The sequence below is a fragment of the Oncorhynchus nerka genome, linkage group LG8 (genome assembly GCF_034236695.1).
Source record: "Oncorhynchus nerka isolate Pitt River linkage group LG8, Oner_Uvic_2.0, whole genome shotgun sequence".
Classification (NCBI taxonomy): Eukaryota; Metazoa; Chordata; class Actinopteri; order Salmoniformes; family Salmonidae; genus Oncorhynchus; species Oncorhynchus nerka.
In genome coordinates, this window is record NC_088403.1 from 8,284,359 (window position 1) to 8,524,358 (window position 240,000).

At 46.2% G+C, this 240,000-nt stretch overlaps 3 protein-coding genes, 3 long non-coding RNA genes and 7 other non-coding genes across 14 annotated transcripts in view; 1 reads left to right on the forward strand and 12 right to left on the reverse strand.

The window, feature by feature from the left end:
- Positions 1–18,391: 18,391 nt before the first annotated feature.
- On the reverse strand, positions 18,392–140,283 carry LOC115119720 (TBC1 domain family member 15-like). 2 transcript variants are annotated; one of them, XM_065021289.1, is made up of 17 exons: positions 140,000–140,282; positions 139,267–139,365; positions 139,101–139,172; positions 133,827–133,986; positions 123,970–124,195; positions 100,945–101,047; positions 94,398–94,598; positions 66,495–66,623; positions 64,228–64,331; positions 59,822–59,916; positions 51,725–51,841; positions 50,782–50,882; positions 48,444–48,543; positions 46,171–46,268; positions 45,611–45,727; positions 25,732–25,818; positions 18,392–23,154 (listed from the first exon to the last, which is right to left on the reverse strand). In XM_065021289.1, exons 1-17 carry the CDS (start codon positions 140,021–140,023, stop codon positions 22,930–22,932), a joined length of 2,058 nt encoding a protein of 685 aa, XP_064877361.1. In that variant the 5' UTR covers positions 140,024–140,282; the 3' UTR covers positions 18,392–22,929. The 2 variants fall into 2 exon arrangements, with proteins under 2 accessions (XP_064877361.1, XP_064877362.1); XM_065021290.1 differs by lacking the exon at positions 18,392–23,154 and adding an exon at positions 24,894–25,203 and having other exon boundaries at positions 140,000–140,283.
- A 27,871-nt stretch (positions 140,284–168,154) lies between these two features.
- On the reverse strand, positions 168,155–169,140 carry LOC135572752 (uncharacterized). The gene is made up of 2 exons (XR_010464462.1): positions 169,049–169,140; positions 168,155–169,011 (listed from the first exon to the last, which is right to left on the reverse strand). It is a non-coding gene; the product is annotated as an uncharacterized LOC135572752 (long non-coding RNA).
- Positions 169,141–170,020: 880 nt separating this feature from the next.
- Positions 170,021–170,553, forward strand: LOC135572834 (uncharacterized). Its single transcript, XR_010464497.1, has 2 exons — positions 170,021–170,135; positions 170,196–170,553. It is a non-coding gene; the product is annotated as an uncharacterized LOC135572834 (long non-coding RNA).
- Positions 170,554–171,749: 1,196 nt separating this feature from the next.
- rab21 (RAB21, member RAS oncogene family) lies at positions 171,750–215,487 on the reverse strand. The gene is made up of 7 exons (XM_065021291.1): positions 215,136–215,487; positions 182,727–182,786; positions 181,592–181,699; positions 181,221–181,284; positions 174,969–175,023; positions 174,581–174,669; positions 171,750–172,193 (listed from the first exon to the last, which is right to left on the reverse strand). Exons 1-7 carry the CDS (start codon positions 215,274–215,276, stop codon positions 172,051–172,053), a joined length of 660 nt encoding a protein of 219 aa, XP_064877363.1. The 5' UTR covers positions 215,277–215,487; the 3' UTR covers positions 171,750–172,050.
- A 2,175-nt stretch (positions 215,488–217,662) lies between these two features.
- On the reverse strand, positions 217,663–223,159 carry LOC115118096 (uncharacterized). The gene is made up of 4 exons (XR_010464498.1): positions 223,031–223,159; positions 222,719–222,818; positions 217,898–217,975; positions 217,663–217,727 (listed from the first exon to the last, which is right to left on the reverse strand). It is a non-coding gene; the product is annotated as an uncharacterized LOC115118096 (long non-coding RNA).
- A 432-nt stretch (positions 223,160–223,591) lies between these two features.
- On the reverse strand, positions 223,592–223,664 carry trnak-cuu (transfer RNA lysine (anticodon CUU)). Its single transcript has one exon. It is a non-coding gene; the product is annotated as a tRNA-Lys (tRNA).
- A 374-nt stretch (positions 223,665–224,038) lies between these two features.
- tmem19 (transmembrane protein 19) overlaps positions 224,039–240,000 on the reverse strand; it is a 32,782-nt gene continuing 16,820 nt past the window's right edge. The window contains exons 7-8 of the mRNA XM_065021292.1: positions 228,356–228,565; positions 224,039–225,077 (exon numbers count right to left, since the gene is read on the reverse strand). Coding sequence (XP_064877364.1) covers positions 224,917–225,077; positions 228,356–228,565 — 371 coding nt within the window. The 3' untranslated portion in view covers positions 224,039–224,916. The remainder of the gene's footprint in view (positions 225,078–228,355; positions 228,566–240,000) is intronic.
- Positions 228,744–228,816, reverse strand: trnak-cuu (transfer RNA lysine (anticodon CUU)). The gene has a single exon. It is a non-coding gene; the product is annotated as a tRNA-Lys (tRNA).
- trnak-cuu (transfer RNA lysine (anticodon CUU)) lies at positions 229,362–229,434 on the reverse strand. Its single transcript has one exon. It is a non-coding gene; the product is annotated as a tRNA-Lys (tRNA).
- Positions 230,235–230,307, reverse strand: trnak-cuu (transfer RNA lysine (anticodon CUU)). The gene has a single exon. It is a non-coding gene; the product is annotated as a tRNA-Lys (tRNA).
- On the reverse strand, positions 235,886–235,958 carry trnak-cuu (transfer RNA lysine (anticodon CUU)). The gene has a single exon. It is a non-coding gene; the product is annotated as a tRNA-Lys (tRNA).
- On the reverse strand, positions 238,864–238,936 carry trnak-cuu (transfer RNA lysine (anticodon CUU)). Its single transcript has one exon. It is a non-coding gene; the product is annotated as a tRNA-Lys (tRNA).
- On the reverse strand, positions 239,810–239,882 carry trnak-cuu (transfer RNA lysine (anticodon CUU)). Its single transcript has one exon. It is a non-coding gene; the product is annotated as a tRNA-Lys (tRNA).

A 240,000-nucleotide genomic window follows, 5' to 3' on the forward strand; every position in this document is an offset into this window, starting at 1 on the left:
CATCTACAGGTTTCAGAGTAGTGGCTGCTACAATCTGGTAAATGGTGTGGTGGTAGAAGGCATCTACAGGTTTCAGAGTAGTGGCTGGTACAATCTGGTAAATGGTGTGGTGGTAGAAGGCATCTACAGGTTTCAGAGTAGTGGCTGCTACAATCTGGTAAATGGTGTGGTGGTAGAAGGCATCTACAGGTTTCAGAGTAGTGGCTGCTACAATCTGGTAAATGGTGTGGTGGTAGAAGGCATCTACAGGTTTCAGAGTAGTGGCTGCTACAATCTGGTAAATGGTGTGGTGGTAGAAGGCATCTACAGGTTTCAAGAGTAGTGGCTGGTACAATCTGGTAAATGGTGTGGTGGTAGAAGGCATCTACAGGTTTCAGAGTAGTGGCTGCTACAATCTGGTAAATGGTGTGGTGGTAGAAGGCATCTACAGGTTTCAGGTTTCAGATGTGGTGGTAGAAGGCATCTACAGGTAGTGGCTGCTACAATCTGGTAAATGGTGTGGTGGTAGAAGGCATCTACAGGTTTCAGAGTAGTGGCTGCTACAATCTGGTAAATGGTGTGGTGGTAGAAGGCATCTACAGGTTTCAGAGTAGTGGCTGCTATAATCTGGTAAATGGTGTCACCACAGTCAACAACTGTCTGGAAAGTGGACTGTACATTCTGCTTTCTGCTATTTAGGAAGGTAAGATCGATAATAAAATAAATAAGCCCATATTAAATGTTTGCTTTTTTACCTAGATCCGTTAGATTTTTAAAACATTACATTTTTGTCAATACAAATGCCCAGATATTTATAGGGGCGAATAAATATGAGGTTCATCTGAAACATTTTTTTGCGAGAATTACAGAGCATAGATTTAGTTTTGCCCGCATTAATTTGTTTTATAGCAACCAGGGCTTTCTGTTCGGTAACAAGGTCAGATTGAAGATCTACCAACCAGGGCTTTCTGTTAGGTAACAAGGTCAGATTGAAGATCTAACAACCAGGGCTTTCTGTTAGGTAACAAGGTCAGATTGAAGATCTAACAACCAGGGCTTTCTGTTAGGTAACAAGGTCAGATTGAAGATCTAACAACCAGGGCTTTCTGTTAGGTAACAAGGTCAGATTGAAGATCTACCAACCAGGGCTTTCTGTTAGGTAACAAGGTCAGATTGAAGATCTAACAACCAGGGCTTTCTGTTAGGTAACAAGGTCAGATTGAAGATCTACCAACCAGGGCTTTCTGTTAGGTAACAAGGTCAGATTGAAGATCTACCAACCAGGGCTTTCTGTTAGATAACAAGGTCAGATTGAAGATCTACCAACCAGGGCTTTCTGTTAGGTAACAAGGTCAGATTGAAGATCTAACAACCAGGGCTTTCTGTTAGGTAACAAGGTCAGATTGAAGATCTACCAACCAGGGCTTTCTGTTAGGTAACAAGGTCAGATTGAAGATCTACCAACCAGGGCTTTCTGTTAGGTAACAAGGTCAGATTGAAGATCTACCAACCAGGGCTTTCTGTTAGGTAACAAGGTCAGATTGAAGATCTAACAACCAGGGCTTTCTGTTAGGTAACAAGGTCAGATTGAAGATCTACCAACCAGGGCTTTCTGTTAGGTAACAAGGTCAGATTGAAGATCTACCAACCAGGGCTTTCTGTTGGGTAACAAGGTCAGATTGAAGATCTAGCAACCAGGGCTTTCTGTTAGGTAACAAGGTCAGATTGAAGATCTACCAACCAGGGCTTTCTGTTGGGTAACAAGGTCAGATTGAAGATCTAGCATAGCCTGTTCAACAATTGGGGCAACGGCATAAGTAACAGTCTAGTCTGCATACAGATAAATATGACACGTTAACAGACAGACCCATAGTATTTATATATATAGGCAAAGAGAACAGGTCCCAACACTGACCCCTGCAGTACACATGTTGTAACGTCCAGGAAACTAGACTTGACACCATCAAAAATAATCACACATTGTGTCCTGTCTGACATAATTCTCAAACCCCTTGCCAGAATCCTGATCCAGGCCTATTTCATCCAGGCCTATTTCATCCAGGCCTATTTCATCCAGGCCTATTTCATTCAGGCCTATTTCATTCAGGCCTATTTCATCCAGGCCTATTTCATCCAGGCCTATTTCATCCAGGCCTATTTCAGTCAGGCCTATTTCATCCAGGCCTATTTCATCCAGGTCTATTTCAGTCAGCCTTTGAATGAGTAATGGTCAACAGTGTCAAAGGTCTTGGAAAAGTCTATAAATAAGGCAGCATAATGGTTTGCACCATATAAACAACTTAACCCATCATCTAGAACAAGCGTAGCAGTTGAAACGTTGCTACAGGGCCTTCAGAAAGCATTCATACCCCTTGACTTATTCCATAGTGTTGGTTACAGCCTCAAAATGAATTAAATCGATTTTTTTCGCACCCATCTACAAGCAATACCCCATAATGACAAATCGAAAACATGCATAGATTTTTTTGCAAATGTATTGAAAATGATCAACAAAAATACCTTATTTACATAAATATTCAGACCCTTTGCTATGAGACACAACATTGAGAGAATGCCAAGAGTGTGCAAGCTGCCATCAAGGCAATGGGTGGCTACTTTGAATAATCGAACATTTTAAATATATATTTTATTTGTTTAACACTTTTTTGGTTACTACATGATTCCATGTGTGTTATTTCATAGTTTGGATGTCTTCAATATTATTCTACATGTAGAAAAGAGTATAAAATAAAGAAAAACCCTTGAATGAGTAGGGGTGTCCAAACTTTTGACTGTACTGTAAGTATTCAGATCCCTGAGCCAATACTTTGTAGAAGCACCTTTGGCAGTGATTACAGCTGGAAGTCTTTCTGGGTAAGTCTCAGAGCTTTCCAAACTTGAATTTTGCAATATTTGCCCATTATTCTTAAAAAAAAAAAATCAAACTCTGTTAAATTGGTTGTTGATCATTGCTAGACAACCATTTTCAGGTCTTGACATAGATTGTCAAGTAGATTCAAGTCAAACGTGTAACTCAACCACTCAGGAACATTCACTGTCCTCTTGGTAAGCAACTCCAGTGTAGATTTGGCCTTGTGTTTTAGGTTATTGTCCTGCTGAAAGATGAATTCATCTTCCAGTGCCTGGTGGCAAGAGAAAAGGGGTAAGTCAGTTGTACAACTGAAATGTGTCTTCCGCATTTAACCCTCTGAATCAGAGAGCCGAATGAACCAGGTATTCCTCAAGGATTCTGCCTGTGCTTCGCTCCATTCCGTTTCTTTTTTAAAAATCCTGAAACACTCCCTGGTCCTTAACGATTACACGAATACCCATAAAATGATACGGCCACCACTATGCTTGAAAATATGAGGAGTGATACTCAGTAATGTATTGGATTTGCTCCAAACATTGCACTTTGTATTCAAGACAAAGCTATTTGCTTTGCCACATTTTTTGCAGTTTTACTTTTGTGCAATGTTGCAAACAGGATGCATGTTTTGTACAGGCTTTGTTATTTTCCCTCTGTCATTTAGGTCGGTATTGTGGAGTAACTACAATGTTGTTGATCCATCCTCAGTTTCCTCCTATCACAGCCATTAAACTCTAACTGTTTTCAAGGTGAAATCCCTGTGCTGTTTCCTTCCTCTCTGGCAACTAAGTTAGGAAGGACGCCTGCATCTTTGTAGTGACTGGGTGTATTGACACACCATCCAAAGTGTAATTAATAACTTCACCATGCTCAAAGGGATATTTCATATCTGATTTAAAAAATAAATAATAGGTGGCGTTCGTTGCAAGGCATTGAATAACCTCCCTGGTATTTGAGGTTGAATCTGTGTTTGAAATTCACTGCTTGACTGAAGGACCTTACAGATAGATAGTTGTGTGGGGGGGTACAGAGATTAGGTAGTCAGAGTGAGTCCATGTGACTTGTTAAGCAATTTTTTACTCCTGAATTTAGTTAGGCTTGCCATAACAAAGGGGTTGAATAGTTATTGACTCAGGACATTTCAGCTTTTCATTTTTAATTAATTTGTAAAAATGTCTAAAAACATAATTCCACTTTGACATTATGGGGTATTGTGTCTAGGACAGTAACAAGACATCTCAATTGAATCCATTATAAATTCAGGCTGTGTGAATACTTTCTGTAGGTACTGTATGTATCAAGCACCTCAGAGCAGAAGTACTGGTTTAGGATCAGGATTTATCATAATGAATAAGATTGCATGGACAGGTAAAACCAGATCCTAGATCAGCACTCCTTCTCTAAGACGCTTGATAGAGTGCCTTCGGAAAGTATTCATATCCGTTGACTTCTTCCACATTATGTTACGTTGCAGCCTTGTTCTAAAAAGTCTACACACAATACCCCATAATGACATCACAATACCCCATAATGACATCACAATACCCCATAATGACATCACAATACCCCATAATGACATCACAATACCCCATAATTTTTTATTTTTTTTATTTCACCTTTATTTAACCAGGTAGGCAAGTTGAGAACAAGTTCTCATTTACAATTGCGACCTGGCCAAGATAAAGCAAAGCAGTTTGACAGATACAACGACACAGAGTTACACATGGAGTAAAACAAACATACAGTCAATAATACAGTATAAACAAGTCTATATACAATGTGAGCAAATGAGGTGAGAAGGGAGGTAAAGGCAAAAATGGCCATGGTGGCAAAGTAAATACAATATAGCAAGTAAAACACTGGAATGGTAGTTTTGCAATGGAAGAATGTGCAAAGTAGAAATAAAAATAATGGGGTGCAAAGGAGCAAAATAAATAAATTAATTAAATACATTTGGGAAAGAGGTAGTTGTTTGGGCTAAATTATAGGTGGGCTATGTACAGGTGCAGTAATCTGTAAGATGCTCTGACAGTTGGTGCTTAAAGCTAGTGAGGGAGATAAGTGTTTCCAGTTTCAGAGATTTTTGTAGTTCGTTCCAGTCATGGGCAGCAGAGAACTGGAAGGAGAGGCGGCCAAAGAAAGAATTGGTTTTGGGGTGACTAGAGAGATATACCTGCTGGAGCGTGTGCTACAGGTGGGAGATGCTATGGTGACCAGCGAGCTGAGATAAGGGGGGACTTTACCTAGCAGGGTCTTGTAGATGACATGGAGCCAGTGGGTTTGGCGACGAGTATGAAGCGAGGGCCAGCCAACGAGAGCGTACAGGTCGCAATGGTGGGTAGTATATGGGGCTTTGGTGACAAAACGGATTGCACTGTGTTAGACTGCATCCAATTTGTTGAGTAGGGTATTGGAGGCTATTTTGTAAATGACATCGCCAAAGTCGAGGATTGGTAGGATGGTCAGTTTTACAAGGGTATGTTTGGCAGCATGAGTGAAGGATGCTTTGTTGCGAAATAGGAAGCCAATTCTAGATTTAACTTTGGATTGGAGATGTTTGATATGCTTCTGGAAGGAGAGTTTACAGTCTAACCAGACACCTAAGTATTTGTAGTTGTCCACGTATTCTAAGTCAGAGCCGTCCAGAGTAGTGATGTTGGACAGGCGGGTAGGTGCAGGTAGCGATCGGTTAAAGAGCATGCATTTAGTTTTACTTGTATTTAAGAGCAATTGGAGGCCACGGAAGGAGAGTTGTATGGCATTGAAGCTTGCCTGGAGGGTTGTTAACACAGTGTCCAAAGAAGGGCCGGAAGTATACAGAATGGTGTCGTCTGCGTAGATGTGGATCAAAGACTCACCAGCAGCAAGAGCGACCTCATTGATGTATACAGAGAAGAGAGTCGGTCCAAGAATTGAACCCTGTGGCTCCCCCATAGAGACTGCCAGAGGTCCGGACAGCAGACCCTCCGATTTGACACACTGAACTCTATCAGAGAAGTAGTTGGTGAACCAGGCGAGGCAATCATTTGAGAAACCAAGGCTGTCGAGTCTGCCGATGAGGATGTGGTGATTGACAGAGTCGAAAGCCTTGGCCAGATCAATGAATACGGCTGCACAGTAATGTTTCTTATCGATGGCGGTTAAGATATCGTTTAGGACCTTGAGCGTGGCTGAGGTGCACCCGTGACCAGCTCTGAAACCAGATTGCATAGCAGAGAAGGTATGGTGAGATTCGAAATGGTCGGTAATCTGTTTGTTGACTTGGCTTTAGCAGACGAAGACCTTAGCATTCAAAGGCATGGTAGGATAGATCCGGAAGGTGGTACTCCGCTGTCCTGGCGTCGTGAGGGGTCTGTAGCAGTTTGGTCAGCAGGAGTGCCCCCCCTTTGAAGCCAGTGGAGGGAGCGGAGGAGCGGGGGGGATGACCGCAGCTGCTTTCCAATCTTTGGGAATCTCAGACGGGCCACCGCCTTGATGTTAGTTGAAAGAGAGGTTGAACAGGCTAGTAATAGGGGTGGCAACAATTTCGGGAGGAAGAGCATTTTAGAAAGAGGTGGTGTCTAGCCCGTCATTTGTAGGGGTCCACGGATATGTCTGCCAGCTCTTTCAGATTCGCCAACATCAGCTGAATGGATTTGGGAGAAGGAGAAATGGGGAAGGCTTTGGCGATTGCTGTTGAGGGGCCTGCAGAGCTGGGACACCAGGGGTAGGAGTAGCCAGGTGGAAAGGATGGCCAGCCGCAGAAAAATGTCATTGAAATTCTCAATTATGGTGGATTTATCAGTGGTGACAGTGTTTCCTATCTTCAGTGCAGTGGGCAGCTGGGAGGAGGTTGTTCTTGATTCTCAGTTGGACTTCTTGAAACCTGACTTTTTCAAGAAGGTCATTCTGGGAGAGATAGCGGGAGAGTTGCAGGAAGCAAAGTTTCTGGAGAAAAGGAAGGATACTGGTCTTTTCTAACTGGCCTTTAGGTGTCAGAAGGGGTTCAACCTTTTTGAAAGCTGCATATCACGGGGCTGATTCGAATTCTAATGGTCTGGAGAAAAAGGGGATAGGAGCTGGTTTTTGTGTTGGTTAAGCGGCATTTCATCTGGAGGGAGGGGACCAGCTCTTTCAGAACGAGGATCAGGATGTTTTTTTCAAAATGGTTAAGGGCAAGGGAGGAGGGGGGAGGGGGAGAATTCAGGAGGGAGGATATCAAAGAGCTTCCTGGGTTAGAGGCAGATGCTTGGAATTTGGGGCATGTTTATTTAAGATGGTTAGGAAGGCATTTAAAAAAAAATGTATCCAGGCATCCTCTACTGACGGATGAGATCAATATCCTTCCAGGAGGGGAGGACCCCGGCCAGGTCGATTAGAAAGGGATGCAGAAAGGGAGGGAAGTGTTTCAGGGAGCGTTTTTAGCAGTGATGGAAGTGGAGGTCGTTTGACCGCTGACCCAGGTTACGGTAAATGCAGGCAATGAGGCAGAATGGTGGCTGAGATCTTGAGGTGAGGTCCTCAGGAAAGACAGCAGAGGTGTATTTAGAGGGGACAGTTGGTTAGGATGATATCTTTGAAAGCTTTGAAGAGGTGGGCAGCATGGTTTGCAGTTTTCAAAGTGTCCCCCCCTTTGGGATGACTTTAAGGCTTTGACACGAAAGAGGGTTGAACAGGCTGTAATAGGGGTTCAATTTCGGCAGATAATTTTAGAAAGAAAGGGTCAAGATTGTCTAGCCCGGCTGATTTGAGGGTCCAGATTTTTCAGCTCTTTCAGAACATCAGCTGAATGGATTTGGGAGAAGAGAAATGGGGAAGGCTTGGGCGAGTTGCTGTTGGGGGTGCAGTGCTGTTGACCAGGTTAGGTAGCCAGGTGGAAAGCATGGCCAGCCGCAGAAAATGCTTATTGAAATTCTCAATTATGGTGGATTTATCAGTGGTGACAGTGTTTCCTATCTTCAGTGCAGTGGGCAGCTGGGAGGAGGTGTTCTTATTCTCCATGGACTTTACAGTGTCCCAGAACTTTTTGAGTTAGTGTTGCAGGAAGCAAATTTCTTTGAAAAAGCTAGAAGCTTTTCTAACTGCCTGTGTATAACGGTTTCTACCTTCCCTGAACAGCTGCATATCACGGGGCAGATGCTCTGCAGAACGCCATAGGATGTTTTTGTGTTGGTTAAGGGCAGTCAGGTCTGGGGAGAACCAAGGGCTATATCTGTTCCTGGTTCTAAATTTCTTGAATGGGGCATGTTTATTTAAGATGGTTAGGAAGGCATTTAAAAAAAAAAAAAATATCCAGGCATCCTCTACTGACGGGATGAGATCAATATCCTTCCAGGATAGCCAGGTCGATTCAGAAAGGCCTGCTCGCGGAAGTGTTTCAGGGGGTTTTACAGTGATGAGTGGAGTCGTTTGACCGCTGACCCAACGGATGCAGGCAATGAGGCAGTGGTCGCTGAGATCTAGGTTGAAGACAGCAGAGGTGTATTTAGAGGGGAAGTTGGTTAGGATGATATCTATGAGGGTGCCCGTGTTTAAGGCTTTGGGGGTACCTGGTAGGTTCATTGATAATTTGTGTGAGATTGAGGGCATCAAGTTTAGATTGTAGGATGGCTGGGGTGTTAAGCATGTTCCAGTTTAGGTCGCCTGCAGAGCTCTGAAGATAGATGGGGGCAATCAGTTCACATATGGTGTCCAGAGCACAGCTGGGGGCAGAGGGTGGTCAGCAGGAACATGAGAGACTTGTTTTTAGAGAGGTGGATTTTTAAAAGTAGAAGTTCAAATTGTTTGGGTACAGACCTGGATAGTAGGACAGAACTCTGCAGGCTATCTTTGCAGTAGATTGCAACACCGCCCCCTTTGGCAGTTCTATCTTGTCTGAAAATGTTGTAGTTTGGAATTAAAATTTCTGAATTTTTGGTGGTCTTCCTAAGCCAGGATTCAGACACAGCTAGAACATCCGGGTTGGCAGAGTGTGCTAAAGCAGTGAATAGAACAAACTTAGGGAGGAGGCTTCTAATGTTAACATGCATGAAACCAAGGCTATTACGGTTACAGAAGTCATCAAAAGAGAGCGCCTGGGGAATAGGAGTGGAGCTAGGAACTGCAGGGCCTGGATTCACCTCTACATCGCCAGAGGAACATAGGAGGAGAAGAATAAGGGTGCGGCTAAAAGCAATAAGAATTGGTCGTGGGTGGTGGAACTAATAAGTTGGATAAGGTATAGTGAGCAGGACTAGAGGCTCTACAGTGAAATAAACCAATAAACACTAACCAGAACAGCAATGGACAAGACATATTGACATTAAGGAGCGGCATCCTTAGTCGAGTGATCAAAAGGGTCCAGTGAGTGGAGAGGTTGGTTGTGGGTCACAGCGATTTAGACAGCTAGCCAGGCCATCGGTAGCAAGCTAGCATAGGATGGAGGTCTGTTGTTAGCCACCTCTTGCGTTCCGTCAGTAGATTAGTGGGGTTCCGTGTGGTAGAGGGGATTAATCCAAATCACACAACAACAAAAAAATAAAAACAATAGATATAGTTATAGAGGCCCAAGAAGAAACATAATAATAATAAAAATAAATAAATTGTCCGATTGTCTATTCTGAGAGCAGCCGGTAAGACAGCTAACGGTTAGCAGGCCGCAGATGGGCGTTCAGGTAACGTCGCGACAGAGGAGCCAGCCGGATCTCCTTCGGGTAGATAACGTCGGCAGTCCAGTTGTGAAGGCCCGGTGGGGCTCCGCGTAGGCAGTAAAATGGGTCCGAATAGGTGACTGCAGCCCAGGAGTGATTGATGGAACTCAGGAGTGATTGACGGAGCTGGCTAGCTCCGGAGTAATTGATGTTTGCTCCGGAATCGACGAAAGCCGATAGTCATACGGATAGCAGCTAGCTAGCTGTGAGATCCGGTATGAATGTCCAGAGAGCAGTTGAAATCCAGGGACATGGAGAGAAAAATTGGTCCGGTATGTTCCGTTCCGAGCCGCGCTACGCCGTACAAAACTGGCGATAGATTTTCGAGCTAAAGGATAGCTGATGACCACAAACCGTGGTTAGCTGAATACTCACAATTTGCCAGTAAAGAAGCTAACTAGCTTCTGAACTAGCTTCTGATTAGCTTCTGGGCTAGCTTCTGGCTAGCTCCTGGCTAGCTTCTGGCTAGTTTCTGGCTAGCTTCTTGGAGTTTCTGGCTAGCTTCTGGCTAGCTTCTTGGAGGATCGCAGATTTGAGGTAAATAATACTTATTTATAAATATAAATTGGTGAGGCGGGTTGCAGGAGAGTGTTTTGAAGATGAGTTGATGGGAAATAAAAATAAAATGTATGTGGAAAAAAGTTGTAAATATATATATATACAGGACACGACAAGACGAGGACAAAAGACGTCTGAACTGCTATGCCATCTCGTTGTCTACACACAATACCCCATAATGACATCACAATAACCCATAATGACATCACAATACCCCATAATAACAAAACAAAAACAGGTTTTTACATATTTTTGTAAATGTACTACAAATGAACTGAAATACCTTATTTACATTAGTATTCAGACCCTTCACTATGAGCCTCGAAATTGAGCTCAGGTGCATTCTGTTTCCATGGATTCATCCTTGATACGTTTTAACAACTTGATTGGAGTCAACCTGTGGTGATTTTTATGAATTGGACATAATTTGGAAAGGCACACAGCTGTCTATATAAGGTCCCATAGTTGACAATGCATGTCAGAGCAAAAACCAAGCCATGAGGTCGAAGGAATTGTCCGTAGAGCTCTGAGACAGGAATATGTCGATGCACAGATCTGGGGACGTGTAATGCATCAAAATAAAGCTTAACTTCTTGTTAATCCAGCCCCAGATTTCAAAAAGGCTTTACGGCGAAAGCACACCATGCGATTATATGAGGACAGCGCCCTATAATAAAAGTGACAGCCATTGAACATAGTGGTACGCTGAAAACATTTGTTTTGGGATGGTTTGTCCTCTGGGTTTTGCCTGCCATATCAGTTCTGTTATACTCACAGATGTTTTTTTAACAGTTTTAGAAACTTCAGAGTGTTCTCTATCTAAATCTACCAATTATATGCATATCCTAGCTTCTGGTCCTGAGTAGCAGGCAATTTACTTTGGGCACGCTTTTCATCCGGATGTCAAAATACTGCCCCCTATTCCAAACAAGTTTTAAGTACAGCAACTTGGTATGAACTTTGAACTCTTATTAACTAAAGAAGTGATACGTCCTAGCCTTTGCATTAGCGCAGCAACTGTAGACGTGGGCTAGGAGAGGACGGACAGAGTGTCTCTTCTACTACACGACGACGGTACTACCTAGTATCCTTTCTACCACCAGACATTCTTCAAAGAACAACCCGACCTACTATCTATGACCAATCTACCGAAGCGCAGCTCAGAGTGAATATTTATTGCATTTTCCATTTTTCAAATGGGTGGTAATTTAGAATGCATAAGATACTGTATTTACGATAGATTCTCCCTTTGTTACTCAGTATTCCCGCTCTTTCACACAAACCCAACCCCCTTTCTTTGTGTAACCAGCCGTCATATCTGTTCCGTCTGCTAGGGACGTTTTCCTTTATGACATCATTTGTAATCAATGTATGAGCCATTCTGTGTAGATGTAACTCTGTGATTATTTAGTAAATACATAATTAAACCAAATGTTGTATTGCTTGTGCTGCCATCCTGTTAGAAGGTAACAGATTATTTTATTACAATTGTTAAATTGGATTTTCATTGTGTTCAATGGTGTTATTTGCCCCCTAGTGGCGCTTTCTGGTACTTAGAAAGACGGCGCAAACAGGAAGTACAGAATTTGTTTTGCACGCATAGAGCAGCTACAAACAACGCTACGTTGCAGGTCTTTCAATGTAGTTATTTCTTGTCACGCTTCAGCCTTGGAAAAATATTTGTTTAAGTTCGATTCAAGCATTTAGCTAATGATGATAATCTTGTTATTGATAGAGTTGCTTACATATCAATGTTGGTTGCATTTACTCACAAATTGCAATGCCTTTAATGTATGTTTTTTATTTTTATTTTTATTAACAACAAATCAATACATAAAGCACATGAGGGAACACAAGCATACATAGATTACAAACAATGGACAATCGAGCTAGGGGCGGGGCTGGGGGCGGGGCTAGGGGCGGGGCTAGGGGGTACAATATCACATTACAATTACACAAGGACCTTAAGGGACATGCATATACTTACAATTCTAACAGCTTTTTTGTTAGTAGAGCATTTAACCGTCTTAAAATACAGTTCAATTTCTTTTTGTAGGATACGAAAATGTGGTTTTCTGTTTGTAAATTTACATTTGTGTATATGAAATTTGGCCAAAAGAATAATGAAATTAATTACATAAAAATGATTCCGCTTATTTCTATTGTATGTAAAGAATCCAAACAGTACATCTCTCCACAATAGTGTAAAATCTTCATAAATGTGTTCAATTATAAACCTACTGATGTCTTGCCACAGTTTTCTTACATGCATACAATGCCAAAAAAGATGCACAACTGTTTCTGGGTGGTCATTACAAAAGGAGCAATTTGAGTTGATGTTTTCCTTAAACTTCTTCATATAGTGGTTGGCAGGATAGTATTTATGAATAATTTTAAAGGAAACTTCCTTAATTTTGTTAACAAGTAGGTATGTTTGTGGCAACATCCAAACTTTTTTCCAACAGATATTATCAATAAATCCATTCCAATAAGGCATGACATAAGGTATACAACATCCTGCTGAAACAAGGATCGTATCGCTCTGTTGTTGAATGGACCAAAAGAGAAACAAATCTTTCCTACTGATGAGTCGCCTTTAATGTATGTCGTTAGCTGTATTACTTTGCTCATGCGTCATGCAAACGAATTGTAAAATATACAATACTGTAGTTTTGTTACTGTTTCTAGTGTAATATGCTTTGTTATTCTACATAGATGGTTATACATTATTAGAGTAATGAAAGGAGCCAATTACCATATGGTTAACAATTAGCTATATGGTTTGGCATCATGCCAGATGCATGGTACCTTAGCGCGTGCTTTGTATTTATGCAACTTCAAATGTTTAATGTACAGCTACAGTATGTCGGTGTGAATTGAACACTAAAGTATATTATTTTCTGTATTTTGCAGTTTCACAACATAAACGTTTTCAATATATTCATTCAAGAAAAGTCACGCCTTGGGAGTTTTATTGAAGACTTAGTTGTTAGCCATCTGTCTAGTTTTGCATGGAAACGCAACTCAAGGGCAGAGTATTGCTGATTAAACTTCTTAGCCAGGGTTCGTGAAGGATTCAATAATTTACCACTTTCAGATGAGACTAAATAAGGTGACGATTAAATATTGACTGCTATTGATGTAAAATATTACTATGTCTTTAAGAGTTTATTCGGAAGATAACAGCTCTATAAATATTCTTTCGTGGTGCCCCGACATTCTAGCTAATTACATTTACCTGATTAGCTTAATCAGGTAATAATAATTACAGAGAAATGATTTTATAGAATAGCATGTCATATCACTTAATCCGGCATAGCCAAAGACACAACACTGATGATAGCTGTGCAGCAACGCTCCCCATCCAACCTGACAGCTTGAGGATGTGCAGAGAAGAATGGGAGAAACTCCCCAAATACAGGTGTGCCAAGCTTGTAGCATCATACCCAAGAAGACTCGAGGCTGTAATCGCTGCCAAAGGTCCTTCAACAAAATACAGAGTAAAGTGTGTGAATAGTGACGTAAATGTGATGTTTTTCATACATTTGCAAAAATATATAAAAACCCATTTTTGGGTCTTTCATTATGGGATATTGTGTGTTGATTGATGAGGGGAAAAAATGATTTAAATCCATTTCAGAATAAGGCTGTAACATAACAAAATGTGGAAAAAGTCAAGGGGTCTGAATACTTTCTGAATGCACTGTACATACGGCCCCAGGTCTAAAACCAAACTGGTGCACATTTAGAAGAGAATGACAAGTTAAAAGCTGAGAGTTGGCCTGGGATTCTAAAAGTTTGGAAAGGCAAGATAACTTGGAAATTTGACGGTAGTTACCCTTAAACCCAGCCCCAGTGCTTTCTCACTGAAGCATCCGTCTCAGACTCTCCATAGTCTGTAGCTCCCAGGGGGGTGATGCAGAGCCTCATACCCCAGCTCAGTGCACTGTTCCCTTCCTTGCTACCTCCTGAAAACCCCCTCATCGGTCTGGAGGGGAGAGATAAGGACTGGCTTAGCTTCTCTGAGTCTGAAGTCACACTTCCTATCAAACATACATGTGGTATTTACAGGTGTGTTAGTCACTGTCTGCTTCTGACATGGCACCCTATTCCCATAGCACTCTGGTCAAAAGTAGTGCACTACATAGGGTGCAAACTCTGGTCAAAAGTAGTGCACTACATAGGGAATAGGGTGCAAATTCTGATCAAAAGTAGTGCACTATATAGGGAATAGGGTTCCACCTGGGATGCATTCACAACTCACTTATATAAAACTAGGAAGAGAACTCTCCAGTCAAATGATCTGCCAATCAGTTAAACATGTTGGAACTACTGGTGTGCTGAGGGAGCTCACCTGGCCAGACCTGACACAGCCATCTGCTCACCTACAGCCCCATGAACACACAAGCTTTTCCTGGAATTGTCAGAGGACTCAAAACACCAATAATATATGATTTACCGGTTATTAAAATAGTCACCCACTCACATACATATATATAGCACCAGTCAAAATATTTGGACACACCTACTCATTGAAAGGTTTTTCTTAATTTTTTACTATTTTCTACATTGTAGAATAATAGTGAAGACATCAAAACTATGAAGTAACACATATGGAATCACGTAGTAACCAAAGAAAGTGTTAAACAAGTCCAAATATATTTTATATTTGAGATTCTTCAAAGTAGCCACCCTTTACCTTGATGACAGCTTTGCACACTCTTGGCATTCCCTCAACCAGCTTCATGAGGTAGTCACCTGGAATGCATTTCAATTAATTAAGTGTGCATTGTTAAAAGTTAATTTGTTATTTAGTTTGAGCCAATCAGTTGTGTTGTGACAAGGTAGGGGTGGTATACAGAAGATAGCCCTATTTGGTAAAATACCAAGTCCATATCATGGCAAGAACAGCTCAAATAAGCAATGTCAATGTGAAACAGTCCCTGCTGCTGAAAAACATCCCCACAGCATGATGCTGCCACCACTATGCTTCCCCGTAGTAGGGATGGTGCCAGGTTTCCTCCAGATGTGACGCTTGGCATTCAGGGCTAAGAGTTCACACTTGGTTTCATCAGACCAGAGAATCTTGTTTCTCATGGTCTGAGAGTCCATTAGGTGCATTTTGGCAAACTCCATGCGGGCTGTCATGTGCCTTTTACTGAGGAGTGGCTTCCGTCTGACCACTCTACCATAAAGGCCAGATGGGTGGAGTGCTGCAGAGATGGTTGTCCTTCTTGAAGGTTCTCCCATCTCCAGAGGAACTCTGGAGCTCTTTGAGTGACCATCTGGTTCTTGGTCACCTCCCTGACCAACACCCTTCTCCCCCATTGGCTCAGTTTAGCCAGGCGGACAGTTCTAGGAAAAGCCTTGGTGGTTCCAAACTTCTTCCGTTCAATAATGATTTTGGTACCCTTCCCCCAGATCTGTGCCTCGACACAATCCTGTCTCGGAGCTCTACAGACGCTTCCTTTAACCTCATGGCTTGGTTAATGCTGTGACCTGCACTGTCAACTGTGGCACCTTATATAGACAGGTGTGTGCTTTTCCAAATCATGTCCAATCGATTGAATTTACCACAGCTGGGCTTCAATCAAGTTGTTGAAACATCTCACGGATGATCAATGGAAACAAGATGCACCTGAGCTCAATGTTGAGTGTCATAGCAAAGGGACTGAATATTTATCTAAATAAGGTATTTCTGTTTTTTTTTTATACATTTGCAAAACTCAAAATTTCTGTTTTTACTTTGTCATTATGGGGTTTTGTGTGTAGAATTGATGAGGAAAATAATGTATTTAATCCATTTTAGAATAAGGCTGTAGAGTAACAAAATGTAGAACAAGGGAAAGGGGTCTGAATACTTGCCAAATGCACTGTGTGTGTGTGTGTGTGTATATATATACACACACACACACACACATACAGTGGGGCAAAAAAGTATTAAGTGCAATTGTGCAAGTTCTCCCACTTAAAAAGATGAGAGAGGCCTGTAATTTTCATCATAGCTACACTTCAACTATGACAGACAAAATGAGAAGAAAATAAATCCAGAAAATCACATTGTAGGATTTTTAATGAATTTATTTACTACTGTATATATATAAAGTCCCAGCAATTTATTGGGTAAAACAGCAACATTTCAGCATCACTTTGTCTTCTTCAGGGTGATGTCATGAATGCTGGAACCAGGTTGTCGACAAACAAGGCAATTAGAGCAACCAATGACAACAGTGAGGGGCGTGTCATTAGTATTAGAGCAACCAATGACAACAGTGAGGGGCGTGTCATTAGTATTAGAGCAACCAATGACAACAGTGAGGGGCGTGTCATTAGTATTAGAGCAACCAATGACAACAGTGAGGGGCGTGTCATTAGTATTAGAGCAACCAATGACAACAGTGAGGGGCGTGTCATTAGTATTAGAGCAACCAATGACAACAGTGAGGGGCGTGTCATTAGTATTAGAGCAACCAATGACAACAGTGAGGGGCGTGTCATTAGTATTAGAGCAACCAATGACAACAGTGAGGGGCGTGTCATCACTATTAGGTTAATCAGAATGAATTGAGTGAAACTGTTTTAAAAAACAATAGTTTACAGCATATTGAATATATTAGGCTACTGTTATCACATGGAAACATAATTAGATGTTGTGCAGAAATATTAGCATCAACATACATCGTTTAATTTAATTCCACACACACATAATTGTTTCCAATAATCTTTTGGTTCAACCCTAATGCCTAATAAGCATCATCAACAGGGGGAAACATATTGGGTGTACGATGATAACCTGTAGAAAGAATTTACTGATTTTTTAAATACGTGTTCATAAGAAGGGTCTGAGATCTAAGTGAATATTCAGACCACTAGGGGTCCATGTTTTTAGACAGGATATCCGGTTGGCCTCCCTCTGTCGTCAGTAGGATCTCCATGTTACCTCCTCTCCTTGGTAGAGCAACATGCTCCACGCCTGTGTATTTGAGGGAGGAGATGGGACGGTCAACAAAGTGAGCTGCTACTGAATATGGATGTTCAGTGTTCTTACCTGATTGAGCTGCAGTGTTCAGCTATGTGTTGTTTCAGACGGCTGACAACAGCTGGTAGTCTCAGCTATATTAATACTGGCGCTATGAGCCATCTGCTGGTCTCAAGATGTGTGAAGTTTTATTTCATTTGTAAAGTGCTATCCCCCCCCCCCCCCCCCCCCCCACACACACACAATTTGCAGGCTTTCAAACACTCGCAGCCAATCCACCAGCACCATACATCCATAACTCACAAGTAGTTTGTTACAAAACCACGATAGCACCTATAGCTCTCATCTCAAAGAACAACTTCCTTTTCTCTGGGTTATTTATCCAAAGTCTATGCTAGAAACGTTTTTGATATCGGATCTAATTTTATTCTTCAAGTCGAGGCCAACAGAATCCTTGTATTTTGGTTTTACTCCGCTTTCAGTGTGACAGGAGGACAGGCACGCAGAGTTAGGGGCCTCAGGGCTGTAGCCTAGAAAGTGACATAGCAACTGAGGTCATTTCCTATGGGACAAGGATATGAAAATCCTCACGCTGTTTTTTTGTTGTTGCTACAAACGCTCTGAACAGACCAGCGATACCGTTTCATTCAGACGGTCCTATTCAGATGCTGATTCTCAGACACTGACTGGCACCCTATTCACTATATATAGGGCACTACTTTTGACCAGAGCCCTAGGCTAAGTAGTGCACTACGTAGGGAATAGTGTGCCATTTGGGAAGCGCCCTCACAACAACAAGAGAGACTGGAGAGAACAGCACATCAGCTGAGAGCCAAACAGATTCATTGTCACATCGGTAAATAACTAACCTGAAAACGTGTCCCGTTGTCTCACTGTTACATCAAGCCTTTGAAAGAGCCACATTCATTGTATTGGAAAACAGAACAAAAAAAAGGTATATAGTTGTCCATTTGTGTCAGTGTAAAATAGGGAACAAAAATAAGGGACATAATATGGGACATTATGGTTCATTTAGTTATATTTCTAGCCACAGGATATGTGGAACTGTGAACAGACTGGCTACGCCAGTTGAGACATGGAGAGAACCTTCATTGTTTTCCTTGATTCTTCACATCCTCTCTTCTCACCTTCTTAAAACCCATTGGATGAGAAGGTAAGAGTTCCCTCCCCATCTGACCATTTCATCCAATGCGTGTTGAGCAGGAAGCGAGGATGCTAGAAATCAAGGAAAGGCCATTGAGATCCTCCCATAGCAGGCTGTCAGGACTGGGAAAGACACCTGAACAGAGGGGAGACATTAAGCAATACAAAGAGGAGTCATGAAATTCAGCTTCTTTAAAAGATTTCAAAACATAATTGGTTGTCAAAGACGGGGTATCAAATATTTATACAGTACAAACTGCTGCAATAGACAAATCTGTACACAGAAAGATTCAGGTACGAACAGTCTTCCAGCATTACTGTTTCTGATAAATCCCTTGAAGGCTGAGACTTTCATCATGCAACATAATCAATGACTACATCAACTCCTTTACAATCTTCCCCACAGAAGTAAGCCGTGTCGATGTTCAACACACCAAGAACCTTATTTCACTACGTTTTGGGAGGCGAGTGAAGCTAACAGATTATATAAACGAGTACATGGGAAGTAAGTCTGTCTGTACATGTTGACAAAGGCCTCATGGTTGGGGCGGCAGGGTAGCCTCATGGTTGGGGCGTTGGACTAGTAACCGAAAGGTTGCAAGTTCGAATCCCCGAGCTGACAAGGTACAAATCTGTCGTTCTGCCCCTGAACAGGCAAGTTAACCCACTGTTCCTAGGCCGTCATTGAAAATAAGAATTTGTTCTTAACTGACTTGCCTATTTAAATAAAGGTAAAATAAAAAAATAGCGGCTCAGGTCAAATTTAAAAAAAAATATGCATGAACTCTACATCATTTAAAAAAAAAAAAAACGTTGCTGTAAGGTTGGGTGTTTGTTGAAGCAACTTCTGGGAACCTCCAGTCCAGAGGAACAGACATCTAACTACTTGTACATACATTATCACCATGCCAACCCACACATTCTAGTACGATTAACAATATGGATTCAGAAACTAAATACATTTTTTCAATATAAATCATGTCTCTTTCAGTCTTTTACCAAATCAGATGTCAGTTAGGCAGCGGCATAGAAAACCACTGAGTGGACAAAACATTAGGAACACTTTCTTAATATGGAGTTGCAATCCCCGTTTGCACTCAGAACAGCCTCAATTCGTCGGGACGTGGACTCTACAAGGTGCCGAAAGCGTTCCGCAGGGATAGTGGCTCATGTTGACTCCAGTGTTTCCCACAGTTGTGTCAAGTTGGCTGAATGTCCTTTGGATGGTGGACCATGTTGACTCCAGTGTTTCCCACAGTTGTGTCAAGTTGGCTGAATGTCCTTTGGATGGTGGACCATGTTGACTCCAGTGTTTCCCACAGTTGTGTCAAGTTGGCTGAATGTCCTTTGGATGGTGGACCATTGTTAATACACACGGAAACTGTTGAAAAATTCAGCAGCGTTGCAGTTCTTCACACACTTAAACTGGTGCGGCTGGCGCCTACTACCATACCCCGTTCAAAGGCACTTAAATATTTTGTCTTGACCCTTCACCCTCTGAATGGTACACAATCCATGTCTCAAGGATTAACACTCCTTCTTTAACCCGTCTCCTCCACCTTCATCTACACTGATTGAAGAGGATTTAACAGGTGACATCAATAAGGGATCATAGCTTTCACCTGGATTCACCTGGTCAGTCTATGTCATGGATTCACCTGGTCAGTCTATGTCATGCATTCACCTGGTCAGTCTATGTCATGGATTCACCTGGTCAGTCAATGTCATGGATTCACCTGGTCAGTCTATGTCATGCATTCACCTGGTCAGTCTATGTCATGGATTCACCTGGTCAGTCAATGTCATGGATTCACCTGGTCAGTCTATGTCATGCATTCACCTGGTCAGTCTATGTCATGGATTCACCTGGTCAGTCTATGTCATGGATTCACCTGGTCAGTCTATGTCATGGATTCACCTGGTCAGTCTATGTCATGGATTCACCTGGTCAGTCTATGTCATGGATTCACCTGGTCAGTCTATGTCATGGATTCACCTGGTCAGTCTATGTCATGGATTCACCTGGTCAGTCTATGTCATGGATTCACCTGGTCAGTCTATGTCATGGATTCACCTGGTCAGTCTATGTCATGGATTCACCTGGTCAGTCTATGTCATGGATTCACCTGGTCAGTCTATGTCATGGATTCACCTGGTCAGTCTATGTCATGGATTCACCTGGTCAGTCTATGTCATGGATTCACCTGGTCAGTCTATGTCATGGATTCACCTGGTCAGTCTATGTTATGTAAAGATCAGGTGTTCTTAATGTTTTGTGCACTGTGTAAAATCCATGTCAATAGGCTGCAGGGCAGAAAATCATTTTCAGTTGGTAGAGGAGAGGGGCCTTGCCTTGAGATAATACAACCACATCTTCATGAAATAGTTATAATTGAATTACACCTACAGCAGGGCTCCTATTAGCTGAATACTACAGTGAGATATAATAAGCCCTGTTTATATAAAACCTTATCCATTCCTCACCTCTATTTAAATGTCAACTACTTCAGTATTACATTTGACTATTCACAAGATTCAGTCAAGATTAACAAGGTAATAAGGAACAATCTGCTGAACACTAAATACCTTATAGTCAGGGGCAATAAGGAGCAATCTGAACACTAAATACCTTATAGTCAGGGGTAATAAGGAACAATCTGCTGAACACTAAATACCTGGGGGTCAGGGGCAATAAGGAGCAATCTGCTGAACACTAAATACCTTATAGTCAGGGGCAATAAGGAGCAATCTGCTGAACACTAAATACCTGGGGGTCAGGGGCAATAAGGAGCAATCTGCTGAACACTAAATACCTGGGAGTCAGGGGTAATAAGGAGCAATCTGCTGAACACTAAATACCTGGGGGTCAGGGGCAATAAGGAGCAATCTGCTGAACACTAAATACCTTATAGTCAGGGGCAATAAGGAGCAATCTGCTGAACACTAAATACCTTATAGTCAGGGGCAATAAGGAGCAATCTGCTGAACACTAAATACCTTATAGTCAGGGGCAATAAGGAGCAATCTGCTGAACACTAAATACCTGGGAGTCAGGGGCAATAAGGAGCAATCTGCTGAACACTAAATACCTTATAGTCAGGGGCAATAAGGAGCAATCTGCTGAACACTAAATACCTTATAGTCAGGGGCAATAAGGAGCAATCTGCTGAACACTAAATACCTGGGGGTCAGGGGCAATAAGGAGCAATCTGCTGAACACTAAATACCTGGGAGTCAGGGGTAATAAGGAGCAATCTGCTGAACACTAAATACCTGGGGGTCAGGGGCAATAAGGAGCAATCTGCTGAACACTAAATACCTTATAGTCAGGGGCAATAAGGAGCAATCTGCTGAACACTGAATACCTTATAGTCAGGGGCAATCTGCTGAACACTAAATACCTTATAGTCAGGGGCAATAAGGAGCAATCTGCTGAACACTAAATACCTGGGGGTCAGGGGCAATAAGGAGCAATCTGCTGAACACTAAATACCTTATAGTCAGGGGCAATAAGGAGCAATCTGCTGAACACTAAATACCTTATAGTCAGGGGCAATAAGGAGCAATCTGCTGAACACTAAATACCTTATAGTCAGGGGCAATAAGGAGCAATCTGCTAAACACTAAATACCTGGGAGTCAGGGGCAATAAGGAGCAATCTGCTGAACACTAAATACCTGGGAGTCAGGGGCAATAAGGAGCAATCTGCTGAACACTAAATACCTTATAGTCAGGGGCAATAAGGAGCAATCTGCTGAACACTAAATACCTGGGAGTCAGGGGCAATAAGGAGCAATCTGCTGAACACTAAATACCTGGGAGTCAGGGGCAATAAGGAGCAATCTGCTGAACACTAAATACTTTGGAGTCAGGGGCAATAAGGAGCAATCTGCTGAATACTAAATACCTTATAGTCAGGGGCAATAAGGAGCAATCTGCTGAACACTAAATACCTGGGGGTCAGGGGCAATAAGGAGCAATCTGCTGAACACTAAATACCTGGGGGTCAGGGGCAATAAGGAACAATCTGCTGAACACTAAATACCTTGGAGTCAGGGGCAATAAGGAGCAATCTGCTGAACACTAAATACTTTGGAGTCAGGGGCAATAAGGAGCAATCTGCTGAATACTAAATACCTTATAGTCAGGGGCAATAAGGAGCAATCTGCTGAACACTAAATACCTGGGGGTCAGGGGCAATAAGGAGCAATCTGCTGAACACTAAATACCTGGGGGTCAGGGGCAATAAGGAACAATCTGCTGAACACTAAATACCTTGGAGTCAGGGGCAATAAGGAGCAATCTGCTGAACACTAAATACCTGGGGGTCAGGGGCAATAAGGAGCAATCTGCTGAACACTAAATACCTGGGGGTCAGGGGCAATAAGGAGCAATCTGCTGAACACTAAATACCTTATAGTCAGGGGCAATAAGGAGCAATCTGCTGAACACTAAATACCTTGGAGTCAGGGGCAATAAGGAACAATCTGCTGAACACTAAATACCTTATAGTCAGGGGCAATAAGGAACAATATCCTAAAAACTCAAAGACCACCCTCGAACAAGAAAAATTAGATGATTAACAGACAGAATCATTACAAAAATTGAGGTGGGAGAGAGGCAATCCACCTTTTTCACTAGGCTGTGAGCCTCGTCTCAGCCACCAGAACCAAATCTCTCACTGGACGAGCGACTACTGTTAGCCAGGCTGGCTACGATATGTAGGCTAATTTGTAAACGTCACGCGCTGCGTCCCGTAAGTGTCCGTTGTTGCCGCTGGGGTTGTACTCAGAGACTAAGTCCTGCTGGTCGTCTGACGGTGTAGAAGGTTCGGGAGAGTCCGGTCTGTCCGTTCTCTCAGTGTCCTCTGACTGGGATGATGACTCAGTGTCTGTGCCGTTGAATCCAAGCATCTCAACCACGGAGTTGGGCAAATCCTACACAGATAATAAACATCAGGTTAAAGATCTGGTTAGGACCACAGGTCAATAACAAGGTGTTGAAGAGTGTTCGCTATGAATATAGGTACAACAAGGTGTTGAAGAGTGTTAGCTATGAATATAGGTACAACAAGGTGTTGAAGAGTGTTAACTATGAATATAGGTACAACAAGGTGTTGAAGAGTGTTAACTATGAATATAGGTACAACAAGGTGTTGAAGAGTGTTAACTAGTTGCTCCTACCCTCTACTTTTTTTAACATTTTGTTAAAAATCGCGCAACATTTCAGCGCCCTGCTACTCATGCCAGGAATATAGTACGTTCATATGGTTAGAATGTGTGTATAGGAAACCCTCGGACGTTTTTAAAACTGGTTAAATCACGACTGTGGCTATTACATAACGTGCGTTACATCGGAAAGCGCAGGAAAACCTGATCACAGAAAATGGAAATAAATATCCTTGCGCCACTTCCAGCAATTGTTAACAGTGAGCCGAATTAGATAAGACCGAGCATTCAACTCCCACAGCATCCCCATGTAGTCGAGTATCTTGTGAATTTAATCCTCTTTGATTCTTGGTTGAACCGAAAGAGGGGCACGACGTACCTCCGGTCTCCGCCCAGATCATTCCGGAAGAGCTCTCTCCTGAAATTTTTTCCAAGACGACAGCTAATGATATGTACATCGCCTACGGATGAATTTTATCGCTTATTAACGTTTACTAATACCTAAAGTAGCATTACAAACGTATTTCGAAGTGTTTTGTGAAAGTTTATCGTCTACTTTTTGAATTTTAAAAAATGACGTTACGTTGTGAAATCGCTGTTTTTTTCGTTTATCACACAGTCTACATATAACGATATCTTGGCTTTATATGGCCCGATTTAATCGAAATAAAGACCCAATAGTGTTTATGGGACATCTAGGAGTGCCAACAAAGAAGATGGTGAAAGGTAATGACTGTTTTCTATTTTATTGTGCGGTTTGTGTAACGCCGAAATGCTAATTATTTTGTTTACGTCCCCTGCTGTGCTTTTCTGTTGTAGTGTATTGGTGCATGCTATCAGATAATAGCTTCTCATGCTGTCGCCGAAAAGCATTTTAAAAATCTGACTTGTTGCCTGGATTCACAACGAGTGTAGCTTTAATTTGATACCCTGCATGTGTATTTTAATGAACTTTTGAGTTTTAACTAATACTATTAGCATTTAGCGTAGCACATTTGCATTTCCAGAGCTCTAGTTGGGACGCAAGCGTCCCAGGTAGAGGTAAGAGGTTAACTATGAATATAGGTACAACAAGGTGTTGAAGAGTGTTAACTATGAATACAGGTCAACAACAAGGTGTTGAAGAGTGTTAACTATGAATATAGGTACAACAAGGTGTTGAAGAGTGTTAACTATGAATACAGGTCAACAACAAGGTGTTGAAGAGTGTTAACTATGAATATAGGTACAACAAGGTGTTGAAGAGTGTTAACTATGAATATAGGTACAACAAGGTGTTGAAGAGTGTTAACTATGAATATAGGTACAACAAGGTGTTGAAGAGTGTTAACTATGAATATAGGTACAACAAGGTGTTGAAGAGTGTTAACTATGAATATAGGTACAACAAGGTGTTGAAGAGTGTTAGCTATGAATACAGGTCAACAACAAGGTGTTGAAGAGTGTTAACTATGAATACAGGTCAACAACAAGGTGTTGAAGAGTGTTAACTATGAATATAGGTACAATCGAATCAAATCAAAGTTTATTTGTCACGTGCGCCGAATACAACAGGTGTTGACCTTACAGTGAAATGCTGAATACAACAGGTGTTGACCTTACAGTAAAATGCTGAATACAACAGGTGTTGACCTTACAGTGAAATGCTTACTTACAGGCTCTAACCAATGGTGCAGGAAAAAAAGGTGTGTGTGTGTGTGTGTAAGTAAAGAAATAAAACAACAGTAAAAAGAGGGTAGCAAGTTCAGTAAGTGTTTCAGAATACAGGAACAAACATTCTGAAGGTATCTAATGTTCTGCCACGGAGTTGGACACATCCTACAAGGATATCAGAAGAAACGATTAAAAACGTGTGTCACAGACACAGTTTTAATGAGGTTTAATTTCAACTGCATTTATTCACACACCTTGTGTATATAGTTATACCACCAAGTTGGGGAAATCCTACACAGTTTTCTTGTTTTTTTAAATAAAATAAATCAAAATAAATATTAAAAACATATATGTCACAGATAGGTTTTTTGAATGCGGGTTAGATTCGACTGCATTCATTCATACACTAAACACCACTGTTTGGGTCAATTCTATGAAGATATTGTCGGACTAAACAAACAAGTTAACGAGGGTTGTGTTGAAAAACCCCTTCACACCCTTCTACTGGAAACAGCACAAACCAATTGTATCCCACTTCCTTTCCCTCTCCACACTCGGCAAACCCTCCATTATTTACCATGGTCCTTCGAGCCGGATGGGTGAGCTTCTCAAAACCCATGCATTGTATTTCAGAATATACTGGAAGCACAAACGTTCTGAAGATAGATAGATGTCCTATCTTGGGATACATACCTTACAACTCTTCAGCTGCAGGCATATAGCTTCAGCTTTGTTGAGGATGGCCCTGATGTCCAGTTTCATCGACAGTTCATTTATGAGCTAGAAGGGAGAAAAGAAGAAGGGAGAAAAGAAGAAGGGAGGAGAACATTCTTTGATCAGTACCTTGCTAAAGCAGAGATGGGTAACTGACGGCCTGCGGGCAGATCAGTAAAACATATTCTAACCGTTCAAAACATCGGGGTCACTTAAAAACATCCTCGTTTAATTTTATTTTTAAAAATAACATTTTTTGTCCATTTAAAATAACATCAAACTGATCAGAAATACAGTGTAGACACTGTTAATGTTGTAAATGACTATTGTAGCTGGAAACGGCTGATTTTTAATGGAATATCTAAATTAGGCCCGTTATCAGGAACCATCACTCCTGTGTTCCAATGGCACGTTGTGTTAGCTAATCCAAGTTTATCAATTTAAAAAAGGCTAATTGATCATTAGAATACCCTTTTGCAATTATGTTAGCACAGCTGAAAACTAGTGAACTTAAAAAAGCAATAAAACTGGCCTTCTTTAATTAAACTAGTTGAGTATCTGGAGCATCAACATTTGTGGGTTCAATTACAGGCTCAAAATGGTAATTTCTCCTGAAACTCGTCAGTCTATTCTTGTTCTGAGAAATGAAGGCTATTCCATGCGAGAAATTGCCAAGAAACTTAAGATCTCGTACAACGCTGTGTACTACTCCCTTCACAGAACAGTGCAAACTGGCTCTAACCAGAATAGAAAGAGGAGTTGGAGGCCCCGGTGCACAACTGAGCAAGAGGACAACTACATTAGTGTGTGTAGTTTAATAAACAGACGCCTCACACAAGTCCTAAACTGGCAGCTTCCTTAAATAGTACCCGCAAAACACCAGTCTCAACGTCAACAGTGAAGAGGCGACTCCGGGATGCTGGCCTTCTAGGCAGAGTTGCAAAGAAAAAGTCACATCTCAGACTGGCCAATGAAAATAAAAGATTAAGATGTGCAGAAGAACACAGACACTGGACAGAGGACCTCAATGTTGACGTTCAGACTGGTGTTTTGAGTAGCAAAAAAAATACTTAAGCGTAGGCAGACTGTCCCACATCTAAAAACAGGGAGCTATCGGACATTGCGTAGGCAGACTGTCCCACATCTAAAAACAGGGAGCTATCGGACATTGCGTAGGCAGACTGTCCCAGTTGTCTTTGCTGTCTTAAATCTATAAACAGGAGCTATCGGACATTGCGTAGGCAGACTGTCCCACATCTATAAACAGGGAGCTTTCGGACATTGCGTAGGCAGACTGTCCCACATCTATAAACAGGGAGCTCGGACAAAACTGTCCCACATCTAAAAACAGGGAGCTATCGGACATTGCGTAGGCAGACTGTCCCACATCTATAAACAGGGAGCTATCGGACATTGCGTAGGCAGACTGTCCCACATCTATAAACAGGGAGCTTTCGGACATTGCGTAGGCAGACTGTCCCACATCTATAAACAGGGAGCTATCGGACATTGCGTAGGCAGACTGTCCCACATCAATAAACAGGGAGCTATCGGACATTGCGTAGGCAGACTGTCCCACATCAATAAACAGGGAGCTAAACAGGGAGTCCCACATCAATAAACAGGACATCGGACATTGCGTAGGCAGACTGTCCCACATCAATAAACAGGGAGCTATCGGACATTGCGTAGGCAGACTGTCCCACATCAATAAACAGGGAGCTATCGGACATTGCGTAGGCAGACTGTCCCACATCAATAAACAGGGAGCTATCGGACATTGCGTAGGCAGACTGTCCACATCAATAAACAGGGAGCTATCGGACATTGCGTAGGCAGACTGTCCCACATCATGAAATAGAGTGTGATGTGTGTATTGCTGATTTCATGAAATAGAGTGTGATGTGTGTATTGCTGATTTCATGAAATGGAGTGTGATGTGTGTATTGCTGATTTCATTACTTTCTTTGTTTTGATACCAATTTCACCAGATTGGGTCTATTGGAGTGTTGGGGTTCCCCCCGATGGGTTGGGGTGTTAACTCCCTGACCTGGCAACTCTTCAGAGAGGTAGCCAGTAAAATAAGGGAGTGTTGGGGTTCCCCCCCCCCCGATGGGTTGGGGTTCTAACTCCCTGACCTGACAACTCTTCAGAGAGGTAGCCAGTAAAATAAGGGAGTGTTGGGGTTCCCCCCCGATGGGTTGGGGTTCTAACTCCCTGACCTGACAACTCTTCAGAGAGGTAGCCAGTAAAATAAGGGAGTGTTGGGGTTCCCCCCCCCCCGACTATTCAGAGAGGTAGCCAGTAAAATAAGGGAGTGATGGGGTGCTAACTCCCTGACCTGACAACTCTTCAGAGAGGTAGCCAGTAAAATAAGGGAGTGTTGGGGTGCTAACAACCTGACCTGACAACTCTTCAGAGAGGTAGCCAGTAAAATAAGGGAGTGTTGGGGTTCCCCCCGATAGGTTAGGGTGCTAACTCCCTGACCTGACAACTCTTCAGAGAGGTAGCCAGTAAAATAAGGGAGTGTTGGGGTTCCCCCCGATAGGTTAGGGTGCTAACTCCCTGACCTGACAACTCTTCAGAGAGGTAGCCAGTAAAATAAGGGAATATGAACTAAGTAGGAAAAACAGTTTCAACAGTAACAGTATATTGTTGTGTTATTTGACATTTGTCGTAGAGAAAATGCTGTTAAGAAAATTGGGAATGTAATCATTTGTCATATAGTCAAAGCTTGTCTGGATTTCCTGAAACAGAAATGAACTAAAACTGTTGTTCTGATCTGTCCTCTCTTTAGGTGATCATGGAAGGTGACGTCAGATGGTGTCTTAATGCATGTAGGAATCATTTGGCCACAAACAGTGTGTGTGAACCTTAAAACTCTCCCAAACCGGCTGCAGAAAGACAAAGGCTTTCAAAGTGACGGTGATCTTTAACACTTATCTGTGTCCGAGCCAAACCTGGGTGCAGGCGGCAGGGGAGCCTAGTGGTTAGAGTGTAGAGGCGGCAGGGTAGCCTAGTGGTTAGAGTGTAGAGGCGGCAGGGTAGCCTAGTGGTTAGAGTGTAGAGGCGGCAGGGTAGCCTAGTGGTTAGAGTGTAGAGGTGGCAGGGGAGCCTAGTGGTTAGAGTGTAGAGGTGGCAGGGGAGCCTAGTGGTTAGAGTGTAGAGGTGGCAGGGGAGCCTAGTGGTTAGAGTGTAGAGGTGGCAGGGGAGCTGAGGTTAGAGTGTAGAGGTGGCAGGGGAGCCTAGTGGTTAGAGTGTAGAGGTGGCAGGGGAGCCTAGTGGTTAGAGTGTAGAGGTGGCAGGGGAGCCTAGTGGTTAGAGTGTAGAGGTGGCAGGGGAGCCTAGTGGTTAGAGTGTAGAGGTGGCAGGGGAGCCTAGTGGTTAGAGTGTAGAGGTGGCAGGGGAGCCTAGTGGTTAGAGTGTAGAGGTGGCAGGGTAGCCTAGTGGTTAGAGTGTAGAGGTGGCAGGGTAGCCTAGTGGTTAGAGGGTAGAGGCGGCAGGGGAGCCTAGTGGTTAGAGCGTAGAGGTGGCAGGGTAGCCTAGTGGTTAGAGCGTAGAGGCGGCAGGGGAGCCTAGTGGTTAGAGTGTAGAGGCGGCAGGGTAGCCTAGTGGTTAGAGTGTAGAGGCGGCAGGGGAGCCTAGTGGTTAGAGTGTAGAGGCGGCAGGGGAGCCTAGTGGTTAGAGTGTAGAGGCGGCAGGGTAGCCTAGTGGTTAGAGTGTAGAGGTGGCAGGGGAGCCTAGTGGTTAGAGTGTAGAGGTGGCAGGGTAGCCTAGTGGTTAGAGTGTAGAGGCGGCAGGGTAGCCTAGTGGTTAGAGTGTAGAGGCGGCAGGGTAGCCTAGTGGTTAGAGTGTAGAGGCGGCAGGGGAGCTGAGACCGCGCATGTGGAGTCAGCATGGAGAGAGATAACAAACTTCTCTTGCTAGCGTGCCGATGGGAGAAATTGACCAGAGAGGTTAGCCTAGTGGTTAGAGCGTTGGACTAGTAACCGGAAGGTTGCAAGTTCAAACACCTGAGCTGACAAGGTACAAATCTGTCATTCTGCCCCTGAACAAGGCAGTTAACCCACTGTTCCTAGGCCGTCATTGAAAATAAGAATTGGTTCTTAACTGACTTGCCTGGTTAAATAAAGGTAAAATAAAAAAATAGCGGCTCAGGTGCCAGACTTGTATTAGTGGGAAAAACATTACTTTACATTATCAAGGGCCATCAAACGTGACAGGCAAGAGTTACATGTGCCGTTGGGAAGATGAACTGCAACGCCATCTGAAGAAGACGCTAGAATGATAAGTGCCGGGAGAAGGGAGGTCTACACACTGTCAACAATTTAGACTGAGTACGCATTGAGATACCCATCTGTCATTACCAGGCCACTCGCTACAGGAAGACAGGGACAAAGGGGGGCTGTAATGAGAAGAGTTATTACCAGGCCACTCACTACAGGGACAAAGGGGGGCTGTAATGAGAAGAGTTATTACCAGGCCACTCGCTACAGGAAAACAGGGACAAAGGGGGGGCTATAATGAGAAGAGTTATTACCAGGCCACTCGCTACAGGAAAACAGGGACAAAGGGGGGGCTATAATGAGAAGAGTTATTACCAGGCCACTCGCTACAGGAAGACAGGGACAAAGGGGGGCTGTAATGAGAAGAGTTATTACCAGGCCACTCACTACAGGGACAAAGGGGGGGCTGTAATGAGAAGAGTTATTACCAGGCCACTCGCTACAGGAAGACAGGGACAAAGGGGGGGCTATAATGAGAAGAGTTATTACCAGGCCACTCGCTACAGGAAAACAGGGACAAAGGGGGGCTGTAATGAGAAGAGTTATTACCAGGCCACTCGCTACAGGAAGACAGGGACAAAGGGGGCTGTAATGAGAAGAGTTATTACCAGGCCACTCACTACAGGAAGACAGGGACAAAGGGGGCTGTAATGAGAAGAGTTATTACCAGGCCACTCACTACACAGGGACAAAGGGGGCTGTAATGAGAAGAGTTATTACCAGGCCACTCGCTACAGGAAGACAGGGACAAAGGGGGGCTGTAATGAGAAGAGTTATTACCAGGCCACTCGCTACAGGAAAACAGGGACAAAGGGGGGGCTATAATGAGAAGAGTTATTACCAGGCCACTCGCTACAGGGACAAAGGGGGGGCTGTAATGAGAAGAGTTATTACCAGGCCACTCGCTACAGGGACAAAGGGGGGCTGTAATGAGAAGAGTTATTACCAGGCCACTCGCTACAGGGACAAAGGGGGGGCTGTAATGAGAAGAGTTATTACCAGGCCACTCGCTACAGGAAAACAGGGACAAAGGGGGCTGTAATGAGAAGAGTTATTACCAGGCCACTCGCTACAGGAAAACAGGGACAAAGGGGGGCTGTAATGAGAAGAGTTATTACCAGGCCACTCGCTACAGGAAAACAGGGACAAAGGGGGGGCTATAATGAGAAGAGTTATTACCAGGCCACTCGCTACAGGAAAACAGGGACAAAGGGGGGGCTATAATGAGAAGAGTTATTACCAGGCCACTCGCTACAGGGACAAAGGGGGGCTGTAATGAGAAGAGAAAACAGGGACAAAGGGGGCTGTAATGAGAAGAGTTATTACCAGGCCACTCGCTACAGGAAGACAGGGACAAAGGGGGCTGTAATGAGAAGAGTTATTACCAGGCCACTCGCTACAGGGACAAAGGGGGGCTGTAATGAGAAGAGTTATTACCAGGCCACTCGACAGGGACAAAGGGGGCTATAATGAGAAGAGTTATTACCAGGCCACTCGCTACAGGGACAAAGGGGGCTGTAATGAGAAGAGTTATTACCAGGCCACTCGCTACAGGGACAAAGGGGGCTGTAATGAGAAGAGTTATTACAATACAGGGACAAAGGGGGCTGTAATGAGAAGAGTTATTACCAGGCCACTCACTACAGGAAAACAGGGACAAAGGGGGCTGTAATGAGAAGAGTTATTACCAGGCCACTCGCTACAGGAAAACAGGGACAAAGGGGGGGCTGTAATGAGAAGAGTTATTACCAGGCCACTCGCTACAGGAAAACAGGGACAAAGGGGGGCTGTAATGAGAAGAGTTATTACCAGGCCACTCGCTACAGGAAAACAGGGACAAAGGGGGGCTGTAATGAGAAGAGTTATTACCAGGCCACTCGCTACAGGAAAACAGGGACAAAGGGGGGCTGTAATGAGAAGAGTTATTACCAGGCCACTCGCTACAGGGACAAAGGGGGGCTGTAATGAGAAGAGTTATTACCAGGCCACTCGTTACAGGAAGACAGGGACAAAGGGGGCTGTAATGAGAAGAGTTATTACCAGGCCACTCGCTACAGGAAAACAGTGACAAAGGGGGGCTGTAATGAGAAGAGTTATTACCGACAATACAAAGTTGCCATTTATAAATGTACATTCTAACCAGGATGATGTGTGCTAGTCTGAGAAGACTCAAAGTAAAGTACTAAGGACTGTCATTCTAAATTTGGGTTGGATAATTTATACAAATGTTTTAGTTATGATTCGGCTACAGTGAGAGAGAGAGAGTTGCTCTCAAACTGGAGGAGTGGGGGCACTGCTAAAATGTATTAGGCCCCAGGAAGGCTCTAGAAACCTTATCTTTAAGTGTCCTCCGAGAGGGAGGTTATTGGAGAACTCACTGGATGATCGCTCGGGTCAACCATTTCTGTTCTCTTGTGTTTTACCATGTCATCAGAATATTCATGTTACATCGCATCATACATTCAGATTGCTGGACGATACGGTATAATTAATTGCACACAATGATCATAGTCTGTGTCTTGCGATAACAGCCAAGGATGAAAACGAAGGAGACGGCATGGAGACCAGTATCACAAGGACATAGAACGTAACGGAGGGACGGTTCTGTCCCCAGTCCTAGTAGCATCAAGGGTGGTGTGAATGATTAAACACACTCTTTCTCTCTTCCCTGTTCAAGTCAATAGGTTTCTGGGTGTCGTGGAACATAAGACTGATCATTGTTCCAGAGGAGGGACTGAGGTATATTGACTAATCGATTTAGGAATGTTTTAGTATGTTTATAACTGTAGAGGTGCATTAGGAGTAGTGACTACAGTGTTACGGGTTAGATGGAATGATGTGTGTGTAAATGTATCTGTAGCAGGAAGTCAGGTACACATGGGGCCTGTGATTGAGACAGAATGTTACCATCAGACTTAAGTGGGATGGAAGGTGACAGAATGTTACCATCAGACTTAAGTGGGATGGAAGGTGACAGAATGTTACCACAGACTTAAGTGGGATAGAAGGTGACAGAATGTTACCATCAGACTTAAGTGGGATGGAAGGTGACAGAATGTTACCATCAGACTTAAGTGGGATGGAAGGTGACAGAATGTTACCATCAGACTTAAGTGGGATGGAAGGTGACAGAATGTTACCAACAGACTTAAGTGGGATAGAAGGTGACAGAATGTTACCATCAGACTTAAGTGGGATGGAAGGTGACAGAATGTTACCATCAGACTTAAGTGGGATGGAAGGTGACAGAATGTTACCATCAGACTTAAGTGGGATGGAAGGTGACAGAATGTTACCAACAGACTTAAGTGGGATAGAAGGTGACAGAATGTTACCATCAGACTTAAGTGGGATGGAAGGTGACAGAATGTTACCATCAGACTTAAGTGGGATGGAAGGTGACAGAATGTTACCATCAGACTTAAGTGGGATGGAAGGTGACAGAATGTTACCATCAGACTTAAGTGGGATGGAAGGTGACAGAATATTACCAACAGACTTAAGTGGGATGGAAGGTGACAGAATGTTACCATCAGACTTAAGTGGGATGGAAGGTGACAGAATGTTACCATCAGACTTAAGTGGGATGGAAGGTGACAGAATATTACCAACAGACTTAAGTGGGATAGAAGGTGACAGAATGTTACCATCAGACTTAAGTGGGAGGGAAGGTGACAGAATGTTACCATCAGACTTAAGTGGGATGGAAGGTGACAGAATGTTACCATCAGACTTAAGTGGGATGGAAGGTGACAGAATGTTTACATCAGACTTAAGTGGGATGGAAGGTGACAGGCTCGTAGGAGAGGGAGGACAGCTAACTGTAGACTGTTAAGTGGGATGGAAGGTGATGGGGGTGATAGAATGGGATCATCCACAGACTGTGTATGTTGTTACAGGGGATGGCTCGTAGGAGAGGGAGGACAGCTAACTGTGCCCAATATAGAGACTATTACACAGTGTTGTTCTGGTCCACAGTACTCCTTACAGCACCTGCAGCAGTAAAGATCATCATGTCTCTGTAGCAGGGGGAGGGAGAGGTGTTGGGACAGTGTTGTTCTGGTCCACAGTACTCCTTACAGCACCTGCAGCAGTAAAGATCGTCATGTCTCTGTAGCAGGGGGAGGAGGTGTTGGGACAGTGTTGTTTGTTCCTGGTCCACAGTACAGCACCTGCAGCAGTAAAGATCATCATGTCTCTGTAGCAGGGGGGAGGAGGTGTTGGGACAGTGTTGTTCTGGTCCACAGTACTCCTTACAGCACCTGCAGCAGTAAAGATCATCATGTCTCTGTAGCAGGGGGAGGGAGAGGGTGTTGGGACAGTGTTGTTCTGGTCCACAGTACTCCTTACAGCACCTGTAGCAGGGGGAGGAGGTGTTGGGACAGTGTTGTTCTGGTCCACAGTACTCCTTACAGCACCTGCAGCAGTACAGATCATCATGTCTCTGTAGCAGGGGGAGGGAGAGGGTGTTGGGACAGTGTTGTTCTGGTCCACAGTACTCCTTACAGCACCTGCAGCAGTAAAGATCGTCATGTCTCTGTAGCAGGGGGGAGGGAGAGGGTGTTGGGACAGTGTTGTTCTGGTCCACAGTACTCCTTACAGCACCTGTAGCAGGGGGAGGGAGAGGGTGTTGGGACAGTGTTGTTCTGGTCCACAGTACTCCTTACAGCACCTGCAGCAGTACAGATCGTCATGTCTCTCCTCAGTGGGTTTACAGTTCTCCCGTGAAGTGAGGTCCAGTTGCATAATGTGTGAGCTTGAAGATGACAGAGGAAGTGGAGCGAATGAGAGAGAAAGTCTAGATTCCACCGTAGACATGCAGATGGGTCTGGGAGACACTTTAAACACCATAGTTGTGTGAGCTGCTTTATTGGTTAATGGATCAGATGAAAAGGAAAGATGGTACTTTAAACAACATGTTGGAGGCATTCATGTGAAAGTCTAGTGCCGAGTTACCTGAAGAGGATGTAGCATTGATTAGGGCTACGCACCTGCCTACCAGGTGACCTGCCTACCAGGTGACCTGCCTACCAGGTGACCTGCCTATCAGATGACCTGCCTACCCTGTGACCTGCCTATCAGATGACCTGCCTACCAGGTGACCTGCCTATCAGATGACCTGCCTACTAGGTGACCTGCCTACCAGATGACCTGCCTATCAGGTGACCTGCCTACCCTGTGACCTGCCTATCAGGTGACCTGCCTACCCTGTGACCTGCCTATCAGATGACCTGCCTACCAGGTGACCTGCCTACCCTGTGACCTGCCTATCAGATGACCTGCCTACCCTGTGACCTGCCTACCCTGTGACCTGCCTACCCTGTGACCTGCCTATCAGGTGACCTGCCTACCAGGTGACCTGCCTACCCTGTGACCTGCCTATCAGATGACCTGCCTACCAGGTGACCTGCCTACAAGGTGACCTGCCTACCAGGTGACCTGCCTACCAGGTGACCTGCCTACCAGGTGACCTGCTTACCAGGTGACCTGCCTACCAGGTGACCTGCCTATCAGGTGACCTGCCTATCAGGTGACCTGCCTATCAGGTGACCTGCCTATCAGGTGACCTGCCTATCAGGTGACAGAGAAGGCGATGGGGAGCAAAGTGAGGATGCCAGGGCTTGGGAACCGCTCTCTGAACCTGTGTTCTGATGGTGAAGACGGGGTGAAAGCATGAGGAGGCTTTTTAGGGCTTTCATTTTGTGGAATCCAGCAGAAAAGTGTCCTGAAGACAAAGTCAGGCGAAGAGAGAGTTGGAAATGTCATGTAGTCATGTCGTCATGTAGTCATGTTGTCATGTCGTCATGTCGTCACGTCGTCACGTTGTCATGTTGTCATATCTTAACACGTTGTTAATGCTGTTGTGTTTTGGTGTTTAGTTTTACTTTGCAAGTCTTGTGCCGTCGTCACTCTCTCAGGAACCAGAAGGAGAAGGTTGAAACAGGAGTCAACAGCTCCAGTGGACAAGTTATTATCAGTGTCCTGTAATTAATGGAAATGGTGTGATCATAGTACTGTATGGGGCGGCAGGTAGCCCAGTGGTTAGAGTGTAGAGGCGGCAGGTAGCCCAGTGGTTAGTGTAGAGGCGGCAGGTAGCCCAGTGGTTAGAGTGTAGAGGCGGCAGGTAGCCCAGTGGTTAGAGTGTAGAGGCGGCAGGTAGCCCAGTGGTGAGAGGCAGGTAGCCCAGTGGTGAGAGGCAGGTAGCCCAGTGGTGAGAGGCAGGTAGCCCGGTGGTTAGAGTGTAGAGGCGGCAGGTAGCCCAGTGGTTAGAGTGTAGAGGCGGCAGGTAGCCCAGTGGTTAGAGTGTAGAGGCGGCAGGTAGCCCAGTGGTTAGAGTGTAGAGGCGGCAGGTAGCCCAGTGGTTAGATGCAGGTAGCCCAGTGGTGAGAGGCAGGTAGCCCGGTGGTTAGAGGCAGGTAGCCCAGTGGTTAGAGTGTAGAGGCGGCAGGTAGCCCAGTGGTTAGAGTGGAGGGGCGGCAGGTAGCCCAGTGGTTAGAGTGTAGAGGCGGCAGGTAGCCCAGTGGTTAGAGTGGAGGGGCGGCAGGTAGCCCAGTGGTTAGAGTGTAGAGGCGGCAGGTAGCCCAGTGGTTAGAGTGTAGAGGCGGCAGGTAGCCCAGTGGTTAGAGTGTAGAGGCGGCAGGGTAGCCTAGTGGTTAGAGTGGAGGGGCGGCAGGTAGCCCAGTGGTTAGAGTGGAGGGGCGGCAGGTAGCCCAGTGGTTAGAGTGGAGGGGCGGCAGGTAGCCCAGTGGTTAGAGTGTAGGGGCGGCAGGTAGCCCAGTGGTTAGTGTAGAGGCGGCAGGTAGCCCAGTGGTTAGAGTGTAGGGGCGGCAGGTAGCCCAGTGGTTAGAGTGTAGAGGCGGCAGGTAGCCCAGTGGTTAGTGTAGAGGCGGCAGGTAGCCCAGTGGTTAGAGTGTAGAGGCGGCAGGTAGCCCAGTGGTTAGAGTGTAGAGGCGGCAGGTAGCCCAGTGGTGAGAGGCAGGTAGCCCAGTGGTGAGAGGCAGGTAGCCCAGTGGTGAGAGGCAGGTAGCCCGGTGGTTAGAGTGTAGGCGTAGCCCAGTGGTTAGGTAGCCCAGTGGTTAGAGTGTAGAGGCGGCAGGTAGCCCAGTGGTTAGAGTGTAGAGGCGGCAGGTAGCCCAGTGGTTAGAGTGTAGAGGCGGCAGGTAGCCCAGTGGTTAGATGCAGGTAGCCCAGTGGTGAGAGGCAGGTAGCCCGGTGGTTAGAGGCAGGTAGCCCAGTGGTTAGAGTGTAGAGGCGGCAGGTAGCCCAGTGGTTAGAGTGGAGGGGCGGCAGGTAGCCCAGTGGTTAGAGTGTAGAGGCGGCAGGTAGCCCAGTGGTTAGAGTGGAGGGGCGGCAGGTAGCCCAGTGGTTAGAGTGTAGAGGCGGCAGGTAGCCCAGTGGTTAGAGTGTAGAGGCGGCAGGTAGCCCAGTGGTTAGAGTGTAGAGGCGGCAGGGTAGCCTAGTGGTTAGAGTGGAGGGGCGGCAGGTAGCCCAGTGGTTAGAGTGGAGGGGCGGCAGGTAGCCCAGTGGTTAGAGTGGAGGGGCGGCAGGTAGCCCGGTGGTTAGATGCAGGTAGCCCGGTGGTGAGAGGCAGGTAGCCCGGTGGTTAGAGGCAGGTAGCCCGGTGGTTAGAGGCAGGTAGCCCAGTGGTTAGAGTGTAGAGGCGGCAGGTAGCCCAGTGGTTAGAGGCAGGTAGCCCAGTGGTTAGAGGCAGGTAGCCCAGTGGTGAGAGGCAGGTAGCCCAGTGGTGAGAGGCAGGTAGCCCAGTGGTGAGAGGCAGGTAGCCCAGTGGTGAGAGGCAGGTAGCCCAGTGGTGAGAGGCAGGTAGCCCAGTGGTGAGAGGCAGGTAGCCCAGTGGTTAGAGGCAGGTAGCCCAGTGGTTAGAGAGTCGGACTAGTAACCGAAAGGTTGCTGGATCGAATCCCCGAGCTGACAAGGTAAAAATCTGTCGTTCTGCCCCTGAACAAGGCAGTTAACCCACTGTTCCTAGACCAGTCATTGTAAATAAGAATTTGTTCTTAACAGACTTGCCTAGTTAAAAAGGTAAACTAAAAAATAAATAATGACAAAAAAACAGTTTAGAAATTTTTGCAAATGTATTAAAAACTTGTGGTTGACTTGGGGCTGTTGGTCATTCTCTCACTGCAACATGTCTATGGCAAAATGTGTCAAACTCTCTCTCTCCGGCTTTCAAGAGGGGGAGGCAGCAAAAAAAAAATTGCCCACAAAGTGGCAGGGGCCCCCCAACAAAATGTTGCTTAGGGCCTCCAAAATGCTAGAGCCAGCTCTGACTGCATGTGTGAACATGAATGTAGGTATGCAGACCAGCGAGCCACTGCAGCCCCTCGTGATGAGGTTTTTGGTGGCCCCCACCCCACCGAAGTTGCCCGTCCCTGTGCTAAAGTGATGACACGGATACACACTCCAACACTGAAAACCAGTGTTCTGTGTGGATATAACACACGTGTTGTAATGTGACTAGGCAGTGAGAGCCTGTTAGGTAGAAGAGCACATGCTCCTGCTAGGTGATAATTAACTGCTTCCTTCAGACATCATAAAAACACAGTGTAAAGCCCATTCTCTCTCTTCTCACTACTATCTTTCCCTCTCTCTCTTCTGACTTTATCTCCCTCTCTACCTCCCAAACTCCCCCCCCCCCCCTCTCTCACCACTCTCTTTCCCTCCCTCCCTAAAACCCTCCCTCGCTCTCCCCACTCTCTTTCTCCCCCTATCTACTGCCACCTCCCTCCCCCACCTGGTGTTGTAGCTACTGTATAGATAGAGCCTGCAAGGTCTCCATGGTTACCATCTACTAGCTGTCTACCAACTGCAGAAAGAACAGCTGTGATCACATCAGGAAGTAACCTCAAGGTAAAATGTTGAATGATTTAAAACGGTTCTAAGCATCCATACATGTATATGACACAGCCAAGATAACTCCTGATAACGTCAGCCTATATTTCTAGAGAGATTCCCAGACCTATCATTAGTCATTTTCAATATACAAAGACACTAAACATGTGTAACAGTATAACTTTAGACCGTCCCCTCGCCTCATACCCGGGCGCGAACCAGGGACCCTCTGCTCACATCAACAACAGTCACCCACCCAGTTACCCATCGCTCCCATCGCTCCACAAGGGGAAAACTTCAAGGTCTCAGAGCCCTTGCAGAGCAAGGGGAACTACTACTTCAAGGTCTCAGAGCTAAGTGACGTTATCCGATTGAAACGCTATTTAGCGCATCCGTTACACGCACTAAAACTAAGCTAGCCGTTTCACATCCGTTACACCAGCACCACCGCTAACTAAGCTAGCCGTTTCACATCCGTTACACCAGCACCACCGCTAACTAAGCTAGCCGTTTCACATCCGTTACACCAGCACCACCGCTAACTAAGCTAGCCGTTTCACATCCGTTACCAGCACCACCGTTACTAGCTAGCCATTTCAAAACAATCCCATTCCACTATTGAGAAAACGGGGGAAAAAACGAGTTCTATGGTTTTCATTGACCGTCATCAGGACATTTAGATGGAGACTTTTAGTAGTGAGGGGTTGAACACCACTAAAAGACAGAGGGGACCAGACATCAATGTGTCTGTAGTGCTGTCCCCCACTCTCCTCTTCTCTCTCCCCACTCTCCTCTTCTCTCTCCCCCACTCTCCTCTTCTCTCTCCCCCACTCTCCTCTTCTCTCTCCCCACTCTCCTCTCCCCACTCTCCCCCCTCTTCTCTCTCCCCCACTCTCCTCTTCTCTCCCCCACTCTCCTCTCTCTCCCCCACCACTCTCCTCCCTCTCTCCCCCACTCTCCTCTTCTCTCCCCCCCACTCTCTCTCTCCCCCACTCTCCTCTCTCCCCCCACTCTCCTCTTCTCTCTCCCCACTCTCCTCCTCTCCCCCTCTCTCCCCCACTCTCCTCTTCTCTCTCCTCTTCTCTTCTCCCCCTCCACTCCACTCCCCCTCTCCTCTCTCCCCCCCACTCTCCTCTCTCTCTCTCCCCTTTCTCCCCCACTCTCCTCTTCTCTCCCCCCCCACTCTCCTCTTCTCTCCCCCCCCCACTCTCCTCTCTCCCCCCCACTCTCCTCTCTCTCCCCCACTCTCCTCTTCTCCCCCCACTCTCCTCCTCTCTCCCCACTCTCCTCTCTCTCCCCCACTCTCTCCCCACTCTCCTCTCTCCTCTCTCTTCTCTCCTCTTCTCCCCCCCACTCTCCTCTTCTCTCTCCCCCACTCTCCTCTTCTCTCCCCCCACTCTCCTCTTCTCTCCCCCCCACTCTCCTCTCTCTCTCTCCCCCCCACTCCTCCTCTCCCCACTCTCCTCTTCTCTCCCCCCACTCTCCTCTTTCTCCCCCACTCCTCTCTCTCCTCTTCTCTCCCCCCACTCTCCTCTCTCCTCCTCTTCTCTCTCCCCCACCCACTCTCTTCTCTCCCCCCACTCTCCTCTCTCTCTCTTCTCCCCCACTCTCCTCTTCTCTCTCCCCCTCTCACTCTTCTCTCCCCCACTCTCCTCTTCTCTCCCCCTCACCACTCTCCTCTTCTCTCCCCCCACTCTCCTCTTCTCCCCCACTCTCTCTCTCCCCCCCACTCTCTCTCTTCTCTCTCCCCCCACCACTCTCCTCTTCTCTCCCCCACTCTCCCCCCCTCTCCTCTCCCCCCCACTCTCCTCTTCTCTCTCCCCCCACTCTCCTCTTCTCTCTCCCCACCACTCTCCTCTTCTCCCCCACTCCCTCTCTCTCCCTCTTCTCTCCCCCCACTCTCTTCTCTTCTCTCTCCCCACTCTCTCCTCTTCACTCTCCCCCCACTCTCCTCTTCTCTCCCCCCACTCTCCTCTTCTCTCTCTTCTCTCCCCCACCTCTCCTCTCCTCTCTCCCCCACTCTCCTCTTCTCTCCCCACTCTCCTCTTCTCTCTTCTCCCCCCCACTCTCCTCTTTCCCCCCACTCTCCTCTTCCCTCCTCCTCTTCTCCCCCCACTCTCCTCTCTCTCTCTCCCCCCTCTTCTCCCCCCCCACCTCCCTCTTCTCCCCCACCACTCTCTCCTCACTCTCTCTCCCCCCCCCACTCTCCTCTTCTCTCCCCACTCTCCTCTCTCTCCCCCCCACTCTCCTCTTCTCTCTTCTCCCCCTATTCTCCTCTTCTCCTCTCTCCCCCACTCTCTCTCTCCCCCACTCTCCTCTTCTCTCTCCCTCCCCCACTCCCCTCTCTTCTCTCCCCCACTCCTCCTCTTCTCTCTCTTCTCCCCCCACTCTCCTCTCTCTCCCCCCACTCTCCTCCCCTCTCCTCTTCTCCCCCACTCTCCTCTTCTCTCCCCCTCCTCTCTCTCTCCCCCACTCTCCTCTTCTCTCCCCCCACTCTCCTCTTCTCTCTCTTCTCTCCCCCACTCTCCTCTTCTCCTCTCCCCCCACTCTCCTCTCTCTTCTCTCCCCACTCTCCTCTTCTCCCCCCACTCTCTCTTCTCCCCCCCACTCTCCTCTTCTCTCCCCCACTCTCCTCTCCCTCTCCTCTTCTCCCCCCCACTCTCCTCTTCTCTCCCCCACTCTCCTCTTCTCTCCTCCCCACTCTCCTACTCTTCCTCCCCCCACTCTCCTCTTCCCCCCCCACTCTCCTCTTCTCCCCCCACTCTCCTCTTCTCCCCCCCTCTCCCCCCCACTCTCCTCTTCCTCTCTTCTCTTCCCCCCTCCTCTCTCTCCCCCTCCTCTCTCTCTCTCCCCACTCTCACTCTCCTCTCTCCCCCCACTCTCCTCTTCTCCCCCACTCTCCTCTTCTCTCTCCCCCACTCTCCTCCTCTCCTCTTCCCCCCCACTCTCCTCTTCTCCCCACTTCTCTCCCCCCACTCTCCTCTTCTCTCCCCCCCACTCTCCTCTTCTCCCCCCCACTCTCCTCTTCTCTCCCCCCCCTCCCTCCCCCCACTCTCCTCTTCTCTCCCCCACTCTCCTCTCTCTCCCCCACTCTCCTCTTCTCCCCCACTCTCCTCTCCCCCCACTCTCCTCTCTCTCCCCCCACCTCCTTTCTCCCCACTCTCCTCTTCTCTCCCCCCCCACTCTCCTCTTCTCTCCCCCACTCTCCTCTCTCTCTTCCTCTTCTCCCCCACTCTCCTCTCTCTCTCTCCCCACCACTCCTCTTCTCCCCCCCACTCTCCTCTTCTCTCCCCCCACTCTCTTCTCTCCTCTTCCTCCCCCCCACTCTACTCTTCCCCCCTCCCTCTCTCTCCTCCCCCACTCTCTCTCTCTCCTCTTCTCTCCCCCACCTCCTCTTCTCTCCCCCCACTCTCCTCTCTCTCTCCCCCCACTCTCCTCTTCTCTCCCCCCCACTCTCCTCTTCTCCCCCCACTCCCTCTCTCCCCCCTCTCCTCTTCCTCCCCCACTCTCCTTCTCCCCCCACTCTCTTCTCTCCCCTCCACTCTCCTCTTCTCCCCCCCTCCTCTTCTCTCCTCCTCCTCTCTCCCCCCACTCTCCTCTCTCTCCCCCCACTCTCCTCTTCTCCCCCCACACTCTCCCCCCTCTCTCTTCCCCCACACTCTCTCTCTCCCCCTTCTCTTCCCCCCACTCTCCTCTTCTCTCCCCCCACTCTCCTCTTCTCCCCCCCCTCTCCCCCCTCTCCTCTCTCTCCCCCCACCACTCTCTCTCCCCCACTCTCTCTCTCCCCCCCACTCTCCTCTTCTCTTCCTCTTCCCCCACTCTCCTCTTCTCCCCCCTCTCTCCACTCCCCCCCACTCTCCTCTTCTCTCTCCCCCACTCTCTTCTCTCTCCCCACTCTCTCCTCTCTCCTCTTCTCCCCCCCTCCTCTTCTCTCTCCTCTTCTCTCCCCCACTCTCCTCTTCTCCCCCACTCTCTCCTCTTCTCTCCTCCCAACTCTCCCCCCCCACTCTCCCCTCTCCCCCACTCTCCTCTTCTCCCCCCCACTCTCCTCTCTCTCCCCCACTCTCCTCTCCTTCTCCCCCCTCCCTCTCTCCCCCCACTCTCCCTTTCTCCCCCCACTCTCCTCTTCTCCTCTTCCCCCCCACTCTCCTCTTCTCCCCCCCCACTTCTCTCCTCTCTCCCCCACTCTCCTCTTCTCCCCCCCCACTCTTCTCTCCTCTCTCCCCCCCACTCTCCTCTTCTCCCCCCACTCTCCTCTTCTCTCCCCCTCCACTCTCCTCTCTCCCCCACTCTCCCCCTCCACTCTCCTCTTCTCTCCCCCACTCCCTCTTCTCTCCCCCACTCTCCTCTTCCCCCCCACTCTCCTCTTCTCTCCCCCTCTCCCCCTCCTCTTCTCTCCTCTTCTCCCCCCCACTCTCTCTTCCCCCCCCTTCTCCTCCTCCCACTCTCTCTCTCTCCCCCCCTCCACTCTCCCTTTCTTCCCCCCCCACTCCTCTTCTCCCCCCACTCTCCTCCCCCCCACTCTCTCCTCTTCTCCCCCACTCTCTCTTCCCCCCCCACTCTCCTCTTCTCCCCCCCCACTCTCCTCTCTCTCCCCCCCACTCTCCTCTTCTCCCCCCACTCTCCTCTTCCCCCCACTCTCCTCTCTCCCCCTCCACTCTCCTCTTCTCCCCCCCCCCCCTTCTCCCCCCACTCTCCTCTTCCCCCTCCCTCCCCCCCCCCCACTCTCCTCTCCCCCCCCACTCTCCTCTTCTCCCCCCCACTCTCTCTCCCCCCCCTTCTCTCCCCCCCACTCTCCCTTCCCCCCCCACTCTCCTCTCTCCCCCCCCTCTCCTCTCTCCCCCCACTCTCCCCCACCCTCTCCTCTCTCCCCCTCCTCTTCTCCCCCCACTCTTCTCTTCCCCCCCCACTCTCCCCCTCCTCCTCCTCTTCTCCCCCCCCCCCCTCTTCCCCCCCCTCCACTCTCCCTCTCTCTCCCCCTCTCCACTCTCCTCTTCTCCCCCCTCCACTCCCCCTCCCCCCACTCTCCTCTTCTCCCCCCCACTCCCTCCCCCACTCTCCTCTTCTCCCCCCCACTCTCCTCTCCTCTCTCTCCCCCCTCCACTCCACTCTTCTCCCCCCCACTCTCCTCTTCTCCCCCCACTCTCCTCCCTCCCCCTCCACTCTCCTCTCTCCCCTCCACTCTCCTCCTCTCCTCTTCTCCCCCTCCACTCTCAACTCTCCTCTCCCCCCCCCTCCACTCTCCTCCCCCACTCCACTCTCCTCTTCCCCCCTCCCCCCCCCCTCCCTCTTCTCCCCCCACTCCACTCTTCTCCCCCCCCCCACTCTCCTCTTCTCCCCCCCACTCTCCTCCTCTCTCCCCCACTCCCCCACTCCCCCACTCTCTTCTCCCCCCCCCACTCTCCACTCTCCTCTTCTTCCCCCCCCACTCTCCTCTTCCCCTCTTCTCCCCCCTCTCTCCTCTTCTCTCCCCCTCTCCACTCTCCTCTCTTCTCCCCCTCCACTCTCTCCTCTCCTCTCTCCCCCTCCACTCTCCTCTTCTCCCCCTCCCCCCCCTCTCTCCTCTTCCCCCACTCTCCTCTTTCTCCCCCCTCTCCACTCTCCTCTTCTCCCCCCCACTCTCCTCTCTCTCCCCCCACTCCTCCTCTCCTCTTTCCTTCCCCCCCCCTCCACTCTCTTCTTCTCCCCCACTCTCCCTCCACTCTTCTCCCCCCCACTCTCCCCCCTCTCCCACTCTCCTCTCTCCTCCCACTCTCCTCTCTCCTCTCCCCCCCCTCCCACTCTCTTCTCCCCCCCACTCTCCTCTCCCCCTCTCCCCCCACACTCTCCTCCCCCCCCCCCCTCTTCCTCTCCCCCCCACTCTCCTCTCTTCCCCCCACTCTCTCTCCTCTCTCCCCACCCACTCCCTCTTCCCCCCACTCCCCCTCCTCTCTCTCCACTCTCCTCTTCTCCCCCCCACTCTCCTCTTCCCCCCCCCCACTCTCCTCTTCTCCCCCACTCTCCTCTTCTCCTCTCTCTTCTCCCCCCTCCTCTTCTCCTCTTCCCCCCCCACTCTCCTCTTCTCCCCCCCTCCTCTCTCCTCTTCTCCCCCCCCACTCTCCCTCTCCTCTTCTCCCCCCTCCACTCTCCCTCTTCCCCCCCCCCCTCCACTCTCCTCTTCTCCCCCCCTCCACTCTCCTCTTCTCCCCCCCCCCCTCTCCCTCTCTCTCCTCTTTCCCCCACTCTCCTCTCTCCCCCCCCCTCCCCTCCCTCCTCTCCTCTTCCCACTCTCCTCTCTCTCCACTCTCCTCCCCTCCACTCTCCTCCTCCCTCTTCTCCACTCCTCTTCCCTCCACCCCTCTCCTCCCCCCTCTCTCCTCTTCCCCCCCCCTCTTCTCCACTCTCCTCTTCCCCCCCCTCTCCTCTCTCCCCCCTCCACTCTCCTCTCCCCCTCCACTCTCCTCTCTCTCCCCCTCCACTCTCCTCTCCCCCTTCCCCCCACTCTCCCTTCTCTCCTCTTTCCCCCCCTCCCCCTCCCCCCCCTCCACTCTCCTCTTCTCCCCCCCCTCTCCTCTTCCCCCCTCCCCCCCCTCCTCTTCTCCCCCCCTCCCTCCCCTACTCTCCTCTGATAGGAGTTAAAAGGACCCTTTCTATTTTATGAGGTAGGGCAGGTCATATTTAGTATAATGTTGACCCCAACCAACCTTGCACTCACACAGAGACAGATACAAGTGAACACACACCTTGAGGATCTCATTGAAGCCATATTGTTCCTCCATAATCTGGTGTTTCTCTGAGTCAAGGATGGCACAGCACACCAGCAGGTGGAAGTTCTGGCACGGCAGCCCGGTCCACATTACCTGAAGTCAACCCAGAGACAATCAGAGTCGGTGTGTGTGTGTGAGAGAGATACAGTATCATTATGTCTGATAAATCAAACCTATTGTTGTGATTCTGTGAAACATAATTAAATTAATGCTAATTGGCTTGTGTTTCCTCGCAATGCCTCTGGACGAAATGGAGAGATGATGAAATGAAAACTAAACTACGGGCCTTTTAATCAGGTTACTGATTCATCTACGGGGAGTTAGGAGGAGGAGGAGGAGAAGAGGAGGTGGTGAGACTGAGGAGCAGCAGGACCAGAGAGTCAGGGGACAGAGAGAGGCCACTGATTGATCAAGTGCTCACTGTAATGACTGATTGGCCTCTTTGATTGATTGGCTGGATTGACTGTGTGGGCTGATCGATCATTAGAGAACAGACGATTGATTAACGGTAAACGCCTTGAATGTCTGTGACTCACCTCCCAAAGACGCAGGACATCAGGGAAACTCAGTTCTCTCTTGAAGCGAATCAGGAGCCAGCGGAAGCAGAAGTACAGGTGACCAGAGTCCTGGGCCACTGTAAGACACACACACACAAGGTTAGCAGAAGTACAGGTGACCAAAGTCCTGGGCCACTGTAAGATGGAGACACACACACACACACACACACACACACACACACACACACACACACACACACACACACACACGTAGCCTCTAAGATAAGGTTAGAATGAAGGGAACCCGACAACATCTCAGGTATTGCCTGTAGACATCATGAGCTGAAAAGCCCTTGGGCATAGATCCAACCATCCCTGAGGGGGTTAAATCCACTCGGAATGTGTCAGAGTTGTGAGCATCTCTGATCAAGGAGCTGAAGGAATATCAATAGTGAGGAAGTGGAGCCTCGTAAATTAAAGTCAACCAATCGTAGACCTTAAGCCTCTTACGTCCCCTCTCTATCTCTTCTTTCTCCCCTTCACACTCCCCCCCCCCCCCCGCCCCCCCAAAAGACAATCCCGTCCATCACTGTCGTTCTCTTCCTGCCCTCAATCTAACCTTTCCAGCTCAAATTAAAGCGATAAATAACACATTTCATTTACATATTATTGAATTGACTTGGTTTATTGTTCTTGGTAGCTCTCTGAATTCCTGTTGTTGTTATCCGGCGAGGTAACGAACAGCAGACCAGTTTTAGTAGGGTGGCTGAGCGAGCCCAAATTAATCAAGAAAATTAATGACTATAAAGTACGCGGTGATAAATCAACATCGTCCCAATCAGACTGCACGGTAGCGCTAGCCGCATTTAAACAGCCTAATTCAAAAACAACTTATCAGGGACTGTTTAGGGATGCGGCTACCCCCTACGACCTCTAGCAAATAGGAGACTTTTCCAAACAGAACACACCATATTTATCTCATTACGAAGTCTTAGTCAAACTCGGATAAACTCTTGTTTTTCTTTCGAAGACGAAATGTGGCGTCGGCACTTGTGAGAGAGAGAGAGAGAGAGAGAGAGAGAGAGAGAGAGAGAGAGAGAGAGAGAGAGAGAGAGAGAGAGAGAGAGAGAGAGAGAGAGAGAGAGAGAGAGAGAGAGAGAGAGAGAGAGAGAGAGAGAGAGAGAGAGAGAACGCACAAGGGAAATGTTTCACTGGCTCCATCAAGGTGATTATCTAGTACACTTATGATGAATGTGAAATGTTTCACTGGCTCCATCAAGGTGATTATCTAGTACACTTATGATGAATGTGTGTTCCGTTGTCACGGTGAACGTTCTATTCTGTGGATTCTAAATGGCAGTAATGGGTGTTATTCATTAGGGAGGGACTGGACTACCCAGACTCCAATAATTGACGCTAAATTGTAATTTTCTGTAATGATTTTTTTTTTTAAAGCATGCCCTGTTTGTGTGTGTGTTCCCCTCACCCAGGTAGTTCCTGAAGGACAGGTCCAGTAGTCGTAGCAGTGTGTGTGTGTGTGTGTGTGTGTGTTCCCCTCACCCAGGTAGTTCCTGAAGGACAGGTCCAGTAGTCGTAGCAGTGTGTGTGTGTGTGTGTCTGTGTCCCTAACCCAGGTAGTTCCAGAAGGACAGGTCCAGTAGTCGTAGCAGAGTGTGTGTGTGTGTGTGTGTTCCCCTCACCCAGGTAGTTCCTGAAGGACAGGTCCAGTAGTCGTAGCAGCAGTGTGTGTGTGTGTTCCCCTCACCCAGGTAGTTCCAGAAGGACAGGTCCAGTAGTCGTAGCAGAGTGTGTGTGTGTGTGTGTGTGTGTTCCCCTCACCCAGGTAGTTCCAGAAGGACAGGTCCAGTAGTCGTAGCAGAGTGTGTGTGTGTGTGTGTGTGTGTCCCTCACCCAGGTAGTTCCAGAAGGACAGGTCCAGTAGTCGTAGCAGAGTGTGTGTGTGTGTGTTCCCCTCACCCAGGTAGTTCCAGAAGGACAGGTCCAGTAGTCGTAGCAGAGTGTGTGTGTGTGTGTGTGTGTGTGTGTGTGTGCCCCTCACCCAGGTAGTTCCAGAAGGACAGGTCCAGTAGTCGTAGCAGTGTCTGTGTGTGTGTGTGTGTTCCCCTCACCCAGGTAGTTCCAGAAGGACAGGTCCAGTAGTCGTAGTGTGTGTGTGTGTGTGTGTGTGTGTGTGTGTGTGTGTGTGTGTGTGTGTGTGTGTGCCCCTCACCCAGGTAGTTCCAGAAGGACAGGTCCAGTAGTCGTAGCAGTGTGTGTGTGTGTGTGTGTGTGTGTGTGTGTGTGCCCCTCACCCAGGTAGTTCCAGAAGGACAGGTCCAGTAGTCGTAGCAAAGTGCTGAGCTGGATCAGTTGAGTCTTCATTCCCTGCATCTGCTCCTCAAAGTTCTGGTGCTGAGAATGTAGACAGAATGGAAATACATTCACACTATACAGACTACAGGATCGACACTATGTGGACACCTGCTCGTCAAACATCTCATTCCAAAATCATGGGCATCAACATGGAGTTGGTCCCCCCTTTTGCTGCTATAACAGTCTCTACTCTTCTGGGAAGGCTTTCCACTAGATGTTGGAACATTGCTGCTATAACAGCCTCCACTCTTCTGGGAAGGCTTTCCACTAGATGTTGGAACATTACTGCTATAACAGTCTCTACTCTTCTGGGAAGGCTTTCCACTAGATGTTGGAACATTGCTGCTATAACAGCCTCCACTCCTCTGGGAAGGCTTTCCACTAGATGTTGGAACATTGCTGCTATAACAGTCTCTACTCTTCTGGGAAGGCTTTCCACTAGATGTTGGAACATTGCTGCTATAACAGTCTCCACTCTTCTGGGAAGGCTTTCCACTAGATATTGGAACATTGCTGTGGGGGACTTTCTTTCATTCAGCCACAAGAGCATTGGTGAGGTCGGCACTGATTAGGCCTGGCTCGCAGTTGGTGTTCCAATTCATCCTAAAGTTGTTCGATTGGGGGTTGAGGTCAGGGCACCGTGCAGACCAGTCAAGTTCTTCCCATACCGATCTTGACAAAGCATTTCTGTATTCATTATTCCTCCTCCTCCACACTTTACAGTTGGCACTATGCATGGGGCAGGTAGTGTTATCTTGGCATCCGCCTAACCCAGATTCGTCCGTCGGACTGCCAGATGAAGCGTGCCGGCATTCAGCCTGCCGGCTAGTCGGCCAGCCAGCCAGCCAGCCAGTCGGCCAGCCAGCCAGTCATTCAGCCAGCCAGTCATTCAGCCGGCCAGCCAGTCATTCAGCCAGCCAGCCAGCCAGTCAGTCGGCCATCCATCCAGCCAGCCAGTCGGCCAGCCAGCCAGTCGGCCAGCCAGCCAGTCCGCCAGCCAGCCAGTCCGCCAGCCAGCCAGCCAGCCAGTCCGCCAGTCACATAACACCACATTGATGTTCTCTACTCCTCAATCACCAGGCTTCCTTTTACCTTCCTCACTAACAAGTTGCTATCTGGCGTTTAAATCAATAACCCTGATGTTGCCATGTTTGATGTATTAATGGGTGGGATGACAGCTACAGTGCTGGAGATGACAAGGTCTTTGGGTTTTCTTTGAATAACAAGGGCCTGTCAGGTACAAGACCACTCAGCCGAGTAATAATAACATGATTACTGTTTAGCCTAACCTGTGCGTCTGTGTGTAGCTGTTTACCAGGGTAGACCAGCCCTGGGCTACAGTATCTATAAAGCTATGGATGGTTAATGAACTCGAAATCCCCTTTACATTACTTCAGCAGCTATCTGGAGGAAAGAATAGAGGAAACAGACAGGAAGCTGGATGGTGTCGTAACAGACAGGAAGCTGGATGGTGTCGTAACAGACAGGAAGCTGGATGGTGTCGTAACAGAATAGACAGGAAGCTGGATGGTGTCGTAACAGAATAGACAGGAAGCTGGATGGTGTCGTAACAGAATAGACAGGAAGCTGGATAGTGTGGTAACGTACCAGACAGGAAGCTGGATGGTGTCGTAACAGAATAGACAGGAAGCTGGAGGGTGTCGTAACAGAATAGACAGGAAGCTGGATGGTGTCGTTAACAGAACAGACAGGAAGCTGGATGGTGTCGTAACGTAACAGACAGGAAGCTGGATGGTGTTGTAATAAGTTGGATAATAAGACAGACAGAAACTAATTCAGAACACAAATCATAGAGCTGGAGTGACATCACAAAGTGTCAGGGCTCTGCTCAGCTATTGGTGGAGGCTATGAGAGAGTGGTCTTGGATGCATCCTTTGTGAATTGCACCATGGGAACTCAGCGTGGTCAGGTAATCAGGTGTCACTCTACCAACACTTACCTAGTTGGCCTCCCTCTCTCGTTAAACAGGAAGAACTGTCAGCCAGTCAGCCAGGTCTCACCCACAGACATGGAATGACTAGAATGGACATCCTTATTTCATTTGCTTTGGTCTGAGGGGCTTTGTCCATTCTAGTATTTATATTTCTGTGTTACGTATGTTCTAATAATTCAGATGTTCTCAGTTTTACCCATCTGGTCCATGAAGGAGACAAACCACTAAAAGGTTATGTCCCTGCTAGTTTATCTAGCCTATTTCTATGGTCTTATTAAGTTATGTCTGTTCTAGTATATCTAGCTCTATGTTGTCAGTCTCACCATCTGGTCCATGAAGGAGACAAAGCACCAGAAGGCGTCCACCTCGTCCTCCATCACATAGAGGATCGGAGACAGCAGGTCACTCATACCCTGGACATAGCCTGGTGACAGAGAGAAAACAACCCGGTTCAGTCAGTCAGCCAGTCAGTCAGCCAGCCAGTCAGTCAGCCAGCCAGTCAGTCAGCCAGCCAGTCAGTCAGCCAGCAAGTCAGTCAGCCAGCAAGTCAGTCAGCCAGCCAGCCAGCCAGCCAGTCAGCCAGCCAGCCAGTCAGTCAGCCAGTCAGTCAGTCAGCCAGCCAGCCAGTCAGCCAGCCAGCCAGTCAGCCAGCCAGTCGTCCAGCCAGTCAGCCAGCCAGCCAGTCAGCCAGTAAGACAGTCAGCCAGTAAGTCAGCCAGCCAAAGCCTGGTGGTGACAGAGAGAGGATTTGAAACAGTTCTGGAGAGTTTTCATTCCAACACAATCTTGACCACAGGAGGTTGGTGGCACCTTAATTGGGGAGGACAGGCTCGTGGTAATGACTGGAGTGGAATCAGTGGAATGGTATCAAATACATCAAACACATGGTTTCCATGTGTTTGATGCCATTCCATTCACTCCGTTCCAGCCATTATTATGAGCCGTCCTCCCCTCAGCAGCCTCCACTGATCACGTCTGGTGCTGAGTGGCATCTAGTATTTATTGTTGGTGAATCCTCAGTAAAAAAACAGTAGAGGCCGAGTACAAGTAGTATGACAAGCTTTGTCTTACCCAGGTCAAAGTCATTCAGTATGACCAGCTTTGTCTTACCCAGGTCAAAGTCATTCAGTATGACAAGCGTGGTCTTACCCAGGTCAAAGTCATTCAGTATGACCAGCTTTGTCTTACCCAGGTCAAAGTCATTCAGTATGACAAGCGTGGTCTTACCCAGGTCAAAGTCATTCAGTATAACAAGCGTGGTCTTACCCAGGTCAAAGTCATACATGCAGTAGGTCATGAGGACATCGTGCAGCAGAATCAGTCCTGGGTTGTCTTGTCCTTCATAGAATGTGTTGGTCCGATCTGTCCTGTTCACGTCTTTCTCTGTGGAGGAAATCAACACAGTCAGAGACCTTAGAATCCCCTTAATTCACCAAATACATTTGCATGTACATAAAGAACATCATGAGTCAGATGACATGGAACAGAAGGAACCTGATCGTAGGATCAGCACTCCTCACAACTCAGAGACACTTTATGATGACAGGCTCCGACTCCACCACACATCTCGTCTGCCTGATTGTCCTTAGACAGAAAAGTTGACTACCAGGAGTTGAAATCAGAAATGGGACCAGCAGCACTTCCAACAGTTCAGCATTGCTCCGTGCCAGCCGCCGCTCATTTCCATATTCATTTCAGTTGACATTTACAGAGAGCACACAACTCTAACCCTGTTACAACCGGAGCCTAATTTCAATCCTTTGAATAGCAGGGGGGACTCAGGGAGGGGAGAGAGGGAATAAAGAGAGAGAGAACAGAAATGCCAAGTCCATTGAGGAGCCAGCCAGATCCAGTATGGATCATTCCTCAACGATCAGGAGGAGATGAGATCCCATTACCTGGCTGACATGGGTCCTGTCCCAAATGACAACCTGCTCCCTATTTAGTGCACATAGGGCTCAGGTCAAAAGTAGTGCACTACGTATAGGGTATAAGGTGCCATTTGGGACGCAAGATTTGGGGCTGGGTTCTCCAGGCGGACGACGCTGATGGAATATTGAATAAATAAAACATGGGGTTGATCCGATGGGAGACAGATTGATTCCAGGCTCAGCTCAGTCGTAAAGTAGCTAAACTAGGAAAGGTGTCGCACTTTGTTTCAAATGGTTTTGCTGAGCAGTTTGGGGTGAGACCTGGAGAAATGTGGCCAACTTTTGTTCTTCACTGGCTGGTGGAAGTTAAGTTGCTGACTGAGGCTGTTGGAACAAGGAGTCTAACTCATTAACATATTGTAAAGGTCTCCTGTTTGTCACAGTGCCCATTGTTCAAACCACGTAACCATCCTACTGTCAGACCAATAGAATCAAATAGAATACAACTATTGTCCATCGATTAGAAGGGAAAACTTTCTTCTGGCTTCCTCAACAACCCCAGACAGAGCCCCCAGACAGAGCCCCCAGGCAGAGCCCCCAGACAGAGCCCCTAGACAGAGAGCCCCCAGGCAGAGCACCCAGAGAGAGCACCCAGAGAGAGCCCCCAGAGAGAGCCCAGACAGAGACCCCAGACATTCTGTTAGAAGTGATGATGACGATGATGGTGATTACCTATTAGACTCCTGACTAACATTCTGTTAGAAGTGAAGATGATGATGATGACCTATTAGACTCCTGACTAACATTCTGTTAGAAGTGATGATGATGATGACCTATTAGACTCCTGACTAACATTCTGTTAGAAGTGATGATGATGATGATGACCTATTAGACTCCTGACTAACATTCTGTTAGAAGTGATGATGATGATGACCTATTAGACTCCTGACTAACATTCTGTTAGAAGTGATGATGATGATGATGACCTATTAGACTCCTGACTAACATTCTGTTAGAAGTGATGATGATGATGACCTATTAGACTCTGACTAACATTCTGTTAGAAGTGATGATGATGATGATGACCTATTAGACTCTGACTAACATTCTGTTAGAAGTGATGATGATGATGACCTATTGACTCTGACTAACATTCTGTTAGAAGTGATGATGATGATGTTGACCTATTAGACTCCTGACTAACATTCTGTTAGAAGTGATGATGATGATGACCTATTAGACTCTGACTAACATTCTGACCTATTAGACTCTGACTAACATTCTGTTAGAAGTGATGATGTGATGATTAGACTCCTGACTAACATTCTGTTAGAAGTGATGATGATGACCTATTAGACTCCTGACTAACATTCTGTTAGAAGTGATGATGATGATGATGACCTATTAGACTCCTGACTAACATTCTGTTAGAAGTGATGATGATGATGACCTATTAGACTCCTGACTAACATTCTGTTAGAAGTGATGATGATGATGACCTATTAGACTCCTGACTAACATTCTGTTAGAAGTGATGATGATGATGACCTATTAGACTCCTGACTAACATTCTGTTAGAAGTGATGATGATGATGACCTATTAGACTCCTGACTAACATTCTGTTAGAAGTGATGATGATGATGACCTATTAGACTCCTGACTAACATTCTGTTAGAAGTGATGATGATGACCTATTAGACTCCTGACTAACATTCTGTTAGAAGTGATGATGATGACCTATTAGACTCCTGACTAACATTCTGTTAGAAGACCTATTGACTCCTGACTAACATTCTGTTAGAATGATGAAGATGACCTATTAGACTCTGACTAACATTCTGTTAGAAGTGATGATGATGACCTATTAGACTCCTGACTAACATTCTGTTAGAAGTGAAGATGATGATGACCTATTAGACTCCTGACTAACATTCTGTTAGAAGTGATGATGATGACCTATTAGACTCCTGACTAACATTCTGTTAGAAGTGATGATGATGACCTATTAGACTCCTGACTAACATTCTGTTAGAAGTGATGATGATGACCTATTAGACTCCTGACTAACATTCTGTTAGAAGTGAAGATGATGATGATGACCTATTAGACTCCTGACTAACATTCTGTTAGAAGTGATGATGATGATGACCTATTAGACTCCTGACTAACATTCTGTTAGAAGTGATGATGATGACCTATTAGACTCCTGACTAACATTCTGTTAGAAGATGATGATGACCTATTAGACTCCTGACTAACATTCTGTTAGAAGTGATGATGATGACCTATTAGACTCCTGACTAACATTCTGTTAGAAGTGATGATGATGATGACCTATTAGACTCCTGACTAACATTCTGTTAGAAGTGAAGATGATGACCTATTAGACTCCTGACTAACATTCTGTTAGAAGTGATGATGACCTATTAGACTCCTGACTAACATTCTGTTAGAAGTGAAGATGATGACCTATTAGACTCCTGACTAACATTCTGTTAGAAGTGAAGATGATGACCTATTAGACTCCTGACTAACATTCTGTTAGAAGTGATGATGATGACCTATTAGACTCCTGACTAACATTCTGTTAGAAGTGATGATGATGACCTATTAGACTCCTGACTAACATTCTGTTAGAAGTGATGATGATGACCTATTAGACTCCTGACTAACATTCTGTTAGAAGTGATGATGATGATGACCTATTAGACTCCTGACTAACATTCTGTTAGAAGTGAAGATGATTACCTATTAGACTCCTGACTAACATTCTGTTAGAAGTGATGATGATTACCTATTAGACTCCTGACTAACATTCTGTTAGAAGTGATGATGATGATGACCTATTAGACTCCTGACTAACATTCTGTTAGAAGTGATGATGATGATGACCTATTAGACTCCTGACTAACATTCTGTTAGAAGTGAAGATGATTACCTATTAGACTCCTGACTAACATTCTGTTAGAAGTGATGAAGATGATGATGACCTATTAGACTCCTGACTAACATTCTGTTAGAAGTGATGATGATGATGACCTATTAGACTCTGACTAACATTCTGTTAGAAGTGATGATGATGACCTAAGACTCCTGACTAACATTCTGTTAGAAGTGATGATGATGACCTATTAGACTCTGACTAACATTCTGTTAGAAGAAGATGATGACCTATTAGACTCCTGACTAACATTCTGTTAGAAGTGATGATGATGACCTATTAGACTCCTGACTAACATTCTGTTAGAAGTGATGATGATGACCTATTAGACTCCTGACTAACATTCTGTTAGAAGTGAAGATGATGATGACCTATTAGACTCCTAACTAACATTCTGTTAGAAGTGATGATGACCTATTAGACTCCTGACTAACATTCTGTTAGAAGTGATGAAGATGATGACCTATTCGACTCCTGACTAACATTCTGTTAGAAGTGATGATGATGACCTATTAGACTCCTGACTAACATTCTGTTAGAAGTGAAGATGATGACCTATTAGACTCCTGACTAACATTCTGTTAGAAGTGATGATGATGACCTATTAGACTCCTGACTAACATTCTGTTAGAAGTGAAGATGATGATGATGACCTATTAGACTCCTGACTAACATTCTGTTAGAAGTGATAATGGTGATTACCTATTAGACTCCTAACTAACATTCTGTTAGAAGTGATGATGATGATGACCTATTAGACTCCTGACTAACATTCTGTTAGAAGTGATGATGATGATGACCTATTAGACTCCTGACTAACATTCTGTTAGAAGTGATGATGATGACCTATTAGACTCCTGACTAACATTCTGTTAGAAGTGATGATGATGACCTATTAGACTCCTGACTAACATTCTGTTAGAAGTGATGATGATGATGACCTATTAGACTCCTGACTAACATTCTGTTAGAAGTGATGATGATGACCTATTAGACTCCTGACAAACATTCTGTTAGAAGTGATGATGACCTATTAGACTCCTGACTAACATTCTGTTAGAAGTGATGATGATTACCTATTAGACTCCTGACTAACATTCTGTTAGAAGTGATGATGATGATGACCTATTAGACTCCTGACTAACATTCTGTTAGAAGTGATGATGATTACCTATTAGACTCCTGACTAACATTCTGTTAGAAGTGATGATGATGATGATGACCTATTAGACTCCTGACTAACATTCTGTTAGAAGTGATGATGATGACCTATTAGACTCCTGACTAACATTCTGTTAGAAGTGATGATGATGATGACCTATTAGACTGACTAACATTCTGTTAGAAGTGATGATGATTACCTATTAGACTCTGACTAACATTCTGTTAGAAGTGATGATGATGATGACCTATTAGACTCCTGACTAACATTCTGTTAGAAGTGATGATGATGATGACCTATTAGACTCCTGACTAACATTCTGTTAGAAGTGAAGATGATTACCTATTAGACTCCTGACTAACATTCTGTTAGAAGTGATGAAGATGATGATGACCTATTAGACTCCTGACTAACATTCTGTTAGAAGTGATGATGATGATGACCTATTAGACTCCTGACTAACATTCTGTTAGAAGTGATGATGATGATGACCTATTAGACTCCTGACTAACATTCTGTTAGAAGTGATGATGATGACCTATTAGACTCCTGACTAACATTCTGTTAGAAGTGATGATGACCTATTAGACTCCTGACTAACATTCTGTTAGAAGTGATGATGATGACCTATTAGACTCCTGACTAACATTCTGTTAGAAGTGATGATGATGACCTATTAGACTCCTGACTAACATTCTGTTAGAAGTGATGATGATGACCTATTAGACTCCTGACTAACATTCTGTTAGAAGTGATGATGATGACCTATTAGACTCTGACTAACATTCTGTTAGAAGTGATGATGATGACCTATTAGACTCTGACTAACATTCTGTTAGAAGTGAAGATGATGATGACCTATTAGACTCTAACTAACATTCTGTTAGAATGATGATGACCTATTAGACTCCTGACTAACATTCTGTTAGAAGTGATGATGATGATGACCTATTAGACTCTGACTAACATTCTGTTAGAAGTGATGATGATGACCTATTAGACTTGACTAACATTCTGTTAGAAGTGATGATGATGACCTATTAGACTCCTGACTAACATTCTGTTAGAAGTGATGATGATGATGACCTATTAGACTCCTGACTAACATTCTGTTAGAAGTGATGATGATGATGACCTATTAGACTCCTGACTAACATTCTGTTAGAAGTGATGATGATGATGACCTATTAGACTCCTGACTAACATTCTGTTAGAAGTGTGATGATGATGACCTATTAGACTCCTGACTAACATTCTGTTAGAAGTGATGATGATGACCTATTAGACTCTGACTAACATTCTGTTAGAAGTGATGATGATGACCTATTAGACTCTGACTAACATTCTGTTAGAAGTGATGATGATGACCTATTAGACTCTGACTAACATTCTGTTAGAAGTGAAGATGATGACCTATTAGACTCTGACTAACATTCTGTTAGAAGTGATGATGATGACCTATTAGACTCCTGACTAACATTCTGTTAGAAGTGATGATGATGACCTATTAGACTCTGACTAACATTCTGTTAGAAGTGATGATGATGATGACCTATTAGACTCTGACTAACATTCTGTTAGAAGTGAAGATGATGATGACCTATTAGACTCCTGACTAACATTCTGTTAGAAGTGAGATGATGATGACCTATTAGACTCCTGACTAACATTCTGTTAGAAGTGATGATGATGATGATGACCTATTAGACTCTGACTAACATTCTGTTAGAAGTGAATGATGATGATGACCTATTAGACTCTGACTAACATTCTGTTAGAAGTGATGATGATGACCTATTAGACTCCTGACTAACATTCTGTTAGAAGTGATGATGATGACCTATTAGACTCCTGACTAACATTCTGTTAGAAGTGATGATGATGACCTATTAGACTCCTGACTAACATTCTGTTAGAAGTGAATGATGATGATTAGACTCCTGACTAACATTCTGTTAGAAGTGATGATGATGACCTATTAGACTCCTGACTAACATTCTGTTAGAAGTGATGATGATGACCTATTAGACTCTGACTAACATTCTGTTAGAAGTGATGATGATGACCTATTAGACTCTGACTAACATTCTGTTAGAATGATGATGACCTATTAGACTCCTGACTAACATTCTGTTAGAAGTGAAGATGATGACTCTGACTAACATTCTGTTAGAATGAAGATGACCTATTAGACTCTGACTAACATTCTGTTAGAAGTGAAGATGATTACCTATTAGACTCCTGACTAACATTCTGTTAGAAGTGATGATGATGATGACCTATTAGACTCCTGACTAACATTCTGTTAGAAGTGAAGATGATTACCTATTAGACTCCTGACTAACATTCTGTTAGAAGTGAAGATGATTACCTATTAGACTCCTGACTAACATGATGATGACCTATTAGACTCTGACTAACATTCTGATGATGACCTATTAGACTCTGACTAACATTCTGTTAGAAGTGATGATGATGACCTATTAGACTCTGACTAACATTCTGTTAGAAGTGAAGATGATGATGATGACCTATTAGACTCCTGACTAACATTCTGTTAGAAGTGATGATGATGACCTATTAGACTCCTGACTAACATTCTGTTAGAAGTGATGATGATGACCTATTAGACTCCTGACTAACATTCTGTTAGAAGTGAAGATGATGATGATGACCTATTAGACTCCTGACTAACATTCTGTTAGAAGTGATGATGATGACCTATTAGACTCCTGACTAACATTCTGTTAGAAGATGATGATGATGACCTATTAGACTCTGACTAACATTCTGTTAGAAGTGATGATGATGACCTATTAGACTCCTGACTAACATTCTGTTAGAAGTGATGATGATGACCTATTAGACTCCTGACTAACATTCTGTTAGAAGTGATGATGATGATGACCTATTAGACTCTGACTAACATTCTGTTAGAAGTGATGATGATGATTGACTCCTGACTAACATTCTGTTAGAATGATGATGATGACCTATTAGACTCTGACTAACATTCTGTTAGAAGTGATGATGATGACCTATTGACTCTGACTAACATTCTGTTAGAAGTGATGATGATGATGACCTATTAGACTCCTGACTAACATTCTGTTAGAAGTGATGATGATGACCTATTAGACTGCTGACTAACATTCTGTTAGAAGTGATGATGATGATGACCTATTAGACTCCTGACTAACATTCTGTTAGAAGTGGTGATGATGATGATTACCTATTAGACTCCTGACTAACATTCTGTTAGAAGTGAAGATGATGATGATGACCTATTAGACTCCTGACTAACATTCTGTTAGAAGTGATGAAGATGATGACCTATTAGACTCCTGACTAACATTCTGTTAGAAGTGATGAAGATGATGATGATTACCTATTAGACTCCTGTGGTCTCTAAACATGCTGTTGTGTTTCTCCTGCTCCTCACTCACTGACTTCCACTGGAGCTTCATACGGAAGTACTCATCCCTGAGGAAAGAGGATGAGAAGAGAGGGGGAATCAGTACTCATCCCTGAGGAAAGAGGATGAGAAGAGAGGGGGAATAAGTACTCATCCCAGAGGAAAGAGGATGAGAAGAGAGGGGGAATAAGTACTCATCCCAGAGGAAAGAGGATGAGAAGAGAGGGGGAATAAGTACTCATCCCCGAGGTAAGAGGATGAGAAGTGAGGGGGAATAAGTACTCATCACTGAGGAATAGAGGATGAGAAGAGAGAAAAGAGGATGAGAAGTGAGGGGGAATAAGTACTCATCCCTGAGGAATAGAGGATGAGAAGAGAGAAAAGAGGATGAGAAGTGAGGGGGAATAAGTACTCATCCCTGAGGAATAGAGGATGAGAAGAGAGAAAAGAGGATGAGAAGTGAGGGGGAATAAGTACTCATCCCTGAGGAAAGAGGATGAGAAGAGAGAAAAGAGGATGAGAAGTGAGGGGGAATAAGTACTCATCCCTGAGGAATAGAGGATGAGAAGAGAGAAAAGAGGATGAGAAGTGAGGGGGAATAAGTACTCATCCCTGAGGAATAGAGGATGAGAAGAGAGAAAAGAGGATGAGAAGTGAGGGGGAATAAGTACTCATCCCTGAGGAAAGAGGATGAGAAGAGAGAAAAGAGGATGAGAAGTGAGGGGGAATAAGTACTCATCCCTGAGGAATAGAGGATGAGAAGAGAGAAAAGAGGATGATGAGAGAGGGAATAAGTACTCATCCCTGAGGAAAGAGAGGAAGTAAAGGAGTGAGACAACGGAGAATATTTCACATATTACATTAGTGCCGGAAAAAAAATTGATAGTTACATATCGCAATATTACTTTGGACCATATTATAGATACCTGGACTCCAAGTAAAACATATATAAATGTATATATTTGTTGATTTTGCTAGGTAGTGTTAGCTAGCGCTAGTTCACTTTACATGTACCAAAACACTGGTATTTTGTGCTATAGCTCGTTCTCCATCTTCTTTTTAAAAGCCCAGTGCACTCAAAACCTTGATTTCTCTGTCTTTTAAATGTATGTATGTATAATATATACATGAAGTTGGAATAATATTGTGAAAAATGATAATGTCCTTGTAGTGTAAGAGCTGTTTGAAAAGACCGCCTGAAATTTCTGCCTGTTTTGGTGGGATGGAGTTTTGGCGTTTAAATTAGTTAAGAGACCAATAAGAAAGAGAGTTCCAAACCTCTCTGCCAATAACAGCTAGTTTCCAGTTTTAACCCTCACTCAGACCACTTCCAGAAAGTCCAGGCTAAATTCTTGATTGAGGAGAAACAATTGTGTTTCTTTTTTACCATTTTAATTTAAAACAATCACAATAAAAGGTACATAATTGTTTCCCAGAAATGATTTGATATTCAGATAAAAAACACAGTTACATTGGACCTTTTAAATAGTGACCCAACATGGTTTCAGTACTTATTTCCATGACTGATCAAAACTAGTTTCTCATCGTCTCTCAGCATCAGACAATTAGTTAGCAATATGTTTGGAACATCAAATCGCAAATATCGAATCGTGATACATATAGAATCAGCACATACATATCGTGATCATATCGTATCGTGATACATATAGAATCAGCACATACATATCGTATCGTGATACATATAGAATCAGCACATACATATCGTGATCATATCGTATCGTGATACATATAGAATCATCACATACATATCGTATCGTGATACATATAGAATCAGCACATACATATCGTGATCATATCGTATCGCGATACATATAGAATCAGCACATACATATCGTATCGTGATACATATAGAATCAGCACATACATATCGTGATCATATCGTGATACATATAGAATCAGCACATACATATCGTGATCATATCGTGATACATATAGAATCAGCACATACATATCGTATCGTGATACATATAGAATCAGCACATACATATCGTGATCATATCGTATCGTGATACATATAGAATCAGCACATACATATCGTGATCATATCGTATCGTGATACATATAGAATCAGCACATACATATCGTATCGTGATACATATAGAATCAGCACATACATATCGCATCGTGATACATATAGAATCAGCACATACATATCGTATCGTGATACATATAGAATCAGCACATACATATCGTATCGTGATACATATAGAATCAGCACATACATATCGCACATACATATCGTGATACATATAGAATCAGCACATACATATCGTATCGTGATACATATAGAATCAGCACATACATATCGTATCGTGATACATATAGAATCAGCACATACATATCGTATCGTGATACATATAGAATCAGCACATACATATCGTATCGTGATACATATAGAATCAGCACATACATATCGTATCGTGATACATATAGAATCAGCACATACATATCGTATCGTGATACATATAGAATCAGCACATACATATCGTATCGTGATACATATAGAATCAGCACATACATATCGTATCGTGATACATATAGAATCAGCACATACATATCGTATCGTGATACATATAGAATCAGCACATACATATCGTATCGTGATACATATAGAATCAGCACATACATATCGTATCGTGATACATATAGAATCAGCACATACATATCGTATCGTGATACATATAGAATCAGCACATACATATCGTGATCATATCGTATCGTGATACATATAGAATCAGCACATACATATCGTATCGTGATACATATAGAATCAGCACATACATATCGTATCGTGATACATATAGAATCAGCACATACATATCGTGATCATATCGTATCGTGATACATATAGAATCAGCACATACATATCGTATCGTGATACATATAGAATCAGCACATACATATTGTGATCATATCGTATCGTGATGTCCCTGACAATTCCCTAATCTCATTTAGGGTGTCTTGACTGAGTGGCGATGAAACAGAATAGTACGGACCACTTTCATTTCCTTCAACATAACCGAGGTGCTGAGCTATGAGAACTTAGTACTCTCTTCATATAGTGCTCACAACGCCATCTGAACGGCAACATTTATTTTCAAACTGAAACGTATTAGCCATTGTTAAATACAAGTCATATTACCTGTAAATGTAAAGCTGTAGGAGACGGGGAGGAAAAGGTAAATGTAAAGATTCATAAAACGCTGTGAAGATCTCTCTACGAGCATAAAGACAACATGAAGTGAGAGTTGTTGGGTTTTCCTATCCTAGTATTATATCAGCAGTGCTGTTATGATGCAGATCTGACAGAGGACATGTGTCAACTATGGAGGAGCTCCCAGTCTCCTAATGAGTAGGAGTGTCTCTCTCACGTTTTCCTCCCAGTCTCCTAATGAGTAGGAGTGTCTCTCTCACGTTCCTCCCAGTCTCCTAATGAGTAGGAGTGTCTCTCTCACGTTTTCCTCCCAGTCTCCTAATGAGTAGGAGTGTCTCTCTCACGTTCCTCCCAGTCTCCTAATGAGTAGGAGTGTCTCTCTCACGTTTTCCTCCCAGTCTCCTAATGAGTAGGAGTGTCTCTCTCACGTTTTCCTCCCAGTCTCCTAATGAGTAGGAGTGTCTCTCTCACGTTTTCCTCCCAGTCTCCTAATGAGTAGGAGTGTCTCTCTCACGTTTTCCTCCCAGTCTCCTAATGAGTAGGAGTGTCTCTCTCACATTTTCCTCCAAGTCTCCTAATGAGTAGGAGTGTCTCTCACGTTTTCCTCCCAGTCTCCTAATGAGTAGGAGTGTCTCTCTCACGGTTTCCTCCCAGTCTCCTAATGAGTAGGAGTGTCTCTCTCACGTTTTCCTCCAAGTCTCTAATGAGTAGGAGTGTCTCTCACGTTTTCCTCCCAGTCTCCTAATGAGTAGGAGTGTCTCTCTCACGTTCCTCCCAGTCTCCTAATGAGTAGGAGTGTCTCTCTCACGTTTTCCTCCCAGTCTCCTAATGAGTAGGAGTGTCTCTCTCACGTTTTCCTCCCAGTCTCCTAATGAGTAGGAGTGTCTCTCACATTTTCCTCCCAGTCTCCTCCCAGTCTCCTAATGAGTAGGAGTGTCTCTCTCACGTTTTCCTCCCAGTCTCCTAATGAGTAGGAGTGTCTCTCTCACGTTTTCCTCCCAGTCTCCTAATGAGTAGGAGTGTCTCTCTCACGTTTTCCTCCCAGTCTCCTAATGAGTAGGAGTGTCTCTCTCACGTTTTCCTCCCAGTCTCCTAATGAGTAGGAGTGTCTCTCTCACGTTTTCCTCCCAGTCTCCTAATGAGTAGGAGTGTCTCTCTCACGTTTCCCTCCCAGTCTCCTAATGAGTAGGAGTGTCTCTCTTACGTTTTCCTCCTGGTCAGACTCCTCCTCTCCTCCAGGGTGCTCTCCCAGGGGAAGTAGCCCAGCAGAAACTTCCATCCCTCCTTCCTCAACACGTGACACAGACCCTAGGAGGGAAGGAGAGACAGAAACAGGGATGGGGGGGACAGAGAGAAAGTAAGAGAGGAGAGACAGACAGCTTTTATTTCCACAGTCCTACAGTAAGTAACAAACAAAACTGGCCTAACAGAGCTATTCCAGTTTCAACTGAGCCTTCGACTTCCAACGGTCGCTTCAGAGAGAGAGGCGATGTCGGGAGACTACAGAGAGAGAGGCGATGTCGGGAGACAAAACACTCTCTGAAAAGAGAGGCTGGCCCCTACTTTCATGTCCTTCATGTAGAGAGACTACAGAGAGGCATCAGATGCTGCCTTTAATGAGTGTTCTGCCTCGCTGCTCAAGGCCACAGCCACAGGCCATAGACATCCACAGGCCATAGACATCCACAGGCCATAGACATCCACAGGCCACAGACATCCACAGGCCATAGACATCCACAGACAGCCACAGGCCATAGACATCCACAGACAGCCACAGGCCATAGACATCCACAGACAGCCACAGGCCATAGACATCCACAGGCCATAGACATCCACATCCACAGGCCATAGACAGCCACAGGCCATAGACATCCACAGGCCATAGACAGCCACAGGCCATAGACAGCCACAGGCCATAGACAGCCACAGGCCATAGACAGCCACAGGCCATAGACATCCACATCCACAGGCCATAGACAGCCACAGGCCTTAGACATCCACAGGCCATAGACATCCACAGGCCATAGACAGCCACAGGCCATAGACAGCCACAGGCCATAGACAGCCACAGGCCATAGACAGCCACAGACAGCCACAGGACATAGACATCCACAGGCCATAGACATCCACAGGCCATAGACATCCACAGGCCATAGACATCCACAGGCCATAGACAACCACAGGCCACAGGCCATAGACATCCACATCCACAGGCCATAGACAACCACATCCACAGGCCATAGACAACCACAGGCCATAGACATCCACAGGCCATAGACATCCACAGGCCATAGACATCCACAGGCCATAGACATCCACAGGCCATAGACATCCACAGGCCATAGACAACCACAGGCCATAGAAATCCACAGGCCATAGACAACCACAGGCCATAGACAACCACATCCACAGGCCATAGACAACCACAGGCCATAGACATCCACAGGCCATAGACATCCACAGGCCATAGACATCCACAGGCCATAGACATCCACAGGCCATAGAAATCCACAGGCCATAGACAACCACAGGCCATAGACAACCACAGGCCATAGACATCCACAGGCCATAGACATCCACAGGCCATAGAAATCCACAGGCCATAGACAACCACAGGCCATAGACAACCACAGGCCATAGACAACCACAGGACATAGACAACCACAGGACATAGACATCCACAGGCCATAGACATCCACAGGCCATAGACATCCACAGGCCATAGACATCCACAGGCCATAGACATCCACAGGACATAGACATCCACAGGCCATAGACATCCACAGGCCATAGACAACCACAGGCCATAGACTCCCAATGCAGTGTGGATGAGCTACTGTAGCTACTATAGCTACTGTAGCTAGCTCTGTCAAGGATGAACAGTATATGTAGGAATTAAAAGCACTGATGGGTTTGTGCTGTTGCTACTCTCTTAATTAACAGCAGAGGGCGTGTGTGTGTGGTGTGTGAGAAAGAGAGACTGTCCCGTTTGATCATGTGTTTCAGTGTGTTATATCCTGGTGTTTCAGTGTGTTACATCCTGGTGTTTCAGTGTGTTATATCCTGGTGTTTCAGTGTGTTATATCCTGGTGTTTCAGTGTGTTATATCCTGGTGTTTCAGTGTGTTATATCCTGGTGTGTTATATCCTGGTGTTTCAGTGTGTTATATCCTGGTGTTTCAGTGTGTTACATCCTGGTGTTTCAGTGTGTTATATCCTGATGTTTCAGTGTGTTACATCCTGGTGTTTCAGTGTGTTACATCCTGGTGTTTCAGTGTGTTACATCCTGGTGTTTCAGTGTGTTATATCCTGGTGTTTCAGTGTGTTACATCCTGGTGTTTCAGTGTGTTATATCCTGGTGTTTCAGTGTGTTATATCCTGGTGTTTCAGTGTGTTACATCCTGGTGTTTCAGTGTGTTACATCCTGCTGTATTTAGCTGGTTCCTGGCCCCACATTTGAGGTGTTCCTTACCCCTTTGAATATGGTCTGTTTGAGGTGTGAGATGTTCCTCATGCGTCCCTCAGGGTCCATGTTGGAGTTCCAGTCCTCCGCCCCAACAGGCTCCCTACGCCGGACCGCTGGCAGCACGCCAAGATCAATCTACCAGGACAGAGAGGGAGAGAAATACTGCATTACCTACATGTTACTGCTACACCAATAACACACTATAGAGAGGGAGAGGGAGGGAGGAGACTTACTGCTACACCAATAACACACTATAGAGAGAGAGGGAGGGAGGGAGGGGACTTACTGCTACACCAATAACACACTATAGAGAGGGAGGGAGGGAGGGGACTTACTGCTACACCAATAACACACTATAGGAGGGAGGGAGGGAGGGGACTTACTGCTACACCAATAACACACTATAGAGAGAGGAGGGAGGGGACTTACTGCTACACCAATAACACACTATAGAGAGAGAGGGAGGGAGGGGACTTACTGCTACACCAATAACACACTATAGAGAGAGGGGAGGGAGGGAGGGGACTTACTGCTACACCAATAACACACTATAGAGAGGGAGGGAGGGGACTTACTGCTACACCAATAACACACTATAGAGAGAGGGAGGGAGGGGACTTACTGCTACACCAATAACACACTATAGAGAGAGGGAGGGAGGGAGGGGACTTACTGCTACACCAATAACACACTATAGAGAGAGGGAGGGAGGGGACTTACTGCTACACCAATAACACACTATAGAGAGAGGGAGGGAGGGGACTTACTGCTACACCAATAACACACTATAGAGAGAGAGAGGGAGGAGGGGACTTACTGCTACACCAATAACACACTATAGAGAGGGAGGGGGAGAGGGAGGGGACTTACTGCTACACCAATAACACACTATAGAGAGAGGGAGGACTTACTGAGGGAGGGGACTTACTGCTACACCAATAACACACTATAGAGAGAGAGGAGGGGACTTACTGCTACACCAATAACACACTATAGAGAGAGGGAGGGAGGGGACTTACTGCTACACCAATAACACACTAGAGAGAGAGAGGGAGGGAGGGGACTTACTGCTACACCAATAACACACTATAGAGAGAGAGGGAGGGGACTTACTGCTACACCAATAACACACTATAGAGGGGGAGGGAGGGGACTTACTGCTACACCAATAACACACTAGAGAGAGGGAGGGAGGGGACTTACTGCTACACCAATAACACACTATAGAGAGAGAGGGAGGGAGGGGACTTACTGCTACACCAATAACACACTATAGAGAGAGAGAGGGAGGGGACTTACTGCTACACCAATAACACACTATAGAGAGAGAGGGAGGGGACTTACTGCTACACCAATAACACACTATAGAGAGAGGGAGGGAGGGAGGGGACTTACTGCTACACCAATAACACACTATAGAGAGGAGGGAGGGGACTTACTGCTACACCAATAACACACTATAGAGAGAGAGGGAGGGAGGGGACTTACTGCTACACCAATAACACACTATAGAGAGAGGGAGGGAGGGGACTTACTGCTACACCAATAACACACTATAGAGAGAGAGGGAGGGGACTTACTGCTACACCAATAACACACTATAGAGAGAGAGGGAGGGGACTTACTGCTACACCAATAACACACTATAGAGAGGGAGGGAGGGGACTGCTACACCAATAACACACTATAGAGAGAGGGAGGGAGGGGACTTACTGCTACACCAATAACACACTATAGAGAGAGAGGAGGGAGGAGGGGACTTACTGCTACACCAATAACACACTATAGAGAGAGAGAGGGAGGGGACTTACTGCTACACCAATAACACACTATAGAGAGAGAGGGAGGGAGGGGACTTACTGCTACACCAATAACACACTATAGAGAGAGAGGGGAGGGAGGGAGGGGACTTACTGCTACACCAATAACACACTATAGAGAGAGAGAGGGGGGACTTACTGCTACACCAATAACACACTATAGAGAGAGAGAGGGAGGGGACTTACTGCTACACCAATAACACACTATAGAGAGGAGGGAGGGAGGGGACTTACTGCTACACCAATAACACACTATAGAGGGAGGGGACTGGAGGGAGGGGACTTACTGCTACACCAATAACACACTATAGAGAGAGGGAGGGAGGGGGACTTACTGCTACACCAATAACACACTATAGAGAGAGAGAGGGAGGGGACTTACTGCTACACCAATAACACACTATAGAGAGAGGGAGGGAGGGACTTACTGCTACACCAATAACACACTATAGAGAGAGAGGGAGGGGACTTACTGCTACACCAATAACACACTATAGAGAGAGAGGGAGGGGGGACTTACTGCTACACCAATAACACACTATAGAGGGAGGGAGGGGACTTACTGCTACACCAATAACACACTATAGAGAGAGAGAGGGAGGGAGGGACTTACTGCTACACCAATAACACACTATAGAGAGAGGGAGGGAGGAGGGGACTTACTGCTACACCAATAACACACTATAGAGAGAGGGAGGGAGGGGACTTACTGCTACACCAATAACACACTATAGAGAGAGAGGGAGGGAGGGGACTTACTGCTACACCAATAACACACTATAGAGAGAGGGGAGGGAGGGGACTTACTGCTACACCAATAACACACTATAGAGGGAGGGAGGGGACTTACTGCTACACCAATAACACACTATAGAGAGAGAGGGAGGGAGGGGACTTACTGCTACACCAATAACACACTATAGAGAGAGAGAGGGAGGGGACTTACTGCTACACCAATAACACACTATAGAGAGAGGGAGGGAGGGGACTTACTGCTACACCAATAACACACTATAGAGAGAGAGGGAGGGAGGGGACTTACTGCTACACCAATAACACACTATAGAGAGAGGGAGGGAGGGGACTTACTGCTACACCAATAACACACTATAGAGAGAGGGAGGGGGGACTTACTGCTACACCAATAACACACTATAGAGAGAGGGAGGGAGGGGACTTACTGCTACACCAATAACACACTATAGAGAGAGGGAGGGAGGGGACTTACTGCTACACCAATAACACACTATAGAGAGAGGGGAGGGACTTACTGCTACACCAATAACACACTATAGAGAGAGGGGGGGGGGGGAGGGGACTTACTGCTACACCAATAACACACTATAGAGAGGGAGGGAGGGGACTTACTGCTACACCAATAACACACTATAGAGAGAGGGAGGGGACTTACTGCTACACCAATAACACACTATAGAGAGAGAGGGAGGGAGGGGACTTACTGCTACACCAATAACACACTATAGAGAGAGAGAGGGAGGGGACTTACTGCTACACCAATAACACACTATAGAGAGAGAGGGAGGGGACTTACTGCTACACCAATAACACACTATAGAGAGAGGAGGGAGGGAGGGGACTTACTGCTACACCAATAACACACTATAGAGAGAGGGAGGGGGGACTTACTGCTACACCAATAACACACTAGAGAGAGAGAGAGGGAGGGGGGACTTACTGCTACACCAATAACACACTATAGAGAGAGGAGGGAGGGGACTTACTGCTACACCAATAACACACTATAGAGAGAGGAGGGAGGGAGGGGACTTACTGCTACACCAATAACACACTATAGAGAGAGGGAGGGAGGGGACTTACTGCTACACCAATAACACACTATAGAGAGAGGGAGGGAGGGGGGGGACTTACTGCTACACCAATAACACACTATAGAGAGAGAGGGGGGAGGGACTTACTGCTACACCAATAACACACTAGAGAGAGAGGAGGAGGGGACTTACTGCTACACCAATAACACACTATAGAGAGAGGAGGGAGGGGACTTACTGCTACACCAATAACACACTATAGAGAGAGAGAGGGAGGGAGGGGACTTACTGCTACACCAATAACACACTATAGAGAGGGAGGGAGGAGGGGACTTACTGCTACACCAATAACACACTATAGAGAGAGAGGGAGGGAGGGGACTTACTGCTACACCAATAACACACTATAGAGAGAGGAGAGGAGGGAGGGACTTACTGCTACACCAATAACACACTATAGAGAGGGAGGGAGGGGACTTACTGCTACACCAATAACACACTATAGAGAGAGGAGGGAGGGGACTTACTGCTACACCAATAACACACTAGAGAGAGGGAGGGAGGGGACTTACTGCTACACCAATAACACACTATAGAGAGAGGAGGGAGGGGACTTACTGCTACACCAATAACACACTATAGAGAGAGGGGACTGCTACACCAATAACACACTATAGGAGGAGGGAGGGGACTTACTGCTACACCAATAACACACTATAGAGAGGAGGGAGGGGACTTACTGCTACACCAATAACACACTATAGAGAGAGAGGGAGGGAGGGGACTTACTGCTACACCAATAACACACTATAGAGAGAGAGGGAGGGAGGGAGGGGACTTACTGCTACACCAATAACACACTATAGAGAGAGAGAGGGAGGGGGACTTACTGCTACTGCTACCAATAACACACTATAGAGAGAGGGAGGGAGGGGACTTACTGCTACACCAATAACACACTATAGAGAGGAGGGAGGGGACTTACTGCTACACCAATAACACACTATAGAGAGAGAGAGGGAGGGGACTTACTGCTACACCAATAACACACTATAGAGAGAGAGGGAGGGGACTTACTGCTACACCAATAACACACTATAGAGAGAGGGAGGGAGGGGACTTACTGCTACACCAATAACACACTATAGAGAGAGGAGGAGGGAGGGGACTTACTGCTACACCAATAACACACTATAGAGAGAGGGAGGGAGGGGACTTACTGCTACACCAATAACACACTATAGAGAGAGAGGAGGGAGGGAGGGGACTTACTGCTACACCAATAACACACTATAGAGAGAGGGAGGGAGGGGACTTACTGCTACACCAATAACACACTATAGAGAGAGAGGGAGGGGACTTACTGCTACACCAATAACACACTATAGAGAGGGAGGGAGGGGACTTACTGCTACACCAATAACACACTATAGAGAGAGAGGAGGGAGGGGACTTACTGCTACACCAATAACACACTATAGAGAGGGAGGGAGGGGACTTACTGCTACACCAATAACACACTATAGAGGGAGGGAGGGAGGGGACTTACTGCTACACCAATAACACACTATAGAGAGAGGGAGGGAGGGGACTTACTGCTACACCAATAACACACTATAGAGAGAGGAGGGAGGGGACTTACTGCTACACCAATAACACACTATACTAGAGAGGGGGAGGGGACTTACTGCTACACCAATAACACACTATAGAGAGAGGGAGGGAGGGGACTTACTGCTACACCAATAACACACTATAGAGAGAGGGGGAGGGAGGGGACTTACTGCTACACCAATAACACACTATAGAGAGAGGGACTTACTGCTACACCAATAACACACTATAGAGAGAGAGGGAGGGGACTTACTGCTACACCAATAACACACTATAGAGAGGGAGGGAGGGGACTTACTGCTACACCAATAACACACTATAGAGAGAGGGAGGGAGGGGACTTACTGCTACACCAATAACACACTATAGAGAGGGAGGAGGGGACTTACTGCTACACCAATAACACACTATAGAGAGAGAGGGAGGGGACTTACTGCTACACCAATAACACACTATAGAGAGAGGGAGGGAGGGGACTTACTGCTACACCAATAACACACTATAGAGAGAGAGGGAGGGAGGGGACTTACTGCTACACCAATAACACACTATAGAGAGAGGGGAGGGAGGGGACTTACTGCTACACCAATAACACACTATAGAGAGGAGGGAGGGGACTTACTGCTACACCAATAACACACTATAGAGAGAGAGAGGGAGGGAGGGAGGGGACTTACTGCTACACCAATAACACACTATAGAGAGAGAGGGAGGGAGGGGACTTACTGCTACACCAATAACACACTATAGAGAGAGGGAGGGACTTACTGCTACACCAATAACACACTATAGAGAGAGAGGGAGGGAGGGGACTTACTGCTACACCAATAACACACTATAGAGAGAGAGGGAGGGGACTTACTGCTACACCAATAACACACTATAGAGAGGGAGGGGACTTACTGCTACACCAATAACACACTATAGAGAGAGGGAGGGAGGGGACTTACTGCTACACCAATAACACACTATAGAGAGAGAGAGGGAGGGAGGGGACTTACTGCTACACCAATAACACACTATAGAGAGAGGGAGGGAGGGAGGGAGGGGACTTACTGCTACACCAATAACACACTATAGAGAGAGGAGGGAGGGGACTTACTGCTACACCAATAACACACTATAGAGAGAGGGAGGGAGGGGACTTACTGCTACACCAATAACACACTATAGAGAGAGGGAGGGAGGGGACTTACTGCTACACCAATAACACACTATAGAGAGAGAGGGAGGGGACTTACTGCTACACCAATAACACACTATAGAGAGGGGGAGGGGACTTACTGCTACACCAATAACACACTATAGAGAGAGGGAGGGAGGGAGGGGACTTACTGCTACACCAATAACACACTATAGAGAGAGAGGGAGGGAGGGGACTTACTGCTACACCAATAACACACTATAGAGAGAGGAGGGAGGGGGGACTTACTGCTACACCAATAACACACTATAGAGAGGAGGGAGGGGACTTACTGCTACACCAATAACACACTATAGAGAGAGAGGGAGGGGACTTACTGCTACACCAATAACACACTATAGAGAGAGAGAGGGAGGGGACTTACTGCTACACCAATAACACACTATAGAGAGAGGGAGGGAGGGAGGGGACTTACTGCTACACCAATAACACACTATAGAGAGGAGGGAGGAGACTTACTGCTACACCAATAACACACTATAGAGAGAGGGAGGGAGGGGACTTACTGCTACACCAATAACACACTATAGAGAGGGAGGGAGGGAGGGGACTTACTGCTACACCAATAACACACTATAGAGAGGGAGGGAGGGGACTTACTGCTACACCAATAACACACTATAGAGGAGGGAGGGGACTTACTGCTACACCAATAACACACTATAGAGAGAGGGAGGAGGGGACTTACTGCTACACCAATAACACACTATAGAGAGGGAGGGAGGGGACTTACTGCTACACCAATAACACACTATAGAGAGAGGGAGGGAGGGGACTTACTGCTACACCAATAACACACTATAGAGAGAGGAGGGAGGGGACTTACTGCTACACCAATAACACACTATAGAGAGAGGACTTACTGCTACACCAATAACACACTATAGAGGGAGGGGACTTACTGCTACACCAATAACACACTATAGAGAGAGGGAGGGAGGGGACTTACTGCTACACCAATAACACACTATAGAGAGAGGGAGGGAGGGGACTTACTGCTACACCAATAACACACTATAGAGAGGGAGGGGACTTACTGCTACACCAATAACACACTATAGAGGGAGGGAGGGGACTTACTGCTACACCAATAACACACACTATAGAGAGAGAGGGAGGGGACTTACTGCTACACCAATAACACACTATAGAGAGGGAGGGAGGGGACTTACTGCTACACCAATAACACACTATAGAGAGAGAGGAGGGAGGGACTTACTGCTACACCAATAACACACTATAGAGAGGGAGGGAGGGGACTTACTGCTACACCAATAACACACTATAGAGAGAGAGAGGGAGGGGACTTACTGCTACACCAATAACACACTATAGAGAGAGGGAGGGAGGGGACTTACTGCTACACCAATAACACACTATAGAGAGAGAGGGGGAGGGGACTTACTGCTACACCAATAACACACTATAGAGAGGAGGGAGGGAGGGGACTTACTGCTACACCAATAACACACTATAGAGAGAGGGAGGGAGGGGACTTACTGCTACACCAATAACACACTATAGAGAGAGGGAGGGAGGGGACTTACTGCTACACCAATAACACACTATAGAGAGAGGGAGGGAGGGGACTTACTGCTACACCAATAACACACTATAGAGAGAGGGAGGGGACTTACTGCTACACCAATAACACACTATAGAGAGAGGGAGGGGACTTACTGCTACACCAATAACACACTATAGAGAGAGAGGGAGGGGACTTACTGCTACACCAATAACACACTATAGAGAGAGGGAGGGGGGGGGACTTACTGCTACACCAATAACACACTATAGAGAGAGAGAGGGAGGGGACTTACTGCTACACCAATAACACACTATAGAGAGAGAGGGAGGGAGGGGACTTACTGCTACACCAATAACACACTATAGAGAGAGAGAGGGAGGGGACTTACTGCTACACCAATAACACACTATAGAGAGGAGGGAGGGGACTTACTGCTACACCAATAACACACTATAGAGAGAGGGAGGGAGGGGAGGGGACTTACTGCTACACCAATAACACACTATAGAGAGGGAGGGAGGGGACTTACTGCTACACCAATAACACACTATAGAGAGAGGGAGGGAGGGGACTTACTGCTACACCAATAACACACTATAGAGAGGAGGGAGGGAGGGGACTTACTGCTACACCAATAACACACTATAGAGAGAGAGGGAGGGAGGGGACTTACTGCTACACCAATAACACACTATAGAGAGAGAGAGGGAGGGGACTTACTGCTACACCAATAACACACTATAGAGAGGAGGGAGGGGACTTACTGCTACACCAATAACACACTAGAGAGAGGGAGGGAGGGGACTTACTGCTACACCAATAACACACTATAGAGAGAGGGGAGGGGACTTACTGCTACACCAATAACACACTATAGAGAGAGAGGGACTTACTGGAGGGGACTTACTGCTACACCAATAACACACTATAGAGAGAGGGAGGAGGGGACTTACTGCTACACCAATAACACACTATAGAGAGGGAGGGGGGAGGGAGGGGGGACTTACTGCTACACCAATAACACACAATAACAATAACACTATAGAGAGAGAGGGAGGGAGGGGACTTACTGCTACACCAATAACACACTATAGAGAGAGGGAGGGAGGGGACTTACTGCTACACCAATAACACACTATAGAGAGAGAGGGAGGGGACTTACTGCTACACCAATAACACACTATAGAGAGAGGAGGGGGGGACTTACTGCTACACCAATAACACACTATAGAGAGAGGAGGGAGGGAGGGGACTTACTGCTACACCAATAACACACTATAGAGAGGAGGGAGGGGACTTACTGCTACACCAATAACACACTATAGAGAGAGAGAGGGAGGGGGGACTTACTGCTACACCAATAACACACTATAGAGAGAGGAGGGAGGGGACTTACTGCTACACCAATAACACACTATAGAGGGAGGGGACTTACTGCTACACTAATAACACACTATAGAGAGAGGGGGAGGGGACTTACTGCTACACCAATAACACACTATAGAGAGAGGGGGAGGGGACTTACTGCTACACCAATAACACACTATAGAGAGAGAGGGAGGGAGGGGACTTACTGCTACACCAATAACACACTATAGAGAGAGGGGGAGGGGAGAGAGAGGGAGGGAGGGGACTTACTGCTACACCAATAACACACTATAGAGAGAGGGAGGGGGAGGGGACTTACTGCTACACCAATAACACACTATAGAGAGAGGAGGGAGGGGACTTACTGCTACACCAATAACACACTATAGAGAGGGAGGGAGGGAGGGGACTTACTGCTACACCAATAACACACTATAGAGAGAGGGAGGGGACTTACTGCTACACCAATAACACACTATAGGGAGGGAGGGGACTTACTGCTACACCAATAACACACTATAGAGAGGAGGGAGGGGACTTACTGCTACACCAATAACACACTATAGAGAGGGAGGGAGGGGACTTACTGCTACACCAATAACACACTATAGAGAGAGAGGGAGGGGACTTACTGCTACACCAATAACACACTATAGAGAGAGAGGGAGGGGACTTACTGCTACACCAATAACACACTATAGAGAGAGGGAGGGGACTTACTGCTACACCAATAACACACTATAGAGAGAGGGAGGGGACTTACTGCTACACCAATAACACACTATAGAGAGAGAGAGGAGAGAGGGAGGGGACTTACTGCTACACCAATAACACACTATAGAGAGAGGGAGGGGACTTACTGCTACACCAATAACACACTATAGAGAGAGGGAGGGAGGGGACTTACTGCTACACCAATAACACACTATAGAGAGAGGGAGGGGACTTACTGCTACACCAATAACACACTATAGAGAGAGAGGGGGGAGGGGACTTACTGCTACACCAATAACACACTATAGAGAGAGGGGGAGGGGACTTACTGCTACACCAATAACACACTATAGAGAGAGAGGAGGGAGGGGACTTACTGCTACACCAATAACACACTATAGAGAGGGAGGGGACTTACTGCTACACCAATAACACACTATAGGAGGGAGGGGACTTACTGCTACACCAATAACACACTATAGAGAGGGAGGGAGGGGACTTACTGCTACACCAATAACACACTATAGAGAGAGAGGGAGGGGACTTACTGCTACACCAATAACACACTATAGAGAGAGAGGGAGGGGGACTTACTGCTACACCAATAACACACTATAGAGAGAGAGGGAGGGAGGGGACTTACTGCTACACCAATAACACACTATAGAGAGGGAGGGAGGGGACTTACTGCTACACCAATAACACACTATAGAGAGAGGGAGGAGGGGACTTACTGCTACACCAATAACACACTATAGAGAGAGAGGGAGGGAGGGGACTTACTGCTACACCAATAACACACTAGAGAGAGGGAGGGAGGGGACTTACTGCTACACCAATAACACACTATAGAGAGGAGGGAGGGGACTTACTGCTACACCAATAACACACTATAGAGAGAGGGAGGGAGGGGACTTACTGCTACACCAATAACACACTATAGAGAGAGGGAGGGAGGGGACTTACTGCTACACCAATAACACTATAGAGAGAGGGAGGGAGGGGACTTACTGCTACACCAATAACACACTATAGAGAGAGGGAGGGAGGGGACTTACTGCTACACCAATAACACACTATAGAGAGAGGGAGGGAGGGGACTTACTGCTACACCAATAACACACTATAGAGAGAGAGGGAGGGGACTTACTGCTACACCAATAACACACTATAGAGAGAGAGGAGGGAGGGGACTTACTGCTACACCAATAACACACTATAGAGAGAGGGAGGGAGGGGACTTACTGCTACACCAATAACACACTATAGAGAGAGAGGGAGGGGGGACTTACTGCTACACCAATAACACACTATAGAGAGGGGGAGGAGGGAGGGGACTTACTGCTACACCAATAACACACTATAGAGAGAGGGAGGGGACTTACTGCTACACCAATAACACACTATAGAGAGAGAGAGGGAGGGGACTTACTGCTACACCAATAACACACTATAGAGAGAGAGGGAGGGAGGGACTTACTGCTACACCAATAACACACTATAGAGAGGGAGGGAGGGGACTTACTGCTACACCAATAACACACTATAGAGAGAGGGAGGGAGGGGACTTACTGCTACACCAATAACACACTATAGAGAGAGGGAGGGAGGGGACTTACTGCTACACCAATAACACACTATAGAGAGAGGAGGGGGGGACTTACTGCTACACCAATAACACACTATAGAGAGAGAGGGAGGGGACTTACTGCTACACCAATAACATACTAGAGAGAGAGAGGGAGGGAGGGGACTTACTGCTACACCAATAACACACTATAGAGAGAGGAGGGAGGGGACTTACTGCTACACCAATAACACACTATAGAGAGAGGGAGGGGGGACTTACTGCTACACCAATAACACACTATAGAGAGAGAGGGAGGGGACTTACTGCTACACCAATAACACACTATAGAGGGAGGGAGGGGACTTACTGCTACACCAATAACACACTATAGAGAGAGAGGGAGGGAGGGGACTTACTGCTACACCAATAACACACTATAGAGGAGGGAGGAGGGGACTTACTGCTACACCAATAACACACTATAGAGAGAGGGAGGGAGGGGACTTACTGCTACACCAATAACACACTATAGAGAGAGGGAGGGGACTTACTGCTACACCAATAACACACTATAGAGAGAGAGGAGGGGACTTACTGCTACACCAATAACACACTATAGAGAGGGAGGGAGGGGACTTACTGCTACACCAATAACACACTATAGAGAGAGGGAGGGAGGGGACTTACTGCTACACCAATAACACACTATAGAGAGAGAGGGAGGGAGGGGACTTACTGCTACACCAATAACACACTATAGAGAGAGGAGGGAGGGGACTTACTGCTACACCAATAACACACTATAGAGAGAGAGGGAGGGGACTTACTGCTACACCAATAACACACTATAGAGAGAGAGGGAGGGGACTTACTGCTACACCAATAACACACTATAGAGGGAGGGAGGGGACTTACTGCTACACCAATAACACACTATAGAGAGAGGGAGGGAGGGAGGGGACTTACTGCTACACCAATAACACACTATAGAGAGAGGGGGAGGGAGGGGACTTACTGCTACACCAATAACACACTACTAGAGAGAGAGGGAGGGGACTTACTGCTACACCAATAACACACTATAGAGAGAGGGAGGGAGGGGACTTACTGCTACACCAATAACACACTATAGAGAGAGAGGGAGGGGACTTACTGCTACACCAATAACACACTATAGAGAGAGAGGGAGGGAGGGGACTTACTGCTACACCAATAACACACTATAGAGAGAGGGAGGGGACTTACTGCTACACCAATAACACACTATAGAGAGAGAGAGGGAGGGGACTTACTGCTACACCAATAACACACTATAGAGAGAGGGAGGGGACTTACTGCTACACCAATAACACACTATAGAGAGAGAGGGAGGGAGGGGACTTACTGCTACACCAATAACACACTATAGAGAGGGAGGGAGGGGACTTACTGCTACACCAATAACACACTATAGAGAGAGAGGGACTGCTACACCAATAACACACTATAGAGAGAGGGAGGGGACTTACTGCTACACCAATAACACACTATAGAGAGAGGGAGGAGGGGACTTACTGCTACACCAATAACACACTATAGAGAGGGAGGGAGGGGACTTACTGCTACACCAATAACACACTATAGAGAGGGAGGGAGGGGACTTACTGCTACACCAATAACACACTATAGAGAGGGAGGGAGGGGACTTACTGCTACACCAATAACACACTATAGAGAGAGAGGGAGGGGACTTACTGCTACACCAATAACACACTATAGAGGGAGGGAGGGGACTTACTGCTACACCAATAACACACTATAGAGAGAGAGAGGGAGGGGACTTACTGCTACACCAATAACACACTATAGAGAGAGGGAGGGAGGGGGGACTTACTGCTACCAATAACACCAATAACACACTATAGAGAGAGAGGGAGGGAGGGGACTTACTGCTACACCAATAACACACTATAGAGAGAGAGAGGGAGGGGGGACTTACTGCTACACCAATAACACACTATAGAGAGAGAGGGAGGGGACTTACTGCTACACCAATAACACACTATAGAGAGAGGGAGGGACTTACTGGGACTTACTGCTACACCAATAACACACTATAGAGAGAGAGGGAGGGAGGGGGACTTACTGCTACACCAATAACACACTATAGAGAGAGGGAGGGAGGGGACTTACTGCTACACCAATAACACACTATAGAGAGAGAGGGAGGGGACTTACTGCTACACCAATAACACACTATAGAGAGGGAGGGAGGGGGGACTTACTGCTACACCAATAACACACTATAGAGAGAGGGAGGGAGGGGACTTACTGCTACACCAATAACACACTATAGAGAGAGAGAGGGAGGGGACTTACTGCTACACCAATAACACACTATAGAGAGAGAGGGAGGGGACTTACTGCTACACCAATAACACACTATAGAGAGAGAGGGGAGGGGACTTACTGCTACACCAATAACACACTATAGAGGGAGGGAGGGGACTTACTGCTACACCAATAACACACTATAGAGAGAGGGAGGGAGGGGACTTACTGCTACACCAATAACACACTATAGAGAGAGAGGGAGGGGACTTACTGCTACACCAATAACACACTATAGAGAGAGGGAGGGAGGGGACTTACTGCTACACCAATAACACACTATAGAGAGAGAGGGAGGGGACTTACTGCTACACCAATAACACACTATAGAGAGAGGGAGGGGGGACTTACTGCTACACCAATAACACACTATAGAGAGAGGGAGGGAGGGGACTTACTGCTACACCAATAACACACTATAGAGAGAGAGAGAGGGAGGGAGGGGACTTACTGCTACACCAATAACACACTATAGAGGGAGGGAGGGGACTTACTGCTACACCAATAACACACTATAGAGAGAGGGAGGGAGGGGACTTACTGCTACACCAATAACACACTATAGAGAGAGGGAGGGAGGGGACTTACTGCTACACCAATAACACACTATAGAGAGAGGGAGGAGGGGACTTACTGCTACACCAATAACACACTATAGAGAGAGGGAGGGGACTTACTGCTACACCAATAACACACTATAGAGAGAGGAGGGAGGGGACTTACTGCTACACCAATAACACACTATAGGGGACTTAGCTACACCAATAACACACTATAGAGAGAGGGAGGGGACTTACTGCTACACCAATAACACACTATAGAGAGAGGGAGGGAGGGGACTTACTGCTACACCAATAACACACTATAGAGAGAGAGGGAGGGAGGGGACTTACTGCTACACCAATAACACACTATAGAGAGAGGGAGGAGGGGACTTACTGCTACACCAATAACACACTATAGAGAGAGAGGGAGGGAGGGGACTTACTGCTACACCAATAACACACTATAGAGAGAGAGGGAGGGAGGGGACTTACTGCTACACCAATAACACACTATAGAGAGAGGGAGGGAGGGGACTTACTGCTACACCAATAACACACTATAGAGAGAGGGAGGGGACTTACTGCTACACCAATAACACACTATAGAGGGAGGGACTGCTACACCAATAACACACTATAGAGAGAGGAGGGAGGGGACTTACTGCTACACCAATAACACACTATAGAGAGAGGGAGGGAGGGGACTTACTGCTACACCAATAACACACTATAGAGAGAGAGGAGGGAGGGGACTTACTGCTACACCAATAACACACTATAGAGAGAGAGGAGGGGGGACTTACTGCTACACCAATAACACACTATAGAGAGAGGGAGGGAGGGGACTTACTGCTACACCAATAACACACTATAGAGAGAGGGAGGGAGGGGACTTACTGCTACACCAATAACACACTATAGAGAGGGAGGGAGGGGACTTACTGCTACACCAATAACACACTATAGAGGGAGGGGGAGGGAGAGGGGGACTTACTGCTACACCAATAACACACAATACTGCTACACAATAACTACAGAGAGAGGGAGGGAGGGGACTTACTGCTACACCAATAACACACTATAGAGAGAGGAGGGAGGGAGGGACTTACTGCTACACCAATAACACACTATAGAGAGAGAGGGAGGGGACTTACTGCTACACCAATAACACACTATAGAGAGAGGAGGGAGGGGACTTACTGCTACACCAATAACACACTATAGAGAGAGGGAGGGAGGGGACTTACTGCTACACCAATAACACACTATAGAGAGAGAGAGGGAGGGGACTTACTGCTACACCAATAACACACTATAGAGAGAGAGAGGGAGGGGACTTACTGCTACACCAATAACACACTATAGAGAGAGGGAGGAGGGGACTTACTGCTACACCAATAACACACTATAGAGAGAGGGAGGGAGGGGGGACTTACTGCTACACCAATAACACACTATAGAGAGAGGGAGGGAGGGGACTTACTGCTACACCAATAACACACTATAGAGAGAGGGAGGGGACTTACTGCTACACCAATAACACACTATAGAGAGAGGGAGGGGACTTACTGCTACACCAATAACACACTATAGAGAGAGGGAGGGAGGGGACTTACTGCTACACCAATAACACACTATAGAGAGGGAGGGACTGGAGGGGACTTACTGCTACACCAATAACACACTATAGAGAGAGGGAGGGGACTTACTGCTACACCAATAACACACTATAGAGGGAGGGGACTTACTGCTACACCAATAACACACTATAGAGAGAGGGAGGGGACTTACTGCTACACCAATAACACACTATAGAGAGAGAGGGAGGGAGGGGACTTACTGCTACACCAATAACACACTATAGAGAGGGGACTGCTACACCAATAACACACTATAGAGAGGGAGGGGACTTACTGCTACACCAATAACACACTATAGAGAGAGAGAGGGAGGGAGGGGACTTACTGCTACACCAATAACACACTATAGAGAGAGGGGAGGGAGGGGACTTACTGCTACACCAATAACACACTATAGAGAGAGGGAGGGGACTTACTGCTACACCAATAACACACTATAGAGAGAGGGAGGGAGGGGACTTACTGCTACACCAATAACACACTATAGAGAGAGGGAGGGAGGGGACTTACTGCTACACCAATAACACACTATAGAGAGAGGGAGGGAGGGGACTTACTGCTACACCAATAACACACTATAGAGAGGGAGGGAGGGGACTTACTGCTACACCAATAACACACTATAGAGAGGGAGGGGAGGGGACTTACTGCTACACCAATAACACACTATAGAGAGAGAGGAGGGAGGGGACTTACTGCTACACCAATAACACACTATAGAGAGAGGGAGGGAGGGGACTTACTGCTACACCAATAACACACTATAGAGAGAGGAGGGAGGGGACTTACTGCTACACCAATAACACACTATAGAGAGAGGAGGGAGGGAGGGAGGGGACTTACTGCTACACCAATAACACACTATAGAGAGAGAGAGGGAGGGGACTTACTGCTACACCAATAACACACTATAGAGAGGAGGGAGGGGACTTACTGCTACACCAATAACACACTATAGAGAGAGGGAGGGAGAGGGAGGGAGGGACTTACTGCTACACCAATAACACACTATAGAGAGAGAGGGAGGGGACTTACTGCTACACCAATAACACACTATAGAGAGAGGGAGGGAGGGGACTTACTGCTACACCAATAACACACTATAGAGAGAGAGAGGGAGGGGACTTACTGCTACACCAATAACACACTATAGAGAGAGGGAGGGAGGGGACTTACTGCTACACCAATAACACACTATAGAGAGAGGGAGGAGGGACTTACTGCTACACCAATAACACACTATAGAGAGAGGGAGGGAGGGGACTTACTGCTACACCAATAACACACTATAGAGAGGAGGGAGGGGACTTACTGCTACACCAATAACACACTATAGAGAGAGGGAGGGAGGGGACTTACTGCTACACCAATAACACACTATAGAGAGAGGGAGGGAGGGGACTTACTGCTACACCAATAACACACTATAGAGAGAGAGGGAGGACACCAATAACACACTATAGAGGGAGGGAGGGGACTTACTGCTACACCAATAACACACTATAGAGGGAGGGAGGGGACTTACTGCTACACCAATAACACACTATAGAGAGAGAGGGAGGGGACTTACTGCTACACCAATAACACACTATAGAGAGAGAGGGAGAGAGAGGGAGAGAGGGAGGGAGGGAGGGAGGGAGGGAGGGAGGGGACTGAGATATCAAATTAGTTCTGTTCACACACAGACCCCACAGAGCCCCAGGACAGCAACACAACTAGAACCCAACCAAATCAAGAGAAAAACAAAAAGATTATTATTTTCAATGTGTCAAGTAATTAACAAAAAAACAGAGCAAACTAGAATGCCATTTTGCCCAAGTGAGTACACAGTTGCAGAAAATGAGGTGGAAAACGAGGTTCACTTCCTAACCACACTTCCTGCCAAATGTATGACCCCATACTAGAGACACACATTTCCACTTTTAATAAACTCCCATATCTACTGGGTGAAATACCACAGTGTTCCATCACAGCAGCAAGATGTGTGACCTGTTGCCACAAGAAAAGGGCAACCAGTGAAGAACAAACACCATTGTAAATTCAACCCATATTTATGTTTATTTAAACTATCTGCACATCATTACAACCCTGTATATAGACATATGTTTACTGTAAATGGTTTAATATCTATTTCACTTGCTTTGGCAATGTTAACATATGTTTCCCATGCCAATAAAGCAGAGACAGAGAGAGAAAGAGAGAGAGACAGAGACAGAGGAGACAGAGACAGACACAGACAGAGGCAGAGACAGAGAGAGAGAGAGACACAGATAGATAGAGAGAGAGACAGACAGAGAGAGAGACAGAGAGAGAGACAGAGAGAGAGACAGAGAGAGAGACAGAGAGAGAGAGAGAGAGAGAGAGACAGAGAGAGAGACAGAGAGAGAGAGACAGAGACAGAGAGAGACAGAGAGAGAGAGAGACAGAGAGAGAGAGACAGAGAGAGAGAGACAGAGAGAGAGAGACAGAGAGAGAGACAGAGAGAGAGAGAGACAGAGAGAGAGAGAGACAGAGAGAGAGACAGAGAGAGAGAGAGAGAGACAGAGAGAGAGAGAGAGAGAGAGAGAGAGAGAGAGAGACAGAGAGAGAGACAGAGACAGAGAGAGAGACACACACACAGAGACAGAGAGAGAGACAGAGAGAGAGACAGAGAGAGAGACACACACACAGAGACAGAGAGAGAGACAGAGAGAGAGACAGAGAGAGAGACACACACACAGAGACAGAGAGAGAGACAGAGAGAGAGACAGAGAGAGAGACAGAGAGAGAGACAGAGAGAGAGACAGAGAGAGAGACAGAGAGAGAGACAGAGAGAGAGACAGAGAGAGAGACAGAGAGAGAGAGAGACAGAGAGAGAGAGACAGAGAGAGACAGAGAGAGAGACACACACACACAGAGACAGAGAGAGAGGTGTCAAGTCCAACTCATGAGGGTCACGACCCCATTGAAATCCAACAAAACCCCAAGCTCTGGCTGGACCACTGGTTACGTTGTGTCCGTTTTAAAATGGAAATCATTTAAAACACTATTTCTATGTGTGTGTGTGTGTGTGTCATTTCTAACTCTGTGTCCAGTACTAGCCTACACACACGTACAATTGACAGCTGTGTGACGTTTGGTTTGCCAGGCCAACAACCTGGTACAATACCGTAGCGACTACACTCTGTCCTCATTTCAGACACTTAAGTCAATTGAACAGTTCTGCTCAGAGAGATAGAAGAAGAGGATTCAGCCAGAAAGACAGACTAACTAAAGCCTAAGCTACGAAGCGGAGAACTGTTTCCATGGGGACGGAGCTGATAAGGGGGGGGAGGATGGACTGTAAATAGGAGTCAATAATTCATGAGCTTTGTGATAAGCAGGGATGTGTGTGTGTGTGTGTGTGTGTGTGCAGCACCATAACTATCCAACATCCAGCCAGCCAATACACACAAGATTGCGCTATTTTGTTACGCCTTCATTGGAAAATAACTAGAAAGAGATTTAGGAAGAACTTTTCTCACGTCAGTGAAAATATTTTTCTGAAGGTGTGGGTTGTATAAACAGAACAAGAGAGAGAGAGTCCCACGAAGCTTCTCCATTCAGTGGATTCAGATAGTACTCAGACCCCTCGACTTTATCCGCATGTTGTTACGTTACAACCTTATTCTAAAATGGAGTATATCATTTAATCCCCCTCATCGAGCTATACACAACACCCCTTAATGACAAAGCAAAAACAAGTTAACATTTTTAGAAAAAAATGTGAAACAAAATAAAACACTGACATTTGACATTACCATAAGTATTCAGACCCTTTACTCAGTACTTTGTTGAAGCATCTGTGTCAGCGATTACAGCCTCGACTCTTCTTGGGTATGAAGCTACAAGCTTGGCACATCTGTATTTGGGGAGTTTCTCCCATTCTTCTCTGCAGATCCTCTCAAGCTCTGTCAGGTTGGATGGGGAGCGTCGCTGCACAGATATTTTCAGGTCTCTCCAGAGACGTCTGGGCTTTGGCTGGACCACTCAGACATTCAGAGACTTGTGCCAAAGACACTACTGCATTGTCTTGGCTGTGTGCTTATGGGTTGTCGTGTTGGAAGGTGAACCTTCGCCCCAGTCTGAGGTCCTGAGTGCTCTGGAGCAGGTTTCATCAAGTATCTCTCTGTAGGATCTCTGTGGTCCGTTCATCTTTCCCTTGATCCTGACTAGTCTCCCAGTCCCTGCCGCTGAAAAACATCCCCAGAGCAGGATGCTGCCACCACTATGCTTCACCGTAGGGATGGTGCCAGGTTTCCTCCAGACGTGATGCCAAAGAGTTCAACCTTGGTTTCATCAGACCAGAAAATCTGGTTTCTCATGGTCTGAGTCCTTTAGGTACCTTTTGGCAAACTCCAAGCGGGCTTTCATGTGCCTTTTACTGAGGAGTAGCTTCCGTCTGACCACTCTACCATAAAGGCCTGATTGGTGGAGTGCTGCAGAGATGGTTGTTCTTCTGGAACTGTGGAGCTCTGTCAGAGTGACCATCGGGTTCTTGGTCACCTCCCTGACCAAGGCCCTTCTCCCCCTATTTGCTCAGTTTGGCTGGGCGACCAGCCCCTGGTGGTTCCAAACTACCTCCATTTAATAATGATGAAGGCCACGGTGTTCTTGTGGACCTTCAAAGCTGCATATCTGATCAACTTCGTATAGTGTGGCTCTTTATACAGAGGTTGTTTTAAAACGGGTAAAGTAGCATATTTACACTATTGATCTTTCTCCCTCTTTTCTAATGATTTCCACGAGGTAATAAAGTGGCCAGCCAGGAGGTTCAGGTAATCAAAATCTAATTAAAAAATCTGGCGTGCGTTGCATTCCTCCGCGACTCAGAGGTTACACTCTGCATCATCAGCCAATCCAAGTGTGTGTGTGTGTGTGTGTGTGTGTGTGTGTGTGTGTGTGTGTGTGTGTGTGTGTGTGAGAGAGAAAGAGGTCTAATTTATTTACTATTTACTCACCACAGATCTATTTAAATAATGTATAAACCTTTATTTAAACCAGGTAGATTGAGAGCACATGGCGCTTGCAAAGCCAAGAGTCCTTGGTTAGATTTTCGCTGCAGCCTCCCATATGTTACATTTATGCACACTACTGTAAGTCTGTACCTGATAAAAGCATCTGCTAAATGGGATAGGGGATACGTAGTCAGTTGAGGACAACAGTCCTGATGTTGAAAGAGGAGACCTAGTCAGTTGAGGACAACAGTCCTGATGTTGAAAGAGGAGACCTAGTCAGTTGAGGACAACAGTCCTGATGTTGAAAGAGGAGACCTAGTCAGTTGAGGACAACAGTCCTGATGTTGAAAGAGGAGACCTAGTCAGTTGAGGACAACAGTCCTGATGTTGAAAGAGGAGACCTAGTCAGTTGAGGACAACAGTCCTGATGTTGAAAGAGGAGACCTAGTCAATTGTACAACTGAATGTCATCAACTGAAATGTGTCTGCCTCATTTAACCCTCTGAATCAGAGCGGGGGGAGGCTTAATCCACGTCAGCGCTGCCTGGGGAGCAGTTGTTGTTGAGGGTAACGGCCCTGCTCAACGACAGAACCCTGCCGGCTCGAGGATTCAAACCAGAGACCTTTCTGTTACTGGCCCAACGCTCTTAACCGCGAGGCTACCTGCCTCCCCCTAACCCTACCCGCCTCCCCCTAACCCTACCCGCCGCCTCCCCCTACCCGCCGCCTCCCCTAACCCTACCTGCCTCCCCCTACCCGCCGCCTCCCCCTACCCGCCGCCTCCCCTAACCCTACCTGCCTCCCCCTACCCGCCGCCTCACCCTACCCGCCGCCTCACCCTAACCCTACCCGCCGCCTCCCCCTACCCGCCGCCTCCCCTAACCCTACCCGCCGCCTCCCCTAACCCTACCTGCCTCCCCCTAACCCTACCTGCCTCCCCTAACCCTACCTGCCTCCCCTCACCCTACCTGCCTCCCCCTCACCCTACCTGCCTCCCCCTCACCCTACCTGCCTCCCCTAACCCTACCTGCCGCCGCCTCCCCTACCCGCCGCCTCCCCTAACCCTACCCGCCGCCTCCCCTAACCCTACCCGCCGCCTCCCCTAACCCTACCTGCCTCCCCCTAACCCTACCTGCCGCCTCCCCTAACCCTACCTGCCGCCTCCCCTAACCCTACCTGCCGCCTCCCCTAACCCTACCTCCCCCCTAACCCTACCTGCCGCCTCCCCTAACCCTACCTCCCGCCTCCCCTAACCCTACCTGCCGCCTCCCCTAACCCTACCTCCGCCTCCCCTAACCCTACCTGCCGCCTCCCCTAACCCTACCTGCCGCCTCCCCCTAACCCTACCTGCCGCCTCCCCTAACCCTACCTGCCGCCTCCCCTAACCCTACCTGCCGCCTCCCCCTAACCCTACCTGCCGCCTCCCCTAACCCTACCTCCTGCCTCCCCTAACCCTACCTCCCCTCCCTAACCCTACCTCCTGCCTCCCCTAACCCTACCTCCTGCCTCCCCCTACCTCCTGCCTCCCCCTACCTCCTGCCTCCCCTAACCCTACCTGCTAACCCTACCTGCCTCCCCCTAACCCTACCTGCTAACCCTACCTGCCTCCCCTAACCCTACCTGCCTCCCTAACCCTACCTCCTGCCTCCCCTAACCCTACCTCCTGCCTCCCTAACCCTACCTCCTGCCTCCCCTAACCCTACCTCCTGCCTCCCCTAACCCTACCTCCTGCCTCCCCTAACCCTAACCCTACCTGCCTCCCCTAACCCTACCTGCCTCCCCTAACCCTACCTGCCTCCCCCTAACCCTACCTGCCTCCCCTAACCCTACCTCCCTCCCCTAACCCTACCTGCCTCCCCCTAACCCTACCTGCCTCCCCCTAACCCTACCCTGCTAACCCTACCTCCCTCCCCCTAACCCTACCTGCTGCCTCATGGCACATGTTATTACAGAGCACTCTGTTGGTCATGAGGTTTAATAATAACAGTAATGATATATGAATAATAAATATAGTGCATATTGATTACTGAGAACACATTCTCTATTACAGTAACACCAAGATGGAAGATTAGAGCCAGGAGGAGGTGATACAGACCTACCGACGTCCCCCCCACTCTGTCCCACAGACCTACCGACGTCCCCCCACTCTGTCCCGCAGACCTACCGAAGTCCCCCCCCACTCTGTCCCGCAGACCTACCGACGTCCCCCACTCTGTCCCACAGACCTACCGAAGTCCCCCCCCACTCTGTCCCACAGACCTACCGAAGTCCCCCCACTCTGTCCCGCAGACCTACCGACGTCCCCCACCACCCCCACTCTGTCCCGCAGACCTACCGACGTCCCCCACCCACTCTGTCCCGCAGACCTACCGACGCCCCCACTCTGTCCCGCAGACCTACCGACGTCCCCCACCCCCCCCACTCTGTCCCGCAGACCTACCGACGTCCCCCACCCACTCTGTCCCGCAGACCTACCGACGTCCCCCCACTCTGTCCCGCAGACCTACCGACGTCCCCCACCCACTCTGTCCCGCAGACCTACCGAAGTCCCCCCCACTCTGTCCCGCAGACCTACCGACGCCCCCCACTCTGTCCCGCAGACCTACCGACGTCCCCCACCCCCCACTCTGTCCCGCAGACCTACCGACGTCCCCCACCCCCCCCACTCTGTCCCACAGACCTACCGACGTCCCCCACCCACTCTGTCCCGCAGACCTACCGAAGTCCCCCCCCACTCTGTCCCGCAGACCTACCGTCCCCCCCAAGTACCCCCCCACTCTGTCCCGCAGACCTACCGACGTCCCCCACCCACTCTGTCCCGCAGACCCACCGACGTCCCCCACCCACTCTGTCCCACAGACCTACCGACGTCCCCCCACTCTGTCCCACAGACCTACCGACGTCCCCCACCCCACTCTGTCCCACCGACGTCCCCCACCCCACTCTGTCCCACCGACGTCCCCCACCCCACTCTGTCCCACCGACGTCCCCCACCCCACTCTGTCCCGCAGACCTACCGACGCCCCCACTCTGTCCCGCAGACCTACCGACGCCCCCACTCTGTCCCGCAGACCTACCGACGTCCCCCACCCCCCACTCTGTCCCACAGACCTACCGACGTCCCCCACCCACTCTGTCCCACAGACCTACCGACGTCCCCCCCCACTCTGTCCCACAGACCTACCGACGTCCCCCACTCTGTCCCACCGACGTCCCCCACCCCACTCTGTCCCACCGACGTCCCCCACCCCACTCTGTCCCACCGACGTCCCCCCCACCCCACTCTGTCCCCCGACGTCCCCCACCCCACTCTGTCCCGACGTCCCCACCCCACTCTGTCCCGACGTCCCCACACTCTGTCCCCGTCCCCACACTCGTCCCCACACTCTGTCCCGACGTCCCCACACTCTGTCCCGACGTCCCCACACTCTGTCCCGACGTCCCCACACTCTGTCCCGACGTCCCCACACTCTGTCCCGACGTCCCCACACTCTGTCCCGACGTCCCCACACACTATTTAAGTGGATTTCACATTTCCAGCCGTTTCTGAGAAGCACAGCGAGTGTGACTTTGCCATTCCACTCTGGGTGCCATTCCACTGAGTGGGTTGTGTGGGGTGACTATTCCTATGTTTAGCAAAGCACATGTCATCCAACATCACACTCAACCACACCTGTGGAGAGGAGAGGAGGCAAGCTAGCAGCGCGGGTTGCCTTGGCAACGCTGAGAGCAGAGGGTCACTTCTAATTAAAACAGAGAGGCAATTAGAGAGGAACTGGGTGGCTGTTACCACAACCTCCTGGTTTAATGGAGACAGACGGTAGAGCTGTGTCTGCGTGAGGAAAAAGGGAGCTTCTGTCTGAGAGGCGCATCTAGCCAGTCTGCTCGGGTCCTGGCTGAGAGTCCCATCTAGCCAGTCTGCTCGGGTCCTGGCTGAGAGTCCCATCTAGCCAGTCTGCTCGGGTCCTGGCTGAGAGTCCCATCTAGCCAGTCTGCTCGGGTCCTGGCTGAGAGTCCCATCTAGCCAGTCTGCTCGGGTCCTGGCTGAGAGTCCCATCTAGCCAGTCTGCTCGGCTCCTGGCTGATCAGGTGATCTAGATTTTTTTTCTCCCTCTGGTTGCACATTTAACATGTTGATAGAAATTTGGTAAAACTGATTTAAGTTTCCCTGCATTAAAGTCTCCGGCCACTAGGAGCGCCGCCTCTGGGTGAGTGGTTTCCTGTTTGCTTATTTCCTTATACAGCTGACTGAGTGTGATCTTAGTGACCACATCTGTCTGTGGTGGTAAATAAACAGCCACGAAAACTATAGCTTTAAAACTCTCTCAGCAAGTAGTGTGGCCTGCAATTTATCACAATATACTCTACTTCAGGCGAGCAGAATCTAGAGACTTCATTAGATTTCGTGCACTAGCTATTTACAAATACGCACAGACCCCCCCCACCCCCCCTCGTCTTACCGGAGGGTGCTGTTCTATCTTGCCAGTGCAGCGTGTATCCCGCTAGCTGAATATCCATGCCGTCGTTCAGCCACGATTCCCTGAAACATAGGATATTACAGTTTTTGATGTCCCGTTGGTAGGATATTCGTGATCGTACCTCGCCTAATTTATTGTCCAACGATTGCACGTTGGCGAGTAATATTTAAGGTAATGGCAGCTTTCCCACGCACCTTCTGCGGATCCTCACAAGGCATCCTGCTCGGTGTCCTCTGTACCTGCGTCTCTTCCTCTTGCAAATAACGGGGATGTTGGCCTTGTCGGGTGTTCGGAGAATGTCCTGTTGCGTCTGCTTGTTGAAGAAAAAAAATCTTTGTCTAATCTGAGGTGAGTGATCGCCGTCCTGATATCCAGAAGCTCTTAGTCTAATCCGAGGTGAGTGATCGCTGTCCTGATATCCAGAAGCTCTGTGTCTAATCCGAGGTGAGTGATCGCGGTCCTGATATCCAGAAGCTCTTTGTCTAATCCGAGGTGAGTGATCGCTGTCCTGATATCCAGAAGCTCTGTCTAATCCGAGGTGAGTGATCGCTGTCCTCATATCCAGAAGCTCTTTGTCTAATCCGAGGTGAGTGATCGCCGTCCTGATATCCAGAAGCTCTGTCTAATCCGAGGTGAGTGATCGCTGTCCTGATATCCAGAAGCTCTTTGTCTAATCCGAGGTGAGTGATCGCTGTCCTGATATCCAGAAGCTCTGTGTCTAATCCGAGGTGAGTGATCTCTGTCCTGATATCCAGAAGCTCTTTGTCTAATCCGAGGTGAGTGATCGCCGTCCTGATATCCAGAAGCTCTTAGTCTAATCCGAGGTGAGTGATCGCCGTCCTGATATCCAGAAGCTCTTTGTCTAATCCGAGGTGAATGATCGCTGTCCTGATATCCAGAAGCTCTTTGTCTAATCCGAGGTGAGTGATCGCTGTCCTCATATCCAGAAGCTCTTTGTCTAATCCGAGGTGAGTGATCGCCGTCCTGATATCCAGAAGCTCTGTCTAATCCGAGGTGGTGAGTGAGCTCTTTGCCGAGGTGAGTGTCCTGATATCCAGAAGCTCTTTGTCTAATCCGAGGTGAGTGATCGCTGTCCTGATATCCAGAAGCTCTTAGTCTAATCCGAGGTGAGTGATCGCCGTCCTGATATCCAGAAGCTCTTAGTCTAATCCGAGGTGAGTGATCGCCGTCCTGATATCCAGAAGCTCTTAGTCTAATCCGAGGTGAGTGATCGCCGTCCTGATATCCAGAAGCTCTTAGTCTAATCCGAGGTGAGTGATCGCCGTCCTGATATCCAGAAGCTCTTAGTCTAATCCGAGGTGAGTGATCGCCGTCCTGATATCCAGAAGCTCTTAGTCTAATCCGAGGTGAGTGATCGCTGTCCTGATATCCAGAAGCTCTGTGTCTAATCCGAGGTGAGTGATCTCCGTCCTGATATCCAGAAGCTCTTTGTCTAATCCGAGGTGAGTGATCGCCGTCCTGATATCCAGAAGCTCTTAGTCTAATCCGAGGTGAGTGATCGCTGTCCTGATATCCAGAAGCTCTTTGTCTAATCCGAGGTGAATGATCGCTGTCCTGATATCCAGAAGCTCTTAGTCTAATCCGAGGTGAGTGATCGCCGTCCTGATATCCAGAAGCTCTTTGTCTAATCCGAGGTGAGTGATCGCCGTCCTGATATCCAGAAGCTCTTAGTCTAATCCGAGGTGAGTGATCGCCGTCCTGATATCCAGAAGCTCTTAGTCTAATCCGAGGTGAGTGATCGCCGTCCTGATATCCAGAAGCTCTTAGTCTAATCCGAGGTGAGTGATCGCTGTCCTGATATCCAGAAGCTCTGTCTAATCCGAGGTGAGTGATCGCCGTCCTGATATCCAGAAGCTCTTTGTCTAATCCGAGGTGAGTGATCGCCGTCCTGATGTCCAGAAGCTCTTTTTTTGCCGTAAGATACAGTTGCAGAAACATCATGTACAAAATAAGTTACAAATAACGCGAGAGAAAAAAACACATAAAAGCACAATTGGTTGGGCGCAAGTAAAACTGCTGCCATTACTTCCGGCGCCATTTTTAAATTCCAGAGTGTGTGTGAGTATGTGCGTTCATTCCCTGTGTCTACTCTGACTCACCCTGGTGAGAACCTCAAAGCCTGGTTCATCCAGCTGGTTGTGTGTGTGTTCCTCACCCTGGTGATAACCTCAAAGCCTGGTTCCTCCAGCTGGTTGTGTGTGTGTGTTCCTCACCCTGGTGATAACCTCAAAGCCTGGTTCCTCCAGCTGGTTGTGTGTGTGTGTTCCTCACCCTGGTGATAACCTCAAAGCCTGGTTCCTCCAGCTGGTTGATGTCCAGACCAGGTATGGCCTCATTCAGCAGGTCAGCCACCTCCCCGACAGGCCTCTGCTTCAGTAGCACCGTGTCTGGCCCCCGGAACGCATCATACAGGTAGTTGGTCACCTTGGAGAAACCACCCAGCGTAGTGGTGACTGGGTCCTGGGAAAACTTCTGGTGGGGGAGAGGGAGGAGAGAGAGTTGATTGGGGGAGAGAGGGAGGAGGAGAGAGTTGATTGGGGGAGAGAGGGAGGAGGAGAGAGAGGAGAGAGGGAGGAGGAGAGAGAGGAGAGAGGGAGAGAGAAGGAGAGGAGGAGAGAGGGAGAAGGAGAGAGAAGGAGAAGGAGAGAGGGAGAGAGAAGAGAGGAGGAGAGAGGGAGAAGGAGGAGAGAGTTGATTGGGGGAGAGAGGGAGTAAAGCGGAACAGGGGAGAGAGAGAGGAGAAGAAAAAGGAAGAAGATTGGGGGGATGAGAGAGGAGAGAGAGAGGGAGAAGGAGAGAGGAGGAGAAGGAAAGGAGAGGGAGAAGGAGAGAGGAGGAGAGAGGGAGAAGGAGAGAGAGAGTTGATTGGGGGAGAGAGGGAGTAAAGCGGAACAAGGGGAGAGAGAGAGAGGAGAGGAAAAAGGAAAAAGATTGGGGGGGAGAGAGGAGGAGAGAGGGAGAAGGAGAGAGGGGGAGAGAGGGAGAAGGAGAGAGGAGGAGAAGGAAAGGAGAGGGAGAAGGAGAGAGGAGGAGAGAGGGAGAAGGAGAGAGGAGGAGAAGGAGAGGAGGGAGAAGAAGGAGAGGAGAGGGAGAAGGAGAGAGGAGGAGAGAGGGAGAAGGAGAGAGGAGAGAGGGAGAAGGAGAGAGGGAGAAGGAGAGAGGAGGAGAAGGAGAGGAGGGAGAAGGAGAGAGGATGAGAGAGGGAGAAGGAGAGAGGATGAGAGAGAGAGAGGGAGAAGGAGAGAGGATGAGAGAGAGAGAGGGAGAAGGAGAGAGAAGGAGAAGGAGAGAGAAGGAGAGGAGGAGAGAGGGAGAGAGAAGGAGAGGAGGAGAGAGGGAGAAGGGAGAGAGAGAGTTGATTGGGGGAGAGAGGGAGGAGGATAGAGAGGAGAGAGGGAGTAGGAGAGAGAAGGAGAAGGAGAGAGGGAGAGAGAAGGAGAGGAGGAGAGAGGGAGAAGGAGAGAGAGAGTTGATTGGGGGAGAGAGGGAGTAAAGCGGAACAAGGGAGAGAGAGAGAGGAGAGGAAAAAGGAAAAAGATTGGGGGGATGAGAGAGGAGGAGAGAGGGAGAAGGAGAGAGGGGGAGAGAGGGAGAAGGAGAGAGGAGGAGAAGGAAAGGAGAGGGAGAAGGAGAGAGGAGGAGAGAGGGAGAGAGGAGGAGAAGGAGAAGAAGGAGAGGAGAGGGAGAAGGAGAGAGGAGGAGAGAGGGAGAAGGAGAGAGGGAGAGGAGGGAGAAGGAGAGAGGAGGAGAGAGGGAGAAGGAGAGAGGATGAGAGAGGATGAGAGAGGGAGAAGGAGAGAGGATGAGAGAGAGAGAGGGAGAAGGAGAGAGGATGAGAGAGAGAGAGGGAGAAGGAGAGAGGATGAGAGAGGGAGAAGGAGAGAGGATGAGAGAGGGAGAAGGAGAGAAGAGGAGAGAGGAGGAGAGATGGAGAAGGAGAGAGGATGAGAGATGGAGAAGGAGAGAGGATGAGAGATGGAGAAGGAGAGAGGAGGAGAAGGAGAGGAGGGAGAAGAAGGAGAGGAGAGAGAGAGGGAGAAGGAGGAGAGAGTGAGAAGGAGAGAGTGAGAAAGAGAGAGGAGGAGAAGGAAAGGAGAGAGAGGAGGAGAGAGGGAGAAGGAGAGAGGAGGAGAGAGGGAGAAGGAGAGAGAAGGAGAGAGGGAGAAGGAGAGAGGAGGAGAGAGGGAGAAGCAGAGAGGAGGAGAGAGGGAGAAGCAGAGAGGAGGAGAGAGGGAGAAGGAGAGAGGGAGAAGGAGAGAGGAGGAGAGAGGGAGAAGGAGAGAGGAGGAGAAGGAGAGGGGAGGGATGACAGGGAGGAGAGGGATGACAGGGAAGATAGGGGTCATGAAGGAGGTCATGGTTAACACTGTGGCACCAGACAGATGTAGTTTAGCTGCAGTCTCATTATAAACACTAAGATGACACGAGCTTATTTTAGCCATGCTATTTTCACCTTCATCACAGGTGTGAGATGTTACATTAGGAAGTGCCCAGAGCCAGATGACTTACTGCACATTTTAACTTTCGATTTTCATCAAAAGCAACGGGTGAAAGCATCTCAAAAGCACAACAGCATCGGTCATCATCTCAGACGCTCACCCTAGTAGCCCCCTCCCCTGGCCCCCCACTGCCTGGAACACTTACAACTGTCCAGACTGCGTACTCTTACACTTACAACTGTCCAGACTGCGTACTCTTACACTTTCAACTGTCCAGACTGCGTACTCTTACACTTTCAACTGTCCAGACTGCGTACTCTTACACTTTCAACTGTCCAGACTGCGTACTCTTACACTTTCAACTGTCCAGACTGCGTACTCTTACACTTTCAACTGTCCAGACTGCGTACTCTTACACTTTCAACTGTCCAGACTGCGTACTCTTACACTTTCAACTGTCCAGACTGCGTACTCTTACACTTTCAACTCTCCAGACTGCGTACTCTTACACTTTCAACTGTCCAGACTGCGTACTCTTACTACGAAGAAGTAAAAGCCAACAATATCACATCACCAAGAAAACTAATGCTTTTCAAGGACTCTTTTATTTTATTTTTACTCTCGCTACAAAAAGTACCACAGGAATCAAAGACAGAAAAGAGGCCAATCCATTTCTCCTGACGTTGGTTACCGGCCGGCTGAGACGCTGCTCATTCATCTTTGCAATTGGATATTTTTTTTTAGAGTCACATTAGAAAACAATATTCCAGCAGCGTTAACCCCTTTGAGAAGTGAGGCCACCCAATGTTATTAGCAAGTCAAGGCTCATTAGCTTCTCCTCCACAATCCCTGCTCTACTAAATGGCTCCTGTAATACTGATATAGAGCAGGAGAGAGGAGGCTGGGCCGGGAGGGAGGCACCCTGAACCTTAATGTTAATGAGTACAGTACTCTCACTCAGACAGGCAGCCAAGTTAATGTCTATGAGATGTCGCTGCTATTCCATAATACAGTCGGGATCTAAAACAAATGTACCACCACAGTTAGGCCTGTTATCTGCCCACAATGCATTACCAGAGGCTGTTAAAAACGTGCCCCCTGGTTGGTTGGGAGGGAGCTGAGGCACGGCCCACATTTAATTATAAAGGATAACACTGAGACCTGACGGAGGTTCTATTTCAAACAGAATTTTTTATTTTTTTTATTACAAGAGTCAAAATGTCAACGAGAAGGACAATAGATAAATGATACGCAATTAAAAGTCCCCGAGGCGACCTAAAAAACAACTGCCAACCAGTCCCTCTGTCCGCAGGCCATGTAGCCTGGTGCTGATGGAGTACAAGGTTTATTACCCAGTTCTCCTCTATTCAGAGCATGTACCCCCCCCCATCCTTTATTACCCAGTTCTCCTCTATTCAGAGCATGTACCCCCCCCATCCTTTATTACCCAGTTCTCCTCTATTCAGAGCATGTACCCCCCCATCCTTTATTACCCAGTTCTCCTCTATTCAGAGCATGTACCCCCCATCCTTTATTACCCAGTTCTCCTCTATTCAGAGCATGTACCCCCTCCCTGTAACCCCCATCCTTTATTACCCAGTTCTCCTCTTTTCAGAGCATGTACCCCCCTCCCTGTAACCCCCATCCTTTATTACCCAGTTCTCCTCTATTCAGAGCATGTACCCCCCATCCTTTATTACCCAGTTCTCCTCTATTCAGAGCATGTACCCCCCTGTAACCCCCATCCTTTATTACCCAGTTCTCTATTCAGAGCATGTACCCCCCGTAACCCCCATCCTTTATTACCCAGTTATAGTGCACTATTTTAAACCAGAGCCCTATTCCCTATATATTGCACTACTTTAGACCAGAGCCCTTTTCCCTATATAGTGCACTACTTTAGACCAGAGCCCTATTCCCTATATAGTGGACTACTTTAGACCAGAGCCCTATTCCCTATATAGTGCACTACTTTAGACCAGAGCCCTATTCCTTATATAGTGCACTACTTTAGACCAGAGTCCTATTCCCTATATAGTACACTACTTTAGACCAGAGTCCTATTCCCTATATAGTACACTACTTTAGACCAGAGCCCTATTCCCTATATAGTGCACTACTTTAGACCAGGCCCCTATTCCCTATATAGTGCACTACATTGGACTATAAAGGGGATAGGGTGCCATTTGGGACACGTGTCATTTCTCCTACCCAGGCTTTCAGAGAGTCCTCATAAAACAAACCAACAAATATGCTGCTCTCATTAAGTCACTGCCCTGCTCAGAACAAACTCATTAAAATAACAGCCGAGTTGCTCTGTGAACCCTGAGACAGTACAGAGGCCGGCTGGGAGGAGGCCGTACAGAGGCCGGCTGGGAGGAGGGGGTACAGAGGCCTGGCTGGGAGGAGGGGGTACAGAGGCCGGCTGGGAGGAGGGGGTACAGAGGCCTGGCTGGGAGGAGGGGGTACAGAGGCCTGGCTGGGAGGAGGGGGTACAGAGGCCTGGCTGGGAGGAGGGGGTACAGAGGCCTGGCTGGGAGGAGGGGGTACAGAGGCCTGGCTGGGAGGAGGGGGTACAGAGGCCTGGCTGGGAGGAGGGGGTACAGAGGCCTGGCTGGGAGGAGGGGGTACAGAGGCCGGCTGGGAGGAGGCCGTACAGAGGCCGGCTGGGAGGAGGGGGCCACTAGGGTGTGAGAGGCAGGTGTACACTAGGGCTGGGGGGCAGGGTACACTAGGGTGTGAGGGGGAGGGTACACGGCTGGGGGGAGGTGTACACTAGGGTGTGAGGGGGCAGGTGTACACTAGGGTGTGAGGGGGCAGGTGTACACTAGAGGTGCCGGCTGGGAGGAGGGGGTACACTAGGGTGTGAGGAGAGGTGCACTAGGGCTGAGGGGAGGTGTACACTAGGGTGTGAGGAGGGTGTACACTAGGGTGTGAGGAGGCAGGTGTACACTAGGGTGTGAGGAGGCAGGTGTACACTAGGGTGTGAGGAGGCAGGTGTACACTAGGGTGTGAGGAGGCAGGTGTACACTAGGGTGTGAGGAGGCAGGTGTACACTAGGGTGTGAGGGAGGCAGGTGTACACTAGGGTGTGAGGGGGCAGGTGTACACTAGGGTGTGAGGGGGCAGGTGAGGGTGTGAGGGGGCAGGTGTACACTAGGGTGTGAGGGGGGGCAGGTGTACACTAGGGTGTGAGGGGGCAGGTGTACACTAGGGTGTGAGGGGGCAGGTGTACACTAGGGTGTGAGGGGCAGGTGTACACTAGGGTGTGAGGGGGCAGGTGTACACTAGGGTGTGAGGGGGCAGGTGTACACTAGGGTGTGAGGGGGCAGGTGTACACTAGGGTGTGAGGGGGCAGGTGTACACTAGGGTGTGAGGGGGCAGGTGTACACTAGGGTGTGAGGGGGCAGGTGTACACTAGGGTGTGAGGGGGCAGGTGTACACTAGGGTGTGAGGGGGCAGGTGTACACTAGGGTGTGAGGGGGCAGGTGTACACTAGGGTGTGAGGGGGCAGGTGTACACTAGGGTGTGAGGGGGCAGGTGTACACTAGGGTGTGAGGGGGCAGGTGTACACTAGGGTGTGAGGGGGGGGCAGGTGTACACTAGGTGTGAGGGGGCAGGTGTACACTAGGGTGTGACTAGGGGGGGCAGGTGTACACTAGGGTGTGAGGGGGCAGGTGTACACTAGGGTGTGAGGGGGCAGGTGTACACTAGGGTGTGAGGAGGCAGGTGTACACTAGGGTGTGAGGAGGCAGGTGTACACTAGGGTGTGAGGAGGCAGGTGTACACTAGGGTGTGAGGAGGCAGGTGTACACTAGGGTGTGAGGAGGCAGGTGTACACTAGGGTGTGAGGAGGCAGGTGTACACTAGGGTGTGAGGGGGCAGGTGTACACTAGGGTGTGAGGAGGCAGGTGTACACTAGGGTGTGAGGGGGCAGGTGTACACCAGGGTGTGAGGAGGCAGGTGTAAACTAGGGTGTGAGGAGGCAGGTGTACACTAGGGTGTGAGGAGGCAGGTGTACACTAGAGTGTGAGGAGGCAGGTGTACACTAGGGTGTGAGGAGGCAGGTGTACACTAGGGTGTGAGTAGGCAGGTGTACACTAGGGTGTGAGGGGGCAGGTGGACACTAGGGTGTGAGGAGGCAGGTGTACACTAGGGTGTGAGGGGGCAGGTGGACACTAGGGTGTGAGGAGGCAGGTGTACACTAGAGTGTGAGGGGGCAGGTGTACACTAGGGTGTGAGGGGGCAGGTGGACACTAGGGTGTGAGGAGGCAGGTGTACACTAGAGTGTGAGGGGGCAGGTGTACACTAGGGTGTGAGGGGGCAGGTGTACACTAGGGTGTGAGGGGGCAGGTGTACACTAGAGTGTGCAGGTTGTACCGTAATAAGTCCGAAGGTGGCATCATCTAGCAGGTTCTCAAAGGACTGCGACAGAGCTCTGCTGTGGGGGCTGACCTGGAGGAGGGAGGCATCTGTGGTAGACCTAATAGGGAGGACAGAAAGAGAGAGACAGAAAGAGAAATTAGAATAAGTGAGATATGACAGAGAACAGAGGAGGAAAGTTCAAGCCTCAGAGTGTCTGTGTCATGGACTGATCATGAGACGAGTCTGGAAGAGAAGCTCCAAGAGTCGGTGGTTTCAGGGGCGCAACTTATTTTAGAAGTGGGGGGGTGACAATTATTATTATTTTTCCAGTCGGATAAACACTCCAAACAGCCAACCCGACCGCTCGGAGGCGTCCGCGTGGTCCTAAAGCCCACTGTTATTATCTTTTTTTGTATCACATTCCAATCATAAAATCCCACGGCCCCCAGTGAAAGTTGGGTCTCTGGTCTCAGGGAACAAGCTTGTCTGGAAGAGAAGCTCAGAGAGTCTCTGGTCTCAGGGAACAAGCTTGACCAGTATTGGATTCTGCCACTACAGAAACCAATATTGTGACAACCACTTAACAGTCCTTCACTAAGCTGTACTCAGATCCACCCTGTAGACTACAAGTCACAGGTCTTAACTGTGTGTTGTTAGTGTCTGGCTGATGTGTAGAGTAGACTACTTCTAGTGCTAACAGTCCCACAGCCAGTGTCTGGCTGATGTGTGGAGTAGACGACTTCTAGTGCTAACAGCCCCACAGCCAGTGGATGTGTCCCAAATGGCACCCTATTCCCTTCATAGTCCACAGGGCTCTGGTCAAAAGTAGTGCACTGAATAGGGTTCTATAGTGCACTATATATAGGGAATAGGGTTCTATAGGGCCCTGATCAAAAGTAGTGTACTAAATATAGGGAATAGGGTTCTATAGGGCCCTGGTCAAAAGTAGTGCACTATATATAGGGAATAGGGTTCTATAGGGCTCTGGTCAAAAGTAGTGCACTAAATAGGGAATAGGGTTCTATAGGGCCCTGGTCTAAAGTAGTGCACTAAATATAGGGAATAGGGTTCTATAGGGCCCTGGTCTAAAGTAGTGCACTAAATATAGGGAATAGGGTTCTATAGGGCCCTGGTCTAAAGTAGTGCACTAAATAGGAAACAGGCTGCCATTTGGGATTTGGGGGAAGAGTCTTTTCTATGGTTAAGATGATCCCCACTAGGACTTGTTCCTCCATGAATTATTGAAGAGCTCTATTGATTTTTCATAACAGGCTAAAAATGTAACGTGGTAAAAAAAACACCATGTCTGACAACGGTTGTTTCACATCGGGGAGTAGCACAGGAAACACCTCCTCTGCTGCAGGAGGAAACACTAACACACTTAGTTCATCAACATCCCTGTACTATAGTAGGTAGGCTCAGTGACTAGCGTTAGTTCATCAACATCCCTGTACTATAGTAGGTAGGCTCAGTGACTAGCGTTAGTTCATCAACATCCCTGTACTATAGTAGGTAGGCTCAGTGACTAGCGTTAGTTCATCAACATCCCTGTACTATAGTAGGTAGGCTCAGTGACTAGCGTTAGTTCATCAACATCCCTGTACTATAGTAGGTAGGCTCAGTGACTAGCGTTAGTTCATCAACATCCCTGTACTATAGTAGGTAGGCTCAGTGACTAGCGTTAGTTCATCAACATCCCTGTACTATAGTAGGTAGGCTCAGTGACTAGCGTTAGTTCATCAACATCCCTGTACTATAGTAGGTAGGCTCAGTGACTAGCGTTAGTTCATCAACATCCCTGTACTATAGTAGGTAGGCTCAGTGACTAGCGTTAGTTCATCAACATCGCTGTACTATAGTAGGTAGGCTCAGTGACTAGCGTTAGTTCATCAACATCCCTGTACTATAGTAGGTAGGCTCAGTGACTAGCGTTAGTTCATCAACATCCCTGTACTATAGTAGGTAGGCTCAGTGACTAGCGTTAGTTCATCAACATCCCTGTACTATAGTAGGTAGGCTCAGTGACTAGCGTTAGTTCATCAACATCCCTGTACTATAGTAGGTAGGCTCAGTGACTAGCGTTAGTTCATCAACATCCCTGTACTATAGTAGGTAGGCTCAGTGACTAGCGTTAGTTCATCAACATCCCTGTACTATAGTAGGTAGGCTCAGTGACTAGCGTTAGTTCATCAACATCCCTGTACTATAGTAGGTAGGCTCAGTGACTAGCGTTAGTTCATCAACATCCCTGTACTATAGTAGGTAGGCTCAGTGACTAGCGTTAGTTCATCAACATCCCTGTACTATAGTAGGTAGGCTCAGTGACTAGCGTTAGTTCATCAACATCCCTGTACTATAGTAGGTAGGCTCAGTGACTAGCGTTACGCACATCATACAGTGGGTTCAAACAGGGGCTGCGGCCTGAATGTATTGAAGCTAGCAGGACATCACCTAAATGTATTGAAGCTAGTAGGACATCACCTAAATGTATTGAAGGTAGTAGGACATCACCTAAATGTATTGAAGCTAGCAGGACATCACCTAAATGTATTGAAGGTAGCAGGACATCACCTAAATGTATTGAAGGTAGCAGGAAGCTAGCAGGACATCACCTAAATGTATTGAAGGTAGCAGGACATCACCTAAATGTATTGAAGCTAGCAGGACATCACCTAAATGTATTGAAGCTAGCAGGACATCACCTAAATGTATTGAAGCTAGTAGGACATCACCTAAATGTATTGAAGCTAGTAGGACATCACCTAAATGTATTGAAGCTAGCAGGACATCACCTAAATGTATTGAAGCTAGCAGGACATCACCTAAATGTATTGAAGCTAGTAGGACATCACCTAAATGTATTGAAGCTAGGACATCACCTAAATGTAGGACATCACCTAAATGTATTGAAGCTAGCAGGACATCACCTAAATGGTGTTGAAGCTAGTAGGACATCACCTAAATGTATTGAAGCTAGCAGGACATCACCTAAATGTATTGAAGCTAGCAGGACATCACCTAAATGGTATTGAAGCTAGCAGGACATCACCTAAATGTATTGAAGCTAGCAGGACATCACCTAAATGTATTGAAGCTAGTAGGACATCACCTAAATGTATTGAAGCTAGCAGGACATCACCTAAATGTATTGAAGCTAGTAGGACATCACCTAAATGTATTGAAGCTAGTAGGACATCACCTAAATGTATTGAAGCTAGCAGGACATCACCTAAATGTATTGAAGCTAGCAGGACATCACCTAAATGGTGTTGAAGCTAGTAGGACATCACCTAAATGTATTGAAGCTAGCAGGACATCACCTAAATGTATTGAAGCTAGCAGGACATCACCTAAATGTATTGAAGGTAGTAGGACATCACCTAAATGTATTGAAGCTAGCAGGACATCACCTAAATGTATTGAAGCTAGCAGGACATCACCTAAATGTATTGAAGCTAGCAGGACATCACCTAAATGTATTGAAGCTAGCAGGACATCACCTAAATGTATTGAAGCTAGCAGGACATCACCTAAATGTATTGAAGCTAGCAGGACATCACCTAAATGTATTGAAGCTAGCAGGACATCACCTAAATGTATTGAAGGTAGTAGGACATCACCTAAATGTATTGAAGGTAGCAGGAAGCTAGCAGGACATCACCTAAATGTATTGAAGCTAGCAGGACATCACCTAAATGTATTGAAGCTAGCAGGACATCACCTAAATGTATTGAAGCTAGCAGGACATCACCTAAATGTATTGAAGCTAGCAGGACATCACCTAAATGTATTGAAGCTAGCAGGACATCACCTAAATGTATTGAAGCTAGCAGGACATCACCTAAATGTATTGAAGCTAGCAGGAAGTCAATTAAATGTATTGAAGCTAGTAGGACATCACCTAAATGTATTGAAGGTAGTAGGACATCACCTAAATGTATTGAAGCTAGCAGGACATCACCTAAATGTATTGAAGCTAGCAGGACATCACCTAAATGTATTGAAGCTAGCAGGACATCACCTAAATGTATTGAAGCTAGTAGGACATCACCTAAATGTATTGAAGGTAGTAGGACATCACCTAAATGTATTGAAGGTAGTAGGACATCACCTAAATGTATTGAAGCTAGCAGGACATCACCTAAATGTATTGAAGGTAGTAGGACATCACCTAAATGTATTGAAGGTAGTAGGACATCACCTAAATGTATTGAAGCTAGCAGGACATCACCTAAATGTATTGAAGGTAGCAGGAAGCTAGCAGGACATCACCTAAATGTATTGAAGCTAGCAGGACATCACCTAAATGTATTGAAGCTAGCAGGACATCACCTAAATGTATTGAAGCTAGCAGGACATCACCTAAATGTATTGAAGCTAGTAGGACATCACCTAAATGTATTGAAGGTAGTAGGACATCACCTAAATGTATTGAAGGTAGTAGGACATCACCTAAATGTATTGAAGCTAGCAGGACATCACCTAAATGTATTGAAGGTAGTAGGACATCACCTAAATGTATTGAAGGTAGTAGGACATCACCTAAATGTATTGAAGCTAGCAGGACATCACCTAAATGTATTGAAGGTAGCAGGACATCACCTAAATGTATTGAAGCTAGCAGGACGTCAATTAAATGTATTGAAGCTAGTAGGACATCACCTAAATGTATTGAAGGTAGTAGGACATCACCTAAATGTATTGAAGCTAGCAGGACATCACCTAAATGTATTGAAGCTAGCAGGACATCACCTAAATGTATTGAAGGTAGCAGGACATCACCTAAATGTATTGAAGCTAGCAGGACATCACCTAAATGTATTGAAGGTAGCAGGACATCACCTAAATGTATTGAAGGTAGCAGGACATCACCTAAATGTATTGAAGCTAGCAGGACATCACCTAAATGTATTGAAGGTAGTAGGACATCACCTAAATGTATTGAAGGTAGTAGGACATCACCTAAATGTATTGAAGCTAGCAGGACATCACCTAAATGTATTGAAGGTAGCAGGACATCACCTAAATGTATTGAAGCTAGCAGGACGTCAATTAAATGTATTGAAGCTAGTAGGACATCACCTAAATGTATTGAAGGTAGTAGGACATCACCTAAATGTATTGAAGCTAGCAGGACATCACCTAAATGTATTGAAGCTAGCAGGACATCACCTAAATGTATTGAAGGTAGCAGGACATCACCTAAATGTATTGAAGCTAGCAGGACATCACCTAAATGTATTGAAGGTAGCAGGACATCACCTAAATGTATTGAAGGTAGCAGGACATCACCTAAATGTATTGAAGGTAGCAGGACATCACCTAAATGTATTGAAGCTAGTAGGACATCACCTAAATGTATTGAAGGTAGTAGGACATCACCTAAATGTATTGAAGCTAGTAGGACATCACCTAAATGTATTGAAGGTAGTAGGACATCACCTAAATGTATTGAAGCTAGCAGGACATCACCTAAATGTATTGAAGCTAGTAGGACATCACCTAAATGTATTGAAGCTAGCAGGACATCACCTAAATGTATTGAAGGTAGTAGGACATCACCTAAATGTATTGAAGCTAGCAGGACATCACCTAAATCTATTGAAGCTAGCAGGACATCACCTAAATCTATTGAAGCTAGCAGGACATCACCTAAATGTATTGAAGCTAGTAGGACATCACCTAAATGTATTGAAGCTAGCAGGACATCACCTAAATGTGATTAACTTATTAGAAAATTCTATAATAATAATAAAACAAAAGAAGTCGGTGATGAATAAATTCCTTCAACTTGCTGAAGATTTGTCGTGGGTCCTCAGATCCTCAAAAGTTTCTACAGCTGTAACATCGACAGCATCCTGACTGGTTGCATCACTGCTCGGCCTCCGACTGCAAGACACTACAGAGGGTAGTGCGTATGGCCCAGTACATCACTGGGGCTAAGCTGCCTGCCATCCAGGACCTAGACAATAGGCGGTGTCAGAGGAAGGCCCTAAAAATTGTCAAAGACCCCAGCCACCCAAGTCATAGACGGTTCTCTCTACTACCCCATGGCAAGCGGTACTGGAGTGCTAAGTCTAGGACAAAATGGCTTCTCAACAGTTTTTACCCCCAAGCCATAAGACTCCTGAACAGGTAATCAAATGGCTACCTGAACTATTTGCATTGTGTGGCCCCACCAACCCCTCTTTTACGCTGCTGCTACTCTGTTTATCATATATGTACAGTCACTTTAACCATATCTACATGTACATACTACCTCAATTGGGCCGACCAACCAGTGCCCCCGCACATTGACTAACCAGGCTATCTTCATTGTGTCCCGCCACCCGCCAACCCCTCTTATACACTACTGCTACTCTCTGTTCATCATATATGCATAGTCACTTTAACCATACCTACATGTACATACTACCTCAATCAGCCTGACTAACCTGTGTCTGTATAGAGACAGCCTCTCTGCTGTATAGAGACAGCCTCTCTGATGTATAGAGACAGCCTCTCTGATGTATAGAGACAGCCTCTCTGCTGTATAGAGACAGCCTCTCTGCTGTATAGAGACAGCCTCTCTGCTGTATAGTGACAGCCTCTCTGCTGTATAGAGACAGCCTCTCTGCTGTATAGAGACAGCCTCTCTGCTGTATAGAGACAGCCTCTCTGCTGTATAGAGACAGCCTCTCTGCTGTATAGAGACAGCCTCTCTGCTGTATAGAGACAGCCTCTCTGCTGTATAGAGACAGCCTCTCTGCTGTATAGAGACAGCCTCTCTGCTGTATAGAGCCTCTCTGCTGTATAGAGCCTCTCTGCTGTATAGAGCCTCTACACTGTATGTAGCCTCGCTACTGTATAGATCCTCGCTACTGTATAGAGCCTCTACTGTATAGAGCCTCACTACTGTTATTTTTCACTGTTTATATTTCACCTAATAACTTTTTGCACTGTTGGTTAGAGACTGTAAGTAAGTAATGTACCCGTTGTATTCGGCACACGTGACAAATAAACTTTGATTTGAAGAGGCCAGATCCCAAGAATGCCCCTGTCTGTGTGCCCGTTTGTCTCCCCCTTTCTGTAGCCGTTAGCAACGATGCTAATGAAAAATAAACAAATAAAAAACACCATCTGGCAAAATGGCAGCCTATACCCTTTATAGTGCACTACTTCTAAAGGAGGTGCCCTATATAGGGAATAAATAGGGTCACATTTGGGACAGTAGTGTGATGTAAAGTTAATTAGCCTGTTTGAATAGTCCTGCAGCCCCAGAAAACCAACACAGCAGTTGTTAAAGGCTTTTGCAACTCATTAAAAACCTCTGCCAGCTGTAATATACTCTGTGTAATATTCAGAGTTATTTCAAATAAACTCCACTGTGCTCAGTTTGGCTCATTTAAAAACAGAGGAGAGAGTGTGGCTCCGTCCCAAACGACACCCAGTTCCCTATAAAGTACTTTAGAAAGTAGCGCACTTCGTAGGGAATAAGGTGCCATTTATAGGGGTATAACGGGTGGCCTATTCCCACTCCGGCCAGGAGAGGAAATGAGGAAAGAGACAGGCGGGTTGAGGTTGACAAAGTGAAGAACAATAGGAGGGTCATTCTGTAACTCCTCCAGACTCCTGGTGCCAATTCAGTGACATTGAAACATTCCGTATTGATATTTGGGAAAAAGGTTGATTACAAATGAAAGCTGATTGTGATTGGCTTTTATCTGTGGATGAGTATGCCTATACTAGGATGGAAGCAAATATAAGTCATAACTTCATAACAAATCATGCAAATAATGATGTACATTTAACAGGAATATGTTAATATTTTGACAAACGATTATGCGTTTTTTGTCATTAATTTACGAAAATCACAAATTAACAAGCTATCCGACTAGCTAACATTAGCTAGCTAGCTATACATTAAGCTTGCTATATGGAGTGTTGACATTTGAATTAATTGGCATTTGTGTTGTTTAAAGGCCCAGTGATGTCCAAATTCAGTGTTTTATATCACAGTGTACAACAGTTGATGAAACTAACACTGTTAAAGAGTGAAAACATTTTATCCGTTTTATTTCCTGATAGTTTCTAGTTGAAAAAAAAAAATGATATCCACAGGACCTTCTAATCGTCTTTCCATGGTGACATCACAATGCAGTAAATTGGACCAATAACAAAAAGAGTTCCAAACCTCTCTGCCAATAAAAGCTAGTTATCCCCTCCTTCCTTAGATCACTCCCAGACAGTCTTAGCAAAATTGTATTTTTGTCCATTTTAAATGGAAATGATAGTATGGTCCTCCAATAAACCAGCAAACCAAGCTGTCATCTTGTGAACCAGTGGATGTAAAGAATCTAGATAAAGCATTTACTACAAATTGAATGAACAATGTTGTAAGCTTGCCTTGATGTTCATTAAAACACGTTTCAAAGGTCAAACACAAGTCATTGTTCTTTATTGTGGTAACATTGGAGATTAAATAGGTTTGTAGCGTAGCTGAAGTAAATATTGTAGTAACAGAGATTGAAGATGTTTGTAACGTAGCTAACTATTTTCTAGCTTATTGTGTAGTTGATGATGAAGAGCTGTGTGGCCATCTGAATGGACCCAAACCCGTTTGGTATAAATAATAGTTCAGAACACTGGTTTTAATTGCTTCAACTGGTTCATCATTAATCCCCAAGAAATTGCAGAAAATTACAGAGTGAAGGAAATGCGACTGTCAAACTGCTATTATGAAATGAAAGTCCTTCAGTACAACTCTACATTGAACTACAGCTACATTACTACTCTACATTGAACCACAGCTACATTACTACAATACATTGAACCACAGCCAGAGGACAGTTAGATTACTACTCCACATTGAACCACAACCAGAGGACAGCTATATTACTACTCTACATTGAACCACAGCCAGAGGACAGCTACATTACTACTCCACATTGAACTACAGCCAGAGGACAGCTACATTACTACTCCACATTGAACCATAGCCAGAGGACAGCTACATTGAACCACAGCCAGAGGACAGCTACATTACTACTCTACATTGAACCACAGCCAGAGGACAGCTACATTACTACTCTACATTGAACCACAGCCAGAGGACAGCTACATTACTACTCTACATTGAACCACAGCCAGAGGACAGCTACATTACTACTCTACATTGAACCACAGCCAGAGGACAGCTACATTACTACTCTACATTGAACCACAGCCAGAGGACAGCTACATTACTACTCTACATTGAACCACAGCCAGAGGACAGCTACATTACGACTCCACATTGAACCACAGCCAGAGGACAGCTTGAACCATTGAACCAGCCAGAGGACAGCTACATTGAACCACAGCCAGAGGACAGCTACATTACTACATTGAACCACAGCCAGAGGACAGCTACATTACTACTCTACATTGAACCACAGCCAGAGGACAGCTACATTACTACTCTACATTGAACCACAGCCAGAGGACAGCTACATTACTACTCTACATTGAACCACAGCCAGAGGACAGCTACATTACTACTCTACATTGAACCACAGCCAGAGGACAGCTACATTACTACTCTACATTGAACCACAGCCAGAGGACAGCTACATTACTACTCTACATTGAACCACAGCTACATTACTACTCTACATTGAACCACAGCTACATTACTACTCTACATTGAACCACAGCCAGGGGACAGCTACATTACTACTCTACATTGAACCACAGCTACATTACTACTCTACATTGAACCACAGCTACATTACTACTCTACATTGAACCACAGCCACAGCTACATTTACTACTCTACATTGAACCACAGCCAGAGGACAGCTACATTACTACTCTACATTGAACCACAGCTACATTACTACTCTACATTGAACCACAGCTACATTACTACTCTACATTGAACCACAGCCAGAGGACAGCTACATTACTACTCTACATTGAACCACAGCCAGAGGACAGCAGCTACTACATTAAACCACACAGGACAGCTACATTACTACTCTACATTGAACCACAGCCAGAGGACAGCTACATTACTACTCTACATTACTACTCTACATTGAACCACAGCTACATTACTACTCTACATTGAACCACAGCTACATTACTACTCTACATTGAACCACAGCTACATTACTACTCTACATTGAACCACAGCCAGAGGACAGCTACATTACTACTCTACATTGAACCACAGCCAGAGGACAGCTACATTACTACTCTACATTGAACCACAGCTACATTACTACTCTACATTGAACCACAGCTACATTACTACTCTACATTGAACCACAGCTACATTACTACTCTACATTGAACCACAGCTACATTACTACTCTACATTGAACCACAGCTACATTACTACTCTACATTGAACCACAGCTACATTACTACTCTACATTGAACCACAGCTACATTACTACTCTACATTGAACCACAGCTACATTACTACTCTACATTGAACCACAGCTACATTACTACTCTACATTGAACCACAGCTACATTACTACTCTACATTGAACCACAGCTACATTACTACTCTACATTGAACCACAGCTACATTACTACTCTACATTGAACCACAGCTACATTACTACTCTACATTGAACCACAGCTACATTACTACTCTACATTGAACCACAGCCAGGGGACAGCTACATTACTACTCTACATTGAACCACAGCTACATTACTACTCTACATTGAACCACAGCTACATTACTACTCTACATTGAACCACAGCTACATTACTACTCTACATTGAACCACAGCCAGGGGACAGCTACATTACTACTCTACATTGAACCACAGCTACATTACTACTCTACATTGAACCACAGCTACATTACTACTCTACATTGAACCACAGCTACATTACATTGAACCACAGCTACATTACTACTGTACATTGAACCACAGCTACATTACTACTCTACATTGAACCACAGCTACATTACTACTCTACATTGAACCACAGCTACATTACTACTCTACATTACCACCTCATTATTGTTTTGCGGTTCCCATTTGTTTCTCATATGGTAAGTACGTGTTGTTGCATGAGAAACACATCATAAGGAAGGCTATTACTGCCGTCAGTACTGGCATGGTGAGAAACACACCATAAGGAAGGCTATTACTGCCGTCAGTACTGGCATGGTGAGAAACACACCATAAGGAAGGCTATTACTGCCGTCAGTACTGGCATGGTGAGAAACACACCATAAGGAAGGCTATTACTGCCGTCAGTACTGGCATGGTGAAAAACACATAAGGAAGGCTATTACTGCCGTCAGTACTGGCATGGTGAGAAACACATCATAAGGAAGGCTATTACTGCCGTCAGTACTGGCATGGTGAGAAACACACCATAAGGAAGGCTATTACTGCCGTCAGTACTGGCATGGTGAAAAACACACCATAAGGAAGGCTATTACTGCCGTCAGTACTGGCATGGTGAGAAACACATCATAAGGAAGGCTATTACTAACGTCAGCACTGGCATGGTGAAAAACACGAGGCTCGTCTTCAGTGAACTGCGAGGTGAGCAGTGCTTTGGCGGCTTCCGCTGTGCATGAGTGATGTCCCACTCCATAGGGATATTTATCTCTCCTTACGACTAAATGCTCCGCCTGAGGGACACTCCCACACCGAGGGACACTCGAAAACTAGGGGAGGGCTAAGAGGGGTTATTAGAATTGACAGTCTCTCTCTCTCTCGCCCCCCTCCCCTCACAATTGGTCCTAAGAGACCAGTAGACTGTTAGCCTGACACAGCAGATGGAAGGTAAGAGAAGGCCACACCAACACAATGTAGCCAGCCACACACAGAACACAACTCACCACCAATGCAGCATTAGCATAGAAATGGTGTAGAAACACAACACAGTAAAACCCTCCGATCCATTGAAGCCTTTAATAACCAATCACAGCAAGAGAAGCCTTTAATAACCAATCACAGCAAGAGAAGCCTTTAATAACCAATCACAGCACGGCAGCATCTAGACAAAAAAAAAAATGGATAAACTGCAATAGCAGCTCCCGTTTACGCAAATAAACACAAATAAATCCCAAAGCCTTCCATATTAGAGCACTAACAAACCAGAGACCCTCTATACAGGGGATAGATCCACGGTGTGACAGCGGTTATTATCGTCCCAAATGGCACCCAATCCCATATATAGAGCACTAACTCCTACCAGAGACCCTCTATACAGGGGATAGTGTGGTGTTTGGGACACAGGCACGGTGTGACAGCGGGTATTATTACTACTAGAGAGGGGAAACCGTTGCTAAAGGCCACTGAGAAACTGTAACAAAACACCTGATAGATGAACAGACAGTTATGTGATTCTGTTGGACACATATAGGGCTGAGACTGGGCTGTCTCTCAAATGGTCCCTATTCCCTGTTTACTACACTACATTAGACCAGAGCCCTATTCCCTGTTTACTACATTAGACCAGAGCCCTATTCCCTGTTTACTACACTACATTAGACCAGAGCCCTATTCCCTGTTTACTACATTAGACCAGAGCCCTATTCCCTGTTTACTACATTAGACCAGAGCCCTATTCCCTGTTTACTACATTAGACCAGAGCCCTATTCCCTGTTTACTACATTAGACCAGAGCCCTATTCCCTGTTTACTACACTACATTAGACCAGAGCCCTATTCCCTGTTTACTACACTACATTAGACCAGAGCCCTATTCCCTGTTTACTACATTAGACCAGAGCCTTATTCCCTGTTTACTACACTACACTACATTAGACCAGAGCCCTATTCCCTGTTTACTACACTACATTAGACCAGAGCCCTATTCCCTGTTTACTACATTAGACCAGAGCCCTATTCCCTGTTTTACTACATTAGACCAGAGCCCTATTCCCTGTTTTACATTACACTACATTAGACCAGAGCCCTATTCCTATTCCCTGTTTACTACACTACATTAGACCAGAGCCCTATTCCCTGTTTACTACACTACATTAGACCAGAGCCCTATTCCCTGTTTACTACATTAGACTACATTAGACCAGAGCCCTATTCCCTGTTTACTACACTACATTAGACCAGAGCCCTATTCCCTGTTTACTACATTAGACTACATTAGTTTACTACATTAGACCAGAGCCCTATTCCCTGTTTACTACACTACATTAGACCAGAGCCCTATTCCCCTATTAGACCAGAGCCCTATTCCCTGTACATTAGACCAGAGCCCTATTCCCTGTTTACTACATTAGACCAGAGCCCTATTCCCTGTTTACTACATTAGACCAGAGCCCTATTCCCTGTTTACTACACTACATTAGACCAGAGCCCTATTCCCTGTTTACTACACTACATTAGACCAGAGCCCTATTCCCTGTTTACTACACTACATTAGACCAGAGCCCTATTCCCTGTTTACTACACTACATTAGACCAGAGCCCTATTCCCTGTTTACTACATTAGACCAGAGCCCTATTCCCTGTTTTACTACACCAGAGCCCTATTCCCTGTTTACTACATTAGACCAGAGCCCTATTCCCTGTTTTACTACACTACATTAGACCAGAGCCCTATTCCCTGTACATTAGCCCTATTCCCTGTTTACTACATTAGACCAGAGCCCTATTCCCTGTTTTACTAGACCAGAGCCCTATTCCATACATTAGACCAGAGCCCTATTCCCTGTTTTACTACTATTCCCTGTTTACTACATTAGACCAGAGCCCTATTCCCTGTTTACTACACTAGACCAGAGCCCTATTCCCTGTTTACTACACTACATTAGACCAGAGCCCTATTCCCTGTTTACTACACTACATTAGACCAGAGCCCTATTCCCTGTTTACTACATTAGACCAGAGCCCTATTCCCTGTTTACTACATTAGACCAGAGCCCTATTCCCTGTTTACTACATTAGACCAGAGCCCTATTCCCTGTTTACTACATTAGACCAGAGCCCTATTCCCTGTTTACTACACTACATTAGACCAGAGCCCTATTCCCTGTTTACTACACTACATTAGACCAGAGCCCTATTCCCTGTTTACTACATTAGACCAGAGCCCTATTCCCTGTTTACTACATTAGACCAGAGCCCTATTCCCTGTTTACTACATTAGACCAGAGCCCTATTCCCTGTTTACTACATTAGACCAGAGCCCTATTCCCTGTTTACTACACTAGACCAGAGCCCTATTCCCTGTTTACTACATTAGACCAGAGCCCTATTCCCTGTTTACTACACATTAGACCAGAGCCCTATTCCCTGTTTACTACATTAGACCAGAGCCCTATTCCCTGTTTACTACATTAGACCAGAGCCTATGTGAGTGAGTATCTCTCCTCCCAGGTTCTGTAGCAGTGCAGCAGAAACAACATAAATCACTGCTGGATGAGCAATGAAGCCTCCTGTAAATGATAACAGGGCCCACTCGCTAGGGGGCCCCCTGTTCTCGCAGCGCCGCAGGGGGGTCCCCCTGTTCTCACAGCGCCGCTGGGGGGTCCCCCTGTTCTCACAGCGCCGCTGGTGGGGGCCCTGTTCTCAGAGCGCCGCTGGTGGGGGCCCTGTTCTCAGAGCGCCGCTGGTGGGGGCCCTGTTCTTACAGCGCCTCTATATACAGTGCCTTGCGAAAGTATTCGGCCCCCTTGAACTTTGAGACCTTTTGCCACATTTCAGGCTTCAAACATAAAGATATAAAACTGTATTTTTTTGTGAAGAATCAACAACAAGTGGGACACAATCATGAAGTGGAACGACATTTATTGGATATTTCAAACTTTTTTAACAAATCAAAAACTGAAAAATTGGGCAAAAAAGTTTGAAATATCCAATAAATGTCCCACTTGTTGTTGATTCTTCACAAAACAATACAGTTTTATATCTTTATGTTTGAAGCCTGAAATGTGGCAAAAGGTCGCAAAGTTCAAGGGGGCCGAATACTTTCGCAAGGCACTGTATAGTACCATGCTGATGTCACAGTAGATGGTTGAACAAACGGGACCACACCCCTTTCTACTCCTTATGGGGAAGTAATCAATGTGTAAGGGAATAATGAAACAAACAAATAAACACAAAACCAAAACAGACAAACCCATGGTTGTCCTGTAGGGTCCTTTCATAGATGTCAGGTACTGTAGTCTGTTAAAACCTCTACCCCTGAGTCAACACAGTCCTGGTTACTGTACCAAACAGACAAACCCATGGTTGTCCTGTCGTGTCCTTTCATAGATGTCAGGTACTGTAGTCTGTTAAAACCTCTACCCCTGAGTCACAGTCCTGGTTACTGTACCAAACAGACAAACCCATAGTGTCCTTTCAGAGATGTCAGGTACTATAGTCAACACAGTCCTGGTTACTGTACCAAACAGTGTAGACTGAGCGCTGGCCAACAAGACACGTTCACATCAATATTGTGATGTGATACAGTCAGGCCTTCATAAAACATAATACGTTGTAAACAACATCAGCAGTAACACCAGTTGATGAGATTGTCAATAATAATCATATGAATTAAATGAGGCTACCGGTACTCATAAGGGACATACAGTGCATTTGGAAAGTATTCCGACCCCTTGATTTTTCTCTCTTCACATTCTGTTAGATTAAAGCCTTATTCTAAAATGGATTAAAGAAACCAAAAATACTCACTAATCTACACACACAACCCCATAATGACAAAGCAAAAACAGTTTTTTTTTTTTTATATTTGCAAATGCCTTAAAATGTAATAAATGGAAATGCCTTATTTACATAGGTATTCAGACCCTTTGCTATGAGACTCGATATTGAGCTCGGATTAATCCTGTTTCCATTGATCATCCTTGAGATGTTTCTACAACTTGATTGGAGTCCACCTGTGGTAAATTCAATTGATTGGACATGATCTGGAAAGGCACACACCTGTCTATATAAGGTCCCACAGTTGACAGTGCATGTCAAAGCAGAAATGAGGTGGAAGGAACTGTCCGTAGAGCTCCGAGACAGGATTGTGTCGAGGCACAGATCTGGGGGAAGGGTACCAAAACATTTCTGCAGGATTGAAGGTTCCCAATAATTTTTTAACCACCAACACTCTTCCTAGAGCTGGTCGCCCGGCCAAACTGAGCAATCGGGGGAGAAGGGCCTTGGTCAGGGAGGTGACCAAGAACCTGATGGCCACTCTGACAGAGCACCAGAGTTGGGAGAACCGTCCAGAGGGACAACCATCTCTGCAGCACTCCACCAATCAGGCCAGACGGAATCCATTCCTCAGTAAAAGGCACAAGACTTGGAGTTTGCCAAAAGGCACCTAAAGGACTCTCAAACAAGATTCTCTGGTCTGAGGAAACCGAGATTGAACTCCTTGGCCTGAATGCCAAGTGTCACGTCTGGTGGAAACCTGGCACCATCCCTACGGTGAAGCATGGTGGTGGCAGCAACATGCTGTGGGGATGTTTTTCAGCGTCAGGGACTGGGAGACTAGTCAGGACCGAGAGAAAGATAAACGGAGCAAAGTACAGAGAGATCCTTGATGAAAACCTGCTCCAGAGTTCTCAGAACCTCAGACTGGGGCGAAGGTTCACCTTCCAACAGGACAACGACCCTAAGCACACAGCCAAGACAACGCAGAAGTGGCTTCGGGACAAACCTTTGAATGTCCTTGAATGGCCCAGCCAGAGCCCGGACTTGAACACGATTGAACATCTCTGGAGGGACCTGAAAATATCTGTGCAGCAACGCTTCCCATCCCACCTGACAGAGCTTGAGAGGATCTGCAGAGAAGAATGGGAGAAACTCCCCAAATACAGGTGAGCCAAGCTTGTAGCATCATACCCAAGAAGACTCAAGGCTGTAATCACTGACAAAAAGTGCTTCAACAAAGTACTGTGTAAAGGGTCTGAATACTTACGTAAATTATATTTTTTTATACATTTGAAAAAATACATCTAAAAAAACTGTTATTGCTTTGTCATTATGGGGTACTGTGATGTCATTAACTGTAAGGTTAAATAACTGTGATGTCATTTTATACATTTGAAAATGTCATTATACTGTGATGTCTAAAAACTGTTATGGGGTACTGTTGTCATTATGGGGTACTGTGATGTCATTATGGGGTACTGTGATGTCATTATGGGGTACTGTGATGTCATTATGGGGTATTGTGTGTAGATTGATGAGGGAGAGAAAAATGAATGCACCAATTTGTAAGTCGCTCTGGATAAGAGCGTCTGCTAAATGACTTAAATGTAAATGTAAATGTAAAAAAAAAAGTGAATCCATATTAGAATAAGGCTGTAACGTAACAAAATGTGGAAAAAGTCAAGGGGTCTGAATTCTTTCTGAATGCTCCGTACGTATACTATCAGAATACCAACTGGATACAGTCACAGTTGATGAGTTATTTATACATATTTATACACATTTATATATTTATATTCCGAAATGATGAAATGAAACACAACAATACTCCATCTTCTAGTAGCCTACAGACAACCAAGAAGGAAGACATCTCTGTTCACGTGATGACATCACTGGGGCGGAGCTTCCTGCCATCCAGGACCTGAAAACCAGGCGGTGTCAGAGGAAGGTCACCCAAGTCGTAGACTGTTCTCTCTGCTACCACACGGCAAACGGTACCAATGTCTGGAAGCAACAGGACTCTGAACAGCTTCTATCCCCAAACCATAAGACTGCTAAACAAGACTCACACACACACTGGACTCTACCCACATGCTCACACACACAGCTCACACCCCAACACACACACACTGGACTCTACCCACATGCTCACACACACACTGGACTCTACCCACATATGCTATACCACCATCTATTATCTATCCTGTTGCCTAGTCATTTTACCCCTATCTAAATGTTCATATCTACCTCAATTACCTCATACCTCTGCACATCAACTCAGTACTGGTACTTCCTGTATACAGCCATGTTATTACCTGGTACTTCCTGTATACAGCCATGTTATTACCTGCTACTTCCTGTATACAGCCATGTTATTACCTGCTACTTCCTGTATACAGCCATGTTATTACCTGCTACTTCCTGTATACAGCCATGTTATTACCTGGTACTTCCTGTATATAGCCATGTTATTACCTGGTACTTCCTGTATACAGCCATGTTATTACCTGGTACTTCCTGTATATAGCCATGTTATTACCTGGTACTTCCTGTATATAGCCATGTTATTACCTGGTACTTCCTGTATACAGCCATGTTATTACCTGGTACTTCCTGTATACAGCCATGTTATTACCTGGTACTTCCTGTATACAGGCATGTTATTACCTGGTACTTCCTGTATACAGCCATGTTATTACCCGGTACTTCCTGTATACAGCCATGTTATTACCTGGTACTTCCTGTATACAGCCATGTTATTACCTGGTACTTCCTGTATATAGCCATGTTCTTACCTGGTACTTCCTGTATACAGGCATGTTATTACCTGGTACTTCCTGTATATAGCCATGTTATTACCTGGTACTTCCTGTATACAGCCATGTTATTACCTGGTACTTCCTGTATATAGCCATGTTATTACCTGGTACTTCCTGTATACAGGCATGTTATTACCTGGTACTTCCTGTATATAGCCATGTTATTACCTGGTACTTCGTGTATATAGCCATGTTATTACCTGGTACTTCCTGTATACAGGCATGTTATTACCTGGTACTTCCTGTATATAGCCATGTTATCTTTAATCACTGTGTATTTTTGCCTCGTGTCACAGTCTATGTTTATGTTTAACTCTGCGTCGTTGGTAAAGGGCCCCGTCAGGAAGCATTTCACTGTTAGTCTACACCTGTTGTTGGTAAAGGGCCCCGTCAGGAAGCATTTCACTGTTAGTCTACACCTGTTGTTGGTAAAGGCCCCGTCAGGAAGCATTTCACTGTTAGTCTACACCTGTTGTTGGTAAAGGGCCCCGTCAGGAAGCATTTCACTGTTAGTCTACACCTGTTGTTGGTAAAGGCCCCGTCAGGAAGCATTTCACTGTTAGTCTACACCTGTTGTTGGTTAAGGGCCCCGTCAGGAAGCATTTCACTGTTAGTCTACACCTGTTGTTGGTAAAGGCCCCGTCAGGAAGCATTTCACTGTTAGTCTACACCTGTTGTTGGTTAAGGGCCCCGTCAGGAAGCATTTCACTGTTAGTCTACACCTGTTGTTGGTTAAGGGCCCCGTCAGGAAGCATTTCACTGTTAGTCTACACCTGTTGTTGGTTAAGGGCCCCGTCAGGAAGCATTTCACTGTTAATCTACACCTGTTGTTGGTTAAGGGCCCCGTCAGGAAGCATTTCACTGTTAATCTACACCTGTTGTTGGTTAAGGGCCCCGTCAGGAAGCATTTCACTGTTAGTCTACACCTGTTGTTGGTTAAGGGCCCCGTCAGGAAGCATTTCACTGTTAGTCTACACCTGTTGTTGGTTAAGGGCCCCGTCAGGAAGCATTTCACTGTTAGTCTACACCTGTTGTTGGTTAAGGGCCCCGTCAGGAAGCATTTCACTGTTAGTCTACACCTGTTGTTGGTTAAGGGCCCCGTCAGGAAGCATTTCACTGTTAGTCTACACCTGTTGTTTACGAAGCATGTGACAAATTACACTTGATTTGATGTGATGAAGTACTACAGATGCTTTTCAACACTGGTTGAATGGCCATTTTTACCCTGTAGGCACCTGGAACTTACTACAAGTAGGATAAATTACACTGTAGGCACCTGGAACTTACTACAAGTAGGATAAATTACACTGTAGGCACCTGCAACTTACTACAAGTAGGATAAATTACACCGTAGGCACCTGCAACTTACAACAAGTAGGATAAATGTCACTGTAGGCACCTGCAACTTACAACAAGTAGGATAAATTACACTGTAGGCACCTGCAACAAGTAGGATCAATTACACTGTAGGCACCTGCAACAAGTAGGTTAAATGACCCTGTAGGCACCTGCAACTTACAACAAGTAGGATAAATTACCCTGTAGGCACCTGCAACTTACAACAAGTAGGATAAATTACACTGTAGGCACCTGCAACTTACAACAAGTAGGATAAATTACACTTGCAGAGAATTACTTGCCTCCAACCAAAGTAATTTGGTCCAGACCATGTTTTAGTTGGAAGTGAAAAATCGTAATAATTATTTTTTATTTAACCTTTATTGAACCTTTATTGAACCTTTATTTAACCTTTATTTAACCTTTATTTAACCTTTATTTAACCTTTATTTAACTTGCCAAGTCAGTTAAGAACAAGTTCTCTTCTTTTTTTGTTTTACAATGACGGCCTACTTCAGCCAAACACGGAAGACGCTGGGCCAAGTGTGCGCCACCCTATGGGACTCCCAAATCACAACCGGATGTTATACAACCTGGATTTCGAACCAGGGAATGTAGTGACGCCTCTTGCACTGAGATGCAGTACCTTAGACCGCTGCGCCGTTCGGGAGCCCCAAATTTCAGTTTAGGTCACATTTTTTGGTGGTCCTGTGCCAGTTGTAAATCAAAACAAATAAATGTGTGAACACCATTTGATTGGTGAATTCTGACATATGTTAGAAGAAATAGTGAATTGTGTAATGATATTAATATATTTGACTGCAACTGAATGGACTGACTTCCATAGAACCTGAAGCCATCTAATGGTGAATTTAGGAATTACACCGACACCCACTTAATTTACCATCAAACGCAACAGTTTAAGCTCTCTTTCTGGCCATTATATCTGCTAACAAAGGTGCAGAGAGGAACCCACAGGTGGGATAGGAGGAACCCACAGGGGGGATAGGAGGAACCCACAGGGGGGGGATAGGAGGAACCCACATGGGGGATAGGAGTAGAGAGGAACCCACATGGGGGATAGGAGGAACCCACAGGGGGGATAGGAGTAGAGAGGAACCCACAGGGGGATAGGAGGAACCCACAGGGGGGATAGGAGGAACCCACAGGGGGATAGGAGGAACCCACAGGGGGATAGGAGGAACCCACAGGGGGATAGGAGGAACCCACAGGGGGATAGGAGGAACCCACAGGGGGATAGGAGGAACCCACAGGGGGATAGGAGGAACCCACAGGGGGATAGGAGGAACCCACAGGGGGATAGGAGGAACCCACAGGGGGATAGCAGCAGAGAGGAACCCACAGGGGGGATAGCAGGAACCCACAGGGGGGATAGGAGGAACCCACAGGGGGGATAGGAGGAACCCACAGGGGGATAGGAGGAACCCACAGGGGGATAGGAGGAACCCACAGGGGGATAGGAGGAACCCACAGGGGGAATAGGAGGAACCCACAGGGGGATAGGATTAGAGAGGAACCCACAGGGGGGATAGCAGGAACCCACAGGGGAGATAGCAGGAACCCCTCAGGGGGGATAGGAGGAACCCACAGGGGGGATAGGAGGAACCCACAGGGGGGATAGGAGCAGGGAGGAACCCACAGGGGGGATAGCAGGAACCCACAGGGGGGATAGGAGGAACCCACAGGGGGGATAGGAGGAACCCACAGGGGGGATAGGAGGAACCCACAGGGGGGATAGGAGGAACCCACAGGGGGGATAGGAGGAACCCACAGGGGGGATAGGAGGAACCCACAGCGGGATAGGAGGAACCCACAGCGGGATAGGAGGAACCCACAGGGGGGATAGGAGTAGAGAGGAACCCACAGGGGGATAGGAGGAACCCACAGGGGGATAGGAGGAACCAGGGGGGCAGGGGGGTCATACCTTCCTGAAAGCAATCATCTCCAGCACTGGGAAAGACTTGACTTTCGATTGGAGAGCACAGTGTGTTCTGGAGTGTGTCTGTCGAGGGTGTGATTGCTCTGCTCGGTCCACTAGTGACTGTCTGTTTAACCTGTAATTGTGTTCACAGTGGGACTGGGCTTGGGCCTTGGCTGACAGGATAGTGGCCCTTCGAGGAACACAAAGATCACCACATACCCAGTGTTACCAGAGGCAATACATACAACACTATTCCCTGGCTGTTACATACAACACTATTCCCTGGCTGTTCCATTGCTAAAGTTTTTTAAATTTATTTTTGTACTAATTTTGAACATTTGAATTAAGTGGAATAAGTTGTATTAGACTCGCCAAGCCCGGCTCCCTCGCCTAGCCCGGCTCCCTCGCCTAGCCCAACTCCCTCGCCTAGCCCACTCCCTCGCCTAGCCCAACTCCCTCACCTAGCCCCACTCCCTCACCTAGCCCCACTCCCTCACCTAGCCCCACTCCCTCACCTAGCCCCACTCCCTCAGTTCTATTTTTGAGAGACGAAGTTGAGTGTGTTTATGTATTCTGTCAGCAGCATGCATCTCAACATGTATATGTACTGTCTGGTCTACGTACTCTGTCAGCAGCATGCATATCAACATGTATATATACTGTCTGGTCTACGTACTCTGTCAGCAGAATGTATATATACTGTCTGGTCTACGTACTCTGTCAGCAGCATGCATCTCAACATGTATATATACTGTCTGGTCTACGTACTCTGTCAGCAACATGTATATATACTGTCTGGTCTACGTACTCTGTCAGCAGCATGTATATATACTGTCTGGTCTACGTACTCTGTCAGCAGCATGTATATATACTGTCTGGTCTACGTACTCTGTCAGCAGCATGTATATATACTGTCTGGTCTACGTACTCTGTCAGCAGCATGTATATATACTGTCTGGTCTACGTACTCTGTCAGCAGCATGCATCTCAACATGTATATATACTGTCTGGTCTACGTACTCTGTCAGCAGCATGTATATATACTGTCTGGTCTACGTACTCTGTCAGCAGCATGTATCTCAACATGTATATGTACTGTCTGGTCTACGTACTCTGTCAGCAGCATGTATATATACTGTCTGGTCTACGTACTCTGTCAGCAGCATGCATCTCAACATGTATATATACTGTCTGGTCTACGTACTCTGTCAGCAGCATGTATATATACTGTCTGGTCTACGTACTCTGTCAACAACATGTATATATACTGTCTGGTCTACGTACTCTGTCAACAGCATGTATATATACTGTCTGGTCTACGTACTCTGTCAACAGCATGTACTTCCTGAGACAGTCCAGGAAGACGTCACTACCTCCCTGGTGAAAGTGTAGGGCAGGCAGCTCAACCCCCATGTTGTGGTCTCTGAGGGTGAACACCAGGTAGGACCAGCCCTCCTCCTTCACCCTGACCGAGGCCAGGTCACTGAGACGGAAGAACAGCCGGGAACCCTTACTCTTCTCTGGGATGGGAGCGGGTTGAGGAGGAGCACCTGGAGAGGGAGGGAGAGGGGTTTAGAGACAGGATATACACAGAAACACACAATGAGGTGAGGGAGATGGAGACTGGGGGGTTTAGAGACAGGATATACACAGAAACACACAATGAGGTGAGGGAGGTGGAGAGAGGGGGATTTAGAGACAGGATCTACACAGAAACACACAATGAGGTGAGGGAGGTGGAGAGAGGGAGGGGTTTAGAGACAGGATATACACAGAAACACACAATGAGGTGAGGGAGGTGGAGAGAGAGGGGGGGATTTAGAGACAGGATATACACAGAAACACACAATGAGGTGAGGGAGGTGGAGACTGGGGGGTTTAGAGACAGGATATACACAGAAACACACAATGAGGTGAGGGAGGTGGAGAGAGGGGGGGGGGTTTAGAGACAGGATATACACAGAAACACACAATGAGGTGAGGGAGGTGGAGAGAGAGGGGGGGGTTTAGAGACAGGATATACACAGAAACACACAATGAGGTGAGGGAGGTGGAGAGAGGGGGGGTTTAGAGACAGGATATACACAGAAACACACAATGAGGTGAGGGAGGTGGTCAGAGGGGGTTTAGAGACAGGATATACACACAATGAGGTGAGGGAGGTGGAGAGAGGGGGGTTTAGAGACAGGATATACACAGAAACACACAATGAGGTGAGGGAGGTGGAGATAGGGGGGTTTAGAGACAGGATATACACAGAAACACACAATGAGGTGAGGGAGGTGGAGACTGGGGGGTTTAGAGACAGGATATACACAGCAACACACAATGAGGTGAGGGAGATGGAGACTGGGGGGTTTAGAGACAGGATATACACAGAAACACACAATGAGGTGAGGGAGGTGGAGAGAGGGGGGTTTAGAGACAGGATATACACAGAAACACACAATGAGGTGAGGGAGGGGGTTTAGAGACAGGATATACACAGAAACACACAATGAGGTGAGGGAGGTGGAGAGAGGGGGGTTTAGAGACAGGATATACACAGAAACACACAATGAGGTGAGGGAGGTGGAGAGGGGGAGGAGATGGAGAGAGGGAGAGGGGTTTAGAGACAGGATATACACAGAAACACACAATGAGGTGAGGGAGGGGGTTTAGAGACAGGATATACACAGAAACACACAATGAGGTGAGGGAGGTGAAGATAGGGGGGTTTAGAGACAGGATATACACAGAAACACACAATGAGGTGAGGGAGGTGGAGAGAGGGGGTTTAGAGACAGGATATACACAGAAACACACAATGAGGTGAGGGAGGTGGAGAGACTGTTTAGAGACAGGATATACACAGAAACACACAATGAGGTGAGGGAGGTGGAGAGAGAGAGGGGGGGTTTAGAGACAGGATATACACAGAAACACACAATGAGGTGAGGGAGGTGGAGAGAGGGGAGGAGATGGTAGAGAGGGGGGTTTACTGTCAGGATATACACAGAAACACACAATGAGGTGAGGGAGGTGGAGAGAGGGGGGTTTAGACTGACAGGATATACACAGAAACACACAATGAGGTGAGGGAGGTGGAGAGAGGGGGGTTTAGAGACAGGATATACACAGAAACACACAATGAGGTGAGGGAGGTGGAGAGAGGGGGGTTTAGAGACAGGATATACACAGAAACACACAATGAGGTGAGGGAGGTGGAGAGAGGGGGGGTTTAGAGACAGGATATACACAGCAACACACAATGAGGTGAGGGAGGTGGAGAGAGGGGGGTTTAGAGACAGGATATACACAGAAACACACAATGAGGTGAGGGAGATGGAGAGAGGGGGGTTTAGAGACAGGATATACACAGAAACACACAATGAGGTGAGGGAGGTGGAGAGAGGGGGGTTTAGAGACAGGATATACACAGAAACACACAATGAGGTGAGGGAGATGGAGAGAGGGGGGTTTAGAGACAGGATATACACAGAAACACACAATGAGGTGAGGGAGGTGGAGAGAGGGGGAGGAGATGGAGAGAGGTGGAGAGGGGGGTTTAGAGACAGGATATACACAGAAACACACAATGAGGTGAGGGAGGTGGAGAGAGGGGGGGATTTAGAGACAGGATATACACAGAAACACACAATGAGGTGAGGGAGGTGGAGACTGGGGGGTTTAGAGACAGGATATACACAGAAACACACAATGAGGTGAGGGAGGTGGAGAGAGGGGGGTTTAGAGACAGGATATACACAGAAACACACAATGAGGTGAGGGAGGTGGAGAGAGGGGGGGTTTAGAGACAGGATATACACAGAAACACACAATGAGGTGAGGGAGGTGGAGAGAGGGGGGGGGGTGGAGAGAGGGAGGGGGTTTAGAGACAGGATATACACAGAAACACACAATGAGGTGAGGGAGGTGGAGAGAGGGGGGTTTAGAGACAGGATATACACAGAAACACACAATGAGGTGAGGGAGGTGGAGAGAGGGGGGTGTGGAGAGAGGGAGGGGGTTTAGAGACAGGATATACACAGAAACACACAATGATGTCAGGGAGGTGGAGAGAGGGAGGGGGTTAGATACAGGATATACACAGAAACACACAATGAGGTGAGGGAGGTGGAGAGAGGGGGGGTTAGATACAGGATATACACAGAAACACACAATGAGGTGAGGGAGGTGGAGAGAGGGGGGGGTTTAGAGACAGGATATACACAGAAACACACAATGAGGTGAGGGAGGTGGAGAGAGGGGGTTTAGAGACAGGATATACACAGAAACACACAATGAGGTGAGGGAGGTGGAGAGGGGGAGGAGATGGAGAGAGGGAGAGGGGTTTAGAGACAGGATATACACAGAAACACACAATGAGGTGAGGGAGGTGGAGAGAGGGGGGTTTAGAGACAGGATATACACAGAAACACACAATGAGGTGAGGGAGGTGGAGAGGGGGGTTTAGAGACAGGATATACACAGCAACACACAATGAGGTGAGGGAGATGGAGAGAGGGGGGTTTAGAGACAGGATATACACAGAAACACACAATGAGGTGAGGGAGTGGTGGAGAGAGGGGGGTTTAGAGACAGGATATACACAGAAACACACAATGAGGTGAGGAGGGGGTTTAGAGACAGGATATACACAGAAACACACAATGAGGTGAGGGAGGTGGAGAGAGGGGGGTTTAGAGACAGGATATACACAGAAACACACAATGAGGTGAGGGAGGTGGAGAGGGGGAGGAGATGGAGAGAGGGAGAGACAGGGTTTAGAGACAGGATATACACAGAAACACACAATGAGGTGAGGGAGGTGGAGGAGGGGGGTTTAGAGACAGGATATACACAGAAACACACAATGAGGTGAGGGAGGTGGAGAGAGGGGGGTTTAGAGACAGGATATACACAGAAACACACAATGAGGTGAGGGAGGTGGAGAGAGGGGGGTTTAGAGACAGGATATACACAGAAACACACAATGAGGTGAGGGAGGTGGAGAGAGGGGGGTTTAGAGACAGGATATACACAGAAACACACAATGAGGTGAGGGAGGTGGAGAGAGAGGGGGGTTTAGAGACAGGATATACACAGAAACACACAATGAGGTGAGGGAGGTGGAGAGAGGGGGGAGATGGATGGAGAGAGGGGGGTTTAGAGACAGGATATACACAGAAACACACAATGAGGTGAGGGAGGTGGAGAGAGGGGGGTTTAGAGACAGGATATACACAGAAACACACAATGAGGTGAGGGAGGTGGGAGAGAGGGGGGGGTTTAGAGACAGGATATACACAGAAACACACAATGAGGTGAGGGAGGTGGAGAGAGGGGGGTTTAGAGACAGGATATACACAGAAACACACAATGAGGTGAGGGAGGTGGAGAGAGGGGGGTTTAGAGACAGGATATACACAGAAACACACAATGAGGTGAGGGAGGTGGAGAGAGGGGGTTTAGAGACAGGATATACACAGAAACACACAATGAGGTGAGGGAGATGGAGGAGGGGGTTTAGAGACAGGATATACACAGAAACACACAATGAGGTGAGGGAGGTGGAGAGAGAGGGGGGTTTAGAGACAGGATATACACAGAAACACACAATGAGGTGAGGGAGATGGAGAGAGGGGGGTTTAGAGACAGGATATACACAGAAACACACAATGAGGTGAGGGAGGTGGAGAGAGGGGGAGGAGATGGAGAGAGGGGGGTTTAGAGACAGGATATACACAGAAACACACAATGAGGTGAGGGAGGTGGAGAGAGGGGGGGTTTAGAGACAGGATATACACAGAAACACACAATGAGGTGAGGGAGGTGGAGAGAGGGGGGGGTTTAGAGACAGGATATACACAGAAACACACAATGAGGTGAGGGAGGTGGAGAGAGGGGGGGGTTTAGAGACAGGATATACACAGAAACACACAATGAGGTGAGGGAGGTGGAGAGAGGGGGGTTTAGAGACAGGATATACACAGAAACACACAATGAGGTGAGGGAGGTGGAGAGAGGGGGTGGAGAGAGGGAGGGGGTTTAGAGACAGGATATACACAGAAACACACAATGAGGTGAGGGAGGTGGAGAGAGGGGGGGTTTAGAGACAGGATATACACAGAAACACACAATGAGGTGAGGGAGGTGGAGAGAGGGGGTGGAGAGAGGGAGGGGGTTTAGAGACAGGATATACACAGAAACACACAATGATGTCAGGGAGGTGGAGAGAGGGAGGGGGTTAGATACAGGATATACACAGAAACACACAATGAGGTGAGGGAGGTGGAGAGAGGGGGGGGTTAGATACAGGATATACACAGAAACACACAATGAGGTGAGGGATGGAGAGAGGGGGGGGTTTAGAGACAGGATATACACAGAAACACACAATGAGGTGAGGGAGGTGGAGAGAGGGGGGTTTAGAGACAGGATATACACAGAAACACACAATGAGGTGAGGGAGGTGGAGAGGGGGAGGAGATGGAGAGAGGGAGAGGGGTTTAGAGACAGGATATACACAGAAACACACAATGAGGTGAGGGAGGTGGAGAGAGGGGGGTTTAGAGACAGGATATACACAGAAACACACAATGAGGTGAGGGAGGTGGAGAGAGGGGGGTTTAGAGACAGGATATACACAGAAACACACAATGAGGTGAGGGAGGTGGAGAGGGGGAGGAGATGGAGAGAGGGAGAGGGGTTTAGAGACAGGATATACACAGAAACACACAATGAGGTGAGGGAGGTGGAGAGAGGGGGGTTTAGAGACAGGATATACACAGAAACACACAATGAGGTGAGGGAGGTGGAGAGAGGGGGTTTAGAGACAGGATATACACAGAAACACAATGAGGTGAGGGAGGTGGAGAGAGGGGGGTTTAGAGACAGGATATACACAGAAACACACAATGAGGTGAGGGAGGTGGAGAGAGGGGGTTTAGAGACAGGATATACACAGAAACACACAATGAGGTGAGGGAGGTGGAGAGAGGGGGGTTTAGAGACAGGATATACACAGAAACACACAATGAGGTGAGGGAGGTGGAGAGGGGGAGGAGATGGAGAGAGGGAGAGGGGTTTAGAGACAGGATATACACAGAAACACACAATGAGGTGAGGGAGGTGGAGAGAGGGGGGTTTAGAGACAGGATATACACAGAAACACACAATGAGGTGAGGGAGGTGGAGAGAGGGGGGTTTAGAGACAGGATATACACAGAAACACAATGAGGTGAGGGAGGTGGGGGGGGGAGGAGATGGAGAGAGGGAGGGGTTTAGAGACAGGATATACACAGAAACACACAATGAGGTGAGGGAGGTGGAGAGAGGGGGTTTAGAGACAGGATATACACAGAAACACACAATGAGGTGAGGGAGGTGGAGAGAGGGAGGGGGTTTAGAGACAGGATATACACAGAAACACACAATGAGGTGAGGGAGGTGGAGAGAGGGGGGGTTTAGAGACAGGATATACACAGAAACACACAATGAGGTGAGGGGGAGGGGGGAGATGGAGAGAGGGGAGGGGTTTTAGAGACAGGATATACACAGAAACACACAATGAGGTGAGGGAGGTGGAGAGAGGGGGAGGAGATGGAGAGAGGGAGGGAGGGGTTTAGAGACAGGATATACACAGAAACACACAATGATGTCAGGGAGGTGGAGAGAGGGGGGGGTTAGAGACAGGATATACACAGAAACACACAATGAGGTGAGGGAGGTGGAGAGAGGGGGGTTAGAGACAGGATATACACAGAAACACACAATGAGGTGAGGGAGGTGGAGAGAGGGGGGGTTTAGAGACAGGATATACACAGAAACACACAATGAGGTGAGGGAGGTGGAGAGAGGGGGGTTTAGAGACAGGATATACACAGAAACACACAATGAGGTGAGGGAGGTGGGAGGGGGAGGAGATGGAGAGAGGGAGAGGGGTTTAGAGACAGGATATACACAGAAACACACAATGAGGTGAGGGAGGTGGAGAGAGGGGGGGTTTAGAGACAGGATATACACAGAAACACACAATGAGGTGAGGGAGGTGGAGAGAGGGGGGTTTAGAGACAGGATATACACAGAAACACACAATGAGGTGAGGGAGGTGGAGAGGGGGGAGGAGATGGAGAGAGGGGAGAGGGGTTTAGAGACAGGATATACACAGAAACACACAATGAGGTGAGGGAGGTGGAGAGAGGGGGGTTTAGAGACAGGATATACACAGAAACACACAATGAGGTGAGGGAGGTGGAGAGAGGGGGGGGTTTAGAGACAGGATATACACAGAAACACAATGAGGTGAGGGAGGTGGAGAGAGGGGGGTTTAGAGACAGGATATACACAGAAACACACAATGAGGTGAGGGAGGTGGAGAGGGGGGGTTTAGAGACAGGATATACACAGAAACACACAATGAGGTGAGGGAGGTGGAGAGAGGGGGGGTTTAGAGACAGGATATACACAGAAACACACAATGAGGTGAGGGAGGTGGAGAGGGGGAGGAGATGGAGAGAGGGGAGGGGTTTAGAGACAGGATATACACAGAAACACACAATGAGGTGAGGGAGGTGGAGAGAGGGGGGGTTTAGAGACAGGATATACACAGAAACACACAATGAGGTGAGGGAGGTGGAGAGAGGGGGGTTTAGAGACAGGATATACACAGAAACACAATGAGGTGAGGGAGGTGAGAGAGGGGGGAGGAGATGGAGAGAGGGAGAGGGGTTTAGAGACAGGATATACACAGAAACACACAATGAGGTGAGGGAGGTGGAGAGAGGGGGGTTTAGAGACAGGATATACACAGAAACACACAATGAGGTGAGGGAGGTGGAGAGAGGGAGGGGGTTTAGAGACAGGATATACACAGAAACACACAATGAGGTGAGGGAGGTGGAGAGAGGGGGGGTTTAGAGACAGGATATACACAGAAACACACAATGAGGTGAGGGAGGTGGAGAGGGGGAGGAGATGGAGAGAGGGAGGGGTTTAGAGACAGGATATACACAGAAACACACAATGAGGTGAGGGAGGTGGAGAGAGGGGGAGGAGATGGAGAGAGGGAGAGGGGTTTAGAGACAGGATATACACAGAAACACACAATGAGGTGAGGGAGGTGGAGAGAGGGGGGTTTAGATACACAACGCTACACATGTCCTCACACAATGAGGTGGGGGGGAGAGAGAGAGGGGAGAGATGGAGAGGGGGGATTTAGATACACAACACATGTACTCACAATGAGGTGGGGGTGAGAGAGAGGGGAGAGATGGAGAGAGAGGGGGGGTTTAGATACACAACACTACACATTTACTCACACACAAATTAGAGTATGTGTGTGTATTCTCGCTAGGGGTTTTCCTAATGCAGAGAGACAAGCAGCACAACGTTCATGCCACACTTCATCTATAGTTGTATAGATCCATGTGTAATGCTTTTTAATTTGACTCGCTTGACATTTAAATGTCTGCAGAGCAGGAAGTAGCAGGAGGCCTGATTAATCCCCCAAGGGCCTGCTGGAGAAGATTGATCGTACTGTGGGAAAAGTGAAGCAATTAGTCTCCTCTCCTCCAACCAACTTAATCATGGTCGCTCTGCTAAAGCAGCTTCTGGACGTAAAGAGGGGAGGTGTTTTGGAATTCCAGCCTGAGAGGAGGGAGAGAGAGAAATATACTGTATATATGAGAGAGACCAGCCAGAGAGGAGGGAGAGAGAGAGAAATATACTGTATATATGAGAGAGACCAGCCAGAGAGGACAGAGATGGGGAAATATACTGTATATATGAGAGAGACCGCTGCACGCTTAACAAGGTTAAGTCTTGCCAGGAAGAACCGCAGAACGGCAAGGCCAAGAACAACAATTATGTTGCATTGTGGTTCCAGTACTAGACATTGCGGTTCCGGTACCAGACATTGCGGTTCCCGTACCAGACATTGCGGTTCGTACTAGACATTGTACCAGACATTGCGGTTCCCGTGTTCATTGCGGTTACCAGACATTGCGGTTCGTACCAGACATTGCGGTTCCGTACCAGACATTGCGGTTCCCGTACCAGACATTGCGGTTCCGTACCAGACATTGCGGTTCCCGTACCAGACATTGCGGTTCCCGTACCAGACATTGCGGTTCCCGTACCAGACATTGCGGTTCCAGTGCCAGACATTGCGGTTCCAGTGCCAGACATTGCGGTTCCCGTACCAGACATTGCGGTACAGACATTGCGGTTCCCGTGCCAGACATTGCGGTTCCAGTGCCAGACATTGCGGTTCCAGTGCCAGACATTGCGGTTCCAGTGCCAGACATTGCGGTTCCAGTGCTAGACATTGCGGTTCCAGTGCTAGACATTGCGGTTCCGTGCTAGACATTGCGGTTCCATTGCGGTTGCAGACCTACCCTAGACATTGCGGTTCCGTGCTAGACATTGCGGTTCCAGTGCTAGACATTGCGGTTCCAGTGCTAGACATTGCGGTTCCAGTGCTCCAGACATTGCGGTTCCAGTGCTAGACATTGCTAGACATTGCGGTTCCCGTGCTAGACATTGCGGTTCCAGTGCTAGACATTGCGGTTCCAGTGCTAGACATTGCGGTTCCAGTGCTAGACATTGCGGTTGCTGACCCAGTACTAGACATATCTGCGGTTCCCGTACTAGACATTGCGGTTCCCGTACTGAACAGACTTTGACAGTTCAAACTTTGACAGTTCAAACCGGACATATCTCATTGCAGTAGGCTCCAGGTAATGACAATATATCAGCTGGACAGGTAAGGAATAGTGACATGTCTCTCCATAGAGGAAGCATGATGATGCTAAAACATTGATATGTTCTCCATGACTTTCCCTGACTAAAGAAAAAGGTCAAATCAATGGCCATTCTACTGTGGCCTACCCGGGCCTACTCTGTTCTGCTGTGTTCTAGGGTGTTCTGCTGTGTTCTAGGGTGTTCTGCTGTGGCCTACCCGGGCCTACTCTGTTCTGCTGTGTTCTAGGGTGTTCTGCTGTGTTCTAGGGTGTTCTGCTGTGGCCTACCCGGGCCTACTCTGTTCTGCTGTGTTCTAGGGTGTTCTGCTGTGTTCTAGGGTGTTCTGCTGTGTTCTAGGGTGTTCTGCTGTGGCCTACCCGGGCCAACTCTGTTCTGCTGTGTTCTGCTGTGTTCTAGGGTGTTCTGCTGTGTTCTAGGGTGTTCTCTTCCACTCACCTTCATGGTTGCTGGGTTTCTTCCTGAACTGAACAGTGTGAACCATGTCCCATTCTGTCTCACAGCTCAGCTGGTGCTCCCCCTGCCTGGTAGGCTCGTCTCCTGGGTCTTGGCTCGGACCCTGGTGCCGCTGGCCCCATTCAAACACAGAACTAGACTCCTGGGAGAAAGAATACAGGTATACTCAGACCTACCCATATACTGTACTATCTACATACAGTACACCCCCCCCCCTACCCATATACTGTACTATCTACATACAGTACACCCCCCACCCATACTACTGTACTATCTACATACAGTACACCCCCCTACCCATATACTGTACTATCTACATACAGTACACCCCCCTACCCATATACTGTACTATCTACATACAGTACACCCCCCCCCACCCATATACTGTACTATCTACATACAGTACACCCCCCCTACCCATATACTGTACTATCTACATACAGTACACACCCCTACCCATATACTGTACTATCTACATACAGTACACACCCCTACCCATATACTGTACTATCTACATACAGTATCTACCCCCTACCCATATACTGTACTATCTACATACAGTACACACCCCTACCCATATACTGTACTATCTACATACAGTACACACCCCTACCCATATACTGTACTATCTACATACAGTACATCCCCTACACATATACTGTACTATCTACATACAGTACACCCCCCTACCCATACACTGTACTATCTACATACAGTACACACCCCTACCCAGTACTATCTACATACAGTACACACCCCTACCCAGTACTATCTACATACAGTACACACCCCTACCCAGTACTATCTACATACAGTACACACCCCTACCCATATACTGTACTATCTACATACAGTACACACCCCTACCCATATACTGTACTATCTACATACAGTACACCCCATATACTGTACTATCCCATATACACTGTACTATCTACATACAGTACACACCCCTACCCAGTACTATCTACATACAGTACACACCCCTACCCAGTACTATCTACATACAGTACACACCCCTACCCATATACTGTACTATCTACATACAGTACACACCCCTACCCAGTACTATCTACATACAGTACACACCCCTACCCAGTACTATCTACATACAGTACACACCCCTACCCATATACTGTACTATCTACATACAGTACACACCCCTACCCATATACTGTACTATCTACATACAGTACACACCCCTACCCAGTACTATCTACATACAGTACACACCCCTACCCAGTACTATCTACATACAGTACACACCCCTACCCATATACTGTACTATCTACATACAGTACACACCCCTACCCAGTACTATCTACATACAGTACACACCCCTACCCATATACTGTACTATCTACATACAGTACACACCCCTACCCATATACTGTACTATCTACATACAGTACACACCCCTACCCATATACTGTACTATCTACATACAGTACACACCCCTACCCATATACTGTACTATCTACATACAGTACACACCCTACCATATACTGTAGTACTATCTACATACAGTACACACCCCTACCCATATACTGTACTATCTACATACAGTACACACCCCTACCCATATACTGTACTATCTACATACAGTACACACCCCTACCCATATACTGTACTATCTACACACCCCTACCCATATACTGTACTATCTACATACAGTACACACCCCTACCCATATACTGTACTATCTACATACAGTACACACCCCTACCCATATACTGTACTATCTATATACAGTACACACACCTACCCATATACTGTACTACCCATATACTGTACTATCCACAGTACTGTTCAAAAGTTGAGTCATGTAGAAATGTCCTTGTTTTCCATGAAAACATACCTGAAATGAGTTGCAAAATGAATAGGAAATATAGTCAAGACGTTGACAAGGTTATAAATAATGATTTTTAATTTAAATAATAATTGTGTCCTTCAAACTTTGCTTTTGTCAAAGAATCAATTACAGCCTTGCAGACCATTGGCTTCTAGTTGTCAGTTTGTTGAGGTCATCTGAAGAGATTTCACCCCATACTTCCTGAAGCACCTCCCACCAGTTGGATTGGCTTCATGGGCCGTTCTTAAGTACCATACGGTCAAGCTGCTCCCACAACAGCTCAATAGGGTTGAGATCCGGTGGCTGTGCTGGCCACTCCATTATAGACAGAATACCAGCTGACTGCTGGCCACTCCATTATAGACAGAATACCAGCTGACTGCTGGCCACTCCATTATAGACAGAATACCAGCTGACTGCTTCTTCCCTAGATAGTTCTTGCATAGTTTGGAGCTGTGCTTTGGGTCATTGTCCTGTTGTACCGCCACCAAAGCACCCCAGACCATCTCCTTTTACCCTGTACAAAGCCACGTCCACAAGCACCCCCAGACCATCTCCGTGGCAAAATCTCCCAGTGATAGCTTTTACCCTTCCTTCTTCAAGATCCCTTTTACCCTGTACAAATCTCCCACTTTACCGCCACCAAAGCACCCCCAGACCATCTCCTTTTACCCTGTACAAATCTCCCACTTTACCACCACCAAAGCACCCCCAGACCATCTCCTTTTACCCTGTACAAATCTCCCACTTTACCACCACCAAAGCACCCCCAGACCATCTCCTTTTACCCTGTACAAATCTCCCACTTTACCACCACCAAAGCACCCCCAGACCATCACATTGCCTCCACCATGATTGACAGATGGCATCAAGCACTCCTCCCAGCATCTTTTCTGCATCTCATGAATGTTCTTCTTTATGATCCTAACACCTCAAACTCAGATGTCTGTCCATAACACTCTTTTTCCAAATCTTCTTCTGTCCAGTGTCTGTGTTCTTTTGCTCAATCTTTTATTTTTAATTGGCCAGTCTGAGATATGGCTTTCTTTTTCGCAACTCTGTCTAGAAGGCCAGAATCCCGGAGTCGCCTCTTCACTGTTGATGTTGAGGCTAGTGTTTTGCAGTAACTATTTAATGAAGCTGCCAGTTGAGGACATGTGAGGCATCTGTTTCTCAAACTAGACACAAATGTTCTTGCCTTTTAGCTCAGTTGTGCACCGGGGCCCCCCACTTCTCTTTTGGTTAGAACCAGTTTGCACTGTTCTGTGAAAAGGGGTTTTCTAATGATCAATTAGCCTTTTGAAACTATAAACTTGGATTAGCTACATAACGTGCCATTGGAACACAGGAGTGATGGTTGCTGATAATGCTCCTCTGTACTCCAATGTAGATATTCAATTTTTTTTTTAAATCTGCTGTTTTTCAGAAATGTCTAAGTGAGCCCAAAATGTTGTACTATCTATATACAGTACATAGTTCTGGCTGGCTTGGTGGCTGGCTGGGTAGGTAGTGGTACAAATAAATACAGCAAAGGCTGGAAATACTATGAGAGGCTATTCAAATTAAACCGGTTTTGACAGAGAAAGAGAATAAGGGATCTTTTTTTTTTCTCCACAGAGAACCTAACTGACAGACATCTGTCCTGAGTGGCTGGTAGAGAGAGGAGAGTTAGTTTCCATGAAGAGATGAGCTAGCTATGTGTTTTCATCACGACCGGGATGAACCATTTTAGATTCAGGAATCAGGATATACTTCTGGGCTTTGGTTTCCTGTTGCATGTCCGCTCTCAAGGGCTTTTATTTCAGTCAGAGATCACTAGAACATCTGCACTCTAGTGCAGCAGAGAAACAGAGTCAGGAAACATGAAGCGATGCTGCTGTCACATGACCAAGGTGAGGTGTGGTTTGACAGTCATCGTCGAGCTCTCAAGACAACCGATGTGTCACCATGGATACAGCCAAGCCAACATATAAAAATGTGGAGTGTTGTCACCATAATCCTGACTAATGTTCCCTTTAAGCTGTGCGGACACTGCGCAGACAAAATATCAGCCCGCGCAGAGAAGGACGAGGTTGAACTTCACTCCACTTCATAGAGGTTTCCCCCCTTTAGTTAACACTATCAACGTTTCCCTTTACTGTGGGAATTGTGATCGCGTCAATGCGATATTAGCCACTTCCAACAAAACAAAACTAATTGTGATCGAGTCGATGCGTTACTAGCCACTTCCAACGCAACATATCGAAACAAAACTAATTGTGATCGAGTCAATGCGATATTAGCCACTTCCAACGCAACATACCGAAACAAAACTAATTGTGATCGAGTCAATGCGATATTAGCCACTTTCAACGCAACATACCGAAACAAAACTAATTGTGCAAGACTTAGTAGGCAAAACTAACGATGCAAGAGATGTTGTTGTAGTCAGAACGCATCGGTGTATGATTCTATTGCATTGACAGGCACCACTCAGCCCGTACTCTACACAGACCGGTGGCATAACCAATCAGAGCTGCAGTAGGCCTATATACACACACACAATTAAAAACTGGGTGGTTCAAGCCCTGGATGCTGATTGGCTGACAGCTGTGGTATATCAGACTGTTTTAGTTTTACTGTTCTAATTAGGTTGGTATTAGCCCAGTGATAGATCATCTGTTCAAGCCCTGGATGCTGATTGGCTGACAGCGGTGGTATATCAGACCTTATACCTCGTGTATGACAGAACATTTAGTTTTACTGTTCTAACTGCGTTGGTATTAGCCCAGTGATAGATCATCTGTAGTCAGCAATAGGGGAGTGATTGCTTCCTACAAGACCACCAAACATATACATTTCTAGACATCTTTGAAAAGTGAGTCAGGTAAAGGGCTTTTGTTTTGGTCTTAAAGGGCCAGTGTTGTATTTTGAGACAGGCTTGAATAATATAAGTATCCAATAGGCAGAAGGTAGTATAATTTGTCTAATTCCCTGTAATAATGTCAGAATAATAATGAATTGTATTTTAAGTGGTTTCTTGCATCAAACACCATTTCCAGTCACCTCCTGGTCTGAAGGACAAGTGGATAAACAGGTTCACGTCAAGTCCTGCGTGTGTTTTTTTTCCCAAAGGTCTCATGAAATGTAGGTCTACATTGAACACCACACATCGGCTGCTACTGTAGTCTGACTGATAGAACAGCTATTTCCATGTTAAACAAATTGCACTGTCTGTCTGTGTTGTCAGCACCAGACAACAGTTGTGGCCAAACGCCAATTAGCAGTTTTTCTATATGAATGTACCAGTAAAATTGATAAGAGTAATCTTGTTAGTATTTGACTATATGCACATGTGTACACTTTGTTTATGATGACCTGAAACATGGAATATTACATCAAAAGATATGTAAATAAAGTCTAACCTTGGCAGCACACAGCATGGCAGAGTGGTCAACATCTTCCACGGGTTTATATTCCAGCACGATGTCTCCATCCTGGTAGAAATGACGAGAAGGAATGTTCAGTCTGATCTGTGGACATCATTACAGGGAAGGATACATCTCATTCTGTTGTTCCATATTGACATACCTGGTCCAGGACACGCAGGGATCCTGAAGTCAGAGAATCCTGCTCCTCACTCCTTTCTGGGTTGGTGTGTATAAAAACTCCATCATGCTCATACAGAACCTGAGAGAGAAAGAGGGAAACGCATTCAGAGATGAATACAACTCATGTTATGTTGTTGTTGGAGACTTGGTAAACAAATAGGCCTAATGTAGCTAGCTAGCTAACTTCATCCAAATCAAGTGCTATGTCCATGTGATAATGTAATGGGATACATTTGCTGCATTGTTTATAATTTTCTCTTTGAACATTGACCAATTTCACATTCTTTCACCTTTCTACCTTTTTCAGGAATGTGATGTTGTGGCTAACTAGGTAGCTGGCTCAACCAACTTCCTGACAACTTTTAAACTGTTTTGCATGTTTGTTTTGGTGGTTGTTAGTAACGTTACAACAAGTTAGCTCGACTTGTCACTATGAAAGCTAACAACATGAGCCTGTTGGTATTCTGGAAGTCGACAGGTTCAACGTTTTACACGTAACTTCTTATGACCGTTTCACATGAATCTACACTATTCTGCCAACTGGACAGGCAACTTCTACTAACTAACGTTAACTGTCAAGTGTCGACAATGTTTTTGTTCAACTTCTAGCCAACTGTTTTCGGTTAAACTATTTACAAAACCTCACAGGACAACATGATCCGTTGACAATGCGAACAAAACAAAGCAAATATATATATATTAATTCTCAGCACCTTGAAGCCCGCTGAAGTCGCCATGTCGCCTGTCTCAGCTGACGACGACGTAGTAGGACAGCTCACGTGTTTCCAGTTGTTTTGGGAGGGCAGAATAAATAACTAAATACTCGTCAATGTGTGTTGCTGATTTTTGACACATTCATTGTAAACCAACGACGCAGATAACGAGATAATTGAAAAAGTTGAGTGTATCTCGCATACAACAGAGATTATTAATTGAACTGTTATTTGTTCAAGCTTCAACTTCCGCAAACATTCGCCAGGGAACATTAGCGTTAACAGGGGTGTAGTCATTATCCTGATTCTGTTGCAAAACGTTTCGTAAACGGAACGAAACGGGGCGGGACCTACCTTAATCTGTCCAATAGAATCTCTCGGTTTTTTTGGAACTGTTTGGACTAATGATTACACCCAGCAGTAGGAGTGGGAGGTGGCACCTTTGGACTTTGTCATAGGATGTTGTTTAGTGTTTAATTTGTGGCTTTTATTCCAGACAAAGGTTGTAAAACCCTGTACATATTCAGTCAAATATTCAAATCAAATTGTATTTGTCATATGTACCGAGTACAACAGGTGAAGTAGACCTTACATTACATTTACATTACATTTAAGTCATTTAGCAGACGCTCTTATCCAGAGCGACTTACAAGTTGGTGCATTCACCTTATGACATCCAGTGGAACAGTAGTGCATCTAAATCTTTTAAGGGGGTGAGAGGGATTACTTTATCCTATCCTAGGTATTCCTTAAAGAGGTGGGGTTTCAGGTGTCTCCGGAAGGTGGTGATTGACTCCGCTGTCCTGGCGTCGTGAGGGAGTTTGTTCCACCATTGGGGGGCCAGAGCAGCGAACAGTTTTGACTGGGCTGAGCGGGAACTGTACTTCCTCAGTGGTAGGGAGGCGAGCAGGCCAGAGGTGGATGAACGCAGTGCCCTTGTTTGGGTGTAGGGCCTGATCAGAGCCTGGAGGTACTGAGGTGCCGTTCCCCTCACAGCTCCGTAGGCAAGCACCATGGTCTTGTAGCGGATGCGAGCTTCAACTGGAAGCCAGTGGAGAGAGCGGAGGAGCGGGGTGACGTGAGAGAACTTGGGAAGGTTGAACACCAGACGGGCTGCGGCGTTCTGGATGAGTTGTAGGGGTTTAATGGCACAGGCAGGGAGCCCAGCCAACAGCGAGTTGCAGTAATCCAGACGGGAGATGACGAGTGCCTGGATTAGGACCTGCGCCGCTTCCTGTGTGAGGCAGGGTCGTACTCTGCGGATGTTGTAGAGCATGAACCTACAGGAACGGGCCACCGCCTTGATGTTAGTTGAGAACGACAGGGTGTTGTCCAGGATCACGCCAAGGTTCTTAGCGCTCTGGGAGGAGGACACAATGGAGTTGTCAACCGTGATGGCGAGATCATGGAACGGGCAGTCCTTCCCGGGAGGAAGAGCAGCTCCGTCTTGCCGAGGTTCAGCTTGAGGTGGTGATCCGTCATCCACACTGATATGTCTGCCAGACATGCAGAGATGCGATTCGCCACCTGATCATCAGAAGGGGGAAAGGAGAAGATTAATTGTGTGTCGTCTGCATAGCAATGATAGGAGAGACCATGTGAGGTTATGACAGAGCCAAGTGACTTGGTGTATAGCGAGAATAGGAGAGGGCCTAGAACAGAGCCCTGGGGGACACCAGTGGTGAGAGCACGTGGTGTGGAGACGGATTCTCGCCACGCCACCTGGTAGGAGCGACCTGTCAGGTAGGACGCAATCCAAGCGTGGGCCGCGCCGGAGATGCCCAACTCGGAGAGGGTGGAGAGGAGGATCTGATGGTTCACAGTATCGAAGGCAGCCGATAGGTCTAGAAGGATGAGAGCAGAGGAGAGAGAGTTAGCTTTAGCAGTGCGGAGCGCCTCCGTGATACAGAGAAGAGCAGTCTCAGTTGAATGACTAGTCTTGAAACCTGACTGATTTGGATCAAGAAGGTCATTCTGAGAGAGATAGCGGGAGAGCTGGCCAAGGACGGCACGTTCAAGAGTTTTGGAGAGAAAAGAAAGAAGGGATACTGGTCTGTAGTTGTTGACATCGGAGGGATCGAGTGTAGGTTTTTTCAGAAGGGGTGCAACTCTCGCTCTCTTGAAGACGGAAGGGACGTAGCCAGCGGTCAGGGATGAGTTGATGAGCGAGGTGAGGTAAGGGAGAAGGTCTCCGGAAATGGTCTGGAGAAGAGAGGAGGGGATAGGGTCAAGCGGGCAGGTTGTTGGGCGGCCGGCCGTCACAAGACGCGAGATTTCATCTGGAGAGAGGGGGAGAAAGAGGTCAGAGCATAGGGTAGGGCAGTGTGAGCAGAACCAGCGGTGTCGTTTGACTTAGCAAACGAGGATCGGATGTCGTCGACCTTCTTTTCAAAATGGTTGACGAAGTCATCTGCAGAGAGGGAGGAGGGGGAGGGGGAGGAGGATTCAGGAGGGAGGAGAAGGTTGCAAAGAGCTTCCTAGGGTTAGAGGCAGATGCTTGGAATTTAGAGTGGTAGAAAGTGGCTTTAGCAGCAGAGAGAGAAGAGGAAAATGTAGAGAGGAGGGAGTGAAAGGATGTCAGGTCCGCAGGGAGGCGAGTTTTCCTCCATTTCCGCTCGGCTGCCCGGAGCCCTGTTCTGTGAGCTCGCAATGAGTCGTTGAGCCACGGAGCGGGAGGGGAGGACCGAGCCGGCCTGGAGGATAGGGGACATAGAGAGTCAAAGGATGCAGAAAGGGAGGAGAGGAGGGTTGAGGAGGCAGAATCAGGAGATAGGTTGGAGAAGGTTTGAGCAGAGGGAAGAGATGATAGGATGGAAGAGGAGAGAGTAGCGGGGGAGAGAGAGCGAAGGTTGGGACGGCGCGATACCATCCGAGTAGGGGCAGTGTGGGAAGTGTTGGATGAGAGCGAGAGGGAGAAGGATACAAGGTAGTGGTCGGAGACTTGGAGGGGAGTTGCAATGAGGTTAGTGGAAGAACAGCATCTAGTAAAGATGAGGTCGAGCGTATTTCCTGCCTTGTGAGTAGGGGGAAGGTGAGAGGGTGAGGTCAAAAGAGGAGAGGAGTGGAAAGAAGGAGGCAGAGAGGAATGAGTCAAAGGTAGACGTGGGGAGGTTAAAGTCGCCCAGAACTGTGAGAGGTGAGCCGTCCTCAGGAAAGGAGCTTATCAAGGCATCAAGCTCATTGATGAACTCTCCGAGGGAACCTGGAGGGCGATAAATGATAAGGATGTTAAGCTTGAAAGGGCTGGTAACTGTGACAGCATGGAATTCAAAGGAGGCGATAGACAGATGGGTAAGGGGAGAAAGAGAGAATGACCACTTGGGAGAGATGAGGATCCCGGTGCCACCACCCCGCTGACCAGAAGCTCTCGGGGTGTGCGAGAACACGTGGGCAGACGAAGAGAGAGCAGTAGGAGTAGCAGTGTTGTCTGTGGTGATCCATGTTTCCGTCAGTGCCAAGAAGTCGAGGGACTGGAGGGAGGCATAGGCTGAGATGAACTCTGCCTTGTTGGCCGCAGATCGGCAGTTCCAGAGGCTACCGGAGACCTGGAACTCCACGTGGGTCGTGCGCGCTGGGACCACCAGATTACTTACAAGCCCTTAACAAACAGTGCAGTTTCATGAAAAATAAGTGTTAAGAATTTCTTACTAAAATTAACTGAAGTAAAAAATTAAAAAATAAATACGAAAATAGAAAAATTACAAATGATTAAAGAGCAACAATAAAATAACTAGCGAGGCTATGTACAGGGGGTACCGGTCAAAGACTGGTGTCATACCTTAAGCGAGCAGGTGATAAAATCAACTCTCTCTCTTCAATTCAAAGGGCTTTATTGGCATGGGAAACATGTGTACATTGCCAAAGCGAGTGAAATAGATCATAAACAAAAGTGAAATAGACAATAACAAACAACAAAAGTTTAAAAGGAATAAGAGACATTACAAATGTAATATTATATATATATATACAGTGTTTTAACGATGTGCAAATAGTTAACGTACAAAAAGGAAAATAAATAAGCATAAATACGGGTTGTATTTACAATGGTGTTTGTTCTTCACCAGTTGCCCTTTTCTTGTGGCAACAGGTCACACATCTTGCTACTGTGATGGAACACTGTGGTACTGTATTTCAACCAATATCAAGATTGGATTGTTTTCAAATTCTTTGTGGATCTGTGTAATCTGAGGGAAATACGTGTCTCTAATATGGTCATACATTGGGCAGGAGGTTAGGAAGTGCAGCTCGGTGTCCACCTCATTTTGTGGGCAGTGAGCACATAGCCTGTCTTCTCTTGAGAGCCATGTCTGCCTACGGCGGCCTTTCTCAATGGCAAGGTTATGCTCACTGAGTCTGTACATAGTCAAAGCCTTCCTTCATCTTGGGTTAGTCACAGTGGTCAGGTATTCTGCCACTGTGTCTCTCTGTTTAGGGCCAAACAGCGTTATAGTTTTCTCCGTTTTCTTGGTTGATGAGCGGACCCCAGACCTCACAACCATAGAGGGCAATGGGTTCTATAACCGATTCCAGTATTTTTAGCCTGATCCGAATTGGGATGTCATATTAGATGTTCCTTTTGATGACGTAGAAGGCCCTTCTTGCCTTGTCTCTCAGATCGTTCACAGCTTTGTGGAAGTTACCTGTGGCACTGATGTTTAGGCCGAGGTATGTATAGTTTTGTGTGCTCTAGGGCAACGGTGTCTAGATGGAATTTGTATTTGTGGTCCTGGCGACTGCACCTTTTTTGGAACACCATTATTTTGGTCTTACTGAGATTTACTGTCAGGGCCCAGGTCTGAACAGAATCTGTTCTAGTGCCCTCGTCAGTTCATTAAGATATGTGTTGAAGAGGGTGGGGATCAAGCTGTCTCACTCCACGGCCCTGTGGAAAGAAATGGGTGTGTTTTCTGCCAATTCTAACCGGACACTTGTTGTTTGTGTACATTCATTTTATAATGTTGCTTTTCCCCCAACACCACTTTCCATAAATATGTATAGCAGACCCTGATGTCAAATTGAGTCAAAAGCTTTTTTGAAATCAACAAAGCATGACAAGACTTTGCTTTTGTTGTGTTTTGTTTGTCAATAAGGGGGTGCAAGGATGGTAAGTTGGTGGTTGAAGATATCCATCTAGTGGTGGGTGTGGGGGCTGTGCTTTGGCAAAGTGGGTGGGGTTATATCCTTCCTGTTTGGCCCTGTCCGGGGGTGTCATCGGATGGGGCCACAGTGTCTCCTGACCCCTACTGTCTCAGCCTCCAGTATGTATGCTGCAGTAGTTTATGTGTCGGGGGCTGGGGTCAGTTTGTTATATCTGGAGTACTTCTCATGTCCAATCCGGTGTCCTGTGTGAATTTAAGTATGCTCTCTCTAATTCTCTCTCTCTCTTTCTCTCTTTCTTTCTCTCTCTCGGAGGACCTGAGCCCTAGGACCATGCCTCAGGACTACCTGACATGATGACTCCTTGCTGTCCCCAGTCCACCTGGCCGTGCTGCTGCTCCAGTTTCAACTGTTCTGCCTTATTATTATACGACCATGCTGGTCATTTATGAACATTTGAACATCTTGGCCATGTTCTGTTATAATCTCCACCCGGCACAGCCAGAAGACGACTGGCCACCCCACAGAGCCAGGTTCCTCTCTAGGTTTCTTCCTAGGTTTTGGCCTTTCTAGGGAGTTTTTCCTAGCCACCGTGCTTCTACACCTGCATTGCTTGCTGTTTGGGGTTTTAGGCTGGGTTTCTGTACAGCACTTTGAGATATCAGCTGATGTACGAAGGGCTATATAAATACATTTGATTTGATTTGATTTTAATATGTGGCCTGTCGTACGGTAATTTGGTAAAAAGCCAATTTGACATTTGCTCAGTACATTGTTTTCACTGAGGAAATGTAGGAGTCTGCTGTTAATGATAATGCAGAGAATTTTCCCAAGGTTGCTGTTGACAAATATCCCACAGTAGTTATTGGGGTCGGATTTGTCTCCACTTTTGTGGTTTGGGGTGATCAGTCCTCGGTTCCATGTTTTAGGGAAGATGCCAGAGCTGAGGATGTGGAGGGGTTGTATTGTGTCTGTATAATTAATAATGTCATGTAGGATACCATCAACACCACAGGCCTGTTAGGGTTGGAGGGGTTGTATTGTGTCTGTATAATTAATAATGTCATGTAGGATACCATCAACACCACAGGCCTGTTAGGGTTGGAGGGGTTGTATTGTGTCTGTATAATTAATAATGTCATGTAGGATACCATCAACACCACAGGCCTGTTAGGGTTGGAGGGGTTGTATTGTGTCTGTATAATTAATAATGTCATGTAGGATACCATCAACACCACAGGCCTGTTAGGGTTGGAGGGGTTGTATTGTGTCTGTATAATTAATAATGTCATGTAGGATACCATCAACACCACAGGCCTGTTAGGGTTGGAGGGGTTGTATTGTGTCTGTATAATTAATAATGTCTGTCTGTATAATTAATAATGTCATGTAGGATACCATCAACACCACAGGCCTGTTAGGGTTGGAGGGTTGTATTGTGTCTGTATAATTAATAATGTCATGTAGGATACCATCAACACCACAGGCCTGTTAGGTTGGAGGGGTTGTATTGTGTCTGTATAATTAATAATGTCATGTAGGATACCATCAACACCACAGGCCTGTTAGGGTTGGAGGGGTTGTATTGTGTCTGTATAATTAATAATGTCATGTAGGATACCATCAACACCACAGGCCTGTTAGGGTTGGAGGGGTTGTAATTGTGTCATCAACACCACAGGCCTGTTATAATTAATAATGTCATGTAGGATACCATCAACACCACAGGCCTGTTAGGGTTGGAGGGGTTGTATTGTGTCTGTATAATTAATAATGTCATGTAGGATACCATCAACACCACAGGCCTGTTAGGGTTGGAGGGGTTGTATTGTGTCTGTATAATTAATAATGTCATGTAGGATACCATCAACACCACAGGCCTGTTAGGGTTGGAGGGGTTGTATTGTGTCTGTATAATTAATAATGTCATGTAGGATACCATCAACACCACAGGCCTGTTAGGGTTGGAGGGGTTGTATTGTGTCTGTATAATTAATAATGTCATGTAGGATACCATCAACACCACAGGCCTGTTAGGGTTCAACACCACAGGCCTGTTAGGGTTGGAGGGTTGTATTGTGTCTGTATAATTAATAATGTCATGTAGGATACCATCAACACCACAGGCCTGTTAGGGTTGGAGGGGTTGTATTGTGTCTGTATAATTAATAATGTCATGATACCATCAACACCACAGGCCTGTTAGGGTTGGAGGGGTTGTATTGTGTCTGTATAATTAATAATGTCATGTAGGATACCATCAACACCACAGGCCTGTTAGGGTTGGAGGGGTTGTATTGTGTCTGTATAATTAATAATGTCATGTAGGATACCATCAACACCACAGGCCTGTTAGGGTTGGAGGGGTTGTATTGGTCTGTATAATTAATAATGTCATGTAGGTTCAACACCACAGGCCTGTTAGGGTTGGAGGGGTTGTATTGTGTCTGTATAATTAATAATGTCATGTAGGATACCATCAACACCACAGGCCTGTTAGGGTTGGAGGGGTTGTATTGTGTCTGTATAATTAATAATGTCATGTAGGATACCATCAACACCACAGGCCTGTTAGGGTTGGAGGGTTGTATTGTGTCTGTATAATTAATAAATGATACCATCAACACCACAGGCCTGTTAGGGTTGGAGGGGTTGTATTGTGTCTGTATAATTAATAATGTCATGTAGGATACCATCAACACCACAGGCCTGTTAGGGTTGGAGGGGTTGTATTGTGTCTGTATAATTAATAATGTCATGTAGGATACCATCAACACCACAGGCCTGTTAGGGTTGGAGGGGTTGTATTGTGTCTGTATAATTAATAATGTCATGTAGGATACCATCAACACCACAGGCCTGTTAGGGTTGGATATTGTGTCTGTATAATTAATAATGTCATGTAGGATACCATCAACACCACAGGCCTGTTAGGGTTGGAGGGGTTGTATTGTGGGTATAATTTGTCATTAGGATACCATCAACACCACAGGCCTGTCTGTATAATTAATAATGTCATGTAGGATACCATCAACACCACAGGCCTGTTAGGGTTGGAGGGGTTGTATTGTGTCTGTATAATTAATAATGTCATGTAGGATACCATCAACACCACAGGCCTGTTAGGGTTGGAGGGGTTGTATTGTGTCTGTATAATTAATAATGTCATGTAGGATACCATCAACACCACAGGCCTGTTAGGGTTGGAGGGGTTGTATTGTGTCTGTATAATTAATAATGTCATGTAGGATACCATCAACACCACAGGCCTGTTAGGGTTGGAGGGGTTGTATTGTGTCTGTATAATTAATAATGTCATGTAGGATACCATCAACACCACAGGCCTGTTAGGGTTGGAGGGGTTGTATTGTGTCTGTATAATTAATAATGTCATGTAGGATACCATCAACACCACAGGCATGTTAGGGTTGGAGGGGTTGTATTGTGTCCTGTAGTTCATTCAATGTAATTGGAGAATTCAGTGGGTTCTCGTAGTCTTTAATAGCTGACTAATATTTTATATTGTTCATGTATGTGTTTTTGCTGTTTGTTCTTTGTTATAAAAAAAACATATGTTTTGAAGTGGCTTACCCATACATCTCCATTTTGGATAGATAACTATTTGTGTTTTCCAATTTTCCCAGAAGTGGTTAGAGTCTATGGATTCTTCAATGACATTGATCTGATTTCTGACATGCTGTTCCTTCTTCTTCTGTGGTGTATTTCTGTATTGTTTCAGTGATTCACTATAGTGAAGGTGTAGACTCAGGTTTTCTGGGTCTCTGTGTCTTTGGTTAGATATGTTCCTCAATTTATTTCTTAGGATTTAGCACTTTTCATCCAAACATTTGTCATTGTTGTTCATATTCTTAGGTTGTCTGGTTGAAATGTTTAGATTTGATAGTGAAGCTATTTAGGCTTTCTACTGCCAAGTTTACACCTTCGCTACTGCAGTGAAACCTTTTGTCCAGAAAGTTGTCTAAAAGGGATTGAATTTGTTGTGATTAATGACTTTCTGGTCGGTTTCTACACTACTTTCCTTTCATCTATAACATTTCTAAAATGTAGGCAGTTTATTCAGCTTGATGCCTCATGATTGAATGTTACTCTGTTCAAGTAGAATGTGATTTTGCTGTGATCTGATAAGGGTAGTCAGTGGGTTTTCTCTTTCTCCTCTCTCTCTCTTTCTAGTGTATAATTTAGTGCATCTTGTTCTCACTTAATAGCAAATTAAAAGCTGGAATTGCTCCATTTACAGACCAGCTCACACATTTACCTCTTCTGGCTCCTGTAAGACCTCTTTGTCTTCACAGAAGAGAGAGAGAGAACGGGGAGAGGGGAGAGAGAGAGAGAGAGAGAGAGAGAACGGGGAGAGGGGGAGAGAGAGAGAGAGAGAGAGAGAGAGAGAGAGAGAGAGAGAGAGAAGAGAGGGGAGAGAGAGAGAGAGAGGGAGGGGGAGAGAGAGAGAGAGAGAGAGAGAGAGAGAGAGAGAGAGAGAAGGGGGAGGTGTCTCTGGGATGGATGAGGCTAATAATTCAGGAGAGACAGAGGGAGAAGGAGTCTCTGGGATGGATGAGGCTAATATTTCAGGAGAGACAGAAGGGGTATCTGGGATGGATGAGGCTAATATTTCAGGAGAGAAGGAGAAGGGGTATCTGGGATGGATGAAGCTAATATTTCAGAAGAGACAGAGGGAGAGGGAGTCTCTGGGATGGATGAGGCTAATATTTCAGGAGAGACAGAGGGAGAAGGAGTCTCTGGGATGGATGAGGCTAATATTTCAGGAGAGACAGAAGGGGTATCTGGGATGGATGAGGCTAATATTTCAGGAGAGACAGAAGGGGTATCTGGGATGGATGAGGCTAATATTTCAGGAGACAGAAGGAGAAGGGGTATCTGGGATGGATGAGGCTAATATTTCAGGAGAGACGGAGAAGGGGTATCTGGGATGGATGAGGCTAATATTTCAGGAGAGAAGGAGAAGGGGTATCTGGGATGGATGAGGCTAATATTTCAGGAGAGAAGGAGAAGGGGTATCTGGGATGGATGAGGCTAATATTTCAGGAGAGACGGAGAAGGGGTATCTGGGATGGGTGAGGCTAATATTTCAGGAGACAGAAGGAGAAGGGGTATCTGCGATGGATGAGGCTAATATTTCAGGAGAGAAGGAGAAGGGGTATCTGGGATGGATGAGGCTAATATTTCAGGAGAGAAGGAGAGGGGGTATCTGGGATGGATGAGGCTAATATTTCAGGAGAGACGGAGAAGGGGTATCTGGGATGTATGAGGCTAATATTTCAGGAGAGAAGGAGAAGGGGTATCTGGGATGGATGAGGCTAATATTTCAGGAGACAGAAGGAGAAGGGGTATCTGGGATGGATGAGGCTAATATTTCAGGAGAGAAGGAGAAGGGGTATCTGGGATGGATGAGGCTAATATTTCAGGAGAGAAGGAGAAGGGGTATCTGGGATGGATGAGGCTAATATTTCAGGAGACAGAAGGAGAAGGGGTATCTGGGATGGATGAGGCTAATATTTCAGGAGAGAAGGAGAAGGGGTATCTGGGATGGATGAGGCTAATATTTCAGGAGAGAAGGAGAAGGGGTATCTGGGATGGATGAGGCTAATATTTCAGGAGAGAAGGAGAAGGGGTATCTGGGATGGATGAGGCTAATATTTCAGGAGACAGAAGGGGTATCTGGGACGGCCCCTGGATGAGTCTGAAGGGAAGTGTGTATCACTTTCTCATAAACTGTTCTAACTCACCACTCAGCCTGTTCCCACTGGAGGCCACAGCAGTCAGTAATAATGCTCTAAGTTCAAGTACACACAACTCAGTGAAGAACGGCTTGGCCACAAACATGATGATGACTCCCACAGTTAGACAGAGTACGAGTGCAGTTTCGTGTATGACTAAAAATGAATATTCTCTCCATGGTGCCCTCCTACACACGCACGGACACGCACGAACACAAATATATACACACACACCGACTAACGTCTTTAAAAACACAGGTCACTGTTTTCATGAGGTTATTGATGTCATTCTGTAAAAAGTGTCAGTGCATTTCTCCAGGAAACCTGGCATGTAGTTTTCCTGGTGTGATGTCACCACCTTGGTCTGTGTTCACGGTTCCCATTAGTTTTCCTGGTGTGATGTCACCACCTTGGTCTGTGTTCACGGTTCCCATTAGTTTTCCTGGTGTGATGTCACCACCTTGGTCTGTGTTCACGGTTCCCATTAGTTTTCCTGGTGTGATGTCACCACCTTGGTCTGTGTTCACGGTTCCCATTAGTTTTCCTGGTGTGATGTCACCACCTTGGTCTGTGTTCACGGTTCCCATTAGTTTTCCTGGTGTGATGTCGCCACCTTGGTCTGTGTTCACGGTTCCCATTAGTTTTTTTCCTGGGTGTGATGTCGCCACCTTGGTCTGTGTTCACGGTTCCCATTAGTTTTCCTGGTGTGATGTCGCCACCTTGGTCTGTGTTCACGGTTCCCATTAGTTTTCCTGGTGTGATGTCACCACCTTGGTCTGTGTTCACGGTTCCCATTAGTTTTCCTGGTGTGATGTCACCACCTTGGTCTGTGTTCACGGTTCCCATTAGTTTTCCTGGTGTGATGTCACCACCTTGGTCTGTGTTCACGGTTCCCATTAGTTTTCCTGGTGTGATGTCATCACCTTGGTCTGTGTTCACGGTTCCCATTAGTTTTCCTGGTGTGATGTCACCACCTTGGTCTGTGTTCACGGTTCCCATTAGTTTTCCTGGTGTGATGTCACCACCTTGGTCTGTGTTCACGGTTCCCATTAGTTTTCCTGGTGTGATGTCATCACCTTGGTCTGTGTTCACGGTTCCCATTAGTTTTCCTGGTGTGATGTCACCACCTTGGTCTGTGTTCACGGTTCCCATTAGTTTTCCTGGTGTGATGTCACCACCTTGGTCTGTGTTCACGGTTCCCATTAGTTTTCCTGGTGTGATGTCACCACCTTGGTCTGTGTTCACGGTTCCCATTAGTTTTCCTGGTGTGATGTCACCACCTAGTGGTCTGTGTTCACGGTTCCCATTAGTTTTCCTGGTGTGATGTCACCACCTTGGTCTGTGTTCACGGTTCCCATTAGTTTTCCTGGTGTGATGTCATCACCTTGGTCTGTGTTCACGGTTCCCATTAGTTTTCCTGGTGTGATGTCGCCACCTTGGTCTGTGTTCACGGTTCCCATTAGTTTTCCTGGTGTGATGTCACCACCTTGGTCTGTGTTCACGGTTCCCATTAGTTTTCCTGGTGTGATGTCGTCACCTTGGTCTGTGTTCACGGTTCCCATTAGTTTTCCTGGTGTGATGTCGCCACCTTGGTCTGTGTTCACGGTTCCCATTAGTTTTCCTGGTGTGATGTCACCACCTTGGTCTGTGTTCACGGTTCCCATTAGTTTTCCTGGTGTGATGTCACCACCTTGGTCTGTGTTCACGGTTCCCATTAGTTTTCCTGGTGTGATGTCACCACCTTGGTCTGTGTTCACGGTTCCCATTAGTTTTCCTGGTGTGATGTCCCCACCTTGGTCTGTGTTCACGGTTCCCATTCGTTTTCCTGGTGTGATGTCATCACCTTGGTCTGTGTTCACGGTTCCCATTAGTTTTCCTGGTGTGATGTCACCACCTTGGTCTGTGTTCACGGTTCCCATTAGTTTTCCTGGTGTGATGTCACCACCTTGGTCTGTGTTCACGGTTCCCATTAGTTTTCCTGGTGTGATGTCATCACCTTGGTCTGTGTTCACGGTTCCCATTAGTTTTCCTGGTGTGATGTCGCCACCTTGGTCTGTGTTCACGGTTCCCATTAGTTTTCCTGGTGTGATGTCACCACCTTGGTCTGTGTTCACGGTTCCCATTCGTTTTCCTGGTGTGATGTCATCACCTTGGTCTGTGTTCACGGTTCCCATTAGTTTTCCTGGTGTGATGTCACCACCTTGGTCTGTGTTCACGGTTCCCATTAGTTTTCCTGGTGTGATGTCACCACCTTGGTCTGTGTTCACGGTTCCCATTAGTTTTCCTGGTGTGATGTCATCACCTTGGTCTGTGTTCACGGTTCCCATTAGTTTTCCTGGTGTGATGTCGCCACCTTGGTCTGTGTTCACGGTTCCCATTAGTTTTCCTGGTGTGATGTCATCACCTTGGTCTGTGTTCACGGTTCCCATTAGTTTTCCTGGTGTGATGTCACCACCTAGTGGTCTGTGTTCACGGTTCCCATTAGTTTTCCTGGTGTGATGTCACCACCTTGGTCTGTGTTCACTGTTCCCATTAGTTTTCCTGGTGTGATGTCACCACCTTGGTCTGTGTTCACGGTTCCCATTCGTTTTCCTGGTGTGATGTCATCACCTTGGTCTGTGTTCACGGTTCCCATTAGTTTTCCTGGTGTGATGTCACCACCTAGTGGTCTGTGTTCACGGTTCCCATTAGTTTTCCTGGTGTGATGTCACCACCTAGTGGTCTGTGTTCACGGTTCCCATTAGTTTTCCTGGTGTGATGTCGCCACCTTGGTCTGTGTTCACGGTTCCCATTAGTTTTCCTATTTTACAATATAGCCTATTTTGACTTTGCAGCTGGTGTGATGTCGCCACCTTGGTCTGTGTTCACGGTTCCCATTAGTTTTCCTGGTGTGATGTCGCCACCTTGGTCTGTGTTCACGGTTCCCATTAGTTTTCCTGGTGTGATGTCATCACCTTGGTCTGTGTTCACGGTTTCCCATTAGTTTTCCTGGTGTGATGTTGACCTTGGTCTGTGTTCACGGTTCCCATTAGTTTTCCTGGTGTGATGTCACCACCTTGGTCTGTGTTCACGGTTCCCATTCGTTTTCCTGGTGTGATGTCATCACCTTGGTCTGTGTTCACGGTTCCCATTAGTTTTCCTGGTGTGATGTCACCACCTAGTGGTCTGTGTTCACGGTTCCCATTAGTTTTCCTGGTGTGATGTCACCACCTTGGTCTGTGTTCACGGTTCCCATTAGTTTTCCTGGTGTGATGTCACCACCTTGGTCTGTGTTCACGGTTCCCATTAGTTTTCCTGGTGTGATGTCATCACCTTGGTCTGTGTTCACGGTTGACAACAACACAAGATACCCATTAGTTTTCCTGGTGTGATGATACACCTTGGTCTGTGTTCACAATGATTCCCATGAGTTTTCCACAATGATGTCATCACCTTGGTCTGTGTTCACAATGATTCACCATTAGTTTTCCTGGTGTGATGTCACCACCAGTGGTCTGTGTTCACAATGGTTCCCATTAGTTTTCCTGGTGTGATGTCACCACAACAGTGGTCTGTGTTCACGGTTCCCATTAGTTTTCCTGGTGTGATGTCACCACCTTGGTCTGTGTTCACGGTTCCCAATTTTCCTGGTGTGATGTCATCACCTTGGTCTGTGTACACCATGTTCCCATTAGTTTTCACTGGTGTGATGTCACCACCAAGTGGTCTGATGTTCACGGTTCCCATTAGTTTTCCAACACAATGATGTCACCACCAAGTGGTCTGTGTTCACGGTTCCCACAAGATTTTCCTGGTGTGACAACACAATGGTCTGACAACAACACAATGATACACCATTAGTTTTCCACAATGATCGTCACCTTGATACACTGGTCTGTGTTCAATGTTCCCATTGTTTTCCTGGTGTGATGTCGCCACCTTGGTCTGTGATACACGGTGACAACAACATTAGTTTTCCTGATGATGACACCACCTTGGTCTGTGTTCACGGTTCACCATGACAACGTTTTCCTGGTGTGATGACAACACCTTGGTCAGAACAACGGTTCCCATTGTTTTCCTGGTGTGAACAACAACTTGGTCTGTGTTCACGGACAACAACATTAGTTTTCCTGGTGTGATGTCACCACCTTGGTCTGTGTTCACGGTTCCCATTCGTTTTCCTGGTGTGATGTCATCACCTTGGTCTGTGACACGGTTCACCATTAGTTTTGATGATGTCACCACCTTGGTCTGTGTTCACGGTTCCCATTAGTTTTCCTGGTGTGATGTCACCACCTTGGTCTGTGTTCACGGTTCCCATTAGTTTTCCTGGTGTGATGTCATCACCTTGGTCTGTGTTCAACAACCCATTAGTTTTCCTGGTGTGATGTCGCCACCTTGGTCTGTGTTCAACGGTTCCCATTATTTTCCTGGTGTGATGTCATCACCTTGGTCTGTGACACGGTTCCCATTAGTTTTCCTGGTGTGATGTCACCACCTAGTGGTCTGTGTTCACGGTTCCCATTAGTTTTCCTGGTGTGATGTCACCACCTTGGTCTGTGTTCACGGTTCCCATTATTTTCCTGGTGTGATGTCATCACAATTGGTCTGTGTTCACGGTTCCCATTAGTTTTCCTGGTGTGATGTCACCACCTAATGGTCTGTGTTCACGGTTCCCATTAGTTTTCCTGGTGTGATGTCACCACCTAGTGGTCTGTGTTCACGGTTCCCATTAGTTTTCCTGGTGTGATGTCGCCACCTTGGTCTGTGTTCACGGTTCCCATTAGTTTTCCTGGTGTGATGTCGCCACCTTGGTCTGTGTTCACGGTTCCCATTAGTTTTCCTGGTGTGATGTCATCACCTTGGTCTGTGTTCACGGTTCCCATTAGTTTTCCTGGTGTGATGTCGCCACCTTGGTCTGTGTTCACGGTTCCCATTAGTTTTCCTGGTGTGATGTCACCACCTTGGTCAACAACACGGTTCCCATTCGTTTTCCTTGTGTGATGTCATCACCTTGGTCTGTGTTCACGGTTCCCATTAGTTTTCCTGGTGTGATGTCACCACCTAGTGGTCTGTGTTCACGGTTCCCATTAGTTTTCCTGGTGTGATGTCACCACCTTGGTCTGTGTTCACGGTTCCCATTAGTTTTCCTGGTGTGATGTCACCACCTTGGTCTGTGTTCACGGTTCCCATTAGTTTTCCTGGTGTGATGTCATCACCTTGGTCTGTGTTCACGGTTCCCATTAGTTTTCCTGGTGTGATGTCGCCACCTTGGTCTGTGTTCACGGTTCCCATTAGTTTTCCTGGTGTGATGTCATCACCTTGGTCTGTGTTCACGGTTCCCATTAGTTTTCCTGGTGTGATGTCACCACCTAGTGGTCTGTGTTCACGGTTCCCATTAGTTTTCCTGGTGTGATGTCACCACCTAGTGGTCTGTGTTCACGGTTCCCATTAGTTTTCCTGGTGTGATGTCACCACCTTGGTATGTATACGGTTCCCTGTGTTTTCCTGGTGCTGATGTCATCACCTTGGTCTGTGTTCAGGGTTCCCATTAGTTTTCCTGGTGTGATGTCACCACCTAGTGGTCTGTGTTCACGGTTCCCATTAGTTTTCCTGGTGTGATGTCACCACCTAGTGGTCTGTGTTCACGGTTCCCATTAGTTTTCCTGGTGTGATGTCACCACCTTGGTCTGTGTTCACGGTTCCCATTAGTTTTCCTGGTGTGATGTCGCCACCTTGGTCTGTGTTCACGGTTCCCATTAGTTTTCCTGGTGGGATGTCGCCACCTAGTGGTCTTGTGTATTATTAGCTTCTAACCAGTACAGCAAGAAGAGGCTGCAGTTTGGCATTTATTGTCATGAATCTTGCCCTAGAGGCAGCCTGCAGAGTGGTCACTAGCTGGCACAGCCACAAAGTCATAAAATATACATTAAAACCTAGCTTAACCACACTGCTAACCCTAATGACTAATCCCAAACTTAAATGAAGACCAAAAAGCAAATGTTTGTTTTCATGAATTTTTACAATATAGCCTATTTTGACTTTGCAGCTGGCCCATGTAATGAAAATCACACAGTTCTGCCTCCAGGGCAAGATTAATGACAATAAACGTCAACCTGCGAGAAGGATTGGGCCTCCTCCTGTGCAATGAGGGAGAATCTCAAATGCATACTCCTAGCGCTGCCCTCTGTCCTCGTCTCCAATCTCAAGAACACATTGGGAAAAAACTGAGGTCCTTCCCCTCTGAACTTCTCCTCCAGTGGGTTTTGAGGAGCCCTGTGAGAAATTAAGTATTCTCCCTGACTCTTGTTTCTCTCAAGGTTTCTTCCTTCTAAGGAGATGCCCTTGTCACTCTAACTGCTTGTATAGGGCTGCCCTGTGTTACCGTAAAAGCACTTTGTGACTGATGATATAGAAAGGGATTTATGGATGGAATTTGATTTGTCCCAGAGGGCAATTGGTTTAGCAGCAGGTAAGGATGAGCCCTAAAAAACATGTCAAATCCACTGTAGATCACAATGATACACCATGACAACAACACAATGATACACCATGACAACAACACAATGATACACCAGAATGTATCCCAATGATACACCATGACAACAACACAATGATACACCATGACAACATCCCAATGATACACCATGACAACAACACAATGATACACCTGATAACAACACAATGACACACCATGACAACAACACAATGATACACCATGACAACAACACAATGATAGGGCTGACAACAACACAATGATACACCATAACAACAACAACACAATGATACACCATGTTTCCAACACAATGATATAGGGCTGACAACACAATGATCCACACCATGACAACAACACAACGATTCACCATGACAACAACAACACAATGATACACCAGAACAACAACACAATGATACACCAGAACAACAACACAATGATACACCAGAACAACAACACAATGATACACCTGTGAACAACAACACAATGATACACCATGACAACAACACAATGCACCATGACAACAACACAATGATACACACTGACAACAACACCATGACTATAAACATCTATACACACTGACAACAACACAATGATTCACCATGACAACAACACCATGACAACAACACAATGATACCCATGACAACAACACAATGACACAAAATGACAACTGCCCATTATACACACTGACAACAACACAATGACACAAAATGGCAACAACACAATCAACACCATTATACACCCTGACAACAACACCATTATAGGGCTGACAACAACACAATGACACCAATGGCAACAACACAATGGCAACAACACCATTATACACACTGACAACAACACAATGGCAACAACACCATTATACACCATGACAACAACACCTGTATGACAACAATTTATACACACTGACAACAACACCATTATACACACTGACAACAAGACAATGCTACCCATGACAACAACACCATGACAACAACACCATTATACACACTGACAACAACACAATGATACTGCCCATGACAACAACACAATGATACACCATGACAACAACACCATGACAACAACACCATTATACACCATGACAACAACACACTGACCAACACCATGTATAGGGCTGCCCTGTGACAACAACACACTGACAACAACACCATGATACACCATGACAACAAATCACTGACAACAACACAATGATACACCATGACAACAACACCATTATACACAATGACAACAACACAATGTGTTCACAATTATAACACATAACAAAATAAAAACCAACACATAACCAGATTGTTCGATCATTGCCTGGCTAGCTCAGTCGGTGGATCACGATCTCTTCATCTCAGTGTCCTTGGTTCAAGCCCCACGTTGGATGATCATTTCCTTGTCGGTGGCAGGTAACATAATGTATAGGGTTGCGGACCAGTAACGTTCGATTTCTGTATGAAGTGGGCTGCAACTGAAGAGTTGAGAGTATCAATAACCAAGATGCAATCAGGGCTGCCCTGTGCCAATTTGAGCAAGGGCTGGTAATTAACTCTAAAATGCTCAACGGATGCAGTATAGGGCTGCCCTCTGTTCATATCTCTGTATGTATAGGGCTGCCCTGTGTTCCAATCTCTCCAATCTCTGTATGTATAGGGCTGACATAAATACGGAGGAGTATTTATGTCTGTCAGAAAGCCCTTTCCTGTGGGAACAACTCATTCTGATTGGCTGGGCCTGGCCCCCATCTGTGCCCCTGCCCAGTCATGTGAAATACATAGATTAGGGCCTAATGCATTTATTTCAATTGACTGATTTCCTTAACTGAGCAGTAGCTCAGTAAAATAGTTGAAATTGTTGCATGTTGCATTTCTACTTTAGTTCAGTATATATATATATATGTATATAAATATAAACATGTTAGGATCCTGCCTGTAACATGTTAGGTTCATGCCTGTAGCATGTTCGGATCATGGCTGTAACATGTTCTGTTTCTTACTACATGATGGATGTTGAAGTCAGATTTATTTTTTAAATTGACTTTTTTTTCTGTTTGTAATTTTTTTTGTGTGTCTTGTTTAGTTTATGATATTTAAAAAGAAGAAGAGGACATCATTATATTATTACTTACCGATAGATGTACTTATTGTTTCGTTGAATTGATTTAATATTAGATCAGTTGTTTCTCAACGTGCCATCTGGCTTCTAAGAGTGAAGTGAAACCAAAACGGGGTAAACGAATACCAGTTATTTATGAACTACTTTACCTCCCCCAAAAAATAAAGAAATCATTGAAATATTATTTAGTCGTTGTCTTTCTTAATTGGAGAAGAACATTTCTTTATGCATTAGACATGGAGGCCCGTTTCCAACTTCCCATTCGGTCTCATTGATCAAACAAATGATTTATAAAAATCATTCACTAGTCAGTTATTGAAAAGAGAATCAGGTCTACACTTTCATTCTGCTACAAAGCAGCAAAGATTGATCACCCGATCAGTACGTATATCCCGCTCGACTGGTTGGTTCTGATCCAGATGCGTTGGGTTAAATAATGAAGACACAAACGATTGTTTGTTTATCACCTTGTTATCAATGCTTAGTTCACACACACAAAAAAAAATCATAAACATTTTTTTTCATAGTACTATGATTTAATGACATATAGTACTATGATTTAATGACATATAGTACTATGATTTAATGACATATAATACTATGATTTAATGACATATAATACTATGATTTAATGACATATAATACTATGATTTAATGACATATAATACTATGATTTAATGACATATAGTACTATGATTTAATGACATATAATACTATGATTTATGACATATAGTACTATGATTTAATGACATATAATACTATGATTTATGACATATAGTACTATGATTTAATGACATATAATACTATGATTTATGACATAGTACTATGATTTAATGACATATAATACTATGATTTAATGACATATAATACTATGATTTAATGACATATAATACTATGATTTATGACATATAATACTATGATTTAATGACATATAGTACTATGATTTAATGACATATAATACTATGATTTATGACATATAGTACTATGATTTAATGACATATAATACTATGATTTAATGACATATAATACTATGATTTAATGACATATAATACTATGATTTAATGACATATAATACTATGATTTAATGACATATAGTACTATGATTTAATGACATATAATACTATGATTTATGACATATAGTACTATGATTTAATGACATATAATCTATGATTTATGACATATAACATGTTTAATGACATATAATACTATGATTTATGACATAGTACTATGATTTAATGACATATAATACTATGATTTAATGACATATTACTATGATTTAATGACATATAATACTATGATTTATTGTTTGACATATAATACTATGATTTAATGACATATAGTACTATGATTTAATGACATATAATACTATGATTTATGACATATAGTACTATGATTTAATGACATATAATACTATGATTTAATGACATATAATACTATGATTTAATGACATATAATACTATGATTTAATGACATATAGTTATGATTTAATGACATATAGTCTATGATTTAATGACATATTCTATGATTTATGACATATAGTACTATGATTTAATGACATATAATACTATGATTTATGACATATAGTACTATGTTTAATGACATATAATCTGATTTATCAAACACTATGATTTAATGAAATATCATTCACTATGATTTATGACAATAGTACTCATGATTTAACACATAGTACTTCGTCATAAATCATGGTAGTTATGTCATTAAATCATAGTACTATATGTCATAAATCATTAGTTTATATGTCATTAAATCATAGTTACTATATGTCATAAACCTTTTTTTTTTTCATCATAGTACTATGATTTAATGACATATAATACTATGATTTATGACATATAGTACTATGATTTAATGACATAGTACTATATTTATAAATCATGTACTATGATTTAATGACATAGTATTATATGTCATTAAATCATAGTACTATGTCATTAAATCATAGTACTATACGTCATAAATCATGGTACTATGTCATAAATCATAGTACTATATGTCATAAATCATAGTACTATACGTCATAAATCATAGTACTATTTGTCATAAATCATAGTACTATATGTCATTAAATCATAGTATTATATGTCATTAAATCCTTATAAAGCAGTAGGATTCAGCGATAGAATAAACTGTTTTCTAAGTGAAGAGCAGAAAGCCAGTAAAGGTGCTGTGGTGATTATGGTCATCAAAGATGTTAAATCCTTCCATCAGTCGAGTGTAGACCTCGTCTCCTGCATTCCAACTGTAGTGTGACCCCATTGGTTCCACCGTCCTCCGAGTCTGAAACGTCATCGGTCACAGTCACCATTACATGTCCATTTTTATACAGCGACACTCTTCTCCCCTTGCTGGAGGTTGTAAAGGCAGTGTATGTGAAGTAGTAGACTCCATTAACCGGTGCTCTGAAGATACCTGTCACCGGACTGTAGGCCTCACCAATATTGTTGAAGACATGTTTGTAGGCCAGGATGACATCATCACTATTTGGTCCTTTGGATTCAGACAGCGAGGCTGAGAAGGCCACCTTCGGTCTCTCTCCGTTCTCTCTCTTCAGTTCCTCCACGGTGGCTCCCATCTCATTCAGTTTGGTGCTCTGTTGAGCCACAATGGCTCTCAGCTCCTGGAGTAGGACTCTCTGTTCCTCCAACTGGCTCTCGCTGGTCCTCCGTGTGGTTTCCATAAAGATTGGCTTCTTGTCAATGTCTCTACTTTGAAAAACCTGCAGCTCAGAGAGACAGCTGCCGAGAACAAACAGCAGAGCGACGAAGGTCCTCATCTTTCAGATCAACTCTGGGATCCTTTGGTATCAAAACGCCTAAACTCAAGAGTTCTATACAGATGAATAGTGAACCATTTACTCAGTCATTCATTGTTAATACTTAAACTGTCCTTGGATAGGTGCCGATGTAGCGATGTTCTGATGTTTAAGTTCAAAGTTTTTATTTATCCAACGGCAGACAGTTAACACTCTCTGAAATACTTGCTGTGTTGACAGAATTCTTTATATTAAGAGAATGAAATGAACATATGTCTTATAAAAAGATATACGATGTAGAGTGCAGAAAGTCAGTTACAGACAGTACTTTGGCAAATAAGAAAGTATTTATTTTAAACCTCCCTCTTTGGGCTGGATGTGTCCATGTATAGGTCATACATGCTTAATCTATGAGCAGAATTACTTCACCTCTATTAACCATCAAATCCATAGTTTAAAGCAACTGTTTTTTTAAAGCCATTTTCTCTACATTTCCACCAACGTGGGCCAGCCCCCTAGCAATTCAAGTTATAGCCAATGAGCGCCAACCTCCTGCATTTGAGTGACAGCTAGCAAGAGGCCTAGCCCAGCGTTACCCAATGGGTTTGCAGGACTCAGTGGACACAGCAGAGAGAGAGATCAATGACGTGGTGCACATACAGTTGGAGTCATTAAAAGTTGTTTTTCAACCAACCACTTGTTCACAAACAGTTTTGGCAACTTAGGACATCTCTTGTTCAACAAACTGACACAATAGTTTTGACACAAGTCGGTTAGGACATCTACTTTGTGCATGACACAAGTCGGTTAGGACATCTACTTTGTGCATGACACAAGTCGGTTTGGACATCTACTTTGTGCATGACACAAGTCGGTTAGGACATCTACTTTGTGCATGACACAAGTCGGTTTGGACATCTACTTTGTGCATGACACAAGACATCTACTTTGTGCATGACACAAGTCGGTTTGGACATCTACTTTGTGCATGACACAAAGTTTGGACATCCACTTTGTTAGTCGGTTTGGACATCTACTTTGTGCTTGACACAAGTCGGTTATGACATCTACTTTGTGCATGACACAAGTCGGTTAGGACATCTACTTTGTGCATGACTAATTCTAATGCATGCATAATTCAAGTCCTACCTTCAAACTCAGTGCCTCTTTGCTTGACATCATGGGAAAATCAAAATAAATCAGCCAAGACCTCCAGAAACAAATTGTAGACCTCCACAAGTCTGGTTCATCCTTGGGAGCAATTTCCAAACGCCTGAAGGTACCACGTTCATCTGTACAAACAATAGTGTGCAAGTATAAACACCGTGGGACCACGCAGCCATCATACCGCTCAGGAAGGAAACACGTTCTTAGAGACTTATTGTGAGAAGCGTGTGGAAAGCTACCCGACACATTTAACCCAACTTATTGTGGAAGGCTACCCGACACATTTAACCCAACTTATTGTGGAAGGCTACCCGTTTAACCCAACTTATTGTGGAAGGCTACCCGACACATTTAACCCAAGTTATACAATTTAATGGCAATACACTCAATTAGTATTTGGTAGCATGTAAACTTCTGACCAACTGGGAATGTGATGAAAGAAATAAAAGCTGAAATAAATCATTCTCTCTAATATTATTCTGACATTTCACATTCTTAAAATAAAGTGGTGATCCTAGTTGGAAGCACAGAACAATCTAGAATGTCATTGTATGCTGTAGAATATAGATTTCCCTATACTGGAACTAAGGGGCCTAGCCCAAACCATGAAAAACTGCACCAGACCACCAAATCTTACAGTTGGCATTATTCATAGAGGCAGGTAGCGTTCTCCTGGCATCCACCAAACACAGATTCGTCCCTTGGACAGCCAGATGGTGAAGTGTGATTCATCGCTCCAGAGAACATATTTCAACTGCTCCAGAGTCCAATGGCGGCAAGCTTTACACCACTCCAGCCAACGCTTGGCATTGAGAATGGTGATCTTAGGCTTGTGTGTGGCTGCTTGGCCATGGAAACCCATTTCATGAAGCTCCAGACAAAGTTATTGTGCTGACGTTGCTTCCAGAAGCACTTTGGAACTCGGTAGTGAGTGTTACAACCGAGGACAATGTTTACGCGTTACATGCTTCAGCGGTCCCGTTCTGTGAGCTTTGTGGCCTACCACTTTGAGGCTGAGCCGTTGTTGCTCCTAGACGTTTCCACTTCACAATAACAGCACTTACATTTGAGCGGGGCAGCTCTAGCAGAGCATACGTTTGACGAACTGACTTGTTGGAAAAGTGGCATCCTATGACGGTGCCACGTTGAAAGTCACTGAGCTCTTCAGTAAGGCCATTCTACTGCCAATGAGATTGCATGGCTGTGTGCTCGGTGTTAATACACCTGTCAGCAACAGGTGGGGCTGAAATAGCCGAATCCACAAATTTTAAGGGGATTCACTATACACACAAAAGTATCTCAATAGTCAGCAGAATCGCCCATTCGTATGGTTTAAATAACATGGGTAATATCGGAGTGGTGTAAATTGATATTTAGATAGACTTCCACATTTATTGAATTTTTATTTAACTAGGCAAGTCAGTTAAGAACAAAATCTTATTTACAATGACGGGCCTATCCCGGCCAAACCCGGACGACGCTGGGCCAATTGTGCGCCGCACTATGGGACTCCCAATCACGGCCGGATGTAATACAGCCTGGATACGAACCGGGGACTGTAGTGACGCCTCTTGCACGGAGATGCAGTGCCTTAGACCGCTGCGCCACTCGGGAACAACCCAGCCTCTAGAACAACCCAAACCATGAAGACTGCTTCATTGAAGAGTGAGCTTGACAAATGTGTAGGGCAGGGCTGTCCAACCCTGTTCCTGGAGACCTACCCTCCTGTAGGTTTTCCTTCAACCCTGTTCCCGGAGACCTACCCTCCTGTAGGTTTTCACTCCAACCCTGTTCCCGGAGACCTACCCTCCTGTAGGTTTTCACTCCAACCCTGTTCCCGGAGACCTACCCTCCTGTAGGTTTTCACTCCAACCCTGTTCCCGGAGACCTACCCTCCTGTAGGTTTTCACTCCAACCCTGTTCCCGGAGACCTACCCTCCTGTAGGTTTTCACTCCAACCCTGTTCCCGGAGACCTACCCTCCTGTAGGTTTTCACTCCAACCCTGTTCCCGGAGACCTACCCTCCTGTAGGTTTTCACTCCAACCCTGTTCCCGGAGATCTACCCTCCTGTAGGTTTTCACTCCAACCCTGTTCCCGGAGACCTACCCTCCTGTAGGTTTTCCTTTCAACCCTGTTCCCGGAGACCTACCCTCCTGTCAGGTTCCAACCCTGTTCCCGGAGCTACCCTCCTGTAGGTTTTCACTCCAACCCTGTTCCCGGAGACCTACCCTCCTGTAGGTTTTTCACTCCAACCCTGTTCCCGGAGACCTACCCTCCTGTAGGGTTTTCACTCCAACCCTGTTCCCGGAGGACCCTCCTGTAGGTTTTCACTCCAACCCTGTTCCCGGAGACCTACCCTCCTGTAGGTTTTCCTTTCCAACCCTGTTCCCGGAGACCTACCCTCCTGTAGGTTTTCCTTTCAACCCTGTTCCCGGAGACCTACCCTACTGTAGGTTTTCCTTTCAACCCCAGTTGTAACTAACCTGATTCAGTTTATCAACCAGCTAATTATTATAATCAGGTGTGCTAGATTATGGTTGGAGAAAACTTACAGGACAGTAGATCTCTAGGAACAGGGTTGGAGTGAAAACCTACAGGACAGTAGATCTCTAGGAACAGGGTTGGAGTGAAAACCTACAGGACAGTAGATCTCTAGGAACAGGGTTGGAGTGAAAACCTACAGGACAGTAGATCTCTAGGAACAGGGTTGGAGTGAAAACCTACAGGACAGTAGATCTCTAGGAACAGGGTTGGAGTGAAAACCTACAGGACAGTAGATCTCTAGGAACAGGGTTGGAGTGAAAACCTACAGGACAGTAGATCTGCAGGAACAGGGTTGGAGTGAAAACCTACAGGACAGTAGATCTGCAGGAACAGGGTTGGAGTGAAAACCTACAGGACAGTAGATCTCTAGGAACAGGGTTGGAGTGAAAACCTACAGGACAGTAGATCTCTAGGAACAGGGTTGGAGTGAAAACCTACAGGACAGTAGATCTCTAGGAACAGGGTTGGAGTGAAAACCTACAGGACAGTAGATCTGCAGGAACAGGGTTGGAGTGAAAACCTACAGGACAGTAGATCTCTAGGAACAGGGTTGGAGTGAAAACCTACAGGACAATAGATCTCTAGGAACAGGGTTGGAGTGAAAACCTACAGGACAATAGATCTCTAGGAACAGGGTTGGAGTGAAAACCTACAGGACAGTAGATCTCTAGGAACAGGGTTGGAGTGAAAACCTACAGGACAATAGATCTCTAGGAACAGGGTTGGAGTGAAAACCTACAGGACAATAGATCTCTAGGAACAGGGTTGGAGTGAAAACCTACAGGACAGTAGATCTGCAGGAACAGGGTTGGAGAGCCCTGGTGTAGGGGAATCTCTCTTTATCACGGTGTGGATACAGTATGTAGGTCTACCTGGTCACTTGTTAATTCTTATGGAGACCAGAGGCTGTAGTGACTGGGTTTAACCAGTCAGCACCGTGTGGTTCATTCTTATGGAGACCAGAGGCTGTAGTGACTGGGTTTAACCAGTCAGCACTGTGTGGTTCATTCTTATGGAGACCAGAGGCTGTAGTGACTGGGTTTAACCAGTCAGCACCGTATGGTTCATTCTTATGGAGACCAGAGGCTGTAGTGACTGGGTTTAACCAGTCAGCACCGTATGGTTAACTCTTATGGAGACCAGAGGCTGTAGTGACTGGGTTTAACCAGTCAGCAAATGAAATGAAGCTTTTCATCCTGGTGCAGAATAAACCAGGGCAGAGTAGCACATCTGGGTTCAAACACTATACGATATCATTACCAACACTATTCCATATCATTACCAATACTTCAGCTGTGACTGAGTTTGGAACTAAAAGTGTAAACCCTGCCTATCTGGCACAAGCAAACATTGTTGAATAGTCTTTGAACCCAGGTCTGTAGAGTAGAGACCAATCATGAATCTCTCCCCGTTTCCCTGCAGAAATCCACCATTGACATGTAATTAAATAACATGAGATCTGGAATGAAGTCTCCCTCCCCGTAGGTCTCCTCTTGGTGGAGCCGGCGCCGTTGGTATCGTCTCAGGAAGTTACACTTTTACAACATGTCCTCCTCCAATCAGAAGCAGTAGAACATGTTCTCCTCCAATCAGAAGCAGTAGAACATGTCCTCCTCCAATCAGAAGCAGTAGAACATGTCCTCCTCCAATCAGAAGCAGTAGAACATGTCCTCCTCCAATCAGAAGCAGTAGAACATGTTCTCCTCCAATCAGAAGCAGTAGAACATGTCCTCCTCCAATCAGAAGCAGTAGAACATGTCCTCCTCCAATCAGAAGCAGTAGAACATGTTCTCCTCCAATCAGAAGCAGTAGAACATGTTCTCCTCCAATCAGAAGCAGTAGAACATGTTCTCCTCCAATCAGAAGCAGTAGAACATGTTCTCCTCCAATCAGAAGCAGTAGAACATGTTCTCCTCCAATCAGAAGCAGTAGAACATGTTCTCCTCCAATCAGAAGCAGTAGAACATGTTCTCCTCCAATCAGAAGCAGTAGAACATGTTCTCCTCCAATCAAACAGAACATGTTCTCCTCCAATCAGAAGCAGTAGAACATGTTCTCCTCCAATCAGAAGCAGTAGAACATGTTCTCTCCAATGTTAACAAGAGCATTGAACATTTCTTCTGAAGTGCGTATTCCCCAAACTCTTGTATTCTGAATAAAAGTCTAAGTTCAAAACGGTTGGAGGAAGTGAAGCGAAGCTTCAATTGTTTCATTAAAAAGAATGACGATGTATTTGACACCTATGTGTTGTAAATAGTTATAATTGTTCTATTACAAAACACACGACACTAGCAGTTTAAAAAAATTACAATTCCAGAAAGTGTGCTTTCATCCACAATTGTTATTTCATTTTACAATCATTAACAAGACTATTGTACACTTTTCTACACCTGCGTATCGTTTCCCCAAAGCTTGTAAAAAGCAGATAAAACATCCAACGTTATTCATACATTTTTTTGGGTTGTTTTTTTAACAATGTATTTTTTTGTGTGTCATTTACATTTTTCACAGAGCAACTCGGCAAACAGTGGAACAAAAGCATTGATAGTGACGGGTCAGTGCAAAAAAACTGCATTTTAAATCAGAGAGAAAGATCAAGAGAGAGGAGGGGAAGAGAGAACTGCCATTTTTCTGTTGTTGTTGTTGTTGAAAAAGCACAATGCCTGTATTCATAAAGGGTCTCAGAGCAGAAATGCTGATCTAGGATCAGTTTAGTCTTTTAGAACTTAAATCAACAAGCTTAAAGACCACAGGTGGGACTCCTACCGAGAAGCTTCAAGATAACAGGTGGGACTCCTACCGAGAAGCTTAAAGACCACAGGTGGGACTCCTACCGAGAAGCTTAAAGACCACAGGTGGGACTCCTACCGAGAAGCTTAAAGACCACAGGTGGGACTCCTACCGAGAAGCTTAAAGACCACAGGTGGGACTCCTACCGAGAAGCTTAAAGACCACAGGTGGGACTCCTACCGAGAAGCTTAAAGACCACAGGTGGGACTCCTACCGAGAAGCTTAAAGACCACAGGTGGGACTCCTACCGAGAAGCTTAAAGACCACAGGTGGGACTCCTACCGAGAAGCTTAAAGACCACAGGTGGGACTCCTACCGAGAAGCTTAAAGACCACAGGTGGGGGACCACCTACCGAGAAGCTTAAAGACCACAGGTGGGACTCCTACCGAGAAGCTTAAAGACCACAGGTGGGACTCCTACCGAGAAGCTTAAAGACCACAGGTGGGTACCGAGAAGCTTAAAGACCACAGGTGGGACTAAAGAACACAGGTGGGACTACCGAGAAGCTTAAAGAACACAGGTGGGACTCCTACCGAGAAGCTTAAAGAACACAGGTGGGACTCCCTACACAGGTGGGAAGCTTAAAGAACACAGGTGGGACTCCTACCGAGAAGCTTAAAAAGAACACTTAAAGGTGGGACTCCTACCGAGAAGCTTAAAGAACACAGGTGGGACTCCTACCGAGAAGCTTAAAGAACACAGGTGGGACTCCTACCGAGAAGCTTAAAGAACACAGGTGGGACTCCTACCGAGAAGCTTAAAGACCACAGGTGGGACTCCTACCGAGAAGCTTAAAGAACACAGGTGGGACTCCTACCGAGAAGCTTAAAGACCACAGGTGGGACTCCTACCGAGAAGCTTAAAGAACACAGGTGGGACTCCTACGAGAAGCTTAAAGAACACAGGTGGGAAGCTTAAAGAACACAGGTGGGACTCCTTAAAGAACACAGGTGGGACTCCTACCGAGAAGCTTAAAGAACACAGGTGGGACTCCTACGAGAAGCTTAAAGAACACAGGTGGGACTCCTACCGAGAAGCTTAAAGAACACAGGTGGGACTCCTACCGAGAAGCTTAAAGACACAGGTGGGACTCCTACCGAGAAGCTTAAAGAACACAGGTGGGACTCCTACCGCTTAAAGAAGCTTAAAGAACACAGGTGGGACTCCTACCGAGAAGCTTAAAGAACACAGGTGGGACAGGTGGGACTACCGAGAAGCTTAAAGAACACAGGTGGGACTCCTACCGAGAAGCTTAAAGAACACAGGTGGGACTCCTACCGAGAAGCTTAAAGAACACAGGTGGGACTCCTACCGAGAAGCTTAAAGAACACAGGTGGGACTCCTACCGAGAAGCTTAAAGATAACAGGTGGGACTCCTACCGAGAAGCTTCAAGATAACAGGTGGGACTCCTACCGAGAAGCTTCAAGATAACAGGTGGGACTCCTACCGAGAAGCTTCAAGAACACAGGTGGGACTAACAGGTAAAGAACACAGGTGGGACTCCTACCGAGAAGCTTCAAGATAACAGGTGGGACTCCTACCGAGAAGCTTCAAGATAACAGGTGGGACTCCTACCGAGAAGCTTCAAGATAACAGGTGGGACTCCTACCGAGAAGCTTCAAGATAACAGGTGGGACTCCTACCGAGAAGCTTTAAGAAAAGAGCTGGATGATGGAATCAAAGGGCTTTCACCACCACAGAAGAAGAAGCAGTACCAAGGGCTTGGACACATTTCCATACAACATAAACTAATGTACATCAACAATAAAGAAAGATCAGGTTGTTATTTTCTTCTTTCTCTAAAGTGAAACAAAATGAAGCCTTCAGACGGCTCACCCCATCATGCACATTATCCTCGCAAAAAAAAAGTCCTAAATAAAATCTGGGGTATGAGTGTTTATGATTTATAATTTAGTACGGTCTGTTGGTTTGTGTTCATTTGAGAGGGGTGGGGACAGTGTGTGAGTGTATTTCACACTAGTGTGTTAGAAGTCCATCTGCTAGTTTGTAGAAAGACAGAGGAGAGGCAGATTCATTCCTTCCATGTTCTCTTCATCACTCAGAGGTCTCATATGGATGGGTCAGGAGGGGGTGTCAGAAGTCTCATATGGATGGGTCAGGAGGGGGTGTCAGGAGGGGGGTGTCAGAGGTCTCATATGGATGGGTCAGGAGGGGGTGTCAGAGGTCTCATATGGATGGGTCAGGAGGGGGTGTCAGAGGTCTCATATGGATGGGTCAGGAGGGGGTGTCAGAGGTCTCATATGGATGGGTCAGGAGGGGGTGTCAGAAGTCTCATATGGATGGGTCAGGAGGGGGTGTCAGAAGTCTCATATGGATGGGTCAGGAGGGGTGTCAGAAGTCTCATATGGATGGGTCAGGGGGGGTGTCAGAAGTCTCATATGGATGGGTCAGGGGGGGTCAGAAGTCTCATATGGATGGGTCAGAAGTCTCATATGGATGGGTCAGGGGGGGTGTCAGAAGTCTCATATGGATGGGTCAGGAGGGGTGTCAGAAGTCTCATATGGATGGGTCAGAAGTCTCATATGGATGGGTCAGGAGGGGGTGTCAAGTCTCATATGGATGGGTCAGGGGGGTCAGAAGTCTCATATGGATGGGTCAGGGGTCAGAAGTCTCATATGGATGGGGGGGGGGTCAGAAGTCTCATATGGATGGGTCATGGATGGGGGGGGGTCAGAAGTCTCATGGATGGATGGGTCAGAAGTCTCATATGGGGGTCAGAAGTCTCATATGGATGGGTCAGGGGGGGTCAGAGGTCTCATATGGATGGGTGGGTCAGGTCTCATATGGATGGGTCAGGGGGGTCAGAGGTCTCATATGGATGGGTCAGGGGGGGTCAGAGGTCTCATATGGATGGGTCAGGGGGGTGTCAGAGGTCTCATATGGATGGGTCAGGAGGGGTGTCAGAGGTCTCATATGGATGGAGGAGGGGGGTCAGGAGGGGGGGGGTGTTCAGAGGTCTCATATGGATGGGTCAGGGGGGGTCAGAGGTCTCATATGGATGGGTCAGGGGGGTCAGAGGTCTCATATGGATGGGTCAGGGGGGTCAGAGGTCTCATATGGATGGGTCAGGGGGTGTCAGAGGTCTCATATGGATGGGTCAGGAGGGCGGGCCAATGAATGAATATTACAGTATAAAGAATGGTATATAAGCACATTGTTTCATAGAGGGAGAAGTGTAGTGAGTAAAGTGGATGATGACTCAGAGGGAGAACAGCAGTCTTCATGTCATAAGGAGGGAGATGAGAGGGGAAGCAACATTCCTGGTTGCTTAAGGGGGGAAAGGGGGAGTAAGTTGGGACGTGGGGGGGGTAAGTTGGGACGTGGGGGGTTAAGCGGATGAGCAGCAGCCCCCCGCGGCCGTGGCGGCTTGAGGGTCATCGTCCACGATCTGTACCCCCCTTCGTGATGTCGTTGACTGACTGGCTCCGTTACCCTTCGCCCTCTCCTCTGCTTGGGCCGTCTCCATCATTCCTGTCAACAAAAGGGAGACGAGAGGGAGAGTCAGTACTGTGGGGAGACAAAGTCCTACCAACAAAAGGGAGATGAGAGGGAGAGTCAGTACTGTGGGGAGACGAGAGGGAAGAGTCAGTACTGTGGGGAGACGAGAGGGAAGAGTCAGTACTGTGGGGAGACAAAGTCCTACCAACAAAAGGGAGAAGAGAGGGAGAGTCAATACTGTGGGGAGACGAGAGGGAGAGTCAGTACTGTGGGGAGACGAGAGGGAAGAGTCAATAGTGTGGGGAGACGAGAGGGAAGAGTCAGTACTGTGGGGAGACAAAGTCCTACAGACGAGAGGGAAGAGTCAGTACTGTGGGGAGACAAAGTCCTACCAACAAAAGAGAAGGAGAGTCAGTACTGTGGGGAGACGAGAGGGAGAGTCAGTACTGTGGGGAGACAAAGTCCTACCAACAAAAGGGAGATGAGAGGGAGAGTCAGTACTGTGGGAGACGAGAGGGAGAGTCAGTACTGTGGGGAGACGAGAGGGAGAGTCAGTACTGTGGGGAGACGAGAGGGAGAGTCAGTACTGTGGGGAGACGAGAGGGAAGAGTCAGTACTGTGGGGAGACGAGAGGGAAGAGTCAGTACTGTGGGGAGACGAGAGGGAGAGTCAGTACTGTGGGGAGACGAGAGGGAGAGTCAGTACTGTGGGGAGACGAGAGGGAGAGTCAGTACTGTGGGGAGGGAGAGTCAGTACTGTGGGGAGACGAGAGGGAGAGTCAGTACTGTGGGGAGGAGAGGGAGAGTCAGACTGTGGGGACGAGAGGGAGAGTCAGTACTGTGGGGAGACGAGAGGGAGAGTCAGTACTGTGGGGAGACTGTGGGGAGAGGGAGAGTCAGTACTGTGGGGAGACGAGAGGGAGAGTCAGTACTGTGGGGGAGACGAGTGGGGAGACGAGAGGGAGAGTCAGTACTGTGGGGAGACAGTACTGTGGGGAGGGAGAGTCAGTACTGTGGGGAGACGAGAGGGAGAGTCAGTACTGTGGGGAGACGAGAGGGAGAGTCAGTACTGTGGGGAGACGAGAGGGAGAGTCAGTACTGTGTGGGGAGAGTCAGTACTGTGGGGAGACGAGAGGGAGGGAGAGGGAGAGTCAGTACTGTGGGGAGACGAGAGGGAGAGTCAGACTGTGGGAGGAGGGAGAGTCAGTACTGTGGGGAGACGAGAGGGAGAGTCAGTACTGTGGGGGGGAGACGAGAGAGGAGAGTCAGTACTGTGGGGAGACGAGAGGGAGAGTCAGTACTGTGGGGAGACGAGAGGGAGAGTCAGTACTGTGGGGAGACAAAGTCCTACCAACAAAAGGGAGAAGAGAGGGAGAGTCAATACTGTGGGGAGACGAGAGGGAGAGTCAGTACTGTGGGGAGAAGAGAGGGAGAGTCAGTACTGTGGGGAGACGAGAGGGAAGAGTCAATAGTGTGGGGAGACGAGAGGGAAGAGTCAGTACTGTGGGGAGACGAGAGGGAAGAGTCAGTACTGTGGGGAGACGAGAGGGAGAGTCAGTACTGTGGGGAGACGAGAGGGAGAGTCAGTACTGTGGGGAGACGAGAGGGAGAGTCAGTACTGTGGGGAGACGAGAGGGAGAGTCAGTACTGTGGGGAGACGAGAGGGAGAGTCAGTACTGTGGGGAGACAAAGTCCTACCAACAAAAGGGAGAAGAGAGGGAGAGTCAATACTGTGGGGAGAGAGAGGGAGAGTCAGTACTGTGGGGAGAAGACTGTGGGGAGGAGAGTCAGTACTGTGGGGAGACGAGAGGGAGAGTCAGTACTGTGGGGAGACTGTGGGAGAGGGAGAGTCAGTACTGTGGGGAGACGAGAGGGAGAGTCAGTACTGTGGGGAGACGAGAGGGAGAGTCAGTACTGTGGGGAGACGAGAGGGAGAGTCAGTACTGTGGGGAGACGAGAGGGAGAGTCAGTACTGTGGGGAGACGAGAGGGAGAGTCAGTACTGTGGGGGGACGAGAGGGAGAGTCAGTACTGTGGGGAGACGAGAGGGAGAGTCAGTACTGTGGGGGACGAGAGGGAGAGTCAGTACTGTGGGGAGACGAGAGGGAGAGTCAGTACTGTGGGGAGACGAGAGGGAGAGTCAGTACTGTGGGGAGACGAGAGGGAGAGTCAGTACTGTGGGGAGACAAAGTCCTACCAACAAAAGCTGAAAGTCCTTACAACCAAGAAAAGCCAAACATCCTACAAACAAAAAGCTTTATAAGTCCAATCTACAAAATTCAGAAGTCCTACCAACAAAAATCAAAGTCCTACCACTGTGCCATTATAATATAATAGTTTCAAGTATTTTATTTTTGTCTGAACCGGAGCCATTACATTCATCATCACTATTCTTCCATAACATGTGAGAACGGCTGCTTACTTTTACACAAGTCAAGGAACAGTTCTTCTATCCCCTTGTTTAGTTTGGCTGATGTGTGATAGTGTTTTGCTCCCACCGACTCTGCATACCTGTGGAGGAGAGGAATCCACAGAGAAAAACACACCGATCCGTTAGAACCAATCACCATTCCATTGTCAACACTCACAGACAAAATGTGCGTTTTAGTTATCAATATTCCGACCAAATCACCATTCAATTACATCAACGTTCACATAACAAAAAGAAGGCTGTGGACTTCATGTTTAGACACCGTTATGAAGAGGTATTGCCAAAGCAGTACAGCACCATAAGCTGATAGGACTGAACACCCCCTGCTGTACAAGGTCTCTCTACGGTACAGTTACAGGAGAAGAGTGACAAAACAAACCCTTCTGCCTCTTCAACTGATACATGTCTCTCCTTCTCCAGATCTACTTTATTACCTAAGAGAAGAACAAAGAGGATGTATTAGTTTAGAGATCACATACGGTATAATTAAACATTAGCACCACCAACTGTACGTCTAGTAGATTGAAGGCACACTTGATTTAACCAGGAAGAGACCATGGAGGTTAGAACCCTCTCATGTGATGGGGGCGTGACTGCAACAGTTACGTTTATCTTGACAGCGTTAGTTTAACTCATGATCTACAATGCAGAAGTCAATGACCACCACACACAATTACACCAAATTGCATTTTATATTTTTGTTCAGTGTGTGTGTGTGTGTGTGTGTGTGTGTGTGTATACACACACTGAACAAAAATATAAAATGCAACATGTAAAGTGTTGGTCCCATGTCTCAACAGCTGAAATAAAAGAACGCAGAAATGTTCCACACTGACAAAAAGTGTATCTCTCAAATTTTGTGCACAAATGTATTTACATTCCTGTTAGTGAACATTTCTCCTTTTCCAAGATAATCCATCCACCTGACAGGTGTGGCATATCAAGAAGCTGATTAAACTCCATGATCATTACATAGGTGCACCTTGTGCTGGGGACAATAAAGGGCCAGTCTAAAAAGAATTGCAGTTGTCACACAACACAACGCCACAGAAGTTAAGTTTTACGGAAGCGTGCAATTGGCACCAGCCATTACCAGGGGATTGAATGGTAATTTCTCTACCATCATTTCTGTCTGTAATAAAGCCCTTTTGGGAGAAAAAATACATTTTGATTGCTCAGTGGATGGGCCCGGCTCCCAAGTGGGTGGGCCTACGCCCTCCCAGGCCAACCTATGGCTGGACCCCTGCCCAGTCATGAGAAATCCATAGATTAGGGCCTAATGCATTCATTTCAATTGACCAAATTCCTTATATGAATTGTAACTCAGTAAAATCGTTGCATTAATATTTTTGTCATTTTCCCCCCTCATTTTTGTGAGGAAAATACATTTCCCACAGCAGTTAGTCTAGCTAGTTAAGATGAGATCCCATAAAATCGGTTGACCAATATGTGATTATTATTATTATTATTATCTGACTCTGCAGGTCATTTATGAACGTTTGAACATCTTGGCCATGTTCTGTTATAATCTCCACCCCTCAGAGCCTGGTTCCTCTCTAGGTTTCTTCCTAGAGAGGAACCACTAGAATGCAATGCAGATTCCTTCTACACCTGCATTGCTTGCTGTTTGGGGTTTCAGGCTGGGTTTCTGTACAGCACTTTGTGACATCGGCTGATGCAAAAAGGGCTTTATAAATACATTTGATTGATTGACCAATATACATTTATTTTATATATATATCCACAGCTAAAGCGCAGATATTATATACATAGAATAAACAAATCCGTCTGAAGAGGGCGCTCTATGGACTGCTCACTGAGCATCGTTCAGCTCAACGTCACAACGTGAGAAAGAGTAGTCATATGGTGGCTTGACAGTGAGTAGTTTGCCACAGCCAGCGACAGCATAGTTGAATAAGTAAATAAAGTACACTTCACCAAGTAGCCCTGTCCTCATCACATCTTTCACTTCGTTAACGTTAGTTAGCCTAGCTAGCCTGCAAGGTAGTTAGCCTAGCTAGCCAGCAAGGTAGTTAGCCTAGCTAGCCAGCAAGGTAGTTAGCCTAGCTAGCCAGCAAGGTAGTTAGCCTAGCTAGCCAGCAAGGTAGTTAGCCTAGCTAGCCAGCAAGGTAGTTAGCCTAGCTAGCCAGCAAGGTAGTTAGCCTGCATCTCAATGCCTAGGTTGTGAACAGTGCAGTTTCAGATTGACTTTGAGACCTTGTTTATTAGTGTGCTTGTGGTGTTTCAGCAGACACCTCTGCATTCTTATGCACTGCCATAGATAGATAGGTACAACTTAAATATTTGTCTAAGAAGGTAAACTGAACAACGGTTTTGTATTTACTTTCGTATTTATTTAGGATATAGTAGCTTTTTGGTGGTTATCTTGTAAACAACAAATAAAATGGTTCTTAAATGATGCGTTATTTTTAATATTTAGTTAAGAAATCATAATTTGGAGTTAATAAACCTCTAGAACACAATTTGTGAGAAAAAAAGTGTTTTTCATGCCACATCTAAAAACCAATATCAAAATCAGTGACTTTTGCCTCCCTAAAATCAGTATCGGACCCATAAATCCCATACGGGGCCGGGCTCTAGTTAAGCTATCACATAAATATTGAGGAGGATGTCACCACAACAATATCAACAAGTATCTACTCCATGCAACTCGTCCTGCATTTGAAAGGTTCCCTAGCTGCTGGTCGGAGAAGACTGAACGTCAGGGTTGAAAGTTGTAGGCTTTGACATCGGAGAAGACAGTGGGTTGAAAGTTGAACTGTTCATCCACCTCTGGCCGTCAGGGTTGAAAGACTGACTGGACGTGTGAAAGTTGGCTTTGACATCGGAGAAGACTGAACGTCAGGGTTGAAAGTTGTAGGCTTTGACATCGGAGAAGACTGAACGTCAGGGTTGAAAGTTGTAGGCTTTGACATCGGAGAAGACTGAACGTCAGGGTTGAAAGTTGTAGGCTTTGACATCGGAGAAGACTGAACGTCAGGGTTGAAAGTTGTAGGCTTTGACATGTCAGAGGGAGAGAGCAACGGGATGTGTCTGAAGCACATTTAGCTGTCCGACAGATGGTCTTATGTGACTGAAATTTGGAGGCAAGAGAATATCAGAGACAAACAAAGTACACTGCTCAAAAAAATAAAGGGAACACTAAAATAACACATCCTAGATCTGAATGAATGAAATATTCTTATTAAATACTTTTTTCTTTACATAGTTGAATGTGCTGACAACAAAAATCACACAAAAATTATCAATGGAAATCAAATTTATCAACCCATGGAGGTCTGGATTTGGAGTCACACTCAAAATTAAAGTGAAAACCCACACTACAGGCTGATCCAACTGATGTAATGTCCTTAAAACAAGTCAAAATGAGGCTCAGTAGTGTGTGTGGCCTCCACGTGCCTGTATGACCTCCCTACAACGCCTGGGCATGCTCCTGATGAGGTGGCGCATGGTCTCCTGAGGGATCTCCTCCCAGACCTGGACTAAAGCATCCGCCAACTCCTGGACAGTCTGTGGTGCAACGTGGCGTTGGTGGATGGAGCGAGACATGATGTCCCAGATGTGCTCAATTGGTGCTCGATTCAGGTCTGGGGAACGGGCGGGTCAGTCCATAGCATCAATGCCTTCCTCTTGCAGGAACTGCTGACACTCCAGCCACATGAGGTCTAGCATTGTCTTGCATTAAGAGGAACCCAGGGCCAAACACACCAGCATATGGTCTCACAAGGGGTCTGAGGATCTCATCTCGGTACCTAATGGCAGTCAGGCTACCACTGGCCGCCCAAAGAAATGCCACCCCACACCATGACTGACCCACTGCCAAACCGGTCATGCTGGAGGACGTTGCAGGCAGCAGAACGTTCTCCACGGCGTCTCCAGACTCTGTTACGTCTGTCACATGTGCTCAGTGTGAACCTGCTTTCATCTGTGAAGAACACAGGGCGCCAGTGGCGAATTTGCCAATCTTGGTGTTCTCTGGCAAATGCCAAATGTCCTGCACGGTGTTGGGCTGTGAGCACAACCCCCACCTGTGAACGTCGGGCCCTCATACCACCCTCATGGAGTCTGTTTCTGACCGTTTGAGCAGACACATGCACATTTGTTGCCTGCTGGAGGTCATTTTTCAGGGCTCTGGCAGTGCTCCTCCTCCTCCTCCTCCCGCTACCTCCTACAAAGGCGGAGGTAGCGGTCCTGCTGCTGGGTTGTTGCCCTCCTACGGCTTCCTCCACGTCTCCTGATGTACTGGCCTGTCTCCTGGTAGCGCCTCCATGCTCTGGACACTACGCTGACAGACACAGCAAACCTTCTTGCCACAGCTCGCATTGATGGTCCATCCTGGATGAGCTGCACTACCTGAGCCACTTGTGTGGGTTGTAGACTCAGTCTCATGCTACCACTAGAGTGAAAGCACCACCAGCATTCAAAAGTGACCAAAACATCAGCCAGGAAGCATAGGAACTGAGAAGTGGTCACCACCTGCAGAACCACTCCTTTATTGGGGGTGTCTTGCTAATTGCCTATAATTTCCACCTGTTGTCTATTCCATTTGCACAACAGCATGTGAAATGTATTGTCAATCAGTGTTGCTTCCTAAGTGGACAGTTTGATTTCACAGAAGTGTGATTGACTTGGAGTTACATTGTGTTGTTTAAGTGTTCCCTTTATTTTTATGAGCAGTGTATATAATAGACTCCCTCCATCCTGGCAATATTATAATTAAATTATTAGGATTTATATTTAATTGCAGGGCCCCGTAACTAAACTAAATTCTCCGCGCCACTTTTTATTTTTTTTAACCTTTATTTAACTAGGCAAGTCAGTTAAAGAACAAATTCTTATTTTCAATGACAGTCTAGGAACAGTGGGTTAACTGGCCTAGGAACAGTGGGGTTAACTGGTCTAGGAACAGTGGGGTTAACTGGCCTAGGAACAGTGGGGTTAACTGGCCTAGGAACAGTGGGGTTAACTGGCCTAGGAACAGTGGGGTTAACTGGTCTAGGAACAGTGGGGTTAACTGGCCTAGGAACAGTGGGGTTAACTGGCCTAGGAACAGTGGGGTTAACTGGTCTAGGAACAGTGGGGTTAACTGGCCTAGGAAGGAACAGTGGGTTAACTGGCCTAGGAAGGAACAGTGGGTTAACTGGCCTAGGAAGGAACAGTGGGTTAACTGGCCTAGGAACAGTGGGTTAACTGGCCTAGGAACAGTGGGTTAACTGGCCTAGGAATAGTGGGTTAACTGGCCTAGGAACAGTGGGTTAACTGGCCTAGGAACAGTGGGTTAACTGCCTGTTCAGGGGCAGAACGACAGACTTGCACCTTGTCAGCTCGGGGAATCGAACTTGCAACCTTTCGGTTACTAGGCCACCCCCGCCCCTAACCACTAGGCCACCCCCGCCCCTAACCACTAGGCCACCCCCGCCCCTAACCACTAGGCCACCCCCGCCCCTAACCACTAGGCCACCCCGCCCCTAACCACTAGGCCACCCCCGCCCCTAACCACTAGGCCACCCCGCCCCTAACCACTAGGCCACCCCGCCTCTATCCACTAGGCCACCCCCGCCTCTATCCACTAGGCCACCCCCGCCTCTAACCACTAGGCCACCCCGCATCTAACCACTCCCAAGGCCACCCCGCCTCTAACCACTAGGCCACCCCGCCTCCTAACCACTAGGCCACCCCGCCTCTAACCACTAGAACAGGCCACCCCGCCTCTAACCACTAGGCCACCCCGCCTCTAACCAAGGCCACCCCGCCTCTAACCACTAGGCCACCCCGCCTCTAACCACTAGGCCACCCCCGCCTCTAACCACTAGGCCACCCCGCCTCTAACCACTAGGCCTCCCCCCGCCTCTAACCACTAGGCCACCCCGCCTCCCCCCTAACCACTAGGCCACCCCGCCCTAACCACTAGGCCACCCCCCTCCCCCTAACCACTCTGTAGGCCACCCCGCCCCTAACCACTAGGCCACCCCCGCCCTAACCACTAGGCCACCCCCGCCCCTAACCACTAGGCCACCTGCCCCGCCTCTATCCACTAGGCCACCCCCGCCTCTATCCACTAGGCCACCCCGCCTCTAACCACTAGGCCACCCCGCCTCTAACCACTAGGCCACCCCGCCTCTAACCACTAGGCCACCCCCGCCTCTAACCACTAGGCCACCCCGCCTCTAACCACTAGGCCACCCCGCCTCTAACCACTAGGCCACCCCCGCCTCTAACCACTAGGCCACCCCGCCTCTAACCACTAGGCCACCCCGCCTCTAACCACTAGGCCACCCCCGCCTCTAACCACTAGGCCACCCCCCGCCTCTAACCACTAGGCCACCCCCGCCTCTAACCACTAGGCCACCCCGCCTCTAACCACTAGGCCACCCCGCCTCTAACCACTAGGCCACCCCGCCTCTAACCACTAGGCCACCCCCCCGCCTCTAACCACTAGGCCACCCCGCCTCTAACCACTAGGCCACCCCCGCCTCTAACCACTAGGCCACCCCGCCTCTAACCACTAGGCCACCCTACCCAAGATCGATCCATTTACAGGGTGAAATGTGACAAACAATAAAATAAGTGTTGAAAAGTGAAAAGTTAGCTATGGTCTGCAATAACTTACCTACTATACATAAACAAATCTCATTCCCCAACATTTTCCTCAATTCTTTGACCCAGTTTTTCACCTACAAAGCAAAAACATTAAATTTCAGATCGATTTACAGTTCAAGAAAACAACATTTCAACATTAGAACACAGAGACACCGATGCAAATTAAATATGAATATCAAAAGAAACCATTTTCCATAATAATACATCTTGACATTTCTATGTAACTCATTTTTTAAATGATGTTCTTCTCTCCAGAGGCTGTGTTCCTAATAACACCCTGTTTCCCTATGGGCCCTGGACAAATGTAGTGCACTGTATAGGGAATAGGGTGCTCTTTGGGACACGGCTCTCCACTGTTCTCCCTGAGGAGATCATAGCCACCTTCTGGAAAGAGTCCTCATCTGTGATGTCATAGACCAATATGGCTCCGTTGGAGTCTCTGTAGTAGATGGGACCTAAGGCGTGGAAGCGCTCCTGACCTGCTGTATCCTGGGGTGGAGAGGGAGAGAGAGAGAGAGAGAGAGAGAGAGAGAGAGTCCACTGTTCAAGCCTCTGGAAAAAGACTGTTTGACATGGACAGTGACTGGCTACAGATTGGTGGCGAGAACAACATTACATTACAAGAAGGAAGAAACACCTGCAAGTCAGACTGATTCAGACAATTAATGTCAACTATGCATCTCTCCCTGCCTGCAACAGACTGACTCAAATCAGAATGGATGCCGAATTCCTGTTCCTATTGCATCAAATGAGGCAGGACCATATGTTATAGGACAGAGAGATCACTGCAGGACCATATGTTATAGGACAGAGAGAGATCACTGCAGGACCATATGTTATAGGACAGAGAGAGATCACTGCAGGACCATATGTTATAGGACAGAGAGAGATCACTGCAGGACCATATGTTATAGGAGAGAGAGAGATCACTGCAGGACCATATGTTATAGGACAGAGAGATCACTGCAGGACCATATGTTATAGGACAGAGAGAGATCACTGCAGGACCATATGTTATAGGAGAGAGAGAGATCACTGCAGGACCATATGTTATAGGACAGGGAGAGAGATCACTGCAGGACCATATGTTACAGGACAGAGAGAGATCACTGCAGGACCATATGTTATAGGACAGAGAGAGATCACTGCAGGACCATATGTTATAGGACAGAGAGAGATCACTGCAGGACCATATGTTATAGGAGGAGAGAGAGAGAGATCACTGCAGGACCATATGTTACAGGAGAGAGAGAGAGAGAGATCACTGCAGGACCATATGTTACAGGACAGAGAGAGAGATCACTGCAGGACCATATGTTACAGGACAGAGAGAGATCACTGCAGGACCACATCATTTCTTCGAGGAGGAACAGGAAGTCAAAGCAGATGAAGGGATCTACATCCTGTTCCCCATATGAGCTCTGGTCAAAAGCAGTGCACCATGTAGGGAACAGGATGCCATTTGGGACCCAGAGGAGTGTCCGACACACAGAGAGAGAGAGAGAGCAGGCCTTACCCAGATGGCCAGGTTCACCCTCTTCCCTGTGATGTTGAGCTTCTTGGTGAGGAAGGACGCCTGGAAGAGACAAAACACATTAGTCTTGTGTCTGGAGAAACACACACAGTAACAGGCCCTGTTTTAACTGACAGTATTAACTAGATTCAGCTCCTATCAACAAGGTGCTGTGAAGAAACACGTACGACTCAGGGAGGAACAGGGGCAGGCATCAGCTGAGACACGGGCCCTGGTGAACAGGGACAGCCAACAGCTGTGCCACGGGCCCTGGTGAACAGGGACAGGCGTCAGCTGTGACACGGGCCCTGGTGAACAGGGACAGGCGTCAGCTGAGACACGGGCCCTGGTGAACAGGGACAGGCATCAGCTGAGACACGGGCCCTGGTGAACAGGGGCAGACATCAGCTGAGACACGGGCCCTGGTGAACAGGGGCAGACATCAGCTGAGACACGGGCCCTGGTGAACAGGGGCAGACATCATCTTTTATTATTATTCGACCATGCTGGTCATTTATGAACATTTTAACATCTTGGCCATGTTCTGTTATTGCGTAATCTCCAGGTCCATGCGCGTTCCATTTCTTAAGAGGAGAAACCAAACTGCCATGAATGATTTATCATCGATAGATATGTGAAAAACACCTGAAAAACACCTTGAGGATTGATTCTAAACAACGTTTGCCATGTTTCTGTCGATATTATGGGGTTAATTTGGAAAAAAGTTTGCGTTATAATGACTTAATTTTCAGGTTTTTTCTTACCTAAACGTGATGAACAAAACAGAGCGATTTGTCCTTCACAAATAATATTTTTGGAAAAACTGAACATTTGCTATCTACTGAGTCTCCTCATTGAAAACATCTGAAGTTCTTCAAAGGTAAATGATTTTATTGGAATGCTTTCTTGTTTTTGTGAAAATGTTGCATGCTGAATGCTAGGCTTAATGCTATGCTAGGCTATCAATAGACATCATCTTTTATTATTATTCGACCATGCTGGTCATTTATGAACTTTACACAAATGCTTGTTTAGCTATGGTTCAAAAGCATATTTTGAAAATCTGAGATGACAGTGTTGTTAACAAAAGGCTAAGCTTGAGAGCTAATATATTTATTTCATTTCATTTGAGATTTTCATGAATAGTTAACGTTGCGTTATGGTAATGAGCTTGAGGCTATAAATAGGATCCCAGATACGGGATTGCTCGTCGCAACAGGTTAAGACATAAAGAGATTCCATAATGAAGAGTTCTGTTGAGAAATGAAGGCGGAATAGGAAGACAGTTGTATGGGTGTTCTACTCAGGAAAGGCTAGGCAGTAACTTTATAATTCACCCGACCGTCAGAGGAAAGATTACCAGAAAGGAGATCCTCATTTCTTTCTCAGACTGACATCTCAGCATCTGCCTGCCTCGGAGCTTTAGATTTTTACAAGAACTGACAGTTGGAGAGAGAGAGAAACAGTGAGAAACAGATAATGAGTTTTAAAATAGCTCAAAACAGCATGAAGATACAACAACATCTGCTAATGTCATTAAGGCCCAGCCAGATATACTAGGCTATCTGAGGACACATTGCATCACCGCTCTCAGTCCACAAGCACATGATCACAATCAGGTGTTGCTCAGCAGGGTTCTAGAATTCCAGTCAGTCCCCTGTATCCATGGTAACCAGATAGTACAACAGAACAGTCGAGTAGTCTAATCCAGGAATACCTGAGGATACTGATGGGATTACTAGGTCTTGTTAAAACACTGAGGAGCAGCGGTGCTAGCTGCGTCACTACAGACCCCGGTTCGATTCCAGGCTGTGTCGCAGGCGACCGCGATCCGGGAGACCCATGAGGCGGAGCACAATTGGCCCAGCGTCATCCGGATTAGGGGAGGGTTTGGTCACATGGGCTGTCCTCGTCCCATCACGCTCCTCGTGGCGGGCTGAGGGAGATGCACAGTTGTCAGCTGTACGGTGTTCCCTCCGACACATTGGTGCGGCTGGTTTTTGGGTTAAGCGAACATTGTGTCAAGAAGAAGTGTGGCTTGGCGGGGTCGTGTTTCGGAAGCCCTGCGGCTCTCGACCTTCGCCTCTCCCGAGTCCGTACGGGAGTTGCAGCGATGGGACAAGACCAACTACCAATTGGCACGGGCCCTGGTTAAATTGGATACCCCGAAATTGGGGAGAAAAAGGGGTAAAAAAAAAAAATGGAATTAAAAATACATTGGGGAGCATTTAGATGTAGTTTTTATTTGGATACAGATTCCTAACTAATGAATGTCAGGGAAAGTAGTCTGAAGACGAAGCCTACTGTGTGAGGTATGACAGCCAGGGTCAATTATTGACCATCAGTGTTCAGTTCATACATGACGCAACACCTCTCAAATGTTGACCTGTCGCTATGGTTTTTCTTTCTGCAGCTATAAAGACAACACAGACCAGGCCATTTCCACACGCTTCACCCAGGCATCCAGATGCCCAGTTAGGGTAGAGACATGTTCAAAATGTGCCTTGGTGGAGGAGGGCATAAAGACAGACTCTCTGCCTCACAACTAAACCAGTTACCTCTAAAGCATCTCGTTCTCCTCCAAGACAGAAACTAACAACGAAAGTTTAAAAAAAAAGGTGTGAACTCAGACAACATACCACATCACAATCACAGGCAGACTTTCTCCAGCAGGAGGGTATTTTTACCCAGCATCCTTAGCGTCTAGACCTGACCAAGATCTATAGTCGGCTCTGGGCAGAGCTAATGGCCTGGATGTCTGCCTGGAGCCTCGGTCTCTCAGCCAGGACCAGCCCATTGATGACTGACTGACCAATAAAAAAGCTTTTGTCTGCTCTGAAGAGGTGGAGACTAACAGAGGAATAAATAAAGTGCCCTGAGGAGAATTGGGGTCTGAGGGAGAGAGACAAAGAGCTCTGACAGAGAGAGAGAGAGAGAGAGAGAGAGAGAGAGAGATGAGGTGAGACCAGGGTCGGACCTCTTATCAGGCAAGATTGACAAGGTCGACATTTTCTGAGCTCAACTGACCAAGACACATTCCCAAACACATAAAACCTCACATAATTCTGCCCAAAAACAATGACAATTTCTCTCAACCAGTGGCATATTGGCTTTTTTAGGTGAGCGCGGATGTCGCCCGGTGATAAGAAGTGCCCACTTTGTCAAAGGCAGGGGCATAAAATATTTATCTTGTCCCTTCCCAGCATGCTGTTGGAGAGATCGGTCGCTGCAGCTTTCCACCAACACCACGACAAAAAAAACTAATCTAACATCAATCATGTAGCAGATATAGGATACGGTAGAAAGAGTATGCGGCATGTTCTGTAGCCTTCAGACTGGAGATAAAATGGACGACAAAGTAACGAGACTGAAACTTTTAGAAATCAGCGGTTTCAAGTTTTGTATCCGTACATTTTTTTTAACGAGCTGATCATAGCGAAAAAGAAAATACTTGTGCATTTCTCGCTGTGTAAACAACATTACAAATAGACTCAGGATATATCTCCTCCTGATAAAGTCAGGTAGCTGATATTCAGAGTTTAAATAGCCAGATTGATTAGACACAGGAATCAGGACTAATGAAGCCAATGCAACGACCTGTTTTTACAGACGGTGGGCCTAACACACGGATGAGCATTCACATGAGCATTCACACACGGATGGGCATTCATAACATTCCACATGAGCATTCACACACGGGTGGGCATTCATAACATTCCACATGAGCATTCACACACGGATGGGCATTCATAACATTCCACATGAGCATTCACACACGGATGGGCATTCATAACATTCCACATGAGCATTCACACACGGATGGGCATTCATAACATTCCACATGAGCATTCACACACGGATGGGCATTCATAACATTCCACATGAGCATTCACACACGGATGGGCATTCATAACATTCCACATGAGCATTCACACACGGGTGGGCATTCATAACATTCCACATGAGCATTCTCACACGGGTGGGCATTCATAACATTCCACATGAGCATTCACACACAGATGGGCATTCATAACATTCCACATGAGCATTAACACAGATGGGCATTCATAACATTCCACATGAGCATTCACACACAGATGGGCATTCATAACATTCCACATGAGCATTCACACGGATGGGCATTCATAACATTCCACATGAGCATTCTCACACGGATGGGCATTCATAACATTCCACATGAGCATTCACACACGGGTGGGCATTCATAACATTCCACACGAGCATTCACACACGGATGGGCATTCATAACATTCCATTGAGGGCCGATGTCACAGTATATGTTCTGTCCCACTCCTCGCCCCTACCTGGGCTCGAACCAGGGACCCTCTGCACACATAGACAACAGCCACCCTCGAAGCATCGTTACCCATCGCTCCACAAAAGCCGCGGCCCTTGCAGAGCAAGGGGAACAACTACTTCAAGGTCTCAGAGCTAGTGACGTCACCGATTGAAACGCTATTAACGCGCACCACCGCTAACTAGCTAGCCGTTTCACATCGGTTACGCCGACATGGTAGGTTACACCCCAGTAAGCACGGCTTTTTTTTTTGTGCTGTATGGGACCGCAGTCATTTTGTTGTGTTTTACAAATGGTAGTCCTATCACATACAGCGCATTCAGAAAGCATTCAGACCGCAGTCATTTTGTTGTGTTTTACAAATGGTAGTCCTATCACATACAGCGCATTCAGAAAGCATTCAGACCGCAGTCATTTTGTTGTGTTTTACAAATGGTAGTCCTATCACATACAGCGCATTCAGAAAGCATTCAGACCGCAGTCATTTTGTTGTGTTTTACAAATGGTAGTCCTATCACATACAGCGCATTCAGAAAGCATTCAGACCGCAGTCATTTTGTTGTGTTTTACAAATGGTAGTCCTATCACATACAGCGCATTCAGAAAGCATTCAGACCGCAGTCATTTTGTTGTGTTTTACAAATGGTAGTCCTATCACATACAGCGCATTCAGAAAGCATTCAGACCGCAGTCATTTTGTTGTGTTTACAAATGGTAGTCCTATCACATACAGCGCATTCAGAAAGCATTCAGACCGCAGTCATTTTGTTGTGTTTTACAAATGGTAGTCCTATCACATACAGCGCATTCAGAAAGCATTCAGACATTCGCAGTCATTTTGTTGTGTTTACAAATGGTAGTCCTATCACATACAGCGCATTCAGAAAGCATTCAGACCGCAGTCATTTTGTTGCGTTTTACAAATGGTAGTCCTATCACATACAGCGCATTCAGAAAGCATTCAGACCGCAGTCATTTTGTTGTGTTTTACAAATGGTAGTCCTATCACATACAGCGCATTCAGAAAGCATTCAGACCGCAGTCATTTTGTTGTGTTTTACAAATGGTAGTCCTATCACATACAGCGCATTCAGAAAGCATTCAGACCGCAGTCATTTTGTTGTGTTTTACAAATGGTAGTCCTATCACATACAGCGCATTCAGAAAGCATTCAGACCGCAGTCATTTTGTTGTGTTTTACAAATGGTGTCCTATCACATACAGCGCATTCAGAAAGCATTCAGACCGCAGTCATTTTGTTGTGTTTTACAAATGGTAGTCCTATCACATACAGCGCATTCAGAAAGCATTCAGACCGCAGTCATTTTGTTGTGTTTTACAAATGGTAGTCCTATCACATACAGCGCATTCAGAAAGCATTCAGACCGCAGTCATTTTGTTGTGTTTTACAAATGGTAGTCCTATCACATACAGCGCATTCAGAAAGCATTCAGACCGCAGTCTTTTTGTTGTGTTTTACAAATGGTAGTCCTATCACATACAGCGCATTCAGAAAGCATTCAGACCGCAGTCTTTTTGTTGCGTTTTACAAATGGTAGTCCTATCACATACAGCGCATTCAGAAAGCATTCAGACCGCAGTCATTTTGTTGCGTTTTACAAATGGTAGTCCTATCACATACAGCGCATTCAGAAAGCATTCAGACCGCAGTGATTTTTTTCCGTTTTACTGTTAGTTACATACAGACTTATTCAGACTTATTCTAAAATTGATTAAATTGTTTTTCTCCCCCCCTCATCAATCTACACACAATACCCCGTAATGACATCACAATACCCCATAATGACATCACAATACCCCGTAATGACATCACAATACCCCATAATGACATCATGGTTTACCCCATTAATGACTGTGGAAAAACAGTTTGAAATTGATGGTTTACCACATTCATGAATCTGTGGATCTGTCGGCAGATGGCCAGGCCGTGGGCCCGTGGATCTGTCGGCAGATGGCCAGGCCGTGGGCCCGTGGATCTGTCGGCAGATGGCCAGGCCGTGGGCCCGTGGATCTGTCGGCAGATGGCCAGGCCGTGGGCCCGTGGATCTGTCTGCAGATGGCCAGGCAGCTGGAGGCCCTATCAGGGTCAGCTCAGGTCAGATGGCCAGGCTTGGGCCTACAACTCTGTCTGCTAATTTTACTGTACAAGCAGCTGATCCAAGTCTACAGGGTCAGCTCAGGTCAAAGTCCAAGCTTCCTACAGCGATGTTTAACCTACAGCGATGTTTAACCCCCTACAACAATCTGATCCAATCCCCAGGGTCAGCGTCCAAGCTTCCCACAGCGATGTTTAACCTACAGCGATGTTTAACCTCCTACAACAATCTGATCCAATCCCCTTGAACAGTTTCCTTACCAAATCTCTTCCTCATCAGATGGATATCATGGCTTTGTTCCTCGTGTAACAAGCGATGGAGTGGAAGACATAGAAGCTTATGGAAAAGCAGGACATGAAAGCTTCCTTTCCAGTCAGGATTGATCTTCATTTCCCAGCCCATTAGACCTATACACTGTACAGTACCAAGGCACAGCCCATTAGACCTACACTGTACAGTACCGAGGCACAGCCCATTAGACCTATACACTGTACAGTACCGAGGCACAGCCCATTAGACATATACACTGTACAGTACCGAGGCACAGCCCATTAGACCTATACACTGTACAGTACCAAGGCACAGCCCATTAGACCTATACACTGTACAGTACCGAGGCACAGCCCATTAGACCTACACTGTACAGTACAGCCCATTAGACCTATACAGTACCGAGGCACAGCCCATTAGACCTATACACTGTACAGTACCGAGGCACAGCCCATTAGACCTATACACTGTACAGTACCGAGGCACAGCCCATTAGACCTAAACACTGTACAGTACCGAGGCACAGCCCATTAGACCTATACACTGTACAGTACCAAGGCACAGCCCATTAGACCTATACACTGTACAGTACCGAGGCACAGCCCATTAGACCTATACACTGTACAGTACCGAGGCACAGCCCATTAGACCTATACACTGTACAGTACCGAGGCACAGCCCATTAGACCTATACACTGTACAGTACCGAGGCACAGCCCATTAGACCTATACACTGTACATGAGGCACAGCCCATTAGACACTGTACAGTACCGAGGCACAGCCCATTAGACCTATACACTTACAGCACAACCCATTAGACCTATACACTGTACAGTACCGAGGCACAGCCCATTAGGACCTAGACCACACTGTACAGTACCAAGGCACAGCCCATTAGACCTATACACTGTACAGTACCGAGGCACAGCCCATTAGACCTATACACTGTACAGTACCGAGGCACAGCCCATTAGACCTATACACTGTACAGTACCGAGGCACAGCCCATTAGACCTATACACTGTACAGTACCGAGGGCCTGTCAGGCACAGCCCATTCAGACCTATACACTTACAGTCACCGAGGCACAGCCCATTAGACCTATACACTGTACATCACGAGGCACAGCCCATTAGACCTATACACTGTACATCACCGAGGCACAGCCTGTCAGACCTATACACTGTACAGTACCGAGGCACAGCCCATTAGACCTATACACTGTACAGTACCGAGGCACAGCCCATTAGACCTATACACTGTACAGTACCAAGGCACAGCCCATTAGACCTATACACTGTACAGTACCAAGGCACAGCCCATTAGACCTATACACTGTACAGTACCAAGGCACAGCCTCTCTCTCTCATATGCTTCTATTAGATCTGATCAATATAAACACACTTAGCAGTCATTCTCTACGGAGGTCATTATTGACTGACCACCTTGAAGTCACCAAGTAAAAGGTCTGTAAACGGACACCTAAAACCTCCCATTACATCATGAGGGCCTGTCAACCTCCCATTACATCATGAGGGCCTGTCAACCTCCCATTACATCATGAGGGCCTGTCAACCTCCCATTACATCATGAGGGCCTGTCAACCTCCCATTACATCATGAGGGCCTGTCAACCTCCCATTACATCATGAGGGCCTGTCAACCTCCCATTACATCATGAGGGCCTGTCAACCTCCCATTACATCATGAGGGCCTGTCAACCTCCCATTACATCATGAGGGCCTGTCAACCTCCCATTACATCATGAGGGCCTGTCAACCTGACATTAATACCTGCCATTACATCATGAGGGCCTGTCAACCTCCCATTACATCATGAGGGCCTGTCAACCTGACATTAATACCTCCCATTACATCATGAGGGCCTGTCAACCTCCCATTACATCATGAGGGCCTGTCAACCTCCCATTACATCATGAGGGCCTGTCAACCTGACATTAATACCTCCCATTACATCATGAGGGCCTGTCAACCTGACATTAATACCTCCCATTACATCATGAGGGCCTGTCAACCTCCCATTACATCATGAGGGCCTGTCAACCTCCCATTACATCATGAGGGCCTGTCAACCTCCCATTACATCATGAGGGCCTGTCAACCTCCCATTACATCAGGAGGGCCTGTCAACCTGACATCAAAACCTCCCATTACATCATGAGGGCCTGTCAACCTCCCATTACATCATGAGGGCCTGTCAGCCTGCCATTACATCATGAGGCCCTGTCAGCCTCCCATTACATCATGAGGGCCTGTCAACCTCCCATTACATCATGAGGGCCTGTCAGCCTGCCATTACATCATGAGGGCCTGTCAGCCTGACATTAATACCTCCCATTACATCATGAGGGCCTGTCAACCTGACATTAATACCTCCCATTACATCATGAGGGCCTGTCAACCTGACATTAATACCTCCCATTACATCATGAGGGCCTGTCAACCTCCCATTACATCATGAGGGCCTGTCAACCTCCCATTACATCATGAGGGCCTGTCAACCTCCCATTACATCATGAGAGCCTGTCAACCTGACATTAAATCCTCCCATTACATCAGGAGGGCCTGTCAACCTGACATCAAAACCTCCCATTACATCATGAGGGCCTGTCAACCTCCCATTACATCATGAGGGCCTGTCAGCCTCCCATTACATCATGAGGCCCTGTCATACCTCCCATTACATCATGAGGGCCTGTCAACCTCCCATTACATCATGAGGGCCTGTCAACCTGACATTAAAACCTGCCATTACATCATGAGGGCCTGTCAACCTGACATTAATACCTCCCATTACATCATGAGGGCCTTCAACCTGACATTAATACCTCCCATTACATCATGAGGGCCTGTCAACCTGACATTAATACCTCCCATTACATCATGAGGGCCTCTGTCACCTGACATTAATACCTCCCATTACATCATGAGGGCCTGTCAACCTGACATTAATACCTCCCATTACATCATGAGGGCCTGTCAACCTGACATTATTTCTGAGCTTTCCATCTAAATCCCAGGGTCATGAATCTTCCTGAAATAGCAGCTAGAGGGTCAACAGGAAGCCTCCTCTCCAATAGCCTCCTGCATCTCTGTAGCCTGGATCCATCTAAAGGTTTAAATGCATTTTGAAATGTTTCCTTCCAAAAAAAGGCAAGGAAAATTAACATACAGATTTTGAATAGCTTCTCTCTGAGACTGTTAGTGATATCTACTTCCATGGGGTCATATTAGAATGCACTATATAGGAGACTATGAGTGGGTCATTTGGGATTACAATAGCCCCTCTCAGAGACTGTTCTGAGCCTATCCATCTAAAGGGATTATATTTAATGCATTTCTCAGGGACTGCTTAGTGGCATCAATCACAGCGGATGGAGGTAACAATAGCTTCTCATCAGAGACTGTTAGTGATATCACTGTATGGGATGGAGTGTAAGAATAGCTTCTCTCAGAGACTGTTAGTGATATCACTGTATGGGATGGAGTATTACAATAGCTTCTCTCAGGGACTGTTAGTGATATCACTGTATGGGATGGAGTATTACAATAGCTTCTCTCAGGGACTGTTAGTGATATCACTGTATGGGATGGAGTATTACAATAGCTTCTCTCAGGGACTGTTAGTGATATCACTGTATGGGATGGAGTATTACAATAGCTTCTCTCAGGGACTGTTAGTGATATCACTGTATGGGATGGAGTATTACAATAGCTTCTCTCAGGGACTGTTAGTGATATCACTGTATGGGATGGAGTATTACAATAGCTTCTCTCAGGGACTGTTAGTGATATCACTGTATGGGATGGAGTATTACAATAGCTTCTCCCAGGGACTGTTAGTGATATCACTGTAAAGTCTGGATGGATGGATTCAGATGGAGAATTCAAGGTAGATGTAGGGCTCTGGTCAAAAGTAGTGCACTAAATCAAATTGTATTTGTCACATGCGCCGAATAGACCTTACAGTGAAATGCTTACTTACAAGCACTTAACCAAAAATGCTTTAAAAAGTTAAGAAAAATAAACTAATAAAAAGTCCCCTTTTCAGGGCTCTGTCTTTCAAAGATAATTCATAAAAATCCAAATAACTTCACAGACCTTCATTGTAAAGGATTTTAACACCGTTTTCCATGTTTGTTCAATGAACCATAAACAATTAATGAACATGTACCTGTGGAACGGTCGTTAAGACACTAACAGCTTACAGACGGTAGGCAATTAAGGTCACAGTTATGAAAACGTAGGACACTAGAGGCCTTTCCACTGACTCTGAAAAACACCAAAAGAAAAGATGCCCAGGGTCCCTGCTCATCTGTGTGAACGTGCCTTAGGCATGCTGCAAGGAGGCATGAGGACTGCAGATGTGGCCATGTCCGTACTGTGAGACGCCTAAGACAGCGCTACAGGGAGACAGGACGGAGAGCCGATCGTCCTCGCAGTGGCAGACCACGTGTAACACCTGCACAGGACCAGTACATCCTAACATCACACCTGCAGGACAGGTACAGGATGGCAACAACTGCCTGAGTTACACCAGGATCACACAATCCCTCCATCAGTGTTTAGACTGTTCGCAATAAGCTGAGAGAGGCTGGAGGCCTGTTGTAAGGCAGGTCCTCACCAGACATCACTGGCAACAACGTCGCTTATGGGCACAAGCCCACCGTTGCTGGACCAGACAGGACTGGAAAAAAGTGCTCTTCACTGACGAGACGCGGTTTTGTCTCACCAGGGGTGTTGGTCGGATTCTTGGTTGGTCATCAACACTTTGTCTCGGTATGGTTCTGTTAAGTTGTCATATCAACAGGTTGTCCAATAAACATGACACTATAATTAGGCTAGGTCCCTCTGCTTGGAGCTGGGACCAGATAGTACAGGAGAGGACCAGGGGCTGGGGGCTACAGCAGAGGACCAGGGACCAGGGCCCAGATAGTACAGTACAGCAGAGGACCAGGGGCTGGGCCCAGATAGTACAGTACAGCAGAGGACAGCAGAGGACCAGGGGCTGGGCCCAGATAGTACAGTACAGCAGAGGACCAGGGGCTGGGCCCAGATAGTACAGTACAGCAGAGGACCAGGGGCTGGGCCCAGATAGTACAGTACAGAGGACCAGGGGCTGGGCCCAGTAGTACAGGAGAGGACCAGGGGCTGGGCCCAGATAGTACAGCAGCAGAGGACCAGGGGCTACAGCAGAGGACCAGGGGGCCCAGATAGTACAGTACAGCAGAGGACCAGGGGCTGGGGGTACAGGCAGAGGACCAGGGGCTGGGCCCAGATAGTACAGTACAGAGGACCAGGGGCTGGGCCCAGATAGGCAGAGGACCAGGGGCTGGGCCCATAGTACAGTACAGCAGGACCAGAGGACCAGGGGCTGGGCCCAGATAGTACAGGAGAGGACCAGGGGCTGGGCCCAGATATAGTACAGCAGAGGACCAGGGGCTGGGCCCAGGACCAGCAGAGGGCTGGGCCCAGATAGTACAGTACAGCAGAGAACCAGGGGCTGGGCCCAGATAGTACAGTAGAGGACCAGGGGCTGGGCCCAGATAGTACAGTACAGCAGAGGACCAGGGGCTGGGCCCAGATAGTACAGTACAGCAGAGGACCAGGGGCTGGGCCCAGATAGTACAGCAGAGGACCAGGGGCTGGGCCCAGATAGTACAGCAGAGGACCAGGGGCTGGGCCCAGATAGTACAGTACAGCAGAGGACCAGGGGCTGGGCCCAGATAGTACAGTACAGCAGAGGACCAGGGGCTGGGCCCAGATAGTACAGTACAGCAGAGAACCAGGGGCTGGGCCCAGATAGTACAGCAGAGGACCAGGGGCTGGGCCCAGATAGTACAGCAGAGGACCAGGGGCTGGGCCCAGATAGTACAGCAGAGGACCAGGGGCTGGGCCCAGATAGTACAGCAGAGGACCAGGGGCTGGGCCCAGATAGTACAGCAGAGGACCAGGGCCCAGATAGTACAGTACAGCAGAGGACCAGGGGCTGGGCCCAGATAGTACAGTACAGAGGACCAGGGGGGGCCCAGGGCAGCAGAGGACCAGCCCATAGTACAGTACAGCAGAGGACCAGGGGCTGGGCCCAGATAGTACAGGAGAGGACCAGGGGGCTGGGCCCAGAGAACCAGGGGCTGGGCCCAGATAGTACAGCAGAGGACCAGGGGCTGGGCCCAGATAGTACAGCAGAGGACCAGGGGCTGGGCCCAGATAGTACAGCAGAGGACCAGGGGCTGGGCCCAGATAGTACAGTACAGCAGAGGACCAGGGGCTGGGCCCAGATAGTACAGTACAGCAGAGAACCAGGGGCTGGGCCCAGATAGTACAGCAGAGGACCAGGGGCTGGGCCCAGATAGTACAGTACAGCAGAGGACCAGGGGCTGGGCCCAGATAGTACAGTACAGCAGAGGACCAGGGGCTGGGCCCAGATAGTACAGTACAGCAGAGGACCAGGGGCTGGGCCCAGATAGTACAGTACAGCAGAGGACCAGGGGCTGGGCCCAGATAGTACAGTACAGCAGAGGACCAGGGGCTGGGCCCAGATAGTACAGCAGACCAGGGGCTGGGCCCAGATAGTACCAGCAGGGCTGGGCCCAGATAGTACAGTACAGCAGAGACCCAGAGAACCAGGGGCTGGGCCCAGATAGTACAGTACAGCAGAGGACCAGGGGCTGGGCCCAGATAGTACAGTACAGCAGAGGAGCCTGGGGCCAGTACAGAGAGGACCAGGGCTGGGCCCAGATAGTACAGTACAGCAGAGGACCAGGGGCTGGGCCCAGGTAGTACAGTACAGCAGAGGACCAGGGGCTGGGCCCAGGTAGTACAGTACAGCAGAGGACCAGGGGCTGGGCCCAGTACAGTACAGCAGAGGACCAGGGGCTGGGCCCAGGTAGTACAGTACAGCAGAGGACCAGGGGCTGGGCCCAGATAGTACAGTACAGCAGAGGACCAGGGGCTGGGCCCACATAGCAGGGCCCAGAACATCTAATTGCCAGCCAAAATAACCCACTATTCAGATTTACTGGTCCTGGTTAGCCTGATCCTGGATCTGTTTGTGCTGTCTTGCCAGGCCAATCCTGTGTTAATTTCAACCATAAGAGTTGGCAAGACAGCACAAACAGATCCAGGAACAAGGTTAACTCCAACCTGCATGGGAAAATATACTGAAATAGGCCTACAGCATCCACCTCCAATCCTGATCCATAACGCTTAACATGGGGGAATGTGAAACATGCAGATTAGGCTATTAGCAGCACAGAAGCAAACCCCTCTCACGTGAGCTGGGCTAGATGATGATCCTTTCACCTAGACTTACATCATTACAAATCTCTGGCTGGCTGCTAAGGCCTTTCCACTGACCATGCCTGATCTGCCATACATCACGTGGTTGTGGCCTCCCCCCCAGGACAGCCCAGGGCACGGCTGCCTCCCCCCCCCAGGACAGCCCAGGGCACGGCTGCCTCCCCCAGGACAGCCCAGGGCACGGCTGCCTCCCCCAGGACAGCCCAGCTGCCTCCCCCAGGACAGCCCAGGGCACGGCTGCCCCCCCAGGACACAGCTGCCTCCCCCAGGACAGCCCAGGGCACGGCTGCCTCCCCCAGGACAGCCCAGGGCACGGCTGCCCCCCGTCCCAGGACAGCCCAGGGCACGGCTGCCCCCGTCCCAGGACAGCCCAGGGCACGGCTGCCTCCCCCAGGACAGCCCAGGGCACGGCTGCCCCCCCCAGGACAGCCCAGGGCACGGCTGCCTCCCCCAGGACAGCCCAGGGCACGGCTGCCTCCCCCCAGGACAGCCCAGGGCACGGCTGCCTCCCCCCAGGACACGGCTGCCTCCCCCAGGACAGCCCAGGGCACGGCTGCCTCCCCCAGGACAGCACGGCTGCCTCCCCCAGGACAGCCCAGGACACGGCTGCCTCCCCCAGGACAGCCCAGGGCACGGCTGCCTCCCCCCAGGGCACGGCTGCCTCCCCCAGGGCACGGCTGCCTCCCCCCAGGGCACGGCTGCCTCCCCCCAGGACAGCCCAGGACACAGCTGCCTCCACCCCAGGACAGCCCAGGGCACGGCTGCCTCCACCCCCAGGACACAGCTGCCTCCCCCCCAGGACAGCCCAGGGCACGGCTGCCTCCCCCAGGAAAATGCTGGGCGCTGGAGAGGTTATTGTTCTCAGGCACTGTGGGGTGGGGGTGTTGGCTTTCAATGAGGGCTTATCACTCAAGTGGATGCAAAACACCTGCTTCTGTATCAAATCTTACGTGGTGATGTCATTATACATGGCAGTTAGGCCTCATTTGCATGTGAATGATTAGAAATATTGTTCCTTTCAAGAGATTCAAACAGCTCTATTCAGCTGTATTGCAAATGGGAGAAAAAAATAATAAAAGTGTATTATATAATAGTGACCTAATAAGAATATTCCCTCAAAACACAACACCCATGAGATCATTATAGAATCATTAACTGACCTTTTAAAAAAAATATATATTTTTTATTTTACCCCGTTTTCTCCCCAATTTCGTGGTATCCAATTGTTTTTAGTAGCTACTATCTCGTCTCATCGCTACAACTCCCGTACGGGTACGGGAGAGACGAAGGTTGAAAGTCATGCGTCCTCCGATACACAACCCAACCAAGCCGCACTGCTTCTTAACACAGTGCGCACCCAACCCGGAAGCCAGCCGCACCAATGTGTCGGAGGAAACACCGTGCACCTGGCAACCTTGGTTAGCGTGCACTGCGCCCGGCCCACCACAGGAGTCGCTGGTGCGCGATGAGACAAGGATATCCCTACCGGCCAAACCCTCCCTAACCCGGACGACGCTAGGCCAATTGTGCGTCGCCCCACGGACCTCCCGGTCGCGGCCGGTTACGATAGAGCCTGGGCCCGAACCCAGAGTCTCTGGTGGCACAGCTGGCGCTGCAGTACAGCGCCCTTAACCACTGCGCCACCTGGGAGGCCGTTAACTGGCCATTTCAATGACTTCCCAGGGACCCACAACAGAAGGATGATTGTTATGCGTGTTTGGGTTTTATAACACTGCAGAAGCTCCAGTCCAGCATGTAGTCTACTGGACCAGAGGAACACACAACACCAGCATGTAGTCTACTGGACCAGAGGAACACACAACACCAGCATGTAGTCTACTGGACCAGGGGAACACACAACACCAGCATGTAGTCTACTGGACCAGAGGAACACACAACACCAGCATGTAGTCTACTGGACCAGAGGAACACACAACACCAGCATGTAGTCTACTGGACCAGAGGAACACACAACACCAGCATGTAGTCTACTGGACCAGAGGAACACACAACACCAGCATGTAGTCTACTGGACCAGAGGAACACACAACACCAGCATGTAGTCTACTGGACCAGAGGAACACACAACACCAGCATGTAGTCTACTGGACCAGAGGAACACACAACACCAGCATGTAGTCTACTGGACCAGAGGAACACACAACACCAGCATGTAGTCTACTGGAACACACAACACCAGCATGTAGTCTACTGGACCAGAGGAACACACAACACCAGCATGTAGTCTACTGGACCAGAGGAACACACAACACCAGCATGTAGTCTACTGGAACACACAACAGGAACACACAACACCAGCATGTAGTCTACTGGACCAGAGGAACACACAACACCAGCATGTAGTCTACTGGACCAGAGGAACACACAACACCAGCATGTAGTCTACTGGACCAGAGGAACACACAACACCAGCATGTAGTCTACTGGACTGGACCCAGAGGACCAACACAGACACACAACACCAGCATGTAGTCTACTGGACCAGAGGAACACACAACACCAGCATGTAGTCTACTGGACCAGAGGAACAGACACAACACCAGCATGTAGTCTACTGGACCAGAGGAACACCAACACCAGCATGTAGTCTACTGGACCAGAGGAACACACTGTTATTCACACAACACCAGCATGTAGTGGAACACAGACTGTTACCAGAGGAACACACAACACCAGCATGTAGTCTACTGGACCAGAGGAACACACAACACCAGCATGTAGTCTACTGGACCAGAGGAACACACAACACCAGCATGTAGTCTACTGGACCAGAGGAACACAGACTGTTATTCACACAACACCAGCATGTAGTCTACTGGACCAGAGGAACACACAACACCAGCATGTAGTCTACTGGACCAGAGGACTGTTACACACAACACCAGCATGTAGTCTACTGGACCAGAGGAACACAGACACACAACACCAGCATGTAGTCTACTGGACCAGAGGAACACAGACTGTTATTCACACAACACCAGCATGTAGTCTACTGGACCAGAGGAACACAGACTGTTATTCACACAACACCAGCATGTAGTCTACTGGACCAGAGGACCAGCATGACTGGGAACACACAACACCAGCATGTAGTCTACTGGACCAGAGGAACACAGACTGTTATTCACACAACACCAGCATGTAGTCTACTGGACCAGAGGAACACAGACTGTTATTCACACAACACCAGCATGTAGTCTACTGGACCAGAGGAACACACAACACCAGCATGTAGTCTACTGGACCAGAGGGAGCTGTTATTCACACAACACCAGCATGTAGTCTACTGGACCAGAGGAACACAGACTGTTATTCACACAACACCAGCATGTAGTCTACTGGACCAGAGGAACACAGCACTGTTATTCACACCACCAGCATGTAGTCTACTGGACCAGAGGGACTGTTATTCACACAACACCAGCATGTAGTCTACTGGACCAGAGGAACACAGACTGTTATTCACACAACACCAGCATGTAGTCTACTGGACCAGAGGAACACACAACACCAGCATGTAGTCTACTGGACCAGAGGAACACAGACTGTTATTCACACAACACCAGCATGTAGTCTACTGGACCAGAGGAACACACAACACCAGCATGTAGTCTACTGGACCAGAGGAACACAGACTGTTATTCACACAACACCAGCATGTAGTCTACTGGACCAGAGGAACACAGACTGTTATTCACACAACACCAGCATGTAGTCTACTGGACCAGAGGAACACACAACACCAGCATGTAGTCTACTGGACCAGAGGAACACACAACACCAGCATGTAGTCTACTGGACCAGAGGAACACAGACTGTTATTCACACAACACCAGCATGTAGTCTACTGGACCAGAGGAACACAGACTGTTATTCACACAACACCAGCATGTAGTCTACTGGACCAGAGGAACACAGACTGGTTATTCACACAACACCAGCATGTAGTCTACTGGACCAGAGGAACACACAACACCAGCATGTAGTCTACTGGACCAGAGGAACACAGACTGTTACACACAACACCAGCATGTAGTCTACTGGACCAGAGGAACACAGACTGTTATTCACACAACACCAGCATGTAGTCTACTGGACCAGAGGAACACAGACTGTTATTCACACAACACCAGCATGTAGTCTACTGGACCAGAGGAACACAGACACATGTACTATGGACCAGAGGAACACACAACACCAGCATGTAGTCTACTGGGAACACAGACTGTTATTCACACAACACCAGCATGTAGTCTACTGGACCAGAGGAACACAGACTGTTATTCACACAACACCAGCATGTAGTCTACTGGACCAGAGGAACACAGACTGTTACACACAACACCAGCATGTAGTCTACTGGACCAGGGGAACACACAACACCAGCATGTAGTCTACTGGACCAGAGGAACACAGACTGTTATTCACACAACACCAGCATGTAGTCTACTGGACCAGAGGAACACAGACTGTTATTCACACAACACCAGCATGTAGTCTACTGGACCAGAGGAACACACAACACCAGCATGTAGTCTACTGGACCAGAGGAACACACAACACCAGCATGTAGTCTACTGGACCAGAGGAACACAGACTGTTATTCACACAACACCAGCATGTAGTCTACTGGACCAGAGGAACACAGACTGTTATTCACACAACACCAGCATGTAGTCTACTGGACCAGAGGAACACAGACTGTTATTCACACAACACCAGCATGTAGTCTACTGGACCAGAGGAACACAGACTGTTATTCACACAACACCAGCATGTAGTCTACTGGACCAGAGGAACACAGACTGTTATTCACACAACACCAGCATGTAGTCTACTGGACCAGAGGAACACAGACTGTTATTCACACAACACCAGCATGTAGTCTACTGGACCAGAGGAACACAGACTGTTATTCACACAACACCAGCATGTAGTCTACTGGACCAGAGGAACACACAACACCAGCATGTAGTCTACTGGACCAGAGGAACACAGACTGTTATTCACACAACACCAGCATGTAGTCTACTGGACCAGAGGAACACAGACTGTTATTCACACAACACCAGCATGTAGTCTACTGGACCAGAGGAACACAGACTGTTATTCACACAACACCAGCATGTAGTCTACTGGACCAGAGGAACACACAACACCAGCATGTAGTCTACTGGACCAGAGGAACACAGACTGTTATTCACACAACACCAGCATGTAGTCTACTGGACCAGAGGAACACAGACTGTTATTCACACAACACCAGCATGTAGTCTACTGGACCAGAGGAACACACAACACCAGCATGTAGTCTACTGGACCAGAGGAACACACAACACCAGCATGTAGTCTACTGGACCAGAGGAACACAGACTGTTATTCACACAACACCAGCATGTAGTCTACTGGACCAGAGGAACACAGACTGTTATTCACACAACACCAGCATGTAGTCTACTGGACCAGAGGAACACAGACTGTTATTCACACAACACCAGCATGTAGTCTACTGGACCAGAGGAACACAGACTGTTATTCACACAACACCAGCATGTAGTCTACTGGACCAGAGGAACACAGACTGTTATTCACACAACACCAGCATGTAGTCTACTGGACCAGAGGAACACAGACTGTTATTCACACAACACCAGCATGTAGTCTACTGGACCAGAGGAACACAGACTGTTATTCACACAACTCACCAACCATGACTGAATTATATTACCTTGGTTCTGTAGCTTAAAAGATTAATATTCTAAAACGTATATTCATATTAGAGTGTGATGAAACAAAGCTGGATTACAGATCTGCGTCCTAAATGGCATCCTATTCCCTATATATGCACTACCTTTGACCATAGGGCCCTGGTCTAAAGTAGTGCACTACATAGCAAATAGGGTGCCATTTGGGATACTAGTTAGTCATCATGGGACTATGTCCAAACATTGCCTAATGGAGCTGACAGTCTGGACGAGTATTTAAATGAGAATCAGTCATGATTAACTAAACATGAATCCTCTCCAGCTAACGAACTGCAAGTTATTCTCTTCCCCCCCCCCATTTCTCCTTTACTGTTCAGCTGAGGAGTGTGTGAACCTAAAAGACCCAGTTACCCAAAACAATAGGCCTGGGTTGTGTTCATTAGGCAACAAACGGAAGAAACAGAAAGGAAACGAGGGGGCGGACTACTACCTGGAGTCCAATAAGAAACACTCACATTCGTTTTCATTTGTGTGTCCTAATGAATAGGACCCTAGTTCGTACTCCTTCCTTCCTTCCTCTCTACTTGTGGGAGGGTCAGGTTACAGCCAAGGCAGCGTTTTCACTAGAAACAAAAGCAACTTGGCTCTGAGGTAGCTGTGCTAGAAAACAGGCACTTTCCTTTTCTTTTCTGACATGTAGAAACCAGGAGCCTGTGTGGGAGGGTTTGTTGAAGAGTTTAGAACACTGACAGCACAAAGCCAGTGAAGAGCTATTGATTACAATGCAGAGTTAGTAGACGAAACCTTTCTTCTAAAAATGGACGGTTGATTAGGTTAACCATACGTAAACACGTGTGATATCTAGGCCTCACTGTTTACATGCAAGAAGAAAATAAAAGGCTATATTTTATCTACACTTCACAGCAGCCATTACTGTGGAGGTTAAACGGCTGAGGTGGTAGGCCAGGTCAGTTCAGGACACTTTCTCTAAACCTGACCCTTGCTGACCTCTGGACAACCCGAGCGCGTCTAGGCTAAGCTAACAACCCGAGCGCGTCTAGGCTAAGCTAACAACCCGAGCGCGTCTAGGCTAAGCTAACAACCCGAGCGCGTCTAGGCTAAGCTAACAACCCGAGCGCGTCTAGGCTAAGCTAACAACCCGAGCGCGTCTAGGCTAAGCTAACAACCCGAGCGCGTCTAGGCTAAACTAACAACCGCGAGGGCTAACAACGTCTAGGCTAAGCTAACAACCCGAGCGTCTGGCTAAGCTAACAACCCGAGCGCGTCTAGGCTAAGCTTTTCCACAACCCGAACATTATCTAGGCTAAGCTAACAATGGATCGCGTCTAGGCTAAGCTAACAACCTGGCTGCGTCTAGGCTAAGCTTAACTAACCTGGGCCCAAACAGATCGATGGCCCAGGCTTCCGATGAAATAGGGCAAGAATGACAGACAGTAGCCAAAGAGCAAAATACTAAATAGTTGTAATGTTTCCCTAAACAGCAGCCTAGACTGCAGGTAGTGGTTTGTCAATACTGATAGGATGGAAAGACAAAAAAAAGGTACTGCTGCTCTCGGATCAGCTTTCTCCATTCAAATTTTACCTGAACATTATAATTATTCCACAATACTGACAATGGATCAGCTCCAGAGAAATATTGTCACCTGTGGCTGCAAATATTGAAGCGGCTTATTCTAATGCTTACCCTACAAATGACGATGTGGCACATCGTTGCATACCTGTTAGGCTACACGTCATGAAATAGAGGCAAGAATGACAGACAGCAGCCAAAGAGCAAAATACTAAATAAATGGAATGGACATGAAATTGTAGCCTATACTGCAGGTAGTGGTTTGAGATGCCTGTAATACACTGACAGGCCTAGGGTGGCCAGAACAGAACAGCTTGGCTCAGTCAGTGTCCTTTGAGAACAGGTCTGAGAGGCCTGGATAGGTGGCCAGAACATAACAGCATGGCTCAGTAGTGTGAGAAGGGTCTGAGAGGCCTAGGGTGGCCAGAACAGAACAGCTTGGCTCAGTAGTGTGAGAACGGTCTGAGAGGCCTAGGGTGGCCAGAACATAACAGCATGGCTCAGTAGTGTGAGAAGGGTCTGAGAGGCCTAGGGTGGCCAGAACAGAACAGCTTGGCTCAGTAGTGTGAGAAGGGTCTGAGAGGCCTAGGGTGGCCAGAACAGAACAGCTTGGCTCAGTAGTGTGAGAAGGGTCTGAGAGGCCTAGGGTGGCCAGAACAGCTTGGCTCAGTAGTGTGAAAAGGGTCTGAGAGGTCTAGGGTGGCCTGAAGACAGGGTACAGAACAGCTTGGCTCAGTAGTGTGAAAAGGGTCTGAGAGGCCTAGGGTTGCCTAAAGACAGGGTTCAGAACAGCATGGCTCAGTAGTGTGAAAAGGGTCTGAGAGGTCTAGGGTGGCCTGAGAACAGAACAGCATGGCTCAGTAGTGTGAGAAGGGTCTGAGAGGTCTAGGGTGGCCAGAACAGAACAGCATGGCTCAGTAGTGTGAGAAGGGTCTGAGAGGCCTAGGGTGGCCTGAAGACAGGGTTCAGCACAGCTCGAGGTTGGTGACTGAGAAGGGTCATGACAGTAGAATTATGGGCTTGTGCCAAACAAAGTTCACTCATCGTCTAGTCTGTAGTAGCCTGTAGTGGTCTCTGAGTGGCTCATTTCATGGCTCATTTCAGAGGGAAGAGCAAACATGGCATAACATCTGCTCGGGGCTGTACAGGCTAATCTTCTTGTTGTCATTTCAGGCTGATGTTTCCACGGTATCAATGGATGTTGACATTTAGTCTAGCCTAGGGGTAGGTCAGCATGGGGACAGATGATCAGTAATAAGTCTAGCCTAGGGTAGGTCAGCATGGGGACAGATGATCAGTAATAAGTCTAGCCTAGGGTAGGTCAGCATGGGGACAGATGATCAGTAATAAGTCTAGCCTAGGGTAGGTCAGCATGGGGACAGATGATCAGTCTAAGAGGCCTATGGGTCAGCATGGGGACAGATGACAGTTAAGCTAGCCAGTAGGTGCATGGGGACAGATGGTCTGAGAGGTCTAGGGTGGCCTGGGGACAGGATGATCAGTAATAAGTCTAGCCATGGGTAGGTCAGTGGGGACAGATGAGGGTAATGAGATAGCCTAGGGTAGGTCCATGGGGACAGATGATCAGTAATAAGTCTAGCCTGGGGTAGGTCAGCATGGGGACAGATGATCAGTAATAAGGCCTAGGGTAGGTCAGCATGGGGACAGATGGTTAAACAGCATGGCTCAGTCAGCATGGGGACAGATGATCAGTAATAAGTCTAGCCTGGGGTAGGTCAGCTGGGGACAGATGATCAGTAATAAGTCTAGCCTAGGGTAGGTCAGCATGGGGACAGATGATCAGTAATAAGTCTAGCCTGGGGTGGTCAGCATGGGGACAGATGATCAGTCTAGCCTGTAGGTCAGCATGGGGACAGATGTCTGATAAGGTCTAGGGTGGTCAACAGGACAGATGACAGCATGGCTCAGGGTAGTCAGCATGGGGAAGATGGTCTAATAAGGCCTAGGGTGGTCTGAAGACAGGGTTCAGTAATAACAGCTCTAGGGTTGGCAGCATGGGGACAGATGATCAGTAATAAGTCTAGCTAGGGTAGGTCACAGTAGAAGATGGGCAGTAATGTGCCAAAGTTCACTCATGGGGTCTAGTCTGTAATAAGTAGCCTGTAGTAGGTCTCTGGGGACAGTGCTCATTTCATGGCTCATTTCAGATGGGGAAGATGATCATGGTAATAACATCTAGCCATTGGGTAGGTCAGCATGGGGACTTGTTGTCATTTCAGGCTGATGTTTCCACGGTATCAATGGATGTTGACATTTAGTCTAGCCTAGGGGTAGGTCAGCATGGGGACAGATGATCAGTAATAAGTCTAGCCTGGGGTAGGTCAGCATGGGGACAGATGATCAGTAATAAGTCTAGCCTAGGGTAGGTCAGCATGGGGACAGATGATCAGTAATAAGTCTAGCCTAGGGTAGGTCAGCGTGGGGACAGATGATCAGTAATAAGTCTAGCCTGGGGTAGGTCAGCATGGGGACAGATGATCAGTAATAAGTCTAGCCTAGGGTAGGTCAGCATGGGGACAGATGATCAGTAATAAGTCTAGCCTAGGGTAGGTCAGCATGGGGACAGATGATCAGTAATAAGTCTAGCCTAGGGTAGGTCAGCATGGGGACAGATGATCAGTAATAAGTCTAGCCTAGGGTAGGTCAGCATGGGGACAGATGATCAGTAATAAGTCTAGCCTAGGGTAGGTCAGCATGGGGACAGATGATCAGTAATAAAAGATTAAACACTAGACCTGTGTGTTTACTGGGCCTGTTCAGGCTACCATAGTATTTGGACACTGAAGTGGCCTACTAAACTAGGTAAATAGATTGTAAACAACAGTTTACGACAGTCATAATCCGTGTTGGGATAAGTTACTTGAAAAAGTAATATTAACTTGTTACATTTATCTAAATGTATTACTTTAAAATATGACTTAGTGTGGAAAGTAATGTGTTATATTACTGTTGCTTTCGTGAAGAAACCTCACCTTTGATTGTGGGAGCAAGGAGAACCGCTGTCGCTCGACCAAAGACAGGCGACTTCCTAACCCAGGTTTGACCACTAGATCTTCCTCTGATGTGTGCTGCTGCTTTCTGTTCTAGTCTACAAGTTCTGGCCCATCATATGGGCTGCTGAATTAGCCACGTACAGAGCCTTCGGACAGTATTCTGGCCCATCATATGGGCTGCTGAATTAGCCACGTACAGAGCCTTCGGACAGTATTCTGCCCCATCATATGGGCTGCTGAATTAGCCACGTACAGAGCCTTCGGACAGTATTCTGGCCCATCATATGGGCTGCTGAATTAGCCACGTACAGAGCCTTCGGACAGTATTCTGCCCCATCATATGGGCTGCTGAATTAGCCACGTACAGAGCCTTCGGTGCTTCAACAAAGTACTGAGTACAGGGTCTGAATACATGTGGAAATGGAAATGTGATGTTTCCGTCAAGGGTTCTGAATACTTTCTGAAGGCACCGTAAACCAAGCCAAACATCTCTACAGATTACCCATCTTTAAAATCTCTCCGTCCAGCTGTCAGTTATGATTATGGACCGCATGTACATGGACCCATAGAGACATATAGAGGGCACACTTGCCACACGGAGCCCATAGACAGACTGGCCCATCATATGGGGCTGAACACTTGTATTCTGCCTCATCAACAGACCCATAGAGGCGTATAGAGGGCACACTTGCCAACATGGACCCATGGACTTGCCAACATGGACCCATAGAGACGTATAGAGGGCACACTTGCCAACATGGACCCATAGAGTGGATAAGGGCACACTTGCCAATATGGACCCATAGACACTTGAGGGCACACTAAACCAACATGGACCCATAGAGGCGTATAGAGGGCACACTTGCCAACATGGACCCATAGAGACGTATAGAGGGCACGCTTGCCAACATGGACCCATAGAGGCGTATAGAGGGCACACTTGCCAACATGGACCCATAGAGGCGTATAGAGGGCACACTTGTCAACATGGACCCATAGAGACGTATAGAGGGCACACTTGTCAACACGGACCCATAGAGACGTATAGAGGGCACACTTGTCAACATGGACCCATAGAGACGTATAGAGGGCACACTTGCCAACACAGACCCATAGAGACATATAGAGGGCACACTTGCCAACACGGACCCATAGAGATGTATAGAGGGCACACTTGCCAACACGGACCCATAGAGATGTATAGAGGGCACACTTTCCAACACGGACCCATAGAGATGTATAGAGGGCACACTTGCCACCAGACAGGAAAGCCCACTATGGGCTTTGCCATCACAAGCGATCAACGGCAAAGATCAAAAGTGCGCATTTCGATGGACAGCAGCTGTCATGACATTTCTTCAAAACAACTTTTCTCCACCTGCTTGAGAACTAAATGATACAAGTGGAGATCGGATCAAGGTAACACGCGCCCGGTAGAGATATGATTCTGAAAGTAATGCACGCGGTGTTTGACAAAGTAAATGTAATAAAAACTACCTCTAATTGAAAAAGTAACACGTTACTTTACTCCATTCGTGATAAAAGTAATCTGATTACATAACGTGTTACTTTACTCCATTAGTGATAAAAGTAATCTGATTACATAACGTGTTACTTTACTCCATTAGTGATAAAAGTAATCTGATTACATAACGTGTTACTTTACTCCATTAGTGATAAAAGTAATCTGATTACATAACGGGCTACTTTACTCCATTCGTGATAAAAGTAATCTGATTACATAACGGGCTACTTTACTCCATTAGTGATAAAAGTAATCTGATTACATAACACGTTACTTTACTCCATTAGTGATAAAAGTAATCTGATTACATAACGTGTAACTCGTTATCCACAACACCGGTCATTATAGGCCATCACTATCTATCCATTGAACTTTGTTTTACACTGATCACACATTGTATTTCTCAAACAAACCATTACCTAATAAACTTTTATCTTTATTTAACCAGGCAAGTCAGTTAATTAAGAACTAATTCTTATTTTCAATGACAGCCTAGGAACAGTGGGTTAACTGCCTTGTTCAGGGGCAGAACAACAGATTTTTTACCATGTCAGCTTGGGGATTAAATCTTCCAACCTTTCGGTTACAAGTCCAACGCTCTAACCACTGGGCTACCCTGCCTCTCACCACTGGGCAACCCTGCCTCTCACCACTGGGCTACCCTGCCTCTCACCACTGGGCTACCCTGCCTCTCACCACTGGGCTACCATTTTCAACTGGGCTACGAGCCTTGACCACTGGGATCTGCCTTCACCACTGGGACACTGATTCTCACCACTGGAGCTACCCTAGTAATCTCACCACTGGGCTACCCTGCCTCTCACCACTGGGCTACCCTGCCTCTCACCACTGGGCTACCCTGCCTCTCACCACTGGGCTACCCTGCCTCTCACCACTGGGCTACCCTGCCTCTCACCACTGGGCTACCTGCCTCTCACCACTGGGCTACCCTGCCTCTCACCACTGGGCTACCTGCCTCTCACCACTGGGCTACCTGCCTCTCACCACTGGGCTACCTGCCTCTCACCACTGGGCTACCTGCCTCTCACCACTGGGCTACCTGCCTCTCACCACTGGGCTACCTAGTTGTACAACATATCATTGCCCCCCACGATGAAATCGGGGAGGGAACTGTGGATCCGTCTCCGTCCGTTAAGCACATTAGTCACACGCAGCACTGGCACCATTTTGACAAACCTTGGGTGAAATTACGAGTCTTGACATATAGATCTGGCATTCATTAAATGACACTGATTGGCCCTAGGCGGGAGCTATAGTAATTCACTGGAACGTGTTGGTCACAAGCAGTCTCAACTGGCCTAAGGGGAGGGAAGCACATCATTCGTGGGGGAACGGCATGTTGACTGGTGCCCTGTTTTCTGTTCATTTAAGTTGTTTGTAATTAGACAGTAGTTGCCATATTATTATTGTTTCTAAGTATTGTTTGAGGGTTCTTTTGTGTGTAAAAAGCCAGCAGCATACTACCCTGCATCCCACCTCTGGGAGCTAAGCAGGGTTGGTCCTGGTCAGTCCATGGCTGGGAGACCAGATGCTGCTGGAAGTGGTGTTGGAGGCCTAGTAGGAGACACTATTTCCTCTGGTGTAAAAAAAAGAAGAAGACATCCCAATGCCCCAGGGCAGTGATTGGGGACATTGCCCTGTGAAGGGCGTCGTCTTTCAGATGGGACGTTAAACGGGTGTCCTGACTATGTGGTCACTAAAGATCCCATGGCACTTATCGTAAGATTAGGGGTGTTGACCCCCGGTGTCCTAGCTAAAATCTGGCCTTCATACCATCATGGGCCTCTAATCATCCCCAACTTCCAATTGGCTCATTCATCCCCCCCTCCTCTACCCTGTAACTACGCCCCTGTAAATGAGAATGTGGACTCTTGAAAATGAGAATATGCATCGGAAAAGATTTTATCCTGCAAAATGTCTAATAAATGAATAACAGTCTCTTGCTGCCCATTATATCTCAGGAAACGGTGCAATGACCACACGTTGAACAGGAAATAAAAGTAGGACCACGGTGGAAATGGTAGTTAGTTCACACACAAGCAGTTTCACAACTGTTTTCTGCCTGAGCGTGTAGTTTCAAAGGGGGGTTTTTCCAAATATTCAAAACAATGTTTGCTGGGAAATAGCAGTTTCAAGTTGGCCATTCAAGACAGGTTTAACACATTTTTACTTTGACCCCAAAGGATTGACAGCACAGAAATCCTAATATTCCCTTTGCACTGACGAGAGAGACCTACCAGTCACCTGTGAGAGAGTCCACAAGCAAGGGCAAGCTCCCGGAGAGATTATATTGGTATTAGTAATACGGGTGTGACACCAGCCTGTTGGCATCACAGCTGCCCTTTTAACCACAATTACCTTGCTTAGTGGGCGTGAGATTAAGAGCACCATCGTCATGAGGAGACCGGCTGTAGCCTACCCTACTGCTGTCAACGTAGGCCCTAGTAAGTATTCACTAACTACTATCCAGTGTATGAGCTGGCACTACTACTAAAGTAGGCCTACTACTGTAAACAAAACAATACCAGTACTACTGACAGGAGAAAATGGTCACCTGACAACTAGGCCTATTGCAATAGGCCTTGAAACAACTGTTAGATACACCGGAACTGCCGATAGGTACTTATCACAGTGGGAGGCTGTTCCTTCTCCTGCTAGAACAAAAACGGTACCTACGGCGTGCCGACCAACCTATCGCAATGCTCGTCAGTGGCCAACAAGTTGACTTTGAGCCAATCAGAGAGCATGTCAAATGTAAACGTTAACTTAAAAAGAGACCATTTTCTCCGTACAGCCACAGATGAGCCAATCACACTTCATATCACACCAATCACACTTCTAGCACCAGCTGTCAGAGCAGCTCACAGATTACTGCACCTGTACATCTATAATTTAGCCCAAACTACCTCTCCCCCTACTGTTTTTATTTTACTCCTTTGCACCTCATTATTTCTCTCTCTACTTTGCACATTATTCCACTGCAAATCAACCATTCCAGTGTTTTACTTGCTATATTGTATTTACTTCGCCACCATGACCTTTTTTTGCCTTCACCTCCCTTATCTCACATTGTATACAGACTTATTTTACTACTGTATGTTTGTTTTGCTCCATGTGTAACTCTGTGTTGTTGTATGTGTCGAACTGCTTTGCTTCATCTCGGCCAGGTCGCAATTGTAAATGAGAACGTGTTCTCAACTTGCCTACCTGGTTAAATAAAGGTGAAATAAATAAAATATGCTACCATCAGACTGCCTAAGTGCACACCACACTAAATACTTCCTCCAAGCCAGCTAACCACTGTAGCTAGTTGACATAATTAAATCACAATGGACTAGCTAGTTTCCATGAAACAGCTGCCGAGTTAGTGCAGTGTCCATAGCATGCTAGCAATGTTGTGCCAGCTAGCGAATATGCTACGGAGTATGCTATGGAGAGTGAATTCAAATGTTTAATTGTCATCTTGCTAGGTAGTTATCTAGCTGTGGCCAACAAGGGCTTTCTACAAAAAATGGCAACATCAGCGCAGACAGCTTGGAATCTAGACCACAAGCAAGACGCACGGATATTCAATGCCAAACAACACTACTGCCACCTTCCGGTTTGGAGTATTGTAACAAGGCTGAGTGGCTGACGACTTCCAAGGTCTTTGCTGTGTGAACACAAAAGAGATTGAGTGTCGACAGTCAGAGCTGCCAAGTACTGTCTCCAGGAAACATTTGACAATACTACCGGAGTGTCTGAGCTTTAAGACTCAAGGCTCACTGGCAGTGCAGTAGAGAGCAAACTCTAGTCTAGAGGGCTTCACAAATATACCCGAAACCTATTACCCCGAGAAGGAACTCAGATCTGTGTGAAAATATGTGAAATGCCGACTAAATCTGAAATTATATTTGAAGAAAATATCCAGATTAAAATCACTTTTGCTGCGCATGGCAGTTGGTTCAGGTTCTTTCAATATATGAATCTCTATCCTCCGCCTGTCTCTGTCTGGCTTGAGCAGCTCTCCCTACAGGAAACTTGTTTCAACTGGGCCGCTTGGGCCCTCACCGTCTCCCATGCCAATGATGCGCTCAGGACAGACAGGTGTATTTGTGCAAGGGATAAGTGTTAAGGTAGCCTATCTTATGACCAGTTTCCAGTGGAGATATGGGTTTCAGAAATATGATGCTAATTCACACCGAGGCACGATGGTCAGGCCTATCAAGGAGTGTTGAAAATATGTTTTGAATACAGTAAGGAACTATTTGCAATGGATGCATTGACGTAATGTGACGCAAAAAAAATACTCAGAAGCTGCGCAGCTCAAGTGATGGTGAGTTAATGAGAAATACTATCAGACATGACCAAATGGAAACTTTTAGACCTACAGGCCTACATCTCCACACAGGCCAGGTACTTCATGCTCAAGCAAAATATATTAAAACAAATAAACATTCAAAAGCGTAAACGCAAACAATTAAATAATGAATGTGCACGAATTAGCAGGAGACAGAGCGCATTCTGTAGAGAGACACGCCGATGCATCGCCACCACACACCCTATCCCTTCTCGTCTCAACATTTTAAATTCTGGATGCCACTTATGAAAATACTAAAACAACAAATCAATTATTTTAAATACATCTAAAAACACATGTGCAACATTAACATTCACTGCCAGACAAGTCAAAACTACACAACTAAAATATGTAAAGAGTTGAAATAAAAGATCCCTGAAAATGTCCATACACACAAAGCGATCCTCAAATTTGTTTCCATCCCTGATAGTGAGCATTTCTTCTTTGCCAAAATAACACATCCACCTAACAGGTGTGGCATATCGAGAAGCTGATTAAACATGACCATTACACAAGTTCACCTTGTGCTGTGGACAATAAAAGGCCACTAAAATATGTACTTATGTCACACAACAATGCCACAGATGTCTCAAGTTGAGGTTATGTGCTACTGGCATGCAGGAACGTCCACCAAATATGTTGCATTATTTCATTCCCTGTCATATGAAATCCATAGATAACGACCTAATCAATTACTTATATTAACTTTAACTCGTTCAAATCTTAGAAGTTGTTGCATTTACATTTATATTTTTCAGCATATTTTGCTTGCTTTTGTGTAAATAAAACAGCATTTTTTATCTTTTGGATCTGATACAGACCCTGGCCCATCTCAGATCCAATATTGATTTTGAAGAAGTAGAAAAAAATGACTGGGTCTCGGATGGGAATTTCACAGATCCAATTCAGTTTTGGAGATCATTTTCAGATCCGAGAAGACCACTTCTCTAGTCTCTAAGACTCGAGGCCCACTGGCAGTGCAGCAGTGAAACCACTTTCCCATTCAGCTCCTCTCATCATTGCCTTGAGTAATAAACACCCTGTTGTGATGTCCTGGTAGAAAATGACAAGGAGTTATGCTGCCTCTTTCAGGAGAGCAATAAACACAGTCCATTCTAAGTTCATAACTAACCTATCGGTAAGCCAACTTCACTACAGTTTACTACAGTTTCCAGAGAGTTAGCAACAGGTTTAACTGTTTGCAGTAATGCAAAGTACAAACAAATGGCTAGGTACACTAGTTAGACTGCTTGACAGCAACTGTGATCGTATAGGATTGAATTTGATACCCTAGTAATGTGTGATTATGTGGCAGCACAATCGTATTGATTCATAGAAGAGGATAAGTTCAGCAATAGCACTGTAAAGGCCTACTACAAACACCTAGAAACCTTATCACGTAAGGCATTGCAAAACCACATATTGTGCAACCTACTGCTATGAGAAGCCCTGAGCTTACTGACAGATCTAGTCTGGGTTGTCCATCTCAATGCGATTGTAGGTGTGGAGTAAACGTGACCCTTCTCTACTCTGCATAAATGCTATGTCATAGTAGTTCCATCCTTGTTCAGTTCAGTCAACTGTCCTGCAGGGCCACGTTTGGGGCAACTAGTGAAGCTTTCTGACCACTGGACAGGAACTTAAACCTGGCTGGTTGTTGTTGATTTGGTAACTCTGAGTGGGCTACTTCCTGTTCATTGGGGCAAATTCACCTCTACCACATTCACGTTGAAGAACACTTGTTTCATGTTGAATAGCACCAATGTATAGTTGAAATAAAGCTTTTAGCTCGCTTATTTTTTTTTTACAGCTGTGACAGTTGGCTACTAGGAAAACTAGCTAGCTACAGTAGCTAGCAGACGTTTGTCAATTTAGTTGGCGTTATCAGAATTGCTAACTAGCTAGCCATCCATCTTGGTAAACACCCTAAATAACCATGTTGAACAGGTTGCAGTGACTTGTTGTGGGTGGACTGTCCTAAACTAGCTAACTAGCTAGCTGCGACACAGATGAATGGCTGTTGCTGTGAGTTAGTGACAGGCTATCACTAGCAGCTAGGCTAACGTTAGCTAGCTCACCTTTTTCTGTTTTCTACATACAGCACATTTAACCCTTTGTCGTCCGGACAAGATTGAATCACACATCCAGCTAGCCACGTAATCAACGTACCTGAAGTGTGGTGATGTGTTTGTCGTTGAATTTATTTTCACAATACCGCAACACGAGCGAGGTCTTGCCGACACAACCCTCTCCCAACAAAACCACCTTGAAAGAGTAGGTTTTGTTACCCGCTCCGCCGCCAGCCGCCATGGTGAAATAGATATGATTAGGAATATAAGTAGCCCAGTCGAATGTATGTCCCTCTAATCACATGAGATGTGTCAAATCGAAATCAATAAGTCGAGGACACGAATCCTCCTGGCGAATCAGAATAGGAACCAATTTTCAGTCGCCCAGCTCTTTGTAGACCAAACTGATTTCCCCCACCCTCAGCTGGCTGGTTCGCTCTGCTCTCCCCTCTCAACCCCCTCCTATTGGCGTCGCTTTCTGCGTCATGCTCTGGGATCATATGATCAACTGGACAGCAACAATCGAAAGTGCTGGAGCTGAACAGAGAAGCTCAGTCTATTTTCCCAATGGATCGTCAATCATAATATATGTTAGAGTAAAGAATACAGAAACTAGGACATTTTATAAAAAACATAAAAATAAGACAGTTTGAAAGATGAAAAGTAAGAAGCCCAGAAGTCCGTATAACTCCTAAAAACAGAATATTGTTTTGACCGTATTATGATTGGCTATCATTATTGTGGTTGGTTGGTTTACCAGGATCTTTATCACTGCAAGACCCTCCCGAGTGAGAATAATTTGTCACACAAAAATGAGGAGGAATCTATTTCTCCTCTGAGCCATACCGCAGTGGTATTTTATTTATGAATTTCTGACAAATCTGCTTCTTTTCACATCAAAAGATCATAATTATTGGAAGGCTCTCAGAACACGATGTGGAAATCCCCCATGCTGTACATACACAGTGAGCGAAGACTAAGTGATTTCCTTGAATCTTCGTTTCAGAAAGAAGTATGCTTGTTTTGTTCAAACTTGACTTATTTCTGTTTCTACTAGAGACTTAAGGGGTAATTTTCTGAATGTCTACCCTAATCTTAACTAGATAACGTTCATACTTTAAAAAAATCCAAGGCACTGTTGTGGAAAAGTTCAAGCCTTTCTTTTAGCAGCAAATCGCATAGCAAAAAAAATGTAAGCGCACAAACGACGAGCGGCTCACCGGCCTTCTTCAGGGTGGCGCGTGAGTCGCAACGCGCTGGTGGGACTTCTGGTCAAATTGGTATTGAAATGATCTCTAGGACATATCAAGCCAAACAAAGAGCTTCACTACAGCCTTATCCAACACTAGTTACGGTCACAACAAACCTCTTGAATATCACTTTCAATGGAAACAAACAAAACGTAAGACAGGTATTTTCATACATGCCTGGTGACTCAGTGACACAAGTGATCTCTTCCATATCAAATATGTTTATTGAAAGCAGTGAGCTAAGTCCTTTTTTTGCTAGTTACATATTGAAAACTGAGCAACATAAAGCCAATGTACAAACAGAATATAAAGTAGTCTAATGTTTGTTTTATTTTCTTAAACCATGGAAATCTACCTGTGCAAAGTGCACACATACAGAACACTTGTTTGAGATAACACCCCCACCACTTAAAGCAGTGTACAATGAACAGCATATGTCCTCTAAAGTGCAAATAGCATTATACATTCACAAGAATAACAATAAACCTGAACAGTGCAATTTAGATTAAGAATATACCCCCCCCCCCCCCCACATAAACACCATATTGATGAAAATATAACCCCCCCATTGATATACCCCCTCCCCCAATATTGATGAAGAATGTAACCCCCCCCACATAAACACCATATTGATGAAGAATATAACCCCCTTCCCCATATACACAATATTGATGAAGAATGTAACCCCCCCCCCATAAACACCATATTGATGAAAATATAACCCCTCCCCCATATACCAATATTGATGAAGAATAAAACCCCCCCCCATAAACACCATATTGATGAAGAATATAACCCCTCCCCATATACACAATATTGATGAAGAATGTAACCCCCCCCCATAAACACCATATTGATGAAGAATATAACCCCCTTCCCCATATACACAATATTGATGAAGAATGTAACCCCCCCCCATAACACCATATTGATGAAGAATTAACCCCCCCCCATATTGATGAAGAATGTAACCCCCCCCCATATACACCATATTGATGAAGAATGTAACCCCCCCCCATAAACACCATATTGATGAAGAATGTAACCCCCCCCCATTAAACACCATATTGATGAAGAATAAAACCCCCCATTTACCCATATTGATGAAGAATGTAACCCCCCCCCATAAACACCATATTGATGAAGAATATAACCCCCTTCCCCATATTGATGAAGAATAAAACCCCCTCCCCCATATTGATGAAGAATGTAACCCCCCCATATACACCATATTGCATAATGGATCAATAAAGTGTGAGCAGCTTAGTTAGTAAGAACATCTTAAAAAGTCAGTAGAATGTCAGGAAAGTGTCAATGATTGATTGATCTGACCATCTTAGCAGAGAGAGGAATACCGTAAAGACATCACACTGTACATAAAAAGGTCATTCATTTATTTGCAGTGTTCTCTTTCGCTTCCCGTCTGGGTGGGAGATGACGGTCTGGAATCAAGAATAAACACGTTTTAAAAATGGCATTTAGACGACACAGCCTACTCCAGATACAGAAAGGGGGTCAACTTAGTCAAATCCACATACTCCAAATGTCAAGTCAAATGACAAAAACAAAACAAATAACATTTGTCTGACAGAGACATTTGAATTATACTTACATGTCCTTGATAGCTTTCTTCATGAGCTGTCTTGTACATGGAGACATCACACTGTCTGTTGGACTCCTTATTGCAGACCTACATTGCCACACAAGACAGAGAGAGAGAGAGAGAGAGAGAGAGAGAGAGAGAGAGTAGAGCAAGAAAGAGAGCGAGTGAGAGAAGAGCGCAAGAGAATATATCAGGCAATCAGCCAACTAGGGAAAGCCAAATTACAGGAGGTACTTCTTGATGCAATTAAAGCCTTTAAGTCCAGGAAAACTCAAGGGTTGGATGGCATACCAGTGGAGGTATACCAAACCTTTTGATAGACTCAGAGGACCATTATTAGCAGGTTTTAACCACTCCTATATATACACACACACGGTAGATTATCAGATACTCAACAAGGTCTGATTTCATTATTACTGAAACAGGAGCCATGTGGTAAATATAAAGATCCAGTTTATTTAAAAAAATAATTGGAGGCCTCTTACACTTCAGTGTTGTGATGCAAAAACTCAAGCAAAATGCTTTAGCGCATAGAATTAATTAAAAAAGGTGTTGTCAGATATTATTCATCCTAATCAGACAGGTTTTTTTTATTTTTTACATGGACAAGACATTGTAGATAATATAAGACAAGTACTGGAAACAATAGAACATTATGAAAAATCTGGGAAACCAGGCCTGGTTTTCATAGCCGACTTTAAAAAGGCCTTTAATAAAGTAGGACTGGAGTTTATATATAAATGCCTGGAATATTTCCATTTTTGAGAATCGTTTATAAACTGGGTTACAGTTATGTATAGTAACCCTAGGTGTAAAATAATAAATAATAGCTACTTCTCAGAAAGTTTTAAACACTGTCAAGAGAAGTAAAACAAGGTTGTCCACTATCAGCATATCTATTTATTATTGCCATCGAAAATGTTAGTTGTTAAAAATCAGATCCAACATTAATATTAATGGTTTAGAAATCCAGATCACTCGGTCTGCTGAATTCTCTCTGCTCAGGTTTTCCTTAATAGGATGTCGGTGGGCGGAGTCGGGAGGGTCGTCAGCGAAAAGGGACACACCTGGGCTCGGGTGCGTCCTGGAGATAAATACACCTTTCCCCCATTCATTGAGGAGACTCTCTACATAGACAAACTATTGGGTTTGGCTGTTTTGTTTTGGCACCTTTTAAAACACATCTATGTACACAACCACACACACACCATTGTTACTTGTATATAGTTTACTTTAGTTAAATATATTTGTTATTCCTTGATCTCTTATTCCTCACAAACTTTTCATGGTGTTGGAGTCGTGTTAGGCCACGCAGTCGTGGGTGAACAGGGAATACAGGAGGGGACTAAGTACACACCCCTGAGGGGCTCCAGTGTTAAGGATCAGAGTGGCAGATGTGTTGTTGCCTACTCTTACCACCTGGGGGCAGCCTGTCAGGAAGTCCAGGATCCAGTTGCAGAGGGAGGGGTTTAGTCCCAGAGTCATTTGCTTAGTGATGAGATTTGTGGGCACTAATGTGTTGAACGCTGAGCTGTAGTCGATGAACAGCATTCTCGCATAGGTGTTCCTTTTGTCCAGGTGAGAAAGGGCGGTGTGGAGTGCGATTGAGATTACATCATCTGTGGATCTGTTGGGGCGGTATGCGAATTGGAGTGGGTCTAGGGTGTCTGGGAGGATGCTGTTGATGTGAGCCATGACCAGCCTTTCAAAGCACTTCATGGCTACTGACGTGAGTGCCACGGGCCGGTAATTATTTAGGCAGGTTACCTTCGCTTCCTTGGGCACAGGGACTATTGTGATTTGCTTGAAACATTAAGGTATTACAGACTCAGTCAGGGAAAGGTGGAAAATGTCAGTCAAGACACTTAACAGTTGGTCCGCGCATGCTTTGAGTACAAGTCCTGGTAATCCGTCTGGCCCAGCGGCTTTGTGAATGTTGACCTGTTTAAAGGTTTTGCTCACATCAGCTACCAAGAGCGTTATCACACAGTCATCCAGAACTGCTGATGCTCTCGTGCATGCTTCAGTGTTTCTTGCCTCGAAGCGAGCATAAAAGGCATTTGGCTCGTCTGGTAGGCTCGCGTCACTGGGCAGCTCGCGTCTGGGTTTCCCTTTGTAGTCCGTAATAGTTTAAGCCCTGCCACATTCGACGGGCATCAGAGCTGGTGTAGTAGGATTCAATCTTAATCCTGTATTGACGCTTTGCTCGTTTGATGGTTCGTCTGAGGGCATAGCGGGATTTCTTATTTGTGTCCGGATTAGTCTCCTGCTCCTTGAAAGCGGCAGCTCTAGCCTTTAGCTCGATGCGGATGTTGCCTGTAATCCATGGCTTCTGGTTGGGATATGTACGTACAGTCACCGTGGGGACGTCGTTATCGATGCACTTATTGATGAAGCCGATGACTGAGGTGGTGTGTTCCTTAATGCCATTGTTGTGCTAGCAAAACAGTCCTGTAGTGTAGCATCCACGTCATCTGACCACTTCTGTGTTGAGCGAGTCACTGGTACTTCTGATTCCTGCTTACAAGCTAAAGCTAGGAGGATATAATTATGGTCAGACTTGCCAAATTGAGGGTGGTAGAGAGCTTTGTATGCATCTCTGTGTTTGGAGTAAAGGTGGTCTAGGATTTTTCCCCCTGGTTGCACATGTGACATGCTGGTAAAAATTTGGTACAACTGATTTAAGTTAGCCTGCATTAATGCCCCCGACCACTAGGAGTGCCGCTTCTGGGTGAGCATTTTCTTCTTTGCTTATGTTGAGTTGAGAGCGGTCTTAGTGCCAGCTTCACTTTGTGGTGGTGTCCATCTCGTTGGAGGGCAGAAATGATTAAATATTAAAGCATTTACACCTCTCACTGTCATACAAACGTTATACTCAAATCCAAACTGGTTCTCTAGCAAAAGACTAAGAAAGTCTCACCCCATGTTCAAGAATGGCCTTTTCCCCATTACAACCTCACTTCCGGTTATATGAAAACGAAATCTCCAAAATAACGTTATTTTTAAAACAAACCATAGAAAATGAGTTGCAATTTCAGTTTAATCCACCAGAAAAGACAGAACAAATAATACAACAAAATGGTTAAACTCAAATATAGTAATTTAATAAAATAAAATGTTTTTTAATGTTGATAAAAATAAAAATATATAATCTTTGTAAATTATATAATAAATAGGACTGGTGGAGTTGTCACACATGCAGCTAACACATGGAAAAAGTCTGCTCTACCCACAATTACAACCAACTAATTGCAGCATTACTGAAAAAAATGGAAGAGGCAAGTGGAAACTGGAATAAGTAAGGCAAAGGGTGGCTACTTTGAAGAATCTCAAATATATTTTGACTTGTTTAACTCTTTTTTTGGTTACTACATGATACCATGCGTGTTACTTCATAGTTTTTCTACAATGTAGAAAAATAAAGAAGAACCCTGGAATGAGTAGGTGTCCAAACTTTAGACTGGTATATATATATATATATATATGTATTGGTATGTATGCATGTGTATTTATATTTACAAAAATTATATGGGGGATTGGAAATGATGCAGACAATTACATTGATGGAAGCTACAATCTGCAATACTAAAGCTGATCTACCCCCTTAAAAAATAAAATATATAACTAGTTTACAGGCAGCACACCAACATTCCTCCTTTATATACTTTTATATTAATTTGAGTAAAGCTGAATCCCTTCTAGCCATGCCCCTGACCAGGGGCACTCTCCCGTGGGTTATAGGTCATCTCTCACATGGTAACCGGAACTATTTGAAAAGGTGAGAGCTTATTATACCTCAGTGGGTGAATTGAATCAAAGATAATGAATATACTGGCAAGATACATGTCTCACCGCTCTAAACGGGAGTTGTTGTCCACAAAGCGGCACGGCGGACTGTCTAGCTCCCGCCTAACCTTTCTTTGGATTGTTGGATTTATTTTTTGGTTGAACAAATTCAACACTCCATACAAAAACACCACCTGTTGGAGGAAGACAGATTTTCTACTGAGTGGGGCCTCTCTTCCTCTAAATTGAGTTGAGGAGAGGCAAATCTGTATATAATGGAGGAGATGCTCATGTCAGTATGAGTCATAATACCTAGCGGTCAAACAGGGAAGTGGTTCCAAATGGTTTTCCACCATTAATTTCTCCTCGTAGGGGATTTTAGAAACACTTACAATAAGGGCTGTGTTTCATGTAGGCTTACCCTGGCTTGACGTTTTGATAACAAGTCTCTCGGGACAAGGTGACTTTTATCAATATATTTGCTTCCAACAAATTAAATGCTAGTTAGCTGCTAATGTGGCTATCATAAAGAACTACAGATGCCATGTTCTGGACGAGACTGCCGAATCGAGGCAAAGGTAAGAATCTCTGGATTAACCATCTAATGTTGACTAAATGTAGTAATTTTTTTTTAAAAGCTACATTTCTTTAAATGTACCTGTTTGCAAAGGTTCCAGCTAGAGGTAATGTCCAAGAGCTTGCAGGGATTTGTAGTCTTGCACGATGTCTACTTTGACGTTATATATATATATATATATATATTAGAGAGAGAGATCACCATGTCCGCGAGAGACTTACATGGTTATCAAAATGTCACGTAAACCTACACAAAACACAGACCTTATTTTAAGTGTTTCTCAAATTCCTTATGGGAAAAACGATTGGAACCATTTCCCTGCTTGACCGCTAGGTTTTATGGGTATTATGACACCTCCACTGAGGGGTTCTCAGGCGGGAAGGAAGGCGACAAGCCACTATTGTAATACTGTATAAAAACAACTGTAGGTTTAACATGCATTAATCATTCCTACTTTCATAACTTACTTCTCTTGAATCTTCTTTCTTTTCGCCAGGCTTGGTGTCGGCGGCGGTTGATTGTTGTGAGGAGACACTGACTGTAGTGCATTTCCAGAGCTCATTTTCTCTGCAGAAAGCCTTCATGACATTAGCGACAGTTTAGTGTTTTGATACATTGTATCCATAACTAATTAGGTAAACATTGTTGTAACTTGCATACAATAACGTACGCTGTAGCGTTGCTGCATGTAACATTGTTACTAAAACGAACTGTTAATCGTTGAAATTGTGTAATTGATTATACCAAGTACATTTTCATTGTAGCAGTTAAGAACCCACCTTCTTTTAAAAAATCTTATTAGCCACAGTCGTGTAACAAGTAGGAAAAAGTAGACAAGGCTTGAGATCCAGTCAGTTTAGTAACGATCAGCTGAGTTCGTGTCAAATAGGACATTTCGAAAGTGGTGCTCCATGACGTATTTTAAATACGCTCCTCTCATTGGTAGTTGCCACGGAACAAGCATAACAAACCCCACCCTCTCAGAAAACATTTTTTGACATACCTCATTTATTTTCTCAGAGTACGTTGTGATTTTGGGGGGAAAAATAAACTCCAAGTCGAATACTTTTAATTATTGTAAAACACATAAAAGCCATTTTCTGCTTTAACGCAAACATGCCTTGTGAGTGCATTGAGTTCACAAGAATGTTTTGGGCATTTATTTAAATTAATTTACATTCATTACATTTTATGTGCAGGAGGAACAGGCACTTTTTCTATATATTAAACCCACAGCACCAGACTTCAAGTGTACAGAGAATATCAAATGTTTTGCTCAAACTAAGAACTTCGTATATTATATATTGAGAAGGTTTAAAGCGATCTTTCAAAAAGATATGCGCCCAACGTGGGGCTCGAACCCACGACCCTGAGATTAAGAGTCTCATGCTCTACCGACTGAGCTAGCCGGGCTTGCGTAACATGAGGAAACTACCCCTTTACAAACCATGAATCGCGAACCCTGCCCCCTTCCTGCCCCTCTTTTCTTAGAATTCACACCAGAGCTCGCTCCAAGACTGATGTAATTACACAGCGTGTTCACGAGTAGGAGTGCTGATCTCGAATCAGGTTCCTTCCTGTCCATGTCATCTTATTCAATGTAAATCTAAACGTAAAACTGATCATAGATCAGCACTGTTACTCTAAAAGGTTTTGTGAATACAGACACTGATTCTAGATAAGCTGCTGGTGTAATATGTACTCATGGTCATAGAAAGGGTAATCATCACTGGTAATGTTGCCCTCTCAACATTCATATGATGCAATAAGGCAAAATATCCATCAAATATTTATTCCAGTATTTATTCCAATGCTAATTGCTTTTCAGCATCAATGAATCACTTACCACAGGATTGCCAGACACTTGATCAAAACAACCATTACAAAGCACATTCATAAAGGAGTTCATCCGGTTATATTATAGGACAATGTTATGTTTGGGGGGCTGGCAACATAACACTCACCCCTACCCCATCCCTTCTCTAGTGTAGGGTGTAGGCTTCTCTCACCCCTTCTCTAGTGTAGGGTGTAGGCTTCTCTCACCCCATCCCTTCTCTAGTGTAGGGTGTAGGCTTCTCTCACCCCTTCACTTCTCTCACCTCACCCCTTCACTAGTGTAGGGTGTAGGCTTCTCTCACCCCATCCCTTCTCTAGTGTAGGGTGTAGGCTTCTCTCACCCCTTCACTTCTCTCACCCCTTCTCTAGTGTAGGGTGTAGGCTTCTCTCACCCCTTCTCTAGTGTAGGGTGTAGGCTTCTCTCACCCCATCCCTTCTCTAGTGTAGGGTGTAGGCTTCTCTCACCCCTTCACTTCTCTCACCCCTTCTCTAGTGTAGGGTGTAGGCCTATTCAAGAGTATTACAACAAGTTTAGCAAAATATTCAATCAATCAAACCAACAAAAAATGACTCTCCTATAGTCCATGCACTTAATGCATTTTAGGAAACAACTGAAATCTCGATGATTAAACTATGATCAACAAATGTATTACCATAAAGACAAACACAGAGTTGTAAAGGTTAGTTGTAGCATGGTAACTCTATTTCCTTAGACAGCAAGCTACACCATCCTAGGTAAAGTATAAAACACTAGACTTCAATACAACAAGCAAAACATTCTTTTTTTTTGACAAAATACAAAATCAGGGAAGCGCACAGAGTTCCTGCCCTAGTGAGGCCAGAAGCTCCACGCAACACCAGGAAGTACCAGAGCTACAATGATGGAAGAGAAGAGGTTAACGCCATTGTTGTCCAGGATAGGCTTCCCACATATCCGCTTAGTTGTCACAGACGCATAGTTGACAACCTTTCCGAGGCTTACGTCATAACCTGGGGAAGAAGGGACATCATACAGCCGTAAGAGTGGAGAAGACTTCTTTTTTTTTTAATGACTGCAATGTTTTAAATTCAAGAAAGACACTTCAAGCACCTGCTAATACTTGGATATCAAACATCTATAAATCATTTTTATCCAAATAAATAACATATACAGTGCATTCAGAAATTATTCAGACCCCTTGACTTTTTCCCACATTTTGTTTCAGCCATATTCTAAAATGTATTAAATGAAGAAGAACAAATATATATCTACCCACAATACCCCATAACGACAAAGTGAAAACAGGTTTTTAGACATTTTTGCAAATGTATAAAAAAATAAACAGATCCCTTATTTGCTATGAGACTCGAAATTGAGCTCAGATTAATCATGTTTCCATTGATCATCCTTGACAAGTTTCTACAACTTGATTGGAGTCCACATCTGGTAAATTCAATTGATTGGACATGATTTGGAAAGGAACACACCTGTCTATATAAAAGGTTCCACAGTTAACAATGCATGTCAGAGCAAAAACCAAGCCAAACGGTCATGGTAATTGTCTGTAGAGCTCAGAGACAGGATTGTGTCAAGGCACAGATCTGGGGATGGGTACCATGAGAAACCAGATTCTCTGGTCTGATGAAACCAAGATTGAACTCTTTGGCATGAATGTCAAGCGTCACATCTGGAGGAAACCTGGCACCATCTAAGACAGTGAAGCATGGTGGCGGCAGCATCATGATGTGGGGATGTTTTTCAGCGGCAGGGACTGGGAGACTAGTCAGGATCAAGGGAAAGTTGAACGGCACAAAGTACAGAGAGATCCTTGATGAAAACCTTCTCCAGAGCACTCAGGACCTCAGACTGGGGCCAAATGTCACCTTCCAACAGGACAATGACCCTAAGCACACAGCCAAGACAACATGGCTTCGGGAAAAGTCTCTGAGTGTCCTTTAGTGGCCCAGTCAGAGCCCGGACTTGAACCTGATCGAACATCTCCGGAGACCTAAAAAATAGCTGTGCAGTGACGCTCCCCATCCAACCTGACAGCGCTTGAGAGGATCTGCTGAGAATAATGGGAGAAACTCCCCAAATACAGGTGTGCCAAGCTTGTAGCGTCATACCCCAGAAGAATCTAGGCTGTAATCACTGACAAAGGTGCTTCAACAAAGTAATGATTAAAGGGTCTGAATATTTATGTAAATTATATATATTTTTATTTTTTATATATTTGCTCAAATTTCTACAAAACAGTTTTTGCTTTGTCATTATGGGGCATTGTGTGTAGATTGACTTAAAAAAATCTATTTTAGAATAAGGCTGTAACATAACAAAATGTGAAAAAAGATGAGGGGTCTGAATGCACTGTATACAGTGCCTTGCGAAAGTATTCGGCCCCCTTGAACTTTGCGACCTTTTGCCACATTTCAGGCTTCAAACATAAAGATATAAAACTGTATTTTTTGTGAAGAATCAACAACAAGTGGGACACAATCATGAAGTGGAACGACATTTATTGGATATTTCAAACTTTTTTAACAAATCAAAAACTGAAAAATTGGGCGTGCAAAATTATTCAGCCCCTTTACTTTCAGTGCAGCAAACTCTCTCCAGAAGTTCAGTGAAGATCTCTGAATGATCCAATGTTGACCTAAATGACTAATGATGATAAATACAATCCACCTGTGTGTAATCAAGTCTCCGTATAAATGCACCTGCACTGTGATAGTCTCAGAGGTCCGTTAAAAGCGCAGAGAGCATCATGAAGAACAAGGAACACACCAGGCAGGTCCGAGATACTGTTGTGAAGAAGTTTAAAGCCGGATTTGGTTACAAAAAGATTTCCCAAGCTTTAAAACATCCCAAGGAGCACTGTGCAAGCGATAATATTGAAATGGAAGGAGTATCAGACCACTGCAAATCTACCAAGACCTGGCCGTCCCTCTAAACTTTCAGCTCATACAAGGAGAAGACTGATCAGAGATGCAGCCAAGAGGCCCATGATCACTCTGGATGAACTGCAGAGATCTACAGCTGAGGTGGGAGACTCTGTCCATAGGACAACAATCAGTCGTATATTGCACAAATCTGGCCTTTATGGAAGAGTGGCAAGAAGAAAGCCATTTCTTAAAGATATCCATAAAAAGTGTTGTTTAAAGTTTGCCACAAGCCACCTGGGAGACACACCAAACATGTGTAAGAAGGTGCTCTGGTCAGAAGAAACCAAAATTGAACTTTTTGGCAACAATGCAAAACATTATGTTTGGTGTAAAAGCAACACAGCTCAACACCCTGAACACACCATCCCCACTGTCAAACATGGTGGTGGCAGCATCATGGTTTGGGCCTGCTTTTCTTCAGCAGATACAGGGAAGATGGTTAAAATTGATGGGAAGATGGATGGAGCCAAATACAGGACCATTCTGGAAGAAAACCTGATGGAGTCTGCAAAAGACCTGAGACTGGGACGGAGATTTGTCTTCCAACAAGACAATGATCCAAAACATAAAGCTAAATCTACAATGGAATGGTTCAAAAATAAACATATCCAGGTGTTAGAATGGCCAAGTCAAAGTCCAGACCTGAATCCAATCGAGAATCTGTGGAAAGAACTGAAAACTGCTGTTCACAAATGCTCTCCATCCAACCTCACTGAGCTCGAGCTGTTTTGCAAGGAGGAATGGGAAAAAAAATCAGTCTCTCGATGTGCAAAACTGATAGAGACATACCCCAAGCGACTTACAGCTGTAATCGCAGCAAAAGGTGGCGCTACAAAGTATTAACTTAAGGGGGCTGAATAATTTTGCACGCCCAATTTTTCAGTTTTTGATTTGTTAAAAAAGTTTGAAATATCCAATAAATGTCGTTCCACTTCATGATTGTGTCCCACTTGCTGTTGATTCTTCACAAAAAAATACAGTTTTATATCTTTATGTTTTGAAGCCTGAAAGTTGAATACTTTTGCAAGGCACTGTATATTCTATATCTGTAGTTAGTTATTTATACTTTTCCCTGATAATAACGTGAATATCTAATCCCTGATGAAAACGTGAATATCTAATCCCTGATAATAACTAATCCCTGATAATAACGTGAATATCTAATCCCTGATAATAACGTGAATATCTAATCCCTGATAATAACTAATCCCTGATAATAACGTGAATATCTAATCCCTGATAATAACGTGAATATCTAATCCCTGATGAAAACGTGAATATCTAATCCCTGATAATAACTAATCCCTGATAATAACACATTAATAACTCATCGTGGACAGACCCACCTGAGTACTGCCAGTGTGCTCCCAGGACAGAGTCCAACATGGACCCCATTAGGCCAGCCATGGCTCCATAGATTATGATTGGCCACTGGGGATCAGCCTGGTGCAGGTCACGGACCAATAGGATTTGAGAGATATAGTAAGCCACGCCCACTGCCAGGCCCCCCAGGAAGCTAGCCAGTAGACCCACTGGGGTCACTCCTCCATTGGTCCCTGTGAAAAGAACAGTTGAACAGTTAACACCATGTTGTTTCACTAGTCTCATGGGGAGGAGCATTGTTAGGAACAGGATGCAGCAAGACTACACTATTTACAGGAAGTGATTAATGGATCTACTTTGAAACTGTGTCAAAGTCTGTCTCAGAGACTAGCACTCAACGCAAAACACTTCCGCCCAACGTGGGGCTCGAACCCACGACCCTGAGATTAAGAGTCTCATGCTCTACCGACTGAGCTAGCCGGGCCTGAGGGTAGCTGGAATTCCCCAGCACATAGGAATGTCAAAATGAGTCATGAACCCCCCCCCTTCTAGTTTTCACATCACCTGCCAGTCAGTTACGCAACACTGAACAGTTGTTAGTGGAGATGCACTGTCAATAAATAGAAATTTCTTTACATTACATTTCAATGAACTGACTCCAACCATGTTCCCTTTTACATTTCACCCACAGTCTTTTATTCTCTAACTTAATGTGAAAAGTTGTTGACTGAACAGTCAGTCAACAGATTATTGACTTTCTTCGCAACCAAGCCTCTCGTGTCTGACGAACCGGTGCCCCTGTATATAGCCTCGTTATTGTTCTTTAAGGTTACATTTTATTTCATTTTTTACTTTAGTTTTATTTAGTTAATATTTTCTTAACTCTATTTGTTGATCTGCATTGTTGGTTAAGACCTTGTCAGGAAGCATTTCAATGTAAGGTCTATCTGTTGTAATCGGAGCATGTGAGAAATAACATTTGATTTGCTCGCATTTATCAGAAGAAAGGCTTTCGAATCAAAAGCTTAGCGCCCAACGTGGGGCTCGAACCCACGACCCTGAGATTAAGAGTCTCATGCTCTACCGACTGAGCTAGCCGGGCTTGCATCACTCCTTAACACCACCCACATACAGACCTCACAGGGTCTGAACCAACCCTGCTCAGTGACAGACCTCACAGGGTCTGTGACAAACCTCACAGGGTCTGAACCAACCCTGCTCAGTGACAAACCTCACAGGGTCTGAACCAGCCCTGCTCAGTGACAAACCTCACAGGGTCTGAACCAACCCTGCTCAGTGACAGACCTTACAGGGTCTGAACCAGCCCTGCTCAGTGACAGACCTCACAGGGTCTGAACCAGCCCTGCTCAGTGACAGACCTCACAGGGTCTGAACCAACCCTGCTCAGTGACAGACCTCACAGGGTCTGAACCAACCCTGCCCATTGACAGACCTCACAGGGTCTGAACCAACCCTGCACAGTGACAGACCTCGAAGGGTCTGAACCAACCCTGCTCAGTGACAGACCTCACAGGGTCTGAACCAACCCTGCACATTGACAGACCTCACAGGGCATGCACCAACCCTGCTCACTGACAGATCTCAGGGTGTGAACTAACACTGCCTCTTGGATTTCACCAGTCCTCTATTTCATCACCCATGTACTTATCCCTAGGGTGATGAATCAACACAGTCAACAAATACTGGTCATCTATGTTGCATGTGTATTAACCACTAGACCTCTAAGGCTGGTTTCCCAGACACCCATGAAGTCCTAGTCTAAAAAACATGTCCATTTGATATTGTTCAGAGGTAGTGCTTTTCAGTGGAGGACTATAATCTGTGTCCAGAAAACGAGCCCCAAGCCTCTGAGGATCAATGGTATCCAAATCAAAAGGTCAGCGCCCAACGTGGGGCTCGAACCCACGACCCTGAGATTAAGAGTCTCATGCTCTACCGACTGAGCTAGCCGGGCTTGGAGATACAACCCACAACATCCCAAAATAACACAGCTGTCAGACCAGGTTGGTAAATAACACACCAACCCAACATGTAATAACTGTCAGACCAGGTTGGTAAATAACACACCAACCCAACATGTAATAACTGTCAGACCAGGTTGGTAAATACACACCAACCCAACATGTAATAACTGTCAGACCAGGTTGGTAAATAACACACCAACCCAACATGTAATAACTGTCAGACCAGGTTGGTAAATAACACACCAACCTGTCAGACCAGGTTGGTAAATAACACACCAACATGTAATAACTGTCAGACCAGGTTGGTAAATAACACACCAACCCAACATGTAATAACTGTCAGACCAGGTTGGTAAATAACACACCAACATGTAATAACTGTCAGACCAGGTTGGTAAATAACACACCAACATGTAATAACTGTCAGACCAGGTTGGTAAATAACCCACCAACATGTAATAACTGTCAGACCAGGTTGGTAAATAAAACACCAACATGTAATAACTGTCAGACCAGGTTGGTAAATAAACACCAACATGTAATAACTGTCAGACCAGGTCAGACCAGGGGTAAATAACACCACCAACATGTAATAACTGTCAGACCAGGTTGGTAAATAAACACCAGCCCAACATGTAATAACTGTCAGACCAGGTTGGTAAATAACCACCAGCCCAACATGTAATAACTGTCAGACCAGGTTGGTAAATAACACACCAACCCAACACACCAGCCCAACATGTAATAACTGTCAGACCAGGTTGGTAAATAACACACCAACCCAACATGTAATAACACCAGCCCAACATGTAATAACTGTCAGACCAGGTTGGTAAATAACACCACCAACATGTAATAACACCAACCCAACATGTAATAACTGTCAGACCAGGTTGGTAAATAACCCACCAACATTTAATAACACCAGGTTGGTAAATAAACACCAACATGTAATAACTGTCAGACCAGGTTGGTAAATAACACACCAACCCAACATGTAATAACTGTCAGACCAGGTTGGTAAATAACACCCACCAACATGTAATAACTGTCAGACCAGGTTGGTAAATAACACACCAACCCAACATGTAATAACTGTCAGACCAGGTTGGTAAATAACACACCAACATGTAATAACTGTCAGACCAGGTTGGTAAATAACACACCAACATGTAATAACTGTCAGACCAGGTTGGTAAATAACACACCAACATGTAATAACTGTCAGACCAGGTTGGTAAATAACACACCAACATGTAATAACTGTCAGACCAGGTTGGGAAATAACACACCAACATGTAATAACTGTCAGACCAGGTTGGTAAATAACACACCAACATGTAATAACTGTCAGACCAGGTTGGTAAATAACACACCAACATGTAAAAGCTGCTAGACCAGGTTGGGAAATAACACACCAACATGTAAAAGCTGCTAGACCAGGTTGGGAAATAACACACCAACATGTAATAACTGTCAGACCAGGTTGGTAAATAACACACCAACATGTAATAACTGTCAGACCAGGTTGGTAAATAACACACCAACATGTAATAACTGTCAGACCAGGTTGGTAAGTAACACACCAGCCCAACATGTAATAACTGTCAGACCAGGTTGGTAAGTAACACACCAGCCCAACATGTAATAACTGTCAGACCAGGTTGGTAAATAACACACCAACCCAACATGTAATAACTGTCAGACCAGGTTGGTAAATAACACACCAACCCAACATGTAATAACTGTCAGACCAGGTTGGTAAATAACACACCAACCCAACATGTAATAACTGTCAGACCAGGTTGGTAAATAACTGTCAGACCACACCAACCCAACATGTAATAACTGTCAGACCAGGTTGGTAAATAACACACCAACATGTAATAACTGTCAGACCAGGTTGGTAAATCAACCAGGTTGGTAAATAACCACCAACATGTAATAACTGTCAGACCAGGTTGGTAAATAACCCACCAACATGTAATAACAGGTTGTCAGACCATGTAATAACTGTTGACCAGGTTGGTAAACACACCAACATGTAATAACTGTCAGACCAGGTTGGTAAATAACACACCAACATGTAATAACTGTCAGACCAGGTTGGTAAATAACACACCAACATGTAATAACTGTCAGACCAGGTTGGTAAATAAAACACCACCAACATGTAAAAAGCTGTAAATAGACCAGGTTGGGAAATAACACACCAACATGTAATAACTGTCAGACCAGGTTGGTAAATAACACACCAACATGTAATAACTGTCAGACCAGGTTGGTAAATAACACACCAACATGTAATAACTGTCAGACCAGGTTGGTAAGTAACACACCAGCCCAACATGTAATAACTGTCAGACCAGGTTGGTAAATAACACACCAGCCCAACATGTAATAACTGTCAGACCAGGTTGGTAAATAACACACCAGCCCAACATGTAATAACTGTCAGACCAGGTTGGTAAATAACCAACACCAGCCCAACATGTAATAACTGTCAGACCAGGTTGGTAAATAACACACCAACATGTAATAACTGTCAGACCAGGTTGGTAAATAACACACCAACATGTAATAACTGTCAGACCAGGTTGGTAAATAACACACCAACATGTAATAACTGTCAGACCAGGTTGGTAAATAACACACCAACATGTAATAACTGTCAGACCAGGTTGGTAAATAACACACCAACATGTAATAACTGTCAGACCAGGTTGGGAAATAACACACCAACATGTAATAACTGTCAGACCAGGTTGGGAAATAACACACCAGCCCAACATGTATTAACTGTTTTTTTCTGCTAAGGGGACAGGACAACTTCACCACATCAAAGGGACGATGGACGGGGCCATGTACCGTCAAATCTTGGGTGAGAACCTCCTTCCCTCAGCCAGGGCATTGAAAATGGGTCGCGGATGGGTATTCCAGCATGACAATGACCCAAAACACACAGCGAAGGCAACAAAGGCGTGGCTCAAGAAGAAGCACATTAAGGTCCTGGAGTGGCCTAGCCAGTCTCCAGACATTAATCCCATAGAAAATCTGTGGAGGGAGCTGAAGGTTCGAGTTGCCAAACGTCAGCTTCGAAACCTTAATGATTTGGAGAAGATCTGCAAAGAGGAGTGGGACAAAATTCCTCCTGAGATGTGTGCAAACCTGCTGGCCAACTACAAGAAACGTCTGACCTCTGATTGCCAACAAGGGTTTTTCCACCAAGTACTAAGTCATGTTTTGCAGAGGGGTCAAATAATTATTTCCCCCAGTAAAATGCAAATCAATTTATAACATTTTTGACATGTGTCTTTCTGGATTTTTTTGTTGTTATTCTGTCTCTCACTGTTCAAATAAATCTACCATTAAAATTATAGACTGATCACTTCTTTGTCAGTGGACAGACGTACAAAATCAGCAGGGGATCAAATACTTTTTCCCTCACTGTATATCCAAGTGCCTTCAAAAAGTATTCAGACCCCTTGGTTTTCCCCCAAATGTGTTACCTTACAGCGTTATTCTCAAATGGATTAAATAAAACATCCTCAGCAATCTACACATAATACCCCATAATGACAACGCGAAAACAGGTATGGAGAAATAGTTGTAAATGTATTCAAAATAAACCCTTGAATGAGTAGGTGAGTAAACGTTTGACTGGTATTGTGTATCATATCACACAAACACAAATAACATTAGATTTGCTCGCATTTATCAGAAGAAAGGCTTTTAAATCAAAAGGTCAGCGCCCAACGTGGGGCTCGAACCCACGACCCTGAGATTAAGAGTCTCATGCTCTACCGACTGAGCTAGCCGAGATACAACCCACAACATCCCAAAATAACACAGCTGTCAGACTATTTAACACCAGCTCAACATACAGACTTCAGACCAGGGTCTGAACCAACCCTGCCCACTGAAGAACTCAGACAGGTTGGTAAGAACAAACCAACATGTAATTGACAGACCAGGGTGGTGAACAAACACATGCCTCTTGTCAGACCAGGTTTTCACCAGCCCAACATGTAATAACTCAGACCATTTCATCACCCATGTACTTATCCTCAGACCAGGTTGATGAAGCAACACAGCCCAACCAATACTGGTCAGACCAGGTTGTAAATTAACCAGCCCAACATGTAATAACCTCAGACCAGGCTGGTAAATAACACACCAACATGTAATAAGTCAGACCAGGTTGGTAAAAAACACCAACATTTAATAATTGTTCAGACCAGGTTGGTAAATAGTGGACCAACATGTAATAACTGTCAGACCAGGTTGGAAAATAACACACCAACATGTAATAACTGAGGTAAATCAATGGTCAGACCAGGTTGGTAAATAAAATGTAATAACTGTCAGACCAGGTTGGTAAATAACACCGCCCAACATGTAATAACCCACAGACCCTGGTAAATAACACCAGCCCAACATGTAATAACTGAGCAGACCAGGTTGGGAGAGCCCAACATGTAATAACTGTCAGACCAGGTTGGTAAATCCACCAACATGTAATAACTGTCAGACCAGGTTGGTAACACACCAACATGTAATAACTGTCAGACCAGGTTGGTAAATAACACACCAACATGTAATAACTGTCAGACCAGGTTGGTAAATAACACACCAAATGTAATAACTGTCAGACCAGGTTGGTAAATAACACACCAACATGTAATAATTCAGACCAGGTTGGATTAAATAAAACATCCATGTAATAACTCTCAGACCAGTTTGGTAAATAACACACCAACATGTAATAACTGCCAGACCAGGTATGGAGAAATAGTTGCCAAATGTATTCAAAAATCCAAACTCCATGGGTTGAAAAATGAGATATCCATTGAAAATTTTTGACTGGATTTTGTGTATCATATCAACTATGTAAAGAAAAAAAGTAATTAATAAGAATATTTCATTTTATTTGTGTATTTATCAGAAGACAGGCTTTCAAATCAAAATTTTATAGCGCCCAACGTGGGGCTCGAACCCACGACCCTGAGATTAAGAGTCTCATGCTGAGCTACCGGACTTGCATTGCACAGACCTCACAGGGTCTTGCACAGTGACAGACACAGGGTACCCTTTGACAGAACACAGGGTCTGAACCAACCCTGCCCATACAGACTTCACAGGGTCTGAGCCAACACAGTGACCCTCACAGGGTCCCACTGCCCATTGACAGAACAGGTTCTGAACCAACCCTGCAGTGACAGAGAACAAACCCCCAGTGACAGACATTGACACAGTGACAGACCTCAGGGTGTGAACAAACAGAGTGTGCCTCTTGGATTTCACCAGTCCTCTATTTCATCACCCATGTACTTATCCCTAGGGTGATGAAGCAACACAGTCAACCAATACTGGTCATCTATGTTGCATGTGTATTAACCACTATACCTCTAAGGCTGGTTTCCCAGACACCCATGAAGTCCTAGTCTAAAAAACATGTCCATTTGATATTGTTCAGAGGTAGTGCTTTTCAGTGGAGGACTATAATCTGTGTCCAGGAAACGAGCCCCAAGCCTCTGAGGATCAATGGTATCCAAATCAAAAGGTCAGCGCCCAACGTGGGGCTCGAACCCACGACCCTGAGATTAAGAGTCTCATGCTCTACCGACTGAGCTAGCCGGGCTTGGAGATACAACCCACAACGTCAGACCAGGTTGGTAAGTAACACACCAACATGTAATAACTGTCAGACCAGGTTGGTAAATAACACACCAACATGTAATAACTGTCAGACCAGGTTGGTAAATAACACACCAACATGTAATAACTGTCAGACCAGGTTGGTAAATAACACACCAACATGTAATAACTGTCAGACCAGGTTGGTAAATAACACACCAACATGTAATAACTGTCAGACCAGGTTGGTAAATAACACCAGCCCAACATGTAATAACTGTCAGACCAGGTTGGTAAATAACACACCAACATGTAATAACTGTCAGACCAGGTTGGTAAATAACACACCAACATGTAATAACTGTCAGACCAGGTTGGTAAATAACCCACCAACATGTAATAACTGTCAGACCAGGTTGGTAAATAACACCAGACCAACATGTAATAACTGTCAGACCAGGTTGGTAAATAACACACCAACATGTAATAACTGTCAGACCAGGTTGGGAAATGACTAGTCTAGAGACAGTAACAACTCTCAAACGTAATTACCTTCTTTCTACATACAGTCTTGCAACTCAAATGGCACCCTATTCCCAATATAGTAACTACTTTTGACCAGGTATTTGTTCCATTTGTACTTAGACAAAGTGTGGGGCTGAAAGCCATGGTCCAAAATGTCTCATGATCCCCAGGTTGAGTAGACAGAGGCTACCAACATAGCCTGAATATGACCCTGTCAGACCAGGTTGAGAGACAGAGCCTACCAGACGTAACAGCCTGAATATGATCCCCCCTGTTGAGAGACAGAGCCTACCAGACGTAGCCTGAATATGATCCCCCCTGTTCAGCCTGAATATGACCCCCTGTTGAGAGACAGAGCCCCAGATAGCCTGAATACTTTTGTTGAGAGACAGTTCCATTTGTACTTAGACAAAGTGTTGGAGCAGAGCCATGGTCCAAAATGCCTGAATATGATCCCCCTGTTGAGAGACAGAGCCTACCAGACGTAGCCTGAATATGATCCCCCCTGTTGAGAGACAGAGCCTACCAGACGTAGCCTGAATATGATCCCCCTGTTGAGAGACAGAGCCTACCAGACGTAGCCTGAATATGATCCCCCTGTTGAGAGACAGAGCCTACCAGACGTAGCCTGAATATGACCCCCCTGTTGAGAGACAGAGCCTACCAGACGTAGCCTGAATATGACCCCCTGTTGAGAGACAGAGCCTACCAGACGTAGCCTGAATATGATCCCCCCTGTTGAGAGACAGAGCCTACCAGACGTAGCCTGAATATGATCCCCCCCTGTTGAGAGACAGAGCCTACCAGACGTAGCCTGAATATGATCCCCCTGTTGAGAGACAGAGCCTACCAGACGTAGCCTGAATATGAGCCCCCCTGTTGAGAGACAGAGCCTACCAGACGTAGCCTGAATATGATCCCCCCTGTTGAGAGACAGAGCCTACCAGACGTAGCCTGAATATGAACCCCCTGTTGAGAGACAGAGCCTACCAGACGTAGCCTGAATATGATCCCCCTGTTGAGAGACAGAGCCTACCAGACGTAGCCTGAATATGATCCCCCTCCTGTTGAGAGACAGAGCCTACCAGACGTAGCCTGAATATGACCCCTCCCTGTTGAGAGACAGAGCCTACCAGACGTAGCCTGAATATGAACCCACCTGTTGAGACAGAGCCTACCAGACGTAGCCTGAATATGATCCCCCTCCTGTTGAGAGACAGAGCCTACCAGACGTAGCCTGAATATGATCCCCCTGTTGAGAGACAGAGCCTACCAGACGTAGCCTGAATATGATCCCCCTGTTGAGAGACAGAGCCTACCAGACGTAGCCTGAATATGCAGAAATCCTTTAGCTTCCTGTTAACAAGCTTCATGGCAGCCTGACATGACCTTTGATCCTGTCCTATACCCTGATCCTCCACTTGTGATAGGACAAAGCCATTACAAAGCATAAAAACACCATTATAAACATTAGTTTAGTCATTACTCATTGCTTATATACAAGTGCCTTCAAAAAGTATTCAGACCCCTTGGTTTTCCCCCAAATGTGTTACCTTACAGCGTTATTCTCAAATGGATTAAATAAAACATCCTCAGCAATCTACACATTATACCCCATAATGACAACGCGAAAACAGGTATGGAGAAATTGTTGCAAATTTATTAAAAATAAACCCTTGAATGAGTAGGTGAGTAAACGTTTGACTGGTACTGTGTATCATATCACACAAACACAAATAAAATTAGATTTGCTCGCATTTATCAGAAGAAAGGCTTTTAAATCAAAAGCTTAGCGCCCAACGTGGGGCTCGAACCCACGACCCTGAGATTAAGAGTCTCATGCACTACCGACTGAGCTAGCCGGGCTCGCATTACTATTTAACACCACCCACATACAGGCCTCACAGGGTCTGAACCAACCCTGCCCACTGACAGACCTCACAGGGTCTGAACCAACCCTGCAGTGACAGACCTCGAAGGTTCTGAACCAACCCTGCACAGTGACAGACCTCGAAGGGTCTGAACCAACCCTGCACAGTGACAGACCTCACAGGGTCTGAACCAACCCTGCACAGTGACAGACCTCAGAGTGTGAACCAACCCCGACTCTTGGATTTCACCAGTCCCCTATTTCATCACCCATGTACTTATCCCTAGGGTGATGCAGCAACACAGTCAACAAATACTGGTCATCTATGTTGCATGTGTATTAACCACTATACCTCTAAGGCTGGTTTCCCAGACACCCATGAAGTCCTAGTCTAAAAAACATGTCCATTTGATATTGTTCAGAGGTAGTGCTTTTCAGTGGAGGACTATAATCTGTGTCCAGGAAACGAGCCCCAAGCCTCTGAGGATCAATGGTATCCAAATCAAAAGGTCAGCGCCCAACGTGGGGCTCGAACCCACGACCCTGAGATTAAGAGTCTCATGCTCTACCGACTGAGCTAGCCGGGCTTGGAGATACAACCCACAACGTCAGACCAGGTTGGTAAGTAACACACCAACATGTAATAACTGTCAGACCAGGTTGGTAAATAACCCACCAACATGTAATAACTGTCAGACCAGGTTGGTAAATAACACACCAACATGTAATAACTGTCAGACCAGGTTGGTAAATAACACACCAACATGTAATAACTGTCAGACCAGGTTGGTAAATAACACACCAATATGTAATAACTGTCAGACCAGGTTGGTAAATAACACACCAACATGTAATAACTGTCAGACCAGGTTGGTAAATAACACACCAACATGTAATAACTGCCAGACCAGGTTGGTAAATAACACCAGCCCAACAGGTTGGTAAATAACACCAGCCCAATGTAATAACTGTCAGACCAGGTTGGTAAATAACCCCAGCCCAACATGTAATAACTGTCAGACCAGGTTGGTAAATAACACACCAACATGTAATAACTGTCAGACCAGGTTGGTAAATAACACACCAACATGTAATAACTGCCAGACCAGGTTGGTAAATAACCCCAGCCCAACATGTAATAACTGTCAGACCAGGTTGGTAAATAACACACCAACATGTAATAACTGTCAGACCAGGTTGGTAAATAACACACCAACATGTAATAACTGCCAGACCAGGTTGGTAAATAACACCAGCCCAACATGTAATAATTTTGATTGTGACTCCAAATCCAGACCTCCATGGGTTGAAAAATGTGATTTCCATTGATAATTTTTGTGTGATTTTGTTGTCAGCACATTCAACTATGTAAAGAAAAAAGTAATTAATAAGAATATTTCATTCATTCAGATCTATTGCTCGCATTTATCAGAAGAAAGGCTTTCAAATCAAAAGGTCAGCGCCCAACGTGGGGCTCGAACCCACGACCCTGAGATTAAGAGTCTCATGCTCTACCGACTGAGCTAGCCGGGCTTGCATTGCTATTTAACACCACCCACATACAGACCTCACAGGGTCTGAGCCAACCCTGCCCATTGACAGACCTCACAGGGTCTGAACCAACCCTGCCCATTGACAGACCTCACAGGGT

Coding starts and splice junctions, on each gene's coding strand:
- LOC115119720 (XM_065021289.1), bottom strand. CDS start 140,023: ATGGCGACTTCAGCGGGCTTCAAG. Junction 64,332..66,494: donor AACAGACCATATTCAAAGGG/GTAAGGAACACC, acceptor CTTCCCTCCTAG/GGTCTGTGTCACGTGTTGAG. Junction 50,883..51,724: donor CATGTATGACTTTGACCTGG/GTAAGACCACGC, acceptor CTCTGTCACCAG/GCTATGTCCAGGGTATGAGT.
- rab21 (XM_065021291.1), bottom strand. CDS start 215,276: ATGGCGGCTGGCGGCGGAGCGGGTAACAAAACCTACTCTTTCAAGGTG. Junction 181,285..181,591: donor ATGAGGACTCTTTCCAGAAG/GTGGCTATGATC, acceptor TTTGCTTTGTAG/GTGAAAAACTGGGTCAAAGA. Junction 175,024..181,220: donor GATTTGTTTATGTATAGTAG/GTAAGTTATTGC, acceptor TTCTTCTCTTAG/GTAATAAAGTAGATCTGGAG.